At 41.5% G+C, this 251,269-nt stretch overlaps 2 protein-coding genes and 1 long non-coding RNA gene across 3 annotated transcripts; 2 read left to right on the top strand and 1 right to left on the bottom strand.

The window, feature by feature from the left end:
- The first annotated feature begins 97,351 nt into the window (after positions 1-97,351).
- Positions 97,352-118,449, top strand: BFSP1 (beaded filament structural protein 1). Its single transcript, XM_052784140.1, has 8 exons — positions 97,352-97,882; positions 105,246-105,306; positions 108,855-108,950; positions 109,800-109,892; positions 110,608-110,715; positions 113,133-113,353; positions 114,738-114,823; positions 116,796-118,449. Exons 1-8 carry the CDS (start codon positions 97,512-97,514, stop codon positions 117,740-117,742), a joined length of 1,983 nt encoding a protein of 660 aa, XP_052640100.1. The 5' UTR covers positions 97,352-97,511; the 3' UTR covers positions 117,743-118,449.
- Positions 118,450-120,887: 2,438 nt separating this feature from the next.
- Positions 120,888-232,338, bottom strand: PCSK2 (proprotein convertase subtilisin/kexin type 2). The gene is made up of 12 exons (XM_052784141.1): positions 231,824-232,338; positions 209,978-210,082; positions 180,295-180,408; positions 178,486-178,594; positions 176,446-176,483; positions 157,866-157,942; positions 149,437-149,525; positions 146,634-146,809; positions 134,580-134,795; positions 133,185-133,285; positions 130,344-130,571; positions 120,888-124,338 (listed from the first exon to the last, which is right to left on the bottom strand). The coding sequence occupies exons 1-12, from the start codon at positions 231,998-232,000 to the stop codon at positions 123,852-123,854; spliced, it is 1,917 nt and encodes a 638-aa protein (XP_052640101.1). The 5' UTR covers positions 232,001-232,338; the 3' UTR covers positions 120,888-123,851.
- On the top strand, positions 231,046-235,087 carry LOC128140434 (uncharacterized). The gene is made up of 2 exons (XR_008234732.1): positions 231,046-231,689; positions 234,215-235,087. It is a non-coding gene; the product is annotated as an uncharacterized LOC128140434 (long non-coding RNA).
- Positions 235,088-251,269: the final 16,182 nt, after the last annotated feature.

Genomic DNA, 251,269 nt, shown 5'->3' with positions numbered 1-251,269 from the left:
CTTGCTTGCATAAAGAGTTAGGTATATTTTTCTAATACATGAAATCATGATTTGTGGTAGTAGAGGAAGGTGACTTTTGGATGGAGTTTGGCAAATATGTGCACATAGGAGTACTCCCCATACTCAGCTGTTCCGTTGGTCACTTGGGCCATGGAAAAGTCCTCAGAAGGAGAGAGCAGAAAGGTGTTTGACTTTATTAATGGGTTATGTCATCATGTTACTTTCCTCTTACCACCTCTTTCTGCTTCCTTACTGAGTGTATCACTTCTTGGCTTGGGAAAAGGGGCAAAGCATCTGAAGGAGCAGCAGAGCAGGCTGTCGGCAACCGTAGTGATGCTCTGCAAAGATGGTTGTCAGCACTGTTGGAACAGCAGACATGGCCCTTTCATCCAAAAGGTCTTTTCCTTTCAAATCCGCACAGGTTTCTGCGGACAGTGGCATTCAGGCAGATCTCACAGCTGAATGACACAAGGTTTAGCAGAGCTGCACAGAGCTCACTGAATGTGCAAGATGACACAGGGGCAATCAGCAACTTTATTCCAAGTGGAAGCTTCTTTCTGGTCTCTTTTTCTTCACTTTTTAATTCTCTTCCAGTGTGTATTTCCTGTTTTCTTCATCTTTGTTCATCATTTAATGACTGCGTAAGAAAATGGTGTTTATTTTGCTTAGCTCAGCTTAGCATGGCAATCTCCTGTGAGAAGCACACTCCCTGCCCTCAATAATAGTCTATGAAATATGTAGATATAGCTATAAGAAGTTTATATTAGCTGGCACTTATCACCCCTTACTAGTGAAGCCCATCTTACCTGAAGCAAAAGTGACAGTATTTGGGACCCTGCAGGAAGCAGGGACCAGCCCAGGCACTGTGCATGAGTTTTGATGCCACAGTAGTATGACATGAATGATCACAAAAAAACCATTGCAGTCTTTAAACATTCAATGTTTTGTTTAATTATTAAATATTACTTTTTTTTCTTTTTCTTTTGGATGTGTTTGTTAGGCTTTGTGGTTTTTTTTTTTAACTTGGCCTTCCTTAGAGCAAATGCCTGTTACCACAAACCCTTCTCTTGAGGAGAAGGCCTCTGAAAGGCAAATCTTAAGTGTTTTTCTCCCCAAATCCTGCCCGGGCACACTCATAGCTTGGTGGATACTAATGTGCCAGCTTTGGGCAGTGGCAGTGTGCAGCAATGTATATCCTCTCTGTGGCAACAAGGCAGAAGATTGCTAAGACAGTCGTCTGCTCCACTCACTTACCAGCTTTTTTTCTCTGCTGAGACTCTTCCCTGTCACAATAGTCCCAGTCGGCTCTTAGGGATTGCCTAATTTTAGACTAAGACTGTCAAACCCATTTTTGGAAAAGCCACATCACTCTTAGTTCTGTCTGTTCTATGCCAGATATATGGAATAACAAAGATCAGTGCTTAGAAACTTTTTGCCAATTGGAGATAAAGATCAGTTTAGCCAGTTGAAATGTTCTGTTTTGATATTGGCCTCTAACAAATGTTACTGCAATTACTTGGAATTTCTAGGAATGCCTTTTCCAACTAAAACACCAGAGATTTTACCTGGAAATTGGAAATTTTCCTCTGCTTCTGCCTTTGTGCCCATTGTACAAAAGAATATTTATTAGGCAAGGTTTACAATTGCAGAAAGCAGACAGTTTTTTCTTTATTTCTGAACATTGTTCTAAGAGAATTAAGATGAAATAATATATAACTCATATAGAACAAAATTTTGGAAAGAGTTCTCAGTATTATCATCTAATCTATACTGCTGTTCCTGGGCTGCATTACATATACCCAAATAATTTATGACAAATGCTTTCCTGGCCTGTTGGTGAAGAAATTGTGTAATGTAGAGCTCGTGTCTTCTGTATGAGACTATTAAATGTTTCCTAGCTGCACCAGATAGAACTTTAATGGTCCTGCTTTAAATTCCTCATTTTATTATGTCTGATCCAGATCTGAAGTCTGCATTTGGCCTTTTCCTCAAGAACTGGTTTACTCATACCCCATATTCAAAAGCCTTTGAATTTAGAAACATGTAAAAGGAGCTTAGTATGTCCTATATCTCAGTCAGGCTTGTTGTTCCTTTGGATTTTCAGAAGCAGTCTTGTTTATTTTGGATCTTACTCAAAGATACACTTAGTGCATCTTCTCTTTCAGTGGGTGCTATGAGCTGCAGAATGCTTTTGGAAATGAAGCAGCTTTTTAATTGAAGTGTCTCAGTAGGAGATATATCCTTCTGAAAACCTGCCGACTTCTTTGGAGGTCTAAGTAGGAGAAGCTGGGTGCTGCATTTCTTAAAAAAATTAACCCTCATCCATTACAGCTACAGTCTCAAATTTAAGCTAAATTGTCAGCACTTTCATTTGCCATTACTATTCTCTGTTGACAAAGCCCTTTGATTTGTGTTATCTTTTCTTCTGCTCCTTTTATTCAGTGAGCATTACTTTCCATTCATTTGCCACAGACAGAATCCCGCTCCTTTATGTCTCCCCTTTTGAATATTGTGGTGGTTTTGCCATTGCCATTTGTCATTGGCAATTTGGCATTTCACGCTGTATTTCCAATGACAGTCAGAATGATTCCAAGAATTTCCCTCTGCACTTCCCATAATCCCACTTTTACCTAGAAGACACCCTCCTTTTCCTTATTTCTACCATCTCAGCCTAAACAGATATGTACAGACCAGAGCACGTCACTACGAAGCACTTTTACGTCAAGCAGTGTGAATCCTGCAGGTCTGGCTTGCTTAAGCCTATGCAGAGATGGTTCTGTCTTCTCCAGGTCCCCAACTTCTCCCCATAGCAAGACATGAAGTATTTAAAGCTCATGCCCCATTCTGCTGCCTGAGTCATTTTTTGGTGCTTCATTAAAAGTTATTAGTTCTTTTTTTTCTCACAAGTTATTTGAGATCTAAAGAGCTCTCAGAGTTCAGTATCAGTCTGAGAAAGGGATTAATACACTGTGAAAGCCTTATTGCAGGTAACCTGTGCTGGCTATTTCTGCACACACTTGAAATGAATTCTAGCCCAACAGAATAATGCCTAATGGTAGTTTCATCTGAAGCTACTCAGAGCATGAAACCACAATCTCAGTGTCAGGATGAGTCATGAAAAGCTGCACACACCTTACTTCTAACTTTAAAAAAGGTTTCCTGGGTCTTCCGATGTGTCAAAACTGTGGGGCCAAGTCAGCTGCCTTCTCATAATCTTTTTGAAGTCTGAGAGTAGCACTGTTGAAGGGACCGCTGTGACAGGAGATGAAAGCTATGTCCATGCTCCCCAAACTAGGTGGAGTTGAGGCAAATTCATCCCAGAAGGTGCACATCCATGTTTTCGGGTGACAGCTGTGCCCTCCTGGGTACCCCAGGGCTGACTACTGCATGTGCAGCTTGGAGTGTGGTAGAGCATGGATGTTGCTGGCTCTGTGGGAATACAGGTGATCTGGGTTAGAGTCAAAAGGAGTTGAACGCTGGTTTGTCTGAGAAGGAGAGCTCTCAGGGGCATGGATATCAGAACCAAGGGCTCAGCATCTCCCTTCCTGGTGCAGTGTGTAGATGGAGTTAAATACCATGGGACAGGGGTGACAAAACCCCCACAGTTAGAAAGCAACCTCTTTGCTATTTGTTGCTGGCAGGAAGGCAAACCTGCCCTTCTCTCTGCTGGTGGTCACACTGATCCTGACAGGAAGACCATTGCCCATGGAGCAGTTAGTGATCCACAAAGCAGTTAGTTAACCTGTTTAAATATAGACCTGGGCTGTGCTACTCGTGTCCCATGTATAACTTCGCTTTCATGCCTGTTTTGAGCTGTGCACACCCCCTACTGCAAGATAATCTTAGTTGGCTGATTGTAATGAAGGAGCCTGTGGGCAGCTTCCCCTCAGTACTGGCAATTATACCACCTGTGCATCCTTGTCTTTAAAAGTGCAGCAACATGTAAACATCCTTTTTGTTTGATAATAGGAATGATGAACGGAATTGTTTTCTTTTCAGAAAATCCTGTTCAAGCTCAAAAGACCAAAGTGGGGTAACATTTCTACGGATGGAATCGGCATGGTGTGCTGCACAATGGTTGGAGACCTGTTCAACAGCGCACAGCTCAGGGGTCCCACCATTTGAAGGGAGGTAAGATTATCTATACTATCCTCTTTGTAGTGTTAGCTCTAATGAATGGCATTTTAGGTCATAATTCACAAAGCCTGAGTGCCTTGCTTACTCGGATCAGAATAAATTAGCACCTCCTGGTTCAAAACGGTGGTCTGCTTTTCACAGAATATTTAGAAACCACGTGGACATATTAGAGGCAATAGGAGAATGTGACATGGCTACAGGTGCGTGGGAAGGGGCAGCCCTCAGTTCCAGAATTACAAGTCCTTGAGGCATAAAATGTAAACTATGTCCCAACCTTTTTTAAGGCTGCTATTCCTTGTATTTGGTAGAGAATAAAATTTGCAGGGAATGGTATTGCCCTTTTGAAATCAAACCCCATTAATTGTAAACATCTTAAGAAGACCCACTGTACAAGGGCTATGAAACACTCACAATGCCACAAAACTAACTTGGGAAGAATGGGCTGTTCAGCCAAAACTGGCATCTCTCGGCTGCATGGCTTAATCAGCTGGAATGCAATCTCTAAAAGTTTTTTGGGGAAGAAATGTAGGTGTTCAGAAGTCATTTGAGCCTGTTGACTACTGATACCAAAGTAAATTGATAGGAACTCACTGTGAGAAATACCATCCTGTGGTATATTATGCACAAAGGCCAGCTAGTGGATCTAATGCTGCTTTTTGAATCCGAGTGTAATTTACCTGCTGAGAGATACCCTTTGGAGTTTCTGTCCACATGACTGTAGAGGGAGGCAGGGGAGATAAGCCCTTCCAGACTGGTATGTTAGCTCCTGGGCTGGGGGCTGTAGCAGGATGGCCTGCTGATGGGACAGCTTGCTCTTTCTCACAGTATTCTTCTGAGTGAACTTTTATTTAAATGAGCTTGAAATTTTAAGCCCAAAGTTTTCCCAGAAGAAATACTTGGCATAACTCAGCTAGCCTTTTCAAATAAAATTGTTTATTAACCAATTTTTTGTCATTAGCCACCAGGAAGCACACCTGTAAAGACACTTTTAACTGCATAAAAAATTCACAGTTTCTCAGTACCCTAATTAATGTAATTTTGCTGCAGGGAGTTCATTTTGAAGAGAAAAGGATGACAGATTGGATATTTGAGTACCATTCAGGTTTTTTAAGGCTCATTTCCCTTTCAGACTCACTGACCCTCTCTCAAATCATTGTCAGATTCTTTTCTATCTAGTACCTGAAACATTACCTTACCACTGGAGGTTTCTACTTTACTATATTCTACCTTTTGCTGCTTTTAGAACTAGCTGCATATTCCAGGTCTGTAGCTCCCTGTTGAACCTGACACAGCCTTTAGCCAAAGATAAATACAATGAAAAAAAGACAATGAAAAGTTGCCCCAGCTACACAGGGACATTAAGCAATGTTCTTTCTGCCAGGGCAAATGGCTTTTCCTGAGCTTTCTGCATTGATTTCCTGGGCAGAGGAACATTTTTTGCTTGTTTTTATTCTGTTTGGCCGATTGAGTCAAGAGGTCGTTTCCTAAAGCCCTGTTGTGGTTTAAGCCCACCTGGCAACAAAGCACCAGGAGGCTGCTCACTCCCCCCTGCTGAGATGGGGAGGAGAAAATATAACAAAAAGCTGGGGAGTTGAGACAAGGACAGGGAGAGATCATTCATCAGTTATGGTCACAGGCAAAAAACAGACTCGACTTGGGGGAAAAAAAACCAAAATCAATTTAATTTGTTACCAATCAAATCAAAACAGGATAATGAGAAGTAAAACCAAATCTTAAAACACCTCCCCCCTTCCTCTACTTCCTCCCCCCAGTGCCGCAGGGGGATGGGGAATGGGGGTTGGGGTCAGATCATCACACGTTGTGTCTGCAGCTCCTTCCTCCTCCGGGGGAGGACTCCTTACTCTTCCCCTGCTCCAGCGTGGGGTCCCTCCCACAGGAGACAGTTCTCCATGAACTTCTCCAATGTGAGTCCTTCCCATGGGCTGTAGTTCTTCATGAACTACTCCAGCGTGGGTCCTTCCCGCAGCCTGCAGTCCTTCATGAACAGACTGCTCCAGCACGGGCTTTCCCACAGAGTCACAGCCATCTTCAGGGGCAGCCACCTGCTCTGGTGTGGGGTCCTCCCTGGGCTGCAGGTGGGCATCTGCTCCCCTGCTCACCTCCATGGGCTGCAGGGAGACAGCCTGCCATCTCACCACAGGCTGCAGGCACATCCCCTCCTCCAGCACAACTCCTCCCCCTCCTTCTGCGCTGACCTTGGTGTCTGCATAGATGTTTCTCTCACATTCCACACTGCTACAGGTTCCCCTTCTCAAATATGTTATCCCAGAGGTGCTGCCACCGTCACTGATTGGGTCGGCCTTGGCCAGAGGTGGGTCTGACTTTGAGCCAGGGAAGCTTCTAGCAGTTTCTCACAGGAGCCACACCTGTAGCCCCATCCCCTGCTACCAAACCCCCACCACACAAACTCAATACAAGCCCACAGAAAACTAGACCACGTATAAATTTATTTCAGCCCACTTAGTGAGAAAGGCGCAGACATGATGGTGTGAAACATTGCGTGAAGGAGACCTTTGGGAGACGAGGAGCCTACTTCTGTCCCCTGCTAAGGAAGAGCAATTTCAAAGCACACTTCGAAAATCAAAGGACTAATAACTCCCCAGAATACTTCAACTGCCTGTTGTCTTCAGGGCATGCATTGTTTTACAGTGAGACTTGGCATCCTCCAGCCCCTCTAGTGTAGATCTGACTAAAGAGATTAAGTCAGGAAGTCTAACATCAGTCAGATGGAGGTGTGCCAGTCTGCTCCTATGAATGGAAGCTCCTCCCCAGCTGCACTTGTACCAGCTGTAGGGAAGTCTGTAGATATGGCTGAAAAGTCAGCAGGAGATACACAAGAACATATTGAGAACCCTCAGGTATACCAATAATGGGTCCTAAAGCCAGTGTCACTTCTTATACATTAGGACTATTCAGAACAAAACATCCCTAAGATAATTTTGATCATTTTAAGGGTTGTTGCAGCAGTGCTTTAGAGTTCCTTCCACTACTTGCATTGCTCTGCATTGCTCCAGCATTGTTTTTTTCCTGAAACATTACTAATGTGAAGACAGATATCAGACTGCTGCTCAGCTCTGGTACACAGCCCCTCTTGCCTGAGGCAGCCCTTCTGCTGTTTTTTTAAAGCAAGTCTCCTGGTGCTGGTGGGGTGGTCTAAGGCTTGAGCCTTGATGCTGACAGGCAAGAGCCTTAAACAAATTCTGCAATTAAAATTGCAGGCAACACCAATTGCCAGTCATTAAAAACAATGCTCTTCTGCTTCATAAAGGTGAACTATTGAAAAAGATCTACTCTGGAAAAGATTAAAAATTAATCACATTAACTGGATCGCCTGGGATTGCTCAGAGATGATAAACCTCTCCAGAAGTCACACAGGTAGACAAGTTACTGCTGAGCTGGGTGGGGGTAGAGGGAGGTGGAAAGGGGCTGCTCCGTTACCAGTGCTCAGTGGATGCTCTGGCAACGTAAGTCTGCTGTAGTTAACTTTATATTATGAAATGATGTATTTAAAACCACATTGAAGCCCTCACTGCCTGTCAATGCCTGCTTCGCTCCACTGCCAAAGGAAGTGACAAGATTTGTCTTTAAAAAATTGACATGATTCAAAATTTAAAGAAAAATTGTTTCTACTCTTGTCTAGCAAATATCACACAATGGATTTCAAGAATGACTCAGGTGTTCTTCATGAGATTATGTGACCTAACCCATAAAGGGGAAAAAAACTCCAAGCCCTTGAATTTCCTGTAAGTTTCTTTAAGTTGTCAATACTGGATCAAACATTTATATTTATCTCCTGAAGGTCAAATTTTACGTTTAATGTGATGATACCTCTTAGTTCCTGACAGATCATTTCCGTGAGTCAGATGGAATCGGGGTTAATAGACCTTGTGGGACTGTATACAAATGGCTGAAAAATTCCACCCCTCCAGCATACATCAAGTATAAATTTCCCACAGTACCAAATTCAGTATTCAGGTATGCATAACTTTTAGAGGTTATCTTATTTTTCTCATTCATTTGGTGGGTAGAAATGATGAATGATGGGAAAACCTTGTATTTCTCATTCCTCTCTTTGTTAGGGTAAACTGCTAGGCCAAGATTCCTCAGAGCAGATGGTGATGTTGATCACTTTGAGCTTCAAGGCAGGCAAAGAGACACACTTTGTAGGGTCCTCCCACTGCTCTAACTGTTAATCTGCTCTCTCTGGGGGGAAATCACATCTTTAAATCGACCTTCTAGAAAAGAGACAATGAAAAATCCCAATTCTTGCAAATGTTGATTCTATAAACTCAGTATCAGGGCTCTGTAGGCACTAATAGCTCTTAATGACCCTGATAAGCCTCACCTGGAGCCTCCACCCACACCTCTGCCCAGGGGCCCATGAGCCCAATTTCAGGTCACCCCTGGGTGCATTCCTCCCTGCACCAGGCACACTGTAGCTGTGCCTATCTCCTGGATGGACCTTAGAGTTATGTTGCAGCTTTGCTTCAGGTTCTGTCTCTTTCTGCTCTGGATGGACCTTGAGGTTTTGTCTGGAAAATCACACTCACTGAAACATTTGCTTTGAGAAGTGTGGTTTGGAAACATGGATTTTTTTTTTTGATTCTGTGATCTGCACTCTTAAGGATTCAGGTACTTCCTGGTTTCAAAGCAGTTTATTATCCTGTATGGTGTGACGTATACAATGTATAAACAAATGTGAAGTCGTGTATATGTGCTGCGTTTAGGAATGGTATTAGAATAGGCAGGTAACAAAACACTCTTATGGAAGAATTGTGATATTTGGAACATAATAGTTATTTTTGAGATAGATATGAGAAAAAAATTACTGAATCTTAAAGGAAACTCAGTAAAGCACACTTACTTGATGCTATTGTAATCTGGCATGTAATTTTGCTGTGAGGCAAAAATTCCTCCTAAATCAATTCTAAGGTGTCCCCAAAAAAGAGAGAAAGTTTACAAAAATATGCCACTATATGTCTTGATGTATGAATCAAAGAGTTGGCCAAGGGCAGGGAACAGAGGCTCAGATGACCAATGCCGTTCGTTGTGCTGTTAGTATTAGAATTTAAAGGTCACAGAAATTGATGTAGGCTCCATTAAAATTGTATTTCCATTAATCTTTGGGTTCTCATATGTAAAGTTTGGGACTGGATTTTAAGGAAGAAGTTTTGGTTTTTTTGACTTGGCTATTGACTTAGTGGGTAGCTGTGGTTAACTTCCACGCTTCCTTGCTTTCTCACTGTGAAATGAAAGAATAATACCAGTGTCTTCTGAAAAATGTTTTGATACCTGAAGATGACAAGCACCACATGAAGCAGTCATATTATAATTTAGATCACAAGGCATTACTGATTATAGCTTCACAGTTAATGGGTCCAAACACCTGAAAAATCTTTAGAATTCATCTAACGGCACACTTCCCTCCTACTGATGCTGCAGGAGTCAGTTGCTTTGTGCTCCCTCTTGTTTCACAGGTCTGTTGAAAGTAGTTCTCCAGGTGGCTAAGGATGCACAGGTGTTTGTAACTGTGGAAGCTGCCATGGTAAATTTGTAGTTAAAGGAATATGCCACAGTAATGTCCCCTGCAATACAAGCATCCCTTTGGTTTTCAGAAATGAGCAGGAGTAGCTTCTAGCTACAGATTTCAACAGTGATGTTTACATTTCATTATAGGAAATTGCTAATTGGAGTATAGAACACTTGGAGCTGTTGTTCTTACATTGCTTGGTGGAATATTTACTAAGTTATTTATTTATTAAATGTTACTGTGAAAACTGTAAATTAAAGGTCCTGAATCTTTTAAGTCATACATTGATATTATTTTATACTTGACTAGGTATTTCCTGATACAGAGATTTATCTGTGTGTGTACATGTATGTACTCATACATACTTACTGTGGTGATACAGTTGTTAATTTGTAAGATTGAGAGGTCTCTCTAAGAAGTTATCTTTACTAAAAGAAATTTCTTTCCGCTAAAAGCTCGCAGTCTGTGATTGTCTCCAACTCCCCAGTTCTGAGCTAAGATAATACTGAGTGTGCTGCTCCTATGGGCTCCACCAAGGGCCATCTCTTCATATTGTGATGTTATTTACTGTTTGATTCCTTAGAATTGTGGCAGCTAGCAAGCTACCTAAGGAGTCCATCCCTCCCAGGGATGGGTACCTGGTTTTGTTAACACTGAAATGATTGGGTTTGCTCACCTCTTTCCTTTTTTCTGAAACAGTATGTAGGTTGGGTTTCTGCAATCACTTAGCAGAGAACAGGAGAGCAGGGGGGGAGATGCTTTCTGAAGTTCTCTAACTATGATAGTCGTTAAGAAAACTTCTCTCTAACCTGCCCTAAATTGTACTTGTGTTACTATGCAGTTGGAACCTCAGATTCTCCAGCAATACTTACTCATATACTTTATATATATATACGTGTGTGTGTCTGTGTATAATTCCTGTAAATAAGAGGAGGTAAGGTCTAGCATAGTTGGGTTATATTTCTAGTAGGTTACTGCTTTACTCTTATGAAGTCTGCTGTATGTAATAGATTTATGTTTCTCTGAGGAAGGAGCACTTGTTCTTTATTGTTTGCAAGTGCAGGGTTTAGAGTGTAACTGAGCCTGACCAGTTTGCATTTGGGAGGTAGCAGTAGCAACAATAATGTGCAACCTTATGTAATTGTATCAGAAGTCTGTGGCTGGCGGAGGAAAATAAGGGAGGTCTGAACAACTTTTACTCTGGTGTGGGCACAACTGATAAGCGTTTGACCTACATTACCCACAGGAAAGAACAGTTGGCCTAAAAAGCAGTGACTTAGGTGAAATGGTGTCAGATTTGGTAATGTATAGGAAGTGGGTAGCATTCAAATACAGTTTTTGGATTGCTGGAAGATCACAAAGGGAGGTATTGATTGTTGGATGATATGCTAAATCAGACCAACATTGACCAACATAGGAATCTGTCTGTAAACTTAGCCCAGCAAATGCTGGATCCTACTAGGAGTTAGCATTTAAATTGATTTAACATTTATTTTCTAATAGTTTGGCACCACAGCAGTGGTTCTTGTAAAGTTTCTCAGCACTGGTTCTTGTAAAATTATTTTGCCTGGCATAATAACATACATTATTCTGTCCTTGAGATCGAATTCAGTTCTCACAATATGTAGAAGCAACTGCTTTTTCTTTTGAAAGACTGTGGAAGGAAACTTGCAGAAGCTGTTTTCTTTAAGTTCTTCATGGTCCTTCAAAGCTTCAAATTATGTTTTTCTATTGAAATAGCCCTTTAAAGAGATCTCTTTATGGCCTCTGGAATCAGTGTAAATACATTATGAAGCAATGACAAGATACTTGAAAATGTAACATTGTTCAACCTCTGGTAGTATGGCAAGTTGCTGAAATGTTCTGATGTAAATGCCAAGGATTTGACAACATTTTTCTTGAACAAAGCTATTGAAGAAGACAACAAATATGTGAATTAAAAGGCACGGATGAATATGTGGCAGAAGGATGTACTGATCTAGCAGAATATTGTTCAACTGTGTTGTCCATACATAATAGAAGACAATCTTCTCCCATGCACGCATACCCCCTGCCACCACCCCCACCAATTACTCTTTGGGGAAAATAGTATTCATCTAGGTTTTTTTAAAATATTATAGGAGTGAAATTACTTGATTGTCTGCAAAAGAGCTGTAGGAATTTGACTGACAGAACATGAGAACTAAAATCAGCCTCAGGAGAAAACTGAGTAAATGGGAGCTAGTGACTGGGTACAGATTTTGTTCTGAATTTTACACTTACTATTATTTTGCTCAACATCAGAAACTGCCTTTCCAACATGTCTTGCTGCGCTTTCACATTTCAGACCTTAATTAACTGTTGGGCTGTCTTTTCCATTGGGGAAAGAGTATTCATAGGGAATGATTTATGTTGGGAGGGAGAAAAAAGCAAGCTGTGCACCTTAATGTTATGTCTTATCCTCAGTGAGCCCCACTTCTACCTTGAGAAGAACTTAAGCTAAAAACATTTTCAGACAGTCATTCAGTCACTTAAAAAAAAAAAAAGAGAGAGAGAGGAAAGCAGAATGGGAACTACTGTCAGTTTATGCCTTCAGGACTGCAAAACAAGCAAAATTATATGTGATTGTAAAAGGCAAGCTTCATTAGAGCCCAGCAACGAAAAAAAATGAACACATGGAAGAAAATCAGTCATCTGCTTTTGTTGGGGGCAGGTAGAGAGAAAATTGTTTAAGCATCACTAGTATCAAAAGCTGACTTGTCAGCAGATGAACTGCATGGGAGATAAATGTGGACAATTGAAATGTCTGTGTAACATGGAAATGGGGACAGGCTACAGGTCAGGCTGAAGACTTGGAACCCCACTGAGGCAGATGACCTGCAACAGAAGTTTTCTTCAATTAAAACTTCTGGTGTGCTACAAAGGTGACCTTGAAAATTGCATCAGAAAAGACATTTTGCTCCTAAGGTGCCAATTGCTCTATTATAGGGATAGTGTCTGATGGAACCAAATGTAATATCAATCATGCTTGTGGCTGGATGGCCCAATGCCAAGCTGCTGATTGTAGCTTTTAGTCGTGTGGCTTTTTTCCCAAGCTCCAAAATGTCAGACAAACCGTTTGGGGTACCTACCAGCATTTACCTTTTTTCTATGACTTATTCTAAGACTTAGAAATATCTAGACACCAACAGCATTAGAGTATATGGACCTGCCATTCCACTTGCAGTGCCCTCTCCAATGGGTTTGTAGGGGTGTGTTAAAACAGTCAGATCCCCAGTGTCCTGGCATCTGCAGTGCATTTATTCTTGTTCCCAATGATGGTGAACACTACCCTGGCAGAGTGGCACCATTCTGTCCTCAGCTGCTGCTGCTTTTCCTTGAGCATAGTTAAACAGAGGACAGGCACAGGGAGAATCAGCCTCTAAAGCCGTATTTGCAGGTCTGAATTAATTTGCAAGATAAGTCGGGAAATTTGTAGAATCATTCCAACGCTCTGATGAAAGATTAAGAAAATCCATGATGTTAAAGCAAGTTGCAGTCCTTCCCAAGGGCAAAGGGATTTTTACAATGCCTACGTATGCACCCTGTAAAATTAAGATAGTGTTGGTAGCTAATGGTATTTAAAACCTCACCAGTATTTTAGTCTTTTGAATTACTTTGCATCTCCAACCTATATTACCTTCAGTACTGCAAATGCTGGGATTAACACATTGTGATCCTGAACATAGTGATTGGGAGTGTTGTACGCACACTTTTTTGATTGAAAGAGTTGGTGTAGAGCTATGGGAATAAGGGGAGTAGACAGTATGCCGAAAACCTTATCTCCCCTCACCTGTTTTGGAAAGGAAGGTTAAAATTCTCTTAGTTCCTAAAAGAGATTAGAGTGTGCATAAATGCCAACTCAGAAGGCTTCGTGCAGGTTAAAGAAAATGGGGATAAACAGCGAATATGACTTAGGCTCTTTTGATAGCATGTTTCTTTTTATTAAGTGTTTTCCATGCTATTTAGATGTCTGGTTGGCCTGTGATGACCATGTCATGATCAGGACTGTGTTGTTCTTACCGGCATCTGGCTATGCAGCTGTGTTGTTTCCTCCTGGGTGAAAAGCTTGTTACTGTTATCCCTGCCTCAGCTTCATCAGTGTTCTACAGTTATGCTGCAGTTTACTTCGGGCTACACTTGGATCCATTTAAAGTTAAATCTTGGCAGAGAATATGGCCATTCTTAATGCTTTGTCAGAAAGGCTTTTCCTGGTGTTGACTGACTTGATGCTGAGTGGTTCCAGCTGGCTGCCTCTTGTTCCAGGTGGCAAGAAAAGTATTTCTCTTTACCTGTATTTGCATTTAGACACTGCTCTCTTCCTGGCCTGGGAGCCCAGTTTGAGTAGATGCTCTCTTCATTTACAAGAGAAATGCCATTGGAAGGGAAAGCTCCGTGAACCTGTTTTCAGTTTGGCATTTAATCCTATAGCCCAGCAGTCCACTTAGCCTAATTAGTCACTCTGCAGGGCTGTGGGTGGAAGGACCACCAATTTTTTGAGATTCAGTCTGTACAAGAGCAGAGCAGACATTACCATGTTACCTGTACAGATCTGATGGTCTTGGTCCCAGCTGCATTGTTGCATTAAACAACGGATAGGTTTTGTTGTGTTTGTCCTTTCAGAGAAGTATGAGCAGTTTAAGACAGTGCCATGAACACACAACTGGCAGAGTGGTAAAGGCATGCTGGTGAAATTTTGCATTGAGAAATTGTGCATGTGGAAAAAGTGCCTGAGGGAGTCTTATGAAACCAATGTCAATCTTCTCTAGTTTGAAAAGAGCAGGACTTCTTAGCAAGGGAGATGTGTTATGGCGTTCAGAAAAGCTACCACAAAAAGGAAACCAGGTATGTGGGTTACGTGTTTCTGTATAGTTTTGGTTCTTTCAGATGGGCTGAAATGTGTTGGAGTCTGGCTAAAACTGTAGTTCCAAATCATGTCCATTTAGTGTCTTCTGCCAGAAGGGAAAGAAGTAGAGGCAGAGCCTCCTTGGGAGCGGAAGCCTTTCTGGAGCTCCCTGCTGTGCTGATGCTGTGGAAGCTCCTGTGTGCTCTGTCCCAGGTGCAACACTCACTTGCCCTCCCTCAGCTCTCCTGAGTGTCCCTGTGTTCACCAGATCCCCATGAGGAAATGCCTGGTCCTTTGGCTGTGTGAGATGAGGCACCACGTGGGATGTTTAAATGCGCTGTTGTTTTTCTATGTGAATTTAAGAAGCTTAACCTTCATCCCATTTAAAGTATGAGGTGCCTACGCAGGTCTTCATAAAAAGCCTCCGTCATCTTCCTTAGCAAAAATGTGTGAATTACTGCCAGGTAATTACACCTTTTATATTATACCGAGGTTGGCGCTGCTTTAATCTGTGAAAATGCCACTTTGGAAAGCACGTGTCAATGGATGAACTCATTGAACTTCTCATTCACTGAAATCTCTCTTATAGCCTATTTTAAGCCTAGTTTACTGGATTGTTTGCAAATGGTGCATTTCAATTTCTAAGTGCCTGGTGCTGTGAATCTGTTCCTTGTCTGTTCATTCTGCATCCACGTGAGTGCTCCTAGGGAGTATTCATGTAATTAGTACAGCTGTTTCATGCAGGATGGATCTTGGAGGATCTTGTGAATTTTGTAAAATGTAAGATAAACTATTCAGCCTCCAGCTTTGGCTTTCCATTCAGTAATGCATCGCATATGCTAAAAGTGCCCTTGCTGTGAGTTTAGTCTTGGGCACCAAAAATACCTCTGGTAACATTAAAGAAGGACAATTAGTCTAAAATTTACATTGTTTATTCCTGCTGCAAAAAAGAATAATGTCAGTGCCTCATCTCTCCATTAGTCTGATCTGTGTATTTGCTGCCCCTCCACTTAACTTTTTTCAAAAGTTAATGAGAGGAAACATTTTGCTTTCTTTTTCCTTTTAAAGGTAAATCTGTTCTGTGTCTTATAGCGGCCCTCGTAGATTACTGGATAGTTAATCAAAGCTGAGGCTTAACATTTCAAATCTAGCTGTTTTCAGCAGCAAATGCTAGTGGGTCACTAAATGCACTTAGCCTAGATTTAATATGCCTTAAAACAATTCTCTTTGGTTGTGGAGGAAACAGTTTTCAAGTTAGCATTTATCTTCTGTTTATCATTGCCTTTCCTTAGACTTTTGAGCTAGTACAGATTTATAGTGCTTTCACAAACTGCTCATCAGGTTTGCAGCATGCTGGGCAAACAGGGCATATTCCAATATGTTATTGTAGAGGAAGAGGGGCAAATCTTCACGTGGTGTAAAACCACTATTGATTTGCTCTGTTTGCAAAGCTGCATAGTAGTCTGTCTACTGTTACCAAAACATATGGCTTTTACCACTGCTAGGGTTATTTTATGTGATTCCTGGAAATATGAACAGTAGAATAGGCTTCTGATTTTTCCTCTGGTTCAGGATTTTTCACAGGAAAATTTGGTATCTTTTAGTTAGGTATCTGTCACTTAGTACAGCAAAGTCTATTAAATTAAATAAAATTTCAGCTTGTTAGCAAGGGGGGTACTGGCTGGGCTTCAGCATTCACTTATTTCCAGCATTTGGGAATGCTGAGGCTTAGCTTGGTCACCTTTTACCTATACTTTTTGAGGAGATAGGTTAACACTTCTGTTGCTGTGCAGAAATATTTTCCATCATTTGTGGGGGGAAAAAACCAATATTTTTTTTTTAAAGTTTTTATAGCTTTGCCTGGCTATGTATTTCTAACCAATTCCTACTGATCTTATTCCTGTACAGCTAAAAACATAGCATGAAAGCCAGAGATAACGGTACAAATCCTTTCTTGCTTTTCCACATCTATGATACAAAATTTCATGCTGCTTCCTGTTCAGCTGGTAATGCTTCAGATTATTGGAGTGAGAAGCTGTAAAATAGATCCTTGATAATGCCTGTGTGTGAATTTAATGGCTGTGAGTAGATTAACCTTGTTCCAAAAGGAGCGATGACCTTGTCTTGATTTATAACAAGTAGTTATGTTACCAAATAGATTTAATTGGCTTTGAACATTCTTCTTTATATATGTATTGTATTGCATTAGCTGCTGTAGTCTTCATAGAAAAATTGTCAGGATTTCTCTGAGTAAACATCACGTGACCTCCAAAATAGACAGTTGGCTCTATTTAAGTCTCAGCATTTATCTTGCATTGGAACATCTGATACAGATGCTCACTGTTTATTTCCTTAAATAAAGCTGTATAGATTCAGAAGGCAGTTGCATATATTCAGAGCAATTAAGTTTTGTCAGCGCTGTTCTGACCTTTCTCTGAAGAAATGTCACTTTTCAGAAATTCTAGCATCTTGATTACCCAAAACACTGTAGATAGCATAAGCAGTGTAAAGTTAGAGGGATTATATTCCTTATTAATAAACAAATCTTAATGAAGGAGAGCACTATAACAAGACATTAGCACTATGACAATGTATCCATTGACATTGAGTTTTGCAAGCGTCAGAAAGCACCTGACTGTATTACTGTTGCACGGCAGCTTGAATGGTCAGTGACCTCTAGTTTTAAGTAGAATTACAATTTTAAAAGCCAAAATAATTTCACTGGACTAAACAGGCTATGCCTTGAAGCACAATGTTATTGCCTATCTTGCTATATCTTCAGAACTGAAAACTGCTTATGGCTTCCACGTTCTCATGCCCTTTTCTTTAATTCTGCATGAAGAGTATGTTGAGAGGAATGGCAATAACGGGAGAATATATTGGGCTCCTGGGATAAGAAGTGGGAAGCTGTTATTAATCTCTCTTAACAGTTGTATTTTCAAAGACCTGATTTGTTGAAGTTCAGTGAATGGCAAATTGCTTTAAAATGGTAGAAAAAAATTAGGAATGCAATCTATATTAGAATAAATAACTAGTGATAGATGATTTTATTGCTCTGTTCTTACACTCTAAAGTTATGATATAGGTTTTATAGCCTTATTAAAATTGAAAGGACAAAGTAGCATGTTTAGATTTGTGTACTGTTTCATGTTACCTGAAAATAAAATCAAAGAGCAAGCCCATAATGGATTATATTTAATTTCATTTGAGTTACTGGCTGCACTTCAGACAAGCTCACATTGCAATTTCCATCACTTCTGAACAGCAGTTTACTTGGCAAGAGGAATTTGAAGTTGCTGATTAAGTTTTTAACTTGGCTTTCCACCACCAGACAGATTTAGTAGGGCTGAATATCTGTGCCTGCTGTCTTCCGCAAGATGCTGGGAGGATCAGGCAAGGAATAGCTGGGAAGTTACTGGAGGATCGTGGTTTTGTGGGGAGGCCTAAGATGCCCCCAAATTTCCTAAATGCTTGTAAAGATCAGCATGCCAGAGGCTAGTATTTGTGGGTCTGTTGATGGGACAACAATCATTAAGGGCAAGTGCATCCCTCAATTTCCTGCGTAACTGCAGAAGAGCCCCAGTAATACTTTCTTCTAACTCAAAAGTTATCTAAGCCAGAGTGCATCTGGTGGAAAGGTTTCTGGTATACCGAAGTCCTTTCAAACACTAGAAGTGTACTGAAAACATCTGACATACTTTTTAACTAGCTAGCTCTGAAATAAGCAGATGTCTTCATACTTAAGTTTTCCTTATCCAGTCTCCAACACAGCTTCTTAAGGATGACTGGCCAGTATTTGTATTTGAATAGTTTAATGTTTAACATTTCAGCTTTCTATTACATGTTTGCTCGCTCTCCCTCTTAAGTGGCATATAGTTTCTCTTTACTGCCAACATATTGGCGTATCTCTCTCTTCCTGATATTACTTGTTATTAGTTGTAAGGTCGTCTTGCATATTTTTATGTACCTTCAGCTTTTTTGCTCTTCTCTGTCTCGCAGTTGGCACTATCTGTATCATGCTGCTTAGAAGCCTGTCCCACAGAGAGATGGGTGCTGAAGAGATGCAGTGCATAAAGCCAAATTAGCTTCCACACTGCTCGCTTTGCAGCCTTGTGGCAGGGGACCTTGCCTGACAGGGATTTTATTCCGCACAGAGACATCAAGTGACAGTATCGGGTATTGCAGTTGTTGCACATCAGCAAGAGGGCAGTCCTGAGTTTTCTGAGCCTTCTTGGCTTCTTCGGAAAACAGATTTATCTGCGATATAAAAGAAAATATTGGAGCTTAGCTAGATCTTCAGAGACAAAGGGCACAAGTCTTTCTTATTCTGCAGTTACTTAAAAAGGTTTGGGATTTATTGGTAATGCAGGCACGTTACAGAACATCACTTTTCAATAGTGCTTGTGTTGCCAGTAACTCTGTCATACACCAGAACTGTAGAAAAGCAGTTACGTGTCTATGGTAATGCTTCAGCTACAAGCTACAGGTGAAATAAAACTGCAGGCAGTCTGTCTTTAGAAGGGTTATTTATATGAACATCCTTGATAGTATCTTAAAAGCTGCTTTTCTTCTGATGTGGAAAATTTTAAAGGATGTGCAGATGGGACCTTTTCACAGCTGGATGTAGGCATAGAACACAATGTTAGCGTTTCTGGCCACTATGCAGTCTGCAGAACTGCTCCTGTGTCCTAGGGCAGGGCACAGCTGCAGTCGTGGTGTCTCCTGTGGGCTGTGTCTGTGCCTGGCTGACATGCCCTGCAGTAGTGCAACGTCCTGGCCGAGGAAGGACATGGGCACTTGTGAGGTGATGCGTCTGCACAGCCTCCTATATACAGGAGTTTGTGGGCCTCTCCTAAGTCTTCTCTACTTGGCTGACCAGAGCATGTAAACATCTCATGCTCCAAAACACTAGTTTTGTGACAAAGTTCATGAAAATAGGAAGAACTTGCATTGTTCTCTTACCTACTATGTATTTGTCTGGTTGCAGGCATGTATTATTTTCACCATTCACTTGTTCTGCTGCTTTGTAATCATGATGATCTTTGAAGCTGACTGAACTGGATTGCTTATGCCTTATGCATGGGGAGCCCCACAAACTATTACCTGGCTTTGAAATTGAAGGGGTAATAAATTTATGAAAAACAGTTCTTGTGGTTTGAGAGTTAATGTCGCAGGACACGTGATTCACCAATATTCCCCATTTTCTGCTACGCTCTGTGAATTCAATGGGGTTTATGGGATGTGGCTGTGCAGTGAGAACAGTGGCTGTAAGAGACAGAAATCCAATCTATAAATAACTTTCTTAAAATCACACTTTCCATGCTTGACTCCTATGGCTGTATACTCACTAGTTCGATTACTGCTGATGGGATTACAAGATGTTACTAGGAGAAAACCTGCTATTTGAGAGGGCAGCAGTGCTGTTAGGATGAGGAGGTGGCAGCTGTGTCAGCATTGTAATTTGGGATGTGTTAGTGCTATTGGAGCAGCAGGCCACCTGCCTCAGAGGCATTGCGTAGCTAGTTTCTCTCTTCCTTCCCTTCCTGTCAGAGCTCCCAGGCATTGGCCTCTGTTTTCGCATTTTTAACACGATGCGATTTCCAACTGCTGCCAAGTGTATGCTTTGCAAAACTTGTGAAAAATGAATTGCTGGTGTTAGTTTCCAAGTAAAATAAATGATCCTGTGGCTGTAGCAATGTGAGGTTTTAATCAGTAAGGAAAATATGTATAACTGGAAAACATAATAGTTCAGTACTCACAACTTTAAGAAATCATTTTGCCTTGACCAGATAATAGAAGTTCCTCTTTTCAATCATAGGTTTAAAAAAAAAAAAAAAATCCGTGCTGGCTGCAATGTCCAAATTGGACTTCTAAATAATTATTCTGAAAATTGTCTAAATAGTCTAAAAGCTGAAGGCTTCTGAATAGAATATACTTAATTATATGAAGATGCATTATTTAGTAGATATTCTGAGAGTTTATTTGCCACCCTTCTTGTCTCCAAAGAATTGTGCAGAAGAGACAAGCTAGTATCCAATCTTTGCTCCTCTTTAATCCATGTAGATGTTGTATACTGGTGGTAGATAATTTGTTCTCATACAGAAAACATCCAAAATGAATGGATCATCCCACTAATTCATGTTCATAATAAAGCAGTGTCTGAGACACACTTCTTCATGGTCATGACCTAATTGCTTTTACTTATCTACTCCTGCAGCTGTAAGATAACTTTCCAAGTGCTTTACTTGAGCTAATCTAGAGCATACACAGACCAAGAGATGATAGACAGTGCTTTTGCTGCCTGCCAGACCTGAACAGATCACGCTTTGGCATACGTTTCATTAGGGCTGACAACCTCCCTCCAAAAACACTCAGAAGTAGCCCAGATAGTGAATTGATCCTGAATGGTGATATGCCCTCCACATGTGCTCAGTTCTTGGCAGTCATTGCAGCATTGGCAAGGATGGATTTATGACATTCTTCCTTGCTGAAAAAGTAATGGGAAACAAGGTGGGATTTCTAGCATGTTTATGTTGGTGCTGGGCCTGAGCCATGAGGACTGGTACTGCATACATAAGCTGAGAACTGTACCCAGGGAGAGGGGCTAAGAGCACAGAGGATATAAAACTGAGAAAAGAGTCTTTAGAAATACCGCTAACTATTAGACAATCAGAAATTAACATTTCTTATGCATATGGTAATGTGACTTTGTTTTCCCAGGGAGGCTGAATTTCAGCACTTCATATCTGCCCAGCCTGCTCTTTTGTAATGATCTGATTGCTGTTGACTACTTGTGATTGTCATGAAGGGCATGGATGTGAATAACTATAACCTATGCATTTTGTCATTTGGAAAAGATAATCTGTTTATCTCTGAGGGCAGAAGAGCAGCTTAAATTTTCACATGATCAGATATTCAGAAGCAGAGAGCCTTGAAGTTATGTCTGTGCCAGACTAATTGGGATTTGTGTTTTGAGATTTTTATGTATTTTGCATGCAAGCATTTGGAGGAAGAGCTAGCTATTTAATGAGGGAGACAGGGAGGAATTACTGAGTTTCCTGTGGGTTTTATTTTTTCAGGGGGAGGAAAAAAAAAATCAACCTTTCAAATACAACCTCTATTCTTCTCCATTGCCCATTTTAATTTAAACAAGTGAAATCTTGAGCTTTCATACTTGTATTTAGGATTCTTTCATGGGTGTTGCAGGGGCCATGTGAGTAGCTTTCCCTGAATAAATCCTAGAAATGTTCCTCCTGAAAGGCTCCAAGTTACTGAGATGTCACTGTGTTGCAAATATTCTGGTAAAGAAATCAAAATTTAATCACATAAAAGAGTTCGGTTTGATTAAGAAGTAGAAAATTGTGAAGCATAGGTATGGGAGTGTTAAGTTTGAAATGTAGTCATAGGAACTTAGGACCTTTAGAAAATGTACTATGTGTAACCATAAGAATTCAAGTATTGTCTAAAATCAGTTAACCACAGAAACTTTGACAAAGATTTGTTGATTTGTAGTGTTTTGTTTTAGGAAACTAAGGAAACCGTTATGGACGCCAGTTTGCTGCTTGGAAACCCCTTACCCTTCCCACCTCGATCTAATTATCGAGGATTCTAATCAGTAGAGTTCAGTGAGATTAACCAATGATTGTTTTAACATAGTATTAATAAGATGGTGTGACTGAAAGGACCAATTATTAGAAAGGTTACATTTAAGAATAGACATAGTATGCATTTTTATGTAAACTAATATAGATGATGGTGAGAATTGTACTGTGCAGAATCCCCTAAGAGAGGTCAAGAAGCGGACAAGTGAGGAAGACTATGGAAGACCACCAGAGGGCTTCTGAAGACCACCAGAGACCTTCACTGCGCCTGAGTGAAGAGACATTTACATATGCTAAGGATTTATCGGAAAGTTAATGATTATGTATAACATTTTCCAGAAATTTAGTGAATATGTATAACAGGTGTTGCCAGTCAAATCCCATACACTGGTGAACTTCTCCAGCAAAGCATAGAACACCTTCCATCGACCCTGACTTTGTCTAACAGAGGAGACATTTCAGTTCTTGCCTGGCAGAAGTTCAGACATGAGGATTTTCCAAACAGCATGGGCTGCCATACTGCACATTTGGTCTTAAAAACAGTTTTTTTTTCTTTTTCCTTAGGTAGGATGAGAGTATTTAAAGGAAGAATTCTCAGCTCTGAGGAAACTATTCTTCCTTGGAGTGCCTTTCCTGTGCGAGGAAGATTCAGTGGCACAATGTAACTGTTGGTGGCTTTCTAATCATTAACAGAATTTTGATTTTAAAAATGAGTATTTTTGGTGCTACAGGCAGTATCTTTTTCTAAAAAAAAAAAAAAAATCTTTTTTTATTCCCACAGTTGTTTTTCTCTTCAGTGACTACCTTGTATTGTCAGTAATGAGGATAGATTGGAAGGAATGTATCCCAAGCTTTCAGCTAGATTTACAGGGTGCTTGCATGCAGCATGCTGAAACACCCCAGTCTGAAACTCCCACAATTGGAATTATTAAGTTTAGAATGATACATATGCTTCATTGTAGCTGTCATGCTATTTCCAAAATTTTCAATCTTGATGTCCTTGTATTACAAATGATATAATGCGGTTTCTTTGACTGCGCAATTAATGCCTTTTTATCATCATGTCAAAGAGTTACCCCAGAATGATTCTGAGAAGATTTAAGCTTATTTTATTGACGTTTTTGTCTTCTCTGCAATTCATGACTCTGAAACACACATGAACTGCAGGAGCGGTTGCCTCCTGCATTTAGGCGATGACAGCTTATGCCCTCTGCTCAGCCATTACTTTTTCAGACTCAAGCTGGATGATAGATGCAGGGGGAGGGTGGGAAGGCAGAGAGAAAGTTGGAACTCGGGAATTAAATTACAGGTTAAAAGCAGTTTCCTTTCTCAGCAGACATTTTTATTAACAACACTGCAGGGTTTTTGACGGCCTGGAGTTCTTTGTGCAGAAGTCTGAGTTATAACTCGACAAACCTGTTACCGTAAAGTGGAGCCAGAGAGTCCTGCTCTTTTGGTAAAGTCTTTCTGTGCCATTCATATGTGGTAAAAAGCAAACTGAATAAATTTTGGACAGGAAAGACATGGGCAAGACCTGTTCTTGAACTCTATTACAGCTGCTTTGTGAGAGATCAGTCTTGATCATTTAGAAGGTTGTGCTGAAGAAGGGCAAACCTTGGTGGTTTTTTTCTGGTAGAGGCAGGCTGTGTGAGCTTGTGTTTTATTTGTTGATTCTGGGGTTTTTTTGTTTGTTTGTGGGGTTTTTGTGGTGGTTGGTTTTTTCTGTTTGGTGGGGTTTTTTTGGTTTTTTTTTTTTTTTTTCCCTCCACTGAATAGCTGCTACAATGTGAAAAAGCCCCTCAGTGTAGGAGCTGTTCAACTGCAGAGGCCAGAAGGCTGGTGGTTCCTGGGTTACAGCCTCAGGATGGGGCAGTAACAGTGTGCAGTAGAAGGGTGGGTGCCCCATGTTGGCAGGGCTGTCTGTGTTTTATAAATACAGAGCCTGAAGTGGCAGCTTAGGTATTCTGGGCTTCTTGTGGTATGTTCTTTCATTGGCTTTAAAAACTAGATGGCATTTTTGCAAACTGAGTAGCGCTGAGCATACGAACACATTTGTTTGTCTCTTCAGTGAGGGTTAACTGCTGCCTGAGCTGACATGCTTTTCAGAGAGAGATCCAACCTCACTGCATGCCCAGGTGTGATGGACTGCTATTATGGGCCCATATGATACTGGCCATATGCTTTCTCATAGCTTTGAGCACACAGAGAGTACAGCTGTAACGTGCACGTTGTCCCTGGAGGCAGATCTGCTGCTCTCCTTGAGGTCAATGCTGGCTCAGGATCAGCAGCGGCAAAGATGTGGGTGAAATAAGTATTGTAGGGAGTGAGGCAAGACCTTTTATTCCACCAGTTGATGGAGGTGAGAAGAGACAAGCTTTGGCTCTTCTGGACATACCAGTTGCTCCAGTAGAAGAATATTGCTGCTTCTACAGTCCTGCTTGTGATGTACAGGAGCCAATTTTAAATAACCATTACACATTTCAGAAACTTTTTAAAAAGGTGATAGGATACTTATGAATGACACATGGCAAACTTCAATGCAGGCCACATGTATTGCACAGTCTCAATTACCTGGTCTAATATTTTTTTTTCCTCCCATAAATTATCTCTTTTTGCATTATCACTCAAGTATGCTGCATGATCATATAATTACATACAGTGAGATGCCAATTAGTCATAATGCTACAGCAGACCTTTACAAGTCAATTTGACATGCATTTTCCACTGTACACATTAATTATTGGCATTGTGTTTCTTAGTAACACCTCCACTGTCTAAGTGACAGCAGTGCAACTCACCAGTTTGATATTTCTGTTGTGTCTATACAGAAAAACTTTTGCAAAAGACAACCTATTATTTTAAAATCAGCATTGGGGAGTTCCTACTGTGTACATGCAAAGTTATAACAGAAACACTGGAAAGAGCAGCACAGCTGGAGGCAGGTCCATAGCAAACATCAAATGCCAAGCAGTCACTCAAGAAACAGTTGTGGGGAGCACTGAAACAACATACTTTGCAGGTAGGAATACCTATTGGCATGTTCTTTGAAAAGAAGAAAAGAGTGGTGGGTTGGTTTTTTTCCCATTAATTATAAGCTAATAACTTATTGTATCCTTAAGTGTCTTTATTTCCAGTGAAAAATGCAAGCATCTTGTCTAATGAGTAATGATGGGGTTCAATGATGTGTTCACACTGTTCTATAAAAAATTGCTCAAAACTAAAAAAAAAAAAAAAATTATAATTTCCAGTTCTTTAGTCCAAAACACTTGCGGCTACTCATTTACTGGAGGCTTCTGAAAGTGTGAGTCTTCTTTATACATGATATTGAAATGTACTGAAACAGATGGTTTTCTCCCCCGGTACTTTGTAATTACAGTTGCTAAAGTTGTAGTAGACCTCAATCTGTTTGACATCAGTCATGCCTTTTTAAGGCTGAGACTATTGAAAGTAGGAAATCTGTAAGACGTTTATCAAAGATGCACTATCTGAACTTTTGATCCAACCTGATTTCAGCCAATGTGAATCATGCAAGTAATACATAGATGTGTAAAAGTGGATATGAGAGACTACGTGTTCTCAGGCTTTATTTGTACATCAAAAGGGTAAATAAATGCCTCTTCTGTGCGCTGGCTGCAGCGTGAATAGATTTTATTCAAGGACTTCTGAATTTGTGCTTCCGATACAGGCTGATACCTTTTTTCTTTGAGACTTGATATTTTATATTGTGAATTATCAGATAACTTAAATCAAGCTATTTCTATTTTTGAGTGAAAGAACGATAGTTTTAGTAAAAGGTTTGAGGATGTAATTGTGAGTAGAGTGCATATATAGAAATACTAATTATGCTTCATTTTTTTTTTTTAAAGAACATCTGTGTGAACAAAACCATTCCTTCTATAAGTGTTTCTAGTAACGGCAGCAGCGCATGGATTGTGTTGAAGTGGAAGGTTATGGATGTTGTTCACACATTTTAAGTGTTTTTCTGAGGTGAGAAAAGGTACAGGACAGCTTCTGTTGGTCTTCCTATGGTTCTTCAACAATGTACCTAAGATAATCCTTGCAAATTAGGTTAAAAGCAGCATGCTTTGAATAGGGGATTGGTCTGATGTCCCTTCCAACCTAAACTATCCTATGATCATATCTAAAGCAGCCCCATCACTTATTCAGGCCTTTCTAGCTGCCACTTCACTCCATCCTGCAATTCTGCCATGACATAATTTCTTAAATACTTGGATAGAATAAAAGGGAAGCAAGAAAACTCATACTGTAGTGATCAGCTGTTGTAACCTAGTACATGCCTGTGTCGTCTTTGTGTCAGATGTTCCACAAAGTAATGGTGGTTGCGTAATGTAGGAAGGTTTTTTTCAGATTGCATGTTTGCATGTCACATTGAGCCATAGTACCCTGCTCACTGCAAATGTACACCTGTGGACCTTGATTCATGTCCCTGCAGCTTGGCTCCTCTTTTTCCAAACAGAAAACAGAGTATCTGGAGGCAGGCTTTGCTACATGTTAATGTAAGAACTGTGCTGAAGTGTGGTAACAAAACTATCCAAATTTAGGATTAGTATCTCATTTTCTAATACGTTTTATAATCCAGCCAAACAGCATTTTCTGGGGTGGGGAAAGTATGCTGATGAATATGGCCTTCAAACCTGTGTGAGATCCTCACTCCTGGAGCAAGTGCTACTTCCGCTTCAACTGTAGTTGAGGGGTACTGCACTGGGTGACAGCATTCTGTCATCTTAGTTCCTGGATCCGTGTATGTCCTCTGGGGAAATAAGCAGATCATCTTACTCTTGTTTCTGCTCTCATCCCTTTCTTATTTTGGTTGGGATGTACATGGGATTTACGCTCAAATATACTTAAGACTATCAGCATAGGATGCTGTAGGATAAATTATGTGTTGCTATCAGGATAGGCTCATGTGGACCCTTTTATTCGGGTTCTCACAAGCTGCACATTACAATGGCTGGTTTATTTCCAGCATCTGCACCAGCTCCCATACCTCAACGCTGTATTGACATCTACAGTATAAACAAATCTTCATTGCTGTTGCTTTTGATGACATACCAGAGAGGGGCCCTGGCCTCAAATGGAGATTATACATGTCCCTATAGGATGAATCAGAGTTGCTGAACAAAAGAGCTGTGGCTTTACTTTAAAAGGAATAATAAAGAAAAAAGATTACCACTGAAAAGATGGTCAAAATGCAGATTGCCAGTGCTTCCTCACTTGCCTCTTGGGGCAGGGGGGAAGCTTGCTTCCTCCCCCTGTTTTAGTCACCCTCCTTAACATCAACTAGGGTCAATACTGGGATACTTAGATTCAGTATCATTACAGAGCTGTCATCCATTAGTTCTTTGTGGGGTTTCCTGGCGGGCAGTATCATGCTACATTAAGAAACTTCCTGTGACTTTAATAAGGAATCACCAAATTGTTTATTTGCTATGGCTTTCCTCTCATTACTCTGATTTAGAATGTATGGTTTCATAGAAGTGTGCTCTTTATGTCCCTTAGTCTTACATGTTTCTGTTTCAAAAAAAATCCCAACCAAACAAAAAAACAAACCCCACAAACCAACAACCAAAAAAAACCCCAACCAAAACCCAAATGAAACCAAAAAACCACTACCTACAACATAAATCAAAGGAGGGTATAATTCTGATTTATGTAAGGAAAAGGAAAGAAAATAATTACAGGACAGGCACCAGAGAAAAGAAAGATAGAGAAAATTAGAAAAGTATTGGTCTTTTAATGAGTTTGGTAGTACTGAAGCATATGAGGGACTGTGCAGATAAAGCTGAATAAGTTGCTTTATCGCAGTGGGTAGGATGGAACATGTAATAAAACTAATATGCCTTGAGTCCCTCTTGGTTAAGCTTTGTACTGCAAAGCAACAGAGCTGAACTGACATAAATTAGAGTGAGACAGAAGGTGTCACTAGTTTGAAGGGCTTTCCGTTCTAATTGTGTGTGTGGCTCTGCTTATATCACTTGGGAGTAAACTCAGTTATAAAATATGTGGTGTTTCATAATTACTCTTTCTGCCAGAGGAGCAGCTCTGATCTGTGCAGGCTTAGCACGTTTTTGGTGGTATAACGGCTGGGTTATCTGCCCTAGCGTTTTCCTTTTGGAATAAGGCATGGCCATTAGGTGTTTCTCTCTGAACCTACTGACAGGCTTTTGCCAAGTGTTGATGGTACACTTCCTCTCTTCAGTAGTATGGCCTTGTTAAAGTGGTCACTGGATGTGGAGAAACTTCTGAAAGCTGGCTACAGCTTGGGAAGGAACCATTCCATTTAATCCTTTACTCAAGTGAGAAGACAAATTATTTTTATGGTTAATTCTTTAAGAAAATATATTCGTTACCCTCCTTCAAAGAGATTCTATAGAAACTCTACTTCCAATTATGACATTTAATTCTCAAAAAGCACAGCTTGTAGGGCCATAGCCTAAAGATAGGCCCATGACCCTTAAGTCTATAAATACTGCATTTTTTATTGCTGAACACCTACCCTTTCTAACAGCTTTGCCAAAACTCAAGTTTTCTCCAATTCTACTCTCAATTCTCACACACAGATCTGGATTATATTACAGTTCTTAAAACACTCAGGCACCTCAGCTGCCTTCCTGATCAAAAAACTCAAGCAGGATAGACAGCTGCAGGCTGACCACAGTTTTATTTTTATTCAGCCCTGCAGCTGTTATCTCTTTGTATACATAGATGATAAAAATAGATGTAGGCACTTAAGGGGATTTTGCTCTTATTTGCTTCTGTGCATATGACATCTGATTCTCATGCCCTAGGGACTCTCTGCTACTACAGTAGTATAAGGGGCCTTTAAATATTACTACCTCATTTTGATGGATTACCTTAAAAAGACTTGCATGTAAAGGAGAATCAATTTTGTTGTGATTTTAGTGGGAATTAACTCACTGTAAATTCATGATAATCTTCTTGTTCTCTTTAAATTTGTGTAGTCATTAAGAAGGGAGATTTTTTTTTTTCTTTTTTTAACTTCCTAGAATGGATTCTCACAGCTTCCACCATAGAAGCCCAGATCCTAGAGTGCTGTGCCATTTGCTGGGCCTGTGCAGTTCTCGAGGGAGAATGATATTCTAGCAGAGAGGGCTGGAAAATAGTAGGATCAAGTTTTGGAAGCTCCTTGTGGCAATCATGTTCTGTCTATTGGCTCCCTAGGCATCCAGACTCTGTGTTCATAACTGAATGTGCCTTGTCTTGCAGAGGAGAAGATAAGAAAGGGTTTGCAATGCTGTTACGAATTGCCACTTTGAATGGCTTCGAGTGGTCTCGTGTTGTAGAATTTCTTTCCAATCTAGTGCCCTCTTGGTTGTGGTTAGGACCAGTTTTTGGCTCTCAGGATGCTATTGAGAGTAAGAGTGGTCACAGCAAAGTTGCAGGATTTAATCAGGATAAGTGAAAGAATCTGTCAGACTGGCTTGCAAAATATAGGATGAGGAAGAAACCAGCTGAGGCTTATTTCTGTTTGGATAAAGTTGTCACCCCCACAAGCAGACTAAGGATTAAAAGCTGGATGAGAACAATGCAAAGAAATGTTGGTATCATGTTGATACAGATGGCTATCAGTAGTTAGATGAACCTTTCAGTGTCTGTTGGAAGTGCTTCTGTACATGGTTAGAATCAGCCTTTATTTTCAGTGAAAATAGCTTACAAATAGTGTAGTTGTTATTATCCTGGTCAATGCTTTTCCCCAGTTATTACTTTCCTACTTTGTGCTGTGGCAGCTTGCATACTGCTAGGTTAAACCTGGCTTCCCACACTCAAAAATTGCAAAGTTTTTTTCACGTATACCAAGATAAATTTAATTGCAAAAGAATGCTGAATGTTAACCACTGATCACCCTCCCAAACAAAAAGAACCACAGAAACCCAAACCCCATTAACACTGGTTTTGTAACTTCCCATGTACCTGCTCTGACAGAGTAAAGTACATTTGACTGAGATACTTGTAAAAGAGTTGAATTAATCTTTTTGTCTTGAATTTAATGACGTAAACATTCAAGACTCAATACAGCAAATACAGATACTGAAGTAATACCAGGCTACAAAGTTCAGGCAATAACTCTTCTTCACTTTTCCAGTAGTTTTATGCATTTAATCTCTTTATTTTCTGAACACTCTTTCATGCCGATACTAAGTGTACTTCCACTTCTGATAGTTGCATCAAAATATTTTCTATGAATTTCTTTTAAATTCTATGAATTTTTAATATTTTCTATGAATTAAAATCTCTAAACCTCTACATTTTCAAAATTGATCCAGCATTTTGCATTGATGAGGTACAGACCAGTTTACAATTTTTTTAATCTATTCATATAAAATATCATTTTTAGAGCAATAGAGAAATATTTATTCAATTCTTTCTTTTGTATGCTTTAGAAGACAGTGTTTTGAGCTTTGTGTTGGCATCAGGGAGCTCATTACCATTTTGATCATACGTGATAACCACTTTATGTGTAACAACAACAGCTGGCCACAGTGTTTTATGAGTATACACAGTTTAAAAAAAAAAAAGTAAGTACAGAACGATGATTTCTATAGACTTTGCCTTGCTTTTTGTCATCTTTCAGAGGGTATTTCAGCTCACTTCGTTCACGTTTGTCAATCCTTTATTTTGAAGAAAGGAAATCAGTCGCATTCTCTGAGTTATGGATGTTTAGCTGAGTCCAGCCAGAAAACCAGCAAATCAGAGCTGCTCCTGGGGAGCTATGCAAATCCGTCTCAGCATCATCATTCTTCAACAAAAATCAAAACAATCCTCCTGATTTCAGAGACATCATTTCTATACTCCCTGATTTCACACACACAAACATGCTGCAGTGCTTTAACTCCTGACTGTCCTCTCAACACTAGAGCAACAAAATAAGAGGGTGCATGAAGAGTTGGGAGGAAGATAGCAGAGATTTAATGAACTGAAAGTAAAGCATTTGAAATATAATTACATGTAGAACACTTGTTTTTGCTCTTGTCGTTATGCTTGAATAATGAGGACTGCAGTATCTGCGAAGTAATTGGGAAGTCAATAACAGCTAGGGATTTGTTTTCTTTAGTTTCAAAAGAGGACATGATTTGAAGTGTAGTATTTGATTTAAACGATCTCTCTCTGAATTTGAGAAATAAGGGAAATAAACTCAAATCTGTTTTAAGTCAGAGGGACCAGATCCCTTGTTAGTGTGTACGCAGATAGACTTCCAATTAATTTCAAGGCAGTTGTTTTGATTTATTCCAACTGTGCTCTACAACAGTCACAGAAGCACTGGGCTACCTCACTTGCATGCAATTGCCATTTATGACTGGTTTTTAGTAAATCATGCTGGCGCATCTCAAATGAGGGAATAAGATTTGCCACGTAGCCTTTAGACCTGAGGCTGCATAGTTGGGAGGGGAGAGTGGCCAGGCAGTCAGGAAAGGATGCATTTCACAGTTTTCTCTCTCTCCTCTGAGTCAAAGTGTTCCTCCTGCTGTCACCAAGTGCAGTCTAACCAAAGAGCAGATACTGAGTAAGGTGTGGACTGCCCAGGGACTGCTGTACTGTGCAGCCAGTCTGGAAATTGCTGTAAGATTGGTTTAATTATATAAAGTATGCTGCTCTGATGTACTAGGGTTGTTAAAAAACCAATATTCCCAGAAAAGAGGTTGGTCTTTAAAATCAAATGACTGAAAACAGCAATTCAATTAAAGCTTTAGTACTTCTGGGAAGGGTTTTATGATGTAGCCAGAAAGACTGAGTTCACTTCGTTCTGATAGTTTTCCCCCAAACATTGGTTTGCTGGCACCGATGTGTGCCAAGTACCCCCCTGCATCCCACGTGAGGTGCCTTCACGTGTCCTGCTCATATTCTGGAGGCCCTGCCAGCGGGGCATCCATCCTGCTGGTCCCTTGGGTGCTGCTGGTCAGGCCTGGTCTGCTCTCCTTTTCTTGCCTTGCACCTTGTGTGTTGTGGGTGAAGGTGGTCTCCCCTAAACTTACACATCTGTTGATTAAACGCCCAACCCTAAGCAGGTTGTCCTAGGCTGGACATTTCAGCCAAAACTTCATGTCATCCCATAGTCGTCCTTGTCAGACAGTAAAGGGGAAGCACCCTTTGCAGGTATCCTTTGAATTGGTTGACCCTAAAGGAGGCAGGTTGCTTGCTTTGTGAAAAGGTCCATTCTCAGCTGCTGTCTTTCTGCTGCAGAGCAGTTGAGCAGCAAATATCAAGATACCTCCCTGGCAAATCTTCTCAACTCTTTTCTCTGTATAGTTTTAAGTGATTGCAAATTGACAATAAGGTATGTATGAAATGGGTCTGCTGGAGGCTTAAATGCTGTATTTAGTGTTTACTGAGCACAAGATAAATTTTTTCCCTCAGAAATACATATATGGTATTTATCTCTCTTATTTCTGAGGAGGATGATTTTTTCCTTTTCCTAGGAAACCAAAAAGGCTTAATTAGGTTATTTTAAAACAAATGTTTTAATCTTCAATCTACTCCTAGGTGCCGCTCAAATACAAAAGGCAGAAAGTGTGACATGCAGGCTGTCAAAAAATGCCACCTTTAAAACCTCGTGATCTGTTTAATACCCAAAGGCTTTTCTGTCATTTGGCTGTAGCACACAGTGCTGCTTTAAGACTGAACATTAGAATGATTTTTTTTTTTTTTTTTTAAATTACAACCTCTTCTCTGACAGACCAGAAAGGCTTTTAACCAGTGTCACTGAGGCTGGAGGCAAAATCGATAACTACAATTTTCTGGCAAGGTGCACCTTCCTTAACTTCACTTTCTAGTAAATCAGAACCTTTCACCCATTTTTCTATGCCAGTTCAGGATCTTGATGTTTTCTCTCCTGTGCAAGAAAATGCACTTGATCTTACTGCGGTGAAGCTGTCTGCACACTTACCCCAACATTTATTTGCTTCCTTTGGTCTTTCTCTGTCAACCCTCTTGTAATACTACAACTTTGCAAAAATGCAGAGGGGGAAGCTTTAGATCTAAGAGACCTGATCAAAGGGGATTTCAGTTTAGAAATGTTTGTAGATAGAAATTATCTAGGACCTGGATTACCATGACTAAAAAGGGGGGGGGGGGGGGAGTAAAAGGGATTTTTTTTTTTTTTTTTTTTGAGACTGGAATGTTTGCTGGAATTTCTTATGCTGAGTAACAAAGAGAAAGATTAATTGTAATTGTAATTATAGCTATATTATAACTACATGACTACAGTATGACTAATGATAACATACAGAAATAATATCTAATGAAATTATAGTATTGATAACGAATGCTGAAGGCATTTTAGCCTAAATAGGCCTAAGGGCTTTCTACTGCCTGCCTTGGTTCCTCAGGGTGATGCCCCTGGACTCTGCAATCCTCCTTCTGTCAGCCCTGTTAAGATGGCCTAGAACAAACAAAACGGCCTTGCTTTAGCAGCAAAGACTGCTGAACATCTCTATTTCTGTGAAAGATACCTAGCGAGGCCAGCAAGTGTTCATCAAGTCCAATTTAACTTCAGTCCAGCCTGGCAGATCACATAGGCCTGAGTGCACGTTGGCATAGAGCTCTTGAAATAAGGGCCATATGTCTCACTCTCCTGCACAGTGTCCTCAATCTCTCTTCACCAAAGAAATGCCATTGCCATACTCTTTTGACTGATCTTCTCATGCAACAAAAAGCTTTGAGTGCAAAAAGCCATGAGCATTGCTGGGGGGAGCAGTCTGTCTGACAGTGTGGAAATAATATAGTGCATTCCGTAGTCTTGCATTTCACCCCCATTTAGAAAATCACTAACTTTAATTTTTTTTTTTTTAATACATTTAAAATCTTCTGGTTTTAAAAATATGTTCCTGACTTATAAGCACATGAGGAGTATTTGCTTACTAGATGTGTAAAGCCCTTTCATGGTTTTCCTTTATGGTACCTTCCAAAATATTGGGTGTATTTAGAGTTGATATTTTTCATTTACTCATCCCAGCAGAAGACACACCAGTCCTGCTTGATATCTAGTTGCAGAGGATCAGGGAAAGAATAACATAAGTATTTATCTACTGAATAGATGTAGTATCCTGTTGCCCTGGTTTCAGCTGGGATAGAGTTAATTGTCTTCCTAGTAGCTGGTACAGTGCTATGTTTTGAGTTCAGTATGAGAAGAATGTTGATAACACTGATGTTTTCAGTTGTTGCTATGTAGTGTTTAGACTAAGTCAAGGATTTTTCAGCTTCTCATGCCCAGCCAGTGAGAAAGCTGGAGGGGCACAAGAAGTTGGCGCAGGACACAGCCAGGGCAGCTGACCCAAACTGGCCAACAGGGTATTCCATACCATGGGATGCCACATCTAGTGTATAAACTGGGGGCAGTGGGGGTGGGGGATCACGGCTCAGGGACTAACTGTGTGTCGATCGGTGGGTGGTGAGCAATTGCACTGCACATCATTTGTACATTTCAATCCTTTTATTATTACTGTTGTCATTTTATTAGTATTATCATTATTAGTTTCTTCTTTTCTGTTCTATTAAACTGTTCTTATCTCAACCCACGAGTTTTACTTCTTTTCCTGATTTTCTCCCCCGTCCCACTGGGTGTGTGGGGAGTGAGTGAGCAGCTGCGTGGTGCTTAGTTGCTGGCTGGGGTTAAACCATGACACCTGTGTTCAGCACAAGCTGACCTTGGTTTCTAAAATTGCTTTAAAGAAACATATTTATCTGTTGTTGGTATCGGTGTGTTGAATACTTTGTAATGGCAGCGCTGGGAAGATGGTACTCTTGGTTTCCATCAATGAACAGTTCACGACTCTTAGTGGGTATGTGAAATGGTAAATGGACTCTAAAGAAGCCATTTATGTCCTTTAATTCTCTGATTATGCATTAAACTCTGTGTGGATGGAGCAGGCCCTAATGTCCCTGAAGGCAGGAGCACCATGATATTAGGCAGACAGAACAGACTCCGTGACATTATAATAAATGGGTACTCAGGAATGGATAGGTCAGAAAATGTCTTGTACTTGTGACTGCTGGCTGCTAAAACACCTTTTAATTTCAACCTCTGCCTAGGTGAAGTATATCTTTTTCCATCAGCATAACTGAAAGCCCTTTGCCAGAATGGAAAGTGCCAGGTCTGTGCCAAAATTCATAACTTCAGTGCCATGTCTCCCTCAGGGAGGATTTGGGGGTTCTCCATCCTAGGGGGATCAGGGCACTGGAGTCAGGTGCCAAAGCTCTGCAGAAGGCGGTGTTTTTTCTGATGCATCCCTACAGTTAGCATTTCTTATGGACCACTGCTAGCCCTATAGCTTCTCACACTTTCCATGAATTGCAGAGGGACACTCCAAATTCCTGGAGCTACTTCAAAGCTATATGGCCCAGGAATGCTTCTCTCTGCTTCTCTGCCCTGGTTTGTGGTGATGTGGCTTTAGACAGTGTTTTAAGGGCTGAATGCTGGCAAAAAAAAAAGGGTTTGCAAAAGTAATGTATCCATTGCTCTAAGCAATTCTTCCTTCCCAATCATGGCTGGCATGGAGCAGGTAATAAGCAGGCTGTGCCTCAGTGGGAACATGCGGGCAGTCAAACATTTGCTCAGTTCAGGCTCTCTGCTCTTGCATCGATATAAACCAGTTCAGTCCAGAAGCTAAATAATTGGGTTGGTGTGGTGCTGTGCCCAAGCAAATATGTTTTACCTCCGAGCAGCTGAGACACCTGTCACACAGTTTGCCAGCTAGGACTGCTCATGCCTACCTGTTTTAGAAGTGTTAGCAGAGCAAATGTACACCTGTCTGCCCTCCTCGGAGTGCACATATTCTTTCTGCAAACATAGGTGCATGGTCACAGGCAGGCTTAGAAACAAAAAGTAGCAAAGTGCACTTACCTGTCCGTCCCTGAGGGCATTGAAACAACGGGGACTACAAGACAGTCTTTCAGAGTTGCTTGGCTTCACTTCCAGTCATCTGTGAAATGTCTTTGCCAATGCCTGGGCATCTGTTTATGGCTCTAGTGTAAATCCTTCATATTTATTTGTTTCCAAAGCTTGTAGGTTCCTCAAGCACTTAATGTCATTGATTTTAAAAAAAACAACAAAGCCATTTAAGAGCCCCACTGACAATCACACTGACAATCAGGGATTCAGGGTGTGCTGCTGTTTTTGACAGGGAGATCTGAGCTCCTTAATTATCAAGGGTATATCCAAACAGATTCCCACTGAAAGGTGCTCTAAATATCCTGGCACAGCTGGACTGAGACACTCTGAATAGTGGACTCTGCCTCATATGAAATATGCCTAGGTTTTTCATGAAAAATCAAGAACATAAGTAGGCACAACACTAAAACAGTCACAAAAATCAGGGAGCATTGTACCTCACCTCCTTACCCTGACAGTATGTTCCCTGCTGGGTGAAGCACCCAGATGAATCTATCATTAACCACTAAAGGAGTCAGTCTGCAAAGAATCTGTCAGAACTGGTTGAAAACTTTCTGTGCCCCAAGTCCTGCCTCTAGCCCTTATAGCTGGCACTGGTCTTCAGCAGACACCACCATTTTGAGGGTAGAGGAGATGCTAATGTTGCAGTGTGGTTATATTTGCATGCCCGTGTGATGTATGGATAGCTAAGTCACAGCCTGCATGCATACAGCAACCTGGGAATGTCCTCAGATCTGCAATGTTGTGATGCTGCAGAGAGGAATTAACCAGAGTCAGGCTATTTCAGTTTTAAACAGTTTTACTTTTTTTTTTTCCTCCAGTTTTTAATTTTGTTTCTTTTTTTTTTTTTTTGTTAGCTGTGCTGCTTTTGTTCACACACCCATGCTAATGCTAAATAAGTGTGTGAGTCTTGCTGGGCAGCAGCAAGGCTTGAGTCACATTAAAGAGTCATTGAATAAAGTGCACAGTGAGATCTCCTCTTCTGCTGATCTGTGCAGTATTAATTCATGACTTGCGACCCCAGGAAATCAGACAGGCTGGTGTCAGGAACCAAAGTTGTCCAGGATTGAGGGCGTCTTAGTCAAATCTTGCGCCAAGTAACATTGGAATAAATCCAATTCCTCAGCCTGGGCTTCCCTCTGCAGAGGACAATTTCTCTGTAGTCAGCTGCTGTATACAGAAAGTGCTTGTGTGAGGGAGGCGATGACTTCTTATCCCATGATGAGCTGGGGAAGGGGGAAGAGAGGAATATAAGTAGGTTTTGCATCCAGAGTAGTGGAAAAAGTCTGTGCTACACTTGCAAACTGTGTTTCTCTGAGGGTCACTGAAAGGTAATAAATCATTCACAGACTTATTAGACCAGCTGCCTGCAGCATGCCATTTCTGTGGATGTAGCTGAGCTAATCTTTATAAAACCAGCTTTTTGAAAAGTGGGAATTACTCCTAGCTAACAAAATACTTGGTTTCAAAACTGTCACTTCATAGCTGGTATCTGTGGGTTTGAGCCAGTCTTTTAAATAAGTATTTTCTTTTCCATTTCAAATAGATGTTTTTCATTAAATGATTTCATCCCTCTTTTTTTTTTTTTTTTTTTTTTTTACACAACTCAAAAGACAGATATCTGTTTCTTTGGAGACCACATATTCTTCAATTCATATTCAACAAAGTACTTTTGCACATTTTTAATAGAGTAAGCAGAAACATTTTTCTTGTTTTCTATGATGTTTTAATTGAGGTAAAGAGTCAGTGCTGAGCATTTTCATAAAATGAAAATTAAAAAAATCTGACTAGGTTTGAAACATTTTGCTTTAATTCTGCTCTCTCTCACTTCTAACTTTTACCTTCCTTCTAAACAAAAAGTGATTTCAAAGCAGAAGGGAATCAGAGTTTATCAGAAATATGAAGAGAAACTGTTTCTACAGATTCATAGCTTAAAGCTCAGATGAGAGATTCCTCAAAACTGACTTTTGGTGTGATTAATTTTGTTAAAAATAAGTCAACATCTTCCTATAAAAACTATCTATTAAAAAGATTCTGACCAGCAAAAGTACCACAACTTGTGCCTGTGCACGGTCCCCTTGTTTTCCAAGGGGCCTGTGCAAGACTTTCTGCTTTGTTTTCCAAGGGGACTCATCCCATGCATATTTCAGATACAGTCTTCCATGGGTAGGAAAAGCTGGGGCACACCCTAAATAGCAAAACATGGGATCTGTTCATTGCCATCTGATTTAAAAGGCTATTCAGCCCTGATGTACTGGTGGGATTTTTCACGTGTTGAGGTGTCTACCCATATAGCAGCATGTACCCTATGATGGAATGGCCAATGTAGCCCTTGGTGAGTGTGGTGTAAAGAGGCAGGTAGCAGCATTAAATTAACTGAAGGGAGAAGAGCACTTATCTTTACCTAGATGTCATTTGAAATTTCTAATGTGTTGCACAAACATGAATTACTTTTTGCATTTACTGAAAAGATAAAAACTACTACTATTACAAAGCCAACATGGGGTAAGAGCCATGATACATTTATTACTACTGCTATCTCTCTTCCAGATGTAGGACTTATTCCTATTAAGCTGCAGCAATCCCCATTAATGTGAAACTTCATCTTGCATCAGAAAAATGGGATTTTTCAAAAACATTCAGCGTCTGCCTGAACTGCTTCTGTTGAAGTTCTGCCAATGCCATGTGCTTCAGAAAATTGAGTGGTTTATACTTTGGGCATCTTGGCTGGGTATGAAATGAGAAAACAAAACACGAAGCAATGAGCTGCATTGCCAACCCAAATGACTTCAGCAGAAATCTTTAATATATTTGTCAGAGCACTGTCTGTTAGAAACCTGTAGCAGAAACTAATTTTTTATTTAAACAGGACAGAAGAAACTTTAAGCTCTCAAACCTTATGGCTCTGGTGAAAATGTAATTACTATTTCTAGCATAGTTTGCTTATACAGTTTTTTTTTAATCAGTCATTTTTATGGTTTCTGTGATGAGTTGCCCTCTTGACTCCTCAGGGCTGGTGATTACTGTGTCTGGAGAGAGGGGATGAAGAAGTCAGGTAAGCTCATACCTGAAATGAGGTGAAGAGGAGTGCTGCGGGGCAAGAACTGAGAGGCAAAATTAAGAAAATTGAAAATGGATGAAGTTTAGTTAAGTGGAGACACTTGCATGCTGAAAATCTACCTATATTTAAAAGACCTCTACAATAAATGTAACAATTGTATGATGGCTCTTGACCAAGGCTGGCTTTTTAATGATAGTCTAGACTTGAAAAGATTTGGTTTTTTACTTCAAACAAGAGTGAACAGCAATTGCCTCCCCTGCCACAGATACAAGGAAATTCAGGCCTCACTGAATAAGGGAGCATGCAAGAGCTATGAAACCATGAGTTGGAAGTGCTTCTCTGTATTATCTAATTAAAATTCACTGTTATAGAAGATAAGTAAATCTATCTGCATGGAAAATAAATGAGGTTACAAATGTTTTTTTGAGGCTGTTTAGATTCAGTTCATGTTGCTGACTGTCCTATTCCGAGTAAGAAAAGTATGAAAGGATCAACATTTACCTAAATAAGAGGTTAATGTGCAGCCCTAATACTGGCTGCATTTCTTGTCTCCAGAAAGTAGTGAACATCTGGGTGGTTTTACCTCTAAAGGTTCTATTTATGGGTGGACATGAAAGTTTGTATTTGTGCAAGTGGAGGTTTATTCAAGAATAGGCTAAATATATGGCTCTTCCATATGTTCCAGCTATCCATGGAACCAGGACGGCTAGTTTTGTTTGTGTAATAAGGAGATGAATCTCATTCCTGTTTGAGTGTATGTTTTAGACGCTCTGCCACAAGCAGTGAATGCTCATCTGTGCAGGCAGCTTACAGACTGCTAACCACATAGACATAAATATTCTCTAGAGCTATCTCTCTGCTGACAGCTTATATTCAACATTTAAGAGAATAAATCATGGAGCTGTATTTATGGAGAAGAAACACAGCTTCATCTTCTGAAGCTATTTCATTGGGTAATTCTTCGCTTTTCTCTCTTCAGAAGTTTGTCACAGATGCTGTATTTCTGGTTTTGTGCTTTGACATCCTGAGAGTTAATACACTTCTTAAAGCAACCCTGTTTTTCTCTCTCTGTTTCTCTCTGTCTTTCTGGCAGTGACAGATAACAAATGCATAGAGTATCATTCTGTGCCATATCACCATGCTTCTGTTGCTGAGAGCTCATTTTTTGTTTGATTTCTGGTTTCTGTGGATACCATCTAGTGGAGAAAAACACAGCAGGAACATGAATAACATACAATCATGTTAGAAAAGCTATTAATAGCAATTATACAATTTATGCTTTTTGTGCCTTGAAAGTACCCAAAGCATTAGTTTCCTCAAATGCCCAAACCAAATGTAAATTAATTTTTGTTTTTTTTCCTAATTTTCTCTTGTATCTTAATGTTTGTCATCCTCTTCCTCCTATACTCTGGAAGGGGCCCACAGCTGCCTACACCTTTCCTCATCTTCACATTGAGTACCACATCCTGCTGCAGTGTCCCCACCTATAAAATGGGGAGAATGAGCCTACCATATAAAGTCATAGGAAAAAGTCATAGGAAGAAAAACAACGTGCATGAGCTGAGCTGAGAGTTACATTAAGATGATGATGGATGATGCTCAGAAATGAAGAAAAAGTAACAGTGGGGAAAAAAAGGAAATAATTGGAGGGTGCCTTGTGGTAGGAGATTTTTAGAGTGCCATGAAATGAATGGAGGACTTCCATGTGGTCTGCCTTTATTAATCTTGTAGGCTGGGCAGTGCTGAGGAAATGTGATTGCCTGATAGATATTTGCTGTGACATCAGTAGGGTAAGGTTAGGAGCAATTAAGCTCTTTTAAGAAGACATATAAGAAATCAAGAAATAAAAATTACTAGAAACTGAGCCCTTTTATTCCAAATAAGGAGGAACTGTACAGTGATTAATCTATTTTATCTAAATTGGGCAAACTGATAGAAATGCAAGTTAATAAGCTTAAGTCACATACACATTGTAGTTTCATCTAGTGATTTCATTGTGTATAAACTTCTTTCATGCCAGGTAGGAATTAAAAATGAAACTACATTTAGCATCCTTTTAGGTGAACCTGCTGTAATTTGCTGAAACTTATTTTTCAGTCCCTCAGATATTCATTTGATGTGGAGATCCTTCAGCTTTACTGGCCTGGCTGTTTGTCAGAAGTGGGGATAAGCATGTTTTTTGCATAAATGAGTCTATACTGATTTCCTGTTTGGCTTCTCATTTTTAGCAATAAGTTGTTCTAATAAATACTTGGGGCTTATACATAGCAACAGGCGAAGAGTAAACAACAGACTTTGTGGCAATGAAGTATCTGGATCTGTGTAAATCAGTTAGAATTTCACAGCTATCTTCAGAAGTGTTCAGATTTCTAGACAGCAGCGGTGTGGGGAGCTTAAGAAGTCCAACTGCCTCGAAACATGATTGAAGTTGGCACATATATGTTGTTGTAGCTTAGAGCATATGTCAGTGACAGAAGGCCATGTATCTGTCTTTTCTTGGAAAACAGACGTGAGAAAGGCACAGAAAACAGAACAAAGGTTGTCGGTTATTTTTGCCCCAGAGCACTTAAGTAATTCATGGTCACTGTCTACAGCAGACAGCAGATCCACAAAAAACAATGAAGCCAAGTGGGTTTTTTAGGAAAGTAGTGAATGGCATACTTTGTCCTGGCATTGTGTAAGAGGTGAGCCTCTTGAAATTTGGGCCTGTCAAGTCACAAGGCAGGAGGATATTAGTAGTTTTTGAATGAGTTCAGCGAGAGATTCTGCAGACCCATGGCAGCACAATGCAGTTAACAGCATGGGGTGCAGGAGCTGTAGCCAACTGAGCCCCAGGCCTGTGCAAGTTATCTGTGCCTCTTAGCAGGAAAAGTTCCCATACCTGAGCAGAGCTAATAATATTTCAGGAAACACCTGAAAATTCATTAGGTTTATCTGTGAATGAGGGTATCTCTTCACCTGTTCAGGGTCCCAAGCCTGCTGTTGTGACCAGCTGATCGGTGTCTTGCTTCTGCTTGCTCCAGCTTTAATGCATAATGCAGTCCATGGGATGATTACTGTATAAAACCCTGTTTTTAATTCAAGGGTTTGCACGCAGTCACATAAACCATCTGAGAGCCACGGGAGCCAACAGCATGTATGCCCTCAACCAGCAGTCCTGCTGGTGGAGGCTGGGAGAGCGCTTGGGAGGTGGTAATTCATATTTGCTTGCCCTGACCTCCTCCTCCTCCCAAGGCATCTGATTTTGGCAGCAGAGGCAGGGAAGTGAGCCAGATGGCCATCCTTTGGTTCTCAAGGCAGCAGATAGAGTGGTTGCAAGTAGTGCTCAGCTTTTCATTCCTAGAGGGCATGATTCAGATGACATTTGCTGAGGCTGAAGAGCATACACAAGGATAGAATCCACAGCTCAGGGAACATGTGAGAGTGTGTAACTTCATTGTGTGTCAGACCCTGCAAAGCTTGGATTTTCCAAATGACTTCAGTCTGCCCAGTTCTGAGCAGCCAGGGTTACATTTTAGCTGGTGTAATCCCATGTAAATATATTGATAGACACTCCTGGGAGTGAGATCCTAGGCCGTATAAAACCACACACAGCCACTTTTATTATTCACAGCTATGCTCTTTTATACAAGGCCATGACATGCCACTATGGAAGAAGCCTCCAGTGTCTTACATCAACACTTGGTGTGTTTGCATCACTGCTCGCCGATGACGTGCTGCACTCAGGCCGTCTGCCATATCAGAGGCGGCAGGAAGCAGCCGGGAGGTGCGTATAACCCTTGCACAGTGCTCAGTTTGGCAGGGGTTCTCGGCTAGTGTCAGATGATGCTTTTGTAGTGAGCATGTGCATGGCTTTCATTGCAGCTTGCCTCAGCTGCATGCACTCTCTTGTTACTCTACACTGGTCATTTAACTCTCCACTAACTGCAGAAAAGCAGCTGGCCCAAACTATCCCAGCTAGGGGAAGATTATCTAGAGGGGAGAGTTCATTTAAAAAAACAAAACAAACCCACCAAAATCTAGAAAAGCAGTTGGGAAAGAGTGGTAACTCATTTAAGAACCTAAGCATTTATTTAGCAATCTAAAAATTCATTTAAAAGCCTAAAACCTTACGAGCCTGCAAGATATTACTAGATTTATTTTTTCAGAAACAGCCTGTTTAGCATTGTTCTGCAGTATTTTAAGAGAGGTATATTTGCATTCTGGCCTTCTGGAAACCAGAACAAATTCAAATTCCTCCAAAAGAAACGCCATAGAATGCCTGACCTCTCATGCAATGAAATATTAAACATGCATTTCAGAAAGGTTTGAATGCCAGATTCTTGTTCTGTTACATCGATCTGAGCTATCCATCTCTCTGTAGTTACCCTCAGGAGGAAAGGAAAGGGCAAACATCTCTTATGTTCAAGGAGTCTCACGGTTATGCTGTATTGGTTTTGTGTGGCAAGGTTTTGGTAGCGGGTGGGGTTACAGGGGTGGCTTCTGTAAGAAGCTGCTGGAAGCTTCCCCTGTGTTCGACAGAGCCCATATCAGCCGGCTCTAAGACAGACCCGCCGCCGGCCAAGGCCGAGCCAATCAGCGATAGTGGTAACGCCTCTGTGATAACATTTTTAAGAAGGAAAAAAGTTGGGACGGCGGTATTTTCGGCAGCCGGAGAGAGGAGTGAGAACATGTAAGAGAAACAACCCTGCGGACACCAAGGTCAGTGAAGAAGGAGGGGGAGGAGATGCTCCAGGCACCGGAGCAGAGATTCCCCTGCAGCCCGTGGGGAAGACCATGGTGAGGCAGGCTGTCCCCCTGCAGTCCATGGAGGTCCACGGTGGAGCAGATATCCACCTGCAGCCCGTGGAGGACCACACGCCGGAGCAGGTGGGTTCCCGAAGGAGGCTGTGACCCCGTGGGAACCCCGCGCTGGAGCAGGCTCCTGGCAGGACCTGCGGATCTGTGGAGAGAGGAGCCCACGGAGCAGGTTTTCTGGCAGGACTTGTGACCCCGTGGGGGGCCCACGCTGGAGCAGTCTGTGCCTGAAGGACTGCACACCGTGGAAAGGACCCATGCTGGAGCAGTTCGTGAAGAACTGCAGCCCGTGGGAAGGACCCACGTTGGAGAAGTTTGTGGAGGACTGTCTCCCGTGGGTGGGACCCCACGCTGGAGCAGGGGAAGAGTGTGATGAGTCCTCCCCCTGAGGAGGATGAGGCGGCAGAAAATAACGTGTGATGAACTGACCGTAAACCCCATCCCCGTCCCCCTGTGCCGCTGGGGGGGTGGTAGAGAATCCGGGAGTGAAGTTGTGCCCGGGAAGAAGGGAGGGGTGGAGGGAAGGTGTTCTGAGATTTGGTTTTATTTCTCATTACCCTACTCCGGTTGATTTGTAATAAATCAAGTTAATTTTTCCCCAAACTGAGTCTGTTTTGCCCGTGACGGTAATTGGTGAGTGATCTCTCCTATCCTTATCTCGACCCACAAGCTCTTTGTTATATTTTCTCTCCCCTGTCCAGTTGAGAAGGAGGGGGAGTGATAGAACAGCTCTGGTGGGCACCTGGCATCCAGCCAGGGTTAACCCATCACATATGCTTAGCTGAAACTTTGCAGTCCCTCCTGTTGGGAAATCTCAATGGCACAATCAAGATGCAAACACAATAACTCGATTTGATTATTTTATATTTTTTTTTAAAGCAGGGGTATGTAAGCTGAAAATTTAGGGAGTAGGTGAGCTCATCATATTGCTGCAGAGGAAGCTTGGAGGATAAGAGAAACTGTGTGAAGGAAAGGCAAGGAAACGAGCTGCTGTCCATTTTTCTTGTAAAGTTTTGCAGCACAGCCCTCTGCTTGATGGGCTGGGTTTCTACTGTCTTTACTCAATCTCATGCGGTGCAAGGAAGTGCACTGTTTTCACCATCTTTACCTAGCTCAAGAAGGATTCAGTGTGTATCAAACATTATATTATTTACTTATGAGTGTTTTCAGATTTGCTACATGAGGTCAAGGGAATAAGGAGTAACAGTGCTAATCACCAAGCTCCCAGTCATGCTATAACAACCTTACTGTTGTCATTTGCATGTAATTAACATTTATCATGGTATTTTAAAAGATCACATTAATCAGCCAGGACGATTTATGGTATTTTTCAGTATCATTAATTATTTGTACATGTTGATAGTATTTTTGATATTTGATGTAGATTATTTTCTTCACAGATCAATGAGGCAAAAGGCAACACTTCATTGATTAATAGTTTTTCTCCCTCCTTCTGCTTCCTTTACTAGATTAGAAACCTACAGAACCACTTTGCTACAGATTGTTGTATTTACTGTGATTTCTTTTCTTTAGTTTCCTAATCTGATCTGAAATTTGAGCTGAAAAACAAGTCACTTGATATGTAGTGCTGCAGTCAGATTCCTAACCCATACAGATGTCTGCTACTACTGTTACTTCACTAAATTGCTTGTTGCGCTTACTTTATCTCCAACTGTGCTTTAATTCACAAGGAATTATTTCCTATTTCCTATTTGTATGAGTAGGTTTCTAAGTTCAGGAAATTACTATCCATCTGCATATTTTGATTCTTTGTTGTATAATTCTCTGTTTCACTTTTGCTAGTTGCTCCCTTCTCAGTCTTCATTATTTATTCATTTTTTAACCTCTTCAGATGTTAGAGAGGAGCAAGGGAGCATCCAGAGTGTCATGTATGGAACAATGTTTTGGGGGTTCTTTTGGTTGTTGAATCTTTCCATACTTAAATCACAGTTTTATCTAGGGGATCTCTCCTAAAATGTTCTTGAATCATAGGCAGCTCACTCTGTTGAAACCATCTAGCCAAGTAACATCGTTGTGATGTAAAGAAGTGCTGTAATCATGTTTTACAAATGGGAAAATAAAGCACCTGCCCACACAGCCAAACAGGCAACAGATGTCAAACCAAGCTTTGCTCAGTAGTAATGAAACAGAAGCTGTTACATGCCTTGAGGTATTGAAAACTTCGTAGGAGATGCGTCTGCTTTTGTCTGGAGGCTCAGCCCTGCTAGTACAAATGCTGGATACTTAAGGGAAAAGATCTTTACAATTCTGCTAATGAGAAACTGTGCAGGGTTTACCAAGAGGTAAGAGTTTGCTATTAAGCAGTAACAAACTCTGTACTGAGAGGCAGTGATTTATTACATTCAAATGGTGTCAGAGCTGGTAAGCCTGAAGAGGCATATCCATATGTAGTCACAGGTGTCTGAGCCTTTTTCTTCACCCTCACACAGGTCTTTGGTACTGGCTGTTAGGGATGTGTAACTGTTGATCTGTTGTTTCACAAATGTGATGTTTCAGTGGTGCAGTTCCTGCCCTTGGGTCTGCTTCTGTGAGGCCTTTTTTAGGACTGGATTTGAAATTTTATTTTTCAGTGCAGGGCGGAAGGACACTTTTCATACGTTTATCAAAAGGACAATCTCTCCAAATTAGACAGGAAAGTCAAGAGGAAAAAAAGCTTTCCAGTGTAGCAAATGGCTTCAAAGCTCACAAAAAGAAAGAGTTCTCAGCCCTTTCAGCTTAACAGGGCTCAGCACTGTCTGCAAAATTTGGTCTAAAAGCTGTGTTAACTCTGAGTTAATTAACATGCCAAGTGACACATTACTGTGGCTATACAGCTACAGTGGTGCCACGATAACTTGGGTATATTTACTTCCACAATGGCACTGTGGACACATCCAATAAGTTTATCATAGTCATAACTCTCTTTAAGATGCTAAATTGATTCCATTTCTTCTGTTTCACATTCTAAAGCATATTCTCTGGAATCTGGAGACCTTTTCTTAACTTACTTCTGAAACCTTCCTAAGGTTGCAGCAGCATGAACGCTAGAGCTAGTGCCTACACAGAGGTAATAGCTCCCTGCTGCAATTTGACAGTTGTCTACTTGTACAGGGGGATTAATGGTGGGAAGATGTTAATGAGGAGAAAAGGTGGAAAGGATTTTCATAACTGCTTTGTACATTGTTGCAAAAGTCTTAAAGGGGAAAAAGACAGTTTTTAATTCTTTTGACCTAAAAAAATGTTGTATTTTAAGGAAGATGTGTATTACTGTGGAATTCTTCAATTCTTTGAAAACTAATTATTCTTGAATGCCTTTATGGTAAGTCTTCAGTCAGCTCTGACTATTGATCAAATGGCTGAAAGCCAAGAGTTATTTACTACCCAAGTGTTACTTAGGCCATAGCACACAATCAAGGGCATTATCCCAATTATACAATGATTATTTTGGAAGAAGAATATGCCATTTGAATCCATAAATAATGCACTTCACCATCTTAACATTTTGAAGGGGGGTGCTGGCACTGAGTAACTGCAGACTTCTGAGAAATTGCTTTGGGGAGATTTTCAAAGATGCCATCAGGGAGGCAGGCGTCTGGCTCCTGGAAGTCAAATAAGAAATGGATATCATTTGAGCTTAAGCATACCTGATGCCTGGTTACTTCTGGATTGCTGCTTTTTGCCAAGGGCCACCGTTGCTGCATGGTCTTTCATGTACTCTGGAACAAAATGGAGACTCGGAGTCACAGCTGTTGCTTGGACCTTCCCTGTGTTCTCAGTGAAGAACACTAACAGCTCATCTCTTGGCAGACTCCTTTCTGTTTGCACATCCCTGCAGACTGACAGTGTTGCAGGAAAGGAGGTTTTCCTGGGGCTGCTGTCCTCCTTGCTCAAAGGAGCTCAGTGTAATGCTGGAGATGCTAATTATCCCATTGGATAGTCACTCACACCATGTACTCACAGACAGACCTAAGGGTTTTATGTTGCCCCTTCCGCCTCTGAAGTTGGTTACTTCCCCCTGTCTGTACCCCTGGCTTTGTCCTCCAACCGATTCACCTGTATCAGCTTTTGTGTTTGGGTAGGAGCAAAATGGGTGGAATCTGTCCACCAGGCCAGTGGACAATTCACCTGGCAATGCTGAAGGAGAAAAAGCACAGCTGCTTGCCAGATGAACTTGTTGATTTGACTCACCCTGCACCTGCAACATCAGTAGACTTAGTAAAAGCAAAGAGGACGGAGATGCAGGATGACTTTGATCCATTACATTGGATCAGGTGCAAATCCTGAGTGTGCAAAATGAGTGTCTAATACAAGACACCTAGGGTAAAAAAAAATCTGCAGTAATTCTAAGTAATCTTGTTTGCAGTTGGAGCTAGTACACTGAATGTATAAAATACTGTAAAAATGCCACCTAATCTGAAAAATCAGACCTTGCCAGTCAGATGCAGAGCAATGCTTCTAATGCATGGAGTCCCCACAGGGAAATTTTTAGTATTGTATTCAATTTAGGATCTGCAGTGATGCTAAGTAATTTAGGCTCTGGAGTCTATAGGTGTTTAGTGAGAAAAGTAAAGTATCCAGTAACGATGGGGTGAGGTATCTTTAATAAAATAGTGTAAGATCATGTTTTAAAAGGCTATGTCTTAATGCACAGGAATATGAATTACATTGGCATTTCCTGATTTTTTTTGCTGAGCTTTAGTACTTGCTATGTATTACTTTGATTCTGTTTAATATTGAGTTCTCTGCTGGACCATTTTGTTGCCTGTATCCTTGGTGTCCTTTCAGCTTTCCTGAATATAAAAGTGGAGGTAACGTTCAAGTTGAACACTTCAAGATGCAGATTTTTTTTACTTACTTATATGAGTAAATGCCTCATTGTCTGTTCTTGTCATGGTACTAAACTGACTTCCCTCTAGTTGGGATTTCCATAAAGAAAAAAATCCTATCTACCTCTGTTGTCAAATGTCATGTACATGTTTGTACATGTTAAGTAGCGTTGTTTGGCCATGATATTTTTAGAACGGACAAAAGCCATCCCTGTAATCACCACCTCTCTTCTTTCTTGGCTTTTTCTACTTGGGAAGTTAATGGCAAGGTCAAATAGGAGAAATGGGAGAAAGCTTCCTAGCAGGAATCTCTGAGCGGGATTTCAATTAGAAAGGTCAGATTTGTGTCTTACCCATCTTTCCTGACTGCTCTGTGTCAGTGACAGGAACATACTGGGATAACCTGGATCGTAAGTGGGATCATCTGTTATATTCATTGAAGCTACTCTAGACGTGTGTTTGTGTAACTGAGTAAGGGAGACCATGCAAATTTTGACAAGACAAGTAAAAGCCAACAGAAATTACATGTGGAGTATATAAACTGGAAGATTGTTCCTAAGGCTAAAGTGCCATATAAAAATATTTTCTATAAGACATTGGCAACAAAAAGAAAAGAGATCAGCCGAAATCATGAAGACAGGGAATGTATAAAAGTCAGACCGTCATCCCACTTAATTTTTTAGAGATTCTTCTGTATTAGGGACGTGACTTATTCCTTATATTCCTAGTTTAAGAGGTTGTTTTTAATAACTTCTTCTGGTCATAAGCTCCTTAGTTGTAGTGTAGTCATTTCACTGGCACGTTCAAAGTAGCATATACAGTATTTCTTGAATGCAAATATAGGATGCACATTCTGCTTTGTTTCTCAGACACTACTTTATAGTGAAGTACTGAAAACTCAGTGAAGTTTTGTTACCACCTGTATTTTTCCATAACTGAAGTCACAAAAGACTAGCAAAAACATATATGCAAATTCTCATCTGGTTTTGCTTTATATTGATCAGTCAAACCTTGCTTTTGATGATAGCCAGACATAAGCAAGAGAAAGTGTAGTTTGTGTAGATTAAGATAAAGCTTTTCTGTTTATGGACACTGAGAAAAAATTTCAAATGTAAGAGCCCAGGCAAGACCTGATTTTTCAGAAGTCCCAGACATCTCCCAACCCCACTGAAATGAGTGGGAGCAGAGTCAAAACTGCTTTACCACGGTAAAGACATTTTATTTTTCCATGTGTTTAAAAGTTACAAAGAAAGGTTAGCCATTCTTTGGAAAAACAGAGGCAAATGCTATGTTGATTTACCATACTACACCCTTACATTACCCATGTAACAGGCAACTTTGTATATTGCATTTGTAGGCTGAGTTATTACCTATTTCTAACTAAAATATTCATGGAGTATCTCTGAGCAGTTTCAAAAGTCATCCATTATAGATTCAGGTTCATGGTTTGCAGTCTGTATTCACACTTGGCTTGATGCACAGCAGCAAAACCTCTGCTTTGCAGCTCGAGAGAGAGAGTAAACTCAGATGCTGCAAACACAGGGGGAAGATGAGGCTGAGACTCTGTCCTCTGTGGAAGAGTCTGACTCTCTTTGCTCCATTCTTGTGCTCTTCCCTCCGGTCCCTGCTGGATCCTCCTTGTATGGCCAGGCATGAACCTAACAAAACAATGAAGTCTTCTGGGACAGGAAAGTGCAAAAAGAGAAAAGTGAAAAAACAAGGAGAAAAAACAACTGATATCAGGGGACAACAAAATAATAAAGAGAATATAGAACAGCCTACCTCCATATTCACAATTAGAGAGAGAATATTGACCTGTGTGGACCTTTGGTTTGATGCATTTTACCTGCTTTCAAGTTATTACCCCTGAATCTGGAGGTGGGCAGAACGAAACTGTACATTTATGCAAAAATTTGCCCTCTAAGGAAAGTCTTTTACTAACTTCTGGAGACAAGAGTTTGGTTGTGCCTTAAGGTGAGAGAATTTCTGTTTCTTTCTAGACAAAATGTATGATTTCACTGATCACTTCCTCTTTTGTGATTATTAACAAAAAGAATGTGTATTTTAAGAGTAAATGGAATAAACAGTACAGGAGGTAATTGAAAGCTGTCCTTGTGTTCTCCAGCATGGAAGGACTGGGCAGGAGGAGGGAGTACAGCCACCCTTTACTGCAGGTAGCTATTGCTGCTTCTCCTTCCTGCAGTGTCACTTGCTTAACCCATCCCAGAACTTTTTTTTTTTTTTAAATGAAAAAATATCAAAAGCCACCTGCTGTGTGCTGTGGAGCAATTATTATTCACGTGCAGCGCTCTGTCTTAGGCCACCTCTCATGAAATTTGACATAAATTGGTTTCAATTGCACTTTCAAATGGGTTTATCATATGGGGGGACGGGAGCTTGTTTTGTGATGGATTATTCTTGCCAAAATTCACTCCTGGCTGCCAATCTGCAGAGGGATGTAGTGTGAAACCATGCCAAGTCTGTTGAGATTCCTGTTTTGAGAGTTGTGAGTGGTGCAGCAGGGCAGTAGTACCAGGTTTCTACCTGTACTGGTCACCCTGTATGTATTCACAGTTTTCTCACCAACTTGTCTTACTGAAGTCAAGATACACCACCCAAACACAGCCCTCTTCATACATAACTTTTTCCACTACTGTTGTTGTCCTCCTCAACTCCTCCAAAACCAGGATCCCTCTGTTCTCTGGGTTATGATGAGCTTTGTGTACTGTGTCCCTCTGACAGAAAAAACAGGTTTGTGCTCACAAGCCTGGCAGAGAAGGAAAACATCTTGTGGAAAGCAACTTGAGCCCATAATGCATTGTTTGTATCTATTGTCCAGTGACAAAATTATTTTTTCTCATACTAAAATAGCTCGTAGCAGCAAGTTCTCACCCTAAATAAACTAATGCCATAAACAAAACATGAAAACGTAACACATTCTGCAAAAAAAGTGGATCTTCTACCCAGCTGCCTATTTGCCAGCTTAATAGGTGTGCAAAAGCTCTACCCAAATTTGGCTGATACTGGGAATTGGGTTTCTAAGTTACTGGGAGAAAGGAAAAAGTACTGGGACTGGCAGCCTGGTGGTCACACATAGGCAGTGCAGTTGTATGAGCTCTATTGCTGCATGAAATCATGCTATAATCTGACCCCTCAAAGTCTTTGTCAGAATTTTATTTCACGAGGAGAACAAGTTCTGTTTTTTCCAAATTGAATACTTAAGTGTTTTTATTTTTTCTTTAAATTTTTACAGAATATAATAAAAAGAGTAACTATGATGAAACACATCAAAACACCATGATGATAACTCAACATTCATGATGTCAGCATTTTGCCTTGAGATGAATATCAAAGCTGGTCTCCCATGTTCTGATTTAAGCTAAAACTACACAGCACTATTTCAAAATCATTCACACAGGAAAACTCCTGTCTCCATGTAGCAGCAGGTCTGCAACTTTATTGAAACATTAGAATAAGCTAAATGCTTCCCTTTGCTTGCAATGGCTAATAAAGTTCTAGTAAATGGACAGTGGGCACTGCTTTGAATAAAATCATCAGGGTACTACTGCCAAATGCAGTCAGGCAGATTTTGCTGTATGGCTGAGTAGGACTTGAGGACTGATTCCCCAGGGAGCACTTTATGGACCATGGGGTATCCCTGAGGGTACCTCTGTTTTGGAGGGATGCTAATGAGGGTACAGGACCTCCCATCTGGTCCCAGCACTGCTGCTTCAGATTCTGCTTGTTGGTTACCCAAATTCTGGGGCTTCTCCTTTGCTCACGGTTTGAGAAATGAAAGGCTGAGTGAGCCTTGAGGTTAACGTTTTCTGAAGGTGATGGGAGAGGAGGAGCTGCTGGGAAATAAGTAGCATGAGGTTTTCTCGAGTTTCTGCTTTTCCAGTATGTGTTTTGTGCATCTTATGCCTTAGGGCTGATAATACTGTACTGTTTGTGAGCCCTGAATTCACGGAAAGAGTTATTAAAGTGTATTTTGAAAAAGGCTTATTGGGTGGAAATCATTAAAGAGAAATGAAGGATGCTTTTTGTGATCCTGCACTGAATTTATCATACCTTCGCTCTTTGTAGCATCAAGTACACAGCCTATCTGTACCCATAAATGTTGGCATCAGCTACCTTTTAAATTGTTCAACATATTGATTGAGTCAGAGGGTCAGAGAGAAGAAGTGAAAGGTGTTGTCTGCCTGACTTTCAGCAGAAGTATTTTGGAGGAATTCTCTATAAATTTTCCTAATTCCCCAGGTTTGCCTGGTACTGTGTTTAATTATCTGTTACTTGAACAACCCCCAAAATTGTGCCTCTGTTTAAGGTTATGCGAACTGTAGCCAACAACAAAAGCTTGGGTTAAAATGGATTTTAGACATCTCTTCCTCCAAAGGAAAATTAATTCTTGATTTCTTCTCTTTGGGTACAGGTATTTTCAACTCATAAACAAACAAGCTAAAAGCCTCAACTGAGATTAAAAGCCAAATTCTGTGCTAACACACTGTGAGAGGCTCCTGCCTCAAGAGACTTATTGTTTAAACAGAGATGGGTAAATAACACAGCAAATGTGCAAGGAGCCCGTGGGGAAAATGGAAATATTTCACATGTAGAAATGTGACCCTCTATAGAGCTGAGCACTCCTTGGGAAGAGCTTTGGTCCCTTTGGTTTCCAGCAAGAGTCAAGAGCAACTGTCATGGTGCTGCTAAGAAGTCACATGGCCCTGATATTATTCTGCAGAAAACAGGAGTTTAAGTGTTGACTCTGTAAATATCTCCCTCCTGTAAAAGCGAAACCTGCAGCCTGCTGCTATCACTTTATTATTTTTTTTACTTGTAGTCCCACTGATTTAAAACCTATACAAAGTGGTTTTCTGCTTAGGGGCTCTAATGAGCTTTTAAGTGCTAACACTTGAAAGATGACTGGTTTTCAGATTCACATGGGATATCAGCTGGGTTCTCTGTCACACAGCTGCTGGGAACATGTTACAATTCAGGAGCAGGAGATACTAATTTTGATTTTTATTATACCAGAAAAAGCCACGATTTAGCTAACTGGGAGTGAGTGAGAGAAGCATCAGTGATTAACAGTAACTGAGAGAGGTCCAGCATTTGAATCTCATTTGCAGGCTATAAATGCTCATTTACTTTTACCCTGTGCTTGTGGACCACTTAATGCCTGTAAAGGTGACAGCTCAAGCAAGAATAAATAGATTCTCCTTGTGCTGGCAATGCACTACAGAAAGCTGTGAGCAAAGGGATGGACTTAAAGCATATGTGAAGAAACATCTTTGAGTAAAAGGTGACTTATTTCACAAAGGGTGCAATTCAAAGGGTACGAGACTGTTTTCAACAAGATTTCTAATACTGTGAGTCACCTGTTGTAGATGGGTCTTGAAAGTACCCATGCTGTAATAAGTTTGGAGGTGAGAGTTGCTGCTTACATTATAGCTAGAGGGGCAGATGTACAAGCTGCGCAGTTACCACACCTCCCTCATCCGTCACCATCTTGCAGCTTGTACAATGTAAATAAGCATTCGTAGCCCGTTTCAATGCAATCCTGAACAGAATAGCATCATTTATCACTTCTTAGTCCCAAAGTGGCTTATAAACCCTCATGCTGTCACTTACTGCAGCTCGGTAGCTTGTTAACTGCACAAAGATCTAATTATATAGAAAGGCTTATCCTGCCTGTAAATCCCATGCTAACCTGTCCGGATGTGCCTGTAGCACCACAGATGTAATTTTCAAGAGGATCTAAAAAGAACACATTTGGGAAAGGCAGGGAGTCAGGACGTGTGGTACCCATGTTGGAGCAAGTGTTGGAGTATGATGTAGCCAGCTAGGGACTTTTTTTTCCAGTCCTGGCCTCCAAGCATGACTTGTGATCCTATGTTGGTGTGTTGGGTTGCTGGGTAGGGGAGACATTACACAAGGCGATGGTTTGAAACCATTGCAACTCCATGGTCAATAATATCCTACTGGAAGCTGAGGATCTTGTGAGGGTATATGTGCTATATGCCTTTACTGTGAAATTCCTATTTGTACTGGTCTTGGTGTTTACAGTTTCTTTGAAAGTTAGTATTGTGGATTTTAGCAAAAGCTGAAGATGTTATTTTTCTCTTCCAGCATGAATGTTACTTTTCAAATGGTAATCACCTATGTAAACTGTTTTATTCACGTACTGCTGGATGGCAAAATCAACGTGAAGAAGTAATAAGACAGCTGGGACCAGATGAGAAAATAATAAAGCTGAAATGAAAGGCATAAATCTAAAATGTTTATGAGGATTTTTTTTTTTCCCCTCAAAAGAAATATGTGGAAACTGGAGAAGAAAAAAATAGAAATGGCCAAAGCTTTCATATTGAGTAGGAATTAATGTGAACCACTGATCAGACTTGAAATTACTGTCTTTTACTAGATTTTATAAATGCTTCAATTTTTTTTCTATTATTGCTTTGCCTTTTGTTAGCAAGGGCAGTGAACTACAAGATATTTAAGTAAAGTCTGTTCCCATGAGATAACAAGTTGACGCAGTTTCAAATTCGATACAGTGTGGAAAATTATTTGTGCTCACCTTGTCATATTTAGTTGATATGTGTTACCAAACTATCTTTTGCTACATACTGTTCTGGATAGAGCTTGGTCCCTGCTGACTAACACATCCTGATTTAAAAAGGTTCTGACTACACATGTCAAACTTCTGAACCTTGTGGATCACTCCTTGACTAGCAGGAACAAAAAATCCATTTGTGCATTTTCAAATTCACATCTACAAAAATGTCTAGGCGCAGAGAGTATAATCCATTATATTAATGACTCTGCTTGTTGGAGAGAAAGTGTTCACCATCTTAGCATGATGATTTTCTGATCTGGCTCTTTGGATAGTTCCAGGAAGCCCTGCTGTATCTGCAAGGGTATAAACTGTCACCAGGGTTTAGGTTCACATCTCCTTGAGTTTGTCTCTCAAACCTACTTTGATCCTTTTCTTCCAGCAGAATCCAAATAAGTTAACTGATCCTCTGGCTTCTTTCTTACATGAAAAACTGCTTGCCCGTGTGAAGTGATCTATCATTTTGTTACCCTGTGGTGATCTGACAAAAGGATTAGAGCCAGACATTTCTCATCCATTTATATTTAATTAGAAATAGCCATTAGCAAGTTTGGGACTTGCAATAATTGTGTATTTCCTGCTTGCGTTTATTTTTCCTTATTGCTTTCCTGTAACTCTTACATTAACCAGTAATGATGCACTAATTGATCGTGAGGTTGTAAATAGGTGGTCAGAACTGGTGAGTGCTTTTGATTCAATGTAAGAACAGCAAGGGTTCTGATAACTGAGAAACACTGCATAATACCAAATTTTTATATGTTTACTCATACTGAATTATACACTTTTGTTTAGGTACTTCAAATGGCCTTGATGGACTTTAATAACTATATTGGAATAAGATACGTCTCCTGAATGCCAGTTAGAGTGTCAGAATCCCAGCCTAAGCAGCTTACCCAAGACATCTGCACTTTCTGAAGAGTTCATTAAAACATTGAAATCAATTCTCATAAATTTTAGAATAGTGCATTTTTATTTCAGTAAATGCTAAGCACCACAAAGAGGTAAGCTGCTGTTAGCAGTTACTCTAAAACAGATTGGCTTGGATGCCCTTCAAAAAACAGTTTTCACTCATTTTAAAATAGTGCGATAATGAATTGCATTAATTGTTAATGTTCACTTTCAGTGTCATTACACAACACATCCTAAATCCTTCCTCACAGGACAACCAATTGGCAGTATGTGCTGAGAAGAGAAATGCAAGAAGCCTGAGTATAATTATTTGTTTGTAATGGCTCAATCCCCATTACTTACTTAAGAGAATGATTTAGCTCACGTGCTCAAACTCTTGCAGCTCGATGACAGAGGTCCCTGGCAAATTTAAGTGAGCTGCTCAGTTTCCATCAGCAGGATTGACTTCAGCAGGATTTGTACAGACCAAGTAGCAGGGCCAAAATTACTTAAGAAGTATCAACTATCATGTTCTGACACCGTTCAGATAACCCATTTGCCTTTTTAAAAACTGCATAAAGTATTTATCAAAAGGTTATGACATGAAGCAAAGCAACAATTAAAACATACACCACAAACCTGCATACCAGGAAGTCTAAATTATAAGTGGCACTTATTTTCATTCATGGCAGGTTTTATACTGCCTAGGGGTTATTCTGGGTGTGATGTCTTTATTCTTTCTCCTGTCTGTGTACCGTACTTGGAGGTCCACAGTATTGGTCTTCATGAGATGAAAAATAACTTCTAAGCTCTAAGGGACCTTTTTTCTCTTGGGGGTTATGTGTTCATTGATGGTTAAGTGATTGGTTGATTGGTTAAGTGTTCATTGTGGATTGGCTCCAACCACATCCATGAGGGCTATCCACACACACAGACTAAGCATAAGCAGTTGAGGAGCAGAGAAGTGTGATTTGATGGTTAAATCATAGGATCAGGATTCAGATTCTCAGATATATTACTGCACCTTCTTACGCTTTAGTTTTTCACTTGAAGAATGAGAGGGTCTCAGGAGTCTTTCATCTGGTGGTTTATGCACACAAGCCATGTTGATAAGTGGTTTTAGGACCAGATGAAATAGAATTATAAACCTGTTTGGAAGTGCCAGAATTTACCAGGTCAGAATCAAGAACATTAAAAATATGTTCTGTTTTTGCTAGAGGTCTAAAATTTCTAAGGGAAAAGCTTCTTTAGAATGGCTTATACCTATCAAAATCTTTTGCAGTGCCTCTGATAAGATCCCTGTACTGGTTGACTCCACTGGTACCCTGACTGAATTTATGCTGGCCGTCAAAACAAAAAGCCTGGGGAAACCAGTGAAATGTGAATGTGAGAAGTTTCCAAAAGCAACTCTTCCCATGGAACTGTCAGATACAACTTACAGAGTTCTCTGCAAATCAAAGGTCAGTTATTTGGAAGAGCAGATGGGCAAGGGAAAAGACTGAGTAACATCTGGAAAAGGAAGGGAAGTTGGAGTATTGAAACAGAGAGAGTGAAAGAAAACAAAGGCTGTAAATGTGACAAGTTTAAGCTTCCGAGAGAAAAATGAGGAGTGAGTGCTGTGGTAGTACAGAACTCTTGTATAGCCAACAGGTACTTTTAAGGCAAGGATTTCAGTCCCTTTGATTAGATGGCAGGGCAGAGCCATACAAAGTAAGTAAATAAGGAGGGAAGCATGCAGAAAGTATTGTAAAGTCTCTACCTTATGGAGGAAACATAAGGCAAATTCACCTGCTGCTGAGTGCCAGCTGCCCTGATAGGGGAAGACAGGCAAATTCAGGAAACTGCCATAACACACCAGGGCCACAGGCTGCTCTGGAGGGTTGGCCATCACATACTCTCATGTTGAAGCTGGTCCATTTTCTAGAATGGAATTAAATATTTGCAAGGCAGGACAATATAATCTTTCTTTCATTTGGCTGTTTCTTATAATTTATTGGCTTCTATTAACACACATAAAACCTCTCTTTCCCTGCCTGCAGAGCAAATACCCTGAAACCATAGCAGTCAGTGACACAGCAAGACAGGCATGTCTCACTGCCGATCGTTAACAGAGTCATGCTGGTGCCTAATTGCTTGTCATGGTTCATATGCTCGTTTGCAGACTGCCTGAGGAGTCACAGACGGGGACACCAGCTACCAGGTCCTTGGAGTGTTAAAATCTTGCTGCACGTCATGATAGCAGATGCTGGCATAGGTTGTACCTTATTAAGGGAGTCTCATCAGAGTAGTCTTACTGGAGGCAGGATATCTATTCCAAAAAACATCTGTTTATGGGTAGGTGCATTTGAAAATCCCTTTAATCTTTTGCAGCTGCTTCACACCACCTGAAGGACCTGCACATTCTTGATCTGTATAATTATCTGTACTAAGTAGGTTAAATTTAGAGTAGGGTATGAATTAGCTGAAAGAAATGGGGCACATTCAATAGATGATGTGCTGCTGAGCTTGTGAGTACACTGATGTGGCTTATCCATGTAACTCAAAGGCATTCCTGTTTCATTTTGGAAAAATGATACCTGGGTGACTAATGACCAAAGGAGGCAGACTCAGCAATACACAGCGAACACTCTTGCTCTGATGTGTACCAAGATCAGATTTCAGGTAGGCTGCAACTAACCAGATATCATAAAGGCTTTTAGTGAAGCTGTGAGTAACACGGAAGCACTGCACCAACAGCAGCACAGTTACATTAGCAAAAGGAGGGTCAGTAAGAGCTGCAGGTGTTCAGCATCTCTTGGGGTCTGGCTCAGGTGCAGCTTTGGAACAAACGGTCCAAATTCACCTGAGGTCTTGCTCTTTTTCAAGCATCAACAGCCACCTCTCATCTTGCCAAAATGCAAATGTCTACTGTTGAAAGATGCCAGGCACACATAACACACAAGATACTTTGCTATTCAGAGTGATCACAAATGTTACAAGAGAGGACTGGAGCTGATCATTATTCAAATGCTGGCCTGGTAGAAAACAGTTTATTTTCCACTTTGACTGACTGCTGTGGAGCCACGATATGCCAAGTCCTTACTTCTATTACAATCTGAACTCAATGTGAGCATGTACCTACGTCTACACTAAAACAGCACGGACAGATCATAACTCCTGGGTCTTAAGACTGTGCCTCAGTTTACCATCCAAACAGAGACTTTACACCTCCTCATAAATTCAAGGACTTCTCTTGCAAGGTGCAAATGATAGCCTTAGGGCATGCTCTGTTCTTAAAATTTGGAAGTTCCAGTTCCGCAGCCAAGAGGCAGGAAATTACCTCTAAATGATCCCTGGCTGCTGTGAAAGCAAAGGAAAAGGAGCCAGCTCTAACCATTTCTGTTGCCTCAGCTTTGCAAGGAGCAATGTACCTGCAAGGTGATAGTATTGCTTTTCAGCAATAAGTGATAAAATCTCATTTTCTCCAAGGATTAGTGAGCATTCAGGTATTTTACAGGAAAGGATGACACTGACGGAAGAGCTTTTCAGACCAATGAATCCTTGATTCTTTTCATGCAGAGAGCAATGGACTTAAGAGTGCTGTCATCTTCCTTCATTGAATGGGTATCCTAAGCACGAGGAAACTACCATTTCCTTTGCAATCTCAGCACAAGGGGCAAGGCTAGATCTGATTAGATCTTTAGCAGGTATGTTTCCCTGAGATGTTACCTGTCCAGGTCACCCATGCATCCTTAAAGTGGGGAAGGGAAAAGAAACAGCTTTCAAAGGCTTATGTTAATTATGTAGCTTACACAAGAAGTCTATGCCTGTGTCCATCTGAAGGGGCAGTCTTGCAGAAGGATATATATTGGAGAAATATTTGGCTTTTCATGAAATGGAGAGTTCAGAGGCAGATTATGAGGGTAAAGTGATAAAAGGATGTTGTCCCTATGGAGGCTGTAGTCTCCCTGCCTCACTGGTACAACCTTTAACTGAGCCATGTAGTCCCCATGTCCCCTCCATGTAGACCATGCCAGGTCCCATCTCCTAGGCTCTCTTACCTAAGCCAAGCCCACGCACTTTTTAAAGTGATTTCTCCCAATTGTGCAGTCATCCTTCTCATTCTCTAGAGAGAACGTGGGGCTTTTCTAACTAAGCCTGTGTCTTGTAACCTCCCAGGAGGGTGATCTCTCTGCTATCAGAGCTGGGTTGTTGGCAGCGCAGCTCTCTTTCAGCTCATCTTTGCCTGCAAGATTAGGGTTTCAATTTATTTCAAAAGTGGTTATTGCCAATGTTTGCATGTTATCTTGAAATAGTCAAAATGCTTTTTCTGGGGCAAAGAAACTTGTTCTGAAGCAGGTTGCAAAAGCAACCCTGAGAAGTAGGGCTTGGTCATTTTAAGCTCAGCAGCATGCTGATGTGTAACCCTATTTTCAGGGGAAATTTTCTGCATCTAGCAATATTGAGAGCTAGGAGGGCAGATAAGCATCTGAGTATATTTCTCCAGAAGCCTAAGTTTAAAAATACATGTATATGTGTGTACACATGTACATATGTACTGAAGGTGACTATAAAAAAAAGCTTGAAATCATCATTACTTTCTCAGGAAAACCATAAAGGTTACACTGCAGCTCTGGCAAGGTCATCCTGTACTCTTTTCAGTTGTACTGTATGAAAACAAATAAACCAGAATCAAAACCCCAGCCACAAGACGTGGAAGATCCATTGCTGCAAAATTAAATGACTGAATGGTTAGTGCTATCCTTCAAGGTAGGAGAGAGACCACATTTCCCTTTTCCAGAGAATTTTGAATATATTGTTTCAAATTGCCTGGGAAAACCTCCAGGCCCTCAAGAATTGCTGATACTTGTTTTAACATTTTCAACACCTTTAACTGGTGACATGATACAACCAAGGTGCAACTCAACTAAGAATTTGCTGGAGGATGGGGGAAGTATCACAAAATATCTGTTCTCACCATTTTCTGCCAGCTCTTGGTCTTTGTAGTAGACAGAATAACAGATCATTGCCCAGTGAGCCCTTTTTTAACCTTATATGCTCTCATGATCAAAGCACTCACAGCCTGGCTCTCTCAAGAACATCAGTAATGCTTTGCCTGGTGACAGCAGCTCAGGACAGGAGCAGAACAAAATATGAAGCATGTTCATTAAAGCACAGGACACCAAGCGATGGCTAAATAAGCAGCTCAATTCAGCCTGTGAAATTCAGAGAACAACTCCCGCAGGAAGCTAGTGCCCACATTAAAGCTTCAGCTTTGGAATGAGTCTATTTGTTTTACACTGCATGGAAGAAACACAGGCTTTATAAATCTGATCTGTCCCACTGGATGACCCAGCTGCCCTCACCTCAGGGTTTGTTCTCCAAAAGGACCTGTGGGAGAGCTCCAGTTTGTCTGCCAGGTCCTAATGGCATTGAGCCTGCAGCCTCACAATTCATGGTAAGGAATTCACTTGGAAGTAAGAAATTGCAAATTAATTTCCTTCCTCATTATGAAAAATTGAATTTCAATTGGCTTTTCTCCCTCTCTCTCCTTGGATGGCTACAGTGACTGAAAATGTTCTGCCTTAGAAATAACATCTTCCAGCAGATCAGACAATACTGCTAAGCAATTATCAAAAAAGAGCCCTTGGCATACATAAGAGACCTTAACTGCAGCACTAGCAAGGCAAACTCCTGTGCTTTCTGGTCTGCCTTTGGTACCTCTTGCCACATATTTTGATCATGGCGTAGCCAATGCAGCTGTGAATTTATAGCTGAAACATTGCTCAGACAGTGCCTCTGGTACCAGCAGGTTGATCTGAGTCTGTTCAGTTCACAGAAAGGGAAATGAAAGTGTAGGGTTGCTGAGAAAGATATGGCTGATACACCAAAGTAGAGGAGTAAAAAGGAGCGTCAGTTCAGGGAGGGAGACTGGGGAAACTGAGCTGAGCCAAAGACTTAGGGAGAAATACACTGGAAGGGAGTATGCTGAGGGGAAGATGGTGATAAGAGCTAGAGATGGGATACGGGGGTGAAGAGATTTCGAAACCTTCAGATTTATGTCCAAAGAGATAAAGCCTACAATAAGGTTGCCTTTTTTCCAGCAGTTTTATTTTCCTCCAAGATTTTGCAATACATTTACTACTCTGGACCATGGCAGCCATAAGCTGTCATGTGTGCCAGGGCTGAAACATGAATAAAAATAAAAGGCAATTCACTGAATGGTCAAGGTTGCAGCAGCTGTTTTCTTGTGATCACTGCTTCACATCTAATTAGTCCTCAACAAGTTTTAAGATCATTCTCAGGTATGATGAGCATATATTTGAGGGGGTTAAATAAAACATTGTGACTTTTACAGGACCTGAGGCACCCTGCTTCAGAGTAATGTGGTTCCCTCTGAAACAACCTCAGAGCAGCTATGCTGGTGCAAAACTGTGGTTCAAAGTCAGCGTTGTTGCCAGCAGTGGCCATTAAGCAGGTACATAGAAAAGAGTAAGTACAAGGCTCATGTAAATGAGACTGTCCCCTAATTCTCTTCTAGCCTATGGCTACCTCAGTTTGGGGTTTTTATGCAATTGTCTGGCTGCTTAAGATTTCCCAGTGCATCTCTGTCTTTCAAGCACTTTTCCAGTTGCAATTAAAAGAATTTTGATATTATAAAGCAATGTGAGAAACAAGAGGTACCTGAAAAGTGTTGAGGACAGACTGTGAGTGCAAAGCTTCTAATAGGAACAGCCAGAAACAGAAACCCATGACTAAATCTAGGTTATGCTTTTGTGGAGGGCTACTCAGGTCATTTCACAAAGGTTTGCTGAGCAGGGAGCAGTGCACCAGTTCCACGTTTGTGAAGGCAGTCAGCTGCTTCGCACCTGGATGCTGGAACTGTGCAGCACAGCCAATTGCCAAGAGCTTCAGAAGATGCTAAAAAAAAAAAAATCCAGACTTCCCACAGGAATACAGGATTCCAAGAATTTTGCCACCTAGGAGATGTGAGACTGAAAATGACTCTTGTGTTACTAACACATTTACTGAATGGTCCCTTGCCTTGTGGTTAAAAGTAAGGATATAAAAATGAGACCTATGAGATGGAAAATTGCTGATGGCTAAATTCACAGTTGCAAAGGAGAAGGTGAACTTTTGTTTAATTACTGATGTATTTTCTTGGCCCTTTATTTGAGCAGGTTGCTTTGACACACTGAACCAAAACAAGTTAATCTTTTGGGCTCAAAAATAGCAAGTATTTGAAGTCCATTTCTGCAAGAAGGTGTTGAGAAGGTTCCTAAATATCTTATGGGAGGTGATGTATGATGAAGGTAGTGAAGACAGTGATTTTTGCAATTTATTACAAGGATTATCTTGATTTATCCTCCCTCACAGCCTTAGGGATCAACTTTAAAAGCTCAGGGATGGTGCTGTGAATTACACAGGTGTCATGGTTTAAACCCAGCCAGCAACTAAGCACCACGCAACTGCTCACTCACTTCCCCCTCACCCAGTGGGATGGGGGAGAGAATCAGAAAAAAAAAGTAAAACTCATGGGTTGAGATAAGAACAGTTTAAGAGAACAGAAAGAAAGAAACTAATAATGATCATAACAATAATAAAATGACTGGAATATACAAGTGATGCACAATGCAATTGCTCACTACCCACCAAAGGATGCCCAGTTAGTTCCTGAGCAGCGATCCCCCCCAGCCCCACTCCCCCCAGTCTATATACTGGGCATGACATCACCTGGTATGGAATACCCCTTTGGCCAGTTTGGGTCAGCTGCCCTGGCTGTGTCCCCTCCCGACTTCTTGTGCCCCTCCAGCCTTCTTGTTGGCTGGGCATGAGAAGCTGAAAAATCCTTGACTTAGTCTAAACACTACATAGCAACAACTGAAAACATCGGTGTGTTATCAACATTCTTCTCATACTGAATCCAAGACACAGCACTATACCGGCTGCTAGGAAGACAACTAACTATCCCAGCTGAAACCAGGACAGCAGGTTTGTTTCATGTACCTCTAGGTATCTGTCAGCTTTGGAATTCTAGTTATCACATTAGACCTGTTGATTTAGCACACAAATCCTTCTAAACATGATGAATTCTTTGTTGAAATTGATAAGCATTTTGTCTTAAAAGGCACTAACAGAGCCTGTCCTGATGGCTTCTCCTAATTTCCTCTCTCTGTACTTCTTTGTACTTACCTGTCCCCTATAAAAACAAAACAGAACAGAAAATGACTCCTATGTATTTCTCATTAGCTGGTGTATCAACTGACATCTGATTTTTCCACTGTCTTTTTAAAACAACAAATGCAATCTGTTCACACTCTGCATCTTTACAGAAGCCATTCCAGCATAAGTTATCATATTTAGCCAAGACTAGATGTGGAAAAACTCCTGCTAACAGCTACCACCTTCTAGAAACAAAAGACCACAGATTCTCATCCTGTTCATTTGAAGTGGCTGAAAATTGATCTAGTGTTCACTAAGATTTGGCCAATTCACAGGGAAGGAGAAAGCAAGAGTATTACATTATCCTCTTTCAGATCCCCAGACACCCTTCATATCAAAGAAATATCAGTCTTTATTATTATTTAGCACTTGCATTAGCAAAATGCTTAATGTCTGTGTCTGCGGAATAGGACCTGTGGCACTGAATAAGATGAGAGTCCTCCTCGCAAGAGGCTTACAGAGTGTAGAAAAGGCCAGTGGATACAGGTCTCTAGGAAGTACTGGGATAATGAGGAGAAAAAAAGGCATATAACAGACTTCAGACACCCAAAGCCAGCATGTGAAGCTCCTTTTCAACTGCCTTGGAAATGAATTTCCCAAAGCTGTAATTTCAAGCCTTATGACTGCTTCATGCATCCTCTGCAACACGCATTTTAATGTATCCAAATAAAATGGGAAGTTTTAATTCTTTCTTTTTTGCACCTGCTTATTAAAATATGAAAGGCTGGTTCATGTAAGCGTTTTGAAAAACTACCAGTTTACCTCATTACGGGCGACTAAGCTGTATCCAGACTGTTTGAAGTGTTACTTTCCAATCATATAAAAATTTCCTGTGGGACCCCTTTTGCAAGGGCAGCTGTTTCAGGTGCGACAGTCATTTTTGTCTGTGCAGGATGGATCTATGTGAGGTATGTTAGGTGTACTGAACGGTGACAGTAATTTTGTCAACAATAGAGAATTGAAAGCTTCAAAGAAAAACATTAGTGACAAATGTACTAGAAATACAAAATGCCAGCTGGCTGGTCCTCCCTGGAGGCAAACATTTTTTTTTTTTTTTTTAAATTAAAAGGTCTTTCACTTTAGGTGGTCTGTTTATCTGTCGTAATTTGACAGTGTATGAAAATGATACCTGAATTTATTTTTCAGAAGATAATTGCCCTGGCATTTAATCTCTGTGTCATCTTCTAAATCTTTCCAACACTTTACTGTTCTTCTGTTCTCAGGCAGATTCTACATCTCCCAAATTAAGTGGTATTTTCCCTCACACAGACAGTCACTTAGTGGCTGTCACCAAGAGAAAATACCTGCTTGTTTGGGGACGTAAGCACAGGAAGGAATAAATACAACAGACAGGCAACGGGGCTTGCGAAGCGTGTTTGAAACTCTCCTCCCAGTACCTGGGGACTCTCTCCAGCACGCTTCCCACACCAGGTAAAAAAAAGAATCATCTTTCTTTGCAGCTTTCTTTGCAGCTTTCTTTGGTGCCTGGGGAGGTGTTTCTGTGGAGTGTCACAGAAACAGCCACAGAGGTCTCAGAGAGCACTGGGAACTCCTAATGCCAACCCTGGCCATCTCCTGGCCTCCAGTCCATTTGTCTTCAGGTCCTCGCATATTAAACTCACTGTAAATGAGCAGAATGATTGCAGGCACAGCTCTGGGATACCCAGCAGCTTTGGGAGGATGCCCATCACCCGCCAGGGTCTTGATTGTCCATGTTCCTCTCTAGTTCTCAACAACGATCGTCTGATCAGGCACTGAAGGGGATTAAGGTTGCCTCTAACCACCAACAAATACAAAACTTGCAAAAGATTGTTTGGCACCAGATATAAAAAACGTTAATTGTCATGGTTTTAGACTGTGAGCATAAAAAAAAAAAAAGTCTGTGCTACTACCCTCAGAGGACAAGGATAATTTGGTGGTAAATAGTGTCAGTAACTGAGGATCTAAGCACACAGGTAATGCGCTGTCATTGACCTGTGCAGGATTTGCCCCATGAGATGTTTTCTTACACTTCATTATTTTGCCATTCCTAAGTCAACACATTTCTCCTCTCACTAGCCCCCAAAATTTTACAACATGGAAACTTTACTAAGATTGTTCTTGAGCCTTTTGCAGTCAGTAGGAGTCTGGTTTTCAGGATCAACATATAGTCTATTCAGGCCTCAAATTCTCTCTGCAGAAACCCTGGGTAGTATATGCAAGGACTTCTATTTCATTTGTTATCTTATATTGGATTACATTTTGAAAAATGTTTGGTGTTGGCAGTTGGGGTTTGACATTGAAATCTGCTTAGCTGTTGTGTAAGCTTTTTAGTAATGTAGCAGAATTTACAATAGGGCTCAGTTTTGAGCATCTGCAAAGGTATTTTCCCTATTTTTTTCATAGGAGCAATCATGCTGCTCTGAGGCTTGACTATCTGGATCCTTTATGAAATGCTTTGGTTGGTGAAGCTGGATGAACCCCCAAAACCTGGCCCAAAACATGCTGTGATTTCAGTTTTGTTTTTTAAAGCAAGTAAAATTAGCAGAACTGCTCCAGAAAATGCTGTTCTTTCAAAGATGTAGGTAAGATATTAATGTTTAGGAAAGTTTTTTCAAAAAACTGTTGTCTTTTTATACTCTTAGGTGCATAGTCTCTTATAGTTCTGTAACATCATAAACCTTGTCTATTCTCAGATGCTTAAATCATTTTGGAATCTAACACAAATACTGTTTTGAACCTTTACCCTGAAGTTTCATTTAAAGTTATTTGGATTCCTAGTCCTAAATGATTTTTGAAAGATGGAAGTCCTGAAAAATATTATTCCTGCAATTCTTTTAAATACTTGTTACCAATTGCACATTTCCTTCTGTATTGCCAAAGTCTTTCATTAGTTTATTGAGATGTTTAAATTTGTGCTTTTCTGTAGAAGAGATCCAGGGATATTGGATTCTGTGTTATGTCAGAGCCTGCCAGGAAACAGCTGTACTTTTCACATCTGTCATGGCAGAATGGAGAGATCTTCAGGTCTTGGGACTATCTCTGTAGATTTACATCCCGGAAATTTTTGTAGGTAAGAGTGATATGAGCGTATTTGATAATGATGGGCTTTTATTTATCTGCAAATGTATCCTGACTCCTCTTTGTCACTGTTAAAAATGACTGGGTTTACAGTTTCTGTGCAACAGGTTTAGCTTAGGGCAGTTCTCCACAGTGTGGAAGATGAGAAGATTTAGATGTGTGAGATGTTTATGTATGTGATGCACAGAAGGGATCCAGGGATCTCCACAGCTTGGGCAGCATCTGCTGACTTTCTCATATCAGTGAAGACGTGAGGATTGGGAAAGGAAACGAACACAATGGGGACATGGGGAAGGAATGGAGAAAATTAATTGGAAGCCCCATCTCTCCTTCTCCCCCGCTCTGTTTCTACTGCAAATAAATGCTTGTGGGGAATACTTTCATCCCATGTTAGATGGAGGAGGTGTACACAGAAACTGCTCATAGTTCTGATCCCATTTCTTAGCAATTCTACAGGGAGCTGCCCTGCATGCAAGCAGTGAGGTATCAATTTCCTGCTGTAAAATAAGAAGAGTATAAGAATAAATTTCATGTTTAGCAAGCCAGTTACTCATCTGTTAGTGGATTTTCCCTCCTGACTAGCTTCACTGCAGCCTTTGGCCTCTCTTTGCTGGTTTTCTCCAGCTTTTTCCATGTGATAGATAACTGCTCTCTGTCTGCAATGCTGCAGGGAAGCAAACTCTAGCCCTGGGCAGCAGAATGCTGTCCCTTGTGTCTCAGCCTCACTGGGGCGTTTCAGTCCAGCAACTGAAGTTTTTGTTTTCATCAGACTAGAGCTACTTGGGAAGCTCATCCTTTCAGACAGAGTGGGGTGGGACCGTTGCCCTGGATTACGGCAGTACCTCAGTGGGGAGCAGCTGGGCTGCAGCAGCTTAAATTTTTCGGAAGTGCATACTGCACTTTCTGCCTGGGAAGGTACACGAACTCAGAAGCTAATGGCCAAGCAGGTACCTACGGGAGCTCAGCTTATTCCCACGATTTTTAAAGTTGCTCCACTCCCTACAAAAAAGCATCTTGGAGGCCACAAGGTGGAAACATTAAAGTTGACAGCCCAATTCTATTAAAATTAATGCCAAAATTTCCACTGATTTCCCCTGCTCCAGCCAGGGTCCATGCTGAAGATTTCAACTGCAGTCTGTTGCACATTAAATACAGCTTTCTACTGCTCGGCTTTGCTATTCAGGAAATGTGTGTGTGCTCATTGCAAAAGATGAACAGATTAAACTATTTAAGAAACTCTAGAAAGCCTAGGTTGCTGTTGGAACCTTATTTTATTTTTATAACATTCAGTTATCTCATCGCACTTCTTTTAAAAACCTGAACTTTGACTGATTTTCCTCAAAAATTCTAGTTTTCAGAGACATATGTAGTTGATTGAAAATGTTTAATGTTGCTTTCACTGAGAGTGTAGAGAAAGAGAAACTTTGAAGGCAGAAAAATTAAAAGTCAAGGTAAATTGAGGTGAAAGTGGAGTGGCATGCTCAGAGTGCATGGCCACGCAGGATGAGAGCCCAGCCCACAATCTCTGCTTTCTTCCCATCCATTTGAAGGATTTTAGTCTACCAGCAAGATCTGACAGAGGTTTGTCACAATATGTTTCCACCCTAAAAGCTCCCCAAAATACCCTCCCTCCAGAAGCAAGGGAGTCATAACACAGATTGTGGTTTGTGAATCAGCTTCCTAATGAGAAGGATGAGGTGTTCGTAGTGGGAACTCTTCTGCTGTTGCTTTATTCTCTCAGTATTGCTATACTTCTGAAAGGGCCTTTGAGCTCCTGACTAACAAAATATATTATCTGTCATACTCTGAATTTATTTTTATTGCAAGGAACAGTGATGCTTTATCATGGCTAGCATAGGGTAGCAGTGGTCAGAGTGTGTTTGTTAATTGAAAAGACATACCCAGACAGTGATCCTGCACCTCTGGTGGTTTATTAGCATGTAGTCTGCAGTGACCACCTTCTGGATCACAACATACCCCTGTGAAAGAGGCTCAGAAAGCAGCGTCCCATCTCCAGACACACAGCCCAGCTTGGTGGTGCCACATAGTGGTACTTCTCCCAGGAGGCAGATCAGAGAAAACAAATCCTAAAGCATGTTATACTGCCTTTTATGGATCAGTTGGAATAAAAAATGCTCAAGGCAGGGTAGTGCAAGGGTGGCTTATCTTCTGGAAACACCTGGTTGATCCCAGTAGCTGCAGTATGGTGGCACTTACTGAATGACAGCTACTCTGCATGGGAGGGAAGGGGAGGAGTGAATTAGACTTAGAGGATGGTAATTAACAGCTGGCTGGCAGAGAGGCATTTTGTCTGCCCAGCAGTTGAAAGCTCTTTATTACAGAATATGTCCCAGCACAGCCCAGGCAGAGCAACCTGCCTCTCAAAATGTTGGAAGTGGGGAAGCAAGCTGCTATTTTGCATTGATGAATATGCTACAGTATTGATAGGTAAATAGTATGTTCATTTTTCATTTTCACAAAATATATCCTTCAGGATGCAATTAGGAGAAATTCACCTTGGACCTCTAACGTGAATTTATTACGAAAACGGTATCCTTAGTTCTGGGATAAAAGCAAAAGAAATATTCTTATGAAACATATATGGGAGATGTTTTAGCCTTTGGTGAAACAGATAAAACACAGATTTTTGAGTACTAGAACTTTGCTTTCTAAACCAACATTTCTTTGGGGATCTTTTAAAATGTTGCTGCAATTACCGAGGTTTAAGTTTGTCTTATGTGAAATTATAAATAATAAGTTGATCAATAGAATCAAACTTACTGATGCTACCTGTTAAATTACAGAGTTGCTTTCCCTTCAATTCTGGTAAAAGAAGAATGAAGCCTTATTCCTAATCTCTCAAAATATTTTGCAAAACTTCCAATCATTGACTCCTGCTTATGAATAGGTAAAACATGAATGCTGCTGGGCAAAAACTGCTGTGCTGAATCCATGGCAATTTTCAGTAATGGAAATGCGGTGTTTTCAGACCATCACTGTAACTGGTGCAGCTGCAGTCCTACAGCAAGCCGAAAGCAAGATCCTGATCTCGGGCATCCCAGTTATCAGCTTTTTCTTAAACAATCCTTTCCTTAAAAGTAATTTCCCTGGCCCTAAGAAGTCCTTTGATTATCAGTTACCTATATTTGAACCAGACAAGGCCATTTTTCATCTGAGTGATTTCAACCTGTACTCAAAGTGTTTGCTGACAATACTATAAATCAAGACAGCACAGTGTTCAAGAAGTGGCACATTTCTTAGAGTTTGAATATAGTGTCACCCTGGGTGTGGTTTAATGGGAAAAGCTCTGGGCTGTGGTCCCACTCCTGGGTGCAGGGTCCAGTTCCTGTGGCGGGGTTACAGCCCCCCAGGCAAACCTCAGCTGGGTGCAGCCCTCACCAGCTCACTGTCTTTTTCTGCAAGACAATTTTCTCTTAATTGGTGTTACCCTACATCTACTTCACTCCCTGCTTGGTAGAAAGAAGGATCAAAAACCCCCAGACCAACTAGGTGTCTTCTCTTTGAGCCTCACCTCACTGCTGCCTTATTTTTATGCTTGGGAAATCCCATTATTTTCAGGATGGGTTTACATCCCTGAAGGGAGAATCAGACTCTTACGCACGTGGCTATATGCCAGTCTTACATCTCATGGCAGAAAGTGGTTCGGATATGGTATTGAGGATGAATTCACCTTCAGTTATCTCTATAGAAGCACCGTTATTTACTCTTTGTAATTGTACAGCAACAACATTTAACAGATGTTGTTCCTCAATCAGCAAATTCACTTATCACCAGCTTCAACGTGCCACTCATTTTCTGCCTTCACCGCTGGGACGAAGTGGTGCAGGAACGAAGCTCCACAGAATTGGTTCTTGTGTTTAAAGCCATGGATGCAGCAAATGGCTGGTTGGGTGCAGGACAGGTCACCATGGCTGCTTCCTGCTTCTGCCTGCTGTTTTCCCTGTCAGCAGTTCTGCTCTTTGTTGACAGAAGGTATTGCCCAAGAAATATTTGTCCACCAAAATGTTCCTCCCACCCACCTGCTGTGATTCAGTTACAAAAGACATTTGCATCTTTCATCACTGTGAAGGCATGAAATACCTGTGTCTGTAAGAGGAGGCAGAGGTGAAGTATCGCCTCTCAGAAGCTTCCTACCTCTTAAGTGTGACAAAATCTACTGCATAGAGGGCATAACACCCTCTTACTACTAGATTTCATTACTTTTTTTTTCTTCCCTATGAAAAGAAAAAATCCTTTATGCATGCCTTCTTGCTCTTCTTTTGCCACCCCTCCTTTCTGAAAAGGCAAGCTAGTTCAGATGTATTCAGTTAGATACAAACATGAACTCCACACACCTTTTGATGTAGCACTGATGAAGTGAAGGTGAATTGAGTTCAAAGCAGTGATCACAAACCACTGCATGTTTCTGGGCATTTTTAAGTTTTGGGTTTTTTTTTTTTTTGAATAAAATGTACTCGGTAAGAATGTGCCGACATAATTGTCTGGCTGATTTCTGAGTCAGTGTGACCATTAATTTCTGTGCTTCTGAGAATATAGCACTGAAAAAACCCTGTTCATATGGACATTCATGATGTGATTCATTATTGTACATTAAACATTCTTGTCTGTAAGATAATGGCCCAGCTTTTATCAGCCACAAGATTCCTATGTCTCAGTTTAGTTCAAAGATTAGGACATAACTGAGGTTCTCCCAGGGTGACACTGAACACTTAGAGGACTATTTGCAGTGGAAAATATTTCTATTTTGTTTGTGTCACAGAAAAAACATGCCTTTTCATTAAGCAGTAAAGACTAATAGTGCAATCCTTAATCACTAAGACCAGAACTGGTGGGAGGGGGTAAGAGTCCACAGAGAAGTCAAGGACTATGTTTTAATGGAGAGTCTCTATCTTACAGTTTTTGCTGCTGATGCTATGCAGAGCTTAAGACCAGGTACTCTAAATGGGGGGGAAGACATGAGGCAGGCAGTGAGGAGATAAGGAAAGGAAGAAACAGCTGAAATAATATAAAGATGTTTTTGCATTTCCTCCAAGCTAGTGGCACCAGCCTCACCTCAAACCAAAACTGCACTGCACAGACACCATGAAGTCTTGATATACTGATAAATTAGGCCTGCTGTGAAGATGGATTGTGCTGGAGACAGACCATCCCATCTCAAGGGGGCCTGAGGACCCAAGGGCTGAGGACCACCATGGAGGTATCCGGGGCAGCACTGGTTATCCTTGCCCAGCTGCTTCTGACTGCAGGTAGGAAGGGAAGGGGACTCTGGGCTGGGTTCATGTAGGGGGGCAGAACAAACCATACTGAAGCCAAGCCCAGAGGAGAGGATGGAAGGAAACAGCTGGGATTTGAGGAACAAGAACTGTAGGAGATGGTTTGGCTTAGCTGCAGGATCAGTGCCTGCTGCATCCTCTTTCAGCAGCCTCAATTACAGGGAGGATGTTTGTGGGGGTCCCCTTGGCTCTAAAACCTCCTGCCCACATCTCTCCATTGCCAGCCTTATCACAGCACTTACAAAACTGCAAATGATAGTAATTTCAATGGAAAAATCCTGTAATTTGTCATAGCCTCTTTTTAAGTTACCATGTTTGCTTCTGCAAGGTCCCCTGCCACTTCCCTTACAAAAATGTATCAGTTGTGGTTTCATCCCTGAATTCACTAGTGAGGGAAACACTGGTCATGGTACAAAGCCACCCACCTGAGAGTGCATGGAGAATGTGAATAATTTTCTCTCTTTCAGCACTAACAGGAGACACTGATTTCTCTGAGGTCAGTGTTCCTTGTTAACTTAGCATAGTGCTTAGGGACCTCTGCTGAGCTTACAACCTGAACGTGCCAAGCATTGTACAAACACATAGCAGAAGATGGCTTATTTACTATTTTTGTTAATGTAAACTTTATAAGCCAGAATATATATGTATTTTTTAATCCATCACGGTATTGAAGTGTTTGAGTTATTCTGCCTGCAGGCTAGGGTCAGTCCCAGCCTAAGGCTCGCTGTCTATTACAGTGTGCACAGCATGTGTCACTTCTCAAGCGCTTAAGCACACAGTGCTCCAGGAAAAGTCAGAAACACCATGCTGATCTTCAGGGTGTCAGGAACACAGTACACAGAGGGGGGTCAAATATGGTAGCATTCAGAGCAAGCTGTTTGAGCCAGGTAGATAAAAGACAAGGCCTCTTTAATCAAGGTATCTGCTAAACACAAAATGCTACTTTGTGCTGCTGCCATTCGCCTTATTCAGCCCAAGAATATTGGCTGTTTGTCAATTGTTTCTCTTTCACCTATTTATATAAAACACGGCATTAAGCCTAGATGAGTTTTCCCTTCCCTCTACTTCTCCCCCCTCACAGCAAGGAACATTTAAAGAGAGGTTTATATAAAACACCTACTGCAAAAAGCAGTGTACTGGCACAATGCACCCACCCTGTCATGGAATAGCGTCCAGGCATATGTAACTTCTCTCCTTCAGAAGCAAGGTGCTGCAGTCACTGAGATAAGTGAATAAGTCAAGCTGAGGTACCACCTAAGGCTCAGCATTGCACAGTTGGGAAGCTCAATGGGAAATATCCTGTAAGAGTCGCAGTCTTTTGTAAGCTAAATAGGAATCCTGTTTTCTTACAAAATAAAGCAGTTTTGCTTCCCAGTATCTGGAGGACTCTGGGTATCAGCAATTAGCTCCCACTTTTAAGCAGAGGCCTTGTATGAATCCGGAGATTGCCTGGGTCCAAGCAGTCACTGATGCCACCTGGCGCTCTGGAGGGGTATTTTTCCGAGTTAGCCTGGCCAAATACAAGTAAAGTCACAGACCTGCCTCCTACGTTCAGCTTGAAGGCAAACCGCCAAAAAAACCCTCAGTAGCCTTTCAGCACGAGAGCAGAGCCTGCTTCTCCCTAACATCAGGCACAGCTCACAGCCCTTTACCACCCAGTCTATGCCTCTACCAGCTGCCTCGCCACCTTCCTGGAGCAGCAGCTGCAGGAGCTAGCCAGGACCCTGAGCTCACTGCCACCTTCGTTACCCTGAACAGCCTCACCTGGGGCTCAGCCACACTTCCAGGCTTATTTAAGCTCAGCCTCAGGTACCTAGAACCTTCTCTGAGCTGTGCTATGCAGGCGCTGTTCCAGCCCTGTCTCCTGGATGGACTGCAGCCAAGCTGATGGTGTAAGTTACTTCTCTTTTTGTTCTGGGGCAGAACTTCTTTTGCTTCTGTTCAAGGTTACTGCATTTCAGCACAAAGGTGATCTTTCTGCCTGGTACTAGCTTACCTATGATAGCAGTAAAGATTTGCAAAGCGTTGAGCTTGAGCTTAGCAGTGGGGAAAGAGGGAGGCTTATTTTTTCTGATAACTCATCTGACTGTCTTGTAAGTGTTTAATAAGGTGCATTAAAGAGAATTGCATAAATTGGCTCCTTGTGAATTGTGAGCTGTTATCTTTTGGTAACATCTCTGGAATCCCATGGTAATGCATGTGGTGTGTTATTATCCTGATAACTGCCTTGTGATCCAGTGTGTTGTACAACAAACAGCTCAGCTTGAATAGCACAAGATTTTAGTACTTGGTTCACTGATAAGCCCTGATTAGTCTAATTTCATTGAAGGAATCTGCACTAACTTTAAGGGAAATTGGACAGCCTCTGTAGTTTCCAGAGGCCCTTTTGTGTGTGTGTGTGGGGGGGGGAGGTTGATGTATTTTGGGTTTTGTGTAGGTGGCAGAGCAGATTTCTCTCTACGCTGTCTCAGTGTATCCATCTGCAACACAGAGATCCTCGTCCCAACTCACACTTAAGGTGAAGCTTAGGTCATTCGCAAATCACTTTTATGGGTAAATGTGCAGCATATAATTATATCTGAACCAAGCATACTCTCTCCTTCCAAAATAAATAAATATAATATATGTATGGTCTGCTAGAGCTAAAATGTTTAGACTCTGGGGATCTTAAATTGCTGATCTGCGCCTGGAGAAAGGAATTGATACGAGGCATTTTCAAAACTAAAACTCACAGCTTTTAAACAACCCTGAAAAGACAGGGCATGAGGAACAAAGGAGCAAGGCAACATGCTGAGGAAAAGTTAAGTTCGTTTATTAGTCTTGTGTGCTAATTATTCCTTAACACAAAGCCTCCTGTGTTTTTCTTGATCAGTGTCCATAATTATGGACTAACCTACCTTGTTCAGACCTGTAACTGTTCCTGTGCTACTCTGTGTCTGGCAGGGGTCTGATTTCTGAGCCTGAGAGGACTGTGGTTGACCATACTGGGCTGAGCACATGCAGAGTGGGGTTGAAATATTGTAGTTATTAACTATGGGTTAATCATACTGCAGCCCTGTGTTTACAAGGTTCTTAGGCAGTGGCTAAACTCCAGGCAACTAAAACGAAGCCAGTCATCTTAGCTGATTTATTGGTAATGCAATTCTGATGAGGGGGAGAATCTAATTGCCACATAGTCTCACTGCTTTCCCTTCTCAAACCCCCTCCCATAGCTGATTTATACATGAAGCTATTGGTGCAACAGTGACTTTCTAGTTTACTTCCTAGCTCTGCGGTTTAAGATGGCTTCAGTGTTTTCTGAGCTGCATTTTCATGTCAGTATGAAGTAGTCTGCTCATATCGATAAAAAAGAGGTACAGAGGTATTGTGCAAAACACCCCCCAAGTTTTTTTAGAGAAACTGAAAATTTACCAATAGAGATGTTCTTTTCTCCTATGGCAGTGGAGCACAGGCTGTGTGTGGCTGCTGCAGCAGACAAACCCACAAAATAAAGGTAGCACCAGGTGGCCTTCCCTCTGAGGCACTCAATTACGGACCCCGGTGCAGAATTTAAAAACAAACAAAAAAATCTCAAAAAAACCCCCAACCCCTCAAAACCCCCACATATGTAAGGCTTAGTCAAAGGTATTAGTATTTTTTTTCCCTTATCTTATCCTTATTTCTTCAAGAAACAAATGACCTTGCAGCCACACTTTATGTAGTGGGCAGCATTTGAGAGATGTCTGAATGGTTCAGGATGGTACTGTAGCAACATTAATGAATGATGTGAAAATTGGGTTCAGCTAAAAGCAGAACTAAGCGCGACTGTGCTTACAAATGCTTCATGCAGACATGAATGCAAACAAGGACAGACCTCTCTGCAGGGGCCACGCAAAATGTAATAGGAGCAATGTTGTCACGGAAAAGAAAATTGTGATCGCTGTCAATCGACTAATACAAAGTAACATCTGCTAAGCCAAGAGCCAGGCCCTTTGCTGGTGCCAGCCAGCCGTGCAACTGGAGAATTGCCTCTGCTAGTGGCTCTGCTTTGCTGTACCAATGATGGGGCTCGTGTCCAGAAGCATTAAACCAAAGAACACAAATCCAGTCAGACAGCATCAGTGAAGTCATCATGAAACATGAATAAAGCTGCGCTGGTCCAGCACAAACCCAGAAATGCCTTATTAAGGAAAATTTTTGTTTGCCAGTGCCACCACTGGGGGAAAACTTTGTTGCATACCTTGAAGAGGAATACCAAGCACGAGGTGCATCAGGCTGTATGTAAAACTTTGTCTACTGCACCATGTTGGCTTTTATGCGTCAGCAAGTAATGCAGAGTATTAGCTGGATGAGAGGCAGAGCAATGACACGTGTTAATGAACTTCACTGACAGACACAAGACTCAAAGCAGCCCCATATCCAACAGTGGAAATGTGTTATTTCAGACCTGCAGGTCTCCTTGAGGAAGGCATGATGACCAGGAGCTCAACCTATTGATCCTAGAGACTGTCTTATGTAGGCATACTTTTGAGCAGCTGCACTCGAGCTTTGCTTAGTGTGGGGTCAATCACCACATATTTGCCTGAATATTGCTTCTTACTATGTATGTGCATGTCCATGCAGTGGATGACTTTTGAGTGTTAGTAATTCACTCTCCACCATGCTGTCTCTTAAGAGCAAATTGCTGTAAGGCTTCCTGCTGATTTCTTGGTAGTAGAAGAAATACGCTGTACACAAGGTAATTTAAAATACTGAGCTTTGGAAACCATTAGTGTTTGTAGTTCCTGTTGCAGCAGCACTGGCCTGTAGTTCCCACCCCTGTCCTTGAGAAACACCTAACTACAAATGAGTAAACCTAACTCTGGCTATTTATCCAAAACCGACAGCTTGTGACTGTTAATGTTACCATGATAAACGTGAAGCAGGCATTAGACAGAGAGACTTTACAAGGGGAGATGTGGGAATTTTTTGCTTTCACTCCTCCCTAACTCTTGTCCCCATCAAGTAATTGATGAAAAAAAAGGGGGGGAAAAAAATCTCAAAGGCACTCTGAATTCAATGCATAAATAATTTTGAACATCAAGAATGGGCTTAGTAACTGTATGCTATGTGTGGTGTTTTAGTTGAGCACAGGCAGAGATTGGTGGTGTGGAAATATGTAAGAAAGCAGCAGCCTGGGTGTTCAGCAGTGGATGGACATCTGCTGTTAGGCTCCTGGCTCAGTAATGAGCAACCCAGATTTTTGGAAGTGTTGAGCACCTGACAGCTCCAGCTGGCTTCTGTCGTAATTATTAGGAGTTCAGTGTTCAAGTTCAGTGCCTTGGAAATATTTTTTTGTTTAGCCTTTAGAAATCTAAGTGTTGGCAGCAGTTTGCTAAAGACTACCTGACTGGCAGAACTTGCAGGCTGATCCTGAAAATGCAGTATTGCTGTAAGAGCTGGAGGTAGGGATGGTGGGCTAAGGCATATAGATACCTGCATAGAAATATGTTTTAATATGAGGGCTCCCCGTGCTGCTCTGCCACATGTCATTCAAGAAGGCTGCTCTGAGGGGCTTTAGCTACTTCTCTCTATCTATTCCCACAAGAAGCTTTTGGCTTCAGCGCTCTGACTCTGGTTCCTGTAACGGAGAGAGACAGATAAACTGTGAGGTTGGCAGGCAGAGATGCTATAGTATAAAATGTCCAGAGAAAGTATTAAGAAGAGAGAATGAACTGTTGTCAGTTGTTAAATGAACTGTTGTTTTTGATAGACTCTTTTTGAGAGAGACTTTTTTTGAGAAAAGTTGGTGTCAAAGATACCAGCAACACTTTGGCAGAAGAGAAAGAGAAGCCAGTGACTGGTTTGTCAGCTTTTGGTAATTTATTGGTCTTTTATGTATTCCAGACAGAAAACTCAAATATGGTGAATATCTTAATGGAAAAGGGAAGGTGCTGAAAGGGAAAATAGAGATTGATAATTTATTACAGAATATACTTACTACATTTTGACTGGTAAGATCCCTGTCGTTAAAGTTGCTAATTATTTCTCTCTATAATACTCTAGCTGGATTTACTTAAAGTTTGAAGTTTATAAGAATTTGGGCTGAAATTTGCAAGGTGGAGCTCTGAGCTAAAAATTTGAGCAAAAAATGTCTAAGTTGTTTGAAGCCAATGTTTTTGCTGAACTTTTTAAATCTCTTTTTTTTGCCTTACACAAAAAGAAAAGCCTTGGAAGTTTACAGGCCTTCTCTTTTTGGAAAGCCTTAACTTTGTGTTGAGATAGCTGAGTTGGCAGCTCGTGGAGTCCTTGAGCACTTCAAGATCTATTGATGAAAAAGAACAGGATATTACTGAGACTGTCTGAGAAGGTATCTGTCCAACTTAGCTTTTCCTCTGTGTATAGAATTAAAGCTATAATGAATTGTAATGCAATTATGAATGGCTTTTGGGTACCTGGCTTGTGACACACTTAATCAAATTGGAGGTGCAGAGCGCTCAGCTGCAACCCAGGGCAATTTGTTATGCAAGGCAGAGATTGAAATAGTTATTCTTCCAGTGTCTCTGGTGGTTGTGTCTCCTTTAGTGCATGATGAAGAATGGAATTCTTAATACCAACTCACAAAGTTTTGAAAGAGAAGTCTTGGTTTTCTGCATCTCAACAACAAGACATGAAACTGCATGTTTATTTCTAAATTCTTACTGATATCAAGTATTCCCTAATATCTCCTTGGCATTGTTCCCTCAGTTTGGACAGCGAAATAAATTTGTTAAGATACCAGAGGCCATTTATGTTTTTCACTAGGATGCAGTTACTTTAGATCTTAAAACTGGAATTCAGTTAGCAGTTCTGTCACTCTAGCCTAGGCACTGTAGGATCTCATTGGTTTTGTTGAAAGATGATTAATGGTAGTGAAAGCAATTAATTATGAAATGGCATTATGGAATACATGCAATTCCAAGTGAATTGCACCTCAGTTATTTGGGCTTCTTAATGAACCACAACTTTAATGATCAGTGTCAACAGATCTTGCAGGTGTGAGAAGTAAACTTACAAACAAAAAGAAGAAATGTAACTAAACTCAGAAGGAAAGACAAACTAACAAGCAGTAACCTCAAAAAGTTTAAACTTTTGGCAAAGTTGTAAGCCAGGTAAAAGCAAGTTACTTTTATATGAAATGTCAAACACCTTTGATAAGAAGTGTTTGTACCTGAGCTGCTTATAACTGAAATTGAGTGAATTATTTTATGCAATAGCTCATGAAATAGTCACATTGGCTGACACAAGAGCTTTCTCAGATGTATTAGTGAATGGCTGAAAGACTCAGTAAAGGATGACAAATGTCAGACCTGAGCTGAGCTAAAACATCTCTAGAGAAATGCTGTGGAAAATGGTAATAGCTCTTGTCCTTTTTAACACCTTCCCTAGCAAATGGGATGAGAAAGTACAGAGTGTGGTGAAACTGCCCGGGGATCCTACAGTGCACCTACCACTACAAATAGAAAAGTTAATTCAAAAGGAGAAAAAGACTGGCAGAAGAAAAGATGCTTCAGCCTGGAAAGGAGTGGAAAATCTCACCCTGTGGAGGAGGCAGGTGGAAATACAGGAAAGGAGTATGAGCTGGGAACTTCCAGAAAACAGCAGGTACACATTTACAGATTCTATTATTGGGCAAGAGGGAGCTGGGAACACTAAGAGAAGCAAGTCTGTTTCTCTTTCATAAATATAAAAGCATGTAAATCAAATACACAAAAATGCCCTGCAGCAGGAAAAAGAGCAGGAGGGAACAGAGAACTGCTTCAGCAGTGGCTTCGTGCATGGATCAGAAATTGTCATGAGTCTCTCTGCATGGCAGTTACCCTGCAACAACACAACAGTTTCTGGCTATTTAATTACCAGGAAAATACTGACAGGCTGGAGGATATTCTGGGAAGAGGAATAATTACTTTGAGAGGGCTGAGGGAAAACTGACCTAAGCTGAAGGCCTGGGAGGAAGGAGAGGAGGGAGGCAGATGCCAAAACCCAGATCAGGCCACCAGATCCTGGTCTGTTCTAGATAGGAACATCCTCTTTAGATCCAGTCAGTATTTTCTTGACTACATGTTAATGTCAAATTCCTTACAGCTTTTCCAGTACCCTTTCTACTTGCTTTTCTGTCATTGCTGCATTGGTTTGAAGATGAAGTTATTTCCTGGAGGAATTCTTCATTTTCCCCCCAGCAGTTCATCATTCTTATCTGCTATATTCATTGTCAGGAGGAAGGTGATTTTCCCCACTTCCCCCCCACCATATACTGAGCAATTTAATCTACTCTTTCTCATTTTTTCTTTTTGGAGGTTTAGTTATTAACTAGCTCCTGCCTACTTCTGGCATTTAACCTTTCTAGAAGCTTGACTTCATTTGTTTCTCCTTTTATTATCATCCAGATACTTGGGTTTTTTTCAGAGAATCTGTTCCTGAATTCCTCTCTCAATCTTTACTTGTCTGAAAGGATGCAATGGAATTGATTACCGCATTTCAAATCCCACTTTTCTGCATCAAAAGAAAGCAGAATATTCTGCTAATTCCCTCTACTATTTAGGAAACAAAGGAACTAAAGACCAAACATGAGTTGTGTGGAGTATGTCCTAGTGTAATGACACATACATCCAGATGTTAATTCATCAAAATGCAGACATCCATTACATGAGATGCATGTCAAGCCAGGGAGTAAGCTTCTTGCATTTCATGTGAATGCTTGAATGTCCTTCCCATGTTATGTGTATCTTCCCTAGAGAGGGCACAGAGATCACATTGTTCCTTTTCTATATAGAAAACTTTTTGACATATGGAAATTGTTATTGGTTCCCCCTTACTGCTCTAAACATCTAACACTCATGCATCATGTCCCCATCTGATGTTTATCTTTTTTACAAACTGGAGGATATTGCTGACTCCCTGTTATTATCATCAATCCTTTTCTGTAGAACTGTCAGCCACCTAATTGCACCTCATCTCACACTTGGGTAGATGATTATTACAAACTAAATGTAGGATCTTTATTTGCCCTTCTTTTTTCAGTCCATTCCTGTAACTTCTCAAGAGTATTCTGAATTTTGTCCTAAATAGGCCTAGGAAAGTATACACAAAATGCACATTCAGAATGAGAACTTTGAGGAGATTCATCACTGCAGAACAATCCAGTGGAGATCGTTAGGGGGAAATGGAGGGCCCAACAGTGAAGCTAAGAAACAATCAGCAAACCTAATTAACCAGGGAGCATGTTTGATGCTCTAAGTGAATATTTATATTAAAAATAAAAAAAGCAGCAATAACAGGATACATCATCACAAGAGAAAAATCAAAGCTGCAGTCATTTGCATTTTTAGATGATACCAACTAGAAGTTAAGGAAACAGAAATAAAGGCTCAGTTGCTAATGGAACATGTACTTGGAATGAATCAAGATGGGCATGAAAATATCAGGGACAAGTGACATTTCTGAGAAACCTACAGATGTTGGCCTTGTCAATGAATTTTGGAGTCATGGCAACACTTCTCTGCTTCATGAGAGTTTGTTTGCAGTGGCTTTTCTAATTGCAGTGTGTTCAACCTTTTCAGCAGACAGACATGGGAGGAAAAATGAAACACCTCTGATATCTGTTCATTGACAGCAGTGGGGATCCAAATTATACTAGTCTGAGAGGACCAAGCTATGTCTTTGCCAAACCTTAGACCATGTAGTAAAGAGCTTTCTTCTAAAAGTATAGAATATATAAGCAAACCCATTGATTTTTACACCTAAAAATAAACATAGGTGACTTCACTGGTGTCTACTGAACCACTGATATTGGTGTAACTTTACTGCACAAAGTTAGTATGTCCGATGCAGTCAGTGCCTTTTTCTTTAGCTGAAAAAGGAGGGGGAAAAACTTCTGACTTCTGAAAGAAATCATCATATGGGGTCCCCTGGTATCTACAGGAGAAAAGGAAGGATTAAGGGAGGTGTTTATTGGCTTACAATTTCTAACTTATGGGGCTAAAGGCTGTTTATTGTTGGCAGTGTTATTACTTGTTTTCGACCAATTTCATTTGTTGTGATTTGGGGTTGGTTTGTGCTTGGGAAGGAAAGGCATCGTTATATTAGGCATAGTAATTGGTGAGGAAGAAACAAATTAATGTTTTGTGGAAAGGCTTTGAAACAGTTTCTTTTGTAGAAGAGCTACCTGAGGAGGGCTTTACCTGTGCCCTCAAAGGCAAGCTCCAGATCTACCCTCCATAGCAGCCTTTGTTTTTCTTTTTCCTTCCCTGCATTGTGAGGGTGTGAGCAGGCTTGGAAAACACAGCTCCAAAACCAATCCTTACCTTCATTTCACCTTAGGCAACAAAGCATCAAAATGGTATTACCTGAAAAATAGAGACTTCTCTGATGCCAAATAGATGTCAATAGAGAGATACTTGTGATAACAGAGAGATGCTGCTGAAAGAGGGAAGGCTTAAATACAGGTATAGTTTTCTTTTAACAGAAAGCAATAAGAAGTATTTTCTCAATGGGGCAGGGGGGAAACAGAAAAATAAGCTCAAGTAACTTGTGCCTAAACTTGAGGGCAACACAGTGGCAGCCTAGAAATTGATTAAAAGCAAATGAAATCCAATAGCTTCCAGGGCTATTTACCAGCTAGGACCAGGTGGACTCGAGTGCTTGTTGTGCTGCAACTAATAAGGACTGAAAAGCAGAGAGATCTTTTTGGGATGCATGTCTAGCACTGCAAATCCTTCTGACCTTTGAAGAGCCTGCTTTTCCTCCTAGCCACTCCGAGATGCTTTTCCCCTCCTTTTTGCAAGGGTATGTGCAAAGATGTGAGTGCACCTGCTTCATTTAGGCTATCTGATGCAGGACGTTGTAAATTCAAAGGGAATAATAAGCAACAGGGAAAGTGATGAACAAGCACAACAACATAAACTGTGCAGACCAGTGATAAAGGACACAGTATCCAAGACTAAAAAATTCTTCAGCCACTAGTTGATGGGCCACTAAAACTACAGGCATAGCCTCAAAGAGGTTCAACCTGGACTTTGTAACTGGTAAGAGGGAAAGAAGATTAATAGGAGCATTATGGGATACTCAAGGGGGAACTGTGGGACTATGCAAAAAATTTTTAAGGAAATATCCCTGACTTATATACACTTAACTATGAATATGTTACCATGAACAACACTAGGCATAAAAGGGTGTGTCTGATCAAAGATGCCTTATAGATGCTTGTGCCATCAATAACATCATATATGTGTAGGAATTACTATGTATTTACAGCCAGAGTGACTGTGGCTCACACTTTGATTTGATTGAGCTCTGCTTCAGAAGCAGCTAATAAATCACTAGAAAGGGAATAGGATCTGCTGGTGTGGGCGTGCTGCTCGTTTCAATCGCTCAGGCTATGGCCTCCACAGTAGGGGGGACAGAAAAAGCTTGCAATTTACATGAAACACGATGCTGTTTTGTGTATGCTGGAAAGGGCAAGGCGAAGGGAGTAGTGAAACCCAGCAATTGCTGTAGCGGATTGAATGCTGAACAGTTTTTGCTGTTCTGTTCACAAGGACAGGGGATGGTTGGAAGGACAGGTCACTCCCAAGTGACAGTGGGATGTGACTGCCCCAAATTTAGCTCTTTCTGCCTTACACAGCCCTCCAACTCTATATGACTGTGTTTTGGACCCCAGCGAGTGCAAAACACAGCTTGGTCTTGTGCTGTAAAATGTTATGGGGGGTGGCTTTCAATGCAGCCACTAGATGTATGCAGGGTACTTTGGATACTTTGAACAGGAAAACCATATTAAAAATGACATCTCATGGCACTCATGGGCCATTTTACACTGCAGGCTAACAGAAGGGGGACTAGCTCTTCCACAGAGTGTAGGAAAACAACTGCAAGATATGAAAGATTCCTCATATTAATGTGTAAATATTATTTTACGTGCACAAGGATAATATTTCCCTTTGTCTTTACAGAAAACCACCAGCTAAACCTTGGCATGCCTTGGGATTACCTTGCTCTCTGGTGGAGAACAGGAAACCTCACTCCTGGTAAAGGCAGTGGTAGGTTTTGCATATATATGATTTTTTCTTTCTTTCTTTTTTTTTTTTTTTTCCTTTTCTCAATTTTTGGTCTTAAGGACCCTGTGCTGCAATTGCTGCTGCTGTTGGTGAAACTGCTCCATGTTAACACTGCGCTTTGGCTTTGGCCTTAGGTCATTCTAACAAAAACCAGCACTGTGGCTAATAAAGTGATCTGCAGCGTATTTACGCATCATTTAAACAAAAAGCAGGACTGTAAGCTGCCTATTTTTCCTGCTGAAGAGCTGGCCTGAGCAGGGTAAGCTGAGCGGCTGTCACCCACACTGCAATGACCCAAAGCATCGAGTGGGAACACAGCTTTGTGCAAGGTTCACACAGATTATTTCTTCTGGGAACTTTGGGGTACCAGTGGCTACGCTCTTACTGCCAAAACATGGTCCCTGATATGTTTCCTTATTTAACCCCTTACAGGGTAAAATATTATTGCATTCTGCTGAACCAGAGAGAGCAAACTGGGACAGCGCATATGAAATCTCCATGTATGTTCAGGCACACATTTGCCATCCTGGAGCTAGATTCATTTACGTTATCTGACATTGCCTTGCAGCAAGCTGGATGTAAATTGAGAGTTAAGCATAGCTGTGGCAACTAGGTTTTTGTGCACAATTGCAGCAATAATTTAGAGTAATTTCTTCTGCTGTTTTGTTAGGTGAGGTTTTTAACATTTGTAAGCCATTTAAAATGAAGAGACACATACAGGGGAGTTTGTTATAAACGTGCCTCAAGATGCCATGTAGAATAATTGTGATGCTCCAGCCCTGCACAAACCTTTCACAGGGAGGAGATAAATTACACTTTATTAAAACAAGAGATGTCCGCAGCAAAGACCAACATTAAATGACTGCAGCAAGCAATGTAAAAATCACTTCTTTCAAAATTCACTCCTTTTGGTGAACACACAGCCTCCACCCTGGCATAATTTTGCTTGAAGTGCTGAGTACTGAACTAAAGAGAAGCCATTTAAAGGAAAAAAGCATGAACAGTCAATTATATATGAAAAGCAGAGTTCATTACTTAATGATTCAATGCATTGGTACTGTAGGGGACGCTTCAAGATCAGGAAATGACTGGGAAACAAGTGGTTTCTAAGTTTATTGGGACATGCTTCTTTTTCTAAACAAATATACTATACTGAAAAACAATGTCCTGCGAGGGAGTAACTGGCTATGGTGTGTAGTGGGACTTTGTTTTCTTATAGGCTTTGGTTCAGCCCTTCATTTTATCACTCGGAAATCTGAAGTCCACTCAGAACTGCAAGACCTTTACCTAAGTGAAACATGATGGAAGAACACTTCAGGCACTAATCTTTAATCAGCATTACTAAGGGAAAATTTTTATTCCAATTTTTTGGTTTTGCAAAGCCTCTTAATAGTGCCAGGAACATGGGAGATGGGTCACAGGAAATGCCAGTGAAACTCCCACTAATACCAGTTCTGTGATTTTATATGCACTTTATGGAAAATTGTTCTTAAGTTTTCACATTCTTCTAGTTTCCAGATAGAGTGAGGAAAAAAAGCTTCGCAGTGGTAGAAGGGGTAAGACTGTGAAATGGAGCAATTCAGTTCAATCTGGTCCCTGTTAGTTTTGGAACTTTCAGTGAAGCCATTAAATAAATTACACAAGACACTGGAAGGAAAACTGTACATCAGCACTTGATTCCTAATGATTTGTGAGATTTACAGTAAAACACTACCAATGTCAACAAATTGTGTCCTTTCTGAAGATGATAGCTATACTTTTATATAAATTATTTTACAGCAAGAAGTAATTTTTTACATAATGGCTTATACATGCAAAACTGATAGTAATACTGAGAGTAAAAAAGGAGCAGAATTCAGAAAATGGGTGTTATAGTTTGTGGGTCAGGCTTGGCAAGTTGTGAAGTTATAGCATTGCAGTGGATGTGGCAATAGCAAAGCTGATCAAAGTCATTGGAGCAAAAATACATGTGGAAGGTTGCAAATAAAACCAGCAAGTCCAGCCCTGAGCTAGAAGGACGTTTTGTTTCAGAGCACAAAAGATAGGGTCAAAAAAGAAATTGTGTGGTCTTGGAGCAAATAGCACATAGATGAGGTGGAGGCGATATGCTAAAAATAAATGATGACAAAAGGATAAACTGGTCCAGACACCTGGAGACAACTGGAAACATGTAACTTGGGCGCAGTCTGTTCAGATGTGAAGCAGGAGCTGGAAGATGAGGGAAATGCAGATAACAAGAGATATGAAGCGTTCCCCTCCCCTGCTCCCAAGGACAACAGGGGTACAACAATGACAGCCCGGACCAGGAGTCAGCAAGAGGAGAAGTACAGGCATCTGCAAACGCTGGTGCTGCTGGGCCAGATCCCTCCCCAGGGAGCTGTAACCAGTGGTGGCCACAGCCGAGGAGTGTGATGGGGAAGAGCTGTACCATGTGCCTGAGAGCCACCAGGAGATTTAAAGGCTGCTTTTCCCCATTATCTCCTTCAACTCCATTTTCTCTCCACAGCAATGACAATTTGTATTTTCCTGGCAGATCCTTCCTAATTCCTTGACTCAACCTGCCAAGCATCAGAGGGAATTTGTGGCATCGTGGAGAAAATTGGGATTAATCCTGAAACCCATGTTGTCATGGGTACTTGGTGTCCCTTCTTCCAGCTGGCACTGAGGATCAATCTGTCCCTTCTACAGCTCCTTTAAATCACACAGATGATTGCATAATAACGACCACTTTCTATATTTGTATTAGGGGGTCACAAAATAATACCATGTTTGGGGGATCTGGCAGTGACCCCAGAGTAATGCTGCATGACCAGAGTTGGAGAATTTGCCATGAGTGTTTAGGAAATCTTCTCTAAATGCTGATACAGTGAATGCAGAGTAAATTATAGCTAGTTTCCTTTTGTCGGGTACTAGACTCTGATTGTAGCATGGTTCGGGGTGTGATTATTTCATGTGCTTCAAGAACGCTGTTCAAAGTACTAACCTGAGACCAAAACTTTGCTCCATGAAAAATACATGGCATTCGGGCACAGTCAGTACAGAAGGCTATTGAGTAATCCTGCAATGAATGCCAAGTGATGTTTTTCATGCTTTGGAAAGCAAAGGCCATGGCATTAGGAGCATTACCTCATGTGATGGTGCCTCAAAGTTCAGCATGTCTGCTTTGCTTCAAGGGTTGCTAGTGGCAAGGGCAGACAGAACAGTATGGCTCTTCTGAAACAGGGTCTCCCCTTGCAGGAGATCTTGGCATTGCTTCCCTGTTCCTCCATTACTGTCTGTGTCATATATTTAATCTGCAGGATCCTGACATTTTGGCTTTTTTTCACTGCCACCCCCAGACAACTGAGGATCACAGTCATCGTCTTGCTCAAAATCAATGCCAATGCCTCTCATATTAATTCAAGAGGCAACTGGTCCCTCACCAGCTGCAAACAGCCATAAATTGACCCTAGGATTTATTTGCATAATCTGATCCATTTTGTGCTGAAAAGTTAGTAGCAGCCTTTTTGGATGATTATGGCTTGCGTGAGCCTTTCTTTGCACCTTATTAACTTTATCCTACATGCACCAGATGATGCTCCGTGTTTGTAGCCTCAAGCTGGATGGTTTGTTATGACACAAGTAGTTTCTGTTTTAACATATTGGGCATTTTTTATGTTCTGGAAGATTTATGATTAGCAAGTATTCACAGACCAATCTAATCAGGGAAACAAGTAATTATTTCTCTCAATAGTGAAGCAGTGATTTCAGTGTGTTTTCTCAGTGTAAGAGGCACCTTGATAAACCAAATTACAGAAATATTTGTATTCTAATAGTCTATATTTTTTCACATCTCTGATCTTGTAGGGAACGCTGTCCTTTTTTTTTATCTTCTTATTTTCTTAAAGAAATAGCATTTGTCTTTTCATCAGTTTGGGGGATCTCAAAAAGGAAAGAAACTGCTGCCCTGCTTATTGCTGTTGGTATTTAGATGCAATCAAGACTGGAGGCTTGATGACAGCTAAAGCTACCAGCATGGAAATCTCTGATGACTCAGGCAACAGCAGCACTGGTATAAGACAGAGTCGGTGAAAAGCAGATCACTTAAAAGGCTATTTAGGACCATGCCTTTGAAGAGGCATTTACTAGCATTGTTCTGAAGCTAGAGACAGATGAAGTTATATGCTTCACATTACAAGTGCTACTCCTAAGTTTTCCAACAAGCACTTTGTTTGCAAAGTACACTGGCTTTAAATTGCATTTTAGTAAGAGAGACTGTGAGGTGTTTAAATAGATGATTCACAACAGGCTGTACTAGGAACAAAAAAAAACCCCAACAAAACCGAAGTGGCCATTTATTTGTGAGATGAGCAGGCAGCAATCACCAAGCAGGGTAATGAAGTACCTCCTGGCCACACTGGCGCTTTCCCATCCTGCCTCCAAATACCTGCACACCTCAGAAGCAAGTGTGATGGTACACTCAAGGAGTGACCCCTGCTCTGCACTGCAGAAGAGTGATGATAGCTTTGCAGAGCAGCACAGAGCAGCTGAGGGTGGGAGGTACAAAGGTGAAATTCCACGTTCAGGTCTATCTGTGCTGTGCCTTCTTTGTGAGGACCTGTGAACGCGCAGGGTGGTCTTTTTTTCTTTTCATGCTTCTGTGTGCATGCTTGGGGGTTCCTCAAAAGCTATGCTCCAGTCATTCAGCTGCCAGAAAGACCTTTTAACCTGTTCGGAAGGAGCAACCGGAGAGCCAAACACTTGGTGTCCCCAGGAGCTCGCTCTTCAAATACCCAGAGACCAGTCAAGCAAGGATTGTCATTATTCCCCCAAAATCTGAAATTGCCACCTGAGCCCTTCATGGCAAGCTGCTCCCGGCAGGAACCGGTCAGAAACAGAATGGGAGTAAGCAGGACTCTTACTTAAGTACCTGTGAATGTCAGTGATTAATGCCGCACCCATGGCCAACTTCTCCCTGATGTAGGCAATCAGAGAGATGAACAAGAGACATGGTAAATGGCTTTATAACATGGAAAACCTTGGATTTATGGTCATAGCTGATGTTTTCCCCAATATGCATCAACCCAACTAATTTCTTTCTATATTTGTAGCCTGCATATCCTCTAACCAGTCTTATGCCATAGCAACAATAACAAGCTGATTGCTGTACCGTTGCAACCAATGCCAATGGCAGTGCACAGATGTATTGTTGCTTCAACAATAGCAGAGGTTTCATTTCTAAAAATTGTTATTTAGGTCTTTTACTCCACTCACAGACATTATCTTTTTGTTTTCTAAACTTTTAGTGAGGGAGAACTAACAAAGTGCTTTATAATGTTTTCTGTTTAATGGGATTCATGGCAAGCAGGAATGAAAAGCAATACAAACAGAAAAGGAAATAATTTTCTTTTCAGCTGTCATTTATTCAAAATTCCTTAATTTATCCTTCTACATATATTGCATGCTATAACATTTCCCTTTCATTTTTGGTGGAAAGAAATCAAGGAAAATTTCCCTTGTGCCTGGTGTGGGTTTTTTTAAACTTTTCTCGGTTTGATCAGTTTTATAGCGGTTGGTGAATTCTCAGTTTCTTGTCCTCAAGACACAAACCTCTCTGGATTGTTTACTTCTCCCTCTTAAGTTTCAGTCTGTTGCTAGACTGCCTTTGACAGCTTTGAGAGGCTGACTGATGGTCCAGACAGACAGTGCAGGTTTTAAAAACTGCTTTTTGAATTAGAAGCTGTCTGGTTCACTCTCGTGAAGCTGCACTGAAGACATGATCCAGTGGAAATCAGCCCCGCTCAGTACCTTTCATTATGTATTTGCTACTGGAGACAATTTAAGCATCTTATCTAGTTTTATTAACTTCCAGAAACTTAAGGCAGGATTTTAGCAGTTCTCTGCTACATATTTGGGGGGGGAGGAGAAAAATCGATGGCAGGTGTTTAAAATTTGCAGTCTTCTCTGTGCTGAGCATGTGTAATGCTTAATTTCATTTTGGGGCTATGTATTCAGCTCCTGCATTATGATGAGGCATAGCTGAGAAGATGTGTCTGACAGCAGCTCCCTAAAGAGAGCAAACACCCTCCTGCATGGATGCCGTTAGGAAAAACATCATCATTTGCCAGTTGTTTGGGTTCAGACCGTGGGTTCCCAGGCAGGAAAAAGCAAGAACAGCTGCTGGCATCAGGGGCAGGGAAGGGATGCTGTGTGCACTCTGGTGCTGCTGGGGAGGGAAGGGACCAGTATCTGGCCTCCATCTCACTCCTTTTTTTGGTCCATGGGGGCAGGAAGGGCTCATCATCTCTGAATGGCAGTTTAACCTGGGTTGCAGGTGACTGGTAGCTGTAAGGATCGGAGACAGCTTTTCAGATTTCCATGTGCTGGAATATGTGTGGCATGTGGTCCCACTCCTCTTCCTCTGCGAAGGCAGCTGAAGGCAGCCATCTATCTTTAACAAGACCCTCACACAGAGCCACCCCTGGGGCAGGAGCAGGAGAGGAGCAAGGATTCAAGCCACCCTCCTCCTTTCTCCCCAGTCTGCTGGAGGCTCCTGGCCCTGTTTGCCAAGCCAGACCTCCCACCACCGTCACTGCTCAGATGCGACCACCTCTACCCCTGCGTCACCATTAGTTGCGCTCCCCAAACAGCCAGGCTGGCATATGCAGACATCTTTCATATACCAGCCCAAAATTTAAGTTTATCCTTTTGACCCCTTTTCAGGCTCTTCTCTCATCGTCTCCCTTCCCCAGTTCTGCTACTTCATTCATTCAGGGTATTTTTTTCAGCAGAGACTGTATGTCTCCTCTGGCTCCTGTTTTCCTTGTTCTGGCTGTTACAGGAATTCAGATTATCGCCTACAGGGCTCAAATGGAGTCCATATTCAGTTCAACAGCCTTTTCACACACCCCCCCCCGCAATAGGAAATCAAACAAACACCCTATCAGAAAGCAAAGCTTCCTACTGTGTTTTTCCTGGGTGGAAGGAAAGGCCCTGTGGTTTACGAAGCATGCTATGTCTTTTCTTTCCTCATATTATGAACTCTTTAGGGAGAAAACTGTCTTTATTTTCTCTCTTCTATACTGTGAAGTATACTATTAGCCCCATCAAGATTATGTATCAGTTACAATGTTTTCCCCCCAAAAAAGGAAATGGGAAAAACCTTAAGCTTTCAGGGGGAGATTTGGGCTGAAATATTTCATTCCTAAGAGACATTCTGAAAACAAAGAATTCTTCAAATAAGTAGGTTGTTTGTGCTGAAGTGCCAAGGTAATAGTCACAGTACTTATCTTAATAAATGAATGTTATTTCCACAAAGACAAAATAGATATTTCAATTTTCAGCAGTTTCAGGGTGACAACATGCAGACATATCAGAGTATTTCCAAAATGTTCCGTTCTTCCAAATAAGCAATATTTTATTAAATAATGAGGTATATGGATAGGGGCCATCCTGTGCCCCAAGTCAGGGGATGCTGAATGTTTTAAGGAGCATTATCTGCAATTAACTCAAACTTTTTTTTTCGCTTTCTTCAGTTCCACTTTTTCCCCACAAGTCTGAGATCTAATACAACTGTCATCTTCGAGAGATCTCATTTCTTTTTGATATATTGTCCTTCACTGCTTTGTGCATTATTCATTCAGAAACGGAAACAAAAAACCTCAAGTGGTTAGATTAAAAAGAAAGTAGAAAATGAAAAATAAAATCCTGAGAATTTACCCCATTTTCATGTCTGATTCTTTGACTGAAAGGGTGTCTTTCAGAGTGGTATTTCTTCTGGTTTATAGCCAAAAGGAAGGGGAAAAAAAATCTCTCATCTTAACTTGGTAAAGCTTGTCTGCCTAATACTGCAATTGGGAAACTTACTTACTACTACAGACTTGCCAGTACAAAAATTGCCAGACCAAAAATTTGCTGCCATTTTTATTTTGTTTATGATTGCTACAGAAAATCAATGATGTTGTTTTCTTTAATCTGATTCCTCATATCATGCCTAGCTCTCTGAAGAGCACAACCTAACACCAGGTGTGTGCAGCAGATCTTCTGCTGACCTGATTTCACAGTGGGAGCTTAGCAAAGGATCTGTCCCATGGGTGCAGTTGCTTTGAGGCATTTATTTGAGCTGGTTTGAGGGGGACGGCGTGTCCTGAGCAATGCAGCAGATACACACCTTTACAACAGCACGTTCACCACTGTCGGGGGAGTGGTCCTACCCCAGCAGAGTTTGGTCCCCTTGAGCAGAAGCAACGGCTTGTTGCAGCTCATCTACTATCGCAATAAGGATAAAACCCAGCTTGTTTCACGCTGCAGAGTGAATTCTCTATAGGAATCACTGGTGTTACTTATGTCAGGAACTGGTGCATATGTTACTGAATCTCCAACCCATTGCCTACTCCTGCTGTAGGACTACAGCCCTCTGGTGGTACCTAATAACGTATTTTGTGAAGAGCTGCATAACTTTACAGCTAAAACTCAACTTTGGGCCCTGACCTTTATGGTGGTATCTGGAGGGGTAGGAAAATCTCTGGGGGAAAGAGTCCAAAAAGGAGGGTGCAAGTCGGCATCCAGCTGTGATGCACTGCACGGAAATCACCCATCAGAGAACAATTTCTAAAGCAAATACAAAGACTGCATGCAAGGGTGCTTAAGCAGTTGGAGGGTATGGATCTCACAGGACTCGGAGAGACCACAGAAATGATTGCCAGGGCCCTGGGGGCTCGAAGAGGCCAGTAAGGACCCCCCTTGTAGTGACCTGACAGTCATCAGTAAACTATTCTCCTTCCTAAAGTAGGATGAACAAAATATCCCTCAGTCCTGGGCGATGTTTGCCTTCCCTGATCCTTAAAGGGCTTCAGTGACTGAGATTTTGCAATCTTTTATTTCCTCTGCTTCATTAGAGGAACAGTTAGATTACTTTCCTCATAACTCATTCATATCTTATATTGTAGAGTTTAAACTCATTATTTCTTGTCCTATTCACTATGGGCATGGAAAGAAAAGAAAGCCAAACCTTTTTTTACTGTGCTGGACTCTTTTGTATTTGAATATACATCCCTTTGAGTCTTCCTTAAAGCTAATCAGCACTTATCCATTTAATCTTTCTCGCTGGTCATATTCACAAAGAATTTCTGCTTTGAATGCCTTCACAGCAGCTCTTTTCAGCCATGTGATGTGACATACTTGGACGTTGCTTTTGAGTGTCAGTTCTCAAAATGAAGAATAACCTCAGTTTCCATCTAATGAGACCCTGCCATGAAATGCTCGTGACGTGTTTCGTTAGCACGCCCTGCTCTGAAGTTTTGTTCTGGGCTACAGGAAACTCTGGGCCATAGTATCAGGCTCTGAATAAAGAAAATAACTTGAAAAGACAACAATAGTGAGCTGAGTGCCTCAGCTGGACTGTACTGGTAGAGCCCTATCATTGTCTGTGATCATTTCATAGCAGCTGAACAGACATACTAACAAGCTGTCATATTATTACTGAGAAATTACTGAGCTTGGAGGATTAATTTGAAAACCCTGAGCAGGCTGCCTGTGGGGATCTGTTTTGATTCTTACCCTGTCTCGACCCACTGATGTTGGAAGGGTTTTTCCCATGAGGAAAGGAGCAGAGCTGGAAGTCCCCTGGGTAAGGAGGGGGTACGGGAGCCCCAGGGTTGCCCTGCAGCCATGGCCAGCACAAGCTCAGCTGCCAACCTGGCAGACCACAGCTAGGGCTGGGCCTGATCTTAGCAGAAAGCTAAGGTTTCATTTGGATTGTTTTTTGGGTTTTGTTTTTTTTTTAATTTGTTTTGATTTAGCGTGAGGAACTTGTGTTGGCTTAGCCAAGCAGTAATGAGTACAAGCAGGTTGGTGGCACTGCCAAAATATTCTCATATTGCGCATAAGGGATGTAGCCAAGTTAGTCTGTGAAGAAGTTTATAGCAGTACAAGCAATTAAAGAAGAAACAAACCACCCTTTTATACCAGGGATTTATCGAGCTGTGCAGCAGTAGGTGAACACCCATTCTGGGGTGATGGTGATGTATCATGTAGCACATTTAAACTGCAAAGAGCCAGCCTTCAGGTTGTGTTCTTGGAAGAACGAGTCACACGTATTCTGGAGGCAGAGAGGGAAAGATACAAATTGTTTCTTTATGTTCGTCTTATTTATACTGCAGGCGTTAGATTGAAAAGATTGCATATTTTGTGTAGAAGTGTTTCTGTATGTACACTCATTGATTTAAATCTAAAAAGGTTCCAAGCAGCAGTTTGTCAGACACTTCATTAATGTGTGTATAGATAACCTTTCAGTCTTTGAGCGATCTTTAAATAGGAAACAGTGCAGGATGCCTTTGTAAGAAATTCACCTTGGTGGTCCATTAGATGAGCCAAATAATTCAGTGTGTAACAGGAGCAGATTGATTTTTCTGTGGTGTTTTCGGTGCTCTGTGTTTGAAAAGAATAACAATTGCAGTCTAGGCCAAACTAGTTTTCCTTTCAGGCTGTCTCATTCTGGTTTGCTGCATTTGAGTGTTCACGAGCTGTCCGGAGGGCAGAGTGTCTCCTTAAGCCACCTGACTAAAAGTCAGAGCCTCTGTCACAAAAAGTCGCTGACACAGATCCTGAAGTCATGTAAGCTTGCTTTGGCCCCAGTAAAGCAGTGTCTATAGCAAGTCAGCAGGGAAAACAGCCCAAGGTGAGATCTTACTGAATCAGGAATCCCATCTTAGAGAAATGCATGTAATAGCAAAACATGCTATAGCATATAGAAATACATGCTATAGCAAACCCAGATTTTCCTAGTAGAAAGGATGGGATAAATTTTAATAATAAAAATTGGCACTGCAGGGGTTCCCCTGCAGACAGACCACTCTGTTTAGGGACACGGTGGGTTGCTAAGAGGCCTCTACATAAATTTCTTTTTATTACCCAAGGAGTTAAGGTGCATGGTCAGCATGGAGTCAGGGCTCCTTGCAGCCCTAGAGAGAGGGATGGGATAGTACTTACATAGGCTATTATTGTACTGAAAGGCTATCTAAAGCCTAAAAAATTCTTGCCGTGAAAATACACTGCCCACAATCCAGTAGAATCTACTTTCTGTTCTCTTCTGGAAGACTAACTTTGTAAAAAGCTCAGCTACGTTGTTCAGCTGGGCAGGCTTGTCCAGCCAAAGAGCTGCAAATGCCAATGTGTTTGTGCAGCATGGAAAGTAGTGCTTTCATGTCCGCCGCTATATAAAGTTCCCAAACATTTCTAAGAAATCTACCTGTGTTTTGTTATTTATATAGTTCAGAGGCTGCATGTAGAGCTGCACAATGTGTGTGCAAAGCCTAGTTTGATTTTCTGAAAGATCATCTGATCTTTCCTCGTTGCACTTCCAAACAATCTGAAGCAGAATAGAAAAGATGCAGAAAACTTCTAATGAATCTTTTTTCCTTTTGATACAGATTTGATAACGCAGAACCCAAACTTTAGAGTTGCCTGAGCACCCAGCTTCTTTCTTTGCCTCTGCACTTGCCGTTGTGAGGCCACTCTCTGGAACCTATTAAGGTTCCAATACATGCAATTTGAATAGTCATATTAGATGTGTCCCTTAAATAATGAAGGAGTAACTTTTACATAAATGAATTATTAACAGAGATCTCAACATTGGACTGTCTTGTTGTTGGGCTTTTCAGCTGGGCGAGTAGATGTGCTTCTGGAAGACCAGTCCAAGAAACAGGATTTTGCAAAGGGAAAGACTGGAAAAAAAGTACTAGAGGAAATACATCCATCACTTCCAGAGAAATTAAAGCCTCTCAGGGAATGGCAGCACATGAGACTCTATTACGGTGGGAGTGAAGGGAAGGAAGGAAAGATGGATGGTGGCTCCCCATGGGATAATATGGTATGTCCACCAAGTCACCTGAGGACATGGTACTTAGCTATCCCCAAGGAAACCAGCCTCCCAACAGGGCCCTGTTAAACATGGGACTTTTAATACCACTGCTACTTTGATGCCTCTCATGCCAGGTAGAAATAACCTGCAGAAAAGGCTGGTATGAAGAAGCATGAAGTGAGAACCAAATGGCCAAATCTTGTTCTTGGACCAGGAGTCACACTGACATTTATACAGCATCCCATCATCCTAAAGGATGACAAAACTGTCAAATAACAAAAATCAAGCACTGCCATCTACTCACACCAAAATCCTGGCTCAGCAGAAGGCCTCTGCACACAGCCCTGGGGACACCACCATGGGACAAAGCTCTCCCCCCAGCACACCACGAAAGGCTTTGAGCTCAGCCTCTGAAACTGCAAAGTGCTCATTTTGTTGTCTGTGGATAATGCTTTAATCCTCCGGGCAAAAGCTGGACGTTGCTCTCTTTTATTCTGGCCATACACAATTGCAATGCTCGAAAAGAAAAGCGCCTCACCCCCCCATACCTGCTGCTCCTCCGAACTGCTGACGTCCAGATGGGCAGCCCCAAGGCGGGGCCACTGGGATTTATTTAGTTCACTGCTGCAGATGATGCCTTTAGTGCCACAAACCGCCCTGGAGACAAGTCCTAATCATCTGGGGGGGTGATTATGTTCAGTTCTTCCTCCCCAAACCCCCCAGACATAATTCAGATCCAAACTGGAGAGACAGGCAGGCACGCAAGAGGGGACCCCGGCACCACACAGCCCCCCCGAAGCCATGTACAGGAGCAGCTTCCTCCGCGAGGTGCGGAAGGAGAAGTATGAGCGGTCGGATGCCTACGATGAGCTGCGAGGCTCCCCTGAATTCGACAGTTTGGCCCAAGCCCGGGGCCTGGAGAATCTGCAGGAGCTCAACGAGCGCTTTGCCAGCTACATCAACCGGGCGCGCGTGCTGGAGCAGCGCAATACCATCCTGCGCAAGCAGCTAGAGACCTTCCAGCGCATGGATGAGCTGGTGGGCTTGGATGAAGCCTTCGCTGGGCAGATTGAGTTCAACCGCCAGCGAATGCGGGAGCTGGCGTCCGACCGAGCCAAGCTGGAGCGGGAGGAGAAGGACGCCCAGCGCATGCTCGATGAGTACCGCAACAAGTAAGGGTTGCGAACGGTGGAGGATAGGTGGTATTGTTTCCATAGTTAATCTTTGTAGTAAGGATGGGTTTGGTGTCACCGGCTGCTTCTCATGCATGGGTGATGCCTCTCCATGTGTATCAGACTTGTAGCCAGGGATGGCACATAAGCCTATGGTGAAAAGCAAGGTGCTAGGACTTAGGAAGTTCCAGCTCTGCATTTCATGGTCTCATTGCTACTGGACGGGTAATACCCTCTCCCTTCCATGGCAGCAGGTCCTCACCGTGGCACACGTCAGTTGCTGTTGCTCATTAGCTTTAGGAGGATTGTGCTCTGAGCTGCAAAGAGGGAATAGCCCAATTAAAAAACAAATGGCTCGAAGCAAGTCTTGTGTCTGAGCAGCACAAAGATCTCCTGAAATGTGTAGGACATCTCTGAGAAGCTCTTATTTACAGGCATTGTGAGGCACCTGGGCCAGTCTGTGCCAGCCACTACGGATGTGAGATGAAAAGAAAATAAATAAATTTTTTCCTGGTATGTAAAATTTGCCTAATTACCCTCCTCTCCCTACTTGCATCCTACTACTTCCATCTCATGCTACTAAAGCAATAGCTGTAAGAACACATTTCACCTAACTTCACCCCTTTAACCTTAGCAGCACCATAAATCAAAGAGCAGGAGCCTTGGGGGCTGAAGCGTATAAGTGCTTCCAGAAATGTCTAGTCCCTTCCCTTCACTAGCAGGCAGTTTTGACCATGTTGCTTAATTAATTACACAGTGAGACTTGGTGAGTATTGCTCATAAAAGGACTGCTCGCAGGAGAGAAGGGTCTTGGCTTCCTGTTACTTGTTGGTCAGGTTCTTTTCCCCCTAAATATCTATCTGGCTAGTTCACCCAGGAAAATTTGGCAGCAGCATGGAGGCCAAAGAGGACCTTTTCATCCTCCCCACCATAGGGTGAGGGATGAACTCCATATAACATGCTTTAGCTTAGAAACACTACTTACTGTCAGGGATGGGAAGGAGAAAAAAAGGAAACATTTTCAACAAACAGTCTTGGTAGAAGTGCAGCCATTCCCAGGTAATGCTCACCACACTCACCAGAAACTTTTTTAATAAGGCAAAAGGCAAATCATCTGGAGCACTGTCTTGCTGCTGCAGAAATACAAGTCCTTCAAGATTTCATCCCTTGTCTCCATCACAGGCTTTTTGTTTGACCTTGCCCAAACCACAGGATTTTTCAGTTTGATCCTCCACTGATTTTCCCCTCCTCTGGGCTAGAAAGTGTAAGACTGATAATATTTTCCTTTTCTGTCTCCAATCATTTTTCAACTGGAAGGAGCCAGAAAACAGATGCGAGATAATTGACGTCGAGGCCGTCTGCATCTTTAGGCCACAGTCAGATGATGAATCTCTATCAGCAGCTGTACAGTCCTAATGCACCCTCATCCTGTCCTCCCCAGCCCTGCACGCTGCTTGGCGCACACTGCCTGATCTGCTGTGCTGCCACAGCTATTCCTGGGGCCACCCTGAGATTTGAATCAAGAAAATGAGCCAGCTAAAAAAAATTTTTAAAAAAGTAAAAAATAATATCTCCAACCCAATTCAGTGGGCTGTCAAGAGACCAGCTTATGGGGGCTGTGAGCTACGGCACAGCTATAGAAATGCTAAGCCCTGATCTCTCTTTCTCATCTGACAGCATAGAATAGCCCATCCAGGTGCACTGAGGCTTAATGCTGGAAATGGTCAGATGTCCACGACTCCCTGACTCAGTGCCAGCAAGTACTAAGCACCTGATTAGGCAGTTTTGTATTCTAATATTTATGAGCAGGAAATTCAGCTATGAGCTAATGCTATAATTTAGCTGTTGACTCTGATACTTGTTCATGTTTTTATTACACAGTGTCCACGAGATTTTGATGAGACTCGGTACTTGAATGTCTAGCTGCATATTAGTTAAAAATATGCGTAAACTATATAGAAATATGCAGTGCTATGATATAGCTGGGCAAAAACGCCTTTTCTCTGTCTGGAGTATTTCAGGCAGGTGAAGAGTCAGTGCAGTGAAACACTCAACTCCCTCTTTGATTTCAACAACTTGCAAGAAAAACTGGCCAGAAAAAAATTAGTTTTTCCTGGCTACCTTTTAATGGATTCCTGTGTCCACCTGAGCAGTTTGTGGATTAACTGCCTGTATAGTTCCCCAACAGCAGGATTAGCGATCTCACACAAAGATAAATCACTTTTTATTACAGTTGCTTTACGTAAGCTATAAATAGGTGGGGAAGAATACAGGATATTGAAAATCCTCGGGGGGGAAACACCAAGAGAAGGGGCTGTCCTTTTGAAAGTGAGAATTAGGACCTGTTACAGGAGTAGTTAGTGACTTCTTAGAAAAAATGGGTGGTGCCTTGTCATACAGTCCTGGGATGTTGACTCAGCAGCCATAAACAAAAGTAAAAAGGAAACTTTGACTATATCCAAGCCAACAACACTGCAATTTAAAAATTGAAGATACACAGAGCTGTTACAATGGAAGGGCAGTGGCTGTTTTTTAACCAAATTGCCTTCGGTTTACATCAAGAAGTGAATTTTGGTTTTATTTTTTTCTCTTGGGAGCTGCTGAATTTGACCTGAAGACAGACAGGAAACTTCCTTCAGCGTCTGAAAAAAATTAGTTGGGTTTAGAGTTGCAGGCATTAAAACAAGGCCAGTGCTCTGACACCATGTACTCTGCCTACCCTGTTTCTAGCTCAAAGCCATCCTGATGGCTATGATTTCACTATTTAAACTTATAAATAAAGCTCTCTAAACAAAATATGGGATGACTAATCTTCTGTGCCATGTTAGGGCCTTGCTATGCTACTGAAACCAGAAGCATTCCTGTGCTGAAGACCTGCTCTCCTACGTGGGTCTGTGCTCAGTCGGCAGCAGGCAGTGCAGGTTTCTTGCTTCATTTTGAAACATAAAGCATCTACTTTTGGCACACTAGGATTAACAAAATCTCTTAGAGTGGAGCATTATGTACCAATTAATTGACAAATGTCTGTGTCCTTCACTAATGCGAAGAATTTTAGCTCTTACAACCCATTCTTTTACATTCACAATTTGGGAAATAGATTTATATCTGTAAGTAAACCTTTTAAAGCTACATTTATGTAAGTAGACATTTTAAAGCCACATTTAGACACAGTAGGGCCTGGGACTACCAGGTCTATACAATTAAATGTGCGTGAACCATTGAAAAGTAGATCTTACATTAAAATTTATTTTTAAATCCTCTGTAGTCACATTCATAGCTTTTCACATTAACATGAATAATTCAGACTCTACCAGTGGAGAATTCTTTCTCTTGAAGTTGCAGAAAAACCCATCGCTAGGAATTGTTTGGATGCGTGTCATAAAAAGACTAATTATGCTAATTTTATTGAGCATCATTATTATAGCAATGTTGCATCAGCTGTATTTCTCTCTCCATGATAGTAGGAAGGATGCTGAAACCCAGATTTTAGCACCCTTAACAGGATTAATTAACTTCAGAAATTAAAAGTCTTGCTAATCAATTGTTTCATTTAAAATCCATTCACTGCTAATCTTGTGGGTTTTGCATGCACTATGATTCCCCGGAAGTCGCTAGGCACAGAAATTGGCACGGTGTTCTCCAAGCTGCACCGCATGGTGATGCTCTGATGAGCTGACACCCTTTGGGACTGCAGTGGAGACCCAACACCTGTGAGAGAAAACAAAAACAAGTAGGAAAACACGATAGCTGGGATACAGGGAGCAGTAGGGACTCCATCGGCAAAGCCGTCTTCAAGCCCTGTCTGCAGGGGTTGTCTCTGCACTGCTGCTGCGTTTCTGGTGATAGGGAGAGCTTTGTCCTGCTGCAGGTGAGGAGGTCCTACCTGTCCTCCACCCCCTCCTGAGACTGCCGAAATCTTGCCCTGTGGTTGTCAGCTGCTCGACAACAGCTTCTTGATAACGCGGGTAGCAATCTGTTCATAAATCAGTAGAGCACAGCCCTCACGGGGCTCATCCTAGGTTTCAGGGTATAATCCACAAGCATTAATGCCCTGTCCGTCATCCTTGTAGGACCAGCATTTTGCAGTTTGTGCTCTCTTTTGCACCCAAATTACTGCTGTCTCTGTTGAGAAAAGGCTAGTGAAGTGCCTCAGAGAAAGCACAAAGGAGAAAAGTAGAAAAGTTTAACCTCAGCTTGCAGCAAGCCAAGAGGCTTCATATATTGCTGGAAGAGTTCAGTAGGGTTCAAGAGAGAGGCAACATTTCTCTTTCTAGCGTTCAACGGAGAGGCAGCATTTCTCTTTCTATTAAAGGCACAGGCTTGACACTGAATTGAGTATCTGGCCATTGAGCATCACGAGGATGTATTGTGACTGTTTTCTTTTTGGAGGGGAGACAGCCCTTGCATTGCAGCAGAGGCATGGTCCAAAAAAAAAGGGCCTTGCCCTGGCCCCATCTTTTAAGAGCAAGCACAGCCTGTCTGTCAGCTGGGGATGGGAAAAGAGATTTACAGAGCTGCTGGAGCCGTGCTTTCCCGGTGGAGAAACAAGCCTAGTGGTGGGCTTCCCTCCTGCATGCCCAATGCTCTTACCAGGCTGGTGCCGCGAGCTGTAGCGGGCCTCAGGGGGCTTAACAAATATCTGTAAATCTGTTAGTGCACCAACAGAGAGCTGCTAAGCTAAGGGAGGTGAGGTAAAGGGAACCTTTAAAGCTCTGATTGGCTTTCTTTGAGCCTGGCAGTGCCCTCCACTGCATTGCTTTTCCCCTGTGCAAAAAACAATTAACATCCCTTTTTTTTATAAACAGTTCAAAAAGGTTTGTTGCACCCCTAAAGCTACTTGACTAGGTGAGAAGGGTTTTTTTAAAAAGAAGTAACTGAACCTCATGACTCTTAAGGTCCAGGAAAGGCTGACCAGCAACCATCTAGGAAAAGCTTGACCTCTTTTAAACATGTCTAGCTAATGACTTGAACATTGAAATCAGTTTGAAGCATAACAGGTTGCAATTTGTCAGCCATTGCACTTGCATAGCTACATTTCAGCAGGCACAGAGGCATTGTGAGGTCTCTGAAGCATTTCTAAGAGATCCTTAGCCCTTTTGCACTGAGCTTCTGGAGTAGATTGAACATCACTTAAAAGCATTCCTCCTTCAAAGGATAATCACACAATACTAACTCTCTCAAGGCTGCCAGGTGGATTTATGGCTGTGTGACAGAGCAGGTATTTGTGTTATTTGAGAGTGAAGGAAAATGTATCTGAATATTTCACTCATTGAAAGAATTTTTGAGTGAGGACCTAGCAACTAGGCAGATTTGAACAGGTCTGAATGACATTAGGGCTGAGGTTTAGACCCTGACTCTATTGGATGGTTGTATATTACTGGTAGTATAAATCCAGCCTTTTATTGTAGCTGTATGTTTGATTTTCACAAGCTGCCACAATCTGCTTCATTCTTGCTCAGTTGTCAGAAAGTATCTAAGTTAATGAAGCGTTTATTGTCAACTGCACACAAAAATTTTATAAGATAGACAGAAAACTGGTTGGAGATGAGCTACTTAATAAACAACAGAAACAAAGGCAGTCTCGCTTTTGAAGCTGAATGTTCTTGGTTGTATCCTTGGAAGTGAACCCTATGTTACTACAATTTGACAAAAAGACATTGTTTTAATTTTGTCAGAAAATAGCACTTCAGCTGAGGTGGCCCAGCAATTTGTAGGAGTGATAATGAAAGAAAACTTCATCATTTTCACTTGTTTCTTTGCTGTTCATTGTAGAAATTTAAAACAGACCAGTGACCAACCCTGCTAATATTATGGGATTTCAAAGGAAGGGAAAGTTGGGAAACCAGAGCACCAAGTTGAGTCCATTTCTTTGTTCTGCTGAGTTCCTCCTTTGTGGTCCTGGTCAGTTCATGAGTTACCCTATCCCTTCAGCTTTTCAAGACGTGTTAAAAGAGATGAGGAAAACGTTGGCTGTTCATCCTACAGGGGATAAAAAGAAGGAAGTGAGGTTGACACAAACATTATAACTTGATCCTTGATCTGTTCAGTCTGGGAACTGACAAGTTCCCTGTTGACTGGAGCAAGACCCTTAGATGCCTCCAGCATATCTGGGCTGAATCAATGATTCAGAAGACAGGCAAGGGGTTATGTTCAATTCTGAATTTCAGCCAGGGTTCATGTTTGTGTTGATGTCCATTGCTTGTACTGCAAATGAAGGACATTCACTGCCAGAGTTGACTTGTCACCCACTGTGAGGGTTTCTTGTAGAAAGGAAGAAAGTGAGAGCTTTTTATATCTCTGTATCTCTATTATTTTAGGGAAAGCAAAGGGATAAACAGGAATAGACTCTATTTATGTACTTTGGCACTGGCAGCAGATGGAGTTTGATGAGCCACTTGTTCAGTACTGATGGCAAAGTCTCATTGCCTTGTACTATAAGATGCTTCTGGCTGTTTTGTTGTTTTTTTTTTTTAATGGGGTCTCATTAAACTATATCTCCTATTAAACATTTTATATATAGTTTATTTAGGGAAAGGAATAAACAACGATAATCAACAATTAGGCAGTTTTGTACTCTGCAGCTAAAAGGATTTTCTAGAAGATAATTCTATCTAACGTACAAACACAGAGCCCTTATTCTTAAAGAATATGTGCCGTTTCCTCTGAGATAAACACAATATATATCTGTTGTTCACTCAGTACAGGAATATGCACATTATGCACTTGTGGACATTTTATAAATGCATAAGAATAGTTGGCTAAATGCAGTCCTTACTAAGACTCACGTGATTTTAACGAAGCTAAAATATGAATTGCTATTAAAGAGGACACAAAGCTTGATCCATCAAAGCATCCTAATACGACATTATTCTTACACATTCAATATGTGAAATTGCAACCTTTGTGTTTAATGTGTCTGTCATGAAAATGCTTATTGAACAACATCAGGTAGAACAGAAAACCAAGTACATTGTAGTTAAATGCTAATGTGCCAGTGTAGCAAATACTCACATGGTAACCACTGATGAATGGCTGTCACTGTAGTCCAATGCCAGTTGAATATACTTTTATTGTAAATAATCTATTCTTGGGTTTTCTGTGAAAAAGTGATAGCAAATGTGTGGCGTTCCATTGTCTTCTGCTATGTAGTCTGAGGACAAGAAATTAGTCAATTCTGGAATTACACTTAACATCTGGGACCAAAAAAAAATTTAATGCTAATGCATAAATAAAGCTTTTGGGCCCTTTCAAGATTCATATTCTGCTTTAGTGTGAAGCATATATTGTGCACGATAGTGCCAATGACAATGCAGTTTGCAGAAGGATGAACCGTTGAACTTCATCTCCTTTGTGCTATTTGCAGGTACAGAAATGAACGTGAATATCAGCAGAGGCTAAAAGAAACCCTTGAACGCCTTAATAAGGTAAGCCTGGAAAAATGGAAAGGGAAAGGTCTTTATCATTTTTTTCCTTTGTTTTCATTTACTACAGCAAGCTGCTTTGAAGAAGCAGTGGGAAGATAAAATGTCAGACCAAGATGTTTCTTGTCATTATGCACTGATGAAAAGGTCTCTGTCCCCTTCATCCCCCTCCCTAAGCCTTGTGCAAATGGCTGAGCCTCAGCATGTGCAGACACACTGTGTAGTGCCCTGCTCTGTAGAGTCCTGCTGATTTTGGTCATGTAGCACATGCCATCTACAGCCCACAGCCTCAGCTGTGCTCAAGACTTCATTAATTTTTCAGTAAGACCAAGGACTAGGAGGATCTACTGCGTAACACTCCTTTTGGAGCACCAGCAAATGGCTCCTGCATTCATTTCAGGACCTGGAGTTGACATATGTGCGTCCAATGTGAACTTTGCAAATTCACCCTTGCTGAAGATCTGGCACATGTTTAGGTTTTTAACTCTTTCAACACTCTTTTTTTTTAACTTGGAAGACAATTTCTCTCTGAGTGAATTAGAGTGTACGCACAGGTAGGAAAAGCCCATTTATTAGTCATACCATGCAGCCAATGCACATCTCTGAAAGTCCAAAATATGACTGGAGAAAACGTGTTTGTTGCTAAATACCTTCTCCCCTCCCCGCCTTTTTTTTCATACAGCTACTGTATTAAAGTACTGATAACATAGCATGAGAAAATGCTGATTGTGTCCAAGTCTTGAAGTCTGATGTATCTCAAAGCTGCTCAGTCCCTTGCAGGATATGGTCAGCCCATCCCAGGACAGACCCTCAGCTTCCCATTAGTTTACAAATAAAAGAAAAGCTACAACCCCCCCCTGATTTTTTCCTTTCACAGTGAAACATGAGGAATGTTTATATCGAGCTGTACTTTTCCTGAACTAATACCATGGGAAGAGAAATAATAATAATAATAATAATAATAATAATAATAATAATAATAATAAGGCTCAGAGAAAAGATAAAAGTTTACTAACATATTTAGGAAGTTTCCAAACCAGGTCTGTGGAACTGAGAAAGCCTGATTCATCCTCTCTTGCTACTAGTTTTCATCTGAGTGAAGAAAGTTGTATTATATCTTTCTTCAGGTCTACTTTTTACATCTTAAACTTCATCTTCTGTACTGGGAAACAATTACAGGTGGATTAAATAGAGAATTTTTTTTATTTCCCGCTACAAATGACAGGAGCTGTTCTGCTTGAGCACTGTCATATCAATGATATGCATGGTTTATATTAAAAAAAAATGTGTGTTTTAGCATTTCTGTCTCCAGTGAGCTCTAGATATCCTGCATCAGTACTATTTTCCAGTGTGCTAGCAGGACTCTTGGACACCCTGCAAGCTCTTAAAAAATATTTGTGGAGGCAAATATTTTGTAAGGGGTAGCTGGAGCTGGTGGGTCCATCTTCACGGTTCCTCTGAGCCAATCTGTGGCTAAAGAAAAGTGAATTGATTCGACAACCCCAGGCAGAGCTGACAAGATCTTGAGCTGCAGGGGGTGTTTTTATCCCAGGCTGTGACTGGGCTGCCCCTGGCTGCCCCTGTTGCAGCAGCTCCTTGCATTGGGGCACCAAATGCTGGAGAGAACACAGCTGATTTTCTGTACAGTGCCCAACACGAAGCCTGAAACCTGCATGTGCAGATGTAAACTCCTGCCTTTTCCAACAGATGGAGAATCAGTTTGGAAAATCAGCAAACACTGGTTCTGGAGAGATCTAAGGGATTTCTCTTCCTTCCATAATAGATGAAAATGCTGCTGCAGCACATGGATCCATGTTCTGAAATGAGCACCTAAACCAGAATGGTTTTTCAGAAGTTGAGTGAATAGCAAATACTGCAAAGTTCAGAAGAAAATGTGTAGGCACTGCACTGTTCTGATATACAGCATCATCAATGAAGCTGGTCTATCTGAAAGCAGGGAATAAAAGCAAAAGTATCTTTCCCCTTTGAAGGAATATTTGGAAAGCCGAGTTCTGCTTTTGCTTATTACAGGCAGAAATATTTGCTTATTGGTATTATCTAGGGGCCTGGGGGCTTTTTTTGGCTCCCCCCCAAACCTCCCAACATGGCCATTGTCCTGCTGATCTTCCTCTCAATAGGAAGGCAGAGGAGTGCAGAAAAGCAGCGGGCATTCCTGATGACCAACTCCAAATTGTCCGGATGTGTCTGAATCAGCCACTGTTACACAAAGCAGAGAGACTGCTAGAGAGGTCTCTGGCTGGGAGCCTCAGCAGTATAATGACACAGCTAACATCTACACATTTTTGGAATAGCCCAAGCTGTGCACGTGCAAAAAGAAAAATCCCCTTCTACCAGTCATGTGCTGCACCCATAGATTTCAGTGGTTTACTTGCAACCCATGATCCACTCATGGAGACAATTTTACAGCTGGTAATGGCACATGGGTAATTTTAAAAGGACACCTTTAAATCTTTTTTTTTTTTTTTAACACTTTCAGTTAAATGCAGAAATTGAGACTTTCTTGAGGCAAATTGCAAACTGGCGGAGGAACTGACAAGTTTTGTAGAGTTGCAAGGAAGACAGATTTGACAGCTTTCAAGATACTTTCTCAAAAGCAGTATTTTACAGTATTAGTTAATGATGAACCTAACCAAGGAGGCATGCATTAAGTAGAAAAATAAAGCTATTCCCTTCACACTTATATATTTGTAAAATATATTGCCAAGTTCCATGGAAATTATTCTATATTCAAGGGTTTGTATTAAGTAACATAACAGGAAAAATTTAAATTAGGCCTTTGAACAGAAATGGAAATTTCACTGGATTTAAATACTGGTGCCACTCATACCTATGTACTTTGAGATCATGATTGCTAGTCATACGCCTTGTCCTCAGAATTAATTGGACAAAATGAACTTTCATCCTCAGAAATCCAGATGTATTAGAAACTGCTGCAGCAAGGTGATTTTTTCCAGACTTTCTCATCTGTCATTTTTATTTCCAGAAATGGCTCCAAATTGACAAAACATTTGTGATATTTAAAAACACACCAAAAAGAGTGAAAATACTTTGGACCATCCTGGGTTTTCTTTATAAGGGCTTCTTTACTGGACATATTAAAAAGGCAGCATGATACCTCAAGTCCTGTCATAAACACTAGAAAAATCAATGTCTTAGTCTGTTGATGTCATCGGTTCAAGATTCATGCGCCATTGCAAGGTTGTAGCATCAAAGACTGGTATTTCATAGCGTCTGTTACTTGGCTCCCAGCATTCATAAAGCATATGGTAAACATATTTTGACAGTGCCAGTGCCAAACTGTATCATAAATCATATTTGTGCAGAAAAGCAGTGTGTACAATGGGAGAACACAATGAATAAGGTGCCTGTTGTTTGTTGGTTTCATAATACTTTTGTTTCTCCCAGTAGGCTTTAAATCTGCACGCAGGCTGCTACGCATGTGCAACGACTCACATTATGGCTAAGTGGCTGCTGTGGTTTTGGCACTCCAGCCATGTGTACTGACTGTGCCATGTGTCTCTGCATTGCAGGAAGCTGATGAAGCACTGCTGTGCAACCTGGAGCTGCAGATCGAGTCCCAGTTCCTGCAGGATGACATTAATGCCACAAAGGACAGATACAAGAAGGTAACTGATGGCTGAATTTGCCATCTTCTTTAGTTCTTCCTTATTGAAACATGTGAAGCCTTGCCCTTCCCCATGGTCTATTCTAGTGGCAAATTAAAGCAAATCCCGTTTGTGTTTTGGTGGGTAAGTATAACACTATATATTTTCAGTGGGCACAACAGCTGCAGTGTGGAGGTCAAGCCCAACGGCTGGATGGCTGCAAGCATCCAAACTGACTCCCTCAGGGTCTAATGCCTACAGCTGTAGCAATGTCTTGAATTTGTTGACTTGTTATGATTCAACCCAACGTGCTGGTCAAGCTGTCTTTTATTTCATGCTAAGAAGCTATTGCTTTCATTAGAGGGGGACACCCAGTTTTCGGGGCCTGAGCATCCCAGTTAATCAGCAGACATAAGCCTGTAGCCGTATGATTACACTGCAGCCCACTTTAAAACATACAGCTCCCTTCTTCCTGGAGGAGTGGTGAGGCTTGGGATCACGCCACCGTCCCATCTTTGCTGCTTTTGAAAGAAGAGGCTTACTTACTTTTTTGGACCACATGCAAAGGTACTTGTGGTTCTCATTTTAAAAATCTCCTGTGAAACTGGAAATCATGGAATCTTTAATTAAGATGACGATGACTATATAGCCAAATGCCTGTAATGTACCCTCAGCATGATGAAACTGTTAGCACACATGCACCCAAAATCAGGTCTAAAACCACATTCCAAAACCAAGTCTGAACGTGAACTGGACTTCTATATGCTAAAAGAAGTAAATATCTAGGAATAAGCCCCAGCAGTGGAGCATATTGAAGGGAGCACCTTGCTCTGGCATTTTCTGATGAAAATGTTTTTTACTTCACCACAGAACCTCATGGAAATCCAGACCTACGTCAATGTTTTGCAGCAGATCATCCAGACAACCCCTCGTGTGTCCCCTATAACCACTGGCATATGTGAGGTAAGTATTGCTGTCAGTAAATACACGCTGCTCTAAGTAAGAAAGAGACAATGTTTACTCCTAAAGCATCCCAGATCCTCTAACTCCCATTCCAAGGTTGGATGCAAACTGCAACAACTATGAGTAAGTAAGTACTGAATACTGAATATGAGAGAAAAAACTAACTGTAGCTTTGGAAAACTGAATTGATCAGGAGAAGAGAGATTGTGTTAGTCAGGTGCCCGCCAGCATATGTATTAGCCCCCAAAATGGCTAGTTCAAAGGTAGTTGAAATAGTTGTGCATCCTATCTGAGGAGGAGCTGGCAAGATATATGAGTATTTACAGAGAAAGTAAATCTTGTTCTGACAGGGCAAGATGTGGTGAAAATTTGTAAATCAAATAAAATGCTACAGACTAGATGAAAACTTGGTGATTCCCACCAATGTGAGTGGCTATGCCAAGAACTTTTATTAGTTGGAAGAAGATATGAACTGCTGTATCTACAGCATCTAATTTAACATAAGCTGTACTTCTACAGTCCTGCCATCTGACATCTTTCATTCTTGAAGCCATGCTACAGGGGTTTACTTGAGGTTTAATACCCAGCTTCTTATTTGTCTTTTGTCATTTTCTGTTTGTGTTTACAGTTTATTTCCAGTAGTGGAAATTCTTTTGGCTTTTTTTAAAAGAGCGAAACATACTTTCCTGTACACACGTTGTTTTCTTCCAACCAGGAAAAACTGATAGCAGAGAGGAGGATCCCTGTTCTGCAGAGCCAGCTGGAGGAATACAAGAGCATCCTCTGCCAGCTACAGGCACAGAAATACAAACTGCAGACAGAGGTACTGCCATCACTAGCCATAAACACAACCATGATGCTCATAAACTCTGCTCTTTTTATGTCACGTAGAAAAACCTGGATGGCCTTTAACAGGCTCTTGTGAACTCAGTTGACTTGGAAGTGTGTTTTCCTTTTAATTTTCCATCTTTTTCTTCAGCTGTTTCATTCCCATTCTCTCAGTGGTCCAAATTGTCAGGTGTAGATGGCCAGGGAGGGCTGTAGGTATCGTAGCCACAACGAAGCTGTCTTTGCTTATCAGAGTAGCTGGTGGGAGAAGGTTTCCACATTGCAACTGGATTCCTGCAGGACAAAGTCAGCAGGAGGTCATGGATGGAAAAGTCACACAGGGCTGGTCTCGCTTTCTTTCTTACTGAGCTCAGGCTGGAAATTAGCTCCATGAAAAATGAAGGGGGACCTTCAGGGCTCTGCCTAGTCCTTTCCATCAGTGCCACATCCAATGCTGAGCTTGCTGTGAGAAGGACTGGACAGACTTGGTAATCAAAACTGACATAGGTGTCGAGCTACATTTGGCATCCTGTGTTCATCCCTGTCACTACTAAGCACTAAGTCAGCGCCTCTCCTGTGCTTAGACACTACCAGCACCAAAACCATCTGCTTTTTGCCAATTCCTGATGTGCAAAAAATGACTGACCAAGACTTTGACTCATTGCTCCTGCCCATCTCCCAGCCAAACCTGCCGTAAGTGAATCTTCCTTCTCCAGCCACTGTCTCCAAGCGAGAGTGTAGTGCAGAGATGTGGGTGGCAGGAGATGGAGGAGCAGCTAAAGGCTACAGTGAATAGAAACCAGACCTGGATAATTGCCAATGGCAGGTCTGCCTCCATGCAGCTGAATATTTTTTAGCAGATAGAGGTGGAGAATGACCACCCTTTGCCCCCCAAGTACAGTTTTCTTTGTGCCTCGAGTTGTCTATCCGGGGTGAGAGGAGTGATACACTGGCATAAAACACCTTTTGGTGGGATTTTGGACTCCTCTGGACAGCCACAGCAGCAGCTCTTAACTTCCTGAGCATAATTTCTTTCACTAGGGCACTCGGGGACAGTGCTACCCCCAGGTCTTTTCCTTGGTCTCTTTCTCATGTCTGATGCTCTGGTGGAAAGGACACATGCGCTCTGGGAAGGGCAAAAATCAATATAGTGATAAGTGAGATAATGAATCAATATAGAAAAAAGGGGAGAAAATCAGCCTTCTGCTGGCAGACAGAGAGGCACTCTTTGGGCAATTAATCTTGCTGCTTTCACAATCAAATCTTCATGTCCCATTTAGAAAGAGTTTATTAATTCATTCATTCTCATGCCTTGAGATTAAAAGCGTGAAATAATTTTATGAGTGGAGGTCAATGACATGGTTGCTTGTGATGTGATGGCTGGATCTGATGACTGAGATGTCCCTGAGCTCCTTTGCTTTCCTGTTTCTGGACCTGATAACCATGTTGCCAAGAGGTTATTGACCCCACCTTGTGAGCACTAAACACTAAAGGGGTCTGTGGAACCTGTTGGTCCACTTGTACACTGCAATATAACCAAACTAATGCCAAGGGACTTAGCTCCTGAATTTAGGCTCTTAAAAGGTTTTTGAAAATCTTGCCTGTAACGTATAAAAATAAATCAATTTTTGAAGAATCCATTAGTCAGTTATTGCCCCATTAGCTTTTTGTGAATTCATCTCTTTAAAAGCTGTTTGAAGAAGGAAAAAAAAACCCAAGTGGTGAAGGAACTATAATAAATAGCCAAAAATAGCAGAAGAAAGTGAGAGCAGAATTACACTGTCAAATATCCCACCTGTAACTCCTGCCCCTTGTTTTTGCCAGGCGCTTACTGCCACCCCCTGGTTGCTGTGCTCTCCAATGACTGGCGTTGAAGCTTTCCTGTACAGCAGCTATTTTTATTGCTAAAGTAAATAAGCCGAGGAATTGAATTCAAAAGGGAAGCTTTTAGTTTACAAAGAAACCCTTCCTTAACCTTCACTGCTTGGTTTGCGGACCACAGAGAAGGAAGAACGAGTTTTGCCCAGGCACATCTTCCCAGTGAAGCACTTTTGCTCTCCTTGTAAGACACTGCCTGCCCTGGTGAGGCCATCCACAGTGAGCTGCGGGTCACGCAGTGAGACATCAGCCAGCCTGGTGTGCATGAGGAAGGAGACATCACACAACTGTTCCCCTGGTTCATGCTGATCCCGTCATACTTACTGTGGAACAGAAGCCTTGGGATGGATAAGAGGGCGGGGTGGGAGGAAGTTCTTGGTTTTGAATAACTAAACAAACGCAGTGAAATTGCCACTGTTTCAGCAATGCAGCCTCACACATAATAAAACATGTCTTGCCTTTAACTACCCTTGAAATACAGGGATGCTGAATGCTTCAGAGCTGCTTCTTTCACCCACCAATTTTGTTTACCAGACAACCATGCTGGAGCAAGCGATTAAAAACACCCAGGAGAGTTACGACGATGAAATTCAGCTTTACAACGAGCAGATTGAAAACCTTAGGAAGGGCATAGAGGAGGCTGAGAGGACCTTGGAGAAGTACACAACTGACTGCCGCCAGCTCGTGATCTACCAGCAGTCCCTGGAGAACGAGCTGGAGCGGTACAAACGTATCATCGAGAACGAGGACAGCCGGTAAGGCTGGATTTCTGGACTCTCCCAAAGGGGCCAGTGATCTCTTTTATCTCCTTTGGAAAATGTATGTTTAAGGGCATTTGATCCACCCAAAGCTATAGCTATTTCACACTTTTCACTGGTAGATAGACAAGGACAGGAATCTAAATAGATTATGCAAAATCTGGTCAAGCCTCTGCCAAGGAAAGGGTCAGAGCCATTTTGAGCTGTTCCTTTTCACACAGTCTCCTTTCCATATACTGTCCTGGTGTCAGTGCGCAGAGGTCAGGAGCATATGAAAGCAATTTGAATGCCCTCTCCACTGCCTGGGTGTTCATGAATGAAGCTTGCTGGGGCGTTACAGGCAGGTTGGTCTCGCAGGGCTTAGACAGGGCAAACGTCCTGTAAAGCAAAGGACTCTTCACAGCAAACCCATTCTTCCAGCAAGGGGGAAAAATGTAGAATACAAGAAATTTGCAGGATTTGCGTTGTGTTTAAAGCTACAGAGGAGTACTGGCTCCCTCTAATGTCAACTGTCAGTCTCACATGAGGTGCCCAGTGCTGCCTGCACAAGTAGATGCAGCAGGGCCAGACCCCTGAGTGCCCAAACCACTGCTCTGGGTGGTCCAGAAGATGCAGGGAAAGGAGACTCACTAATAGTCAATCTCACATGTGGGGAACAGATATTTCATCAATTTTCAGCGTCTCCTTTTGGACACTGCATTCCAGTTAGGAGTATCTGATCAGTAATTCTCAGCATCAAAAATCAAAATGTGCATCTCTTGCATAGCTACACAGGGTGTATATCCTCCCTACAGGCCAATATATTCTCTCAAATACTGGCAGAGCAGACCAGAAGGACCACAGATACAGTAACTGGTTTGCATATAGGCCAGCCTCTCAGTTTTAATTTTTAACCCTTAATACCACTGACTCCTCCAATATTTTCCAAGGAAGACTGCTCAGTTTTCTTCTTGCCCTTCTGAAGTCAGGCATATGCAGGTAACATTGTAACAGCTACCAAATTTCATATTTTACTGGCCAGCATGTACAGCTCTCGCTGACCTCTGGTAGGGGTGGATTGACTGCCCATCCAAAATCTTCCCATCCTTTCAAAGTGCTGTGCTAAATTACAAGCCTGTTGCTATGGGTTTTAATTACTGGAGTACTTTGCCTAACGGAGCATCCCATGTCTCCTGCTGGTAGAAACCAGCCTAACTCCTGTGAAGGTGCTGTGGCTGTGTTGATTTTCCCCAGACAAGAAACAGGCCCCCGTCATTCTCTTTGACTCCTCACCACAGAGAAATACATTTCTTTAACCTCCATGCTTCATTTCATGCAATTTCACTTGCTCTTGATGGAAATGAGGGAGAGAGATCTGACCGATGCGCATCTTCTCCGGCAGGTTAAACTCTGCTATAGCAGGAACGCCAGTCACGCTCTTCACGCAGATCTATAGACCTGTCCAGCCTCAAGCTTTGAGGGGAAGAGGTAAACCTGTGACATGTCTTCCTGTGTCTGTCAAGAGCAGCATCCTTGTATTTTAAGCTGTTTTTCCATTTGTCTTCCATATGAACACCAGCTGTGACAGCCTGACTCCAGGCTTGCTAAGTAAATGCAACGATTTCAGCTTACCTTAACTGGCTTTGGGACAAGCTGTCAAAGGACAAAACCACAGGCAAAAGAGTTTGCTAATTTCTGCAATTTACTACTTAGGCCAATGAATAGAGCAAAGTCAAAAGGCACCTGAAACTATGGAAAGAACTGAGGGTTTTGTGCTGACTTGTTGCGAGTCGTTGGTCCACACTTTAGTCACATGCAAAGAGCATCAGGGCATATTGAGTGCTGCAGCCAGGCAGAGGACACTTTTTGGGGCCTGTTTACGTCCCATGGCCTGGTTTCCTCTGAACGGTGTTTCCTCCATGTTGAATGATTGCTTGTTAGAATTAGGATGCTTGTAAACCTGGTGACAAGGAAATGGCCAGGACTAAACTAGTGAGGCTGCTCTTAACAAAGAGGGGAGCTGGTTTATAGAAAGGTGCTGCAGGTACTAACATATAGGATGTTACTGTAGCTTAAATCCAGGGCTCACTGTGGATTTACTAACAACAAACTGCCCTGAGAACAGAGACAAACTATCAAACCAGGGGTTTTTTGGAGTGCAGCTGTAATTTTTGTAACTAACTGCTTTGTGAACTGTAGCAGTTTTATGAAATGTGTCCATAATGCCTGAGGCCAAATCCTGAGCAGCTGTAAATAGCTACTGTCCTACAAAGTGTTGTTTTATACCCACTAAGGATTTGACCTGTCTCTAGCCACACCTCTGCTTCCTACCTGCAAGGCGAGCAGGGGATTTCATGTGCATTACTGTACCTGTGACATGGGACAAAACAGCTGCCTTGGAGAAAGCATATTAATATCTGTCTGTCCCTGTGTTCCCATAATTCCTGGTACTAACCTCTGCCTCCTGTGCTCTAGCTTGTCATGCCATGGAAATCAGTAGCCTGCCCGCACTCCTGCTGCTGCTGAGCTGTCATGGGGTCTGTGGCTACTGACTGCCCAGGAGATCAGAAGCACAGCCTGCGGGCAGGGCTTCCCTCTGCGCAGGCCTAGAGCTCAACATCAGTGTTCGAGCGATGGCAAAACGTTGCTCCTCAGCACTGCACCGCTGACTGGGTGGCTGCTTAGCTCTGTCTCTGCCAGCCGCTCACTGGTCCCTCCTGACATGCCTCCCTGCATATGCCCATACCCAAAATTGCAGTGAGGGGAGGTGTCTGGCACGCTTAGCCCCCCCGGGACAGAAAGGCGAGGTGTCCCCCTGTTGAGCTTGTCTTCAGAAGCACTGGAAGAGCTGGTGATGACACTCACTTTCCCATCAGGCCTGGACCGCTCACCCAGCAACCCTGTGTTCAGCGGGAAGGTTTTAAATAGGGCTTTGTTTTTTTTTTTTTCCCCCTCCCTAAACCCTAGCAGGAGTTGTAAAAGCCAGACAAGCTATTTCCACTTAGTCCTATGCCAGGCCATGCCTCTAACTTTGGGCACCTGGCTTCAGTCTCTGCCTTCAGAGATGAAGTTCCTTGTCTAGTTAACAGGGCCAAACCCTGCCACGATGCCTGGGAGGAAGGTGCTGAGCCTGACTGCAGCAGCAGGTGCTGAACGCGCCTGCTGAGCATTAATGCAGGCCTGATAGGTGAATGTTTTGTGCAGCTGCCTCTCTTACACGCACAGTTGTCCTGTCCTCACGCTGTGTATGGCAGTGGCAACCTCACATGCAAAATGGCTACTTGGCCAAGGGGGCCCCCACAAAAGAAGAGGCTGTTTAATGTGCTGATGGAAGCTGTGCTCACATTTGCTGCTGCATTCAGCTCTCCACCTGCAGCAGGAGGGTGAGAGGCAGCTCCAGCATTTGCAGTGACAGTGTTCAGCATTGTTTGTTCTTTGCTTTGTTTTGATTTTTCCATAGATATCACCCAGGCCGTGCAAGATATTGCCAGTGTAAAGCCCAGACAAAAAGCTCTGACAAAGAAAATTGCCAGGAAAAAGGAGCTGATGTCTAAAGATATAACTGACGGTCTCTCGCCTGAAAAAATGTATGAAAGAACTCTGGAAGGTTTTGACCAAGATCAGCTGGAGTTTAGGCATGAAGGCTCAGTCACATGTGAACCTGGGCAGGAAGGATTAGAACTTGATGAGAAAGAAACGGGCCCAGAGGATGTACCTGATGGAGCCCAGATAAGTAAAGCCTTTGATAAATTTTGTAACATTGTGAGGGAGAAAATAAGAGTCTACAAGAGACCAGAGCCCAAACCTGATGCCCATCCCAAAGGGCGTTACGTGCTGGTAACAGGGGAGGAAGGCTATGGAGAACCTTGTATCTTGGCCCCCTCCTTCCCACCTGGGGGAGGAATCACAGTTTCCACCAGCAATGGGAAGGTGATGAACGGTGGTGATGTAGAGCCCATACCGGAGCTGCCAGAACCTGCCGAACCATCAGAAAAAGAGAAAGGGGCTATCTGTGAAAGGAGGGAAGAGTTTGAACTCCAGGATAAACAGAAGGAGGAAGAGAAAGAAGACGTGCTTGAATGGGGCAAAAAAACAAGAGGAAAAATAGAGCAAATCATAAAGTATCCGGACATCTCTGAGCCTGAGAGAGTTCCTTCCCCTGGTCTGATAAGCCCAACTGAGCCAGGAGTCCTTCGAGAGACAGAATATGAGCGAGAAGATAAGCAGGGCCTTTTGTTCAGGGAAGCAGGCTTGCCTGGCTCCATGAGCTACGAGAAGGTGGAGGTGGTGGAGTCCATCGAGAAGTTTTCAGATGACAGAATTCAGACGTACGAAGAGACAGCAATGATTGTGGAGACGATGATAGAGAAGACAAGCAAGAAGAAACCAGGTGACAAAGGCTCTTAAGTGACACACATACACCCTTGATAGTCAACTTGTCTGGCATAGTTATTAAATGACTGGGTTTTTTTTCCTGACCGAATGCTACAGTAGTGAGATTTTTGCTGTTTGGTATGGAACAGATTGATACCTTGATGGCAGTTCTGTCTGATGTAGGCTCACCTTTGGTGCAATGGCCAAAGCACTCCAGGGCAACAAGTAATAGGCACATCCTATGCAACTGATTTTCATGATTAGGACAAGTTGAAAGTAATTATTATTACAGAGCTGCCTGGCTTTCCACAGCATTCGGGACAAATTTGTGTATTCATCTACTGCTCCTATAGCTGCCGTACGATTCCCCATCTCTCAGACAGCTGCAAATGTTAACTTGTGACGTCTGGTTCATTTAATAAAAGTTTTGCCTTCTACAGAAGATACCCGCTGTGGGTTTGTGTTTGACTGATGGTCCCTACTAGTAAATGTCAACTGACTGGGTGTGCACGAGTTTTTCCAGGGGAAGGGCTGGATACCTGTTAAATAACCTATTCCAAATCTCTCTCATTTACAGTCTTTAAATAGAGATGAGCTTGGCAGACCTTTCTTTCTGGATCTAAAGACAAACTCTCTGTATTTGAAATAAGCTCTTACTGCTTATCTTTTCGGAATGAAACTTGAAATTCCACCGAAGTGGGGGATAACCCTTATAAGATACTGAAGGCATTGTCCTTCACCAACACAACTAAGGTATTGACAAATGCCAACAAGCTTTTGAGCAGACTGCAGCCACCTCAAAAGACTGTGTTCTGGTATTTTCTTGTTAAGTATTTCCTCAGGCTGTAGCATTTTACAGAGTTTAACAAACATGGCCACAGGATCCTGTCACAGCCCACTCACAGTCCCATGGTGCTCCACGGTTTGCTGGAACAAGTGGCACCTTCCCACATCCCCATGCCTGGGGAAGCAAAAAGCAACACTTCTGCAACAGCCTCTTGCAGCTCCCAGAAACCTTCAAGTCGGGGGGGGGGGGAAAGAAATTCTTCACTTGTGTGTGTGCAAATAGTAAGCACTATTTAAAGTGCTGATGCATCATTTAGGCCTCAGCTTGACTTCAGGCATACAATTAATCCCACTAAAGCAAGGTACATACTGAAGTACTTTTTACTAGGTTGGGCTCCACATGTTCCTTTGCCAATCCCATCCCGGTTCTCAAAGTTTTTGTTTCAGCTTTCAGCATTGTTATGCCTTTTCCTTCTGGCTGATTACTCCTGTCAGCTGCAACAGAGAGGGGCTAAATGCCATTTGAGCTGATGAGCCTGAACTTCAGGACTACCTTCTCACATCACCTAACACTTTCCTTCTTTGATATTCTGTTGTTTTTTATCATTAGTGAGTTCCAATGCAGGTATAGCATCTAAGCTACTGTGACTATTATGTCTGTTAAAGTGGCACCTTCTTCTTTGAAACAGGGACAGGTGACCCACATATAGTTGGATTTTTTTTGTCAATGCTATTATTTTATTGAAAGGCTTGTGGGAGCTTATGCCTGATGTGGCTTACGAGGGTGTGTGCTGTTTTTCAGTTTAATTTATTAACAACAGTGTAATTAACTGCAGAGGAGGACTTTATCAATGCATATGCAGGCTGCACTCTGGTGAGCTGGGAGCAGCTGCTCAGAATGACTGCTGGTGAAAGCAAGTTTTGACTACTGCGGGGGGGGGGGGGGAACACAAACAAACCAAAAAACAAATCCCACAACTGAGCAATAGGAAGGCTGTTTAATAATTCTGTCACAAAACAGGGTGTAAACAGATTCAGGCAGTACCCAGACAGAACTGGGTATTCCCCCCCCATCTGATTTTACTGCGATACAAAGAATATGTTTGGAATACAAAAAGCCTTAGTCAGTGGCAAGGAGGCAACACTTCAGGAGAGCCTGGATTAGGTGTCTAATGTGTGAATACTCCCCGCCACCTTCATCCATTTTGTGCGGTGGTCTCACCACTCTTCGCTGCTGACATACATATAGAAATGGTTTTCTGATGCTTGTAAACCTTGTTCAGCAGCTGTGCAGTATAAAAATCACTCTTCAAGCAGGTTTGGTGGCACATACTCCTGAAGAAGTCATGTACTGCATTGCATAGGCAGCAGCCTGAGGCGCAAGACTTGAACCAAGCTGGTGCTGAGCTGCACCATGGACACCAGCATCAGCAGAAGTCAAGGACCATGAAGAACTAAGGCCTAAATTCTGCTATGATCTCTGACCTGCCTTCCATAAACATGGCAGTTGCCCAATAAGGCTGCAGATGATGGACATCTTTCTGTAAATTTGTATGAAAATTATATAGAAAAAACACTAGTATTCTGTTGTTCATAATGATAATGCTGAAAGCTACAGCAAAATCTCATGATTTATGGGCTAACCTCTGCTTTAAATGCAGATTCTCAATGAAGTGATGAAATGCTAATGCTGCAGTGTAATGGTGAAATACTTGTGAGCATCTATTCAGCAGAGCCTGGGATGAGACCTACAGGTACATTCTTGCCTCTGTGGCAATCAGAACTAGATCAGGAGGCTCCCTGCCATCTTTTACTGCTGCAGACACAGTAAGAAATTATAAAACACCACATACCCTGTGCCATGGGAACACATGTGCTAAAAAGTACCCAAAAGTGTGGGTGGGAAGTAGGGAGGAAGAGGGATACTGGGTGGGGGGAGTGGATCAAAGTGCTCTGAGAAAAAAAATCTGCTGTAGCATTTCCTTGGGGCCAGAACTGCTTATGAAATGCAGTGCAAAAATGTCACTGTCTCTCTTCCTGAGCATCCCCTTCCCCACTGAGCGCAGCAGGTCAGCACCCACATTGCTGCGTGCCTCTGCAGAGCTGTCCTTGGAGCCAGTGGGTTTGAACCACGTAAGTAATGCCCAAGGCTCCTCCTAGCCTGCAGCCTTAATCTTCTATGTCCCACCATATCACAGAGTTAACATAAAGCCTCTTACTCTTCATCTGTTGCTATCAACTCTTTTGGAGGATCGTGTTTATTTTCTCCGCATCGAGCGTATATGGGATACAACTTACTTTATCAGTGTAAAAAGCAGAGGAGTAGGAAGTCATCCCACAGCAGGGTATTACCTCCTGTGTACCTTCGGACAGGCAATGATGATAGGACCTGGCAGTTTACAACAGCTCTTTATTTTACTCATATTATAAAACATCATCACAGGGCTTCAGTTAAACAGTGTTCACCTGTTTCAAATCATGAGCTTCGTTTTCCCCTTTATTATAAATACTAACAGATTTAACTTTATTTTCCATCAGCAATACCATAAAAACTTAGTCTAACTGGACATATTTTTCAGCAATCCCCTGATGCAAAAATCCTGAAGAGTTTGAAGTAGATCTCTATATTGTATATACACTTAGTTTTATATATACTTATATCAAAACTCACCATTTCAGTATATCACTGATTATCGTGATCTTTCACTTAATAAATTATGTCAGCAGTATGAAAATATGAACAACCATCTAGTTATTTTGCTGCTTTATAAGATATTTAATGATTGAACAGAGAACTGCAAAATTACATGAATGCAATGGAAAGTCATGTACATGTTCATTTAAGATTTCCACATGGACTTTTTATTCCAAAACTTTTTCCACAGTTTAGAAGTCCTTCAAAAGCTTCCAGTTACCTCTTTCTTTGAACACATACACACAAAAGGTTATGATGTGCGTATATGTATTATACATTACATACTATATGTAATTCTATATGTATTTATAAGCAAATATATCTAACATACTCTGAATATACATATCGTATGTAACATATATATACAGAGATATACCATAGGGGTGTCCTATGCATTTAGACATACAGGTGTATGCATAAAAATATATATATATATATGGTAAATTTTTCCCTCTGGTATGTATACACTGCTCTTTCTGAGAACTGGGTGCCTTCCACAGAAACCTACTGCCATCAGCGCAATCCATTCAATTCCAAAGACACAAGCAAACCTGTCCCTGGCCCATTTAACTTCAGTGAGTTTTGGCTCATGCCACATTAACTCCCATTCATGCTTTGAAACAGACCCATCTTGTCCTTGGGTTAAGTTTTAAATCACCAAATTAAGCACAGCTGGCACTATAATGTATTTGAACAAATAACCAAGAGCACTTCAAAAATAAAAATCACACGGGGGGGCCTGATTCTTCTCCAGCCAATGCCTGTTTTATCCCAGTGTGACTCGATTGTCCGAAGGGACTGCTGCACGCAACGAGGAACCTGTGAGTAGTGTGAGGCTGCTTGTCTTGGCTTTAGAGTGTAATGCACACAGAGTTTGAGTAGGTTGAGCTGTTTATTTTGCATTTGGATTTATTTGTAAAGGAAAGAACAGGCCTCTTATGGAAAGATAAAAGATGGATATTCAGTAGAAATAACAGCATAGATTATACATTCTTAAGTGAAACGTGTCCACCATATAACCTTTGAGTTACATTTTTAATTTGTTAGATAAATATTTACTTACTGAATGTGTTTCTACTACCATGCACCTGATCAACCAGGACAACTCTTATTAAAACATTTTAGATTCATACTCTGCATATTAAAAATACATAGTAAAATTCTGAAACTAGTCACTGCTAAAAAGTAGATCTTGGATCCTGCAAAGATCCAAAGCACCTGCTTAAAATTAGCATTTGAGTAGGTCCACTGATGGCCTTTACTGTGAGTGCCTAAATATTTGCAGAATCAAGACCCTTTATTATTCAAAGGTAAAATTTGGGATCTCACACCTGAGAATATGTAGTGGTTGCTACCATGAGTAATTCCCACCGAGAAGGATGTTACTTCTTGCGGCAATAGCCAGAGCAGACTCTGAGGGCGAGAGACTGACTTTACCTATGCATGAAAAGTGAAGGTGAGACTGGCCCTTTAAACAGCAGAGAGCAATGATTACCAACAAATCTTCTCAAACACACTACATTTTACTTCCCAGGAAGGCCAGCTTTGCATTACACAATAACTTAAGCATATTTTCCTCCTTAAATATATTTGTATAACATAAAAATAACAAATCTCTATTTTTAAAAATGAAATCTGAATAAAAAATTGCTTTGGGACTGAAACTGCATACTTCAATTTTCTCCCACAGCAATTTACTGACAGCCAGGTTGTAAACCCCAGAAAACAGGGGTCTGTGATTGGAAATGTTGACACAGCCTCATGTTACACTGCTGCAGTACATCTCAGTATAGAGACGAGCAGATGCACTTTTGCACACAGGTTGCCAGAAATCCTACAGCTCATTCCCTATGTGCTTGTTCTGCTCTAAGATGGTAAATTGATTTAAATTGCCAAAATAAAAACAAAACAAAACAAAACTGAAACTTGTGCTTCTAGAATGCCCTGACCCTGACTTCCCCATGTCACCCGGCTTTGGCATAGCTTTGCCTTCCTTATTGCATGCCTGTTGACACATTCTGTGGCTGAAGTGTTAGCGTGTACATTGTGTAAGCATATATATTAAAGAAAACTCTCAAAATAATTGGATTTCTGAAAACTGGATTGGTAATTTTCTTCATCTCTGGATTATTTCATTTTGTAGGGTGTAGTGCTACCTTGGTTGAACCCAATGGGGAAAGTCCCACTGAAGTCAATGATGCAGAAGGAGCTGTTAGACATTCAAAGACCTCTCCAGCCAACCTCTTCGTGATTTCCTCTCTCACAATTTTTAAAAATGTGCCCATTATCACCAACCGCCAATGTTAAAATTCACTCTTTTTTTTTAGTACAAACAACATTTACCACAAAAATATGAAGGGAAAAGCCATCAACTTCTTTGCAGGTTATTACCTATTTGTATGACACAAAAGAAAAATCATTTACAGTCACAAACTGTACATAGTATTCAGTGGGGGACAGTATATTTGTGGTTTAGAGTAAAAAAAGGATTGCTTCAGTGGTAATTAAAATAATTATTGATGAGATATAAGACTTTAAAATAAAGTGTGATAATTTGGCTACAGAGACAATCATTGTAATATGTCTAACACAGAGGTTTGGATAGTAGAAAGGTGAGTAGAGGGACCTGGGGAAGGAAAGACACCATCATGCAGAACAGCGCTAGTTCTTGCTCAGTATACTCTTCAGGCTTCTCTCCACTGCTTCATCTAATTCTTCTTCCAGCTCTTCCTTCTTGGACATGGCCAGTTTGGACTGATAATCTTTTACTATTTGGTCTATATATGGTGCGCTCTGAGTCCCGTGCAGCATCAGTGTCCACTCCTTCAGCACGCCCCGCTGCGGCAGACTGCTGACAAACCCAATCTCTAGAGCCCAGGTGCCTCGGGGGTCTTCTCCCCAAGTGTGTGTGGTCATGAAAGGCCATTTGTCAAAACCCACCTTGGAGTCGTCGTCCCTGGGGCGCCGGCTCAGTAAAATGGACTTTGTTCCCATTGGCGAGGTCATGTTGATGTTGAGGTCTCCTCGCCTAGTGGAATTCACAGTTATAACTGCTTGGACGTGTTCAAGGTATCGGACAAAGTTTTCCTTCCCCTCACAAGCATCAGTTGTAAGTGTGAGGACCAGCTTGCCACTTGGTAGTATCTTTCTGCAGGTCAAAAGATAATTAAGCAAATTAAAAGGATATACACAGCATGACATGGCTCATGCTAAAACTACTGGGTTTTGGTGCCTCACAGAAAAACCTGTACTATTTTTGCTTATTAATACATGGAAAAGTAAGGAAATAATAGTTGCAAACGTAGCCAGAAAGAGAACATTATCTTTTTAAAAAATTATATGAAAACCTTAATTTGAAAGTACATTATGAAATGCACACCTACACAAAGAGAGAAGGAATACAATTAAGAAGTACATAATGCTATTTAAGAAATATTAACATATATTTAATAGCTGCCTTTACTTACCACTACTATATTGGGTAATTGCATAATAATGTGTCTATTCAGTAGAAGAAACCACGAGCAGTCGTGTCAGCCAGTCACCTTAAAAAACAACAGCAAATGTCTGTCTGGACTCAGAGGAGCCAGTTGCACGGAATTTCAGTGCAGTCACATTCAAGCCTAAATCCTTGTTCTGATTTTGAAACCAGCACAAACATGGGATCCCAGTTTCAGCTCATTTGAAAAATATTTTTGCATGAAAATTGCTATCCTTTAACTGCTCCAGTACAGTAGCACGCATGCACGCACGCATGCGCACACACACACACACACACAGAGGAAAGAAGTTGCCCTTGTTTAGTGAGTTGTCGAAGTGCTGCACCTTGAAGTCACAAGTTTCTTGGTTATTATAATACAGTCCTTATGAAGGCAAACTCACAATTAACTGAAGGACATTTGTCCCTTGAGGGTGGAATATAAAAAAAAGTATTACCAGGAAGCTAGACCCACAGATGGAACACAGGCTCAGTCCTGCTACATTTCTTTTGCAAGGACCCTGTCATCAAATGGAAACCAGATCCCTGTTATCAGCGCACAGGGCTCCTTTGCTGGAGAGAGTCAGACACCTGAGGTTGCAATGCCTGGAAGTTAGCACACAAGAGGAGAAAACCACTTCACGCCTGGTCTGTGCAATCACTCACAGCCGTTAATAGTCTTACCAACACTTGTCAACAGGATGAATTACATATGAAAGGAAGCCACATTACACCAGTTGGTGCTCTTGGCTCCCCCCTTGCTGGGCACCCACGGTGTGGTTACTCCCCATGTGGTTGAGGAAAACCGTGAGGCAGCATCATTTCCAGAGCGTGCCTCCAAAGGCTTCCAAGAAGAGGTGAGTGAGCGCGCGCTGCGGGAGAGCAAGGCACCTTGATGCCTTTCCAGCTCTTGCAGAGGATGCCTGCAGCCACTGTGTGCTGGGCAGACCCACTCAGAATCTCAGAGCAGGCCTGAAGGCACTGGCCCAGGAGCAGCGCCCCGCCAGCAGCTGAGGCTGCAGAGTGCCTGCTAAACCCCTCGGGCTCAAGATGCAACTGGCAATTACTAGTTGCCTCAGAAACTGGCTGGCAAACTACACAGGAAGCGTAAACAAAATTCTCTGCATCCACCATCAGTGTGCTGTGAGCATGTGACACTTTCCTCTGTCTAAAAGAAATACTTGAAAAGACAAGAATTACTGCAATCATTAAAAAAGGGAGTAAGTCGCAAAAGACCCCAGTCAGCTTGTCATTACCTCTTCCAGTGGCTTCTCCATGACCTAGGTTTTGCAGTAAAATAAGAGAGTCCCTTTTAAAGGGCATTGACCACACTGCAATAATGAATACCTTCTTTTCAAAAGAAATGAGTACCAGCCTTTTCCTTTTGCTAATGAAATAGCACATTATTCAGAGACCAGTGAAAGTGTTTCATTCAAGCCTAGCTTCCAAGAATTCTCTTCTTCCCAAGATGAGCTCCAGGTATTGCAGCTCAGTACATCATTAATTGGCTCAGGCCAGTCTCTGCCCCCTCTTTCATAAAGTATTGCCTTCTTGGGAGTACTTGCAGAGTAAAAAGACATTCAGGGCCAGGTCCTCAAGGCATTTAAATGCTTACCTTAAACTGAAAAACCTGTGTTGTTCTGAATCTCATGGATGCCCTGGAGCAGAAGCTGGTATAACATAAATATTGTATAGCTAAAATATATGAACATACAATATCCTCAAGATTTATTTTGTGTGCCAGAGCACAAGGAAAATGCACTATATGCCAGCCAGAGGCGAAGGAGCATAATCTCACAGTTGCCACATGCTTGTAATTTCTCTGCCTGGGAAGCATCATCCTCAAAGCAATCTGAATTGACATTGTCTCATAGCAATCTCACACAGCTGACAAAGCTTTGTCAAACAGTGCTTCATTCTCACAGTTGTGGTAAGTGCTTTCTATCTCCTGCAGTAAATGAGGGAGGACACCACAGTGTGAGTCTTTTCTATCTATCAACATGTGATGGGTTAACCCTGGCTGAACGCCAGGTGCCCACCAGAGCCGTTCTATCACTCCCCCTCCTTCTCAGCTGGACAGGGGAGAGAAAATATAACAAAGAGCTTGTGGGTCGAGATAAGGACAGGAGAGATCACTCACCAATTATCCTCACGGGCAAAACAGACTCAGCTTGGGGAAAATTAACTCAATTTATTACAAATCAACCCGAGTAGGGTAATGAGAAATAAAACCAAATCTCAGAACACCTTCCCTCCACCCCTCCCTTCTTCCTGGGCACAACTTCACTCCCGGATTCTCTACCAACCCCCCAGCGGCACAGGGGGACGGGGATAGGGTTTACGGTCAGTTCATCACACGTTATTTTCTGCCGCCTCATCCTCCTCAGGGGGAGGACTCATCACACTCTTCCCCTGCTCCAGCGTGGGGTCCCACCCACGGGAGACAGTCCTCCACAAACTTCTCCAACGTGGGTCCTTCCCACGGGCTGCAGTTCTTCACGAACTGCTCCAGCATGGGTCCTTTCCATGGTGTGCAGTCCTTCAGGCACAGACTGCTCCAGCGTGGGTCCCCCACGGGGTCACAAGTCCTGCCAGAAAACCTGCTCTGTGGGCTCCTCTCTCCACAGATCCGCAGGTCCTGCCAGGAGCCTGCTCCAGCGCGGGATTCCCACAGGGTCACAGCCTCCTTCGGGAACCCACCTGCTCCGGCGTGGGGTCCTCCACGGGCTGCAGGTGGATATCTGCTCCACCGTGGACCTCCATGGACTGCAGGGGGACAGCCTGCCTCACCATGGTCTTCCCCACGGGCTGCAGGGGAATCTCTGCTCCGGCGCCTGGAGCATCTCCTCCCCCTCCTTCTTCACTGACCTTGGTGTCCGCAGGGTTGTTTCTCTTACATGTTCTCACTCCTCTCTCCGGCTGCCGATTACTGTCTGTCCGAACTTTTTTTCCTTCTTAAAAATGTTATCACAGAGGCGTTACCACTACCGCTGATTGGCTTGGCCTTGGCTGGCGGCGGGTCCGTCTTAGAGCCGGCTGGTATGGGCTCTCTTGAACACAGGGGAAGCTTCCAGCAGCTTCTTACAGAAGCCACCCCTGTAACCCCCCCCCGCTACCAAAACCTTGCCACACAAAGCCAATACACAACACCAAAACCCAAAGAAATAAGAGCAGTGTTACCACTCCATCTGCTTTGCAGGCAGCCTGACAGCTGCAGACAACTTTTCTCCCCACCTTCAGTGCAAAAGTTATCTCAGCTCTCTAAAACACATGAGAAAAGGCTTGCTCTGTTTCCCCCTTTCCTATTAATTAGAATCCAATACTCTCTGGTTTGCTAGACTAATTACTATAATCCAGGGGAATTTCCCCGAAGAAACAAAAAGAACCAGGGGTGGTGGAAAAAGCCCGATGTGAAAGGAGCAGAAGAGGAGATAGGTTTTCCACACCCTCACAGTTTACTGCTGCCCATTTTCTATATATAGTTAAAATATATATATATAAAGGAATATATATTTTAAAAATGCATTCACTTCTGCATGTAGTGTAGTACCCAGTTAGAAATGAGCAGGGGGAGCTAACCGCTCTCTAGAAGCACACTTCCATGGTCCTGCTCCTCAGCTACTGCACTATGATGTCCTAAATCATCTATGTATCTCCCTGAACCAGCCAGATTCAGACTTGTCCATTTTTTTCTCTTTTTGCTGACCCAACAAAAATCCCTCTTCAGGGAAAGTTCCTATTGCTAATAAGTGTTTCTACATGCAGCAGAGAAATGCTGCACTTCAAATACTGCTTGCTTTCAGCATGTTGTATATTCTAGGCTGTCAGTTCTTTCCTGGCCCATTTCTGCTAACTGACAATGCTGCTATGGTACACACTTCTGCATCAACTACTCACCTAGCTAAATATATATTGAATATGTATTTTATATATACAAATATCTATACTTATATAAACATATATATATATATCTGTAGAAAATGTTGCTCCAGCAAGGCCAAACTAGAAAAATAACCCAATTATCCATGGCAGAAGTGCAGCGTAGTTTTCATTTCCAGCAAATCTCTGGAGATGCTGGGACTTCACTAGTTTTATTTACAGTGTAATTCAAACAATGTAGATGTTGCAAGCCATGATGCTTATTATCTCCTATCAGTGACGTTTTCATTGGGGGATGTAAATATTACAGCAGTCCTATTAACATATAGATGTGTTGGATAATTATAGGAGGGCTCCCATACGCACTGAGATTACATTGCAGTGGAGTTAGGAGGCTTAGGTGGTGACTGCCTTGGCTGAACTTTACAAATCTGTGTGCTGTAAGCACAAAGCCTGTTCTGGGTGCTGCTCTCAAAAGACACCAATACAAGGCAGTTTATTTCTCAACTCTGGAGCTTGTTGGGCAATGACAGCTATAGGGAAGCTTTACTGCAGTTCCAGATCCCTGGGATGGAGGAAATGCACCATCACCTCTGCTTTTCTATCCATTCAACAGCAGAAATGGGACAGAAGAACAAAGGCAGAAGGAGACAATACTACTGCATAGCACTTGCCCAACTCTGGCTCAGTCTGTCACCGGCATACCTCTACCACATTGTCTAATGCATAGAGCCAAGCGTACAGCAAGAAATTTTCTTTCTTCCTCTAGGATGATTCCCATTTCAATAAATGGGGCTGCCCTAAGATAAGTAAGATTATTTGTCTGCATTTAAATTATGAATAAACTAGAGATAGCTCAAAATTAGCTTCAGCACTCTCTCATTTGTTTCCTACCTGTGAGCACGCATAGACCACATAAATTAAAACTCAGATCTCAGCTGTAGAACCTTGGATCCTGCAAATACAAATCCATCTGGAAGGTTAGGAACAAACTTATTCTTTGCCTGGCTGAGCTATGTGCCGGGGTGGCTTACTAGTTTGCCTTCTTTTTCCAATAGAATAATGATGCCTTCAAAAATGGCACTGAAACATCAAATTTCAAATGGTATAGACATAAATTGGCCATTATTAGGTTAGTAATTCAAATAATTAAATTGAAGTATAGCTGTCGCAGTCAATTAGTTTTAATTCATTCACTTGTTGACTCATTCACTTTAGCACATGAAGGTAAATCAGAAAATAATTTGACTACCTACCCTGCAATTAGAGATTTGAAGAACATAAACCAGACACAATTAAATGCTGTTGTGTTCAAACTGAATCCCTGGTACCTGTAGATAATTGTTTCAGTCTTCTGGAAATAAAATTTGTCTGCTAGAATATGTCACAAGGAGATATGACCTGGCTGACAGATATTTCATGTGGCAGCAGTTTATATAATTTATAGTGCCAGCCTCCCAGACTTTCACTTGTGCACAGGCTCTTTATTCACAGAAACTTTGGCACAAACATACCTTTAAGTACCCAGGAGAAATGGATGTTGCTATTAACACTACTGGCACTAGCAATGATGATACAGGTGGGCTGTAGAATGCACTCCTCCATGAAAGATCATGTAGTTTATTTTATCAACTTATTGAAATACCTGGAACACTACCGGCAATGTTAGTCTTCCTTAGAAAAAAATTTTCATTATGTTTCTTTGACTATCTATGTCTTTGTCAACATGTTTGCATGCTTGTGGTCTCCTCAATTCCTGGAAGAAGCCAAACACATATACTAGACCATTCACTTACTCAGGTTCCTGTATTGACCCTCCAACACAGTGGAATCTCTCAGGAACAGTCTTCCAGTCTTTCGCCATCTTAACCATTGCTCCTGCATCTAGGACACCATAGCCAAACAAATGGTTGAATTCCAGCCCAACGCCATTTCTACGCCATTGATGAACCTCATCGTGAAGCTGGTTCCTCTTTGAGGTGAGCACTGTCAGATGCTGCATGTCTCTCCATGTCAGATCCAAGCTGTAGAAGAGCAACATGGAAAACAAACAGTACAGTATTTCCAAGCAGATATTAAAGACAGACAGTGTGTTTGAGTAAGCTTGTTGGTAAAACTTGCTTCTCTGAATCACACAGAAATTGTATCTATACACGTATCAATAACAAAGCTTCTGTTGATTTCAGTGGAAACAAGAATAGGTTTTAATTGTATAGTAATTTCCCAAAATATATTCCCCAAATTTGCAAAACCATTTCTGATTGCTTCCCTGTTCTTAAAAACAACTGCTTTCAACTACACAGTATAGGTCCCACCATGCTATTTTTAAGTTAATAAAATGAGTAGGATATTACACCAGATCCTGAAAAGAATACAAAAAGAAAAGGACGATGACAGAATTTCACCTAGCCTTCCTCTTAAATCTTGCTCTCTTTTCCTTGCCTGCACCTCCTGCTTTTCCCATGGACTTTCCAAGGTTCACCCAGAGAAGCCCTGATCTGATGAAGCTGATGAGCTATAACAATCAAGGTCTTAGTAATTTTGGTAGTCTGGAAATACAGATATATGGGCTGTGGGTGGCTGGAGGCTTGTATTATAAGGTATGGTAGAGGTTTGTCACCTGTGATATACTAGCATGAATGGATGCAGTACAGTAACATTTGTCTAGATTCAGTGATCATTCTTCATCATCAGCTCTTGTCTCCTAGATTTGCAGTGATTATGATGACAGGAAGGGCACCTATAAGTTATTATTTTGGAAGCTTTAGAACTGACATTCTAATTCTACATAAGTAAAGCTATTCCAGTTGTTTTATGATGAACTCTTTCAACATTACGTCTGATTCAAACCACCAACCTAAAAGGATCCGCATTTCAGCTTTCTGTGTCCCAGGTAATAAGGAAGTGTGCATGCTGAATGTATACCAGAATAGCTAATTACTGTCATTTTTCCAAGGTGACACAAGAGAGCTGAAAACCAGATATAACTTGCATCATTCTTATTGAAACCTTTTAAGAGCTGCTACGTATCTTAAAACCGTACTTTCCGTTTCACAGATTGGTCTGGTTTTAGAGACATGTCAGACATATATTGTGTATAAGCTGAGAGACATATTGCAGGCAGCAGTCATCTGCACGGGAAATGGTTAGCCATTCTTGTGAAGGCTAGTGTAACTCATCCAGGGTAGCTCTGCACACTAAAATGGAGGTTTAATAGAGCCAGACTGGAAGGAGATAAAAGACACTGTGACACTTCTTTCTACCTCCCCCCACCCCTTTTTCAGCGAAGGCTAGAAAGCCAATTGCAAACCAGGGGTATTAGTCTAATTTGTACTCATGATAGTTTGGCAAGAGTAATTCTAGTCTTCATGGATAGTTCAAATGAAGAGGAATGGTAATTATAACTGAGATACTAAGGTTGTAGTCCAGGTTAAACATGCAGTAGTCAGAAAATTCATTAAGCCTTTATATTTTTATGGCCATAATTATTTATCACATTGTGGCTGCCCCACTGAATGAATCTGATAGTAGAAGGACTGATCATCCGAAGTTAAACACTTGGCGTGTGTTTTACATGTATGAAACCTGAAAAATGAGATTTGGCCCAAGTCGTGCTCTGAGCACAACAATCATTGCTCTGCTAATGACAGAAGCTTTGTTTCCTCTGCCAAATCTTCATTCTTCTGCATACTGTTGAAGAGAACTATGTACGTAGTGCTCACTTCATGCCGTGGTTACAGCAACTGAAGCTGTATACTTGAGCAAATGTTGTCTCACTTCATAAAATAATTTAACACAAAGTAAAAAGATGGTATAGGTTATTGAAAGAACAACTTTTCCTAACCATTAGAGAAGATGATAATGAAGTAAGATATACAAGAGGTCTCCAATGTCATGAATAGCATGAAGATGGTAAATAGACAATGGATATTTATTCTTTCACATAACAGAACAATTAGGTAGCACAGAAGCAAAGCACCAGCAACGGGTTAAGAAAAAACACTCAAAACATTCCCCACCACCATTGCCAAAAACTATTATTACTGTGGAACTGATGGCCACTGGATGATACAGGTGCCAAACACAGACAAGCTGAAAAAGAGTGAGACAAATTCAAGGAAGATAAATCTGCCTGTGGCTATTGAACAGGATAGGCTCACTGCTCTCTCTCCAAACCACTGACTGCCAAAGCTGTTTTTGAAAGATCGCTCTTAATCCCCGTTTGTTGCACTCTCCCCTAAGCATCTGTCATTGCAGACAGTATGTGGCACAAGATGAACTCCTGTCTGATACTATAGGTTTGTTCTTACATTTTTGTAGGCTGGGCATTCCACACTGGGTATGTGGAGAAATGAAATAATCTCTCCCTCCAAACAGTGCTGGAGAAGACAAACCCCTGGAAGCAGTAGAGAGGACACAGAGAGAGCGAGTCAGCCAAAATGTATCTGCTATATGGCTTTGGCAAGACTATTGCTCCATCTGTAAGTTACCATGTTTGACACCACTGTAGCAGGTAGCTTGTTTGCTGCTCATTCTAGCCCCTTGCCACACACAGCCAATTTCTATGATGAACAATATTAAACAAACCGCAGGCCCTCTCCTCTCTAGAGCTCACAAGGAATTTCTCAACAGCATACTTAGCCTCCAGGGCCAAGGCAAACACTCCGGCTGCTTCAGGGGCAGCTGCAGACGTTCCTGAGTGACGCAGGGTGCAGTTGCCATACAAATCCGTTGTAGCCTGCAATGATATTAGACGTAATTAATGAAACCAGCTAGTCCATTTTCCTTGCAGCTACAGACTCAGAAAAATACAGAAAGTGGAGTGTGTGGCCTTGCTCTTTAAAGTAATTGTGTGTTTGTTCCTAGGATCTGTTTTCTTCTTTAGAATACTGTATAAATTTAAAAACACAGTGAGACATAGTTACAGAAGGTGTGAATGCAAGAATAAATCATGATGTAGTAAAACAATGTTCATTACCACTTAGAACTCATAAACTCATACAGATGGCATTTATTTCCTACAAACACAGTTTAACCAAAGGCCTTAAATTCTCTTATGGTTATCAGAAGGATTTGAAACTAGAATTGTTAACAGTATTGAGCTTTCTAGCATTTGTGCAACTCCAGAACCAAGAGCAGTACCAGGCTGCTATCTTCCATGCAGATTAGTCACTAGAAAAGACCAGAAGGAAACCTTAGAAATATATTTTATGGCAATAATTACAAAGATGCCACAGATCATCTTGGCTGATATCAGCACAGAGCTGATATCAAGACAGAAACCAGTATTTTTCCATCTGATACTGCACATGGGCATTTAGGATTATACAATGTGTCTTCAGGGTTTGAGACAGGGCCATGAAAAACGTGTAACAGCTTTTGGCAAAAACTAACCTTGAGTTACGACACCTGAATTTTCCACTCTGTGAATTAGACTATGTCCTGGCTAGTCTGAAGGTGCTGAAAAGCAGTGATCAGTATGGTGGAAGAGAATCCCAATTACACTTGAACAGAAACTGCATATTTTCCAGTTGTAGGTATGGCCCTGTGGGGGACTCGAGTATGATGCTCCGCACTGCTCAATAGGAGATTGAGGGTGATATGAACCCCCACATTTCCTCTGTGGGTGACTGAATGTCTTTCTGCTTTGTGCAGCTTGTAGTACAGCAGAAGTCTGGTTCATGACTGCTCTGCCAGTATGAGTATGATCTCAGATGTTGACACTTTTCATTTAGATTTTGAGAGACCTTTTGTCACACTGTCCTCTGGTAAGAGTGTAATTGAACTTCTAAATCTGGTTTCTGATAAAGGAAAGCACCAACTATATGAAGCTCTAAGAGAAGGAAGATCACTGCTGTTCTCAATATTAATCCCACATCTCCTCAGCTGACAGTTTTGGCACCATCATGTACTGCAGATGAGAAAATATCCATCTCAACAAAGATCCATCTGCTGCTCCAAAGCAGACAGAGTTGTAATGGGCCGTGGGAGTGCACAGACAGCAGCAACAGCACAATAATATCTGGACTCACCACACCAGCCTCCGGATTTCTCTTCCTCCCATTACTAAAGGTAGAGGCTAAGGTTGAAGAGCAGCTTTCATCATACAGAGCTGTCCGTCCATCATTTATAGCAGAATTGATGGAGATTGTCCACATGCTCGATGCATAACCATCACAGTTACAGTCATCGTAGCTGCCCCCATCTCCAGAGGCCCAGACATAGATGCTTCCTTTGCCTCCCCGGCCCTGTGAAAGGGGAAAATTGACCCTCTTGGGTTAAATTGCAAATAGGAGATAGAAGCTATTTGAAACTGCACATCTAATTGTAAAGCTAGGCATCTATAAAGGAGAAAACTGGTCCAAACAAAATATACATCAACCTTAAGCTGAAATAACATGGACTTCTGCAGGTTATTAAATCCAGTTAACTGGCAGGCACAGCCATTTCTGAAACCTTATGTACACAGAGCACTTCCATTTATCTCCTGTTTTGCTTGACGCCCTGAAGGCTCCTGTGCCAGATGCTAAGACATTTTATGGATTCATTAGTGTTTATGTCAAGGTCTAAGTGCTATGAGGAAAGCGTTCTTTTAAAAGGCATATAGGTCATCCCACACGCTGGGTTTATAAGATCCAATTAGGTTCAGGCAATGGCTGAAAAACTCTGTAAAACCTGCACTTTTTTCTCTCAATAGATTCTTCTCCAAAAGTATCACTGACAAGTGCTGTTTTTCTGACAAGCCAGCTCCTACTACTAAGCAGAAAATAAAGTTATGAGACTATATAAATAATCTACAGAAAGATGGTCTACCAATTACAGTGAGAAGGTGACAGATGGATGGGAGAGACTGAAGCTGAACAGCAGCTATAAAGGCTTCCCATTAGTTGAAGGAAAGAAATCTGTATCCTCTACCCAACTTCCAGAGAGGAAGGAGTAGGAAGGGATCAACTCAGCTCCTTTTTCTCATCCCATACTAAGAAAGAGGTAGGGGCTGCCTGGAAGAGGGTTAGACCTGAGAACCCTGACACCTGGGGAAAGATCAGTGCTACTGAACCCAAAGCTTAGATCTCCCACTGATTCCAGCACAGCCACCATTTCTCTCTGTGTTTAGTCCAATGTAATCCAAGGTTTACTTCCAACAGCACCAGAAGGGTGCAAGGCCTCAATTTAACATACTGTTTATATGCATTGGGCAGAATATAAAAAAATCTCCTCTGGCCTCTTCAGTGTCCAGCATGAAATGGAAGTTAAAGAATATACAAACATAGTAACCTGCAATGGTATTTTAATAGGGAACCTTTTCTATCAGTTTATATCAAATCTGAGCTCCCAGCAGTAGCTTCTATTTTTCATCATACCCTACTGAACAGAGCAACCTCATTATTTCAAGCATGTTAGTGAGTTGCATTATAATCCACTGAATTGCACAGCAGGTTTGCCGCCACTGGGGTATATAACATCTCAGGACGTAGATTTCCATAACAAAGATGATGACTATGAAAAAGCATATTGAAATCAGTCTAAGAATTCCCACAAAGATCTGAGATCAATCATTTGAGCTTTAAGGGAGGAGGAAACTGTTGCAAAAATATATACTCTAAGAACAAAACAATTCCAGCAAATTATACAGTTATGCCTTTTTTCCCTTTGACTTTTTCCCCTACAGGGCCCAACCCTGGCCTTTGGACTCACTTCAGAGGCTACATCCCAAGCTTGCCATCATGCCCGCATATACCATCACACCACCTTGCCACCATCTGCCTCTGGACAGCCTCAGTGGCAGCTTGAGCACATCTCTCTCTGTCCCCAAAAGGCAGGCTGCTGCCCAACGCAGAGAGCAGGTGTCTGCTGGTGCCAGGAATAGGACGTTTGGCACGTACAGACTTATTCTTAAACAACATTTTCCTTCCAGCCATTTTAAAGGGAGAGGAAACATTTCATTTTCATGTGGTAAATTCACAAAAGTAGCTTGGTGCCTGGCAGTTAGCTTCTGCAGTGTTCAGCATGGGGAAGCAGACTTGGCCCTGCTTGGCAAATTGTTCCACACTGCCAAAACTGGGTATTGCTGTGAAACATTTCAACCCAGGGCAGGATTTGTGGCAGAATGGCAGAAAACAGGTGCAACAGATTGCTGGTGGGGAGCAGGGGGAATACACAGGAGAAATGAAATTTGGGCTCAAATTCATGGGTGGAGTTAGCCTGCTGAGTGCTGCTGAGGATGGGTTTCTGCATGTAATTACTCTAACATGAGAATGGCCTTAGGATATCACTTCTGTGACAGTCACATCCACAAGTGTGGCTTAGTGTTAAAACCCATAACTCAGCTCTTAATACTGTAATTTCAATTGCCTTTACTTCTCAGCCAGGACTGGAAAGAGGAGCAAATACTACTGGAATAAACTGACAGCAGCCCAAGTGCATTATTTGCAATGATGCTTAGGACTTGCTGCTTACATTTCCCACAGCTAGACCTGCAGTAGTTAGATAGTTTGCACAGACAAACTGTTTGGTGGCTGTCCTGAGGCATCACTTCATTTACCAGGCAGAAATATACAGCTTCAGGGGAAGTGAATTTTCAATTCTCTGGATGGTAGTAGTCCAAACCAGAAAAATCCCAGTTGGGTCAACTAAGTGTCATGCTTAAAGCAAACTGAAAGCTCCTATTTGCATCTCAACCTTATATGAACCTAAAAAATTTCAGTGGTGTCACTCAACCTAGGCTGCTGTAAATTTCGGCCAAAAACAGGACTGGAGAAGCTGGTAGTAATACACACTACAAACACCAGAGGGAGCCTGAAGGAAGATTCAGGAAGAGAGAAGACCAGCAAGATAGTAAGGCAACATTTTGAAAAGTATCTTTTCTCCAGAATCCTGGTGAAACCTGCTCATTTCCCCCCAGATCGATGCACGGCATGGCACCCACACTTCTGAGCCATTTGAAGCTGCATCTCACTGAGAGCTGAAAATAGATCTTGGTGCATTTAGTACTAGCCCAACAGAGGCCCACCTCTCAATTCAGGCTAAACCAGAATTAAATCTTGGGCATGGCTACATGCTTAGAAAGTCACAGATAGCTACTGGGAAGCTCTCTTTGTAGAAACAGCAGGTTTTCTATTTCCAGTGTCCTTCATGGGATGTTGTGCTACCAGCAAAAAATATCCTTGATAAATTTTCTTACCCCCTTTCTCAACATCTAAAGAGCGTAATCCCAGAAAAACTTCTTCACTGAACTACCTTGCAAAAGTGAGTTGGCAGAGGACTGCAGCCTAATTCACTTTATGTAACTTTAGGCACATCTTTAACTCTTTTTTTTCCCTTGTTATTGTGTTCATTCATCATGCTTGCTGGGCTAGTGCCTAAATCAGTGTTTCCCAAAGTTTTGATTGCTGGATCACACTTTCCAGATAAAAATGGGTGGTATTTGACAAATAAATCTCCTCCAGCTTTCCTGACCTTTCCCATCAAGGCTGGCAAGTGCCCAGGTGAATAACAGCTGTGCCTCTAACATGGCATGGCCTCTGCAAAGGCTCCTCTAGTTCACCCACTCCTGCCTGGCCATCAGGGTTGCTAAAGATGGATGGAAGGAAAATAACAGTCTTTACAGCACATTTCAGATGCCCTTTGGCTTTGGCCTAATCCTTCAGTCATAGATCAGGACTAACAGTTTCCAACCAGTACAAGCTAAAACCCAAAGAATGGACTCCTGCCCTGAAAAGCCAAGTTCCAGGGAACGACAGCGTCAGGACACCAGCAGGCAGATGGGCTCAGGATAAGAAGAAAGCAAAAGCAGCACCTGCCTGTGAGGAGGTGGTTTTTTTTAGGTGCAGTGAAAAGGTATTTCAGGATAAGGACAGCCAAATGGTTTGCTGATATTTATGGACTGTCCCATTTCTAAGGAAGAAAATGCAGATGGAGCACATTTGAAAAAAATATGAAAAATTACAGAACTGGAAATTGCTTTCTGTAACAAATTCAAAGCATATATTATAAGCACCTTTCTTTTTGCGTGACATATGATAGCTATTTTGTAATTCTTCCCCTTAAGAAAACAGAAGTGTTTCAGCACCTTCTATATAATTTAATACCAATTTATGTGTCTGCTATGGTAAGAGATAGGCTGGTTTTCCAGGAAAAGCGAAAAATTCTACAGCTTTTTCAAGTCTTTGCCATGGGTCCTACCGACTTATTAATAGGACTCGGTTAGTTTCCATCCCCTATTAACTTCGCCTGTATTTTCCTCTGAAAAGAGCGTTTCTTTCTCTTGAGGACTGAATTATTTGAAAATCCTTATGAGTTTTGTAATTAAAAACCGCATCCTTCAGTAATGATTGCTAATTATCTCAGAAAGTACAGTTTGCAGCCCAGGCAGGCAACGCAAAATTGCCATCGTGCCCCCAGGCTGCGGCATACTAAGGCAAAGACAGACTGTGGAAGAGCTGTGGGACCATTTGCCCGCTGTTGTGACTTGGCAGGGAGCACTGGGCTGGGCTCGGCTCTCGAGTCATCCAGGAGCCTATGCAGAGACCTTGCCCCACTCAGGTCCCCCCAGCACTCCTGCGCACGTGCAGTCCAGCTGTGTGGTGTAAGCCAGCTGGAAGCAGTGAGTCCTTGGCATTGCTGAACTGCTGCTCATCTTTTGCACTGCCAGGATTTTCTGGAGCCCGCCTGCATGTTCCTGCATCCCTGACATGGTGCCAGCTGGACAGCCCATTGAGCCCTCGCTCTCCTGGCTCCTCCAGCTACCTCTGCAACTGCCGAGCTGATTTGCCCAGAGCAATCTGGTTGCCCGTGACTTCCCTTTGTTCCTTTCTTATACTGATTTCTTGGGGAGTGCTCAAATCTAAAGCAAAATCTAGGCAGAAGGACATGCCTGACAGCCAGCCAAGTAATCTCAATTTAGCCACACAGACACTAAAGTTTTAAGCAGGAAACATATTTGGATTTCCATAGTTCGCCACTGCACACGTTCAGGGGGACAGCTGTCTTGTTTGAGCTGAATACCTTCGCACTTCTCCCACGTCCAGCCCCTTCTGAAAGCCTGGAGCTGCTGTACCGTGTCCCTGGAAAAGCCCAGGATGTCTGGCCTGCCCAGCACACCCACAAGTCATGGGGTTCAGCACAGAAGAAACAGCAGCTGGGTTATCCTACTCAAATTCACCACTGCTGAAGGTGGTTTTTCTTCACTGTCGGCCTAACACTCAGGCAACCAATGGGGAAGGAGGAAAGGCTGTTTTGGTAGGAGCAAGAACTCAGCTAAACACTTGGCTGCTATGCAGAGGACAACCATCACTTGGAACCATGTTTCAGTCATGCTTCTGTTTTTGTCCCTTTCATATTTTGTTGCCTTCAATAACTGGCTGTCTGGTTCCTCCTAGCAGATTTCTGAAACCATCTGGGTCAAGTAATAATCACCCAAGTACAAGAGACTGCTGCATCTGAGAGTCTCAAAGAGCTAAGCCTTATAATTGTTAAACCCTAACAAAAGGCTTTATATAACTTATTCTATACTTGGTCACGGTAGAGTACTGAACTCCCATCCACAAACCCCCAATTAATTGCATAATTGTTAATACCTCCTTTGGCTAAAAACAATGCTTGAGCCATTTTCTATGTCTAAATTACTGTTGAAACTGGATGGACTTCTGTTAGCCAAGAGAAATGAACAGAAAATTACACTTTTGGTGAAAAGAGACAGCATTAGGTTTCAATTAGAGTTCAGTCCAGCAGGGAAATGGGGAGGGAACTTTGAAAATGCCAAGACAAAACCTTTTAATTATCAATTCCTTTTTTGTTGGATCCTGGGCTGCCTACCAAAAGTGATAATGCATTACTCTAGTCCAGCAATTCTCCAGGCATAATTCTGGTATCGATAATATTTGCAAAAATCAATCCCGTATTTCTAAGCTAGATTATCACCGAGAAAAAGATTCTAAATACCCAATTTACTTTTTACCAGTGACAATGCTGGTTTTCCTGCCCAGAGCTCCCAGCTGGTGTGATGAACCCCAGCCTCACAGCTCCACCTGTGGCTCTTTCAACACTGTGCAAAGGTTCCCAGCTTGTAGCACCAGCCTCGCTGGGAAGCAAAAACACATGGCTGCTGAGTTGCAGCAGAGATAAGGCAAAAACACTCCTGGGGTCAGAGCGAGACAGAAAACTCTACATTTTGAGGCTACATTATTGTCTTGTCTCCTTAGAAAACAGTAATTTTCATGTCAATAAAGAAAATATTTACATGTGGAGCTTACAAATATTGCTATGTTGGGCCAACCTGTTGATACAGCAGCTTTCTGCTCTTTATGAGACAGTCATTTGAGTCTCTGTGAAGGGCAGTATTTAACCCTGTCACAGGCCCAAGCAAAGCACAAACCTACAACAGCCAAGGTCCTGAGTTGACAGAGACATCCCTGAGGAGGCCAGTATCACAGCAGAAATCAGCAGCAATTCGGTTTTGCCCCCATCCTGTCCTCAGAGGCACATGCCCATTCCCCCATCTGTGGCAGGAAGGCAGACCACAGACTGATCTCCAAACCTGGGTCATGTACTCAGTGAAAGGTCACGTATCCCATCACCAGATCAGAAAAGCTGGTCATGCTGTTTTACAAAAGCCTGAAAATATCCCGTCAGGTGACTTCAGAATTCCAAGCAGATATAACATGGTCATATGGGTTTTTAATAAGGTTTGATTTTAGCTTACATAAATAAGACAAGGCATGGAATTATAATGCATGTTCCAGACGCAATAGCAATACGATAGTAAAGGGCTCCCAAGTTATAAAGAAGCTTGTAAGGCTTCCTCAGAAATGGAGTAATGGAGAAATGGAGTTAAGATGGTTGCTAGATCGTAAACTAATTTCTCTATCCTCACTTGGCTGTTGAGCAAATAAAACAATGTTAGCGGTATCTAACTGCATATACTTTATTAACGTGACATCTTCAGCATATTTCACAGAACAGTAACACAATGTCTGTGGCCTTAGAGAGAGGCAAATGAGAAATATTTCCTTTCATTTTTAACACCGTCCTTTCTTCTTTCATTGGTGAGCCCAATTACAGAGTCATGATGAGACTATAAATTCTTAATACTGCTCCCCTGGCAATTTGTACTTGTGCAGCATTTTCTTAGGTAGAACCATATTATGGAAGCAATAACATTTTCACCAGCACAAGCACAAATGGATCATGTCTTATAGATTCTGGCTGAGCTGGCGAAGTCTCAAGAAATTAATTCAGTCCACAAGCAATTCCTCACAACCTACTAATATAAAAGCCTACATCATAAAAATGCAATAGATAGAGACCAGCTTAGCTTGATTACTTCTTTTTACTGGCTTAAATTCCAATAGCTGAAGCTGGAAAGAACTGGACTCATAAAACAGCAAATAAGAAATGTTTACTGGCTATTGCATTAACGACAGGATGTACCATAAAACATGGGTGGAATTAGTTCTTGAGCTAGTTACCTTTCCCTCTTTAAGATGACTGCTGATACAATTCTGGATGCAAGGTACCAGAGAACAAAAGTCTATATTTAAGAGACTTGTGCTGTCACCGGAATCCCATCTACCGTCCTTACCTCTCCCTCCAAGCTGTCTAGCCCTGAGAGTGTGTACGCACAGGTCAGACAGGGGATATGTAAATCAGATAGCATTGTTTTGTCCAGCAATACTATATATAAAATGCTAGTAGCAGCTCACTCCCCCTTCTCTGAAATGAAAGTACTGCTAGCTCATCTGTGTGTGCTCAACACTGCCGGGCTGCTTGTTCCTAAGTCCATCACCCTGGTTTGTTGTTCTGCTCTGAATTTTAGTTTGTATTTCTGCACCTGCAGTAAAATCCCTCCACAGCTCATCAAAGAAATATATCTGCAAATACATGACACAGAGTGTTTAGGAGCAATGAAACTGAGTACATGAGCAGCCTGGTCTTGGTGCAGGGCTAAGATATCTCAGGACAGCCAAGAACAATGTTAGGTTGGTGATTTACTGAGACTGTAAAGAAACATACCTTTTGCCCCTAGACCCCATAACCTGCTGCTGATCATAGATGTGGCTAAGATGGAGTCTAGAGGCCAGATAATAAAATCTCATTAAGAATATCCGTTTTTTGCTCCTGGCAAGTGTGTTTAAAGAAAGAGACAGAGTGTGCAACAGAGCACATTCCCTGGATCTCTCTTTCACCAGACAGAGCAGCATTTGTCCCTTAGCCTGTTGTACACTACCCTAATGGATATCTGACTTGGGCACAGTCTAGCACAGTCTCCTGTTACAGCTGGCAGCCAGCATCATATGCCTCACAGCGAAGGGCAAGTGCAAGACCCCCTCATTAGGCAGGTACTGGATACTCACAAGTTTCAACCTAGTCTTTAAAAACTAGAAGTTGTATTAAGCCCTTTCCAATTATGTCCCAAATATGTCTTTTCTAGCAGCTGGAATTTGCATTAGGTAGTTCATCATAGTTCATGTGTGTCAAACCAGTGCTGGTAATTGCCAATCTCTTGTGGATGTTTTGTGTGTATGAAACTCTTTCAATCCCTATTCTCATGTGCCTGCTAATTCAGCTGTGAGCTCATTTATCTTTGCAGTACAACTACCGCTATTCTGTGACCCAGTCATGCTGCTGACTACTGCCCCTGAACAAAAGTCATGAGAGAACACAGCAAAGCATAGACTGCACTAAAAAATGAGTGGGATCGTGTGTTAGTAACAAAAAGCAGCCTGAATCCCTTTCTCAGTACCTTCCGATTACATGTATTACACTAACACCAAGTTCATGCACATGCCATCCCCTTTGTGTTCAGCCTTAGAAATGCAATTCATTAAAGAGCCCATAAAGGAGTTGCCAGTGTGATGGACAGATTCTGCTGTCCTTAATTATGCTATTTTAGTGCTGCCTTTATTCATGCCATTTACCTTACAAGCGAACAGCACACCAAAGTGACGGTAGGATTAAGATAGAAGGCAAGAATTAGCTTAACAAACGCCAAGAATAGGAAATGGAAGAGGAAAGGTAAGAAGATGTATCAGCCTTACCCCACCTGGTTATGGCTGCATGGCTTCAAGCCATAAAAAGAGACATATAAACAAGAAGTCTCACAGTTTCTGCAGTTTTCATCATCTTATCATTATCAGGTGACTAGTTATCCCTGACACCCCAGCAGCTCTGGAAGGAGGACTTCAAAAGGACATGACAGTGGATCGGAGTTTGGGGGAAGGATGAAACTCTTGTCAGTGAGTTTCTCCTTGAGATGGGTTCTCAAATATGGTGGCAACAAGGTAAATGTTACCTGTGTTTGTCAACTCAGTTAACTGCATATTCCCTGTAAGAATGTTGTATCACTCCCACTTATTTATTTTTAGTTTATCGCCTTAGAAGTAAGGATATTAAACTTACTCTGTGCAAGAGATCTTACATTTCCTTCTAGGCCACTTGAAAGTATTGCTTTTAGTTTAATAACATGTTTTTATTCTCAGCATATTGCCTCCTCCCTGCCAATATTTCAGCTTCATCACTAATTTGTGAACCATCGCTCTGTGAGAATCAGCTCTAGACTGTGCTAAAGAATGCCTACATTTATTTGTCTCTTTATTTATAAAGATACTTTTCTCCTTAGTAAGAGGGGGGTTTTATTCTGAAAAATGATCATACATTGGATTTACATTTGAACAGTCAATAGAGAATTTGATGCATATATTATAGACCTAAACTAGGTAAACTAGGTAAAAGGGTATTGTATCAAAGGCTTGTTAGTCTTCCTTTACATGCAGGAAAGTCTGTGGTGGGTTTTTCAAAGCACCATGGAGAGTACCCAGCATCCACTGACATCTTGAAATATCTTTAGAAAAACTGGCTCTCCACAAAAAGAGATCAGAACAAACTATACCCCCAAAAACATTCTATGACAGGAAATGTAATGAGCAAAATAAGGGTAGATAAAGCTATGATCACAATGCAAAAGGAGTTATTTGGGGTGGAGCTGTCTCTTCTTTCATGCATGTATTGCCAGGAGATAGCTGGGATACTGCCACTATAAAATTAAGTGTAATTGTCCCTGGACAACAATATCTCTCTCAGGTAGAATCCAATACCATTCCTTCTGCTCTCTAATTCTGCAATGGCTCTTTGACAGAACTGGTTTCCTAATGCAGGCTCTCCTGTTAATTTTGTGCTTTCTGATAAGGTACAAGAGCAATCCTTCCCAGAGCACAGCTCACCATCACCATTCTCTCTCCTTCACAAGCATTCAACCCAAGAGATCTTGGGGCCCCTTCTGATCTTAATATTGCAAATTATTTCTTAAAGAGAATTACAAACACTTCTGAGGGGAAGGCATTAAAAAAGTAATATGCCCAACACTCCCAAGTATGGGACTATGACCAGACAATAAAACAGAAGAGAAAAATCCCTTCTCCTATACTTCATTCGAAGAGAAGGTTAATTCCAGGGTAACTCCACAAACTAAAGCATATGGCGGTATGGCAAGTTAATTGAAAGATCTTTTAAATACCAAACTGCAAAAAACCATGACTACAATTTAAAATCTGCTTCTCTTGATGGGTAAAATACCTCTATTTAGCTTAGTTTGCATTCCCCTGCCAGGGTTATTAGTGCTTTTCTGTTACTGTTAGATGAGTTCTGCATGGGAAGAGAATAACACAAAAATTATATGGGAATTTTTCTATATTCAGAGTTTATGTCTGCTCCAACCAACATTAGTGGAAGGAAGATCAAGTATCCACTAACTATAAGACATCAAGGTGTTGCTAAAAAAAAATCAGCTGTGTTACATACCTAAGAAAGATTCTCCCCAAGACAGGAGTATTGAAGGGGATCATTATGGAAACACTAAATAAATGAAAGAAGGTCATGGGAAGAAACACAGCTTGTGTAAGATGACTTCAGAGGGACTTTGAGCTCGTCAGAAGTTTGTAAAGTTTATGCATCAAAACTGAACAGACTCAGGAGAAATTTGAGACAAGTGTTCCTGCATTATTGCAGTACATTGCCAATTTTATGGGTGAGAGCATGAAGATGACTCTAATTCATCTGCTATAGGCAAAACATTTGAGGCTCAGGATTTGAGGAAGCTTTAGATGCTTCACTACCTACCACAGCAGTAGGTTTAATTATCATGTCACAAAACATGGTAAACTGAATGTGCTGCTCACAGCGAGGTGGTGATAAAGAGTGGGAGAAACTGGCACGAGTAAGAGGAAGAATAATTTGGATGGAAAAATGAGTAATTGTAGAGCTCCCACACAAAACCACCCCAGATGTTGTGGGGAATTTCAGATCTTTTCATTATTGAAACCCATCTATGATTGACCAAGGGGAGGAGGCTTAGTCCCTACAGAACCAGGAGCAGCTGTGGTTGTCCTGGCTGCATGACACCGAAGAGATGGAGACAGAGCCACATGAAGTTTTGTTTGGTTGGTTGGTATGGACTGATTTGTTGGGGTTTTTTTTGAGTTGTGGCACACATTTTACCCAACCTTCTAATAGGGTACAGGTTTAACAGATTCCAGGATAATACTGAGTGTCTTTAACACACAGAGTGTTCCTAGAAGCAGGTGGAAAGATCGGAGTAAACAAGGAGGCTCCTGCTACTGGGGAATAATATTACTCCACGGACATCTGAACAGTTGTGGTTCAATCACAGCTATTACAATGACCGTATATGAGTGACCTGAAAGACACCACAAATCCAAAACAATAATTAAATTGGTGGCACACCAAAACAGACAATGTGATGTCAGTAGTACAGCTGCCATGTTTCAACCTGGGGAGTATTTACATTTTGACTGTGATGGCGTATGAAAAGCATATGTAAGATGACTAGAGATAAAAATAGTTCTATGCAAGACAGCACGGTATCCCGAGACTGTACAATAAAAGCAATGCCACAATATTACAGAGAGAACATCAACAGACCTTGGAATATGCTGAAAGACAGGATAGCTTACACAATTGCATTGTGTTCTGAAACATCTATGGGAGGACCATGTATTCCCAAGTCATTGGTTTCAGCGTAAGTGTGTACATATCATTCCAGCCCAGTACCCAGATTATTTAATAAGACTTACCTTGTTCACACCATCTGCCATTGCTTGCAGTGTTAGCTCTCTAGGTCCATCCACAGTCTTTCCATTATCAGTTGGTCCCCAGCTGGCACTATATATATCTATGACTTGAGGCATATGACTGATAGAGGAAGCCTCAATAATGTCTGTCATAAATGGCTGGTCAAGCATTCGAATACCTGTAGATTTAATCAACATAAACATGAATAATGCATTACCCAGCACAAGATGAAATCTCAGAACCTGGGGAAGTTCTCCAATTACAGGTACTTTCATTCACTGGCACTTTTGCTCGGTAATTTCACACTCGCCATTCATACATTCCACCAGGGTGTGCTTACCCAGCAGGATGGCAGCACTTAAACACCCAGCCACAGCAATGCAGCATGGCCCAGAAAGAGCCTTTATTGCTAGTTTTCTAATTACATAGTATTTTCCATCTACTATTTGAAAACACTTTTAAAACAGTAATATTCAGCAGTCTCAGTGTTTCATAGCATTTAAATAATATTAATAGTATTTAAAGTAATATTTTGTAACAACTAGGGAAAAGGATTAAGCCCCCCCCATCTTTAATTTATACTCAGCAATGCATTGACACTTCATTAGTTTTTCAAATACTTTTTTCTGTTTATTTTGGTTCTTCACCAGAATTTAATCAGAGAGGGGAAACACGCTACACAACAATTTCCTGGAAAAATATCGTTGTGTCAACATGCAGATGCAATAGCAAAATATGGCCAGTATTTGGAGAAAAAAAGCAAACTAAAACCTGCTTCCTTTAACCCATGCTGCAGTAGAAATCAAGTTAGAGTTTGAACGATACAATCCTAGGACATGCCAACTTCGTAAAACTTTGAAGTGTTGGCCCTAAGCAAGCTAGAGAGTGTGACAAAGACAGCAGCACAAGCCCTCACATCCATCATGCCTCACACACAGGACAGTTTCACTGATAGCCAACCTCTCGGTGGCCTTTGGATGAGACCTGAGTAACCAGGGATACATTCCAACTCTTATTTGTAGCCCTGAGTTGAAGTTATTTTCCCCAATAGTTTTAAGACACAGATGGGACAGAAATCAATACCACAGAGCCAAACAGTGTGAATGGCAGTGAGGACCCTGATTTAGAAGCCAGTGCTTTTACTACATTCAATACAAAATCCATGTGCCAAATGTGAGGCTGGAAAAAGTGGTATAAACTTCAAATAGAATTTAGACCAAAGCTGGATACTCCTGATCGCTAATTCAAGCTAGAAATTATGAAGTCAAACTCAGTGAGTGAGATATCCCTTCGTGTGCTTCTAAAATGCAGATCTGCACTGAAACCACAGAATTAATTATTGACCCCGGGGAGGTGGGGGAACAACAGGAAGAGCCAAGCCATCTGGTTTGACTTGAGGGCAAAAAAGAGGTACAAGCAGCAAAACACACGATGCCCCAGATCCTTGGCTACCAACTTCCAATTCCACCTGCAAACATGGACCCTGAATCATGCCAGCAGCACACCCTCAGTTCTGATCAACGTCCACGTTCCCATTGACCACACGGTGGTGCTACAGGTGCACACTGTCCTCAGGCAGGAAGGGCTGGCACTTCCAAAAATCTGTGGGGATTTTGCTACGAAGTGGACAAGTAGGGAAGATTATTTGTAGGCTGTTGGTCATCAAAAAAGGCCTTCACCTCTTCATTTTTAAGCAACCAGCTTGAAGTTGTAGAGTTATACTAATAATACAGATGAGGTCCAGCCAAAATCCCATGCCTCAATTGACATTCCTCTAGAAGTAGCTATTGCCAGAATGTAAAATTTCTGAAATGTCCCATGCCTGAAGGGGACATTACCATTACTGAAGAAAGCTTAGCAAACATTGCTTGGTGCCCTTCTGCAGAGGAGATTCAGCTTTCAATCATGTAGGTGACGGGTGAAATGTAGCCTTCCCCAGATTCTTCTGACACCGCAGTGAAACAGGGACTGGCCACACAGAGCAGAGCTGCCCATGCACACACACTGTGAACCATTGCCAGGAAGCAATGAGTGCATCCACATTGGTGTTTTGGTGTGGATTGGGGAATGAAAGCGAAATTCATAAGCATCTATCTCTGCTTGCTGTGCCTTGGTTCTCGTCATGGAACAGTCTTAGAGTGAGAAAACTCGATTTCTTCAGATTAAACTAAACTGACACATGCTGTCCAAGAGCCTAACTCACTCCAAGCACTGTATTCAGTCTATCAGTGAAGACAAGAGCTAGTTAGAAGTAAAAATACTCAACACACCCAAGGTGTGAATGCTGGGTGGTTGGTACCACCCATTTCATTCTGTGCATCTGCTCTTACAGCTCTGCATCACTTGTTAAAATAGAGAAAACCAATGACCACAGAGATTTACAGCACTGAAGGCCCTGCCCTGTGACAGCCTAAAGAATAAGAGCAGTGTGGGATTTGCCTTTTCAAATATTTTCTAAGTGCAGCAGGAATTTATATTTTACCTCCCGCAAAATGAGATTTGTCACAAATGATTCTGCAGCTATGCAGGGAAGAAGCACTGAAACTCAGCACACAAACAGGAGTCGGCATAAGAGGGAGCAGAGCTGTTCCTTTGCAATGTTATTAAAGAGGCTGTATAAGGCCCTCAATTGAAAAGGCAAAGCCATGGAGAAATTCTTCTTCGGAGCTACTGTGAAAAGTAATGAACACATGGCCTAGTGCCAACCTGCAGTCCTGTCCTGGGCAATGCTTCCTGTCCCCGCAGAAGTTCTGCCTGAGGCACAGTGGCGTGAAGAACTATTTACATCTTGAATTGCTACTGTACCTGCCACCTTGGAGTTATACGCAACTCCCACGCCGCAGATGTTGTTGTTGGCAGCAGCAGACACCTCTCCCGCACACCTTGTCCCATGGCTGCAAAAGGGAAGACAGAGACACCATGTGAACCCCAGCTAATGTGTGTGCTGAATTGAGCTGGATCACCTTGATCTTGGTTTTGCCTCACAGTCAGCTCCCAGTGCTTCAGAGGAAAACCGTTCCATGGCAAACTGTTGAGTGCTGTACTTGAATACTTGGATAAGCTCATTCCTTCCTGAAGCAGGAGATCATCGACTTCCCCTCTGCAGTATGAGCCACACTTGCTCTGAGGTTAACATGCATACTTACACTTCATTTAGTTTTAAAGTTATTCAGACCTTTTCTTAACTCTGTCAAACAGGTTCTGCCTTGTTACCACTATTAGTAGAAGCAGGCCCTTGACAGAACAGTGTAAAAATAAAATCAGTATCAATTCCTTTATTTTTGTGACTTGATAGTGTGACACCATCATTTTGAACCCCACAGAACAAAGTCCAATTGCCCTTTTGCTGTTCAAACATGTACAAGGAGCGTATCCCTGCCCACAAAAGAAATACTATGGAAAGAGGTGGGTGCAGTATCAAGCTGGAGTAGCAGAAGGAAGCCGCAATGGTCACTGCACTCCTCTGCAGCAGAGCTGTGGCCTGGCTGGCCAGGCCCAAAGCTGGCCAGACCTAAGGGCATGTGCATCCCTCTCCTCCAGTGCCGAATTCCCAGGAGAGCTGACAAGGTGCTCCAGCTGTCAGCTCACAGAGCTACTGCTTTCTGCTCGAGTGGGAAATGTCTGTGATCTGACACAGAGGTCCAGGTTTGGGCTGATGTGGCATTTCAAGAATACTTGGTGTCTCTGAAGTACTTTACAGCTCTTAACAGAGACTCTTTAACTGGCAGTGGCTCTGAGGCAGTCCTACAGGAAGGCTGATTGCATTTTCCTTTCTCCTACTTCATCACAGAAATTAAACCACAGAGAAGATAAATATGGACAATATAATCTGGTTTTAAAAAAACAGCACAGCAGCAGAGAAACTAGTGAAACCTGTGCTGCTGTCAGTTTTTTTTAAGTTTAAGATGTTGAATCAATATGAATCCATTCTACTGCTCACATCAATCCACTCTGTGCATTAAAACTGACATTGCTCCTATAGCATGCTAAGGATTCAAGCAATTAGCAGTGCTGTATTATAAAGGCATACAGAGTACCACATGAACCATCATGGGAGGCAGCAGAATTGTTTTGTTTTAATCATCTTTTTTCCTCTCTCTCTCCCTTTAAACACCTCTGGCAAAGGTGAGTGTAACATTAATAAAGGGGTGAGAAGCAACACAATTCTTTTTCCTGCTGTATTTGGAAGAATGTTTTTTAAAGGTAGCTCCACAAAAGAAAATGACTGGCCTCCAATGTACACAGTGTCTTGATCGTGAAAGGGTGAAGATCTCACGCGAGTTCCTTTTACAAAGGGGGCAGAGAGGAGAGTGGTACAGATTTCTTATTCAGCTGCTGCAGAAATTTCTTCCAACAATCAAGCAGGTTTTCCCTCATGCCCTTATTCAAGGAACTGTGAAAAAAATATACCGTTGCTAGGCGTTCATTATCTAGTCACCTGTGGGCTAGCTACAAGCCACAAAGCAGAATAAATAGCTTTGTTAAAAAATTGTCTTGACTGATGCTGGGGTGCAAAAAATTGGTGACACTGCTGGTGAGCTCTTTCTCTCACAGAGGGAAAAACTGTATTAGGACCTTCCTGGCGAAAAGATTTTATCAGAAGGTCCTCTCCCCCACCTCACCTCCCCAGCACACTGGCCCACATTATGGAGACTGCAAGCAGACCTGTTCCAGCAGCTCAGGGTTTAGATACTGTGCTGCTGACTGGAGAAAAAAACCCCACACGTGAGTTAGTGGAAACGCATTTGGTTCAATTATTAATGGCAAATAGCAGACTTTTCCAGTTTAGCCCTATTTGCTGTTCATGTATCATTGATAAACCCATTGTGGTTTCTATGAAGTAACCCATGTCATGGGCACAAATCACAGCTTTTCTCTCCAACATTCACCTCTTCACTATTATTTCCATGTTTAAAACAAGAGGATAGAAAACAATTAAGAATATTTTCACCTATGAACAAGTTACTTCAAAGGTAAACCATGTATTAGCACGTAGAGCAAGTCATATATAAGCATGTAGAGCAAGTTTTCCATAAACATTATATAAATGCAAACATTTTACACCAACATTCATGAAAAGCTAAGGTGGGAGAGGGCAATTCAGTTGAAAAACAGTTTTGCCTTCAGCTGGTTTAAATAACATATCTGTATTAGTTATGAAAATTTCACTCTGCTTTGTCTTCGAAAACTATTTCTAAAACTCACTGCCAGTGCTATTGTGCATGCCCTTCTATTGACATATTTTTTGGAAGAGTCAGAAGTATCACAGATTTTCATTGAGGTTCCTTTTCATCTGCTTTGAAATGCTTCTGCAGACAGCAAAGGACAGGATCCATCCTTCCTAACTTCAGCTGTCTGCAGGGGAGGGCTATGCAGAGCTGCAGTCTTTATAGCTGGGACAATCTGCCTATCTTGACCGCTTTAATTGCTTGCACCGGGCAGCAGTTAAATACGCAAAGCTCAGAGGGACACTTTTGTTGGGCAAATGCCATCCCCTTCTTACTCACATGACATCGTCAGCTTCTGAGCATTTGAGTGTTTGCACAAGGGAAAGCATTCCCTTACTTTGGGGAACATGCCACTTTGCCTGCATCCAAACACGCCAAGAACCAGCAGTAGCGCTGTGGCTCCTCCTTGACACTTGTGTCATAACACTGCAGGTAGAAAGAGCTGCTAAATCTGTTTATACAAATTCTCAATTATTATGCTGTTTCCATTGTATTGATTGAAAAATGAGGAGGAGGGGAGCAGGTGTTTTTACCCTGTTAATGAGCACTGTCTGGAAGCCAAGGGGAGTTCTTTCCTTGACTCAACAGTATTTTGTTTGGATCCATAAGTAAAGAACATTTTTACCTCTGAAGAATATGAGTTTCCAAGACATTGCATAATTTTTGCCCAGTTCTTATCTGAGTGAGAGAATATACAGAATACAAAGGCTACAGGAGTGGAGATAATTATTGGTTATTTATATCATGGCAGAAATTCGTAATCTCAGTGTTCTGAGATGGTGAGCTCTGAGTTGTGCCTTCTGCATATCACAATGAGAAATCAGAGGGCTGTACAGAAAGGCCAAGCTATTGCTGACTCCTATGGGTACCTCCACACTGCACAACATGGTACATGCCAAGGTACTGAATGTGGTTCAGGAGAAGTGGGTGTTAAAAATCACAGGCAGTTCCCAAAGTGGTTCCTAAAAACCACTCTGAGTGCTGTGGGGCTGCCTCTGCTTTTGTGAACAGGGCTTGGTTCAGGTTCCTTCACTGTTCCCACTGCTCCTCAGGCTCAAACAGAGCCCTGCCCCATGTTGCACCCAATGTCCCCTATCCTGCCTTGGTCCCCAAGCTGTGGGTTTGAACACAGTCATTATGGTAAACACAGGAATAATTCCCGCGGCTGTCCAGTCATCTATGTGCCTCTCCCTGTAACAGCAGCTGAACCGCCCAACTGCAATTCCCTGCCTGAGGCACCACACTCTCCCCTTCCAAAAATCACCCTGCTTGGTTTCATAGGCCAGTGGCTGTTAAGATGGAAAGGCCAAAGTGCTTCCAGCAGCCTTAAAAAGCACAATGTGGAAGGGGAATCTGTGCTTACAAGCAGAGCAGCTGCAATTAATTAAGATACTCCAAGCAAAAACCTCTCCCTTTTTTTCTTAAAGTCTAATGACACTTCGCACATGCAGCTGGCAGCTCACAAAAGCCCTTGGTTCATCTCTTTAAAAAAACAGTCCTCTGCTTCTTGTTCCACAAATCACTTCAATTGCTCACATAGAAATGCATTCTTTATGGAAAAAGGGATATTACACTATCCTATTTTGAGTCGGATCCTCCTGCATGCATAAAATTCAATGGGAGATACATCACTGACTGCAAACTGAGCAAAATGGAGCCTTTTTTGCAGGTTTCTCTGAATGGCTTTTCCATGTAACTACTCTCTATCCAGACGCTCCTGTGCAGCTGCACATATGGATAGACAGACTGTCACAGGCAGACAGTTGTAACCTACCACTAATCATCATTCAGGAGTCAGAAGCTATGACAATAGCTTATATATGAACACATCAGCTTGATTAACAGTATAGCAAAGAAATACACAGAGAAAAATACAGTCACAAGTACTCCTGAACAGCTGGGTATGGTGTGTTGATTTGCATCTTAGCCTGAAGAAAACATGTAATCTTGCATCTTAAATTAGAGCCTTCTTGAACTGTGCAGGAAGGAAAGGGATGCTTTACTGAATGTTTTGCTTCCATGATTTACCTTGCAAGGCAGAAAATTCCCTATCTCACCAAAGAAACCTCAAGGTTCATGACAAAGAATGCTATACTTTCTACATATAATTTTTTTCTGGAAAGAATAATGAAGGAAATCTCTAAAGCAATTTCTGCATTGCTTTTCTCCTCCTGACTTGCTGACTTGAGCTCCCCATCCCCTCAAGAAAATAAATAGAAGAAAGTGTTGCAGTTCTCTGAAAACCTGAATCATGTTGTTCTCAATAGTTACAGATAGGGTCACAGGTGACCATGCTGTTCACCCTCGATTCTTCACTTGGGTGCCTGAAGTTAGCCAGAGGCACCTGGGGCCAGAGACCATAACCATTGCCACATCCAGGATGCTTGAGGCCCATTTTAAGAGACTTTAGGAGGTAACTCTGCCTCCAGGACCACCTTCCATAACATGTGAGGCCTGTAAACTGTGGCCCACTACAAAATACTTGATAACAGCACAATCAGTGTTAATGGGACTTGGCAGAACACACTTAGTTTTATGAAGTTCCACACTGAAAATGACAGAAGCTACCATCACCCACTGAAGCTGAATTTAATTTTCCTCCATGCTGCTCCAGAGCTAAGTAATATCATTCTCCTACAAAGATCCTTTGCATAAATAAAGCAAGAAAGGCCGCAGACCTTCACTATACAATACAACTTTTTTGCCTCAGCCTTCACCAGCAAGTGCTCTGGCCACACAGCCCAAGATGCAGAAGGCAAAGGCAGGGACTGGGAGAATGAAGAACCGCCCACTGTAGGAGAAGAGACATTCAAGACCATCTAAGGAACCTGAAGGTGCACAAGTCCATGGGACCTGATGAGGTGCATCTACAGGTCCTGAGGGAAGTGGCAGATGAAGTGGCTAAGCCACTATCCATCGCATTTGAGAAGTTGTGGCAGTCCAGGGAAGCTCCCACTGACTGGAAAAAGGTGAAACATAACCCCCACTTTTACAAAGAGAAAAGAGGAAGAGCCAGGGAACTACAGGCCAGTCAGTCTCACCTCTGCGCCTGGCAAGATCACGGAGCAGATCCTCCTGGAAACTATGCTAAGGCACATGGAAAATAAGGAGGTGACTGGTGACAGCCAACGCAGCTTCACTAAGGGCAAATCGTGCCTGACAAATTTGGTGGCGTTTGTGGATAAGGGAAGAGCAACTGACATCACATACCTGGACCTGTGCAAAGTGTTTGACACTGTCTCGCATGACATCCTTGTCTCTACATTGGAGAGACATGGATTTGATGGATGGACCACTCGGTGGATGGACCACTCGGTGGATAAGGAATTGGCCAGATGGTCGCACTCAAAGAGTGGCGGTCAATGGCTTGATGTCCAAGTGGAGAGCAGTGACGAGTGGCATTTCTCAGGGATTGGTATTGGGACTGGCACTGTTTAATACCTTTGTCAGCAACATGGACGGCAGGATTGAGTGCACCCTCAGCAAGTCTGCCAACAATACCAAGCTGTATTGCGTTCAACACGCTGGAGAGAAGGGATGCTGTCCAGAGTAACCCTGACAGGCTTAAGAGGTGGGCCCATGCAAATCTCATGAACTTCAACAAGGCCAAGTGCAAGGTCCTGCACATGGGTTGGGGCAATCCCAAGCACAAATACAGCCTGGGCGGAGAATGGATTGAGAGCAGTCCTGCTGAGAAGGACTTGGGGGTGTTGGTTGACGAGAAGCTCAACATGACCCAGCAATGTGCACTTGCAACCCAGAAAGCCAACCGTATCCTGGGCTGCATCAAAAGAAGCGTGACCAGCAGGTCGAGGGAGGTGATTCTGTCCCTCTACTCTGCTCTCGCAAGACCCCACCTGGAGTACTGTGTTCAGCTCTGGGGCCCCAACATAAGGAGGACATGGACGTGCTCGAGCAAGTCCAGAGGAGGGCCATAAAGGTGATCAGAGGGCTGGAGCACCTCCCCTATGAACACAGGCTGAGAGAGTTGAGGTTGTTTAGCCTGGAAAAGAGAAGGCTCCAGGGAGACCTTATAGCAGCCTTCCAGTAACTAACCAGGGCCTACAAGAAAGCCTGAGAGGGACTTTTTACAAGGGCATGTAGTGACAGGACAAGGGGTAATGGCTTTAAACTGAGAGAGGGTAGATTTAGATTAGATGTAGGGAGGAAGTTCTTCACTGTGAGGGTGGTGAGGCACTGGAACAGGTTCTCCAGAGAGGCTGTGGATGTCCCATATCTGGAAGTATTCAAGGCCAGGTTGGATGAGGCTCTGAGCAACCCGATCTAGTGAAAGATGTCCCTGCCCATGGCAGGGGGGTTGGAACTAGATGATCTTTAAGGTCCCTTCCAACCCAAACCATTCTGTGATTTATGATTCACAAATTAGAGCCCTAGTCTTTCTCCAACTTTCCATTCAGTAATTGGATTCATACTAGTTTAAAAGTATCAGATGTCCTTTCCTGAAATGAAGGAGAAATCTCATTGGCATTTTGCTTTGGCTGAAAAATGGCAGGACTACAAAGGAGGACATCACAGCTCCTAAATCTGTTTGATCCATTCCAGGAAGCCTGTGCCTGAGGTGGAAGCACAGCTGCTCCACTTCTTTGTTGTGTCACTCTGACAGAACTAAAATTGATTTCTTTAGAAACAAAAACAAAAAAACCGCATACAAAACTCAGAGGCCATCAATGCAGCCATACTGAGTTGGAGATGAGAACCACATCAAATAGGCCTGAAATATTTTTTGATAAGCAAGCACTGAGACTGAGCCCTGAAACCTTTAAGAGTTTTCAGATCCTCAGTGGTGCTGCTATGTAAATGCTGGCAACGCCAATTACATTTACATCTAGAAGACATTTGGAAATTTCCTTGAAAATAACCTGAAACAATTTTTGCAAATCCAAGCCAGAACCTGCCTGAGACCCTGGGGAGTATGCTGCAGAGCCAGAGATTCTGGATGCTGAGACTACCAGGTAATAAACACACATTATAGATGTGCCTTGGACTCTGCACCCTTGACTACATTAATATCTTGCTAGGAACCTGACAGAAAGGGCTTTTTCATGGGACAGATGCAGAACTCAGGGCACACGTGTTTTTTAAAAAACTGTCAAAATGTGTTTCTGTTCCATTTTAAGAAAAAATTAGTTTAGGGAAACAAAAAAGGTCACACTTTCTAAAATATGAAGCCTTTTCTTTTGGGCCATTCTTATTTATACCATACCCTGAGGACCAAACCTTCTCCTGCTGTAAGCCGGCTAAGTTCAGAACATACTGAAGGAGGATGGGCAATCATGATGTGTTCAGAAGAAATAACACAACAAGCACAGCTGCACTGTTGATTCCAGGTTTATAAACACAATAGAACAGGTTCCTGGTCGGTGTATGTGGACTGTAATTCCTCCAGCAGCTAGAAATATCCCAGAATCAGCCCTGAAATGCTACCCATGTACACTGTCCTTAAATCAAGGTGAAAAGACAGATGATTCAGAACCTAATGTAAGATTTAATTTTTTAAACTGGTCATTCTACACCTTGCTGCTTTTCTGCCTTCTTAGTCTACAACCAGATGAAAAGACTTTTCCCCTGCAAAGCCTTTTTCTGTCTCCAGCTGACTCCCTTTAAAACTAGCTAGCAGTGATACTACCTCAGACACAGTAGATGGGAAACCAGTCTATACAGATTTGGGTTACCGTAATGTCCTAGGATAGCTGACAGAAAAAGGTATGTGGCTATCACCCATTCAAACAATCTAAATATATATACATTTCTGAAGCAGCAACTTCATTCATGAACTACAAAATGGTTGTTCAGTGCTATTTAGAGGTTACGTAAAAAAAATGAAGTCATAAGTAACCTCTAATTTTCAAACAGTAGTGAGACTGCAGCTTCTGTTTTGGCAACCATTGAATTTAGCAGAAAACAGGCACTCCACAAATACCAGCAAATGCTTATAATTTCTTAAGCAAAACAAAGTGAAGAGCAGGTTGATCAAAATCCATTTACCTGTTAAACCAGTCATCTGTATAGCGGGGGTAGGGGTAGGGATCATTACTGCTGAAGTCGTAGCTGGCTTTGGCATTCTGCAAAACACAAGAAGTTCAGTAAGCCAGCAGAAAAACAGATATGCAGGGTAGAGTGGAACACAAATTGAAGGGGGAGCCGAGAATAATTAGCAAACTTTGTCCTCTTCATTCTGCGAGATGCATCTGGACACAAACTGGTCCCTGTTGTGCTGTGCCATTTCCCACACCAGCAAGCCTGGGGAAACATGCTTTCTGGAATGCAAAGCCTCCTGTGGACCATTAGTATTTCCAAACAGTGTGGCTAATTGTGAGGTGGTGTGAGAGCTCAGGTTATTACTGAGGGACTGTTCATCAACACTTAGAAGAGTATTTAGGTGTTACACTACTTGGTATGGCAGGACAAAGGTTAAATCCTATTTTCCAAACTGGTGGAAGTGACCAGACACTTGGGTCTTCCATCATTGAATTATTTTTTAAAAACTCATTTGTGGTACCACAACAGTCAGATTTCTAAAAGCATTTCAATGCCTAAGAATGTAAATTTCTCAAAATTCAAATGTGAAAACATTAATGGTCAGCACATATGCCTAAAAATCCCTTTGCATATTTTCTTGGTCCTTTAGATGTCTGAACAGCTTCACAACTGTGGCTTTCAGGCGCTTTTGAAAGTGTCATCCCATGTCTCTGCTTTTCATATAAATCTAAATCATTCCTGATTTTGCCCTATCAGCAGTTAAGGGCACTCAGCAACTTTTTGATGCTGTATCTGAGAAGCAAATGGAAAGTTTTAGAAAGTCAAGTGCCATCTTCTTTCTTCTCTCTTAATGAAAAAATAAAGGGTGACTGAAAATTAAGCTTTTAAAAATATTTAGAAGCGTCCTCTCAAGTGTATGTTCACAGTTTATATTTTAATAAACACCATACTCAAGGAACAGAATTATGTTAATTCTTAATTAATGTGTACTTGCATTCTTTTTAAGATTTGGCTGAGCATGCTATTGAAGATAATTTGAGACTCATGTATGAATAGCTTTGCTCCTAAAAACATTTCCCTTCAGCAGATTCTCAGTTCCTGGGGTACAGGAATAGACAGTCCATTAGTAGCACCAAAGTCTTTGGGTTTTGGATTCAAAACTCCTAACTCCCAAAAAATTGTGCCAGAATAAAACAGGGACAACACTGTCCTTGATCCTTGGAGGGTAAAACTAAGTATCTTTCAAGTTACTGTACAGTGACTTTTTTGAGTCATCATTTCAGAAAGCCTGGTTGCTTATATTCAGCATGGATGATAAATATTTTGCAGCATTTGAATGGAACAGAGATTTGCAGAATGCCTATCACGCGGCTTGATGCTGTTCTCCAGCTCAGACATAGCTGAATCCCTTTGTGAGCATCCTTATTGATCTCCATATCTCTAAACTAAGGCCCTGATTTTCAGTCTGAAGATGTCTTCCAATAATGTCAGCTATAGCCACAACTTTACAGTGCCTCTAAGTCTCTGTGCCCAGATGTATGTTTAATTTACCTCTTTTAATTACCACAACTGCTTATATAGCACTTTGAATGGCATAGATCTGTATGAGCTAAGAGTAAGTAGAACACGACTTTTCAGCCAGGGGAAGAGGGGGAATTTGACAGTGGTCTACAAATCATGAGGAGCACAGAGAAGGTGGACAAGGAGTTATTATTTACTACTGCTCATAATAACAAGAACTAGTGGGAATCCATAGAAATTACCAGAGGGAAGATTTAGAAGCAGTAGAAAACAAGAAGTACTTATCCACAAAACATGTAATGAGTTACAAAATCTATTGCCCCGCAGCAATACAGAGGTTAAAAGCCTGAATGAAATCAAAAAGTGGTTAGACAAATTAATGGAAGATAAATCTGGAACGGGTATTAGACGCTATGCTTCCTCCTTCTCCAACAGTCCATAAAACAGTGAATGCTACACTACAAGCTGGGCGGCCATAATGAGGTAGATATCACACAGTCTCTGACTTAGTGACCATACCGCTCCCCAAGCATCCACTACTGGCTGCTGTTGGGGGCAGGATCCTGAGCTAGAAGACTCTGGGCCTCACCCAGTGTGCCTGGCTAAAGCCATGTAGCCCAGACATCCCATCTTAATGCAACAGAGGAAGTTTGGATTCTGCAGCGTCCAAGGGAGCTGTGACAAGGATTTGTGCAAGGGGACAGGTTTAAAGAAATTAGCTCGTGAACAGAAGATCCAGTCCTGTTCTTTATTAACGAGTGCAGTATCTAGTCCTAGCAGGACAAGCTGGAGAACCACATCCTATGGTAAAGTCAAAACAGAAATGATGACTCACTCCGAGTAATTTAATTAGCAGTTAAACCCTACTCTGTCACAGACTCTAGCTTGGCAAGCTTTGGAGAGAAATGCTTTGCAATCACAAATTAAAGAAACTTTCTTACACTACTGCCTTGGACTAGACATGGCCTGGAAACTATGCAGACTGCAAATAACTAAGCTTAGTTCCAGTGATTTCAGATCGTTTCTTTCAGGTAGGTATGTGTTACGGATGCACAACTAACCAAATCCAATAGGTGTTAAAACTCAGATTTATTCTTCAGTAAAAGTTAGTTAGAAGTCCGGTAACATTTTATAAAACCACAGGCTCAATGATGTAAAGGGAATTAATACTACATGGCCGACTTAAGAATCCCCAAGATTTAAAGTGATGGCTCCAAAACGCGCGTATCACTCACCTAAAAGCTGAGGGCTCCCTCCCTTGAGGAGTTACCTCGGGCGGTGCCCCGACCCAAGGAGGAGTCCCCGACGGCAGACCCGCTGCTCCGAGGAGGACTGATTCCAACGTGTCCTCCGGCGGGACCCCGTTTACACCCCTGTTGAATCTGACCAGTGGTCATTTAATGCCTATTGGCCAGGAGGGTCACCTCAGTGTACCTGGTGCATCTCGATTGGCCAGTTCAAATTTCAACCTGCGGCCTCCAGGGTTTCCTTCCCCTTCTCCCTGCCTGGAGAAGTTTTGTTTCCTGCTGGCGGGATGGGGGGGGGAGTGTACTGCCACGGTATGGTCTAACTCAGTACTAAATGTAATTAGTTCAATATATTGCCAACTTCTTATTCAGTCAGAACTTCTGTTTTCACTCTAAAAATACTGTACAGATGAGAATTTAAACTCAGTCATGGGTTAGCTGTGTTTTTTTTCCCTATCTGGAAGAAATGCAATCCTACTTACATAGACCCTAAGCTCAAAGGGGGTCTGGTGAGGCTGATTTTTCAGGACATGATCAGACATGCAAGCACCTCATGGAAGGTGTCAACCGCTCTTGACTCTAGAATTCCCTTGTGCAAAGAATTATGGATGGAAAAGCCCTTCTAGCTGTGCAGATGTACCATTCTTGTCCAGAGTAGTGATAGGCAAAGGGATTCCAGCATGAATGATTCAGCCACCCTACAGCAGACCGCAGCTCTGCTGTACGTCCCATGTAACTGAATGCCTGCTTATTGAAAGGTTGCTTTAGGCAGGCTATAAACAAAGTTGTGCAGCACTCTTCCACATCCTGTAGCTCTTATTCTGTTGATTTTGGATCACTGCACCCAAAGGAAAAAGACATCTAATGTAGCAGGAACCATCCACAAAGTGCAAAATTAAGAAGAATTCTTGGAAAGAAAACAACTGCTGAATGCACAGTTTATCTTCATTTCTTTGAGAAAAGACAGCGAGTTTCAGCTTCGTGAAGGAATACTCCACCCACACTATGGAAGCAGTGAAATGGGTAACGAAACAGCAGCGATAAGTACCAACTGACTGCTTCAAGTTCCTAATTTAAAGATCAAATCCCCAAATACCTAAGCCTCAGCTTTTTTGAGGTTTTGGGTTTTTTTTTTAAAGCATAAACCAGCGACAAATTAAATCTGTTTCAACACTGGACCAAAAAGGGAACTGCTTTGGTAGATACCTAAAATATTTAATCTTGTGTTTTGGGAAGTGAATATTATAATTTGTGGTCTGCCATCCTCCTCCACAGGCTGGACTCCCCAGCAGGCACCAAGAGGGAATTTATTGCTAACGTGGAGATTTAATCAGGGTAGGAACCTGGGAAGTGGCAACCAAAACCAGTGCAGATGAGGACTTGCAACAGCACACTGAAATGAAAACAATTTGCTTTTCAATTCAGGTGATTCACTTTCCAGTTTTAATGCCAAACTAGTCTACTGGTAGTTACTTCTCTTGGACTTGAAGTGTCTAATATTTGGGTTTCAATATCTAAGGTAGTTTCCTGGTCTTTTTCTCCATGGAGCAACTCAAGCCACCAATCTTCGGCACTGATCATAGATTGCAGTCTAGCCTTAGACTAGTCATTAGGCATACAGTGTTAGAATGAGATTAATTCTACCCCTCGTGTTCAATCAAAACTAGTTCATTGTTGCAAAGCAATTTGCACCTGATGTTTATCAGTCACCATTTATACACAATTACTTATAGATAATATCTATTATATAATAAAAATGCTATTACAGAGAGGAATGGTATTTTATTTTAAGGCATATCTCTATTTTTGCCTTCTAGCTCTACCCCAAATAAGATGCTAACAGAAGAGTACTGGATCAGATGATGAGATTCTTTCAATCATTTATTAAGTAATGGCTTGCATGCCACGACACAGGTTACTTTTGCCTGTGTATAAAATTCTGCTTTCCTTAAAAATAAGCTTAGACTGGCATTTTCCAAAGAATTGCCCTGTACTTTTAAAAATACATGCAGTAAAATCTTCTGTGTAAACCATTCATTATGTAAAATATGACAATAACAATAAATCACTTGTCCCATGTATTGCTCAGATCTGTAATAAAATTATGTACCTTGAATAATGCAGCAAGCCTCTGAAGTCCAATTCACATATACTTCTCCTTTTCTCCGTAACTCAAGAAACATGCCTATGCTCACATGCTAGTCCAGAAGACAAACAATTAAAGACATATGTTCCACTGGTCACAGCCTGATTCTATTCGTGACGTTAAAGCACTGGTGAACTTAGCCCAGAGATTTGTTATCTTTTAAAAGAAGAGAAACATTTTTAACACAGGTGGCATCTGGTCTTACCACCTTCAGGCAACTGCAAATCCTGAGAGATCTGCGGCAGAAAGATACCTTTTGCTTGTTTGATTTCTTTACTGATCCAAAGAGCGAGCAAACCCCTGAGCTCAAATTACAACATATAACATCTTGCAGAAACTGTACTAAAATAACACCGAATGTCATGTGGTGGAAAAATGAAATTCAGTTTTGTACACACAAGCTTAAGAAAATGGAATATGCTCACCAGGAGGCAAAAAAGGAGGCAACATGATATTTTGCCTGGGAGAGGTGCCATAAGGCTTAAAGGTCATTAATGAAAAAGAGGCACTGTTGCTAAGTCAGTTGTCATACAGTAAGCCTTCTCCCCTCTGCCATGGGAAGCACGCTGTTGTATTTTGTTTTGGTTTGTGTGTTGTTTTTTTTTAAAATGGAAATGAAAAAACCCTGCAACTTCTTAAACAGCTCTGCCTCTACGTGAACTAATTTACATGCCCTACACTACTATCCAGCAAATTCAGAGCTGCGTTCAAGACATTGTCAACACCAAGAATATATCCACAAAGTAATGGGCTGCGTTCAAAAATATTAACTTTAAAGAGCAAATTCACTGCCAGTGAATACTGTCATCTCCTTCCAGAAACGTAAGCCTTTTACCCAGTTCTTATAGGTACATTATAAAAGTAAAAATACTCAGCCAGACAACACCAGCCAGATCTTGAAAAATGAATAAGACAGCAGCACACTTTTCTGCCATCCTCCTCTTCAAAACAGTCACCAAATAATACATCAGAGCATCATTTGAAATGGATAGAGCAGAGAAGTGTGCTGGGTCCTGAATAATACCTGAGGTGCCCATAGGTCCTCCTGGTATTCCAGTTTCAGGTATTCACTAGAGGACCTGCTTGGCTACAGAATGAGCAAGCATAGAGCACACTGCAATGGTGATTTCATTTTGTAGTTATTACTGAAAAAGCTCTTACTTCAATTTCCTCAACACTCATCAAGCATCAAGAAAAACTAGTTTTAGGTTTAAAAACAAACAAAAAAAATGCAGCCGAAAAAAACATGGAGTCTCATGTTAACATTTATATTTATCTTCATTAAGGTAACATTATTTTTAAAGTTACATTTATGAACAAAAATAGCCTCACTAAGATCATCTTACATTGTGTTTTTCTACGTTAAACAGATTTCCTTTGTCAAGTAACTGATGATTCTCTCTACATACCACTTGGCACTACAATGTCACACAACCTCTTATTTTACCTCTTTCCCCACTAACTTCCTTCCTACTTCCCCTGCAGACAAAATCAGAAAACCACCATGAGTTACATTGCTGGCTGGTGCTTTTCAGCATGTGAGCATCTTCAAAAACAAAGGCGGTGGCTAAACAATCTCTTCTGTTTCACATGGGGATAAAGCACCTGGGCAGTACAGCAGCGATGTATACCACACAGGTATACATAAAAAAAAAAAAAAAAAAAAAAAAAAAAGCACAAACTTTTTCAAGCTTCAAAGAACAGAAAAAACTATCAATTCCATTCTTAGGTACCAAGACTGTTGAATGTTTTCCCAGGAAACAAAATGAAAGTTCAAATGCATCCAGCTAAACGCCATCTAACTCTCTGCAGCTGTTTGCTAATGCTTGGCTCAGAGAAAATTTAGGCTGGGCAGAATTTTTAAGAAGTGGAGAATTATTTTTTTTCCCCTAACAAAGTTTTATAAATAAAACTAGCTTATTGAAATATCCTCCATTTCTTCTCCCCTGCATCTTCACCTGACATAGGAAAAAGCGTAAGAAATTGAGGCAGGCATGAGACTGTGAAAAAGCAAGCAACCAAATGCACTTGTGCTTATAATAAAGAGGCTGCTTCACAATTCACCTCTTGGCATTCTTAGCCTGCATCACAATTTTCAGGTTGATGTGGAGGAAACATGAAGCACATCACCAGTTGTTAATTACTTCAAACCAGAGCTCTGAAGGCAAAAGCAGTTAACCTACAAAAAAAAATGAAACCTATTTCTGCTCAGCCAAACATTCATTAATTTTCAGAGGGGGTGCACAAGAATCTTTAAGCTATGCCTACAACATACTGAGGGGGTACTGAATGTTCACAGGGAGGCATATTGCTAAGAAAATTATATTAGTAAAATAAAAATAAATTAAGCAACTAGTTACTGTTAAAGATTTTCAGGGCAAGTAGGAAATTTAAAGCTTTAAAGCTTCAGACTATGGAATGAACTCCTTCATTTCTTTAATTTGGAGCAGGGAGGGTGAGGCAGGAGGGGAGAAAAAAACTGGCATCTGAGTGGCTAGAGATATATGAGCCATTGGATTATTTTATCATAATAGAAAATACAAATTGTGCAATGACTTTTACTGAAAAACACTATGAACACACATTTCATCTAGCTTTAGTGTTCCATTTTATTAAAAACCTGGCCCACATTCCCTTTCCAATACATGGATTTTTTTTCCCCCTCAGATACTTTGATTATGTATTAGTGTGACCTACCAAAGTTGAGAAAGTAATAGGGGTATAAAGCTGGCAGCAGAGAAATGAGGTTCAGGTCCATTATTCTTAGTTATATTCCTGTAAGAAATAACTGACAACTTTGTCAGTACATCAAATATGTGTTGGGTGCTGAGCTGCAGTAAAGGTTGTGTTTGTAGCATTTTGATGGCAGCCAGTGCTTACAGCCTCTTGGATGGATGAGCTGGAAGAGAAGGGGAGCTAAGCCCTCTTACTCCCCTCACTAAGCCTGATCCAAAGTCTATCAAAATCTGCTACGGACTCTCCCACCAAACACAGCACGCAGGATTCAGATCACACCCAGCATAAAGGTCTCACGTGGCATGTGGTGGATAAGGGACAATTTTTTCCATCAGTCTAAGAAAACCTATAGCTCATAGTTTGCTGTACAAACTCAGCAGTCATTTGAATCCAGTCATTTCGCATGACATGGTCTGGGCAAAGAGCAGCCACTTCCCTGCTGCTGTGCGTGGCTAGCAGGTGTTGGCACCCACATCACTCTCCGTGACTGCAAAGGCATCGCAGTCAGAGTCGTTAAGAACTGATCAATTATCAGCAATGCTCACAGCAAAGTGCAGGAATGCTGGACATGTAGTTATAATGGCACTTCTAAAAGAAACTTGCGGGATATTAAGGATGACCACTTTAACAGGTTACACCAATCTATTGTTACAAAACTGGCAAACTGCGGCTTTGCAAAGAGGGAAATCAAAGAGGCTTAGATGGTTTGGGGAGCTAGCTACAACAGACCAGCCTGGTCCGTGTTGGTTATGGAGAGGGGAGGACAGGGAGAGCTATTCTGGTGATACAGAGGAACTGAAAGTAAGAACAGATGAGACAGAAGAGTGGTTGGGTATTTGCCTTCTTGAAAGGTTTCTCAGCTGACAAGAGAAGAAACCGTTAACAACTGCTCAACTGGTGTTTCACCTAAATTACATGAATGTGGAAGATGATGAATGGACACATAAAAGTGACATTGTAGGTGAATCAAAAGGAGGTGAATATTTCAGAGCAGAGACTGAAAAAACACAATGCAAACTATTATCTACATTTCTTGTGTCACAAAAAGCAAACACAGGTTGATTTACATGCCTTAGAGTTAAAAGGTCGTGAAGATCTATTCTGTTTTATTCCAGTTGCATGCTGACCTCGTTAGCATAGTTTGAGAGCATCCCAGGGCAGTATTAATGATTAATCTGTCAAGACATGCTGGGTTCTCAGAGATTTTAATGGACCAATTTATACACTTTTGCATTAATTAAAAAATTTGCATTGTGTGTTCCGCGTGGAATCAGCAAAACCAATGGACAGCCAAATCCAAAATTTCAGGGAGAGAAAGTACAATCTTCAGAACAGACATTCTCATCCACACACTACATTTTGCAAGGGTTTATGCTTTTACATAGTACGTGATCATTCCAGGTTCTTCTCTTAAAGATTAGTATATTTGATCACAGCTAATATTTTCACAGTAATTTACTGGATGGGTAAATTTAAGAAATGCCCTAGACATCATTAGCTGACTGAAAGAAAGATTCACAATTACATCAGCCAGACATGGTATCACTGTTGACTAACTCTGCAACTGAGTTAAGTGCCACTGAATTAAAGTGATTTAGTTTCTCACAAGAAGTAATACTAAAAAGCATGTGCTAGCATTGAAGTTATGAAGTCCTTGAACACAGCACAGCCTTTGTGCTCTCCTTCGTACATATTCAAAGAGAGATTCACCTCCTTCAATAAAATCCTGACCACAACCTGTCTGCAGAACATTTCCAGCGATCCCCAATCTACATCAAAGCTTATGAGTTAAGGACAGCACAGAGAACATGTAACTGGGAGATGCGCTACCATATCCATTTAACTTTCACCAAGCAACAGCTACACAGCACTGGAAGTGGCCGAAGTTTCATCAAATACAAGCTCCTGTTCTACAGTAAAACATCTTATCCCGGGCACTCATGTTTCCACAGCTCTTCGTATCATTACTTGCCCAGTTGAAGCTAGGAAGCCTATGTCTCTTACTGTGATGATTTAAAAAAATGAAATACACAGTAGAAAAAACATTACCAACCTGTTATTTATATAATCTGCCAAATTTCTGATTGCTCTGAACTTAATGGAAAAACTACCAGTGACTTCAGTGAGGCCAACATTTTATTAAACATTGTACATTGCTATTCCGCTCCCCTGTAAGAGATGTTCATTATGCTTATTGCTTCTGTTGGGAATGCAACAGAAGTGAAGAACATTATATTTAAATCAAAGCAATCTGAAATAGGGCAGGCGTTTAAAAATATCTTAACCACCTACATAGCTACTGAGAAGAAAAATATTAATATGGAGAACATAAGCGCATACAACTAAAATCAAACAATGCAAAGCAACCAACCATGTCAAGATGAAGTGCCAGGACAGAAAAAAATTTAATTAATTTCAAATGAACCAAGTTATTTTACAGGCACAGTGAAGAAGAGGTGTTTAAAGTATTGGAGATCATCTGCATCTTTATCTACTGTATTTAGTCTATTACGGTTTTGCAGAAGAAAGTGGACTCCTCATGTCTCACTGCTCTCCTCTTCTGCAAGTTTGGCTTATCCAAAGGGCTTGGCCAAAACTCTCCTTTTGAAACCAGTTGCATGCCCACTAGCTAATAGTGGGTTTGAGACTTTCCTTGCCAAAATCATCACTGGGCCTGAAAGTCTCTCCCTAACACCTATCAAATTTTGATGAAGCTTTGTGAGGGACTAGCGTTCCCCACATGCACCATGTAATTCAGAGTTCCCTGGTGATACCTTGGTAGCCAAACTGTAACTATTGCATGAATTTTAATTAAGTTCCATTTCAATGCTGACGGCCGTTGAGGGATTTCAACACTGGTTAGTGTCTTAAACAGTATGAGCAGTTAAAATAACTATTCTTTGAAAAACAGAAAATTAAACACAGCTTCCAAATGGAAAAATCTTCAAAAATGTTTTTGCCTTTTTTGACCCACAATGTGGTATTTCCATTTTGAGGAAACAGCAGCTCTTTATTTCATTTTGTTGAACTTGGTTTTAAAATTACATGGCGTGCACTGCCTCCAGGGGACTGTGTATCCGACCCTGTTGTCCCAAGTGGACTATGCACCAGAGTGGAAGTTTGTTGCTGCTGGTTTAATTCAGCGTGTTCTAGAAGTCAAATATTTAAAACTAGGTTGAACTGATCCAAAATAAAAATATTTCACTTTTATTTTCCCATGGACACTTTGATTTTATAAAACACTCATCTTTACTAGCAAAAATATTGTTCTAGTAGAAGATTTCGGGCCAGTTCCAAAAGCTAATTGGTCTACAGAAAGGGAGGTAATAAAAAAACAAAACAAAGCAATACGAGGTCCCTCCATGGCAAACAATGAGGCCTAACATCTTTCCTCTACTTTTCTTGCCCAAATAAAAGAAGAAAACATTTCAAAAAAATTTACTTGGAGAACCCTGGAGAGAGGCACAAGCCAATTTCAAAAGCGCCAGCCAGAACTGATGCAGAAATGTCCTTATCTGCTCTCTTCCACCCCTGTGCATTTCTCATTTCAACTTAATTTACTTTCCACAGATGATGTCTTAAGTGAAAATTAATACCACTGCTTAATGATTAAAGCAATTAGCCACCTTGCACTTTCTCAGTGTGCAGCTGATTAATTAAGTACATTGATTATAGAGAAAAACTCTGCGGACAATGCATGGTCTTCAGCTTGCAAAGCAAGTCTCTGGCACCATCTCACATTGCTTGCACACCAGGCATGCATTTAACTTGGAAGATTATCCCTCTCAGGTGGTTCAAATATAGAATAAAGCTGGAAACTTTTTGCAGCATTCATTGCTCTGAAAATAATCGCAGGCAAATGCAACTACAATACGTTAGTATCTTTCTGATTCTAAAGGAATTGTACTTTGAGGGTATTTTATAGCCAGTATAAATCAGTGCATCCCCCTGAAGAGGCCAACATCAGCGGAGCAATGCCAACTCCAGCTATACAGATGGTGTTAAGCATCAAGCCCCAGAACTTGCCAAGCATTCAGGGTCCAGATCTCTTCCAATGGGCTTTAGCAAAGCAGTTAGCATACTATCTTTCAGTGTGAGAAATCCAGTTTTCAGCTGCAAACACAGCTCTGTATGTGACACAAATCATCTCTCCTTAAGGCAATCACACCTCCTTCACAAGTTGCAGCCTCCTTTGCAGAAAAAGGCTCTTTCTATGCCCTCTGGCTATACGAAATAATCCAGAGGAGAAACAGTCTTCAAATTCTTTTTGCTGTTCCATCTTTTTAATTGAGTTGAAAGCTAGAAGGCTGGGATAACATCTATGATTACAAAACAGTTTTATCTTTCATGAAGTAAGAAGATACTGACATTTCCTTTTAAAATCCATAGCACCATGGCTTCTCTCTCTCATAAGCAGTGCTCATATTAAGTAGCTATAAGGCAGAGGAGAGGAACTGTACAGTCATCTTATTTAGACTTCAGTACACGAGCACCACTGTGACATGTACCTGCCAAAACAGTTACTGTTGGGAGCAGTGGAGGACTGTTTGCAGGACCCATTATGTTTTTTTCTGCATGTGACAAACCCAGAACACCCTTCCAAGTACACAGAGAACCTTATTTGGCTGGCAGACCTTATCAGAGAAGGCATCATCTCTTTTTCAGCCTTTCATATGTTCAGAGAAAAAAACCAGACTGCACAGAACAGAGAGATGAGCCCAGATCAGGATCAGCACAGAATAACAGAAAAAAATTGACAACTCTGAAACAGAGAACTTCATTCTCTTCCCAGTAACCTCTAATTTATTCCAGTGAAACTTCATTGTCTTGCATGTCCTGAATGATCATCTTCTAAATGCTAACACCAGCCCCTTAGCTGCCAGAAGCCACCTGAGCAGCATAAACAGCCCAACAGAAGGCCATCACTTTCAGTTGCTAAGGCATCAGTCAGCCTGGCATTTAAACACTTCATCCATCTTTCTATCCTGGCAAAAGAGAGGTTTAATTTTGTCTCAAAAATTTCTTGATGAAATTTCTGCCACAGTCTGCTTTAACAGCATCCATCAAACAGTGTGCTTACTGAATTTTCAGTGTTAGTAGAAGCTACTGTGAATTTATCCCAGGTTTTGGTTGATAATTTTTAATTATGCTAGTGTTTATTTCAGAAAACCTACTAGCAAAAAACCCAACTCCAAAGCAACACCAAAAAAATATGAAACCAACCAAGCCAAAATCCAATTAGTGATGTGTTGAACATCTGAAACAGATTATTCTGTTCTTTATTTTTTGATAATGTGTTATTTCAACATTGCCACTAAAAATATGTACCAGCAACAATGGCCAGCACGCAGTTTGCCCATAAAATACCTTTGATGTATTAGCAGTAAAGGTTTATTGAAATTAAGTGTCTAGTGCATGTGCTCAATAACCCTTTGAAATGCAGTAGGAAACAGCAGTGTAACTGTCTCAGGATCTTTTGAAAATCATGCCGTAGGAATCGGATCTCATAAAGCTAACCGACATCATTCACTGACACCAGGCAAGTATGAACCTGACTCTGCTACGGTTTGGCTTTACGTTTCCTGTAGATCTCCTAGGCTGATATTAATTACGGTGTGGAGACACTGGGAGCTTTTCAAGGTCTTCAGAGGGTTTCCAACAGATTTTTGGTCTTGGAAGGGCAATGTTTTTCTCACCATCAGTTATACGTGAACTCTATTGGGCTTGGGCAATTACATCAGCTGGGATTTCTGTGGGGCAGATCATCAGGGTCAAAGCAGCATGGTCCAACAGATGTCAATGGAGCTTAGTCAACTTACAAACCCCCACAATTAGGTCCCAGTGATTTTAGTGGAGATACTGATGATTTATACTGGTAAATCACTGAGATCAGGCTCATGGCCTCCAGAACAACTTGCCGGTCCTCTGGGCAGCATGCAAGGATGCCAAGGCATACTCAGAATTCATGCTAAGGAAGGAAACACAGACTTTCTAAAAGAAAGAAGATCCTTTATGCTGTTGCTAAGCTTCACTGCATATATTGCAGTGTATGATTTATTGCCTGGACTATTCCTTATTTCTTTTGTGGCTGTCAAGATTATTCAATGATGTTTTCTTCCTATAGTAAACAATGGAAATTGCAGCTCATAACAGAATTAGAACATTTCACTGCTTATGTGATAAGATAATTATTCCAAAAATATGCTTCTGTTTGCCTCTCAGCAAGGCAGGGGGAGCTGTTATCATCTTAGCTGGTGAAAAGTTACCAAAAGTTGTGAGAGAGAGACTGCTTTGTGTTTGGACACTTTGCCAAAGTGGAAAGAGAAGACAGGTAAGACCACCTGCTGTTTACATTTGAATAAGAAATGGTGGATGACAGAAAACTTCAATTAACCCCAGGGTAACTCCAGAAAGTCTTCCCTCATTCCTTACATATGGCCTTTTTTGCTAAGCAAACCTTTTCCTGCGTACAGCTTGAGTGACAGCTGGTAAGGACCTTGGAAGACAGAACATAAGGTTGTACCATAAAGACACATGTTACAGAGAAGAAAAACCAGAAAAAGTTAGGGGAAGGACAGCAATGAAGCACTGCTAGGATGACTGCATGTTTGTTTGTGCACATTACATCTGTGTAATTCCACAGATTTCAAAATCTTTTTTTCTTATCTGAATATGTTATATTACTATTATTAAGAATTGCGGCATGATTCTCATTTTACATGTAACAGTACTTTGTAAAAAAGTTACCTATTCACATAGTCACCTCCAGTTTTCCCATGGTAAATGTTTGTCTTGTACTCTCTCCCTCCCCAGTTTTTTTAAACAAGCTTTCAGCTTCAGGCAGAGTTCAGACACCGAATGAAACCAGCAATTTTTCTACTCCTGGCCTGAGTCTCTTGGTGGGATCCTGATTTTCCTCACTACTGCTAATCAGGGACAAACCCACTTACATGAGATGATCAGCTCCCTGCTGCTGTAAATGGGATAACTCAACTACACTCACCTTCACCAGCAGACATTGTCCAACTATAAAAGTACTGCAATACAAACTGATACAAGAGACAGATCAGCTTATGTTTCTGTTCGTGGCACAACATTTGCTCTCTTAGGTTTTTCTTTAAAACCATGTACTGAAATTTGTAACGTACACCCCCTGCAGCTGCTGTTCTCCTTTTTTTTTAGGCATAGCTAATATGCAGCCCTTGTTACTTCACTTTTCTTTTCTCACTCAGATGCTGTACCTTGGAGAACTCAGTCCTGAAAATTGCTGGCTTTGTATGTACAGTCTGAGTTGAAAGAAAACCATGGAGTACATTAGGCTTCAGCTTTTAATTATCAGTTCATAATGAAGGGCTCTCTTCGCAGGGAAAAAAATAATTTCCTGAAGGCTGAACCTCTGCAGGGTTTCCAAGGCTTGGAAGAAAATATGGATCATTTGACAATGAGTTTCTTTGCATTCACGGTGCAGAATGGAAAATTCCAGCTTTGCCATAACCCCCTGGTCCCAGAAAAGCAAGTAGTTATACTGCAGGAAGCAGGGAGGGGGTGCTGGGAGAGCAGTCCATCCAGCCTGTGAGCAGGCACACTCCTTCTCATGTATATAAAGTGCATTAAAAAGACAAATGGATGATTCAGGCGGTAAAACTCAGAAACTGCAAAGAAAAATATGGATAGAAGTGCACTCTACATGATAGGTCATAGTTCAGCAATTTTTAGGACAAATTGTTTTTTTTTTTCTTTAGAAAGCTCTTTCTCTTCCTTGACCCTCTATTTTGTCTAAGTGCTAACCCCCATTAAACTATTCAAGCAAGAAAACCAGCAAGTCAAAAACATAAAAGCCAAATTAAACTGAGTAACTAATGCCAAGATTTTGTACTTGAAAAGTGCTCAAGTGCCAAAACCACCACCTTTGAGAGACTTTCTAATTGCTCCCAATTTTCCAAGCAAGATGTGCAGACATTGCCAGGGTATGCAGGCATTTACACACTTGAGAAACATAAGCTGTAGGCTTTTAATTTCCTAAAAATAAACAACATAACTTAAGAGAAAGCTGCCCCAAAGTGCAAATGTCGTGAAACACCAAACGTGGTATAGGAATTATACAAAGGTCACTGCAATTGCTACGCCAGCCTGAAGTGAGTTAACAACTCGTTCCTTAAGAGACTCATTTCATTGCATTTTTACATCTAAACCGATCTTTCCTTCAGCTGAATTTAAGTCCTTGTCTTTAGTTCATGCCCAAATTACTACCTACTGGGAGAAAAGGCCCCCACAGTCTCTGAGACACAGTAGCTGCTGTCAGAGCAGGATCTCCTAGGACTTAAGGAGGCCTACACAGCCTTGCAGCGAGAGGAGGAAAAGCAAAGTGCAAATGAACCAAGCCCTGCAACTGCTGTGCTGTACTCGGGCCAGGGAAGAAATGGCAGATTTTAGCAGCGGGAGCAGGAGTCAACTTTGCCCTTCAGCCAGCCACCTCTCAGACACAGCAACTGCAGCCAGCTCTGTGTGAGGAGGTACCAGCACCTCTTACTGGTTACCAAGTTTACCCTTTTACTAGCTACCTTGCATATAACGTGCTGATTTATCAGCATGTTTCCTTCCTGCGTCCTCTGGTATATTCAGCATGGAATTAAAAGTGAACCTTAGGCAATAAAGATGAACTACTGTTGTGGTTTAAGCCCAGCCAGCAACTAGGCACCACACATCTGCTCGCTCACTTCCCCCCTCCAAGTGGGATGGGGAGGAGAATAGTAAAAAAAGTAAAACTTGTGGGTTGAGATAAGAACAATTTAAACTCAAGCTTCCCCCCCCCCCCCCGTGCTGTGACAGCCTAGAACCACAGATTTCATGTGATAGCTCATATTTTTGTATTTCTGCATTGAAAGCATTGGGGTGGTATCTCCTTTAAGACTGATCTTTCAGATGGGGCTTCTGCTGCTCCTTTAATGACTGTCTTCCTCAGTCTTTTCTCCCCTGTGTTTGGCGACTGATCTGCCCTGCACAAGCCATGCCTAATTCTACATTTTGCATTGACAATCTTCTTTTGTCCCTCCACAGCCTGATCATTGCTCCACTACTGGACAGCTCCTTGCTTGGACAAAATCATTCCTACACAAACCTTTTCAGATTCTCATCTCAAGATCAGTCTCCTCACAAGTCTTTTGTGACTGCCATTAAAAGGTTTGTTGTCCCCATGCCCAGACAGCTTTTCTTCTCCAGTTTTCACCCCAATATTTATTTTCGGAAGTCTCAGATTTCTCCCCTGCTCTACTATTTTCTGATTTCTAGCAGCGTGTCTGTGCATTCTCATTCTCTGTGTCATTTTCCATTAATTTCTAGAATACTCACTGTTGCCACTCTAAAACCAATACATTTCTGCTAAGCCTGACAAATATTTATCCATCAAATGGAAAATATTTTTAGAATTAAAAGAGAAAACATTGTATTACTGAGAAATCTATTTTTGGTTTCTGGGCGTGATCTTAGGTTCACTGTTAACAACAGAACTGTTCCTATTTGACATTGTATCAGATATGGTGTACAGACCTTTTGCTTGTTTATTTGAAACATGATTTTTAGGACCAGAATATTCCCACATACTTTGTCCACACCTGCTGCTGGAAAGTGAGTAAAGAGTGTGTGCTTTGCCCAGATCATATGCTAGAACATACACACAGAGGACAATTCCTGCAAAGAAAAAGGCTGCCTTTTACAAACTTCTTTATTTGTATCAATTTATGGGAACATCCTACTGAGTTATTCCCTTGGGAGAGAATTTTGCAGTCAGGGCACAGGGTTTAATTAGCCGCTATCAAGTTATTAAATCAGTTCATAAGAAGTGAAACTGGCTATCCTGCACTTTACCTCTGCGGTCAGCTATTTTCCAAATTCCTTGTCCAAAGTAAACACCTTCTATATCCATTTATTCTCCACCAAATGTGCTTTGCTACTTGCAACAACAAATAGATTTTCATCCTGCGCGTTATTATTTTCCAAATTGGAAGTACGTAAAAATAATTGTCTTTCTCATTTTGGAGCTGTTCTATCTGAATGGCTCATGTTTTTACCAAAATTTCGCATTGTCTTTGTTCCTTCTTTTCATTTAATTGCAATTGCAAACTAAACCACACTGCTTAGCTGAAGAAACCTGGGCTTCCCTCAGGAAGCCACTGACTGCAGGAGAATAGCAAGACCTAAAGCAGAGACACTGCAGTCCCCCTGGCAAGGAGCCACTGCTTCTTGACGCCCATTGCCCAACAGACTGCCGCAAGCACGGGGTGAGACCAGCGTACCACAAAGGCAACCCACAGTCCATGGGTGCTGGGAGCCCTTGTAGATGCCTGGAGACAGGAGTGCTAGTGTCCATGGGGGGTTGAGGAGAGCCCAGAAGAATTAAGAAAGATAAAAATCCTCTAGTCCAAAGGTCTGAAGCCTGAGATAGGTTTGAGGAACAATCAATTGACACACTGTGTGCTGAGAATACACAATTTGCCCTGCACATGCTTTGAAGTACTGCATCAAATCACCTGTTATAAAGGAATTAAGCTGTTCCTGGAGGTTTCAAAGGCTAATACATGCCTTACCACAGCCCACAGCTCTGTGGCCCTCCAAGTGACAGGTGCATTCTGCATCTTAATAGCAGGATTTAGAGCCAATTCCCAGGTTACTCATTTCTGTCCTAAATCCAATATTGCAAGCTGCAGCTTATTTAATGTGAGGCAGCACTGTCATTCCTCCACAAAGAGCCTTGTCACCTTTCCATTCCTTGCACAGGCAGTCCCATTTTTAGTCTGCTTCTTTCAGTGTGAAACGTATCATCTGTAAGATCAGCAGTTCAGTTGTACTGTTGTTCCACTCATTATTTAAAATTTTGTAGCAGAGGGACTACAACAACAAGAAAATCCACATTTTACAGGAAAGGTCAGCAGGTACTTACATAATTTGATGCAAGATCAGGATGTAGATAATCAATTCCTGCAATAAGATAATGACAAAACAGAAAGCAAAGGTTAAGAGCTTCAAAAAAGATTTTCTAATAATCACAGAACAAAACAAGATTCCTTTGCAACCATAAGAAAATGATCATGGCAAATAATGCAACTGACTGAAGTGAGATTCCAGTTTTTAAATGTGGACTTTTAAACTGGTGTACCATTACTGATGCAGTCCCAGCTAGGAGTTTTCAATCATTTATGTCAAAAACCAGGTGCCAATTGAAAAGGTGAGCTCAGCGACAAAATTTATTGAGCTGTTTTGTAGACTAGATCATATTTACTTATTAAGATTAGTTTAAATCACAATTTATCTTTATACAAGTTCTATCATCTCAAAGCATACCAAAACTAACAAGATCAGTAAGCACTGGATCAATACAGGATATAAAAATGAGTATTTTTAACCACGGAAAATCGTAAACTAAGTAGACAGAAAATTACCTAAACTAAACTTGGGGAGATCACCAAGGCAAACATTTTGGATTTTGTGTATGAAAGAGAACTTTTAATATTGGATTAGACAATTTCAGCAAATATCTGAGCATAGGCTCTGCACCTTGGTAGTGTGCTAAAGACTGTAACAGGGCAGTGGTATGAAATATACTCGTTCTAATGCATGGTATCTTTCTACATATGGCAAATATACAAATCCCAGTGGATGGTGTAACAGAAGCAGCACATCTACACTCAGATGGGATAACCTGTCCCATTATATATCCAGTTAAAACATACAAAGAAATGGCCACCAATCTCATGTTACATTTTGATCATTACTCTGCCCCATGTCTCCAACCACCACACTATTATATGCTCAATTTTAACTGCAAGGAGAATGTCGTATTATCGTAGTTATTCTGATGAAGTGATTACCTCCTATTATGTAGGGTACTTAGCACTACATTTGCACGAAGAGACCGTTGTATCTGCGGAGAGCCTTACTGATCCAAATGGTAGGTGGACAACAAAAGTCTCAATGAAGAATCATGTTATTCAGGTGCTCTCTTCCAGAGTTACTGGAAGTAAATATAAGGCAAATTACTCCCTTCTCTAAAAGCTGTATCTGATGGGCCAACAGCTTTATTTGACCTGAAGCTCAAATCGTTTGTCATCACGCCCATCACAGCCATGCCTAGCTATTCTGAAAGCTAGTCCTGCCTCTGTGGGATCAGTGAAATTGTGATTTCTCATGACATCACGAGAGAGCATCTTTCACGTGAGATTGATCTCTCATCAATATACAGGTGTCTGAGTCTATCTTCCTACTTCCACAAAAACCTTGTCTTAGGAGTAAGCAGATGAGGAACAGAAGTAAGTGAGGACAGATCTCAGTTGATCCTAGAAAACATATGGGGATCCAGACATTTTATTTATTTATTTTTAATATTATTCAGTCACCATAAAAGGAAAACATTCAAAATTTAGCCCAAAGAAAAGCGTTGAGAGACTGCACAGAATTCCTGTACTTCAGCAAGGAACCCATGAGTAGAACAGCTGTGACTGCAACTGTACCTTTTATCTTCATCTTCCCTGAACTTAGCCTCAAATTAGTAATACATTTAATATGCAGGTCTTTATTGACATTCAGCATGAAAGTGTTTAATTATTTCAGCTGTCAAGTATGACTTTGAGAATAATGTAACCCAGAGAGTGTTTTCTTAAGTATTTTTTGCACAGCAATTACTTCCCCCAGTCAGTGCCTGCAGAAGTCAAAGGGAGTCTTTCCTTTGGCTTAATGGCCTTTATAGCCCTGGAAGATATCTGAGCGATAATTGCAAACTACTTTTAATGCTTGGATATCCATGCTTCAGTATCCTTAGTGAAGTCTTTATAACACGTTTTCCCTGAAGATCTCAAAGTCTTTAAGGAGGCTGGTAGTCTCACCACTACAAGCAATCCATTATTACTTTTTAATCTTTTTTTGACTTTGATTACATGGAAAAAGCTACTTAAAAATACTAAATTAGCACTCAGTCTTCACTTACCATCATCCATAATTCCTATGGTTACTCCCTTCCCTGTGTATCCCAGCTGCCATGCTTCAGCTACATTAAGGTCAAGTCCAGGAGTCCCATCTGCTTGACCAGTGTTAATCTAATACATCAGTGAAAAAGAAGAATAGCTTTTTTTACTTGACAGACACATTTCCACAGCTACTGAATTTTGCTTTACGTTTTTGCATGTATCTTTGGTATGCAAAATATATCCCATTTGCTTTGGAGTGCACATCTGTACATAATCATATCTATGGCAATAATGCAGCAGTAAAAAAAAAAGAAAAAACAAAACACAAAAAAAATGAACCCTGGGTAAATTCACTTCTTTGTGATTTATAAGATTAGGTTAAACACTGCATCTTTTGGACCTAAAAAAGGGCTTTTCTACTTAAGCATGTCAGGGCAGTGGGTCAATCCAGTAAAAAGTTACACCAATGGATTTTACAGAGGACTTTTTTGTAAGCAGGAAATGCTTTTTTCTTGAAAGCAGGGATCTACTGAAACTCATGACCACTCGGTTTAGTACCAGAAACAATTTCTTTGATAACCGAGTTAGCCCTTCTTTAAGCAGGAAAGTTCACTAGATGAACTTCAAGGGTCCTTTCCAACCTTGTGTGTGCGTGTGATTCTATGGTTCTGCAGTACAGGCAACCCCCTGCATCTTCAGGCATTCCTTATGTTCACCAACCTCATTCACAAATTTTTCAAGTTCCATAGGAAAAATAATATGGCTTTTGCTGTTCCAGATGCAAATATTTTCAATTTTGTGTCAGACACATCTCATTTTAAAACACATTTTAGTGTACTTTAGAATCTGAAAAATCTATAGCTTCATAAAAATTTTGTTATTTTTATCACTGCAACATTTTAATTGAAGTACCAGAAAGAAGTGAATTAATCCACACTTTAGTTTATCATCTCATCAAGGATGAAGTCCTATCCATGCTAATGTGCCCTCATTCATCTGAAAACTCTTGTCTTAAGAAAAAAAACCAGCCATATTGGATGGATTTATAAAACATAAGAAATGGATTAAAAGGAAAGAGAATAAGAAACACTATTCTTAAGCAAAAAGACCCTTCTTAAGTTAACAAGGCAGTACTGCAGTTACTGCAGTTACTAAGTATTTCATCATAAATAGGTTGCAACATTAAAACTGACCAAAATTACTTTATCAACCTTTTAAATAGAAAAATACCATTTTGGCTACTTCAATGTAAAAATTTAGTTTTTCTTTTATGACTAAAGACTTCACCCTATAAAATATGACACATTAAAAATGAAATGATTTAGCAAAATATTAATTTCTTTTGACATTAGCTTAAGCCAAAACTCATCAGTTTTCAGCTGTTCTGCTTTTGACAGAAGAAAATCAATTAATATTCAAATCTCCATAAGAAAAGAAAAACCTCAACTTTTCCTAGCCAATACACTAGAACTTTTTGTTATAATTCTATAACAATATTTTACCTGGCAACAGCTCAAAGACATGATTCATATGCAGTTTTAGGGGTCACATCAGCACACCAGGAATGCCCACAGGATACCAATACAGTTCTCTTTCAAGCCTTCTAAGGATCTTTCCGTTGACTGAAATGAAATTTAGCTCTTGAAATGTGCTGGGTCTTCCCAGCATAAAAGAAGTACAGTTAAAACCAACAGGACCGAGCCTTGGATCCATTCCCAAGTTCTTGTGACATATTTGGAAAGAACTCTTGCAAAACACTGCAACAGCACAGAATAGCTTGAATGTCAGTTATTTATTTATGATTACTGTGATCTTCTTTCAAAACTTACCAGGTACCATTGCTTTGTAAATAAAGGATCATTCATGTTGATGTCAATGTCATTGATTTCTCTATATCCTCGCTTCCTTCTGCTGAAGCCTTCCTGTTGCACGGCTTTCCTTACCTGGAAGGGTTAATTTTTACATCTTTAGCTCAACATTGTTAATCACATATACAAAGATTTTTTTAGCCTTGTTTTCGTGAGATGTAAGGATTATGAAATCACTCTACTTGTGTCTGTGTCACTCATTTGCAACTTCTAAACCGGTGACTGATTTCAACCAAAATTTGCAAAGAGGTAGAGAGCTCCAGGACTAATACAATGGCTACATGGGGGAGAGACACCAGAAGCGTCCTATCTGGAGAAAAGCTACAGCTTGAACATGTTTTAGACACCCAACAATCTGCATAAGAAAGAGCCCCTATTCCAGCATCATTATTATCATGGTTCTTGCCATACTTCTTCATTGCCACCAAAATCAAAACATTGTTCTTATTGGAAGCTAAAACTATTTAATTCCCAGTATGCCACTGTTCCAAGCTGCAGGCATTTGATAAAATGAGGATGCAGGTCTCAACCACGCTTTTACTTTTTCAGATTTTTCTCCAGCGCATTTTCAGAGTATTAGATAGCCTCTCCTGCCAAAAATATTTGCTGGGAGAAAAAAATCTGGCATTGTGTGCTTTCATCATACTCCTGAGGGTCTCGAAAACACGTCTTGTAAAGCAATCTACTTTCAGGGATTATCATTGCAATAAAAAAGTGGTAAATAAATACACTGGCAAGAAAAACTAAATGGCAAAGAAGCCACTAAACTGACCACACTGGCTAAAGTGCAAGATATAAAAATACTGGTTATGAAACACAAGTAGCTGTACTTTTTAGACATCCTTTTCTTTATAAACAGCAAATCCACAAAAGCATTTAAGTAAGCACTGTAGAAAATAAGAAAAGTTAGACACACAAATATCTTTGGAGGCAGGAATTACAAATGTCAGACCATAATCATCTTATTTGTACCCATGTAAAAGAGCACTCCTAAAGGAGACCACTGAAGGGTTGTAATTGGAGTCATAATATGTGCTAACATATTCCCAGACCTTGCAGAAGTGCTGTCAAGTTTGGCATACTCTTTTTGTACTCTTTAGCCTAACACCTGGAACCAAGATAGCATGAAGAGTTCCAGCATTTAATTAAAAAAATATATAAAGGAGTTACACCACTGTGTTGCAGTAACTCATATAATGTCAGTCAAAATCAACAGAGGAGAAATTCATCCAAAGGCTAAATCAGATCTTAGGTTAGTTGAGTCATTCTTGGAGGTGTCCTTCTGTCTCAATTAAAGCAGGAGCCTCAAAAGACAGTGCTCAGTGAGGTGCCTAAGGCTGAGATGAAACTGGGATCTAACTGATGGAGGCTAAAAGCTATTTTCCTCACAGCTATATTGCTTCATTATAACCCTGAAAACCCAATACCAATTCATAGTGAGCAGGATGGGGCAACATGCCCTGAAAAGGCAGCATCAAATGTTTCTAAAAATTTACTTGTATGAATTCTAGCTCCTTAACTAAAGGTACTAAATGATAAAATATTGAATTGGTAGGTGCTTTCATTTATACCTGTGTTTCCATTACTTGTGCAGGTTCATTAAAAGCAGAGCAGATTGAAAATAAAGAAAAAACCTAATACCAAATAAGCTGGAAAGAGGACAGTGATTAAGTAGGACCCATACTAGGTATACTTAGTGGCCTGAGGTACCTGTACAGAGTAAAGAAAGGTATAAGCACACTGTTTGATAGCTCTAAAATAAGGCTCAGTGATGCCATGGAGACAACAGAGCAATCACCTGTCATTATGTCTTCCTCTGTTACCACCCCTGCCTCCCTGCTTGCGACTGCAAACCCCAAGCTGTCACCACAGAAAATAATTATGAACAGAAGCCAAGCCTCACTTAGAGGGATGCCAGAGAAAAAGATTTCATATATTTGTGCTCCCACGCAAGCTTGCAGGCTCTGCAGGACCTGCTGCATTAAGGCACTGAATTACGATTTAGTACAAAAGGATTTCTACTAATTAAAAAGCAATGCTGAGGAGCCCTGGCTTTTCTTTAAGACAACCTGGAGGAAGTGGGGGAGCAATTTGCAGAAATAGCACAGGCTGGTTTCCCTCTTCAGGATCATCTCATTTGTCTGATTTGTTCCATCTTCACAATAAAATATAATTTGTTTTTTCGATTTTATTGCATTATATTATAATTTCCTGAGACAAGGAAATATACCCCTCAAGGAGGTATAACCTTCTCTGAACTAAAACCACTCTGTAGGCTGTTTTCTGGGTATTTCACATGGACAAAAGGCATACAGGTTGTTAAACATCCACTGATGTAACAGTGTCAGAAATTCCAAGGCCTCTTTTTCACCACAGAAACAAGGGGGGTTTCCTCACATTCGCAAGTGATGGTAACTCATACAATTGCATACAGAAAAGATTAGGCATTTCTGTCATGAAATGAGGTGAAAGGCTTGTGTAAGGCCTTGGTAGCTCCTCACATAAGCTACAAATCGCCTCATTCAGTTGCCTTGTATATGGATCTTAGCCAGTGTGAGGTAAGAACTTGCCTTTCTCCTGAAGAAAATGTGTCTAGAAAGCAATGATCCCAAGATCAGATAACATCCATATATTCCAGAAAAAAATCCCCAATAGAACAAACTTGGAAAGGGATGATGCCAATCCAATTATTTGAGTGGAGAACTGCCCATTTAGGGCTGCAGACAGCTGATTTGGGAGAATCCTAGTCTTCTGGCCAACTGGGTATCTACATTAGAAAAATGGTGTTTTTCCAGACCTGGGAACTTGTGCTTTCATATCTAGTCTTAGATCAGGAGAGGGACCGCATATGATTCTGCTTCTATCTTATGGTTTTCTTCTTAAAGAGCAGCAGGCCTCCCTGTGACATCAGTAACACAAATGCATGAAGAATTGTGTCACAAGTAATGTTTCAAAAACACATACACGAGAGAACATCTCTGCATGTGCAATGCTAGCAAATCATTGGAAAATACTCTGATCTTATAACAGCCATAATCCCATGTACTTGTGTCAAGTTCAGACCTGGAATCCAGCCCTCAATCCAATGCAACCTCATGCCATCTTTTAAATACTTGTTTCTCTAACTGAAGCAGGAAAAACAGCATTCATAAGACTCGGGCTGCTGATAATAGCATCTCTAAGTGATTCGAGCCTGTGAAGCATGATACTTATTAGAACATAGTGAAGGAACAAGATTTTCTTACTAAAATAGCATGAAGTTTACTGTCTCAAAATTAGGCTTATTTATCAGCAATAACAGCCTTTTGTTTATTTCATTCTTAATTCACTTATTCCTTTCTTGTTAGGATACAGGATTAAGTAAAGAACAAAATCTGAGCACCTACTTTATTAGCATGCGACTAAATCACGTAAAAGCTACTAGCAGTGTTGTAATCAGAATGAAGGTCATACATCAAAGAAGTTAGCCCACGGATGATAAGATCTTTACAAGAAATAAAGGTTCAAGTATTGATTTTTAATATACTTGTACTTATGCATGGTGCATAAAGTCACTTGGATGATAATAAACCAGCAGGATACTGATGCAGAACGAATTAACAAAATAATCAATTGACTGCAATACTGCTCCGGGAGGGCCAGAAATGGCAGCACTCTAACTGTGCTCTATGCTCCTGTGAATGCCAAGATAATCAGCTCCTCGTTTTGACAGAACAGGGTTAATTGTACTGGTGAGCTTCTGCAGTTAAATGACTCTGTTATATTGAGCATAAATGACAGATTTACTAAATTATACCAGCGGGTGCACAAAAGTGGAACAGTACACACAACCCCAATCTCAAGAATCAAGAACTTCAGAACAGGATAATTCAGGCCAAATTCCAGAGGAAAAAAGGCAGTCCCTCTGATAAAATCTAGTAGGCATGACTTTTTTTTAAAAAAAACAACATAGCAGTGAGATGATCAACCAAAGGAAGTAGTGGTTCTTTTTTCTCTAAAGCCTCAGGGTCAACACAGGTCTGTTCCAGAAGGTGAAGTAAGAAGTTATAAACTGATAGCCTGTATTTTTGAAGAAGTCAGGCTGGTGGTTGGACTTAGGCCCTATGAATTGTACTGAAGATCAGTCTCCCATAAAGGTGGTTTGGAACAGTGTCCAGATGCACAAAAGCATTGTCAAATAAACCACCTTCAGCTAGCAGAAACCTGTCCTAACTGTTGCTATCATTAATTTCTGATATCCAAAGAAACATGGTGACACCAAAAGATGGAGGCAGAAAAGTTCAAGTGCGCCAGAGTGATCTGCACACCTAACTCTCTTTAAAAAGTAATGAGAATGGGATATCATGCACCTATAGCAGCTTTTTGGGGTCTCATCCATCTGCTCCTAAACCTTGTACAGAGTTAATGAGTGAGTGCGTCTTTTTCACCTCTGATTTCGCTCTAAGTAAACACAAAGACATTTAATTTTACTATCACTCCATCCATGTAACATAAAAGAGATATATCTATCAGGGAAACATTGATCCCATTCACAGAGTACACACTCATCACCTGTATTGTCCCACAGCTGCTTGCTGGTAAGCTCTGAAGATGTCAGAGAGGAGCACCCATCTCACATTCTTCTACATTTCTGTTAAAGGCCCAAAGTAACCAAGTTTTGTGTGACTCTCCACTACAAAATAAAATGAATAATGCTGACCCTCCTCACTAGCAAAAAGAAAGTACAGACCTACTTGAACCATAACTAAAGTCAGATGAACCAAAACTGAATCACTTTTAAATGGCAATAGGGACAGCTCATTTCTGCTATTGAACCAATAACCTAGGGTGGTGAGGCTGTGTGCTGGTTTTGGCTGGGATAGAGTTAATTTTCTTCATAGCAGCTAGTATGGGGCTGTGTTTTGGATTTGTGCTGAAAACAGTGTTGATAATGTCAAGATGTTTTTGTTATTGCTGAGCAGTGCTTACACAGAGCCAAGGCCTTTTCTGCTTCTCACCCCACCCCACCAGTGAGGAGGCTGGGGAGGGGCACAAGAAGTTGGGAGGGGACACAGCTGGGACAGCTGACCCCAACTGACCAAAGGGATATTCCAGACCATATGATGTCATGCTCAGCATAGAAAGCTGGGGGAAGGAAGAGGAAGGGGGAGACGTTCGGAGTTACAGTGTTTGTCTTCCCAAGTAACTGTTAAGCGTGATGGAGTCCTGCTTTTCTGGAGATGGCTAAACACCTGCCTGCTGACGGGAGGTAGTGAATGAATTCCTTGTTTTGCTTTGCTTGCATGCACAGCTTTTGCTTTACCTATTAAACTGTCTTTATATCAACCCACAAGTTTTCTCACTTTTACCCTTGTGATTGTCTCCCCCATCCCACTGCAGGGGGAGCGAGCAAGTGAGTGGCTGTGTGGTGCTTAGCTGCTGGCTGGGGTTAAACCACGACAGGCTGCTAGACTCCATCCAGCCACAGCAATGCAGAAAACTGATGCCTTTTGGCTTGACATAGCTGGCTCCATCTGCTTGATTTCAAACTTCCTGAGCCTGTTTCAAGGCCCAGAAAGAATAAGCAGGGATGTCAGGGGGCTTGTGAGTGTCACTGACCATCCAATACTTATTAATCAAATGACAACTGCTCCTCTCAAGCAAGCTAATAACTTTCAAAGGTTTGCATGGCTCTCTCCATACATAGCAACAAGTCCCTCTTGCTTGCCATAGCTGTCTCTGGTGGATTATTCATAACAGTCTCCAAGTGCCTCTTCTACCTGTATCCACTAATCTCTGTGGAGTTTTCTGTACGGGGACCCTTCCTCCAAGCTATCTTGCCACTCCTTGGTAGGTACAGTTAGAGTCACTACAGCAAAGACGTAGCAGCTGTTAAAGCACAAGTCCTTTGAAACTTTAAAGTTTATCAACACAATCTTCCCTGCCATTTCTAAGCAAAGGACAGAGGAAGAATTTTTTTTTCAATTTGAAAGATTCCATGAAAGTAAAAATGCATCTCTTTCCATCAAAATACTTCTATCGCTCTCATTTTATATATTTTTAAAGGCTATTTTCATGACAAGCATAGACAGCATGAGAATTGCTTTGATTTCTAGAAGTCACGTCCACTGTAAAATATGTCCATTTTTCATTGTTCTTAGCCACCCCATTACCTTGCTGTTACTTTTTTGTTTTGTTACTAGTTGAAACAGCATCGTTGGATATCAAGGACCTGCTGCTTTTTTCACTTGTTACACTTAGTTAGATGTTCTGGACCAGTTCTAGTTTTCCACTTTCTCTAACCAGCTCCATTTGCCTGCCCAAACACTTCTAAGTTTACATAGACCATCAGCAAATACTAAAGCCTCTGGATGCTTATGCTGTCCCCAGCCATCCCTCTTGGGATGTCTTGTCAGTTTTACTTGACTCCAGCTTGTGCTCTTTGAACTTTTTTCCCCCTCTCTCTGGACACAGTATTGCAAAGTGTCACGCTCCCAGTAGAACAAAACAGGGACAAAATACTACACCATTAAACTCTGACAAAAGACTGCTACTGATTGCCTTGCACAGCAAATCCCAGCATAGTTGGGGCTGCTCACTAACTTCTCTGCAAAAACCACTGAAAATCGTAACACCAGAGGTATGGCCATTTAGGAAACTGCCCCAGAAATTCAGCATCAATCAGACAATAGTAAAATATGAAGGTGAACAGCCTGCACTCAAAGGTTCCAGCCAGGCAATTAACCTTTCTTGATGGAAACACAATTTAAAGAACTCGTGTTTCAACCAAGTTCATATTTAAAAAAAAAAAAAAAAAAAAAAAAAGAAAGAACTGACTTGCATCTGCCTTATTTTGTGACCTTTTGTTTTCCTGATACTAGTTCAGTGCTTGGTAAATAAGGAGCTTTCAAAAATAAAAGAAGGGGAAAAGAAATCAATATTTTTGTCCATTTAGCAGGCCTCTCACAGTTCAGTGACATTCAGGAAGCAGTGAGTAAAGAGACAAGGAATCAATGTGTAAGAGGAGGCTGCAGATCATATTCAACCTGCTCAGCTAAGCAATCAATAGCGCTCCTCTAGCTTCCACTTTGAAAGGCAAGTGAGTTGTTTAGGCTGCAATGTAAAATGAATGCTGAGTATGAATGGTCTGCAATGGAAAATGCCCATTTGGTAAAACAGAAATTTCCATAGGATCATGCCCTGTTTGACAAAGTTTTTTTGCTCTAGGATAGAATTTATTAAGGGGAAAGACTGAGACAAAGCCCTGGATCTCTTGATATGCAGTGCACTGCCTCAAGAACAAGCAAATTGCTTCACACCTCTGCTCTCTCCTCAGTTTGGCACGAGGGCCATATCAGGATCTACACTATCACAGGTGCTGGCTATTCTAGGAACTCCATTCTTATTTCCAATTTTTTCACTGCTTAGACAAGCCAAAAAGAGAGCAGGAGCATTTCTGAAATCTTAAGAAGTTTCCAAAGGAATGAAAAACTGCTTCTTATTCTACACGGAGAAGCTGACATTACACTTTATGGTATATAACGACAGAAAAGTCAAAGTAATTTATATTTCAAACAATGTCTTATCGCAAGACAGTAGGACAGTCACTTCAGTTACAAAATCAAACATCTCTGTAAGAAAGAAATTCCCCAGAGATGGGCTGTAACTGCATACATTAGTCTCTCCAGTGGATCTGGAGAGACTGCAAAGCACAGGGACACTTTATCAGCAGCTTGCAGGTAAATTTTGCACTTCACTGTCTCACCAGTTACATTGGGCCACAGAAATGATCAGCCTCTCCCAATCAGTATAACCACCTTTCAGCGCAGGTGTAAACAACAGCATGCCTGGTGACAGAAAAGAAAATTGGGCCCCATGCATATAGGGCACTATCGACTGCAGATCCTGCTGCCTTAGCTGCAAAATTAGTTGCTACAACTCACAGTTTTCCCTTCTCTTACATCCCCTTGCCAAGTACTGCAGGTATACCTTTCTTAAAACATCATGCTTGAAAAAAATAACCCCACCATTTCATTCTTCCTGAACAGTAGAAGTCTTTTCATGGAGTGATTTTCATTCATTACAAAGGCCACCATCAACCTCTGAGGTGATACCCAAAGTGGGTCTACGTTACATTTGCAGCTTCTCTGTGGTATAAAAGGGTTTAGTTTAAACAGGAATCCGGCCCAGTTCATCTTTAAGATTGCAAACCTTTTGGCATTGAGACTAGCTTTTAGATATTATCTATGCAGTACAAAGAAGAGAGGTGCTTACACGATGCTGAATCTTCTAATTTAATAATTCCCTCTTTGTCGTCATTTGTTCATTTATAACTTTGGACCATTTCTTATATTCCTGGGCAGTCTTCCAGCAAAGGACTTTCCTCCTGCTTCACAATAGCTCACTGGTCCTACAAGGAGAGAGGTACTACAGAGTCCACCTTTATATAACCTCCTTTTTAAAGATTCCATCTGTATGGTTGCTGCTTCCACACAAGCGATGAATATCTGATACATCCCAAGAGAAGGGAAGTGCTCATAGGCTAAAGATTCCTCTAAGTCTGTTGATTTTAAGTTAATTTATTTCATGCAGCAAGTCTCCAGATAAGTGTGGACTGCGAGAAAATATCACTTGGAGAAAAACATGTTCAGTTTGGTTTGTATGGGAAGACTCAACCGACACCCTTGACCCACCCTGACGCAGAAGAGAATTCTTGTAAATGTGAATATTTGTGCTACTGTCCAAACACATTTCCAGTCATAAAGCATCATTTGTAGCAGCTTTACCTCTAACTTCATGCATTTCCTTTCTGAATATGCCAATTTGCTTTACAGATATTACGTTCAAGTGTACTGCATATACGCAGACTGGAAGAGTCTTGCAATATGCCTGTGTAAGTATGCATCATCATTTAGGGAAACTGAATCAGCAGAGGATGAGATCTTAAAGTAACTCTGCAACACAAGCTGAAAATAAACCCTGAGTCTCCAAAGTGATTCTGCACTTAAAAGCTGGTGTCTGACCTGTGCTATAACTTGTCATACTTCCACTTCATCCTCCACAGCCTTCTTCCCACTCAAATTTCATCTAATAGCTCATCATTTGCCTTGAGACATCTGCCTGGAAAAATACAATTTGCATTTTCTCTCATGGAATTACTGGCACAGATTATCCCCTTCCCACGTTAACTGCAAATATGCCATAATGTCACACTCATTGAAGAGCTGCATGTTGCCCCATCCTTTAGGTGATTTATTTTGCTTTCCGTGTGTACTCCTTTTCTAAACAGCTTCTAAGTCTAAAAAACAAGCATTTTTATATAGCTGCCCCCATGCCCAGTGAGAGTGTTCAGTCATGGTAACAGCGGTGGGAGCTGTTTGAGGTTCCTCTCTCATGCAGTGGGGCTTAAAGTAAGTTTACTTCAGCTTCCTCTGCTGTTTATGGCCCTTCCAAGCAGATGGAGCCCACTGGATCCAGTGGCAGGGAAAAATTTTCATACAAAAGTTTTGCCAGAATCTCAGCTGAAGAGCAACTTCCCAGAATAAAAATGGTATCATGGCACTAGGAGGGAAGGAAGGCAGAGTAATGTCAGTGCCGTTGTCCAAGCTGAAAATCAATTTGATTTAAATTCATTTAAGAAAGTCTGAATTAAAACAGTTTCTTAAAACTAGCTGTGGGTCCTCGAAACCTGGACTCATGGGGTGACAGTGAAGAAAAGGTTGGCTCCATCATGTAGAATCCAGGCTTTCCCAAACCTGGGTTCAGAAAGGGCACAAGTGCCTTTTGATTTCTTCTTCCTGGCTGCAGCCCTGTGAGTGCCCTGCAGAATACAATCCTTCTCTTTTGTAACCTATTCTGCACTGTCATTGTTCAAAACAATTTTTCCTTTCCCTATTTCTTCTGCTCCATGAGCAAATGAAGCTGTTTGAATTTGGAGACAATACCTCCTGAAGAAGCATCTCTTTCTGTTAATGTGGAAGGGAGCACCTCTGTGCAGACAGGAGAGGCCATCACAAATGGCTACTTACTCTTCTTGCGGCATCTCCTGCGTCTCTGTTCTGACTCAGGTCCCCGCTGCACCATGCAGGCAGGTTGCCAGCACTGATTACTGCCCACTGCTGTCAACACCTCCCCAGCCAGGTGGTAATGACATCTGCAGAAGACCCATTTAGCTTTAATAAAAACAAAAGCCTGTTTTTACAAAGCTGCCTGCCTCGAGTGATACAGGAACAACTGCCAAAAAGTCTAAGCTTATTCTAATATTTCAAACCTGTAATACTTAAACTTCAAGGTTTGCATGAGCAGTAGTGATGTATTAGTGAGCCTTTCTTGTCCATTTTTAACGTCTTCAGAGCTCTGTTGCTATCTCAGTAGAGATGAGAGATAGAATTGCAAACCACTAATCTTTCTAAAGTGCTGCCTGGTGGGAATTACATGGGCTGTACAATGTCTTCTCTCAGGAAATTTCATAACTGGAAGCCAGACACAAAACAGAAGCCCATCCTATGACAGAAGGAAAACCACAATTATGCTGCTGCTCACATTCACGTATCTGCTCATGCACCCAACAGCAGAGTAGTTGTTTATAGCACAGCTACTTCTTTATTCTATTACCGTAAATACACTGGACAGAAAAGACAATGGAGCTTGCTCCCATACATGCCTTTCCCAGCCCAGTAGGAAGCAACTGACAATTTGTATTGATTGGGCTGTATACTGTAAAGGTTGCAATTGTGCTTCTTCAGCTCTTAGATTCAGAGGTTTATGGATCCCCATCACAAAGCACATTAATAAAATCAGCAGAGGTTTATGTATCACTGCTGTACAGGATTGAGTTAGCAGCGTATGGCTGCCAGAGACAGGCCATCTGCCACAGAGGAAGCATCAAAACAGAACCGTTTGTAGAGAACAATTTCTTATCAAGAGGAAAGGTAGGAAAAGCAGGAAAATAAGAGATTGGTTTGCAAAAAGGAAAGAAACAGCCGATGTCCTATTGTTCTAGCCTTTTCCCAAATGAGTTTTTAACTTGATACTTTCAAAAGACTGACCTTGATTCTTGTCAAGACATGCTGTACATCAGAATCCTTTCTTTTAATATTCAAATGTTCTCCTCCAATTACTGCCTTGGAGCCTGCAGGGCTCGCTGGTGCCCAGCACCGTGGCAGAGAGCACGGCCAAGGCAGGTAGATATCTACATCAGGGCACTTCTTCCACCTCATCCCAGAATCTGGCTGCCATCAAGTGGCAGAAGACCACCCTTCTGCCCCTGAATTCATGAACTACCTAGTGCCTGGCTTGAGAAGCATATTGAAAACCACGTTCCCCCAGGCAAAGTCTACAGCTCTTTTCTTGACAAGAAAGTCAATAGGACATGAGCAATTTGGCAAAGGGATCACATCTAGCATGAGACTGTAGGCAGGAGACCTAACACAGAGCAGTAGTGGGGTCAACAAAGCGGGGAAGACACACCATGCTGGGGCACAGGGCTGGCCCCAGCGTAACAGAACACACAGAGAATTAACAGGGAAGGAAAAAACCTGTGAAACTGAGACAAGTATTAATATGCTCAGAGTTTATCCCAAGCTTGTCACAGAAACAGGGCAGAAGACACAGAAGTGTGGTCAGAATATTCTTTATGGGTTTTCTCAACAACCCCCTTAGCAGACAGGGTTTTTACATCCCTGCCCATGTTCTCCAGCAGCCTGTCCTGCTCGCTGTTGACCAAGCCTCTCTCCAAAGCACATCTGCACAATTAAAATTATTTTCAAAAATCTTAGAAACAAAGGGGTTTCTGCCTTGATTTCAAGGGACCAGGACATCCAACTGGTTCCAATTTGTAACAAGCCCCTCTATCCACTGCCTAAAGCAATGAAAAGTGGCCCCCAAAGACTACAAAACTCATTATTAATTGGAGTTGCACGTGGACTGAGAGGGATTTTGGTGCCAGAATTTTCCCTTGTCCCCACTGGGTCAGAGCACAGGCTGGTTTACATGAAGTGATAAAATGATCATCCTGCTGTAAATTCTTTGAACTATTGCTGGTTTTTTGGCCAGGAACGAGGGAGTATCTTTTCAGTTCAGTTATTAGCATAAAATAATTAGACTTTGGCATATATTTTCCTCCCAGTGCACATACATAACTTGCATTAATATTAATAGGGACCTCTCTATTCACATTCATTGAAAGGAGGCTGTAGCCCAAGGGAACAAGAAAGACTAAACCCTAAATATGCTTTTGCTTATCACCGAAGATTTTGACACACTCCTGTAAACCACTGTCCTCATTTATATACTTCTTGCTCTTCCTAGCTTATTTCCATTGAGACAAATGTTTAGCAAATCATGGAAAAAAATCATTTGCTCAGGCTTCACACAGCAGGCAATCAAAAATGATGCATGCAAATTCTATGGAAATCGCTCTTTGTGTCCAAACTTTGAGATCCAATTCATGTTATGGTTTCCACAGAATAAAAATTTAACAGAAAAGCTTCCCTTGTGAAATTACATTTCTTTGGTATGAAAAGTGATGCATCTCTGGTTAATACTAACAGTGCCTGCTGCACGCACATTTAGGGGCTCTTCATATTTCCAAAAAGCCAGCATTAACTTGTGTTACGGCAAGCACTGAAGAAGTGGCTTGAGACTACCAGTATTTCACAGAGTAACAAAAGGGACATCTGGGGAAATAAACTACTACAGCTGGAGGATTGACTTTATGGCAGTTTGAATAGATGCCTACATTGGGATATGAAGTCCCATGTGTCTTGCGCCACTGCAATCTGAAGAAGTGTAAAACATCCAGTACTAAGTGACAGAATTATGGACTTGGCAAGCCGTTGACAACGCAATGACATCAGAGGTGATGTTCTTTTTTCTGGGCCTTTCCTTTAAGAGCAAGGTGTGCTATACCTATGAATGACCATCACGAAAGGAAAATGATGAACAATGAAGCACTGTCAAAGGTACAGCAGAATTATATAAGGGATGAAACTGCCAAATTCTTGGCTCAAAACGTCATTTTATGAGACTGAGGGTAACAACAGTACCTGCAAAATGGGGAAACCTGAACAAAAAATTGAAAAAAACCCCTGAGGTCCCTGAAAAGGATTGAAAATTACCATCTTCTCTACTGGGTAGGGCCCCTCATCATTCCTCGCTTCCCCTTCAGGAAGGGCCAACCCACCTTAAGTTATTCCCTCTTGTTTCATCTCGCCACATGCCACCCTGGACTGAACTGCAAATGAGATCAGGGAAATGCTCTAGCTTAGAGTAAGTTTTTTAAATGCAGTCATATTCCCTATGCCAACACCAGCTATCCCTGCAACAAAGAAAGTGAGAATGGTATCAAAGGACCAAACAGTGAGGACAGAGGAGGCAGGAATACCTAAAGTCAGGAACACCACCGAGAAAAACAGCAGGTGAAACCACCACAGTGGAACAACTGTACATTTGGTATCAGCTTCTTGGCTGAGATTCAATTCTCCAGAAGTGCAAAGACCCAGGCTCCACCTCCTCTTGCCCAATGGTAAATACAGACTCACTCCATTAATTTCAGTGAAATTACTTCAGATTTTCACTGCTGCAAATTGGAGAAATATCTCTTTTGTGTTTAACACCATCCCTGTGAGGAGAAAAACTCTGTTAAAAGCCTCCCCCTGGTTGAACTCAAGTTCAAACTTGCTGGGCTGAACTTGCGAGGACAAATTATTATTATTGGGTTCCGGGGAGAATGCTGGTTTCCAAAGAAGTAACCAAATCAGAATATGCAAACCACTGGTGAGGAAAAGATGCTGAGATACTGAGGGGGAATGAGTAAGCAGAGATGCCCAGAGGAGGTGCATACTATGAAGCCGGAGCAGCATGCAGAGCCTTGTGAATTAGTATATTCAGGCTCTTCAAGCAGCAACGCCACATGGACATGACCTGGAGAACTCCTAGTGTAGGTGCACTGCTGGTGCACCTTGTAAGTGGTGGCTCGTAGGTGGCTCGGCTCCAGCATTTCTATCTTGGAGCTTGTGGAGGGGTCAGCATAAGCACTTCTGACCAACTGCACAGAAATACTGCAAAAATCCCAGTGTGATCCCACCTGAGGCATGTGTTGTTCCTTCACATGCTTCTCCTCCCTCCTATTTAAGCCAGGTACCCTCTTCCTCCACAGGTGCCTACAGGTGATGAAAACTGTCCGGGGGATTTTTTCTTCCCTTTATCATAACTCACAAAGCAGGAAACATTTAGAGAGGAAGAAAGCACAAGCTCCTTGTACATTACACGAGTGTGTAACTGAGGTCATGGTTTGGTCAGGGACTAAGGAAGCAAATGGTTATTTTGTTTGTTTTTCCTTGAGATCTGTAACAAAAACAGAGTCCTGGAAAGCTACTGTGCTGTCCAGTAAAAGCTTATCCAAGGTCCTTATGGAAAACATGGCTGAAAAGAAAAAAAATCCCTTTCCTGTTGTCAACCTTCACAACAAAAAATAGAGGAAGAACAGAGAAAAGTTCTCTCCTATTCCCCCCTCATATGTCCCCTCTCAATTTAACTCAGGACCTGACAAAACCCCACATAAATCTCAAGGAAATCATTCATCATGTCTGTCATCAAAATCACTAGTTCCTCTAGTCAGTGTGGGTAGATAGCTGCTGTTTCAATCAGGCAAAACATATTAAAAGAGGTTTCAAATCACCTCACAAACGGGAAAAAAACTATTTATAGTTTCATTCCACATCTCCATATGAGGGTAATGCACTCAAAGATGACAGCACCTCAGCCTGGAGGCAGTGCTACAGTTTGGGATCAGAGCTAAGAAGGTGCCTTCTCCTGGTGTTCTACTGATGCTCCTGGCAGTTGGGGCAGAAATGAAAGGAGCTAAATGTCAGCTTCCTACCTGCAGAGACCCAAGAGAGCTCGAATTTCCATGAACAAATATTATAATAAAAACCATGCGACACCTACACAATCCTAATTGCTAAGAAATCACTGAAATATCTCTGAGAAACCATACCTTCCCCAGCTGATGAACACGCATTTGGGATCAGTAGCACAGTTTAAAGTAGGTCTAAAGTAGCACAAAAACACACAATTCCCTGACTTGCTGCTTCTTTCCATCTAAAAATGCCAAGGCAGGGGGGTATTGGATTTTACCTTCTGGGAAAAGCTGCATCTGTATATTTTACATATATAAACTGCAACATATTCAGTTAAATAACTTGTGCATAGTTTTTGCAAAAAATTATTTGCTTACTGGACAGCAAAGAATGAAACAGTAAATGAAAAAATGTTTCTTAGGTTACAGTCTCCTGAGCACAAAGACCCCTCACTCAAATCTCTATTAATGCTAGAGAGGTAAATGTGTTTTCTCCATCTGCTGCTGCCGTCCTTGGAAAAGCTGGAATGAGCTGCGGGGAAGCAAGGACAGGAGCAGAGGCAGGACCGCTAGTACTGGATTATACCCAGGGACAAATGCCTCCATACAATTCCGTTATTATTTTATGCTTAGATAGCCTCTAGGACAGTAATTTCCCCTGAGCCTCCAGATCATGCATGTGGAAACACTAAATGACAACAGCAATTACAGTTTAAGGTTACTGTCCTTTGTCTAAGTCTTTTGGGCTTCAGAGGATCTGCGCTAATCTCTTGGGTTTTATTTTTTCCCCACTGTTCTCGTCTCAGTTTTCTTATTGCCCAGGTGCTGCAGAGGCCACAAATGGCTGTAATCCAACCTTTTTTTTTTTTTCCTTCCAGAACAGTAGATCTGGCATCTGGAATCTACTACTTTTGCTCTGCTTTGCTGTACGACCTTTTGGAAAATTTGAAACCCCCCTCAATTTATTTCCAGCATTTGTGAAATGGGCATAATCCATATTTGAAACATGCTTTGAAACCTGTAGTTAAAGATTATTTCATTAAATACTGTAAAAGACCACAAGTTATTTCAAATGGACAGACAGACGTTTCAGTGGGAGATCCGCAAGTATTAAATCACCAAAGCAGTCCCTTTCTCACTGTCATCTATTTTGTAGGCAGACAGAAAGTATCTGGGAAGATTTATTTGACTTTCTAGCTTACACTGAATTATTCATTGTTTGCAAGTCAGGTAGGTAATTCACCTTGCACACACTTCTCAAGTACAGTGCTAATAAGAAAACCACAATAGGTAGATTTTTCTGACAAACAACATTCTTAGGTAAACAGCTGTCTTTACAGAAATACGTCCTTTCTCTATGCAAAAATGTTCAGTATTCCACAGTGAATGGCAAAACACCAGCAGACGTCAGTTTGACTCATACTCCTAAAAGCAATGTCCTTTTTCATACCTTCCAATCTCAATCTGGAATTTGCATTTCTTTCATAAACTCAAACTTTCTTCCAAACCTGACACATGAAAGTGAAAATATTTCATAATTAAACTCCAAATTCTACTGAGACTACATATGGCAACTCTGAAATAAACAAAAACATTTTTTTGCTATAACAAGTTGCTCACTGCAGAAAAAGTTTTCTTCCTTAGAGATAACTAACCAAACCCAACGATTTACATCCCCTTTTCCAGGTTTTTCTCCAAATGGCTTCCTGGAAGTAAAAAAAAAAATTATTCATATCTCATCTTCTGTACATCTTGAGTTAACTACTGGGTTTTTTTTTGGTTTTCAGTGAATTATAGCCTATGAGTAAAAAATGCTTCCTCCTTTGGAGGACTGCATCACTCAGCTCCCATTACCTCCTCAGAACAGGGTTTAAGAAGCCACTAAGTATGCTCTGACTGAGGGAAATCTCAATCTCTTCAGACGTTTTTAGAAAAGGTGGGGTGAGTTGAGCTCCCCTGGATTTGTTTGTGATAAAATCTTCAGGCAGTTTTGCATAACAATGGCTTCCTAGACTAACATCCAAACTGGACTAAAAAAACTTTTGATGCAGATGTTTAGCAAATTGTCATTGTTCATTGAATTAGCAACAGACACAGTTAGCTCGTGCCAAGCCCCTGTGCTTCAATTTTTCAAAACGGCTATGGATCAAAGACCCAGTGAAGTTTGCTAGAGTTAACTGGCATCAGAGAGCAAGAGGTTTACACACCTGTGAGAAGCTCTAGCCCTCACAGTGGCACTGCTACCTTTAAGTTTGTTCTTAGCCATTTAGATTCAATTAATTAAGAGCAGTGAAGTGAGCAGCAAGTTACCCATTTCTATGAGCAGAGAAGGCTGTAGTCCTGGCTGATAATCAGATGCTTGTTTCAGAGGTTGTCTCCCACTAGCTATTTTTCCTTGCATGAAACGTGCTTTTCACATTGTGGAAACTGGAATCAGACCTATGGATGTCTGGAAATAGGATGTTCATTTGGAAAGAAATAATGAAACTGAAGAAAACAGTCAGAAACAAGCATGAAACAAAATCTTACGAAGGTTCCAACAAGGAACACTGAAACAAAATTAAACTTATTTTTTGCTAAATAATTTGGTGCAATAAAATATTTTTGCCCCGATTCGGTATTTCAAATATGAAAATGTCAATTCTGTTTATGTTACTTTGTGATTGCGCTATCAAAAATAACATTAGTTGAAGTCTTAAAAATAATTTTTTTTCTTTAGGAAAATAATAATTTTAGTTAGTTGATTGTCTGATGGAAAAATTTTCATAAGCTTTTCTTATAACATGCCCTGCACAACTTGGGGAAGGACGCCTGAGATTTATGAGATATGAATATGGTTAGATCTGGAAACAAGGAAATAAAAGTTTTAACATGTAGGTTTCCCTTCCTCTTTTCAGAAAATAAATAGTCCAAACAGAAATCCTCTTCCTATAGCTATCAAGGGAATTATTCCAAGAAAAGCTCGTGTTCCAAAACAAACAAAATGGATTCCAATGAATATTTTCCCAGGAGAGCATCACAGTTGAGAAAAGAAAATAAAGCAAGCACTGTTCAATTATGGCAGTATCTCCTGGCCTAAGAGGACCAGCATTTTTGTCCAAACTCTGCCAGAGATTGCTTGTTGCCCCATGGTATCAGATCCATAAAACATGTGAGGCAGGCTATTACAAGAAGATTTCAGTTTGTTCCGAGTTGGAAAAAACAGCAGTTATAATGGTACCTGTAAGGTTTATAAAAGGTATCTCGCATTTTTAAGACACTGTGCAGACACTGACTAGAACACGGCTTTTCCAAAGAGCAGAGGGGCTGGGATAGCAGCTGCCAGCTCCTTGAGCCCCTTGTTTCACCAGGTGAAAATGCCTCCAGGCACAATAGTGCTGGCTTTGGTGGAACCACAGGTTAGACAAAAGTGATGCAGTAGCTCTGTAGGGGAAGGCTGGCTGAGCGCCAGGGAAATCAGCAGCCTAACACAGAAGACAGGGTCAGTATTGAGTTTATCATATTTGCCAAATGACAAAGCCAAGTTAGATGGGAACAAATGCAATCAATCACTCAGGCTCAGACTCCAAGACAAAATACAGGGCATCTCCTCACCCCAGGAGCTTATTTTATTTTTCACGTTCTTGATGAGGATACAACCAATGCATCTGGACTTCCTCCAAAGAAAAGGAACAGGAGAGAGTGTGCGGACGTGGTGAGAAGAAGAGAACCAGCTGTTATGTTGAACATAGGACTGCAGTGTTACATAACCTAGAGCCCAGCAGTAATTAGCTTAGTGATACTGCTGTGAGACCAGGAGTATAAAAATAATAATTAGATCTGGCAATTCTGGTTATTCTATGAAGACTTCCCCTTTGCAAGGCTCATGGATTCCTTACTGTGTATTCCTCTGTATGAAAGAATAATGCTTGGAATCAATAAAGATAAAAAGAATGGAGATGGACTATTTACATTTATGAAATACTAAATCTGTACACATAATAAGAGCACATTTCTTTTCAGCACTCACACCGTAGATGGCTATCAGTATAAAACATAAAGCTGTATCTTCACAGAAATGTGGCCATTCAGCTATCACTTCACATAAGCAAAACTGTAATACTGACCAGAGTCCATTTATGATTGTATGGAACTGATACTATATAACTAATTAGGAAAAATATGTACCATGAAGATGTTAAGGTATTTCTTAGTCTTTCCACAATATTTTATTCTACTCAACCCTGTTCTCCCCCTCAGTATTGAAGTTTACAAGGCCAAGAAGCATTATTCAACTTCACCCACCCATGACTTACATATTAGCATTTTAATTACTATTGGCTATTCACAGCTGTTAGAGGTACCCATTTTGCTGCAAAGCCATGTTCCAATGCAGTATCAAATAATCACTGAAGAAAACTATTCAGAAATAATTTAAATTTAAACCTTTAATTCATTTCCATTGTATCTCCAAATACGGCAATCAACTTTCTCTGACCTTTGTAAACCCCTTTTTGTATTCATGGAACACATCATGCATACAAGCAATGATTTAAAAGATGTATTTATAACTCCTTGTTGGCTTCTGGGCTGTTGAGTTGGTGGCTAAAATAATTAATATTATACTTAAGATATTGCATACGCACATTGAAGATCCTGAAACACAGAATGCTTGTAGCAACAGTGTTTTGGAACAGATTGCAATAAACCCATAGACCAAAATGCTGTTGACAAAGAAAACACTCCTCAAATTTTAAACAACAGTAAACTATGTCAAATGGCATGAGTGGATGCACTACATAATACATTCATTGTATGATATAGTAACATATGCCATTATCTCGATTCTTTTAGATTGAGTCTCTAGTAGAAAGGTGGTGGAGTTTTGTAACGTCACAGCCCTGTGACGCAAGCCCTGGCACAGCATGCTCAGATACCCCAGAAAACTACACCAAAAAATGCTCCAGTCTTCTGTTGTTATTGATTTAACTGTATACCGTTAGCTGCACTGCCTTTTATTTATTGCCAATGTCATATAATGGTTCTGGTCATCTAACTGTACACACAAGAAACGTAGTCACTGTTTTAACAGCTGATTTTCTAAGTCAAGAAAGAATAGAAATAAACTGTTATAAATCTATGTTGTTTCATTCTAAATCTACCATGTCACAGTCTAAAATACACTGGCATCGTATACTATCAGGTACAATATTTTAACTAATTCTATATTCTTCCCAAAGTATATGTCAACCAATATATTTCCAATCTTTCAAAAGGGTTTAACACAAGGGCAGTTTTCCAGTCTCCAAATTTTCTGTAAGGTTTAGAGATTTGCCAAAAGGAAGTAGACTCCAAAATGTCTTGCGTTGTTCCTGAGGAAGTTTCTCTAGCATACAATTCATTCGTATTGAAAACAAGAAAGTATAGCTGAATACCCATGGTTTCTAAACTGAAAGTGAAGTTAACCCTGAAGATGGGCTTACACACAGCAGCCTGGCTTCTATCATAGCTCTAATGTTGGTAACTTGAAAAGGGAGAGCACTTTTGAACCCCCACATATTTTGCCATCATCAAGCACAAGTGCTCCCAGGCTATGACTGACTCTTCCAAGTCAACCCCAGCTGTCCTGAACTGGAAAGAGGAAGGGAAAGGGTCACCACGCAGGTCCAGGAGATGACAGCCCAGAGAAGGCTTTCCTTCATCTCACCAACGCAGGCTGCAGCTGGCTTGAGTTTCCCAAGGGAGAAAGGAATGATTATCACCAACATTACGTCCATGGATTCCTGATCCAGTGAATGCCAAGACATTCACGACCTTCAGTGACTGTTAGCTCAGCACATCAAAGCACTGCATTTCTTATTCAAAACCAAAGCAAACTTGTGCAGCACACTAGGTTCCATGTTAATCCAAAGTCACTGGCTCACACTGTCCATTCTTCTCAACATCCTACTAACAAAAAACCATAAATCATATATTCTCACCACTGCCACTGCTTGTATTATAATATTAAACAGACCCTACTGAGATTCAAGGCTGGAAATTGCACAGACAAATAACAAAGGCAAGGCCTGCTCCACAAAACAGGGACTCTATTCATCAGGCAGGAAACAAGAGGGAGACAGGAAAAAGCAGACGGAGACTGCGGAGCGATGTTGCAGTCAAGAGAACAGACATCAACAATAAAGCAGAAACTTAACTAATGCCAGTTCAGCAATTTACAGGTAGCAGGGTGCAGGCTGAATGTGGTCAGCTATCTCAACAGGTTTTTGTAAAATTACTGAACTTCCACATGTTTACAAGTATTTTTGAGATATAAAGCTCATTTTATTGGCTTACCCCACCTTACCCAAGTATCACGTTCAGCAATACGAGAATTATATAATATGTGACTGGAAGCAACTTCAAGAGGCCATCTGAACCATCCCAGGGCCCCGTGGAGGAATCAGCCACACCCGAGTCAGTTATGATCACTGTCTATCCTTGTCTTAAAACCACTAACCATGTGGACTCCACAGCCCCTGGTGGCACCAGGACTGCAGTGTGTCAGTACTTTTATTTTTGGAAAATCCTATGTGAATCTGCACAGCATTGTCTTCACTTATGAGTCTGTTACTTTCCAGTACATTAATGTATATTTTTTCTAATAGAAATAGTTTTAGCTTACCCTGTAATTTTAGTTATACACTACTTCCATAAAAGACACATGTATGTTTAAGTTTGATGTCATTTTGATAGTCTGTTATTTTATTATGTGCAGCTAATGGTGCTCTTTCATATAATACAGCTATATAAGATTTCTAACATTCTTTAACACTGCTGTTGATGGATTGGGTTTTTTGTTTTGTTTTTTTTTCCTCCCTGAAGCTGTCTTTCTAGTTACAAATAGAAATAATAGATCAATTAGGCTTAGTTTTTACATCGTGCTGGATATAACTGCATTTGCTCCAGTAGCAAATCATTTGAAATATTTAATATTCCATACTCAGTAGCGTTGTGATATTTTACATTAGAACTGTAATGTACATCACAAATACAATATACATACACAGTCCAAATACAAGCCAGAAATGCCACACTTAATACCAGGAATTCAAACTTAGAAACTGGGAAGTTCTTCAGCATATGCTTAACATACTCTGCAGTGAAGGAGACTACTGTGTCAACCTAAGTGACAGCTTAACTATCTGAATGACTCTAGGCCTCATTATTTTTTATATCAGTGAGTTCTTTTTATTCTTATTATAGAAACTGACTTATGCAATAATTGTGATATCTCAATTAAGGAGCAGCTAAGCGCTTTACTGTTGGAGTCACTGTTGCTCAAGCATGCAACACGTAGCTGGACAGGGCTTTCTGTGAGCAGTTAATCTCCATCAACCCTTACTGGGCAGGTATAGAGTCTACAAAGGCCAGAGACAATAAGAAATAGGAGGACTCCCTCAGATTCAGTTTTCAAAAAGCAATCACAGGTAATTTAGCAATCATTATTTGCAGTGACAACAGCCATGCTATGTGTATAGTAGAGTCATGAACCAAACTTGCTACTTCACTGAATTTCCAACTTCTTTCTTTTGACATTATCACAAACACAATGTCATGGCCCAAAGACTAGTTTATCTTCTGTACTCCAGAGGCACAGCAGTGCCACCTTACTTCTGTCAGCAGTGCAAGAGGGGCAAAGTAGGGGGAAAACTTTTTTCCTCATTTATCAGACACCTACATCTCCTCTTTGCAGCCCTGTTGATACCTTGTTTGGAGCTACAAAGATCATACAACACAAGTAGTGTATTTCCTACAATTACTTATCTTTGTCCTACTAGCTGTATGATCCATTCTCTTTCCACGTCTGAAGTGCAGGCTGAATTCACCCTTCCCATGAACTGACTAACTGCATCTGACTTTTTTACATCTGACACTGTGCTGTAATCTCTGCTGCTTCTTCCTTTTCATCTTCTCAGATAACCCCAGTCATGAACCTGTACATTTAAATAAGCATCCACCAATATCTGCAAACAGTCTAAATATCATAAAAGCAAAATGCTTCATTTAAGTGTTAAATTATCTCAGTAATAAGATATACACCAGATCAATTATCAGATGATCTAATACACACAGCTGACTAGAGTTTCCTCAAGAAAATAGGTTTTTTTCTTATAATGCTTGCCAACTGGCTTCATTATGAATTAGAAATACAAAATCTTTGAAAAGGGCCCTGAGCTGTACGGGAAAGCAAAACAAATATAGTTCAAGATGGTATCAACTGAAAAAGTTATTAACACAAGAACAGGTCTCCCTCGGTGAACCAGAACAGACTCTTGAACCCCTTCCTCAAATACACTGGATAAAACATAAGACAACTTACTCCACGAACAGGTAAACCAGGGATCCATTCACGGAAGACACTGCCTGTTTTCTGCACAATATGCTTCATTTTGTCAGGATGACTGACGACAAAAACGTTCACCAAGCAAGAACTGAAGACAAGCTGGCAATGCAGCTTCAACCACCAGTGTGTAGGTTTGAGGGTGGCTGGTTTTTCTTTTCAGTATTGGAAAGAAGACATTTCCTCTAATGAGTTTTCCTTGGCTGTTCAATATTTATTACAGGTACTTAAGCTGAGCTTTTATTACTTAATGTTCCATTTCCTTCCAAAAGGATAACACCGATGCTCGTGTAATGCTGCCCTATAGTCCCATAAAATTGATGGCAGCTCCAAACTTTTTGTGGGCATAATCCTACCAGCATGCCAGCCCCATGACAGCATATATTAGGGCAAAACTCTAAATAAGCTTCACTGGGAAGTGTGTCACCCCTACCACGTGCAGCACGAATTTACGTAAAACAGTTGAAAACATGAAGGGCTTTTTATCCTGCCGTTTTCTCCTGTCTCTCTATCCTAACACACACATCCATACCTCCCCGTATGGCAGAGAACTGGCTGGGGAACCTGAAGCCTCCCCTTAAGATTTGAGACTGGGTAGCAAGTCTTAGGCACTACATTCACTTTATACAATGTTTATTCCCACAGAAGTTTAAAGTTTTGTATAGATCTGGGGTCACTACTGTGGTGAACTGCATGGAAATTAATCCCTCTACCTGCAAAGGGAGTTGACAACAGGATTACCACAGTGCACAGGTCAAGTGCTGGCCCTTTCCTACGGGATGGACTTTGGTATTGCCACCCCTTCGCTTTTGGGAGCGAGCCAGCTTTCTTCTGAGAGGGAAGAAGCATCTTGGGATACCTTCCAAGCTTTGATCAGAAACTTAGCAGGGAACAAAAGTCACCAGCACTGGTCAGGAAGCTGAGAAATCAAGATGTGGGGCATGGAGCAGGAGTAAAGATGCCAAATATAGCCATTTTAATTAAAAAAAAAAAAGAAACCACCTGTAAATTGCTCCTATTGCTATGTTCCAGGGACAGAATTGCCTGTCTCCAATACCAGAAGGCTGGAGGAACAGGTTACGCCTCCACAACAATTACAGAGATCTGATCAAATCTGCAAGGAAAGCTACAATGGCTCCTACTCCCTGCATCCCCAGGTCACTGCACTCGACTCGCTGGAAAACTGGGTACTCCTGATCTTATTAGGAAGATTTTCATTTTTGCAAAGGGGAAGATCTGAACTTGCATCTAAGGGAGTGAGGCAAAAGACTCCAACTTTAACCCATCTCAAGCCTGTAATTAATGCTGCCAGAAAGAGCATTGCAAGTTGACTTACATTGCACTGCCATTGCTAAGGGCTGCTGCTTGTTAAGCAGCAGTGGTTTTCCCAAGCTACTGGCCCTCCTTGCCCCTATTAAAGGTGACCATGGATGAAATACCTGGCTCCAGCAGCACTTGGTAACCCCCTGCCTGGCATCACAGGGCACTTCTGCCTTCACAGGTTGCAACGGTCCAACCACAAGCCAGTCATGTTAAGGGGGCAGGGGAGAGATCTGAGGCAAGGAAGGATATGGAAGATTTTGATTTATTTAATTAAAAGCTTTCATCCTCTCCATTTACAGCCCCCTTTTCTTCCCTTGTCCCATGACACAAGCAGTTTGGGAGTACTGTTAACCATGGGCACCTAGAGACTACGCCTTGAAGAAGCTGTGCATCTGCCCTCCCCAGACTCCTGTACCAGCACGGGTATCAACCAAGTCTCCCTCTCCAGTCCCTTTCTGCAACGTAACAATTGCCATCACCGGGATGTTTATCTCCAAAGAAGTCATCATCTAAGTGCCAAACTCACTCACTCTCAGTGGAAGATTCTCAATTCACCTTCCCCCGCCGCATGTATATATCTATTCCCCCAACACCAACAGAGATGCACTTGCATATAGATATCAGTAATGGGACTCAGCTCTTCTCTGTATATTAAAGCCTCCTTCTCGAGTGGGATTAACCTTGGCAGCTGTCTGACAGGAGAGACTGTGTGGGAGGAAAATGGTTTTATCTAAAACTTGAAAGAAAGCAAAATAATCTTTGAGAGAACAAACTGTGTTTCAGCTCTTGCTCTTCAGTGGAAGACTATTTACTAACAGAAAATACCCAACAACAGCAAAAATACAAAAGTATTGCTCTGAAACGTAACTTAACGACCATGCATTTTTTCTTTCCTTTACTTATTTGTGCACTTTTCAAAACATTTATTAATAAAACAGCTGAGTCTCTCCACAGAAGGCCAGAATCTAAGTCAGTTTTGAAAATCAAACTTAAGCAAATCCCATGGTTTTCTTTTAGCTATGGTGGAGCAGGAAAGGTCTCCGCTTCCCATCCTGCCTCTACTGTACCTCCAGAGACAGGAAACCTAACAAACAAAACAGTATGAAGTATCTCTATATTTCTGATTTACTTTGCCAGAGCACTCACGTTGATAACATATACCACTGTTCCTCATAATTAAAACCGAAGTTTGCTCTCACAGAAGCTGTATTTCCCCTTGCTTGCAAGGAAGTCTCCCTTGGAAAAGGTCACCTTGCTCTAAAGTTGCACTCAGGAGGCAGCATGCTTTGATGTCGATGTGGACACCTTGTTTCCAGTCTCTCCAATCTACTCCTGTGCTTCTCCAGGTCCTCCTAAGCTCATGGGCTGGCTCCATGCCCAAATCACTCAACCTTTTTTTTGACTCTGGGCTCTTGTTCCAGCCTGTCCCACTTATTCTCTCCACACCTTCATGATGATGTCTGGTCCCACCCTACTCTGGCCCTCATTGGCTTTACCTTGGTCGGTCGGGGCCCTTGCCCCTGCTGTCACCCTGCAGTTTCCTCCTCCCAGCTGCATGCACCCATGGATCATGGCAAGCACTGCCTCCCTGCCTGCAGCTCCAGGGCAAAGTACAGCAGCTACTTAAGTGAAGTTTCCCAAGGCAAACAAGCCTAATAGCTGACCTTTTGGTCTGAGAAATTTCAGCTAAAGCAATTAACAGATAAAGGCAGACAAAAATGCAATTTTGCATGGAGGATGCTGGATATCTTGCTGCTATGTCTTATCTCATTAAAAATTCCAGCTTTAAGATGTAAAAAAGTTTAAGGGACTTTCTCCCACCCCCACCCCCGAAGTCTATTTGGCACCAAAGGTACATACTGTAAAATAAGAAAATACAAGTGCACCTGGAAATCATGGAAATTTGCAACTGACACAAAAGAGTTGTTTCTCAGCAAACCTCTCCTGGAAGGTTCTCTGTAACTCAGAGAATGTAATTTAAATAACTAAACAGTCTCCATTTAAAGCAGTTCAATTCACTGTGGCATTTACCATCCTGACAGTGAGGATCCCTGGGAGGACTGTAGTGACAGCAAAAGCCACGGTGCTTCATGCACCTGCACTTTTTTCTTGAATAGTTCAGTAGCACAACACACTACATGACACTATTACATATGCCTTCACCTGCTGCCAGCACTGCTGCAGGCTTCAGCCACACTAACGTATTAAATAATGTCAAATCCATTGTATCTGAGGTTGTTCTTCAGAACAAAGATTCAGTTCTTGCTGGATCTCTAGGAAGGCATCTTAATAATGCTCCATTCCCACCCCCTTGACAGTGATGATGTTTATCACAGAACCACTGTATAAGTTTAGCGTATCTCCAAATTATTTTGGTAAAAACACTGAGTGAATTTTACAGAACAAAGCTTTTTCGAGCATATTAAAAGACATGCAAAGCATGAAAATGATGCAGTAACCTGTTTGCATAGTGCTCTGCCATCTATCTCCCCAGACTCTTGAAAAACTGACATGGCTCCTCAAGGGATTTACTTGATTAAAGAACATTAATTAATTGAGTGAACATCTGTGCTGTTTTTCAACTAATAATTAAAATTAGCTAGGAATTGTAATCTCCTTAAAAGTGAAACGTATACAGAATAACTGCAACCCACTTTCTCACAACATTTGGGTAGGGCTAAGCAACTACAGCATTTACCATAATGGTTCCCGAGAGATTTGTAAGGCCCTGTGGTGGAAGTTTGCTTCCTGGCTAGCCTGACAACAGGAACATTTTATTCTTGGCTTCATGCATTAATGTATTAACCATAACAGTGCTGACATTTGTTGCTAAGTTAAATTGAATGTAAATGGTCTAGAAAGCTGCCATTAAATTTAGAAATTATTTTTGGAGTTTGAAATTAAGTACTGTCAACACAACTCATGTTTCCACTTATACGCAAATATGACAGGAATTTTAATGCCTTCTCCAAACTCCATGTATAAAAGAAAGAAGGGAAATAAGAGTAATGATTTTAATTGCTCTCAAACTGTATTACAAAAAGCAACCAACGTATATGGTATCTATCATAAGAGCTCAAGGACTACCCAACAGGACAGAGTAAGTAGGAGGTCTAGATGAGAAAATACCATGTTACATGTGGAAATGAAATGTTGCTTCCACCCCTCTTCCATCCCCCAGTGTAACCCATGAGGTCAGGATACAGGTCAGGATACACCCAGGATCATCCTTTTCCTCACATGGGAGACATTCTTAGTTATTTAAACACAGGGCTTTATTCCCTGAGATCAGAGGGAGCCAAGGAGAGCTGAGCCATTGGTATGCAGCACCAGGAAGAAGTGGAGATTAACAGCAAAAACGAGATTTTATTGCATGTGACAGAAGCCAACTAAGACTCTAGAGACCACAAATATCAGATGACTGCAAAAGAGAACATCTCCAAACTAGAAGGTAGATTCATTTAAGCTGTTCCTGATAGTGCTGCAGACACCTAGTCTAGAGATAGCCAATGCAAGAGCCAGTCTGGAATTAGTACATGAGTGCTCAGCCATGTAATACGAGGCTGCAGTGAGAGTTGGTGGATTCATACAAATATCATAGATATTTGTAAAATTTTCAGAGGCTTACAGAAATATTTATTTCCAGTAGAGTCACAATGACTGTACTCAGTCACTAGTTTGCAACGTACTCGCTTAGTTGTATTCTTTTTCTGAAATGGCTTTGAACAAGATTGGGTGGTTCAGGGAAATGAAAGACACCTCTCTCAGGACATTTGCTTAGTACTCACTAATTGTAGAAGGTTTCTCAGTGGTTTACTTTCTGATCCCTGCTTGGTAGACAAAACGAGGGAAGCCTGATAATTTCTACTCAAGGCAGGTTGAATGGGTCTCTTCCTCATAGCCCCTCACCTGTACCTGGTACCAGCTTTAGAGAAGGGGGCCAGGAAGAGGTACATTACAGCACTGGAAGACCAGCAGCAGCCCCAGGGAACCTGCCAGCATTCAGGTCTCAGCATCTCAGGATGAAGTGATGGGGCAGGCAGTACCTGGAACCTGTGTGGTTCACTCACATGGCTCCCAGCCGCAGGAGCTACCAACCATGTGCATCCCAGTTGGACCTGGGCCCAGAACCACTTCAAACTTCTGCAGAAGTAGGAAAATTAAGCTGGGAATTCAGACCTTGCTTGTTCTGGTGTCACAACAACAATTATGATCTTATTTAACCCATTTTTCTTTTCTTCCTACTAAATTTTTCATTTTCATAGGTGTTCCAATACCATATAATATCTGGCAATAAAATTCTGTCTGGAACAAAATTGTTCCCCCCTCTTTTTTGCTCACAGTGCAGAGAGTTTAAATCCTACTGAAAGATTAAAAAAATAATCTATTTGATGTCATGATATCATTCCTCAGGCTTATCTACTTTCTTTGGGCAGTAAATACACTTTTTGTGCTACCTGGCCCCACTCCAGCCCACTATTATACTGGTGTAAAAACTCTGAAGAAAAGAAAAAAGAATTTGCTAGTGCCAGCTCGTAGCCTTCTGCAAAAGGGGCCTTTCCCTCCTCTGTGAGGGGTTTACGATTCTGAAAACTGAGAACACCATTTGCAGACCGTGAGCAAGAGCCTCTAAAAGAAATACTAAAATTTAACAGCATACACTCTTTTAGCATCTGGTGTGTACACTATTCCCTGAGAAAAAGTCCCAGAGTGACTGCAGAAAAAATGCCACCATTCACACCACGAGGTATTCTGGGCTGGATGACCTATGGACTAGCAGGATGCATGGAGGAGGACGATTATGAGATGTACCCTGGATAGCCCCTCCCCACAGTACAGCGACAAGAGTGCACTGAGATGTCCTGGAGACTATGGCATCACTGAGTCTTACTGGAGAGAGGATACATCTCAGAGAATGTAAGAGTATTTGTAGCAGTGAAATAAAAATAAAAGATGAGGCTGTTTGGGAGGTGTGTGCATACAGCAGTCACCAAGCTTGAAACTAGCATGGGGGAAAAAAACGTAGCCATAACTACATATTTGATCATCAACCCAATCTCATAAAAAATAGTGTGTGTCACAAAGAAAATGTTAGGTACACATAATGATGAAACACTTACCCTGGAATCCTTTTCCAAGTGAAGCTTGTGTTGAAGACTACGTCTTCTCCTGGCCTGGGCAATGCCATTGTGATAAAAGAAGTATCCAGTATCTAAAAAAGGGAGCTGAGGAAGAGAGAGAAAGAAAAAAATATCATGGAGCTACTGGCTGCTAATAAGGATGACATGGAAAATTTTCACTTGTGAAGTGACTCAGGAATCCACAACACAACTTGTTAAGAGCTACGCCAAAGGGCCCAAATCACTCTTGAGAATGTCACTTCTAAGTTACTTTTGAAAAGTGTGCCCAGCAGCATTAAAGTTATTTGCTACGGGTTTACAATGTGTAACTTCACTTGTATACACTTGGTACTATTTTCACCTTATGTTTAAGGTCAACAGTGCCAATATTTCTGAAGGGCTTCCCAAACCACATCAGGATTATTTCCTACTTCCTGAAAAAGCTATAATAAAAGAACAAAATGAACTGCAAATTATCTGAAACTACCACAAACCATCCCAACCTTCAGCAATAAGGCGTTACACAAGTGCTTTTCTGAGCCATTATAATGCACCTGAGCTGATGCCGTAAGCAGTAAGGCAGAAAGTGTGATTTCCACTCTCCGAAAAATATATTTGGAATTTCTTCTGAACACCAGCAAATGGAACATACGAAGAATATTAAGAAAACAGCCAGCTCACAGTGTCCAGGTGGGAACAGTCTTGTACAGCTTTACTAAGACATTTAGGCAGCAAGAAAACACCTCCTGAGGGCTTTCCAGCCCCACCCAAGGCAGGTGCCAGGGAAGGAAAACATATGTCTGTTATTAAATGCATCTCTCTCTGCAGGATTGGCAAAGAGTGACCGGAAGGCTAGTAGACATTTAGCTTTGAGAAGGCTAAAAGATGTGGTCTTAGGAGAACAGCATCCCATGTCCAGCAGTCAATTAGAAAGTTCCATTTGCATCTCAAATTCTACAGCTTTTTCCCCATTCCAACTTAATAGGCAGATTCTGGTTGAATGTTTAAAGCTAAGCAAGTAACTGCATATTTTTAAACTAAGCTTCTCTTTGTAAAAGTTGAAAAAAAATTGGCTCTTGTTGGGAAGTTATATGTTAACGCTGTGAACATTTCAACTTCAAAGGTTACACTACCCTGCATGTAAAATAACTACTTAAAAGAGATATTCCAGAACAGCCATGACAGTGCCGTTCCTCTCCTTTTTATTATCCATGCTACATGATAACGCAAACCTCTTAGCAGGAGCTCAAAGTTCTTTACTGAAAAACTGAGACGGACATCTAGACAGAATATTCATTGTGAAAACCTGGGCTGAATAAGAGTAGCAGGATCTTGCTGCCATAAAACAGATTCTTTTCCTGTATACAGGTATATACAGTTCACAAATATAATTTTTCTTCTATGAAATTATCTCCTGTTTCATTAAATCTATCACTATATCTGCTGGAGTTCTGCAAATATATTTTGGCATACATGTGGAACAGTGTGGAAATGGAAGATTCACAGTGAATTCTGAAAGTTTAAACTTTGGTCACATTCCAAAAATGAGTACGTGAAGTTTGTTTTTTTTTCTACAAAGTCCTTTTTTATGTTAATTGAAACATTTAATATCAATGAAATCAAAGCATTTCATTTTCATTTTTTAAATTCCATTGTGTATGATATATAATGCATAAATGCAAAGTAACTTTAAAAAAAAAATCAAAGCATTCTGTTCTGATAAAGAGACCTCTTGTTAAGTGTATATAAAAGGTTAAGGAGATTTCATCAAAATCATTATGGTTCCGTGGAGCTGATTTGCAGGGCTGACTGGAGAGCTTTTCTGGGCAAATAATCAGAATGTTTTGCATCAGCTCCATACCCATGCGAAGAATACAACAGCTCAGGCAGAAGGAGAAATGAGGCTATGAAAGCTCATGACAGTGGCCACAGGAATCGTCTATGCTTCATATTCATCCTCAGAGCTGCAGCTCTTGAGGCTCAAATTCTGTCTGGGTTTAGGTCATTTTTTAAACAGCAGATTTATGCTTAAAAAAAGCCTATACCCGACATCTTTACCAACTAGGTAATTAGGTATTTCCACAATCCAGAGTTTGGCAATAGATCTGACTGTCCAAAAAACAGCCCTTCCCCCATGTCAGATACATTACTCTATGCCTCAAAAATATGCAGGGAAAAAAAAAAATCTAAATAGTCATATCAGTTACAGCTTGAAATCCATCTCGCCATGTTAACCATTACCATCCATCGCAAGCTGTGGTCCAATTACCCCTCTAATTCTCTCAGTGAAATCAGGCTGTTTTCCTTCTTTTTATCTCAGTATCAAGCATTCAAATCAATTCCAGTCAAATATTGATCTTGATGTTCTTCCATTAAGGAAGATTCTCAGCAATTTTGAAGATATCTGGAAATATGTAACATGTATTCACTGTTCATTTTCTGTGTAGGGTTAGTTTCTAGTGCCACTTAGAATGAAGCAATATATTATATAGCAAACTTTTAAAGCCTGACCATAAGCAAAAGCCATTACAGTTAGTACAACAATGATCAGATTTATGGACAAAATCATGAATAAGTTTGACTGAGACTATTCCACTCCTTCCACAGATATCCCAGTAATCTTTGAGGAACTCGGATATTTTACAGTTCGTATGGTTTCCACACTCGTTCAATGAAATTTGGCAGAGGGACAGAGAGGAAGGCAGCTAAGTGAGGCAATACATCAAATATGACATCGTCAAACATCATGGATTGTGAATAATTAATAGCAGAAACCAAGCAATTTACAGGAAGATTCTAAACTCTTCAGTAAATCCTTAAAATTAATGAACGTACAGACAGGAAAAGTCAGACGCCAGCAAAGGGCCTAAAATGTTGCATGCTTTGATGAGGATTTTGCATTGAGATCTACAAATACCACAAGCAACCACTGAAGTGCTCCGGTTTTGATGAACTCCTGCTACTGAGTCAGTAACTCCTCTGCAGCAACCAAACGGCAGGACACAGGTAGCTCCCAGCAGGGTTTACATTCCTGCTATTAGCTTCTCCAGGAGGTCTACTCTGATTTGGAGCTAGAGAAAAACAGCAAATAGCAAAATGAACAGTGCATGTAATGAAGTGAAATGAAAACAGAAGGGCTCCTGTACTGCTCTGTAATATTCTTGTTGTAAAGCTGGAATCATATTTGAGTAAAATTCCTATTTCAGCAGCAGCAGGCTCTGCATGTAACACGGAGAAATAATGCCCTCAGCCTGGTGGCTCAGGTTCTTTCTGTAAGATAGAAGCAAAGCTTCCTGCCCTCAGAGAAAAAATAGCAATTATGTAACAAAACTAATTACTGAAAAGCACTTGAATATTCAAGTGAGGAGGATTATTTAGAGTTAGAAAAGGGTCTACTATTGCCTTGATGTATTGTCCTGGTTTCAGCTGGGATAGAGTTAACTGTCTTCCTAGTAGCTGGTACAGTGCTATGTTTTGAGTTCAGTATGCGAAGAATGTTGATAACACTGATGTCTTCAGTTGTTGCTATGTAGTGTTTAGACTAATGTCAAGGATTTTTCAGCTTCTGATGCCCAGCCAGCGAGAAAGCTGGAGGGGCACAAGAAGTTGGCACAGGACACAGCCAGGGCACCTGACCCAAACTGGCCAACGGTGTATTCCATACCATGTGACGTCCCATCCAGTATAAGAACGGGGAATTGGGGGCTGGGAATCGCTGCTCAGGGGACTGGCTGGGTGTCGGTCGGCGGGGGGTGAGCAATTGCACTGCGCATCATTTGTACATTCCAATCCTTTCATTATTACTGTTGTCATTTTATTAGTGTTATCATTATCATTATTAGTTTCTTCTTTTCTGTTCTATTAAACCGTTCTTATCTCAACCCACGGGTTTTGCTTCTTTTCCCGATTTTCTCCCCCATCCCACTGGGTGGGGGGGAGTGAGTCAGCGGCTGCGTGGTGTTTAGTTGCTGGCTGGGGTTAAACCACGACATGTATAAATATGGTCCAATACAAAGTAGGACTCTGAGAATCTCAGGAATTACAGGTACTTTGTTACTTGCAATATTTGTATAAAATTACTGGGGAAAAATACATACAAGCAAAACCAGAATCACAAATACAACACAGCAAGTAGAGCAACACCTTATATATCCACCTGCCGCCTCCTTTTCTTCAGATTTGCAGCCTCCTTGTGGTTATTAACAATACTAAAGGTGAAATCCTGTTTAACTTCCTTCCTGAAAAGGACGTGGACCAGAAAATAACTTTTAAAAATTCAGTGTTCAGCTGAATGGAGGAAAGGAAAACTCGTTAAATGGAAGAAGCTTCTCTAGAAATCAAAATGGCTAGGATGTACCGTTCGGTATGGAAGGAAGCAGGAAACGCTTTATATCATGCACACTTTTAGCGCCAGTACCTCTGAGCTATCTTGGCTGTTCTCAGACTACTGCTCCACCAAAGAAGTGCAGGTATAATCATTATTGAAATAAAAATAAGTTAAATTCATGGTTCCCAGCCTTTCTGCAGTCTCCTCCTTACATCTGACAATCTTTCCCCAGCAAGAAAAGAGAGCAAGAAATTTACTCTGTTCTGCCGTAGATGCCACTCCCAGGAAGAAGGGCTGTAAGTAGGCAGCTGTAATTCTCCCCTGCCACGCATTGCTTCTGGGTGGTCACTCCCCAGTATTGAAAGGGAGAAAGAGGGAAAAAAGACACAGTCCATTGCTGAGCCCTCAACTACTGATCTGCTCCAAGAAGGAAAAATCAGGTATAAGGTAGCCTGTTCCTCACAGGCACCTGATCTAGGATGGGGCAGTACACATGGCTCCCTCAGAGCTGATAGCTCCCATCCCATTTTGTCTACTTGACAGAGAAAAATCAAACTGTCCTTTTTTGGTCTTGCCTTGGACAATATCCATGGTGGCACCAGAGGTAGTTTTGCCTTTCTGAAAGCAAAGGTGTCCTGGTTTTGGCTGGGATAGAGTTAATTTTCTTTCTAGTAGCTGGTATAGTGCTATGTCTTGGATTCAGTATGAGAAGGATGTTGATAACACACCGATGTTTTCAGTTGTTGCTAAGTAGTGTTTAGACTAAGTCAAAGAATTTTCAGCTTCTCATTCCCAGCCAGCAAGAAGGCTGGAGAAGCATGAGAAGCTGGGAGGGGACACAGCCAGGACAGCTGGACAGCTGGCCCAAACTGGCCAAAGGGTATTCCATACCATATGATGTCATGTCCAGTATATAAACTGGGGGGAGTTGGCCTGGGGGGGGATCGCTGCTCGGGAACTAACTGGGCATCTGTTGGCAAGTGGTGAGCAATTGCATTGTGCATCCCTTGTTTTGTATATTCCAACCCTTTTATTGTTATTGTCATTTTATTATTGTTGTTATTATCATTATTAGTTTCTTCCTTTCTGTTCTATTAAACTGTTCTTATCTCAACCCATGAGTTTTACCTTTTTTCCTTCCGATTCTCTCCCCCATCCCACTGGGTGGGGGGGAGTGAGTGAGTCGTTGCGTGATGCTTAGTTGCTGGCTGGGGTTAAACCATGACAAAAGGACATCAATATCAGCTGCAAAATGGTGCAGGGTTTAAAGAAAAGAAGCCACAGAAAGACTACATTCAGACACTGTTCCTCATTCTAAAACAGCAGCACTGGGGCCACCTTGGGCAGAGCTAACATTGAAAACAACCGTAAAAGCATCAGCATCGTGACCAGAAAAGCCTATCTGTAGCAAAGGTATTACAAAGCAGCAAACAATGCTAAAAGAAAAAAAAAAAAAAAAAAATTTTTGAACAGTTGAATAAAGCTGCCAGTGGCATCAGTACTTTACCTGCCTCTCAGTGAGAGGTCCAGCATTCACAGCCTGTCACTAGTTTTAAGAGGTGACAAATGCAACACAAAAATAAGGAGGAACCTTGGTTCCCAGGCTTAGGTTTTACTGACTCCTCATCTTGAACATTAAATTTTACTGAGTCACTTCAGGGGTCTATCTACATACCACTCACAAGCAAATTATGGTGCCCATAGAAAGCTTAAGAACAGATTGGATTGCCCCATCCTATTTTAACGGGACTGATCTCTGCCCAGTCTTCCCATGCCACCTTTCATGCTGTATCATGTAATGCAGCATCCCTACAGTACACTGCTAGCTTTTGTACATAATTTCCACTGATTTCTCCCCGATACTGTAATATTCTAAAACCAACTTACTTGAATCTATTGTTAACATTCCTTTCACAAGTTACCAACTGAGACAACAGTCCATAACAACTTTCTTTTGAGCAAAATCATTTAAAAATACAAGCAAAAGATGATTTATAACAAGTTATGCCAGGGTCGCTTTCTTTGATTGTCACCAAAATCAGCATAAATGGATCCATCAGTGAATGAGATTCACAGAACGCCCTCATCCAGCCAGGCTGACAAAGACCCTCCTCAGGGCTCCTTGTTAGTATGAATACATGGCCAGCCATGCAAGGGTTCAAACACTGGTGCTAAAGAAACCCTTTGTCTGCTCCAAGGAAAAAAACAATACCCATCCCCCAAATTAAGAAAAGGATTTTTTTTTTTTTAAGTATAACACAAAACATGTCTCCCCCACAGAGTCCAAGCAAAGCTCCTGACTTTAAAAGGGGCCATAAATCTGCACAGGTGAGCTCTTTCATCCCATTACTGCTCAGTAATTACACCAACGGAAAATATGACCTAAAGCTGGCACAAGCAAATGTACTTGCAGCCCTCAGGGGCCCCACTGGCCTCACTCCTTCAGTTGCCATTATAGCTGAAGCACAACAAAGTGCCTCCCAGCAGAAATTAGAAACCTTTTAGAAACCTTTTCATCCCAGTTTCACCAAATGCACTGAGGATGCTTATAAATATTCAATATGAATTTTTAAACTCTCTTTCTCTCATTTTCCCTCACCCCAATTAGCATTAGAAATCGTTTTACTTTTAAATACACAGATGGGAGCCAAGTCTGCAGTCAAAGGCACTCACTCACTATAGCGACAAGGGCCATGTAAGAGTAGAGCCAGCTAGAAACACAGGCAGCCCCAGGCATTGAAATAACACAGAACAAAGCATGAACAAGAAAGGATTAATTCAAACGTTGGTGGAGAAATGTGAAATAGCACAGAGAACTAAAGCTGTGCCAGAGCTTACCCAACATGAAATCCAGTCCACTGTGTCCCCAAAGCCCCAAGCAAGGATTTCACACTTTCTCATTAGTGTGCTACAATTACTCTGAAGACTCAGCATAAGGATCCACACAAGCTCCAAACAGCCCTGAAAACTGGCACAGCCAGGTCCAGCTCTGAGTGTTATGAGTCTGTCTTCCTGGCTTGTTTCTCATTGCACCTGTGTCTTATTTAGCTGCCTCCACCAAAGCCTAATCTGCTTATCTTGGCAAATCTGGCAGGTGGAGGTGTTAGCCATAGCTTTAACACTCCCAAAATATAAATCTCATATTAAAACATCATCAGAACATGATTCTTGTGAAATCAACTGATTAACACACAGTATATTTCTCCTACAAAATAATTCAGAAATGCCTTAGATACTTATATATGTTTTCAGCTCTGTTTCATATACATATCCCACCACCTCATAAGGGAATTAGCAACAGGTGGTGGTAATAAGAAAGGATTGTGACTACTTGATTGAGAGATCCAGAAGTCAATGGAAATATTGTAATACACATGGTAACAAGGCTATCTGTTAGTGTTATTTAGGATATTGGTTATCCTGTAAGAACATGGCAACCTTTCTTAAAAAGTTCTATTAAGTCTTTCTCAAGCTAGCAGAAGTAGTTTCCAATGTTTTCTGAAAGGTTCCCTCACCTCCACAGTGATGTGTCTTTTCCTCTAGAAACAGTGTAGAGTCAAATGTGATTTCCAAAGACTTTGCAGAATATATACCTTTGGATTTTATTTTATCCAAAAGGATAAAACAAAGCCTTTTGTCTAGTCCCTCCTGCATGCAGCAACCACAAGGTTAAACAGTCTTCCCAACAGCTGGACATGAGGGGTTTAGTAAATAAAGGGAAATAAATGGAAGAAATGGAACCTGTTGTGGACTGCTGTTACACTTGCATGTCCAGTCTGTCCATGTGGAATTCATCTGAGCTCCCCATACAATTCATGGAAAAAAAAAGAGGCACTTCCAGAGCATGATTCATCTAATTTGTTTTAGGTGGCCATGTTAAAATGAGCAGAGCTGAGCCCCAGGAGCACCTCTTTCATGCCAAAGACTGTAAGAGGAGCACAGCTGTCCACATTCAGGTAGATCAATTCTGATGTTAAATGTCTAGTTCTCATTTTCTCATCAGTTTTGTTCTTACGTTATCACACATAGTGCTTCCAAGCACTTACAAAACATTGCTCCATTGGTTTGGTTTCAAGTTTGCAATATTTGGAATTTGATTTGCAATTGAATGAATCATACAGGTTTAATGTTTTACTGTATTTATATCGCTGTTAAGTTTGTCACTGAAGGGCAAGCAGGTAACAGTCATGTAAGGGATCAGTGACAAGACCGTGGACTTGCTGATAGTTTTATCGGTGAATTGGAGAAGCCATTTGAGGCTTTTAAAAGTTATTCTAGTTTACGTGAATGGATCTGTGCATTTTAGAGAGTTTCATCTGTTACTCCCCAGTAATCATAAAACCCATTATCGATTCTACCACATGCACTGTTGAAAGCAGGATATTTTCCAGATCTGAAGAGGAGGATAATGTTCTTGCTTATACACTAGCACTCACATTTGACTGTCTGGATTAATCCAGATCATCCTTACCTGAAATAGGTGATTGTTACTGTTTGGCTGACAGCCTGAAGTGAAGGCTTAGCAATCATCATTATCTCCTCTTACATAGATGTGGAGGATCCTGCAAGAAGAGCACCTCAGCAAAGCCCTGAGTAATCCTGGAGCTCAGCACCCAGAAAAGTCACTGTGAACATCTAACAGTCATGTTGTCATTTTTAGCAGCAACAAATGGCTACTGGGAAAATGAGACAGCCCCCTCTAATCATTCAGCTACGCAGCTCCATAACAACCACACACAACAGATAAACATACACATCATTCAGAATAATAAAGTAAATACAATTCCATCAGAAGTTGAATCAATTAAATTTTCTTAAAACAGGTATCAGTAGCACAAAATGAATTTTTTCCACAATTTGGGAGAATTTTACTTATTCTGTTAAAAAAAACCAAACACAACCAAGAAAACCCCAAAAGCCTCCCAAAAACCAGGAAAAGCCAAACAGAAATTAGACTCCAGACATTCTTTAGGGGTACTTGCCCCTCGACCTAACTTTCCTAACTTGCTCATGTTAGTAGCGACTTTAAGGAATTGTTTCTCAACTGTGCAGTGTAAATGACATCACAGCCAGAAAGATGGTCAGTACTTGACCCAGTTAATCCACTGTAGTTCATTTAGCCTGTGACAGTCAATGCTTTAAGAATACAGGGGAAAAAAGGATGGTACCCCAAAAGTGGTTTTGCTAGTTCTACATTTTATTACTAAAGGTGAACAGAACTTTTGCTGTAAGTGCCTCTCTCCTGCTTGGAACAATGGGGCTCCTCTGGGTATCCTGCCACTCTTTCAACATTCTTCAGTGTTTTCAAAGCATCTCCCAAGATGATAATACTCTGTGAAAGTTTTCACACCTCAAATAATCTTCTTGCCAAGATCATTCTATCCAGGACCATTTAATTTGCTCCTTCCCTCTCTGCTGTAGGAGAGAGCCAGGACTAAAACTCACAGGACATGAGTTTCAGCTGTATCCTAAATAATACTTACAGCTTAGCCCTGGCCAATGATCTGAGAGTCTTCTTCAGAGATGCCGGGTAACCCCAGTGCCTCCTAATATGAGGAGAACCTCAGGCAATTACAGCTGTTATATTCTTGTTTCAGTTGCCTTGCATGTAAAATGGCATAGTCTAATAAGTACTTGTTTACTTATTTTATTTATTGATGGGATTCATTTAATTAATGTTTGCACAGCACTATAGACTGTGCTATAAAACTATAACTATGAAATGCCAAGTGCCACTGTAAACACATATTAATGGGTGTATCTACACATATAATACATATGTATGCAATCAGGTACCTCTTTAGCAACAAATATTTGGTAAATATTTTAATATGTTTAAATAATACATGATGGAAATCTCGTCTTCATATCAGTACATCTGCCTTAGAGAAAACTCATATTATAAGAAATAGCTTGATTTAGTTAGAGTCTGCAAATTTAAGTGACCATGGTATATTTCTAACTGAGCTGGATCAATACTGCCGACAGCAACTAGCGCTGCTAACAAAGGCTGCTTTGCCTCACTCCTGATCTACAACCCGTCTCTCCTTTTAAGCACATAACCAAACAGGTTGACTACTATTGTCACACAGGAACCTGGTGTCCCATCATCTTTAAAAACACTGAGATAAAAGCCATGAGATAAAGTTTGCTATTTTTAAAACAGCATTAAGATGTAGCGTGCCCCAGGCCACAAATTACTGATCCTTATATTTCAAGGATGGAGAGGCGGCAAGACATGGCTACTCATTGACATTTCAGCAGAGCACTTCAGCATTATTCTTAAAATCTACGTCCATGTAGCAAAGTGCGTAGGACATAAACATGAGTGCAAGTGTTCAGCTAATGTAGCACCTAAAAGCAACGTCATGAACTCAAGCTCTAATGAAGTAGTATTATAAAAGCAGCTCAGACCAAAATTAGTTGGTTACTGACAAGAGCTACTCAAGAAAGCACAGAAAAGGTGAATGGCACTAATGCAAAGATGCTAGCCCTTACCAACACTTAAGGAAGATTTGTAGCTCTCTTTCTATTCAAAACCTTTATTCTTTCCTTTTTTCTCCATGTCTGTTTAATGCTAGGCTGCCAAGCAATAGCCGATTGACAGAAAGTGCTTCACAGGGATGTTTCTGTTATTAGACCACACTGAACAAGTCTTCCAGTTCCGAGAGAAGCAGTCAATTCCCAGAAAAAATATGTGCTTTATGGAAGAGAAGCTGATGGGTAACAATTAGAAACAAAACTGTGACATTAATGTACAGGGGGGCACACTGTTGCCCCCCCCCCCTTTTTTTTAAACTTAAGATAGTAGGCTTGAGATGAGCAGGGCAAGAAAGCTTTAAGAAAAACATTTTCAGTGGAGCCAAGGAAAAGAGATTGGGACACTGCTGTTTGACTTATTTTTGTAAAGTTGCTTGACTGTTAAGAGAAAGTCATGGACTTTAATCCCCACTATTACAAGACCAGGTCAGAGGCAAATTCTGCCATTACTTACACCATCATGAATTGGAGAGAGCTCCTCTTGGCTCCAGTACACAACAGTACGAGTGCCACTTCACAACAGAGACCACTACTCTGAGTGGGTTCAAGAGCTCTGTATTAGATGGAAGAAAAAGGATGACCCAAATCTGCCTCAGTGTTAGCAATAATGATGAGAAAGGAAAGAAAATAGCACCACCACCTCTTCCCCTTCCTCCCAGGGCCTACCTCATTGACCTTTCAGGCAGCTGTGAAATAAGTCTTTTTACTGTTTGTTACTATCAATTAATAAATGGCAGAAGTTTATTGCTGGCAGAAATTGTGGCCAATCCAGTGTGTGCTGATATGTTATCTTGCTTTTATTACATCTGTCAAGCAAGGCAAATGAAGGTTTTTAATTAATCACTCAGCATGTTTCAGCCTTTAGAGCCTGGAATACTGGTTTCCCTACCAAAGTACAATATATTTAACGTGAATAAAATATGTTCAGTTAGAAGGGGAAAAAAGGGATGTTACAGAATGAAATTGAATGCTTTAATCCCCATCAGAAGAAAGAAGAAAAAAATCCACTTGCTGTTCTGTCTGGGTTTTATTCTGAACTATATCTAAGTTGTAGGAGAAATGGAATGGTTTTACAGTTAAGAGAGGAAAAGTACATTTGCCTGTTAAGTTTTGGGGTTTAAACAGTAATGTAAAAATTAACAGATGGAAATGGCGTGAAGACCAAACTTCAGATGATGTCCTGATCCACAACCATCATTCCACCAACATTAACAACCAGCTTTTCCAAAACTGCAAATGTGTTCCAGTTATGATTTTTGATACTACCTCACCCAAATTCAGAATTGACAGTTCCACTTTACAACTCATTCAGAGTAACTTCTAAATCACTAAATTCAGTTGAAACACAGTTCTAAAATTAATTGACACAGGTACGCATAAGGTCCCTGTGGGACCGATGGGAATCCACCAGTCACGGTTATAACTAATTCACCATATCTTGGCTGCAGCTAAAAACCTTCAACAGAAGCTTCTGCTGCACTCAGTGTTGCACAACAGGTGGCAAAGACAGTGCTCACCCATAGAGTGGATGTCAGAATCACACTCCTTCGTTTCACTGGGGTTTCAGAAAGAATGAGTAGGCAGAAAGGAGGATCCTCTGTCATCAGGAGAAGGGAGGCTATATCCTGCCTCTTTTACTACCCATACAAGAAAGAGATTCACCTGTTTGGCTCTAGTTTGATATATAAGTACCAGTTTCTCTAATAATTAAATACATATTTGTTGGGTTTCAGGTTTTCACAGTTTGGTTGTATACTCCCGGAGAAAGCAGCTCTGACATACTACCGTTTTACCCATCAGGTAAGCAAATAATCTAGTTCTGTCATGAGTATCTGGGACACACTTGCCAACCGGTTTGATGTAAACACTGAGGTCGTTCTTTCCATTTGCTTTCTGTGGACAAAGAAGTTAAGAATATAACATTTACACAAAAGTTTTGTTTGAGAAGGTAGGTAATACATGACAAAGAACATTACATCCCAGTTCACTCCTTGAGTGAGCAAACTAGAGCTATCACTACCTAATTTATTTGTTTATAATCCCACTGTATAAATGTTAAGACTGGGCTAGCTCGTAGTTTCCTTTTTTAGGTCCAAGCTCCCGCTACTTGCTGAACACAGCCAATGTTCAGTCGAGTTAGACTGCTGAGCTACTGTCATAAACCAATCACCAAATCGGATTTCATGCTGGCTGATAAACTGTGTGTGGTGGCCATGCAGAATTTCACACAACACAACACTGAATTCAGCGCTCTGTCAGACAGCACGCTCTGTCCCAAAGCATGGCCCAGGACCACTGAGCTGAAATTAAATCTCCATTTCAGTAATATAGGGTTAGCTTTTTCAATGAACTTGAGAGTTAAATGTAGAGCTCGCCTTGATTTACAACAAGAGCAACACACCAGACTGCTTCAGGTTACTTAGAGAAACCCTGTCTTTGACACATTGTCGAGCAGTTCGGCTTCCTCCCACCAGAGGCCAGTGATTGATGGAAGCTCTGGGCTGCTCACTGCAGTATTTATAACTGCCATGCAGCCAGCACCCTGTAGAGACCTGACCCATTTAATTATTTCAAAAAGTTGGAAGAAAAACTTAAAAAAGAACAGGGTTTCTGACAACAAGGATAGCATTACAGGACAAAGGTAAATTTTAGATCCATAGCACTGAATTTGTTACTACAGCTCTCGCAGAAACTAGCTACCCATGCTATGGACTGGAACTGCACAGGAGAGTTTCCCAGGCATAGTATTTTAATAAGAGCTGGCAGAATTTATCATTCATTTTAGCATTTTGGCTTGATTTCCAGCTCACGGCATTTTCCATGAGCACGGACGTTTCTCAGGACTTTAACTGAAACTATCTACCAAATAAATTCTACATATGTTTCAGCAACTACTTTGTAAGTACTTTACTACAAGCATTTGAAATTTGAGTTGCATGGATTAATTTTAATTGGAATAATTCCATAGATGGATGAGGGAAAGGGTCCCATGGAAACTTCTCCTTAGCTACACTATAAAATATTACCAGTACAACTATTCCAGGAAGTCTGATGCTTTTTTTTTTTTCCCCCTTTTTGTTGTTGGTTTGGTTTTGTATTTTTTTTTTTTTTAGATCAGCATGGTCTTACTGGTAAAAGCTCTAGTTTAACCAAACTTTCTACTAATACTGTTCTGATGTGGAATGAGTTAAAGATGTTAGCACTCCTACACTGATAGTAACAGCACTGCAATTGGGTTTGTTTTCCCATTTTAACTACATCGGTACAGTTACAGCAGTAAAAGTTTTCTAAGAGTGGGTAGGGTGTTACATCTTGTCACCTGTCATATTTTGTGAGAAGGGTAGAAGGCTATCTTCCACCTTCACACAAAGGCTGATTCTTCTGAAAGATAACAAATTCAAGCACCCCACAATGCACCTCAGTACTTTTCTGAAGGAGCCAAGCCTAGCAGCACAGTAAGTCTCTGGCACCATTTGCCTGCTAATAAATGCCAACGATGCCACAGGTTCTCAAATGGAAGCACTTTGAGCTGGGAGTGAATTGACAATTTATTTTGGTCTAGAGTTTTAATCTGGATTTGACTCCCAAGCTAGAAACAAAATGCTCTACCTCATTCATAGTAACCTAAACCGTCTGGCTCTGGTTGTAGGCACGACAATAGGATCTGTCCATCTGGCCTGATACCAAAACCCAAGTCTTCAGGACAAGGTACTGTTACAAAAACAGTTATCCTTTTGCTACACAGCTCTGCAACCTCAGGTCTGGGGACAAATTCAACTTTGCTCCAGGTAATAGCAACAGATATCCATACTGGCTCTTAGAAATGGCTCTCAGATTGCTCTCAACAGATGGAAAACCTACTCACAGGAATGAGAGCTTCAAATAGGGCCCCAGACAGAGCCACAATATATGGGATCCCAAAGTTCAAACACATACAGGCAATTAATCTATCCGTATGTTGCAGAGTCCAGAAATAGCCTGAAAGTCATCTACAAGAAAGCTATCTGGGCAGAAGGAAGGAGATCCCAGACTGACAGCGGGATGGTGATACCATACTAATGAACTTTGTTTACCTAGTGCTGATATTAAAATAACACCTTTGACTATAAATTCCACAGCGCAGGTCCAAAATAGCTAAGGAACTGGCAGACTTGAAGTGAAGGAAACAAAGCCAGAGATCTGTCTCCTATACATTAATCCTGCCTCTCCTGGCACAAATCCTGAACCTCATTTGCATGGCACAGAAATCTCCACACACCATCATGATTCTTCTACACGGAGGCATACAAAGGAGAGAAATAACCTGGGGAGCTGAAGTCACTACATGCAATACTTTGAAGGGATTTCGGAAGAGTAGGAAAAGGAGCATCACCAGGGTTAGGAGACATGGTACAGGGCCACAAGTGGTTTCCTGCCACAAAATGTCAACAAAGAACTTGTGGCTGCTCTGCTGGTGGTTCCCCCACCTCTCAAGTACTCTCCAGAGCAGGGGCTCTAGCAAACAGGTCAGGGGGCCACTTCTGGTTTCCGTGGTGTCATGCCATCCTAAAACTGCTGGCCAGGGAGGCTGGCTCCGGTCTGGTCTGGTGGTGTGCTGGCAGCCTCTGGCAGAGAGGAGCCTCCGTGAGCTGTTCCCACTCCACTAGTTACGGCAAGGTGGAGAAAGGAGCAGGCGGCACCCACCAGCATCCACGCTTTGAGCACTGATGCTCCTCAGCTGCTTAAGCCCCTCAGACCTGGAACTACTTCTTGGAGCAGAAAGCTGTCCCTGGTAGCTTCATACCACACGGCAACAAGCTTTCATCAGGCAGGCACTCAGGGCTAGACTGCAGGAGATAGGCTAGTACACACCATGTTCAGTTCTGATGTGCTGGGATCACAGCATCCTGCAAATGCTGTTCACTTCTTTGTATGTTTTCTACTTTTCTCCTTTATACCAGCAAACAAAATATAATTTAAATGAAAACAAATAACTGCACATCCCCAGTTGGGCTGCAGCATCAAAAAAACAAGTGAAAAAAAAATTACTCGAAGCACATTTCCTGGGTCTCTACCACATGGTCAATTTTGCCAATAAGTTCAAGCAATATAGAATAAACATAATTATAAATGCAGGCATCTTTATAAATAGCTAGAATTTTGTATCTTTGTGTTTACTGAGCTGTAGCTTAGCAAACAAAACTTATCTGTAAAGATAAGGTTTAATGTGCATGTTTTGTCAAGAAACAGAACTACATGATGTATTCAAAACAGTAATAGAGCAATTACAGCAGAGATCTATAGTAGGGGAGTCTGACCTTCTTGTTTTACACTCAAATAATAAATGCTATGAAAATCTGACATGGTAATTATTTTATACCTCAAACAGAACACTCACTGCCAACAAGCAGTCGGTTTGAATCTCTGGTAGAGAAGCAGCTCTACAGAAACTGGATTAGGGAGGTACTTGAGCCTGTGGTTTACATTCTTCTTCTTGTTCATAGTTTACAGCTTTCACATGCATAAGCAAGTACATTTAAGTAACAGATTTTTTTTGTTTTGAGTTAGCCAGTTATAGCATTTGCTCCTGAGGCTACTTCTGCATCCAAGGCAGAATGCAAAATAAAAAAAACCCCAAACCAAAAAAGCATCATTTTGAAAAAAAAAAAATCTGAGGCAAACACTCTCCTAGCACAGCAAAACTCTCATTTAATTCCACTAACATTTCTCTTGAGAGTAAATAGGAGCAAACGGGACTTCCTAGTATGTGCCCAGTGGTATGCCTGGATTCCACCTGCACAGAGCTGACAAGGGTCCTGCCAAACGCAGATGGCTGCTCTCCCTGTGTCTCCCCAGTTACTTTCTTCCAGGGCTTTTCTGGAAAAGGGAGCTCTCCATCACCACGCAGCAGTGTGCCTTCACACAGCAGGATCAAACTCTTCCTGCTAGTTAATTGCTTCTTCCCCCCAATTTAAACACATCAGCTCAGACTATCTCTTCGAAACTGAAGCATTCACTATTGTGGTGAGATGACCTATTGAAATCTCAGTAGTTGCACAATTCGCATTTGCACAGAATTTACTTTTTCTTATCTTAGTAATACAAAATTGCAAGAGTGAAATCTAGAAAATTAAAGCTCTTGGTTTCCTCAAAAAACTTACATTGTACCTTCCATTTCTAAGAGGTTTTTCTATTTCCATAATAAAGGATTACTTTTGCAAACAAACATCCTTTCCTCTAGGCCTGCGCAAAACACAAAGCTAATTAATTATTAAACATGTATTAGTGCATGGAAACACTGCAGCCTGACACTTGATCTCAAGTCCTTGGACTCCAGTGGGTCCATGCAGGGAGACCCTGGCTCTCTGCCTCTGCCTTGCATGGGGTGCTCCACTGCTTCAGCATCTAGTTCCACACTGAAGTACATCTGCACCCTCCATGCTGCCTTCAACTAGCCAGAACTAACACTTTCATGAGCGCTTGGGTTAGCAGCACATGTGCAGGCAACACAGGCTTGTTCATCTGCAAAGCATGGACCACCACGTATGCGCACAAATTGGCTGGTTAATATATATGCGCACACAGGCTCTGCGAGGAGCCTGGCTAAGAATTCACCCTTCTTTCTTTGTCTTTGCTACCTACGTAAGTACGAGGGGAAAAGAAACAAGAAAGATATGTATGTATATATATAAACACATATCTATAAACACACATGCAGGCCCACATCCACAACCAGCATTTTTTACATGCACAGAATCCCATCTGCCTATCACAGTGCATTCTGGCCACGCAGAAGCATATCCTAACACCTTAAATATCCAGCTAGGCAAACACCTCTTCTCCAGATTTAGGGGCTGATCTACACAGGAAGGGATTTTCATTCAGGGCTTTAGCATATAGACCCCAAGATGAATTTTTCAGGATCCCTGAAGAAGATCCCAGCAAAGAGCTCCCAAAGCTGCAAACCCATTATTCTGCCTCCTGATCTGCCTTCAACACCACATCAAGTCCCAGCTCTCCCAGCCTAGATGCAGAACTGGGCTGCTGCAGCAAGAAGTCTGGCTTCTTTATATGTTAAGTTTTGCTTTTGATAAGTCCATATTTATGCAATGTAAAAAAAAAAACAACCAAACCAAGATCCCAACATTTCATCCAGAAATTCCTGGCCAGCTCCAGAAAGCTTGGTCCTCAACCAGCAGCCTCCTAAGCAAAAATGGGAAGCAGAAAAGTCACAGCTGCAAGAGGTACCTTGGGTTTTGCAAGATTTAGAGGGAGAGGTGATCAGGTGATATACATCAAGGGAAAAACAGACCAGCTTTGTAGAACACAAAATTCTCCATGTTTTGAAACCTGTGTTTGGTTCTTATTTTAAAAGCTGAGGCCACTGAATGCTAACTGTTTAAAACCCTTCACTTCAGTGCTACCAGAAGTGGGATATTTAGCTATGGCATTTTGTAGATTGTCTCGGTCTCAGTGTTGCTGATGAAATGGAAAGAGATGTCTAAACTCTGATCTCCAATTAGGAGACCTTTCCAAATGCTTCTTCCAACTCCCCTTGTTCGAAATGAATTAAGAATTGCAAGGCAAGGTTAGAAAGCAGCTTTTTTCAGCCTGCATTAAGATATGTATTCTGGTGGCAACCATGCCAGGAGGCAAATAAAATAAAGAGGGGAAAAAAAAAAGTTGTTCCTTTTGCAGTTCTCACAATTTAACATGTAGCTATTAGGGGGGCATCCTCACGACTCCTGAATGCTTGAAGGTGGTAAGGCTAACCATTTTAAGAAAAGAATATGCTTTATTACAGTATCTCTTTCACCAGGAGTACATAGAATCAATTTTAGCAGGTACAAATGGATTGAAAAATTGCAAATGTTAAAAAAAAAAGTCAAAGAGCACAATCGGAGTTACGAAGAGGTCTGTATTTGGGATTAATTCAGGAAAAGTTAAAGAAAAATTGACCAGTGTTTTTGAGACTCTGTAACATGTTAGGATCCTAGATCTAAACACAGGCACCTGTTTACATAAGTACCAAGCCCTTCTTAATCAATTCATCAAGCACTGAATTTAAAGTACACATTTTAGGCCCACCTGAAGTCTTGTAGTGGTTTCAGAATGATGGTAGGAAGCATGGCCAAAGAATCAATTAGGAAGTGCATTGCACAGTTCATAACATTAATCTTCAAGGCAGTACTTTCTCTTGTATTTCTTCAGAAATCTACTGTTCAGTAAATGTAATATGCACTTGCTCAGAGATTGTTTGTTATTAGGAAAAAAACATGCACTAAAAATATGTAATTTAAAAATCAGCTCCCATAAAGTCATGTTAAGAGAGATCTGTGATACATACCACACATAAAAGAAATTGTGCTCATATATGTCTTAAATCCACACACAGAAAAAAGCTGAATGCCCTTGTGGTCCTACTAGGAAAAGTCCCTGTGTTGAAATAAAGGTGACTATTTCCAGACAATGGCTCTTCTCCAATATGGGTAAAGGTAACTGGATTTGGTTTAAGTAAATAACTCATTATATTATCCAAACAGTATGTGTGGTTGAAGTATGCAAAGATCACTTCTCCTTGTGGTATAATTTGGGGGTTTTTCTGGTATTTTTTGAATATTTCATTAGACAGCATATGTACACATCGTACTTTCCCCCAGGAGTTTACCACTAACAGCTCTGTTTCCATACGCACACAAAGCCATGTTCAGCTTTCTGCACTGTTGTTATTGCCATGAAAGCTGAGTCTGCAGACTGTAAGCAGAGATGCTAGACAAGCCTGATGATAACAAAACAGATTAGGAGACTCTTCAGTTCAGCAATACTGAAGAGACACTGGAGTAGATGGCACAAGCTTTTATTAACGGCTGACTATTGGCACCCAAGCCCCGTTACAGATTTCCCCTGCAGAACGGAGATTGCTATCAGCCTCTCATGTATTATCCTCCGACACAGACAGCTAAATACCAAACCCTACGAACTTCTCTATTCCCTAAAATTACTGCCTTGCAGATAGTAGAGTGCTATTTCCTCGTGCATTTGTGGAGGAGGGGTGGGAGGCTTTCTAGCTTTTCAGGGACTGGGATGATGTAACCCAGAAACCTCTTGGGACAGCATGTGCTCAGTACAGGAGCCACCACCACCATCTGCCCCCCCCGGCCCCTGCAAGCACACACACATCACGCCACGGCTCTGCTAGGCTTCATTCCTAGAGACACACGAGTCCACGGGAACAGCCCCCCCCGTGGCATGTACTGGAAAGCAGGTAGTCTCCCCCTCGCACGCCTGGGGGACTTCCCTCCAGCTCTCTGCTGAGATGAGCTACAAGACTTAGTTCCATGAAGAATCTGTATGTCTCCTAATGTGCCCGAAGCACCCTGGGGAAAGGCATGGCGGAGGGGAGAGGATTCTAACAGCCCAGAAGCCGCATTTCTTCATCCTACAAAATTCACTCTCTCCCTGTCTCTTCCTCATGAGGGTCACAGGATCATATGAAAGCATCTAACAGAAGTAATAAGAAATTCAGCTACGCAGAAAAGTACCCTGCCCTCCTCATAAGGGCTTATCTGTCAGATATCCCCAGGATACTAGGGAGGGAGTACAAACAGTAAAGGAATAAAAAGGGAAAACTGTTGACCAAAGAGCCATATCTAAATTTCATGTAATAATACCTAATCCCCATAATGGATCCTTTCCCAAGGGCATCAGCAACCCAGCTCTGTCACTATCAAGACAAGGCTGTGAGCCCAAAACAAAAGCATCTTATCAGCAGCAGGAGTTGGCTATGGTCAAAGCAACAATGATCTTGACCTCGTTTCTCTAACAAGTTCCCACTGGAGTTGAGACAAGGCAGCCCGAGGGAGGGAGTCTCACTTCATATGCTTTTTGTTGTTGTCGTTGTTGTTTTAAATAAAAGTCTTAAGCCACTTCACCCATCCAAGGCCAGGGTGCCATTCTCATTCATTTCCTTAGAAATAGGATCAGGCTCTCATTGCATAACTACCAGGGAAAGAAAAAAAATAAAACCAAACAAGCAGCAGCAGCAATGCTCACAGCTTGCTTTTCCCTCCACACTCCTCCAAGCCAAGTGCTGCCTGGGCATTAAGTCTGCCAGGAATCGTATTGACCAGGACACTCTACTAGCCTCTCCCTGTCTTCACCCCAGATCTGACTGTACCTGGAAATAGTTAGTGGTCTAATTATTATTTGAACAGTAGAGATTTCTGGTGGAGCTAGGCTCCCCACGAGCCAGGAAGAGACTCCCTGCCACTGTGGCTACCTCGGATTTCCTGGGACCTCAGGAGAGAAAACAACCTCCAATGGCACTTGGAAGTTTCCTAACTTACATTCATTAGTGACAAGCACAGATTGCTTATCATGCTTAATATTAAGCAGCTTCTTCAGCCTAGAGGCATCCTGTTTCTCAATTAGAATAACAGCGATATTAAGAAGCCACCAGCCTCACAAACTTGAGTGTCAAAACCCCTACGAAATCTTCCATTCAAATTGCGTGCAAGCTTCTGCATAGAGATGCGGCTTTATTTTTTAAGTGCTCCGAGCAGTTTCAATTACAGCCGTGCACAGGAAGCCCTGGGCGGCCCCAGCCGCTCCTGCGCCCAGCCCCAACTCCCGACCCCGCAGGATGGGAGCTCAATTGGAGGATGTTTACACAGTAAGTCAAAAGGCACCGAGCTGCCATGTGGGAAACTCCTCTGCTTTCCAGTCTAAGAAAATCACCCTTCTGGGCCACTACCGAAGTGCACTCGCAACGGCTCTTGGCACCGCTACTCCTAAAATCCCCTCGGAAAGGGGAGTTATTAAGGCGGGGACAGCCGGGACGCGACCCGCTCCGTCCCTTCTCCCCAGGTAAGTCGCGGGCAGGACCCTGGCCTCAGCCCGACGCCGTATGCCCTCAGCCCAACGTGAAGGGCACGGCACGGCACCGCCACCAATCGCCTCTGCGCACCTCCCCATCGCCGCGAGCCTGCGCGGGGGCTTACCTTCCGCACGCCGCCGAAGCCGTGCTCCGCCGCCACCCGCTCGGCCTCCGCCTGGCCCCCGCCGCGCAGCTCCACCAAGAAATGGTTGGTGTAGACGGCTCCCCGGGCCGGGGCGCCGAGGAAGAAGAGGAGGAGGAGGAGGAGGGCGCCCCGCAGCAGCGGCGGCCCCGCCGGCATGGCCCCGCGCTGCGCGCCCGCGGAGGCAGCCCGCCGCGCCGCGGGGAGGGCGCCGGGCGGGCGAGCGAGGCGGGGAAGCGTCCAAAAGATGGGGGGGGGGGGGGGGGGGGGGGGGAGAAATTAAAATTAAAAAAAATTAAAGCGGCGGAGGCAGGAGGGGAGCTGGGTGGCGGGGACCGGCCGGGCTGCGGGGGGCTGCACCAGGGTGCCGGCGGGTGTGTGCGAGAGAGCGTGTATGTGCGCGCTGCCAGCTCTGCATTCCCAGCCCCTCCTCGTCTCTAATTCAGCGGCGGCCGGAGGGAAAGCACCAGCCGGGAGGGGAGATTGCCGCGCTGCCAATCATGGGCGAGGAGGATCGCCTCTGCCCCCCCAGCACGCATCTCCCACACAACCTGCCGCATGCCCCACGGCCCTCGCAACACCCCTAACGCCTCCCCTAGACCCCTCGCTCCCCCCTCTACATACCCCACCCGCACCTCACACCTTTCACAAGCCCCCCCGACAGAGCCCCCCCCAATTACACCCGTACACCAAACACCAGCCCGAGTTCAGCACCCACAGCAGCCCCCCCATACCCCCAGCCTGCCCCAATCGCTCCAGCTCTTCTTCACGTGGGGCTGGGGGCGAACCCTGAGTGGAGCCAGACACCCACCCCCCACAGAGCAGGAGCTGATATGCAGGTGACCGTAGGGTCAGGAGGGCTAAGCGCTTTGGTAAAACCCACACAGCCAGGGCCAGCACCAGGCTTCGCTTTTGGGCCCAGCAAACACAAAGTAGCTGGGAGTGCCCACATCACACCGGTATCTAGCTTGCACCCTGCACCAGCCACTCATGGGGCAATCGGCAACGTGCTGCCATTCCTCTTTTTGCAGAAGCCAAAGCCAAGGGAGGTGGTCAGGCAGACCTAGGACAAAGTCAGGGGAAAGCCTCAGGCCCAGGGTCCCTCACTCTGCTCTGAGCACTAGCCCACACTGCCAAGCAGCTCAGCTGTGCAGGGACATGCAGGAGTCCTGGCTCCCTGAGCAGTCCCCAAACATGAGTTTGCAGGGAGATCACTGGCAGGAAAACACATAGGCATGCCCTGTGATGAGACAGCCAAGGACGGGAAGCGTTCAGGGCACTGGTGGGATTTCAGAGGTGGCAGCACCTAAGAGGATGGGAACTCAGTTCTGTAAAAAATAATCTGCCATCTCCAAAACTCCAAGTGGAAATGAACAGTACACAATATGCAAGTTTATGTCAAGGTATAGTTTAGCTTGTTCCTACAGATCTGTTTGTTAATTTGTCATGCCAAAGGTTAATCCTTTGATGGATCCCTGAACAGTTCCCTGGGAAAGACTCAGAGCACAGAAAGCATGGAAAGCTAGTACTGCCTTTAAAACAAACAAAATGATAGATTTACTGTAATCTATTCAAGAAATGGTCAAATGGAGGACAGAACTTAAATCAATCTGGGAAAACAAAGGAAAACAGCAAAGATCACAAGTGAGACTCTTCCATTATCCTGAAATGCTTTAGAAAATGACAGAAGAGCTCACTGCATGATTGTGAATCCAAATGAGCATTGGTTTGTCATGAGAAATTATTGATTTCCTTCCTCTGGATAAAAGAAAACCCCTATTCAAACAGAAGGGAAATGGTAACTTGCAGCCTGATCTAAAGCCCATTTAAATCAACAGAAGTGCTGTAAATGAGTGACTGATGTTGAAAAAAAACCAAACACAAGGGAAAGGTAAAACATTAGAAACGGCACAGTAGAGAAGGAAGACATCTTTGCAGCCTCATTAAGAGACTATGCCAATACAATTCAGCTTCTAGTTGCCTGTTCTAAGCATAGACAGTTATTAAAAACAACTTTATATGTTAATTCTTTAAGCCAAGTTATGCATTTTCATCAATATTCAGCAACACCTCTCCTTACAATATCTTTCTGCATATTAAAGCAGATCCTGCTGCATGACATGTTTCCAGGTGACTTGGGGCCCGTGAGACTCTCAGGTCAGTAATACCTGCTGGTGTCTGCTCAACAGCTGATGGAGGCCCTACTGGTTTCCATCCACAGCTGTTTCTCAGGATCAGAACTAAAGGAAAATAAAAAAGCAGGGGAAAGGGATTTTCTCTACTTTAAATTCCTGTCTATGAAAATATATATATGCCTTTCTTCCCCCAGAGGCCTTCCCTTGGTTGACATGCCTCTTTCCATTTTGTTGCCAGTCCGTAGAAGGAGGAACATCAATAACAAAGGCAATGGAGCAGCCCTCCTGGCTCCCTCAAATCAGCAAGACAAGATCCTGCACACAATCAGAAACCAGGACCATATGACAGGTCTGGGTGAGGAATGTGACTAAATCATTTACTGCATATCTTCTGACATCCCCAACTGCCGGCTGACAGTACCACTCTGCAAGTTGGTGCCACTGAAGAACTATATGGCAGGGACATTGCAATGCTGAGGAGATAGCACCAACTGGCTCTAGCTTATAAACTCCACAATATAGAGCTTTGATGGTTTTGTCTAGATGATGATATTTAAAAAAACAAACAAAAAAAGAGATTACATTGGGGTTAAAATAACAACAAGAAGAGAAAACTCAGTTCAAAGAGGCCATTTAAAGAAAAATGGTGATTAGGAGTTGATGATTATAAAAGTTTAAGACCAGACTAGACCACTGGGATTTCTAACCTAGTGCTTTATGTAAGCTGTAGTGTTTATCTGTATTAATTCTTGCTTCTGGTTCGTAGTCCTTTTTTTTTCTTAGTGTACCAATCTTGAGTTAAGAATCAAGGCTGATCTATTACAGCTATTGTGGAATGTTCCAATGATTGCTTATAGCCATTTGTAAAAAACTGTAACTCTGCCTGTCTTTAAAATACTGATTGGTCCTGCATTGACTTCTCAGTGTTGTTTTTATTACAAATTTGTCCATAGAACTACTGAACTTTTATTGAACTCTTCCTCCCCAGGTGGTAGCTTTAAGGTTGTGATGGTAAAGACAACTAGATAGCACTCCTTGAGTCTCTGTGTAAGGCATATTTTCCATCCCTACAACCATTCCCATTAAATCTTTTTATTCCTTGAATTGTGAACCATAGCTGCATCAGATATTTTTTCAGCAGAGATCAGGCCAGTGCTAAATCAATGTTACATCACATTTCTCTTCTTACTGGGTACCCAGTGTTTCACCAGCCAAGGATTTCATTCAGTCTCCTTACCACTGAGTCTCCCTGCTGTGCAGCAGAGTAGCCATGCTGACTTGTACACCTCATCTCCCTCAAGCCCTCTTCAGGACTGCTGCTCTCTAGGGCGGGTTATTATATCCAGCATGGCCAATGATCTTTGTCACTATGTATATATTATCCTACTTTATTGAAATACACATCATTTTCATGCAGCTTTCCAAACAATCCAGACCACTCAGCAGTCCTCTCATAGTTTACAACTTCCTTTTTTAACCTACTCACTTCATCAGTAATGAATTTACATTGATGTACTGGATTTAGCAAGATCTTAGAGAGATCATTTCTTGGCCCCAGTCCTCTGGAACCTCTGCAGAAACAAATAAATTTCAGCAATGATTCCCACTTTGTAATCATTCTTAAGAACCTAGCATTTAATCAGTTTTTAGTCTGTTTCATAAAGGCCATCTTGATTTTGTATCCAATTTATTCATCAACATGTCATGCAATATCATGGGTCTCCTGGACACAAGCCATGTCATAGACGTGATGGATCAAAAAACCTGCTTTTTTTTTTTTTTTTTCCCAACTTCATCAGTTGGTCCAATAAAAGAGACTAAGGTTCTCTGTAAATTTTGACTCATCTAACAGAATGCAAGTAAACAACACTACTAGTTTTACCAATCAAAACTACAACAGTGTTTAAAAAGTGTTATAACACTAGTTTAACAACTCCAGTTCCCAGGTGGATTACTGACTACATTTTTAAACAACCATTAAATTACTACAATTATTTTACAAGTAGTTGGCATTCAGTAGGAGGTCAACAAAGTACTAACATACACAGGTGTTTCTTTCCCTGGCGATCGCACAGGATGGTACCATGCCAAGAGACCAGTATGTCAGAGGAAGTTGCAAGAACTCATGTCCTCACTGTGGAAGTCAACCAAGTCGTACTTACAAGATTTACACTGCTTTCATCTTTAATTGTTCATCCTAGCAGATGTGCCAGCAGTAGCATTCTGAAGAGCTGGAAACAGAATATTGCAGTCATCAAATTTCACATGTTACGAGAGAGTGAAACATACGAACATCCCTCTGCAAAAGTCTGAGTCTCTGTGAAGTGAGCATACAACCATGCTTTAAGTGGACTCTGGAGCAGTCTCAAAGATAATACCCACATTTGGAGCAACAGAAATGGGACTAAAAAGGCATGAGAAGAGATTTCAAAAGAGAATTGGATGCATAGTTAAAAAGCTCACAGTTGAAAGAAAGTGAAACAGTATTGTTTGACAGTCTTGTTTAGAAGTTACTAGGACAGGGAATGAACAAACCTATATGAAGAAAAACAAGAATTAGAGCCTTATATTCTCTGCATGTCAAGAACACCAGGGAACCTGTGTAATTGAATGTACAGTATGAAAAGAATAGAGTGAAATGCTTTCAGGAACTGCCACAGCAGTTGGGTGGACCAACTCACTGCTGTGAGTTGGCCAAGTGGACCAACTCACTGCCATGAGTTGGCCCACTTCAGCTACAGGATAAAAGTCACTTCAGAAAGATTCCAGAACAAGCACTCTAAAGGTACATCTATTTATCAGCCTTGCTGTGGATCATCTTATGACAGTGTATAAGAACAAGCTTTGAACTGGTTTGTTTTGATACTGAGCAGCACAGGTTATGAGGAAAGCAAAGCAGAAACCACAGTAAATGAATTCAGAGAGAGCACAGCTACGTTGCTCCACTTTGGGCTGGTTGCCAAATAAGCCGTGACTGTCTTAAAGGGGGTTTTCATAAAACACATCTGGGCCATTTGAGTACAACAGTGAAAAGATAGATGTATGAGTTACTGGAGCAAACTGATGAAGCCAAATAAAACCAGTGTTTCTGTGCAGAGGTTCTAGATTAAAGAGCTTGGGATACAGTTATCTTAGATGACTTCAAGATCATTTACCCTATTTAAAAATACTCATCTGAACATTTTCATTGCTTTATATTATTGCAGTATTTTATTATTGTCACAAACGTATTAACAATGGCAGCATTATTTACAGGCATACAGCTCCCGATCTGCTATATATGTTAAATGCTGTTAGTGAAGAGAGAGGGCTACAGCAGGCACCACTTTGTATCTAAGATACATGAACCCAAGAAGGTTGACAGTTACCAGGCACAGGAATTAAGAACTAAGATAAAATATTTCTTGCCATCACTGTGTGGGACTGCATGGACCTTTCAAGCATAAAGGACACTTGAAGACTAGAAGCCTAATCCACAGTTTCTGGTTACTTAGACTTTAAGTTGCAAGCAGAATCCTCTCAATGCATGTTTAACTATACAAGTGTTATACTGCCAAGTGTCAGAGTGAACAAGAACTGTATGCACTAATTTAGTGACATAATACCAGAAACAGTAAGGAAGAGTATAAGAACTGTTTTTTAGCATCCATTAACTGCAGGCCAGCTGGGCCAAGCAAGGAGGATGGGAGAAGGAAAGGTGTAGTTTCCTCCTCAATCAGTTTTGGTTTTCTTTCATTTATTACCTCCAGACATAAGGAACAATAGAGGGGCTGGTAAGCAATGTGGTGTCTGACAGGCAGGAGGTGGAATCTGTTGATATAAACAGTGAAAGCAATCTCCCATGCTTACTTTACAAGTTTACAATCCAAAAAGGACAGAAAGAAATAGCTTACATGTAAAATACGTGTTCACAAGCCAGAAGAATAAAGCCCTTGAAAGAAGAGAGCATTTAACCAAGCATTTGAGTGTGCTTAAGTTTAGGCCCATACTGAAAGCCTCATGGATTTCACTGGGACTACAGCATGTACGTGTCTGCTAAATGGGAATATGATGACCCATGTGCTGAAGTAGTTTCCTGAATCTGACTCTTAGCCACTGCTTAATGTCCATGTGAACAAATGTTCAACTTAGGCAGCCATGACATGGCAGAGAGGTACTAAAAGTAATGAAAATATGTGGTTCATTTGTATTAAAAGGATATGCTTGTCACATTTAACAGGCTTGTTTGGGTTTTACGCTTCTGAGTTCTTTGCAAAAGACCATGTCTGGCTGGAAAACAGGTGTGTGCAAATGCTATTAGAGAACTAGAATTGCTCAGCAGAGTCAGTTTGGAGCAGATGGTCTCACTGACATTTTAGAAGATAACAATGGGTGAAAGAAAGCTCCTAAGCAAGACCTGGAAATACTAGTGTAAAAAACAAAAACAAAAACAAAACCAAAACCCAGCAACAGCAGCAGACTTAAGGAAAAAGAACAAAAAAAAGGTCAAGGTAAAAAGATGTCTGGAACCATGGGAATGACTGGGCCAAAGGAAAATGGCTGGATAGGTGGAGTTAGGGACAGAGATCATGCATCAGAAGAAAGACTGGAAATGGAACATCAAAAGATCCAGCAAGATGGTCTCCAGGAAATCCACCCACATGGGTGATACAGCTTTCATGAATTACTAACAAATCTAACTGTTTGCCTCAGGAAGCTCCCAACTGTGTCCCAAATGAATTACAGAAAGGCTCAGGGAAGATAGGGAAGAGAGAGCAGTAGTTGCAGTTCAACTTTGAGCCCTTGTAATTGTTCATCTCTTTGATAAAGAGAAACGGGTGACAACATACAGGTGTGGCACAACTAATAATGAGCTTTTCAGCTTTGGTGGAACACTAATTGTGAATGGCCGAAACATGGGACAGAACACCTGTCCACCAAAAAAAGCAGTTCATTGCAATAAGGAAAATAAACATTTCCAGACTTCATTGTATAAATATCCTTGTGATGGAACTTACTTACAAAATTTCTGTATTTTCCACTTCATATTAAAGCCTTGCAGCCCACTGAAAAGTAGAGGCAAAGATAGGAAAAAAAAAAAAATCTCCATTTCTGGTGGGCTGCTTTGATCACTTTTCTCATAATTCAGCTGCCAAGCACTGCCAGAGTTAAGTAGCTTGGTACATGACTGAGGTGAATTTGTCTGTGCTCTTTCTTGTACCAATCTGACAGGCCTGCAGTTCACCCCCCTCCCTGGAAAAGGCTGCAGACCAGCAGTTTTTCCTTCATGTCATCATGAATTAAAAAAGTCATCACTATAAAAAATAGAAAAGAAAATCCCCAAAATATCTTATAGCATCATTCCAGAATAACAGTTTTAAGTTAATAGCTATTTACCCTTGTTAAGGTTCATTTCCTTCAGTATCTTTGCATAGTTACCTTTAGATTTTTGTCGCATTCAGCTGTCTCGTTCCCAGGCCCTGCCTAAAAATCTTTCCCCTTGCAACCAGTGACCTTCTCACACTCCTGGTACAGAGGTGCTGGAGCTGAGATGCTCGCACAGGATAAAAACTGGGGCACAAAGCTCAGAGGATGCTGCAGACAGTCTACTGCAGATATCAGCTTGGGCATCAAGAGTGTCAGAGTGTACCACATCCCGACATGGTGGCACTGAGTGCAGCTGCCACCACCCACCAGCTCAACCCTCTGTCACCAATCATGTCACAAAGAGCTGTTTGCTAGAGGCCACAGCTGGTGCAGAAGAGACAGGTTAGCAATGGGAAAGGCATAGGGAGAAATGAAAACTTGAGTTTTTCCCTCCATCTCACATGCACCTTGTATAATGATTACTAAGACTGTTCACACGATGAAACCTCATACCAGTCTGAGGTTCAGAAGTGCTGTAGACAACAATAAACAGCCTTTTGTAAAGAAAAATGGAGGATTTTCTAAAAGGCAGGCCATACAAAGCCTACTGAAATTCAGTGGGAGATGGATGCCAGAGCCTATCTGTTATTTGAAATTCTCCCCTGGAAAAATAATTTTGACTGGATTTTTGGCATGAAAACACACACATCTATTCCTACACCTTCTTTTCTCTGGTGCTGTCCTTTTCCAAATCATTATGAAGCGTATATACGCATATTGTCACACTAAGCAGTATCAGGCCTTCCTAAACAACTCACCAAAAAGCCACTGCACATTCATAATTTAAAAAAAAAAAAAAAGTCAATTCTGACAGTGTAAGAAAAAAGGAAAAATATAAGCAAATAAATCATCAGGAAAACCACATCACTTGTCCCCTAAACTGCTCTCATATCATCGTTCTCTTCATAAAGAAATGCATTACCTGTTACTACTTCCACTGTGAAATAACTATAATGAACATCACAAAAATGTGCACAGGCTCTGCTCAAGAGCTCACTTCTAAACCACTGCAAAAACCTGGTGTTTGGCTACATCTTAATTTTACTTGTAGAAAATAAAGAGCTATGAGGACCAGATGAGAGTTCAAGTGTTCAATAGACATCTTGGTATGGCATAATAGAAGTTTAGTTTATTTTGGGTTTTGGTTTGGGTCTGATTTTGGTTTTGTTTTTACTTTACTACACAATCCGATTTTAAAGAGTAAGAACCTATTTTCCATCAGAACTACGACGCTGGCTTAAGGTAGCGGGGCGGGGCAGGCCTTCAAGAGACTTCTCAATAATTTGTTAGCTCTTTGCAACCTTACCTTTCAACGGGAGCAGAGCTGCATCAGCATCCAATGGGAGGACTTGGGATTCCACAAATTTTCCATTTGAATGTCACTTGAGAGAAGAGAGTACAACAATATCAAAGAAAGAAGAGAGGCTAACACGTCATTTGAAATCAAGTTTCAAATTCAAGACAAAGGAATTTAGATGGTAAAGGAAATAAAAGGTCTTGTCTTTACCACAGGTTTGCTTTTGTACATTTATTATTATTATATACAATAGGACACTGGTCTTGTTGGAGCCACAGACCACTATTCTAAAAACATCAAAAAGAAAAAGCATCTGGCTCCCCAAATGTGCATTGCTGTTTTGCCCAAAGGCTTGGTTTTGGCAGGTTCTTTTAGCCATGTCCTGTTCAGGTTACTCTCAGGAGCCATCCCTTTGAACCATGGTGATACCTTGCATGAGGAAATTAAGCAGCAGGATCACCAGCATCATGAAGAGCATCACAAGACAAAAATAATCTCAGTGGGAAACATATCGATTCAATCTTCTTATAGAAGTGCATAATATAGAACAGACCAAATAATTTTGGCTATTAAAGGGTCACAGTAACACGTGGTGGATATTGAATAACTGTTTGCATTACCAGGAAATAAAATAATGAAAAGAAACATGAAAAACAGAAAAAATGAACGCTGGAAAAAGGAAAGAAAAGCCTGCAGTGTTCTATTTGTAATGCAACAGTCATGGATCTTATCAAATCACACCATTGTATCTTTGTATAGACTCCTCTGTGTGATTATTGCTGAAATGTGGGACAAAGTACACCTTATATTCAATTGATATAGTCTGCACAACATTAAGCACTAAATAAAGGATTTTTTTTTTTTAATAAGGAACAGATGGTCACCTTATTCAAGCAGCTGTTGGGGGGGGAAAGTGTGATTCACTATGAGGCATCAAAGGCTAAAAATGGTCAGATTCAGATGCACTCCCTCCTGCTAAGCAGTGGTATCAGCATTCAGTCACTAACCGGTATAAGCCAGGAGAAAAGAAGTGAGGCAAGAAGGCTCCTCCTGGTCAGCTCTGCCCATTGCTCTCAGTGGGATATGAGCCATACCTACAAATCCAAGCTGGTGCTGAGCAAAAGCTCTAACTATGCCTCAAGACATTTTTGATGTCCAAGTTCAATGCTAACAAGTGGAATTGCCAAAGAGTACAGTAAAGGAATAAGCATCTTAAAGCCTGTAAAATTAAAATTGAGTTATTTCAGGAAATTATATTTTATCACTAGATGGCATTGCTCTAAATCTTTCAGTGCCTCTCTTCTGAGCTCTTTACTGTATGGGTAATATTCTAAGAGCTAGTGAAACACACAGGTTTCACTGAGGTGGTGCCAGCCATGCTGCTCAAAATATGTGTACAACACTTCAGCAAATCTATATGGTATTAGATTTTATTCTAACTTTGGCCTTAACTCTTCTGTTTACTACTATAGAAATAAACACTGTCCGTAACCAGATGTTCAATTACTCCAACCAAAAGCCTCGGCCTACTCAGAAGTGTTTATAAAACAACTCCAGCCCCCTCTGATGGTTCCCCCCTTCCACAATTCACCTTCACAAATCTTTCCACCAGGGACAGCACAGTTGGTTACAGCTCATGTTCACATGTTGCATAACAGCTGTAAAGCCAGAGCTTTTTGCCAATTCACTGCACCACTGGGTTGACTCATTGGCCCGTGGAATTGGGGGAAAACAAAACAAAACCAAACCAACCTCCCCCCCCCCCCGTTAAAAAGTTATTTTCTTTTTTTTTTTTTTTTACTTGAACTGTTGAATTGTCTGTGAAAGCTGTTAATGAAAAGTCGACAGCATGAAATAGAGGAGTAAAAAAGCATGAACATTCATATTATCTCTAAATCTGCATAAAGTTTTCAACAGCGCAGAAGTGATATAAGAACTCAAAACTCTATTTTGAAACCACCTTAGCAAAACATGTGTCCAGTTCAGTTTTGGAAACTACTGAAATCTCATTCTGACTCCAGTAACTGAATCCCATGTATTGTATCTAAGGCTTATGACCCAATGTGCAATGGTACCATATCCCAAACAGGGTTTAAAGCTTCAAGGAGGTAAAGTTTAGCTGTGTCCAGAAATGCAATCCTGAAATCTCCTAGCCTGTAATTACCTAAAGCACAGACATGGCAAAAACACTGTTCATGCACTTCATATTCAGGAGTTGCTGGGTAAGAAATATAGCAAGGTCTTGGAAAAGGGACTAGAACCTAGAATTTCTCACTCTTCGCTGAGGGCCCTAGGCACCAGCTAAGAAATCATGATCCTTCCATGTCAACATCTTCAAGAAATAACAAGTGAGGACATTCAGCCCCTCACACAAGAAATCCCTGCATGTTTACTATCTTAACAGCTATAGGCTCAGATCCATTGCTAGATTTTTTTCTTCCTTTCCAAGAGAGACGCTTTAACAAAATGTACTCTATGGCCTGGGTGGCACTATCTGCTTTGCTGATTTGACAAGCTGATTTGTATTTGCCTCTGTTTAAACAAATCAATTTCATTAAGTCAGCAGCCATAACCCTTCCCATTTTCCTGAGCTCAGATCAACACCAAGAGATCAGAACAGCTCTATGACCAACAGTGCTCCTGTTCAACAGATTTTTTTGCTAGGAGTGAGATGATTTGTAACAGTCACACCACTCAGTTTTAGCAGGAATACATGGCCATTCCAGCTCTTTTTAAACCATTTCAGGGCAAAGATAGAGTGCTTTTCAGTAGAGGAAACCAAGTCAGTCAAACAACAAACAGTTATTTTCACTTTCAATACTACACAAAATTAACTTCCAAAAGTCCAAAAATTGTTATAAAACAACCTTTATTTCTTTTACACCCTTCCTTATTTGCACTTTCTGATAAACATACACATGACCATCCTTCAGCTCCGAGAAGCAAGACGCAGTCTCACAGAAGCAGATCAAGGACTATTTCCCCCGCTCCCTGAGCCCATACAGCCTGCATTTCCTTCACTAGGTTCTCCAACAACTGCTTCAAGTCTTTGTAATTGGGCATGTGTAACTGTTCAATCAGATTGATAGCATTTACTCATCCTTACAAAGCACTTGAGCTCTAGGGATGAAATCAGCTTAGCACTAATGGCAACTATTGTCTTTAACATACAAAGGCCTTGAATACACCCTGAGGAAAAAAAAATAATAGGAAAAAAAGTTTTAGCAGTTTAACTGAATCAGTTTAGAAACAGTTTAGATAAAATCAGTGAACCTCCCTTATGCTGGCACTCAAGAAAATGTCTATAAATCAGTTTCTGAACCATTTAGCACGAGCAAGAAGAGCTGTGTGCTGTGCTTTCAAGCCCAAGGTGCATGGCACAACGCTGGTGTGCTGCTTGCCTGAGACACACCACTGATGTCCTAATACAATAGTCCTCCTTCTCTCCCTTCTTTTCTGAAAGAAATTCCCTGACAGGTACAGCCAGAAAACAACCCCTCCTTCGTGAAAGTCCAGAATTCTTCTGTTTGTGTTTTCTCTTTTCTCTTTCATCCAATCCAGCAAATGCCAGCCACTGATTAACACCTCATTTCCACTCCTGCTACCTTGCAAGTACCATTTCTTCCTGAAATAGCCCAGTACAGATGGACCAATATCATTCATTTGTATGTACTTTGAAAAAAATCACATGCTGAATCACCATGGTTAGCAGGTGACTATCACAGCTTGACACTACGGTATAGACACAGGCTGAGTGTACACATTATGCCATTAAGGAATAATTAAGTAGTCTGTTAATAATCTTAAAAATGAACAGTGATTGCTATTAATATATTAGTCATCTTAATAAAACTACCCACATATACATGATAGATGATGATGCTGACAATAGGACTTCAAAAGGAAAACCTGTGTGATGATAGCATGCCCTCAAAGAGAAGTGAGGTCTGTGGTTCAAATATGTGAATTCAGAGACTGAATTCCCTTTCAAGTCTGCCACTCACTTCGTGTTGCACTTACCTACAAAATGGGGGCATTTATATAAATTGGGCATATCTAATTTAATCAGGCATCCAGTATTGGAATATTCACATGAAAGATTATGAGGAAATGCAAAACCCCACGTTTGCTCCCTCCAGAAGCAAGTGATTGAAGTCTACAGGGACTTTAACTTTTTGGCAGAGAAACTAGCTTTTCCTTCTCAAGAACAGACCATTCTTGGAGTCATTTACCCCTTGCCCTCCCTGGCTGCCTGTGTGTAAGCTCTGGCATTTCTCTGCTCAGGAAGCAATTCCGTTTATTTCCGTAGCATCCCTCATGAGAGTCTCAACAGGGCTGAGCACTGAAACAAAAGGTCACCAGGAAATCAAAGCAGGAGTGGGCTGTGAGCTGGCACTCGTGACAGCAGGAGAGAAGGATGGCTTTGTGGCTACAGGCACACGGGCTAATTGCAGTTTTCTTGACCTCCAAGGATTTGGCTAAGATGTCAGATCTGAATTTCTTTTATTGAACATACAAAATAAAGTCAGGCAAATACTAGAAGGGAGAATGCCTTCTGGAAAGAAGACATAATTATAACATCATAGGAACCACTCATGCATACCTAGGGGAAATTGTATCTTAAAATGAGTATTTGCTGCAAGGTGAAAGTGAAAGAGCATCTGAGATTGAAGTATTTTAGGTATCGTTCTGCTGACAGGCATTGGTAATTATTAGTTACCTAACATTTCTGACAAAAGCAAGGTCTCTATTCAAGAATTTGATGAGCTACACTGGAAATATTTGGAATAATGTGAACAATTCTGGTCACTCAGATTCAAGAAAGACTGAAACTGCTGCGGGCATTAAAAAAAACAGCGAGGACAGCCATGGGAACCAGAAGTCAGCCCAAAGGCTGCAAAGTCCAACTGGGTTTTTTCAACCAAAGCAATAGAAGAGAAAGGATAGGGCTGCTCTGAAAGATCACAATTACACAATCACAAAAACACATCTAGGGGAAAGCACTGACAAGGAACGGTGTCCTGGTTTCAGCTAGGATAGAGTTAGCTGTCTTCCTGGTAGTTGGTACAGTGCTGTGTTTTGAGTTCAGTATGCGAAGAATGTTGATAACATACTGATGTTTTCAGTTGTTGCTCAGTAGCATTTAGTCTAAAGTCAAGGATTTTTCAGCTTCTGATGCCCAGCCAGCGAGAAAGCTGGAGGGGCACAAGAAGTTGGCACAGGACACAGCCAGGGCACCTGACCCAAACTGGCCAACAGGGTATTCCATACCATGGGATGTCCCATTTAATATAGGAACTGGGAAGTGGGGGCAGGGGATCGCCACTCAGGGACTAGCTGGGTGTCAGTCGGCAGGTGGTGAGCAATTGCACTGTGCATCATTTGTACGTTCCAATCCTTTTATTATTACTGTTGTCATTTTATTAGTGTTATTATTATCATTATTAGTTTCTTCTTTTCTGTTCTATTAAACCGTTCTTATCTCAACCCACGAGTTTTACTTCTTTTCCCGATTTTCTCCCCCATCCCACTGGGTGGGGGGGGGAGTGAGCGAGCGGCTGCGTGGTGCTTAGTTGCTGGCTGGGGTTAAACCATGACAAAGGGGCACTTAAGACCAGGTGCAGTATTGTTATAAGAACAAATGGGTATTAATAATCCATACTGAGGCTTGATTACACTGAAAGTCAAAAGATTAAGCAAAGAAAAACATTAAAGGAGTGAGGTCTTATAGCTGGGAAATAGGTTTTAAGATATAGCTTGCTAAGTTTATGGAAAAGGCTGTGATGCGGTGCATTCAGCAAGGGGTTGGAATTGCTAACCTGGTAGAACACTCCCAGTTCTTTCTACCAACACTTCTTTTAAAATAAAAGAAAATAAAAAGGCAGGGCTCACATAAGGCAATTTTTTTCAAGAAACATACACATGAAATAATCTGCATAGAATTTTCATTTCCCCTTGTGGATTTGCAAAAAATTTGTTAAACTTTCTTTTTCCCCTATTACAATTAAAACATCTGCCGTGAAGAAAGGCAAAGAGCTAAGACAGCATTTTATCAAAGGTTGACACATTTCTGAAAAGTTTATCAGCAGGGCTTGGCAGCTAATAGAAAAGTTACAAGCCCATGATAGACAATAACCAAGTTCTGTGGATTAAGCAAATGCCAAACATGGCAGTGGATTGTTTTAGACTACAGAAACTCTCCAAAGGCAGTGACAGTTTCCAACACTATGAACTACCCCTTTGTTCCTAAGGCATGTCCTGTAGTACATATCCCTCTGGCAGGATAACACCTGTACCTTTCATAATGAACTTTATCAGTTCTGACTACATTAGACCAAGGATGACTGGGGGCAAAGACCCCAAAATATGGGGTATGTCTTGACCTGACCTCCTCTACAAAACAGTACAGGAGACCTAAATGGTCCTAGTGAGGCCTTGATCTGAATATGACAGTTGAGGTCCTTATTGTACCTTGAGGGCCTCATTGGGAAGGGATGGCAGTATCAGAACTTCCCTGAAGAAGAAACTGATCTGCAGCTCTCATTCTGAGCTGCCCTGCACAACACTATCTGGATCAGTTAGCACAGGAGGAACCATATGTTGGTCCTTTCATTTCTCAGAGCCAAGGGCTACCTGGAGGATGCAATGGTTTTAAGGCCTCAGGAAGCTGCAGCCCTGCTCCCATTTGGATATAGCCAGGGTGATTACACCCTACCAGTTGGCCATTGCATGCAGCCCAGGCAAATGTAAAGATCGAAATAACATGGAAAGAGTGGCAAAGCAATGGGGCTGAAGAAAGAGTGTATTATGAGACTGAGGGAAAGGAAAAGCAAGGAGAGAAGGCAATGGGAATGCACAGGAGGAAGAAAAGAAGTGAAAGATAGATAAACCAAAGACAATATACAAAAGAAAGATGGCATGAAAGAAAAGACACATAACGAAGAGATGGGGCCAAAACACATGCAAAGCCCAAACAGAACAGTATGAGAAACTGCTATGGGAAATAAGAAAGCTGAGTGGATGTGCGAATGAGATGTACTTCTCTTTGTCATGGCAAATCCACTGCCTCCTGTCTGCCTCCTTCCAGGTGGCTTCCCTGCAACAGCTTGCATTTCTGGTACAGCTGCCCAGTAGCCTAAATGTTCATCTCTATATCTATTGATTCTAATATTTGACATTGCATCTTGCAAAGCACCTAAAACCCATCTCTAAATAATCAGCTAGTGCAGTCTCTGCACATCTGTAAGGGCTGCAATGCAGCACCTTTTCAGTACAGCACCATTACAGTATGACTTTAAGCCTCTGCAAACAAATCTAACTGGTGAACAGTTGTTGATTTATCACGCAATTCCGTGGAGCCACAGTAAGGTTCAATCCACTTACTAGATTCACCACAGAAATTCCTGAGAGGTGACTTGAATTACATTTAATCTTTGTTGCAACATGGAAACATTGAGGTGCAAGATGTTTCCATCCCTTAAAACGAATTAAATCACCTCGTTCCAGGAAAAGGAAAGGTGCTGCTTCAGCCTCATCAGACAACGCAACTCCTACTGAGGTCAACAGAAATTTCCCCAATGCAATGGAGGCAGAATGGATTGCAATTCCACACTGTTTTTATTTGGTAGTAAACATCTCTAAAGGAGGCCCCAAAGTATGCTTTCACAAAAACCTGGTGTTCCCCAGCAGGACCGTTTATGTGAACAGAATTTGGCACTAGCTGTCTTAGGTATAAAGGTGCAACTTCACTCCTCATAAGCCTGTGTTATTTCTCCAACACTCATTTGCTCCTGGCTTCCAAAAGTTGCCATAAAACAGAAAGAAACTACAGCTTTTTGTGAAATGACAGAAAAGTGGCAGTCCTCCCAGCTGCAGAGCTGTGAAAAAGATGATGGCTGTTAGATATATCCTTTCTGACTGTATTTTTACAGGAGGAAATTGGTGTGAGTATGCACAATCCAAGGGCACTTCCTCAAAGATGACAGTTGAAAGCAGCTTTTGTTGGAAAACACACAGAAAAATCCTTAGAACAGAGCTTCTCCTTTAAGAGGAGCTCTCCCCATCCCACAAAAACCCTGTAAACATCAGTTCCACGGACCTGGTCATTCCTGGGGTATCAGCAAATGTCCATTTGGAAATACTGTGCCACTCTGGAAGCAGTCATCCCTCTCTCATGCTGTTCCATGGCTAAGGGAACACAACAAAGACTCAGGTGTGTGTTCCTAGGAAGCCTTTCATCCAGTGTAGCTGTAGACTGATCTGTTAATGCTTTGTTAATTCGTTTCTCAAGATTACAGGGATCCCCCAGCTCTACTGCTGCCTGACACACTGTCTGCTGCTTATATTTCAAGAGCTTCTAGAACATGTTTCAGAAGCAGCTGTCTGAAACTAAGAAACAGAACACTTAGACATATCTGAAGATGCTAGTGACACAGTATTCCTGGGCACTTCCTTCGGCTGAGGTAGCATCAGTGACATTTTTATCTAAGGATGTAATGAAAGGAGACTAAAGATTTTCAAAATTTGGCTTGATATTTTAGCAACAGAACTAACACAATAACAAACAACATTCAGGCATGTACCTTATAAAAAAGTGCATCAAGCTACTAAAAGCTGTAAAAATTACATAGAGAGTTTCTGTCTTCATCAGTTAATCTCAATCATGAAAAAAACCATATGATTTCAAGTACTTCCTAGAATCAGGGTCCCAAACGCACTAAGGTTCACAAGCAGCTTGTCTTTCAAGAGGACCAAGGATGTCAGTGAAAGCAGAAATTCTCTCTACATTCTGAAATAGTTTTATAAGCTAATATGCTCTAACCAATAATTTTAATTTAAAAAACAGAGCACATACTTCTGCAGAGATGGAACAGATGCAGAGTAGGGAGGCGAAGCCTTTTTACCTTGAAACACACTATGTTCTCATTTCTAAGTGATCTTTCAGTCTTACAGTTTACTTATTTGCTTTTCCCCTCTGGCACTTTTTAGCAAAGAGCAGGCTTTTAAAACCACTGTGTGTCCTAATGTTAATCAGCAAAAAAAGCATCCATGGACATGGGATAGAATGCTGACCATGTGTTCAAATCCGAGTTTAGGGTCCCAAAACAGAGACTAAATTTACTACTGATTGTGGCTCCACGATTCCTAGCACTGGTCACCACAAGTGCTACGTTGCACGTAAATGTGCAACTAACGCTCAGAGTTTTTAGAAACATTTCTCAGAAGAGGTCCTATGAGTAAGGAAGACAGCTGACTCCAGAGCTCAAGGCACTGCCCAAGACATTACGCCTGTGTGAGAACTAGGACCACTGGTGGCTCTACCACAGGGTGAGAAATGACAATTTTGCACTGTAAGTCACCTCATGACACCTACCACCATTAAGGCACTGTATGTGAGAATTGTTAATGACATAAGGAATGCTAGAAAAGGAAGTACAAAGGATTGGGCAAAGGAAAAAAGGTGAACAATTTAGGTAGTCTTTAATGTTTGATGCCATACAATTTGAGTCCTTGCACACAGCAGGAGGTATTTCACATTTTCCTCTTCAGAGATTAGCACTTGCAGGGGTTGATTTAAACTAGGATTTATACCATGACTGTCATTTTTACAAAGGGCACAATAAGATAGATTAGCAAGAAATTGCCAGGCACACCATCCTTAATCAGCTGCAAACTGTTTTCATCCTAAATCTGCAGGTTAGTTATGTGCATTTTGCTTTTGCTGACAAAGTGGGGTAGCAAGAAAAGAGCATTCAGCCAAACAGAGTAAAAATAGCTACCAAGAAAGGGTGTCATAAGAGAGCTTTTTATTTTTAATCTGAAACAGATTCGCAATTCACGCTGCCTCTTTTTAAATATTATTATCTGGTTTGGATTAGAAGTTCCTTCTCAAACACCAGGCTCTCCCTGTGCCCTTTGCAGGACATGGGTTCCACCTGAGCATGTCAGAAGGCTGCCAGGCCAACTTCTCAGTACCCAAGTCCCTTGCCTGATGCAGTCTGAAGTAATGTGCATCCCTTTTTCAACCCAGGAGTCTTCCTTTGGGAGAAGTATGTTTAAAACCACAACATGTAAGGAAAAAACCCACCCAGCTATATGTGAATAAGACCTGAAGACTGAATATATCATTAAGAAGGATTTTCTTTGGCAAAATTAGAAGTAAAAGCCTTGCTCCTTTTGATTTTCAGTAAGAGTTCAGCACCTACTTTGTTCTCAGTGCAATTTGCCCAGGTGCCTTTCAGCCTGCCTTGTCCTTCTAATCCATTCTGAAAATCTCATTTTTGCCTGCTTGGCAGTTATGGAAACATATGCTAAAGCAAGGTGTATTTCAGTTACAAGGGATAAGAATTACAGGGAAAAAATATTACATTTTCTGCCTCTCTTCTAGTTACTCAGCATCTAATTTAAAAGCAGGAAAATGTGTGCCTCTTTCACTGCTAAAGTCTGCTTGAAAATTGGTTTCCTGTTTAGCCTGCACCATGGGATTTAAATTATTTTATTCTAAAAGTTATAAAGCACCAGAACTTCTTGCCTCTGAGTGAAATGGATTAATATTTACAAAAATTATATGTTTCTTGATAAGGTTTAGTC

Source organism: Harpia harpyja, chromosome 4, assembly GCF_026419915.1.
Source record: "Harpia harpyja isolate bHarHar1 chromosome 4, bHarHar1 primary haplotype, whole genome shotgun sequence".
In the NCBI taxonomy this organism is placed as follows: domain Eukaryota; kingdom Metazoa; phylum Chordata; class Aves; order Accipitriformes; family Accipitridae; genus Harpia; species Harpia harpyja.
Note: the sequence above shows the minus strand (reverse complement) of the source record. Positions and strands in the feature narration are given on the sequence as shown.

What these genes read in the sequence shown, in the direction of transcription:
- BFSP1 (XM_052784140.1), top strand. Translation starts at nt 97,512, where the DNA reads ATGTACAGGAGCAGCTTCCTCCGCGAGGTGCGGAAGGAGAAGTATGAG. An exon ending in TAACCACTGGCATATGTGAG is followed by an intron (nt 109,893 to 110,607) that starts GTAAGTATTGCT and finishes TCTTCCAACCAG; the next exon opens with GAAAAACTGATAGCAGAGAG. An exon ending in AATACAAACTGCAGACAGAG is followed by an intron (nt 110,716 to 113,132) that starts GTACTGCCATCA and finishes TTTGTTTACCAG; the next exon opens with ACAACCATGCTGGAGCAAGC.
- PCSK2 (XM_052784141.1), bottom strand. Translation starts at nt 232,000, where the DNA reads ATGCCGGCGGGGCCGCCGCTGCTGCGGGGCGCCCTCCTCCTCCTCCTC. An exon ending in CATAGGAATTATGGATGATG is followed by an intron (nt 176,484 to 178,485) that starts GTAAGTGAAGAC and finishes ATCTTATTGCAG; the next exon opens with GAATTGATTATCTACATCCT. An exon ending in GTATAACTCCAAGGTGGCAG is followed by an intron (nt 146,810 to 149,436) that starts GTACAGTAGCAA and finishes TTAAATCTACAG; the next exon opens with GTATTCGAATGCTTGACCAG.